The 288,358-nt window shown below is 41.2% G+C and overlaps 6 protein-coding genes and 3 long non-coding RNA genes across 12 annotated transcripts; 3 read left to right on the forward strand and 6 right to left on the reverse strand.

Moving 5' to 3' along the window:
• Positions 1-3,669: 3,669 nt before the first annotated feature.
• LOC143270557 (putative sperm motility kinase W) lies at positions 3,670-10,043 on the reverse strand. 2 transcript variants are annotated; one of them, XM_076560904.1, is made up of 3 exons: positions 9,951-10,043; positions 4,546-6,123; positions 3,670-4,164 (listed from the first exon to the last, which is right to left on the reverse strand). In XM_076560904.1, the coding sequence occupies exons 2-3, from the start codon at positions 6,063-6,065 to the stop codon at positions 4,140-4,142; spliced, it is 1,545 nt and encodes a 514-aa protein (XP_076417019.1). In that variant the 5' UTR covers positions 6,066-6,123; positions 9,951-10,043; the 3' UTR covers positions 3,670-4,139. The 2 variants fall into 2 exon arrangements, with proteins under 2 accessions (XP_076417019.1, XP_076417020.1); XM_076560905.1 differs by lacking the exon at positions 9,951-10,043 and adding an exon at positions 8,089-8,191.
• Positions 10,044-24,695: 14,652 nt separating this feature from the next.
• On the reverse strand, positions 24,696-40,534 carry LOC143270559 (cytochrome P450 3A25-like). Its single transcript, XM_076560908.1, has 9 exons — positions 40,421-40,534; positions 40,081-40,169; positions 39,701-39,852; positions 33,422-33,549; positions 33,238-33,304; positions 31,510-31,670; positions 28,917-29,143; positions 27,151-27,313; positions 24,696-25,202 (listed from the first exon to the last, which is right to left on the reverse strand). The coding sequence occupies exons 1-9, from the start codon at positions 40,511-40,513 to the stop codon at positions 25,128-25,130; spliced, it is 1,155 nt and encodes a 384-aa protein (XP_076417023.1). The 5' UTR covers positions 40,514-40,534; the 3' UTR covers positions 24,696-25,127.
• Positions 40,535-44,728: 4,194 nt separating this feature from the next.
• LOC121826199 (uncharacterized) lies at positions 44,729-85,290 on the reverse strand. Of its 2 annotated transcripts, none has more exons than XR_013047756.1 (4): positions 85,157-85,290; positions 72,609-72,791; positions 52,738-52,847; positions 44,729-45,335 (listed from the first exon to the last, which is right to left on the reverse strand). It is a non-coding gene; the product is annotated as an uncharacterized LOC121826199 (long non-coding RNA). The 2 variants fall into 2 exon arrangements; XR_013047755.1 differs by having other exon boundaries at positions 44,730-45,335; positions 52,738-52,843; positions 85,157-85,288.
• On the forward strand, positions 59,700-68,017 carry LOC121826198 (disks large homolog 5-like). The gene is made up of 5 exons (XM_076560907.1): positions 59,700-60,855; positions 61,925-62,107; positions 65,900-66,015; positions 66,968-67,062; positions 67,230-68,017. Exons 1-3 carry the CDS (start codon positions 60,662-60,664, stop codon positions 65,937-65,939), a joined length of 417 nt encoding a protein of 138 aa, XP_076417022.1. The 5' UTR covers positions 59,700-60,661; the 3' UTR covers positions 65,940-66,015; positions 66,968-67,062; positions 67,230-68,017.
• A 13,688-nt stretch (positions 85,291-98,978) lies between the features above and the next one.
• On the forward strand, positions 98,979-102,779 carry LOC143270562 (uncharacterized). Its single transcript, XR_013047758.1, has 4 exons — positions 98,979-99,187; positions 100,222-100,286; positions 101,580-101,721; positions 102,650-102,779. It is a non-coding gene; the product is annotated as an uncharacterized LOC143270562 (long non-coding RNA).
• Positions 102,780-105,531: 2,752 nt separating this feature from the next.
• On the reverse strand, positions 105,532-108,704 carry LOC143270560 (uncharacterized). The gene is made up of 2 exons (XR_013047754.1): positions 108,109-108,704; positions 105,532-108,019 (listed from the first exon to the last, which is right to left on the reverse strand). It is a non-coding gene; the product is annotated as an uncharacterized LOC143270560 (long non-coding RNA).
• Positions 108,705-111,292: 2,588 nt separating this feature from the next.
• LOC102925359 (vomeronasal type-2 receptor 116-like) lies at positions 111,293-230,792 on the reverse strand. Of its 2 annotated transcripts, XM_076560909.1 has the most exons (11): positions 230,044-230,792; positions 216,526-216,648; positions 212,464-212,645; positions 195,964-196,146; positions 188,151-188,301; positions 187,582-187,760; positions 171,387-171,678; positions 169,298-170,110; positions 166,895-167,122; positions 157,310-157,433; positions 137,518-140,682 (listed from the first exon to the last, which is right to left on the reverse strand). In XM_076560909.1, the coding sequence occupies exons 5-11, from the start codon at positions 188,154-188,156 to the stop codon at positions 139,769-139,771; spliced, it is 2,556 nt and encodes an 851-aa protein (XP_076417024.1). In that variant the 5' UTR covers positions 188,157-188,301; positions 195,964-196,146; positions 212,464-212,645; positions 216,526-216,648; positions 230,044-230,792; the 3' UTR covers positions 137,518-139,768. The 2 variants fall into 2 exon arrangements, 1 of the variants encoding a protein (XP_076417024.1); XR_013047759.1 differs by lacking the exons at positions 137,518-140,682; positions 166,895-167,122; positions 169,298-170,110; ... (5 more) ...; positions 216,526-216,648; positions 230,044-230,792 and adding exons at positions 111,293-112,478; positions 112,609-113,306; positions 113,518-113,616; ... (1 more) ...; positions 114,833-114,900; positions 115,229-115,656.
• Positions 198,241-208,313, forward strand: LOC121825691 (disks large homolog 5-like). Its single transcript, XM_076560383.1, has 5 exons — positions 198,241-198,424; positions 200,388-200,547; positions 203,292-203,475; positions 207,157-207,272; positions 208,211-208,313. Exons 1-5 carry the CDS (start codon positions 198,292-198,294, stop codon positions 208,311-208,313), a joined length of 696 nt encoding a protein of 231 aa, XP_076416498.1. The 5' UTR covers positions 198,241-198,291.
• A 16,977-nt stretch (positions 230,793-247,769) lies between the features above and the next one.
• On the reverse strand, positions 247,770-260,733 carry LOC107399900 (putative sperm motility kinase W). Its single transcript, XM_076560912.1, has 14 exons — positions 260,657-260,733; positions 255,775-257,352; positions 254,950-255,382; positions 254,553-254,620; positions 253,509-253,645; positions 253,223-253,315; positions 252,343-252,457; positions 252,080-252,211; positions 250,631-250,774; positions 250,129-250,201; positions 249,625-249,741; positions 248,885-249,080; positions 248,401-248,470; positions 247,770-248,063 (listed from the first exon to the last, which is right to left on the reverse strand). Exons 2-3 carry the CDS (start codon positions 257,292-257,294, stop codon positions 255,358-255,360), a joined length of 1,545 nt encoding a protein of 514 aa, XP_076417027.1. The 5' UTR covers positions 257,295-257,352; positions 260,657-260,733; the 3' UTR covers positions 247,770-248,063; positions 248,401-248,470; positions 248,885-249,080; positions 249,625-249,741; positions 250,129-250,201; positions 250,631-250,774; positions 252,080-252,211; positions 252,343-252,457; positions 253,223-253,315; positions 253,509-253,645; positions 254,553-254,620; positions 254,950-255,357.
• Between the last annotated feature and the right edge of the window lie 27,625 nt (positions 260,734-288,358).

The following is a 288,358-nucleotide window of genomic DNA, read 5'->3' on the forward strand; positions in this document are numbered from 1 at the left end:
AGCACTTAAACTAGACCTACTGTGCATCCTTCTCCCCGTGGCACCTCCCATCTGTCTCTGCCATTCTCTCTAAATCCCTCCCTTGGTCAGTTCTTTCCTGCTGCCCCTGCAATCCCTGGTTATCGTCCTCTGTTCTCCATCTTCAGCTCAACCATGACACTTTATTTAGAAGTGGGTTTGTACTATGGCACTGGTGATTTTGAAGTCAGAGTTTTAAATTTGCATACCTAGACAGTGATAAAAGGTAATGTGCCAAATGCAAAGGACAGATGACAGTATCAAACACAAAATTAATTAGTGTCGTAGACACTGAGGGCCTGGAACCAGACCAGTGACTCTGCAATGAGCACTAACAAGTGAAGACAAAGGTCACTTTCTTTTCATGTGCAAAATCTACAGGTTATAGGCATCAGAACATGAACAAGAGAACACTCAGGACATGGAATAGGACAGTGGTCTTCCTGAAACTGTCCACAATGTTCTTGGGAGGGGCTGATCACCTCTACCATCATGCACTGTCTAGAGTTGGGTGTACAGAGTCCTAGTTGGTTCAGAATCCAGAAACCTACAGCCCTGGCTCTCCATTAGCTAGGGAGTATGAACAAGATTCAGTGGCCTAAAAGCAACACAAAGTGGTTTTGACAAATAACAAAAGCATTGTGGGACCCATGAGCAAGAGTAGCCATGGAAGTCAGCAGACAAGCAGACAGAATCTGGGTGTCAGATGAGTAGAACTGGAAGCTTCTGTCTAGAATATGTGGCTTCAAGTACTGCCTCTGCCACTGGTGTCCTTAAAGTGAAAGCCCTCCCTCCAACATCCCAAGACAGTCACCAGCTGTCTCAGTGACCCACCTTGAGTCCTCAGCTGTGATCTCAAGGCTCAAATGGGAAGAACTCAATCAATCAGACAAGGTAGCCAATCAGGTCTCTCCTGATTGGTCAGGTTGAGGTCATGGGATTTGTGCCTGGACTGCAGTGGGGATCCTGTAAAAACAGGGTTAGAGAGTAGCCTTCTCATGCTCTGTGCCTTGTTTCCAAGGATGTATCAGCTAGGACATACCTCCTCCAGCCCACTGACTGGGGTCCCCAGAAGATTCATGACAGCAGTTCTCACCTCCAGGTATCTGTTCAGTGGTGGACATAGACTTCTATTCTGAAGGTTAGATTTGGACTTTGCTGCTGTTTGTAGTCCATCCTGGATGAAAGAACTTTCACTTCAATCCCTGAAGCTGTTAGGATGAAAGAAGCACAAGACTTGTCTCTTTTCCCTCACATGTTTGAGGAATTTACCATTGATGCTATACATACAGTACTTGAAGCCAGGCATGGCAGTCCACATCTGTAATCACAGCACTCAGGAGGCAGAGAAAGGAGGTCAATCTCTGTGAGATTGAGACTGCATATTCTACACAGAGAGTGTCGGGATCGTAAGGGCTATATAGTAAGATCCAGTCTCAAAAAAAGTAAAATATAAAATGAGGATTCAGGAAATTTCCCAATCTCATTTCTAGAATTCAACAGAATCCTCAAACATTTCTCAACCCTGCCTTCACTGATATGCAGCAGAAACACAGTCTGACACCAGGTGATACCCACAAACTGAAAATTTCTCTCTCTCTCTTCCTGAACAAACTGACTGATCTTGTTATCTGCACTTGGGGCTCACCAGATGGTCAGGGTTCTAGAAGTCAGTGACAACACAAGCTGGCTATCATCCACTGGAAAGATCCAGCCAAAGACTTTAACATGCATCAGTGTTTGCTACCAGCCCAGGGTCAGATGGTCAGAGTGGAGCTTGAGGCCAACTACAGCAGAAAAGCTGGTTCCTCCCTTGTCACACCTCTGCATTCTCTCAGTCTCCCATTGCTCTTCAGTTGAGCAAGTCAATGATAACTTTCCCTCTGTGTCAGGGATGCTGTCACATGTTACTTCAAGGGATCCTTTTCAGCACATCAAGACCAGACTTCAGAGACTTATCTTCTGCCACACACAGATACTTACTGTACTCAATCTTACCTTCAGGTGCATGATTCATACAGATTAGGACCCTGGATTCCCTGTCAAGTTCATTTCCCCTTGCCAAATCAGTGAGCTGCTCCCTAACTGTAAGTTGTCCTGGAAAAGAGTTGAGACACTACAACTCAACCAGTGCTTCACACTGCACCAGGGGCTGTCATCAAGAGATCCATGATGATCAAGGTTTCCTTCTGAGTCTGACCCCAATGGTGGGCATTGGTCCTAAAGAATTCCCATGGCTGCTGTTCTTATAGAGGCAATACTCAGCATCTGGCCTGGCAATGCCTACTTACCTTCCCACATTGGAGCAGAACAATGTTAATGTAAGGTCAAATATCAGTTATAAATGCCTTTATGAGATGGAAAAAAAATGATGCAGAATTCTTGGATCAGGAGGTGGAAGGCACCATGGGAAGCCTGGATGAAGGAGGCTATGGAGAAAAAGGCAAAGATTTCATCAGATCTGCCAAAGGCCATGACAGACGAGACCAGCAGAGGACCCCACTGCATGATGCAGCCACCCTCTCTTGCAACACCCTTCTTCAGTAGCCCAGAATCAGAATCCCTTCCAAAGCAGCCTCATAGGCCTCTACCTTACATATGCCAATCACAATCAAGGCCTTCCTCCTCATTGCTGGTTCTAAAGCTGAGGTCACATTTTGCTCTGTTTGAGATTTTTGTTCCTGGTCTCACTTCTTCAACACATGCCCCAGCAAAGCCTCCTTTTCTCCACTCATTTCAGGTAAGCTCCTCTGGACACACTCCACCCTCTCTACAGGTCCTCTCATTTCCTCTTCATCCTCTACACCTCCTTTCCCCTGTTCCTCCCTCTTATCTCCATTCTCCCATCTCCGAGTGGATTTACAGTTGCTATAGTTCTTCTGAAAGACAGTAAGAAAGCAGTTTGGAGGAGATGAAGGAATCAAAGAAGAGGGAAGCCTGAGATCTATGTGCAAGTCCGTCCTGTTGACAGAGGCAGCCCTTTTAGATGCCATGGAACCCTGGTCCCATAGGAACCAGGACAGATGCAGACATTCATTGGGTCGATGCAACACGTGACTCTCAGGGATGTTCAGCCACAGTTCAGGGGCAGCAGTGAGGTGAAGGATGGGGAAGATGGCAGTTGAGACCCTAACCTGGAGGATGGATACTGGAACCTGTAGTCCTAACATATCATCACACAGGACACAGATTTCCAGCCTGGATCCTTCCTGTAGCACTACACCAAACCACGACTGTAGTTCAAGTACACCATTTCACTTTTCCCAAATAAAACCCGAAAGAATAAGGAAAGTGCCTCTCTTAGTGACTTTGACAGGACTTACTCAGCACTGAGGAGGATGGGACTCCACTGACCAATAGTGCTGCATCTTTCTCTTGCTTCACCTCAGATCTGTAGGAAAGACAGGATGTTATTTCCAAATCAACATCCTACTTGTGTGCCTTGACACATGGTAGGAACCATCGGAGCAGGCCCTCTCCTCCTCATTGCTGGCTCTTCCTAGCTCCCTCCCACTCTGCACTTCAGGGGAGGTTTGTTCCTGCTCTAGACTGTGTACGGCCCCTGTCACAAGTCAGCACACACATCTCTTTCATGTCATTTTGTTGACAGGAAGTTCCTCAGGACAGACTCTACTCCTTATTCTACACCAACTCTCATGTCCCCTATTCCTGTCTCGAAACTGTTTCCCCACTTAGTCCTCTTTATCTCCTTCACCCACCTCCATTCTCCAGAGGATTTGCACAGGTCTTGCTGTTTTGTCCATAAGGCAGTCACAGAGTAAGTTGGAGGGTTAAAGTGACCAAGATGATGAGCAGCCGTGATTGGTATGAAGTCCTTCCTGGTGGTAGAGGCTGCTGTTTTCCATGCAGTGTGAGTGGTCCTACAAGCACAACCAAAGCTAGGAAGGTAGAGGTTCATGGGGTCCATGTGCCTTATGACCCCCAATTGTCCCACAACAGTTCTGAAGCTGGATTAAGCTGAAAGAGATTCAGATTGGCAGCTCAGACCCAATAGCTGGAGGATGAATGCAGGCAGGAGCCTGTTGCTCTGTGTTGGAGGGAGCTGGCACTCTGGCGATCTGTCTGTGTCCCTTCTGTGGCTCCTCACCAGGTATGGAATTCTATTGGGCCATTTCAGTTTCCACACTTCAAAGCAGAAAGAAACATGAAAGCACCTCTATTAGTGACTTTGGCAGATAAAGTTCTGTGCCATATTTCCTGATTCCTCCATTCTGAACCTTAAACCCCTTTAGCCAAACTCTCCTCCCCATGCTATGATATCTGCTTTTGCCTCAACCTTCGAGGACATTACATGAACAGGAAGCTGTGAATTTACCATCTAATGTACCACATATCTGAAATTCTGGGCCATCTGTGTGGGTACAACATTTCATTTAGAAAGGATATTGAAATAGCATATTGAAAATACAATGTAGGAATTCATCTGTGTGGCCCAACTGCTCTCCATGTAGGTCTCCACTGTCCTCTCTTTTCCTTGAAGCCCTGATGCAAGGGTTCAGGGCTCACCTTGGGGTGGGCAGGCAGCAGCAGCAGCAGCACAGTGCTCTCAGTGCATGGGAAATTTGCTTCCTCACCAGTTTCCAGATCCTGAGTGGCCTGGATCCAGATGTCATGGGTGCCACCTGGGGCTGGTCACTGAGAATGTCTGACCCCTGGGATGAATCTTCTTCACAGAAGCCCAGGTTCAGAAATCCTGTGGGTGTAGCCTCCAAGACTGATTCGGGAGAGGAGAGATTGCCAGGCAGGAAGTCAACTGAATTCCTGTTGACTGCAATGTCCTCTGCAGCAGTGTTGATAACATCAGCCACAAGAGCTTCTCTTTCTGGGACTGTGTTGTCTGAAGAGGACAGCACCTCCAGGAAGGAGGATCTGTGAGGCATGGTGTAGCTTCTACATATTTTGCCTCTTTCCTCCACACCCTCCACCTTAACGTGACTCTTCCCAGCTTGTGTACTGGTTGTAAATGCTGGTTCACTGGCTCTCCTGGTCAAGGGGAGAGGGAGGCGAACAGGACCTGGAGGGCTGCTAGTTAACCAGGGCATCTGATCTTGCTGATGGCTGTCCCCACCACTCAGCTGATATTTGAGAATGTTGCATGTAGCCGTTACATCATTATCTTCTTGCCTGTGAGTTAGGGATGAAACAATCTCCTCACAGGTATAGCCGATGGTGCACATGGTCTCCACGACCCTGGGCAGGATTTCTTTGGTGGCAGGCAGTACATGTTCTTGAATGGGGCCTAGCCATGGTCGTTCCACAAGCTGACAGATTGTGAATCGGTACCAGATAGGGACCATGAGTAGTCGGGCAATGATGATGTGACAGGGTTTTGACAGATGGTAGGGAATGGGACACATTGTGGTGGTGATGACCCTGTGCATACCTTCAAGGGTTTCTTCCATGTATGGGAAGTGCCCTGTGACCAGGACATACAGGACGATACCCAAGCTCCACATATCACCTGCCAGTCCATCATAGGGCTTTCTGGCCAAGATCTCTGGGGCCCAATAGAGCAAGGAGCCACAGATCTCCTCCAACATCTGCCCCTCTGTGATTTCAATTGCCATACCAAAGTCACAAAGTTTTGCATTTCCTGCTGCATCTACTAGGATGTTTTCCAATTTGATATCACGGTGTGCGATGTGTCTCTGGTGGAGGAAGTGAACCGCTGACACCACCTGCCGGAAAATCACTCTAGCCTCCTCCTCATTTAGACAGCCCAGAGCCCTGAGGCAGCTCTCCAGATCTTCTCCTGCCACATACTCCATAATCAGATAAGTGGTTGTCAGTGTGTCGATCATGTAAAAAAATCGAACGATGTTCCTATGTTCTAAAGACTGAAGGATGTTCACTTCAGTACTGATGTCAGCCACACTGTTGGTGTTTTTCTCAAGGACCTTGATAGCCACTCGTGTATGTGTGGGAAGGTGACAGGCCAGCTTCACCTCCCCGAAGGAACCACAACCTAGAGATGTTAACATTCTGAAATCCTTTTCAAGATAGTCCTCTTCCATGTGGTTGGCCATGGTGTTCTGCTCAATTCCAACCACTTTATCTTGTGGGTAATCTCAGACCCACACAATGCTAAAAGAAAAAGATTAATGTAGTTTTAGAAGGGGAGGATATAGATTTGGATTCTCTGTTATGAAATTGAGATATCCCAAACAATCTAATGATGCTCTTCAAGGATACAAAAATACTAGAAGAACCTAAACCCAAGGCAGTGGATGAGGAATCATAAGAAAGATCAGTGTTGGTACAAGTAAAGTTGGCATGCAAAAGAAAATCCTGAGATCCCTGAAAGAATGAGCTGTTTCTTTACAAGGATGTGCCACAATGCAAACCCCTTAACAAAGTTGATCAAGATTATATAAAATAGTTCAATGAATTCAAACTCTAAACTAGTAGAATTATAAATAATATACTCAGCATCTATTATAATATACACAGTTATAAATATTATATTATACATATATGTTACCTATAATACACATAATGTGCTTTATATATTTATTTAGTCCAGTAAATTTAAAAATGTTTTCTATAAAGGAGAAAAGAAACCAAGGGAAAATAAAACGCTGAATTTTCAAAAATGAAAATTGGGTAACATTTATTGAGGAAATTGATAAAATAAGTACAAATTATCACTAAAACAAAAACAAAAAAATTAATATAATCTTATTGCATCTTGTTATTCCATGTTCAGTTGCTATCCCTTGGAGCCTGCTCTTTTCTCAAGGGAAACAAAGGAGCAGTGGATCTGGTGGAGAGGGGAGCTGAGGGGCAACTGGGAGGAGCAGAAGGAGGGGAGGATGCAGTCAGGATGTACTGAATGAAAAAAGATGAAATATAAAGAAAAACTGAAAAACATAAATATAAATATGACACAGGAAATCTAAATCCCAGGAGCCAAAACCAACACACTGGAAATCAACTTTTTAATCTCTACAACTAGCAACAATGACCGGCAAGTATTTCAGTAGTTCATAAAACTGAGGGAAGGCACAGTTTCAAGCACATTTCATAAAAGAGTTATTCCCCTAATTTCCAAACTATATAAGACGTTTCAAAATGATCCTAGTATCAGGGAATATCCTTGACTGACAGATTAGAAAAACCTGAATGAGGGTAATTGATAGGTCACATAAAATTCAGCACCACGTTAATAAGACCAGACTTTATGCTCAAGACATCTTTAACTGGGAACATTCAAGATTCATCAACAGCCAAAGAGCACAGCATACACACAACACTGAGGTAAGTCCTAAATCAGACATCAGTGGAATAGAATGCCTAATTCAGGCGAAAACTTGGAATTAGTAAAAGTGTTACTACAAACATGCCAGTTCCACAAACACAAGTATCACATTTTGTTCACTCCAGGTCATGAGCAGGCAGAGGCATAGCCTTTGTATAATGGGAAGTAATTGTCCAATGTAATGGGCCAGGAAGTGAAGTATAGCAGATAAATATGATCAAAGTAGAGTACAGCCAGATATCAGTCATGATCAAATTCCTCATCCTACGCATTTACTACATAACATTAAATTTGTAAAATACACAAGAACACAGCCAAAATGACAAAAAGAAGTTAATAGAAGGAAAATCAGTTGAAATGAATAAAAAGGAATTACAGGGAAAAATTACTACCAAAACCAATAATGTAAATAAAGAAATGCCGGGCAGTGGTAGCGCAAGCTTTTAATCCCAGCACTCAGGAGGCAGAAGCAGGCAGATCTTTGTGAGTTCGACGTCAGCCTGGTCTACAGAGCAAGATGCAGGAAAGGCACAAAGCTACACCTTTGTCTTGAAAAACCCAAGAGAAAGAAAGAAAGAAAAAAAGAAAGAAAGAAAGAAGGAAGGAAGGAAGGAAGGAAGGAAGGAAGGAAGGAAGGAAAGAAAGAAAGAAAGAAAGAAAGAAAGAAAGAAAGAAAGAAAGAAAGAAAGAAAGAAAGAAAGAAAGAAAGAAAGAAAGAAAGAAAGAAAGAAGGAAAGAAAGAATAGTCAATTGCCAAAAGGCCAAACTGAGAAATTGGGAATCAAGCTCACTATGTCCAGATCCAACAGGTCAGGGAAAAGGTCAAGTATATGGGGGAAATAACTGAGTCCAACTGCTCTCCCACCAACCAACCGATTCTCCGAAGTACAAACAAAACTCAGCCTCAGGCAGTGCCTTTTGATTGGCTAGTATCTAGCTTACCTCACAAGGACTCTGTGTGATGTCACATGCAATGGACCAATCATGGCTTGGCAAAAAACCAAAGTGATTTTTTAAATTATTTTTCAGTTAAATTATTAAATTATTTTTTCCATCCACGTTCTTGCCCCAAGGACTAATGCCCTTAGCAAAGAGGGCTGCTATGTATCCCCACCACACTTCTGTTACTTTCCCAGAAGCCAAGACAGATTCATTGCTGTCACACAGTCACAAATTGACCATATCCCTCCCACCCATCCTGTGAATATAATCAATGAGACCTTCAAGTAGCCTAAGTTTCAGATCCCATTTTCTGTCATGTAACATAGGTCTCATATTAACCAAGCCTGCTTCTTGGTGTTGAAGCAACTCCTTTCCCACAAATACCATGAAGCTCATGAAGACACACTTTGTCTGGTGGGAATAAAACTCCCTCAATGTCCAGTGCATCATTACTAATGACCTTTTGTCTGAAAGGAAGATCTGTCCATGCATTACTGCCCTTCTGTAAGCTCTGGCCATTCCATCCCTCCCCTGATAAAAAATAGAAAATACATCCAAGAAGGAGGGAAATAATAAGTCAAAAGGAAAATTAAAGTCTGGGAAATAAAACTAGATCAAACACTCTGAAAGTATTGAGTATCAAGAAAGACTCATACAATGACCAGGACAATTCACTGATGAATTCTATCATCTCAACATCTAACAGCAATGTTTTCCAGATATTTCAGTATCCTATAAGTCTGAGGGAAAGAGCATTTTCAACTTTTTCTCATAAAAGATGCATTACCCTTATTCTCAAACCAAATAAATAAAAGGTAAAAAGAAGCTAATATCAGGCAATATCCTTGACTAACATAAATTAGAAAATCCTTAATGAGATATAGCTCACACCAAATTCAAAAGCACATTAAGAAGACCATACTTTTCCAGGTGGTGTTGTAACATGCCTTTAATCCCAGCATTCAGGAGGAAGAGACAGGCAGATCTACGTAAGTTCAAGGCCAGCCTGGTCTGCAGAGCAAGATCAGGACATGCACCAAAACGACACAGAGAAACCCAGTCTTGAAATAATGAAAAGAAGAAGAAGAAGAAGAAGAAGAAGAAGAAGAAGAAGAAGAAGAAGAAGAAGAAGAAGACCATACTTCATTTTCAGAATTCCTTAACCTAGGAACATTAGGATTCGCCACACATACAAATTGACACAAAGCAGAACATACACACAACATTGAGGTAAGTCCTATAATCAGACATCAAAGGAATGAAATGCCTTTTTCAGGAAAACTTTTGGAGCTAGAGAAAGTGTTACTTCAAACATACAGTTCCACAAACACAACTGTCACATTTTGTTTCCTAGGGATCCTGAACAAGCAGAGGAAAGAACCTTAGATCATTTCAAAGTACTTGTCACATTCAATGTGTGGGTAAGTGAAATAGAGCATGTAAATATGATCAAAATGCAAAATAGTCAGATATGGGAAGTCATGAACAAATTCCTCATGCTATAGAGATAATATATACCACCATATGTGTGAATTACACAAGAACAAAGGCAAAAATGACAAAGAAAGAAATTGATAAAAGGAAAATGAGGTGAAATGAGGAAAAAGCATCTACAGGCAAAAATCAAAACCCAAACCAAAGATGTAAATAAAGCAATGAATAGATAACAAATGACAAAAGTCTAAACTGAAAACCTGGGGAATATACTCACTAAGTCGAAGTCCGACAGGCTTTGAAAAGTCCAAATACAGGAGAAACAACTGAATCCAACTGCTCTCCCATCAACCAACTGCTTCTTTGAAGTACAAAGACAAAACCCAGCCCTAGGTGGCGCCCTTTTATTGGCTGATATCTAGCTTACATCACTTGGACTCTATGTGATGTCACATGCAGTGGTCCAATCAAGGCTTGGCAAAATCCATAGTGATTTTTAAATTTTTTCCCTCACGTTCTTGTGTCAAGCCACTCTACTACTAATTTTTCTCATGGTTATGATATAATAGTTGGCAAAGATCTACTTACAGGAGGCAGGGTTTATTTAACTTCAGATTTGTAGAAACATAAGTCAACCCAATGGAAGGAAATAATGGCATTGACATCAGCAGAGTTGTCCAGTTGGTTATATGGCATTTGTCATCTCAATATTCTTCTGGCATATCCTTGTCTTCTCCAAGTAGTTAGTGTGATCTTAAGCATGTGTCTCTAGTCAGGCAATGCCAAGTTACATTTTAGGTGCCATGACTGATACAGTCAATCTGTGGTTCTTTCTCTCCCCCAGCCCTCTCTCATTTACACTAAAAAGCATGGGATACATGACCTTGAACTGACCATGTTTAAAAGTGTCGTGTCCTCCTTCAATGATCATATTCCAAAATTGACTCCAATCTCAAAATATGTAGTTGCTTCCAGAATGAAATACCTATAGTTTCTATGTTACAGAAGACACTGTCTTCCAATCAATCTCCCCACTCTGCTGAGCTTTCATTCCCAAAGATTTCTCATGGTATGGATTCCATCTGTTTCTTTCTGGTGGGCAATGAACCAGCAATGAACAGATCCCATAGTCATGAGTGCCATGCCACTTGCCCTTTGGCCTTGGTCTTTAACTTCATTCTTACAGTCCATGGAGGATCAACATCATTTGGGTGTTGTTTTCCATATGAGATCTTGGAAATTAAGGTATGACACTGAATGGCTACATAGTATAATTCAAACCTAAGGCGGGAAGAGAGGTATGCTGTGGCCAAGACACAGCTGAAGGTCAATGGTCATGGCGTTCCACTTTGCTTTACTGGGGTTTGCATCACTGTGGAGCTATCCTCCTTAAGTCTCACCAGGTGAGTTCCATAGCCCACTGCTCTCAGAGTGCTTTAACTTTCCTGGGGTCCCAGCAATGGACAAGCTGGGGAGTAAGCTGCTGGGTGAGATCACGAGATGCATAATAACAAGCCTTACCCATTGGGGACATAACTCATGGGCAGTTTGCTTCCACTAATGGAGCATCAGTCCTTCCTTGACATGGTCCCTGCCATGTGGGTTATCCTAATTACCACCCAGCACTGGATCTGCCAGATCTTCAAAAGTGCTCACATCCCACAGCCCACAACAGTATCTGCCCAATGACACCAATATATTCCCAGAGTAATAGCCATGTTTTCTTGTCCATCTAAGAACCTCATCTCAGTGTTCTCTATCCTTCTGTGAGTCAGGACTTGTCCAATTGGGATTATACTGAGCAGTACATGTTGGGAAACAGAGCACTGCACAGCAGGAACCCACAAATAGGTTCCCAAGAGCCAGCCAAAGTCCAAGGGACAGCCCCTGTTACCATTGTTAGGAGTTTCACAAGTAGACCAAGCTACACAGCTGTCAGATATATGTAGAGGGCCTAGTCAGTCTCATGTAGGCTCTCTGGTTGTTGGTTCAGACTGAGTTCCTATGATCCAGGTTAGTTGTTTTCTGTTATCTTGGGATGTTCTTGACCCCACTGAACCCACAATCTTTCCTCCCTCTCTTCAGCAGAATTCCCTGAACCCAAAGAGGATTAATGTTTTGTTGTGGGTCTTTGCATCTTTTTCCATCAGTTACTGGATGAAGACTCTCTGATGACAATTAAGGTAGTCAACAGTCTGATCACAGGAGATGGCCAGTTCAGGCTGTGTATCCGATATTACTAGACATCTTAGTTGGGTTCATCCTCATAGATTTCGGGGAGTTCCCCTTGCATCATGTTCTACCTGGCCCCATTATGCTCCCCTGTTCCAGTCATCTCTCAGTAGAATGCCCCTTCATGCACCTCCCAACCAAAACCTTCATGCTCCCATCCTTACCTGACCCCAGTTCACCCAGGAGAACTCTTTTTTACCTTTCCCAGGGAGATCCATGCATCTGCCATTGGGCTTTCCTTGTTACCCAACCTTGAATTTGGTTGAAGTCTCTTTTATTGTTGGCCACTACTTTGGGATTGATCATTTTGGGAGGAGTTACATTGAAAGGACCAAGCAGAAGCCATAACAGGCTGTCAGTCTTCTCCCAGAGATCAGGCCTCAATTTCAGTTTCCTGAGACTTGAGTAAGCAGTTTCTGGGAGGGCTATGACATAGTCCTTGCAGTAGCTCCCTTTCTGTAAGTACTCTGACTGCTCAAGTTTCAGCCAGTTGTTTACTGTCTGGGACCCCTCACCAGCTAAGAGATACATACATGGGTCTATGTGAACATGTGAGACCAGACAGCCTCCATAGCATCTTCAGGACAGAACATGGCCCACTGAGTCAGTCCCCACAGTCAGTACATGCTAGCCCAGCCAACCCCCATGGCAGCTCAAGGACAAAGCCTGGGACTATTCCAGTCCTGCCCCCCCCAAGATGATAACTGTAACACCCAACCAGTAAATCCAAAGGTTACACACCCTCACCCAATCATATGATGCCAAGGCTTGTGCCACCCTGCTTGCGGTTTTTCCGTTTTAAAATCCCCTCACCCTAAGAGCTCAGGGCCGTCCTCCTCCACCCACTATGTTGAGTGTTGGACATGGACCAAGCCCGGGCTTGCTTGCTATCAATAAACCCCTGTGTGTTTTGCATCAGATATCAGCTCTGTGGTGGTCTTGCTCAGGGGTCTCGAGGTGCAGCCACAACAATGTTGTCCTGGGTTTTCCATGTTATTTCTGCATTTGTCATGGGCTCATCTGGATTTAGTTTGTTACTTGAGTGCTTCTGTTTCCTTTGTGTTGGGGAATGTTTAGATTGATGCTTGGTGTTCAGAGTTTGGTTTACTAGGCTCATCTGTGTTCTGCTTGAGCTCAAGTGTGGAGACACACAGTGCCGTTTTGTAGGTGGGATAACTTCCTGATGCTGGATGATCTAGAAGTGGTATCCCTTCTGAGCTCACCAACCAGAATACAGGAATTGAGATGAGATGTCTGCTGGGGCAGGATTCAGAATGTCCCACATCCTCTGATCTCATGAACCAGGTTATGTGTATTACAATGGTTGTGTATGCTGGTCACGATGTGCTAACATATATTCTGACCTCATGAGCCGTGTTCCACAGAGTGCAGTGGGTATATTCACCAACATTGGATCCAGAGAGTGTACAAGCCATGATGTTTTCACACATTTGCCAGCCTCCTAAACTGACCTTCCTGCAACCACTGTTGCTGCTTATATGTCCCATGATTCACTATCTCAAGTCATATGATTGCACTCCTCTGTTTATACCCTCTGATTGGTACTTATCATACTGAAAATACACTCAGATTCCTTCCCTGTCACTGTATATATCATCAGGCACTATTTCTTGTGTCACCCTCATTCAGCAGTATTTCTCCAATCTGTCTGCTTGAGACATGTTTGATGATTAACTTCATTAAAATAACCTGACCACATGGAATTGTATTGTACTGGTCCTTGATTTGTTTTCTCCCTGAGATCTAGTCAACTTTAAACTTCCATTTCTTCATACTGGTTTACATTACATTCTTAAATCCCACAGTCAGTAGGTGAAGTTTGGAGGATTACAAATTAAGGCTAGTCCTGCGATATTGTTCTAGTATACATTGTATTATTAATAGACACATCCTGACATAACTCAATGTGATTGAAAGAGTTTATTTGGCCCCCATGTCCTGTTCAATGTCCATCATTAGGGAAGTTTTCTAGGATCTCTAGCAGATTCAGAGGACAGCTCTTTACTGGCTTGCTCTTCACAGCTACTTCAGTTTAATTTCTTACACAATTTGGGACCAACACCCAGGGGTGGAGGCACCCACATTGGGCCTGGAGCTCCCACATTAGGCCCCACATTAATAAAGAAATGAGTCCTGTAAACTGCATGCAATTGCAAAATCACAGCACAATAATCCTCTTTGTTTTTAAGTCATCTTTCTATGTAAATGGATGGATGTGAAAAAGATGATATTGAGTGAGAGAACCCAGATCCAGAAAGGCAAATGTCAGAGGTCATCTCCATCAACTGTTTCTGGCTCCCAAATTTGTGAAATGAATATAAAACATGGAGGTACAGAGAGGGGAGGGGATACCAAAAGTACCTGACATCTAGCATTTATACTCCTCTTCCACAGCTAGATAACATGTCCTCTTAGCGGTTCTTCTGAGATCTTCCTAGGGAGATTGTATCTAGCAGGAGTAGAAACCTAGCCCTGTGTGTGTATGTGGGACTTTTGCTGTGGGGAGGAAATGTCTAGAAGTAACAGACAGATACATAGTTGTGTGTATGTATTTGTGTGTGTATGAGAGACAGAGAGCATGGGAGAGATAGAGAGAGATGGAGAAAGACACACACACACAGAGAGAGAGAGAGAGAGAGAGAGAGAGAGAGAGAGAGAGAGAGAGAGAGAGAAAGAGAGAGAGAGAGAGAGAGAGAGCATGCTTTGATTGTAAGGCAGGGGGTAGTTAGAATGCCCTAACACCATCTCTTTGTGTACCTGTAACATTGGCGGTTGAGTTTAAGGTACCTAGCATGAAGTGATACCTAGCTATGAATGTATAATTGAAACTTTGCTTGAGGGGAGGTGATACTGAGGAGGACATGATGCTCTAGTCATATGTGGGTCTTTTCAATATAGGGTTATATTCCTAGCAGGTTCTGAGATTTTGTCTGTTTGGTTAGGCTATAAGTGCAGACAAAATTCTAAACAGTCTTAGTAAATAAGAAACACAGAGGCAGATACAGAGGAAATAGCCAAAGAAATCAGAGCAATAGCCACAACTAGCCTTAACTTACCTCCAGCAGTAGCTTCCCCCAGAGAAAGCAAGCTTCTTCCTGCCTAACCTGCACTTTTATTGCTTTCCTGTTCTACCTTCTCATTGGCTCTAAGCCCAGCCACATGACTTTCTCATCACTGCCTCTCTATACAGACCTCCAGGTCTCTATGGTTGGTACTGAGATTAAAGCTCCTGTTACCATGTTTGGCTGTGTTCTTGACCACACTGAGACTCTGCCTGCCATGTGATCAGATTAAGGGTGTGTACAACCACCGCCTGACTCTGCTTATGGCTTGCTTTGACCTCTGATCTCCAGGCAACTTTATTTATTAACATACAAATAAAATCACATTTCAGCACAAATAAAATATCACCATATTTCCCCTTTTCTATTCAAATAAAAAGAAAAAAGGAAAAAAAGTTATAACTAATATAAGAAAAACTATATACAATAAATACAATAACTATATACAATATATACAAGCAATAAATACCTAAACAATGTCTAGTCCATTTGCATTTGATAGACTCAGAGAAAATATTACCTTATCTATCCTATTTTGGTAAGTCCAAAATGTACCTGATTCACTTTCTATCCTAACTTATATAACTGACAGAACTATCTTATAATGTCTTTCAAATTTATATACTTACACCTCTTTAGTGAGTTTCTTCTCTGAAATTTTTAACAAGGAAATCTATAACTATCTAATCCTTAACTATAACTATAAGTATCTAATCTTCAACTCCCTCAGAGACCCAAGAAGGAAATAATATTACCTTAAAAAACCAGGAAGTACAAGCAACCGGCTTCCAAAAAAAAAAAAAAAAAAAAAGGAGTTGACAGAAACAGCCAGCTGCCTAGACAGTCACCCGAGGTTTCTCCACAACATTGGGGCATCATCTTCAGCTTATAGGCTTAGCATATCCAACAGACTCATTTGTGAATTAGGATGTACACAAGGCCTACAGTTTGACCTCACATTTCATGAGAATAGTCCATGTACCAGAAACACCTGAATTCCACTAGTGTCATGTCATGATTCAGGATTTTAAATTTGGGAAATTGTTGATTTTTTTAAATTCAGCTGTCCATTCTTCTCGGCTTGTGGGTGGCTTCATCTCTTTTATTCAATGCCAGTCTACCATTAAGAGGTTAGACTCTGTCAGCTTAGTTACTCTTTCAAGAATAACTGTTTCAGCTGTTATTCCACTGCACATCAGAAGCCATTGGTCCACTGTTAGTTTAGAGTTTAGCTGCCTTTGAAGAAAGGGGCACTGATTGCAAAGGCCACTTCAGGGATGGTGCCATATTGTCCTGGCCTCAGAAGATGCCTATTGTTAAAGCCACAACCACACTTGTCTTGGCAAGAATCAGTAGTCCTTTTTTTCATGGTCTGTCCATTTTTTCCTGTTTGTCAGTAGTCAATTAGAGGACACTTTGTTGTCCAGTGGCTAACTTTTGCCGTAATGAAAGTTAACTCTATATGCAGTTTCTTGAATGCCCATGTCTTCTCTGAAGTATTGGTGTTGCCAGGAGCTGACATGTCTCAAAGTCATAAAAAAAGAAAAAAATTTCTAAGTTATTAAAACATTTTAAATGCCATATTCTATAGATCCCTGAAAGGTTTGAAGATAACCTGTCAATCTAAAATATATCTGCTTGACATTGAAATCATACCTAATATGACTACCAGTTTAACTGTAATCTCTAACTTCTAACTTTCATTTCTTTTTATTCTAATAGTTGGTAATAATAACATTCAAGAATTAGCAAATTGCATTACATAGTTAAATGAACTGTGTAAGTACAATATCTTGAACAAGATTAGAAATATACATATAGCATTTTCTAACAATATATATATATAGATATATAATTTGTATACAATATACCAAAATCCAATCCAATGTAAAGTATTTAAAATTAGTAATTGACTTTTAAAAGTGATTCAATAATCTATCTTTTTCTCTATATTGTATCTATATCTTCTCTTTCCTTTCAGAGTAGATTCAATAATCTACCCTCTAGTCTATCATTTCTACATATCTTTTTTTAAAATGAGAACCTTAAATCTAATCTCCTTTGCTGAGCACATTTTCTAACTCTTAACAACAACTTGTAACAAACCCTCCTAAACAATGAAAATTATCCCAGACCCCAAAACCATTGAAAGACCAAAAAACTACCTGCCCCATACCACCACTTTGGGAATGTGGACGTCATGTTCTTAAAATTGCTTTCTGCTGGATATGGGCAAAGGCATCTTTATTCTGAAAAGAAAAAAATTGGGTTAATTGTCAAATTCTAGGAAAGGTAGCTATATCATCTTTTGTCCAGTCTCTGCATAATACCAAAGTTCAGGGCTTATCTCAGGTCCTTATTCAAGTAGTCTGTGAAATTGGATCATCTCAGCTAGTCATCTCAAAATTGCTCTGAGCAGTTTGTAGTCCAAAGCTGATCTCTAGATGATGTTTGTCAGCTTAGTGGTATTATTATTGTCCGCATGGAATCATTGTTGTTGTGGGGCCCCATCTTCTTTGTGGAGACTTCAGTTGATGTCTGGTGGTGATTTCCTACAGAAAACTGATAGAGACTTGAACACAAAGACATGTATAAGCAGCTAATTGAAGCCTTTTTTATAGAGTTAGTACTCTATATGACCATTAATATACTAACAAAGTTTAATATATATATATATATATATATATATATATATATATATATATATATATATGTATCTTGTAAATTTTGATATAAAATTTTTACTTTAAGAAAAGTTTAAAGAATCAGAATGTAATCAAAGAATTGAGATTAGTAGTGATAGAACAGTCCCTTATTTTTTGTTTGTCTGTTTTCTTCTGTCCCATATCAGAAGATGGTTCTTTCTTCTGACATGATACAGGGAGTTTGTATTTTCCTTTTAACAACATGCTTAGGTTTAATGAAGGAGAGAACCATTCTCCAACTCCAAAGCCAGCTTTAATTTTTAATTGAACTGGGACTACAAGAAGACCATTTGTGTTAAATGTTTTTAGAGAAGAACAGAAACAAATATTTGGGAAGACTTATGAAATTTTATAGATGATATACAAATAGGACATTTTATTCTTTGTCTTGGGACATTTTTCTAGATGATTTGTCCTTTTTCTTCAAATGTCTCATTTGTCCAGTGTTCTTCAGATTCCTTAGCTTTCATTCCCCTAAAAGACTAAAACAAAAACCTTTCCCTAAGACTAACTTTGGGGATGTTCCCTTTTGACAAGTTATATCTGATTAAATGAAAATGCATGTGTTAATGGTTTAAGGTAGTTTAAATTGGATGGTCATGCTGGTTGATGAACTATCACCTCTTCTAACTAAGAGGTCTGTCTTGTTCAAATTGAACCTTTATCAATTTTGATGGTATCCACAGCTTATCTTCTCCTGTAGAAACAAAAGCAAAACCTTGTCCCCAATGTAACACATATCCTGGTTTCCATTCTGAGGTCAGCATGTCCTTAAAGTATATAGGCTGATTTAATTCAGTAGCTTTTTCTATTATCCAATGTCTCTCTGCAGCTGTTGTTCCTTTCTCATTAGCACTGAGAAAATTCAAAGTTAATAGAGCATTATGCAGTCTATCTCTGGGGGGGGGTTGCTACCCCTTTCTGTTTATTTAGCATATCCTTTAGAGTTCTGCTTGATCTTTCTATAACTACTTGGCCTGTAGGACTATGTGGTATACCTGTAATATGCTTTATATTGTAATAAGCAAAAAACTGTTTCATTTTAACAGAGACATATGCTGGAGCATTGTCAGTTTTGATTTGTGCAGGTATACCCATGATGGCCATAACTTCTAGCACATACATGATTACAGAATCAGCTTTTTCAGAACTCAAAGCAGTTGCCCATTGAAATCCTGAATAAGTATCAATGGTATGCTGTACATTATTCAATTTTTCAAATTCTGCAAAGTGAAACACGTCCATCTGCTAGATTTCATTCCTCTGAGCACTGTTTTGGTTACATCCTGCTAGTAATGGAGTCTCATTGTAAAAGGAACAAGTAGGACATTTCCTTACAATTTCCTTGGCTTGTTGCCCGGTTATGGAAAAATACTTTTTTAAACCTTTACTATTGACATGATGTTTTTATGAAATTTTGAGGCCTCCAGCACATTTCCTATCAATAACTTATCATCTCATCATTACCTTGTGCTAGAGGGCCTGGCAGACCCATATGGGATTGGATGTGATTTATATATAAAGGATGATTCCTATTCCTGATTATATCTTGTAACTGAATAAATAGTGAAGTTAATTCTGATTCATGAGGGATAAATTTTGCCATCTCAATATTTAATACTACTCTTTCGCATACTGAGAGTCAGTTACTATATTGGAAGTGTTTAAAAAATCCATTAATACCAACAGAATAGCATACAGTTCCAATATTTGAACTGAATTATAAGGACTTTGAACCACTTACTTAAATTTTCTGATTTGCAACCTGCCTTTCCTTGTTTGTTTGCATCTGTATAAAATGTACAAGCTCCAGATATGGGTGTTTCCCATATAATTCTAGGCAAAATCCAATCAGCTCTCTTTATAAGACCAAATCTATCACTTTGGGGATATTAGCTGTTAAACTCTCTCCAAAAACTACTGCAAGCTCTTTGGCAAGTTCACTTACTGCCCATAAATTTTCAATGTCCTCCTTACTTAAAGCTATGATGATTTCTGCTAGGTCTATTCCTGCTAATTGATGTAGTTTCAATTTTCCTTTCAAAATAAAGTCACAGATTTTTTTCCACATAAGTTTTTAATTTTTTACTCTGTTTATTTGTTAAAAAAATCCATTCCAATATAACATCTTCCCTCTGCATTAAAATTTCTGTAGGAGAATGTCTAGAGGGTAAAATAACCAAAATGCAATCCAGCTTTGGATCAATACGATCATGTGCCCTTCATGTACGTTCTTTTCTACCAAGGCCAATTCTTTCTCAGTTCCTTGACGAAATATTGTTTCTAGGAATGCCCTTTTTACAGTCGCTTTTCAAATGACCTTGCTTTCCACATCCAAAACATCTGACATTCCTCAAACCTCTTGAAATTGCGTCTCCTATCTCCATATCATCATGACCATGAGACTCAACATTAGTCATGTCTCTAATCCAGTCCTCCAAGGGTGCAGATCTTACCTTTACCAGCCTGATTACTCTCTTGCATGCTGCATTCGCATTCTCAAAAGCCAAAGATTCGATTATTATCTGGCTAGCTTCTGAATTCAGGACCATTCTATTTACTGCTGAAGACATTCTTTGTAAGAAATTCATGAAGGATTCTTTTGGGCCTTTTACAACTTTTATGAATGACTCAGTTTTCTTTCCTGCTTCCTCAATTCTGCCCCATGCATTCATGGCTGCCATTCAACATAGAATTAGGGTTTGATTATCATATAAATATTTTCTTTGTATTTCAGCATATTGGCGTTCTCCAAGAAGCTGATCCTGGGATTTCCACACCTCTAGCCCTCCACTGACTTTCTATCATCTTAGCCTCATCACAGCAATACATGCCCACCACTGCAGCTGTGCTCTGGTTTCAAGGACAGCATTTACCAGCTCTTTCTAGTATTGAGAGATAATTCTATTACAAGTTGACCAGGAGTTTTACATTTGCTTTACAAATGGGGAATGCATGCCATAAGATACTATTGCTTCCTTAAACCTTCTTAAATCTAACGTTTCAACTGGAGTCCAATTAGTTTCTACATTCACTTGATCAGATAGCTGCTGTACAGTTACTGGATAAATTAAGTTTGATTGTTTGAAAACAGGCTTTCTTTCTGTAACCTTATAATCCAATCCTGAAATAATTTTACCCTTAAATTCTTCTGAGTCTGAATTTCTCTATAATTCATTTTGACAGGTTTTTCTAAAGCTTTTATCCTAGCACTTAAATTGACTATCTTTTTAAATTGTAAAATAAGGATAAGTAAACTAATAATATGCATAAATAATGTTACATATATCCCATCAACATTAATCCTCTCTTGTAATTGTTCCATTTTCAGATTGCCTAATGTTTTTCAAACAAAGATCTATTTCCTTCTATTGTACAGATATTACCCATTTTTTTAATGTGGAGAAATTTTTCCCTTTTAAGTAGTTTTACTGTTTAAAATATCTGATATCTTAATTGACTTACCAAGTCTGTGTAGAACAGTAGAAATCTGAGGGAATTTCAAAACAGCTACCGAGTGTGGTTGTGGAGAGAGAGAGAGAGAGAGAGAGAGAGAGAGAGAGAGAGAGAGAGAGAAAGGAAGGAAGGAAGGAAGGAAGAAAGAAAGAAAGAAAGAAAGAAAGAAAGAAAGAAAGAAAGAAAGAAAGAAAGAAAGAAAGAAAGAAAGAAAGAGTAGCCTCGTATTATTTTGTCTAAAAGCCAAACTCCAGCGACATGCTCCCGCTTGAGCCAATTTGGGCCTGAGCTCTGGCATCCTTAAGCCCCGACCATGTGAACTGGTGGTTCAGCTGCAAGCAGCTCCAGTCGAGTGCAGCTCTGACCTCGTGCAGCCAGACCGGTAGCTCTGACCGGGCCTGGGGCCTGTAAACTCTGGCTACTCTGGGGTTTGAAACCCCTGGCCTGTGAAGCCACCAATAGTTTTTAATGAATTTGTGCCACATTGGGCACCAAATGTAGATGAAATTCTAAACGGTCTTATTAAATATGAAACACAGAGCCAAATGAGGAGTTAATAGCCCAAGTGATCACAGCCTTTAGCTTACCATGCACTGCTATCCTTCCCCTCAGAGCGACCTTCTCCTGTGTGTCTGTCTTTTTATTGCCTTTTTATTCTACCTTCTCATTGGCTCTAAACCCAACCACATGATTTCCTCATCGCTGCCTATCTATATAGATCTCCAGGTCTCTGTGGTTGGTACTGGGATTAAAGATGTATGTCACCGTGCTTGGCTGTGTCCTTGAACACACAGAGACTCTGCCTGCCATGTGATCAGATTAAGGGCGTGTGCTACCACTGCCAGACTTCTGCTTAATGGCTATGAACTCTGATCTCCAGACAACTTTATTTGTTAACATACAAATAAAATCACATTTCAGCACAAATAAAATATCACCATACAGGGTTCACTGGTCATCCAATCTGACCAAACTGATTCAGTGAGAGGTCCTGTCTCAATAATTAAGCAGAAAGCAGTTGAGGACACTTCAGTTGACCTCTGGCCTCCACATAAATGAGAACCAGCACACATGAAAACACAAAAACTAGCCAGATAGTGGTAGTGCATACCTTTCAGTCCTAGCACTTCGGAGGCAGAGGCTGGTGGATCTCTGAGTTCAAGGACTGCCTGGTATACAGTGCTAGTTCCAGGACAACCAGGGCTACACAGAGAAACCTTGTCTCAGAAAACAAACAAACAAAAACCAAACTAAAGTACCATCATTCTGTCACTCACACTCATCAGTTGGTGTGATAACAAGAACTAGAAAGAAGACATTCAGTTTTCCTCCAGGAAGACATTTGGTGTCTAGTGTGAAAGGTAGGGAGACTCACATATTCTTGGAGAGACTAGAACCAGCCACCCCGAGTGGAAGAAAGAGTGCTGACACCACAGATTCAGAGATCCAGTTTAGATACCTTGCACAAAGTCCCAGACAGCTCACACGGACACTCAGTGTGTCCTTTCTAAGGGTAGAGATTAAATCCAGCATCTGTTTCTTATGTGGAATGTTGGAAGTTTTACCTCCTCTAACCTAACCAGTTGGGAAAATCATGAGAATGAAGAAAGAAAAGGTAGTGGTAAAAAGAAATAAAGAAAACTGGTATATTGCCTGACTTAGTTTTTGCTGTCGTTTTTTGAAACAAGGTCTCCCTAGGTAACTTAAGCTGATTTTGTCCTCACAGTCCACCTGTATCAGCTTCCCCCCATGACACCCAAATGCACTTAAGTCTTCTGTAAGATGGGATTGCCTTAACAGCACTAGAAGGGGTTTCAAGAAGGCACTTGAAACACAGAGGGGTGGGTACTGTCTGGGAGATTCCCTGGACGTCAGTGTGGCTGAATGAGGTTGATCAACTGATACTGACTGCAGTGGAGAACACAGAAGGGTTTTCTGAAATACTTCCATTCATTTCCTAAGCAACAAAGCTGGCATAGCCAAAGGCTGTAAAACTATAGATGATTTCCCTCTAGTAATGATTGTTTCTTCTGTGGATCTAATACAGGAAGAAGCTCATGGTTGGATGCATTGTTTTAACATGTGATCTGCAGCATATCTGGAGAGATGGGGCTCTATACTAGACTGCAGCTATCCTCAAGACTTGCATTTTGAGATTTGTAGCTTCCTGGCTGCTCTAATATTGATTCACATCTTTTTTATTATTTTCTTTGAATTTTTCTAGTATCATCAAGTATTGTTTGTGACTACTATTTTTGTCATTCTCCTGTCAGTATTGTTGTAGTTTTGATGAGAGTGGCCCCCATAAAATAATATATTTGAATATTGGTTCTCAGTTGCTGGACTGTTGGAAAGGTTGAGGTATGGTCTTGTTGGAGTAGAGGTGGCCTTGGTGTGGAGAATGTGTGCCAACAGAGGTGGACTTTGAAGTTTCAAAAGCTCACACCGGGCCATCTCTGTCTCTTTGCCTGCTGCCTGTGGATCAGGGTATAGCCCTCAGCTTCTCTAGCACCATGTCTGCCTACATGTTGTGATGCTCCCCATTGAGATGATAATGAACTATGTCTTTGAAACTTAAGCCCTCAGTTAAATTCTTTCCTTTAAATTAGCTGCCTGGGAGGTGGTGGCTCATGCCTTGGATCCCAGCTCTTTGGAGACAGAGGTAGGTGAATCTCTGAGTTAAGGCCAGCTGGTGTACAAAGTGAATTCATGAGAAGTTCTTTTTTATAGAGCCAACTTCCATGCATCCTTCTTAATCATCGATGCTTTCCTTACCTAACTTTGGTTTTCTGCATCCTACTCTTTGATTGTGTAGACACCCCCTTGTCTACCCCACACCCAGGCAGGCAAGACCCTCCTTGTACTACTGGATCTCATTTGAAGTTGCCATAATTTTCTTTTCCAGTATAATATGTAGACACCTTCATGTGCCTCCATGCAGTGATTTTAGACTAAATGACTCAGGAAGGGAATAAAAGAGTGTAAACTAAAGTGGAAGAACACATGAAGTTTCTGATGCCAGATAAGAATGGAACACTTTAGCCTTTGGTGCCCAATCCATTGACCAGTCAGCCATTTTTATTTTATGTTGACTGTCATGATGGATTCTGAAAGGAAAACAATATCTCTGCCCTTTATAAACATCAAGTAGAAATAAGGCAAACGGAGTGAGAAAAACCTCACCCCATTTAGTTATTTTATTAGATATATTTTTTAACTATTCTTATTTGATATGCACTGGTGTTTTGCCTCCATGTACGTCTGTGTGGAGTGTCAGGTCCCCAGGAACTGTAGTTACAGTTGTGAGCTGCCATGTGGGTGCTGTGAGTTTAACCCAGGTCCCCTGGAAAAACAGTCAGTGCTCTTAACCACTGAGCCATCTCTCCAGCCCGCCTCCCATTTTAGTTATATTTTAAAAGTTTGAAAATTAAATAAATTGTAAATGAAATTTCCAAAAAATGTACCAAACCAAAGTGAACATCATCAAACTCTGAGAAGTCAAAAAGAGACCCAAACAGACTCAAACAATGAGTGACTATGATCAGAAATGCTGTGTCTCAGTTTTATTGATGCAAAGGAAGACATCACATATTTTTGGAAAGATGATTTCTATTTGTAATATTATACAATATTAAAACAACATTTGAGACAGATTTCTCACTAGAATCACCATAGTACCTCCCATTTCATTACAATATGATTGATAAGATAGCAGAGAAATGCTTAGTACAATCAGGATGGCCCCTAGAATCAGAAAAATCTCAGTTCTATATTGACTTAATAATTTTCTGTAAATCACACAATACATGATACTCAGCACAGACACTGAGCATGCTCAATGAATTCCTGAACACCTAATCGTCAAGGGCAATTAAACTGATTAATTCAAAGGCAAATTAGATTCTCTGATGATGGGTGGCACAGCTTCTTTGAAGAACAGCAGAAATCTTGCTGGAAACTCAAGCTCCATTTGTAATTTCACCTTGACACAACTTTCAGGATGATGGGTTCTTCTGGTTGAAAAATAGTTTGCTTGCTTAACTTCAAGGGAATCTGTGGCAGTTGAAGAAGCACATTGAAAAGGAATGAATGAGCCAGCAACCACAGCAAAGAAGAACAAATCCATTCAGGACAGTGGTATTTTATATACATAAAACACTTTAGGCTTCATATGTCTTGAATTCTTTATACATACATCTTCATTAGGACTGGGTAGTCCAAACACCCAGGTCTACTGTTCATGCAATAAAGTCATTTTGGAGTAATTGTTGTATATAGAACCTGAGGGGGGAGACTATGCCGACCCATGTTCTTTATTGATTTGAATTTAAGTGAAAAGGCTGAGTTTTGAAATTCTGGATCACATTTTAAGTATGTGGAAGACTGTTTTTGATAGGCAATATAAAGGTAAATCACATTTGTTGACACGTAGAAGGTAATCCTGAACACATGTCAGACAGTGCAGCTCTGTGGGCACAACTCAAATTCTCAGGCCAGTTGTGCCTGTCCAGTTTAATGGCAGGCAAGAACTTGTGATTTTTCCTAAGATCTCCTCTTAGCCCCGGAGGGTAGTGTGAATGGGGAACTTCTGAATCATTCAGTGTTTCCACCAACCATTTTACCTCAGTCTCTTCCATCTTATGGGAGAAGAGAAGCTGCCAACATCTGGTCTCTGTAGATGGTGGGGAAACAGGTTATCAAGGAAACTGAAGAATGTCAGCTTATGGAAAGCTTTCAAGATTAAAGTCTTTGTCTGTCCATCTTTCTGAAGCACTGTGTAGACAGGACAGCTACACAGTTACCCTGGGTGAAAAATGAGGGGATGACGACCTCTCTAAGACCACGAAGAAAGGACAGCTGATGAGAGGAGCTGTGTAGCTACATACAGGACCAGAATTCAGCCTTGTCATTCATTGCTTTATTTGGAAGTAAAGACAATTGACCTTTAAGTTTGGGGAGGGGGCAACATGTCAACTTCTCTAAGTGTATTGTTTGTGTTTTAACAACATGAATCTATTCTCTTCAGAGATACACCCACAGAAAGATAGGCATATATGCCCTTGTATGCTTACAGGAGCAAATTTAAAATATAAAAATAGGTTAAATGTATATTTAAGAACTCCAGAACAGTTGTAAAATACTCCTTAAAATATACCTAAGATATTCACAGACTTCCCAGCAAAGCAGTCTTGGTAGAGTAAGTAAACAAAAATAAGGTGAAATTCAAAGACATAATTTTCAGTGCAGAGAACAAAATTGGGTGCATTGCCTTTGTGATGAAAAGAGGCTTCAGACATCACTAGAGCAGAGGAGTAGGTGGGCCATGGCCAGACAGCTTGTTTGAATGACTTAGTCACCTACTTCAACTTGAAGAATAAGCACAGAATGAAGAGGCAAGACAGTAGAAGACAGACTTCAGAGAACATAAAAGACGTCTTCATGTAGCACAGTGATGAAAATGTGAGATCAAATGGTCAGGATGATCCTGAAGGGTTGAAGTTCTTTATGTGCTATAGTAGTGTCTGAAATCAGTGTTCACTACAGCCAATATGGATCTCTTAAAGCCATGCTCTGGGTAAATCATTTCCAGGTATCTGAGGTGATTAGGCACAGTGAGTTTTTAAAGTTACAAAGTTCAAAGCAGAGCTAGTGCCGGGAAGCCCTCCATTCACAAACCACAGCAAGGTGATCATTACGAGCTATGAGCGTGTGCAACAGTTTCCCAATCTCCGGTCAGTCACACAATTTAAACCTGGACTTGATCTTAAAGACACTATACTTAATCATGTCGTGCTGATCTGCATGAACTCTAAATAATTTCTCTGCTAGTGCTTTATCCAGACACAGACTTGCAGCTCAGAATGGAAGGTCCTTAAGCTTACAGGTCAAATCCTATATTTCATGATGAATGACCAATTTCCCCTTTCTATAGGTGAAACTAAATTAAAAAACAAAAAACTCCCAATTAAATATGATTTATAGAGAGAGTTTCCTGCCTCACCTGTGTTTCCTCACAAGGCTGGAGGGTGAAGTTCTGCAGGACTCTGACGACAGCGAATTTCATACTGATGAGGGCAAACCTCATGCCAAGGCAGTTCCTGGGTCCATTCCCAAAGGGCAGGTATACATAAGGATTGATGCTGCCCTTGTTCTCCTTGCTGAACCTGGAGACAGAGTGGGGATGCAAACGAGGCTATGGAACATAAAGACCCAAGAGCTCCATGTTTGGAGTTCTGACACCCCTCTACCAGCTTACATTTGTGGACTTGCAACTGAACTCTTGCTATGGATGTCTCACTTTAAGAATTTTAAGTCAGGAGCTGGAGAGATGGCTCAGCAGATAAGAGTACTGGCTTCTTCTCCAGAGGGCCTAGATTTGATGACCAGCACAGGTACCTGACACCCTTTGGTGACCTTCTGAGGCACCAGGTTCATGTGATGCAGATACATACAGGAAAACACCCATACACATAAAAAAAGAATAAAAATAAAGGCATTGTAAGCTAATGGTCTTTCTATGTCCCTTAAAATAGAGGAGCCTCTGGTGTTTAGCTGAGCTGAGCTGAATGCTTATAGAGAGGAAATACATCTTTAAATACCAAAATTCTGTCTGGGGAGGGTATATGCTCACATTCTGAAAGACATGTCAGAATTAGAGTGAAAAGTATGCTACCGCCTCAACCTTCAAGAAGGTGGTTTCTAACCAAACAGACAATGGGAAAAGTTCTTAAAGCTAATGGTAAATTTGGAACCAGCACAGAATACATGAAAAAAGAACAAAAATCCTACATATGTGACTTTAGATATCACTTGTATCAACTACTACCTAGTCACCAAATAAGACATACTTGTATATGACAAGGTGTGGTATATAGGTTAGTGTAGCGGCTTTCTTTGGGCTGCCAGTCAGCTCCCAAATCATGTTTCAGAGACTTATTAGTTATGAACACTCAGCCTTATGCCTGTCCCGCTAGCTCTTATAATTAATTTAACCTGTTTCTCTTCATCTACGTTTTGCTTTGGAGCTTTTTACCTTGCTTTCATTCTGTGGGTCCTACTTTTCCATGACTTCTTTCGTGACCTACTGGCTGGTGGCTGCTTGTCTGGCTGCATCCGAGCATCTGCCTCTCCTCTCTTTCTCTCTTCTCTCTTTCTCCCCTCTCCCCCACTGAGCTTCCTCTTCCTTATTATCTTATTATCTCTGCCAACCAGCCACATCTATCACTCTTTTGCCTAGCTATTAGCCGTTCAGCTTTTTATTAGACCAATCAGGTGCTTTAGGCAGGCAAAACAACATATCTTTACATTGTTACACAAATGCAGCATGAACAAATGTAGCACTTCTTTAAACAAATTAAACAAATCATTAAACAAATCCAACATAAACAAATGCAACACGTTTATATAGTTAAAGTAATATTCCACAATAGGTTAGTGTTTAAGTAATTAGTGATTCATAATACAATTACAATATACTAGCTTTTGCAAAACCTTTACATACATACAAATAAATCCTTGAGGATATATTTCACTATTAATGGAGCTAAGGTGAACATTTTGGGACTCTGAATGGCCATGAATACTTTTCTTCTGGTCTGTTTTTGCAGCATCAAGAATTATCACTTTGTAATTTTAAAAGGTTTAATTTCCCAAATTCATACAGATGAAAAGGGATACAAAATCACATACATGCAATTTCCAGTAGGCAGCATAATATGTCTAATTTGCCTGATTCCTAGTGGGGACCATTCTCCGAGGTCTCTGTACCTTTCAGGGCAGAATTCCTCAGGCTCTGGCCAGTACTCAGGATCCCGATGGAGAGGATAGGTTGGTACCATAACTACAGTCCCTTTGGGAATGAACACTCCATTGATTTCCACATCTTTCTTTGAGATCCTTTCTAGCCTGTTAGCAGCTGGGTACAATCTGAGAGTTTCATTCACTACCATGTCCAGGTACTCCATGTTCATCAGGGCATCATAGGTTGCAGGTGCCTAGAAAGAAGAAATAGATGCTTCCAGATGAGGTTTGGACTTCATCTTTGACTCAGTTTCTAGTGTTATTGCATGTCAGAAGCTGCAAGGGCTGACCTCGATTAGTAGACCTTAGCCTTAATAAATCATTCTGCACCTATGATGATGACCTTTGTCCTGATGATGGCCCATTAGGGTATGAAGTATAAGTTTCAGCCCAGGAGCCATTTGGGACACTCCCCTGTCCAGATTCCCTCATCATCATCACTGTGGTGCTCTGATTTGTTTCCCATGTGAGCACATATGATCAGTATGACAGATACACTCAGCAAAATGCAATGGTGTCATGGTCTCATCTGCATAGACCAGTCTACACCAAGGAAATCACACCATTGCATGTTAATGGGATGTGGACAACTGCTGTGCACTGGCCTGTATGTGGAAGCCAGAGTCCAACCTTCCTCTGGGAGTCCACTTTATATATGTTTTTGAAACAGGTTTTCAGTAGCCTGACACTCACCAAGCAGGATGGGTTGGCTGGCCAGTGAGCTCCTGGGGAAGAGAGGCTCATACTGTCTCTCTCTCCTCAGTGCTCCAATTACACCTTTTCCCTCCACATGGGTTCTGGAACTCAAACTCAGGTCCTCACAAACCAAGCATTGTATGACTGAGCTGTGTCCCCAGCTTCTCAGACTAGGCAACTCCTGCTTGCTAACTCCCTGGAGGGTGGCAGGTGTAATAAGTTGGAAAGAAAGTTACAATGGAGACTTCTGGAACTGCCCACACTAGAAACTGCCTCTGTGTGTGAAGAAGAGTCAAAGCAACAGGAAAACAAGAAACAAAACACAGTCTATGTCAAGGAGAGAGGAAGAGCTTCAGAAACACAGAGGAAGTAGTAGGAATTGAAAATGCATGGTGGGAAAATGGATGATTCATAGAAAAGAAACCAAACTGAAGATGCCTCTGGATGCCTGGTTCCCCATTTCCAGGGGAAGGGGAACACAAAGCCCCTCCCAAAAAACCCCAAGAGGCTCTGGTGAAAGGGGGCAGGGAGTCCTCCCTCCAGGACACCCCCACAGCCTCCACAGACTTCAAACCAATGAGAGTGTGGTGAGACGGGGGCTGATTCCTGCAACTGTGAAGAGGAATCCCACTGTTACTCTGAATGATTCAGAATGGAGGAGCCAGTTGACATCTTTATACAGAACCTTGCATTGGAAACTGAATTCCTGCAACCGTGAAGAGGAATCTGGCTCTCATTCTGGATGATTCAGAATGGAGAAGCCAGTTAACCTGTTTATACAGAATCTTGCATTGGAAACTGAACAGCTCAGGGAGGCAGAGAATAGGGACTGATCACAGGACAGGAAGGGTGAACTTAATGCTCCACAACCCTAGGGCAAGAGATTACCTGAGTGACATTTGTGGAAAGAGGCAGGATTATTTGCTTAAACGTACATGTGGCTGGAGGCTGAGGAAGTAAATTGCTCACAGATAGGTGTCCCTACCATTGTCCTGACCAGATCTCTATTAGCCACCTTAGAGGGTTGGACTTGGAGACTTCCTGAGAAAACCTGTCCAGCACATTGCCTGCAATGCCAGCTCTGGTCAACAGAGGGCACTGACACTCAAAGAAATTACAAAAGTGATGCTATCTGCACCATAAGAAAAAAAAGACTCCACTAATTCACACACACACACACACACACACACACACACACACACACACACACACACACACACACAAACACACACACCATGCTATCGGACTGGACAGTAGAGCCATTGACAGTAGTGTCAAGTCAGTCTGCCAAGACCAGTGAAGGCCAGCCTAGCACCATAGATAGCATAGACAGAACCCGAGGACATCAGCAGAGATAACTGTCCAGACACCTGAGGGACTGGTGCTCACCCTTATGTATCACACAGGTTTTCTGGTGTCTCTTACTTGTATAACTGTTATAATAGATACAGATGCACCAGAGCTGGCACTGTATTAAAGATTGTGTATTTCTGGGTTGGAGAGATGGTTCAGAGTTTAAGAGCACTGGTTGCTCTTCTAGAGGTCCTGATTTTAATCCCCAGCAATCACATGGCGGCTCAAAACCATCTACAATGAGATCTGTCGTCCTTTTCTGTCCTGCAGACACGCACACAGGCAGAACACTATATATACATAATAAATAAATAAAAATCTTTTTAAAAAGATCATGTATTTCTACAGATTGCATTCATCTCCTATGTCCCTCCCTTTCTTTCTCTTTTAGAATCTTGCTGGTGGAAGAACCACTGCATGGCTCTCTGTAAAATTTCTCATTGCAAGTGATGAGACATGTTCTTGTGAATCCTTTACCTCTGCCCTCCCTCTCTGGGTACCACCCATTCACCTTATTGGGCAGAGCTCTGTCAATCTCATCCTGAAGTTTCTTCTGCACAGCAGGGTGAGTAGCCAGTTGATACATCACGAAGGAAATGGACGTGCTTGTGGCTTCATAGCCAGCAAAAATGAAAACAAATGATTGGGCTGTGATCTCCATATCAGAAAGAGCTAAAAGGAAACGAAATTCTCAGATAAGGAAGATCAAAGCAGAACATCATAGTTGAAATGAAAAGAAATTCAAATGGTGCTCCCAGCCGTCTGGAAACAAATAGAGAAAGGCAGTCCACAATCCCTGGGACTGAATTCCACTCTGGTGAAATCTGTGGCCTATCTGTCCTGTTAGACCAGACTCACCACCACAAATGTGTAGTTCCACCCACCACACATTGTCCTCATACATACTTATAAACATAAAAGAAATACAGGTGTTAACATTGACCAACAACTTGAGAGGATCTAGGATCACCTAGGAGACAAGACCGGCATTCCTTTGAGAGATGTCTTAAGTTGCTTGATGTGGGAAGACACATCTTAAATGTGGGTGGGACATTCCATGGCCTTGGGTCCCTTACTGAGCAAAAAGAAGATTGTGAGATAGTCTCTGCTTCCTGACTACTAATGCCATGTGACCAGTAGCCTGCTGTACCAGGACTTCCCCGCCATGATGGACTGAATCACTAAACTGTGGGTCAGAATAAACCTCTCCTTAAGGTGTTTCCTCAGTTATTTGGTCAGTGTAACAGCATGAGGGACTAAGACAAATACCTTAATATTAGTAAATGCGAGACAAAACAGGTGGGAAATGGTTGAGTGTCTGTCCTGAAAACGCTTCACTCTGGTGGAGGAGTGTACACAAAAATGTATAGGGAGTCTCTGTACTTCCCCCCTAAGCTCTGCTTCTACCAGAAAACACCCTAAAATTAAAGTCTCTTGTAGCAATTGAAATGAAAGCCCAGACGATGGAAGGCTTCATGAGGCCACATAAAAGGGCTTCCAGTGGACATGCCTGACAACTTGAAATGCCAACTAAATAATCATAAGAAGAAAGTAACAGGGGAAGCAAAAGGTCACACTGCTAGAGACAAATGAATATATTTTTGAATGATATTTTATAAAGCAAATATTAAGGATTGAAAATCCTTTCTATGATGGATAGTGACTAGAAATATGGAATAAATATGAGAAGTTTAAGGTCAATCTGTGGCTACATCAGTAATAATAGTCTATGACACAAAGCTAGCATGGAGGATGTTATAAAACCAGGGGCCTGAAGAATGAAGAAGAGCAGGGTATATAGTTTCCCAGATGCTATTTATACAGAGCAGAATTACAGATGAAGTTATTGAACACTGTTCCACCACTCACTCCCAGAGACCATCCTGAATGCTGGACAGTGTTCTTCCTAATTGGGGCCTAGATGCAAAATCTAGGCAGAGATCCAGAATCATTGGGATTGAAAGGGACTGAGAATCAGTCTCTGCTCTGACAGATGACCCAGCACAACTGAGGCCTTCTGGGCATGAAATGCTTCTCTGTGGCTTCCCTACAAGCTCTGGTCCTTTTACCCCAGTGTGCTTCTAGAAAGCTCCCATGGACATCATAGACATCATCCATTGCATGGCTTTCTGAAATTTGGCAGAAATTTCCATCTTGGACCACTCTCCCATGCACATGTCCCGACACCCTCTTCTCTCTGGGCTTCTTGTTCCAAACATGGTGAAGCATCCTGAGTTACCTTTCAGGGACTCTTTGCTATTGGAGTTCTGAGTGTTCATCATCAGCTGAAGAAAATCCACTCGAGTCTGGAAGCAGAAAGAGAAATGTCCACAATGGACAATTAGAGAAAGGGTACAACTGACATGTTCACAGCCTGATACATGATCAATCAATGAGCATTCTTACAAAACACCATATTATACCTTCTGAGTTGTTTCAAGGCGATTTTGCTTCATCTTCTTTACAAATTCATAGAAAAAGTCCACTAATCCGTTTGGGAAAATAGAGATACTTAGCATCTCATATAGTGGAGTAAGGAATGGAAACATAACTACAGAGAAAAGAAGAGAACATGTAATGAAAATCTGCACTAAATTCTTATTCACTCATTAGAAATCAAACACAATTTCAGCTAAGTTTCAGGATCCACTTGTATTTCAATTCCACTCAAAGGAAGTACCAAACTGATGTTAACAAATAGTTATCTATTTATAATACATCAAGATGTAAAACACTCAAGATATGGGCTAGAGAAATGGCTAAGTGGTTAAGAGCATTTGCTGCTTACAAGAGATTCAAGTTCGATGCCCAGTACTTGGCATTGAATGGTTCAAAACTACAACTACAACTCCAGCTCTAAGGAATCAACTCCCTCAACTGGACTCTAGAGGTATGGCACTCATGTGTGTGTGTGTGTGTGTGTGTGTGTGTGTGTGTGTGTGTGTGTGAGAGAGAGAGAGAGAGAGAGAGAGAGAGAGAGAGAGAGTAATTAAAAATAAACAAAATTTAAAAATATATATAGGAAAAAATACTTGTTATTATTTAGGCAATGAAATAACATATTCATTCCACTCCCTATATTCCTTCTCCAACTTCCCCCACATCCCCCTCAAGACATCCCTTTCACAGCTTTATGTTGTTGTTTAATAAGACTGAAGTGGAGCCATCCACTGAAGCATGGGAAACTGACAAGTGGCCACACCATCAAAGAAGGATGATTCTCTCTTCCTTAGAAGCTATCAACTGCCAAACATTCTTCAGAAAGGGGTTGGACCTTGAGAGCATCTCCCATATCTATGGAGGGAATATTGGTTGGCTTGATCTAGTGTAACTGCTCTGAGTTTGAGAGTGTGATAGCCATGCATGTCCAGAAGATGATGTTCCTCCTCACATTCCAGTGTTTACATTCTTTGTACCTACTCTTCAATAGGAATAAATTTGATAACAGCACACACAATTTAACTAAAAGTGGGTCAAAGATCCAGGTCTAAGATGGGTGTGGTGAGCACAAGCCTTTAATCTCAGGATTCTGAAGAGAGGGGCATGTGGGTCTCTGTGAGCTTAAGGCCAGCTGCTCTATATAGAAAGTTCCAGAACAACCAGGGCTATGGGGGATCAACTCCCACATTCCCCCCTCAGCGTACTCTAGAGGAGAGTGAAGTGAGAAATATTTAGATAGAAGAATAGAGAGGAGAGAAACAGATAGAAACAAAGAATACCCTCAGGAGGGCCTGTTTCCTTATCCACTGGTCCCTTGTGTCTCTACTAAAGGGTTATTTATAGGAACGACAAGGTGTGGAGCAAAGACAGTCCCTAAGCTCAGCCAAGTACAGTAACCATGCACATGGTCAAGCAATCCTCTAATGCAGCCCTGCTGGATAAAGCAAGCTCAAATCTCACTAGGAAATCTTTGTGGGCCTCCACATCCCTCTTCTAGATATAATAAAGGGCTTCCCAGGCCCCTCAGATAGACTGTGCCTGTCTTAGGTCATCCTTCTTGATTAGTTTCCTTACCAATCATGGAGATATACTTTCCATCAAGCATATTCTGCCTTATGCTGGAAGCTATCAAGAAGAAAGTTGCCTGTCTTTGACTACCAGCCTTTGATAGGAATGGGTATAGAGCCTAACTCAGCTCTGACTCAGGTCCCTGCTGAGCTTGCAAACATCCACCTCCCAGTAAAGGAGTAGAGGATAGTAAAGATGGAATATCCTTTTTGGAATGGGTCTAAGGTGACTACAACAGTATTAGCTACACCAAGCCCTTTTCCAAATCAAATGTCTTTCCTAACAGATGTTCAATAATATTTTCAAGAGACTATTTTGATTCCCAGGAAAAAGCAATCATTTCAAATCACTTCAAAGTATCCACTCAAGTAAACAAAAACGCATGCTAATTATAAAGACGCTTTTATCTGTTTAATTAGCAGGAGAATTTCTGTACAAACTAACACAATCATGGAAATCCTAACTTTTTGTGGGTGGCCTACCTCTTTCTAAACAGAAACAGAGGAAGAGTGGAAACTTTTAGGAAGAAGATAGAAAAGCTCTCTTAATTATGACATTTAAGTTTTCCAGGGGCCACTAAGACCATAAAATTATATTTTGAGCTATCATAAAAATGTTCAAATCTATCTGAAGATAAAACATATTCCTTTAAAAATTAATGTTACCTAATTTGTCCAGACAGATATTGATGGAATAATAAAGACAATTCTAGTATGAACATGACTATACATATTTAGTTTTTACAAACTTATATTCAACATTTACACTTTTACAGACTTACATCCAACATTTACACTTTTTACAAACATATTAAAAAGGAAAATTCTATAGGACTATTTTACAAACTTTAGCACATATCTAGAAGAGATTTATTAAAAGAACTATTTACCCATACTTATATTCAAAAGCAAACTTTATTAGCAAACATCTAGAAGAATTCTTAACTGACCTATTAACAAGACAGCAAGTATACAAATCATTTCTAAAGTTCATATTTTGTAGTTACCTTTGATATTATTCTGAAAGTTTGCTTGAGAGTTTGAAGTCAGAACCTAATTTATCAGTGGTTCTAAGCTTTACTGAGGTCAGCTCCCTCTTCTTAATTTTTAGAAGTTGTTTTTAATATTATCATGAGTGTTTTAAAGTGGTTTGTTGACAAACTGTATTAACATTTTAATTGTCTCCTGACAAGCAAGCTGTTCACCTGTTTCTAGTTCTCAGTAGTGAAGGGGAAGCTTTCTAACATCATTTGGAAAAACACTGCATTTTGAGCTGGAAAAAAAAACACACTGAAAAAACAGTTTTTGGGCCATGTAGTACTGGTATCTCTGTTACAGACTTCATTTCCCAAACTGCTTTTCTGTACATCATCACATTGTTACAAACTACCTTATGGACTACATTTCCCAAGCTGTCCTTCTCTACATTGTCAGGCTGTTAAGAATGAACTACATACCCCATGCTGCCTTTCTGGGGCTATGAGAAAACATCAATTTACACAGTCTGTATTCATGCTGAAACCAAAGTCAAATTTTTGCTCTTATCACAGGAGACTTTTTCCTCCCCAAGCTTACATTAGGACCCCTGCATTATCATTTGACAGATGTACCTCTCTAATCAGATTTTTTTCACCTCATACTGATCCCAGAGTGGGTTAAGCCTGTCCCTGTGCTCTCTAGCAGGCATTTGTTGCCAGAAGCAAAAACCTCTGTCTCAGTAGGTCAGTGAAAAGGAATGAGAATACTTGAAAAAATACTTTTTTTAAAAGAATTTGTTCCCTGATTAAAAAAAAGAAAAGAAAGAGCTTTCTTGGCAGCTGTGGGTGCTGTGTAGCCCCACCTACCAACTCGGAGCTCACAGTCAAGCAGGCAGTTCTCCCTGTTCCTGATGGACTTGTTTGTATGGCCAAATTTACTCTCAGCTCTTCTCATGCTGTCATTAGTGCTAGAACTTAGACCTTTCCTCCCTTATTGCAGGGAGGCTTTCAAAGCCTCACCCGCTACGTTCATGCCAGAATCTTGTCCTCAGCAGCTGTTCCACTATGGGGGGATGTTGTTCCCTGATCAGCTCTCCCCCTGTGCTTTCCTTGGTGTCTTTCACTAGGCTCTAGCTACAGGGAATTCTGGCTAGTGTCTAAAGTATCTGCTGTTTTTCTGATACTGGCTTGAAGGGGAGATAGGACTAGCAGGGAGGATTTGCCCTGTTCAAAGAGTTTTTTTCTTTTTTTTTCTAGGGCAATTACAGGTGCTTTTCCCATACTGATAGGTGTTGTTTCCAAATGAGTTAAATTTTTGCCCTTACAGAAAGAGAAAAAAATCTAAGAAGGAAAGACCCAAAATTCTTCCAGTTTTTTAGAGAGAGATTACTAAGTTTTTCCCAAGAAAGCTTTCAGTTTTTGAGAGAAAGATAACTAAGTTTTTTCCAAGACTTCTGTTTCCTAAACTTTGGCTTCATGGCCAAGAGGAAACTAATTCTGATAGTTTGATTTTTTCATGCAGTAACACTGTGAGCAGAGTTGAGTTTTACTTCATCCACATCTGTCTCAGGGAACATTCATTGCTCTGACACTCAGGACTCAGATTTAAGCTACATACAGATCAAAAGCATCCACAGGAATCTTTTTCTGTCCATTTTTCTCATCCTATTTTTTTATAACTCTGATTCCTCCCAGGAGTTTGCATTCATAGTCCCAGTTGGAAAAATCAAGGACATAGTTCCTCTGTCTTGTGCTTATTTTATCCTAAGGTTTTTCTTACAGTACATTACTACAGTCTACCTTATATTTTTTTCCTTCTTGTCCTAAGTTTGTTTTTTGAAACAGGGTTTGTCTGTGGAGTTTTGGTGTCTGTCCTGAATCTTGCTCTGTAGACCAGGCTGGCCTCGAACTCACAGAGATCCACCTGGCTCTGCCTTCCAAGGTGCTGTGATTAAAGGTGTGTACCACTGCTGCCCAGTTTTCCCTAATTTTTCTACACTGTATTCCTACATTCTACTTTACATTTTTCCTTAATTTTTTAGATAGAAATTAAGAGAGAGAGAAAAAAAGAAACCTAGATATAGAGAGATACTCACTGCAGCCTCACTTTGGCATTTCTTTTAGCCACCTTACTTTCACTCCTGAAAATAGAATACCCCCACCTTAATTTTTCAACATAACTGGACATGCCCAAACTTCCTGCAGGATCCTCTCCCTTCCTTTCATCAAGTCCCTGGTCCCTTTTCCATGCACCATCTGAGGGAGACCATCTCCCACATGTTTCCTCCAGGGTGCTTTTGAGGAAGGTGAAGTGAGAAATATTTAGATAGAAGGATAGAGGGGAGAGAAACAGATAGAAACAAAGAATAGCCTTGAACTTTATCAACTGGCCTCTTCTGTCTCTTCTAAAGAGGAATTATAGGAATGCCAAGGGGTGGAGCAAAGATCTTCCCCTAGCTCACCAACTGTCGACCCTTCCAATCACCTAGTAACCATATGTATAGTAAAACAATCCTCTAATGCAGTCCTACTGGATAAAGCAAGCTCAGATCTCACTAGGAAACATTTGTGGGCCTCCACACAGGGCTGCATGACCCTGTATCAAAAAAAAATGTTTAAGGAATGTACTGCCCAATTAAGATGAAACTGGAGGGAGGTTAAATGTTCATAACCTCAACTCTGACCATTTGACTTAGAGATTAAAACATAGCACATTATAAAATTGTACATCATACAATTTTAAAAATGTGTACTTCAAAAGATCCCATCAAAAACATTAAACGACATCTCAAAGTAGAGAAAATATGCCAATTATATGTCTGGAAAGTGACTGTTATTCATGATACACATGCCAATCTTATAACTCAATGGCAATCACATAAACAATTCAGCTATATAGGAGCAACGATTGAACAGATGTTTATCTAAGAAAGACAATAATGTCTTCCAAGTGGGGGAGTATAATTACAACCTGGAAGAAACACAACCCAACACTCATGGTGCTATACTATTGAGTGTCCACTAGGGCATCTGGGATGAACATCATGAAATAAAAACAACCCCAAGTTTTGAATGGCAGTCTTCATGAATTCCTAACCAGAAAACAAAATGCTGCCTCTATCAAAGAAAAAACTCACTTGCTCAGTAAGTCAAACACAGAAGTCCTATGTAATTTACTAATCCCCCCAAGTGCCTACCCAGAAAACATGAAAACAAGTGTTCAATCATAATCTCGGGTGTCAATGTCCATGACAGCTTATTGGCAGCATCCCGAATCTGAAAACAATTTGAAGGACCATCAGATGGCATCGAATTTGATTTGTCTACAGAACATGGGTGTGGTAACAAATGTTTCTGTTGAATATATTGTGTTAACTGAAAGAGTCACTAAATTGTATGTATTCTATGACATTTTTATGTTGTATTTTAATGGCAAATGTGGGAAGAGGCAGATCTACAGAACAGTGAACTGGTGTTTTTTATGACAAGGAGGAATGGAAGATGAGAAAGAAATGGTACAGGTTTTCTTAGATAAAATGTTCCCTGGCTTGACAATGGTGATGGATATACATTACCTTGTATGAGCAAAACCTGAATTACACATTGTAAGCAGGCACATTGTTTTTGTATATGAATTGTATTTCAGTAATGATGAATGATATTATTTTGATTGTAGCATGTGAGAGAGTAAGAAAAAAGAGAGGAAGTAGATACTTGCATACAGAGAGAAGAAATGGGTCAAGAAAATTCACACTTGTTAATATCTTCTTGACTTTCTGCACAAAGGGATCCTCTGGGTTGTTGAGGGAATCTATATTCACTCCAAATGATGTGCCAGTGATCACATCCATGCTATAAGCCCCAAGGATACTGAGGAGAGAGACATGGGAATCAGTGTCTGCATCTGAGGCAGCTCATAGTTCCAAGCGACCCAGGCAGGAAGCCACACAGAATCACATTCTGGATCATCAGTGGGGCTAGGCTCCTATCACAATCACACATGGGGCCTTTACCTGGTGTTGGTTTGTAGATGCCCCTTTCCTAGAGTTGAAGGGACACTAAGGTACTTACAGTCCCATCACCTACACCACCACTTACTCTTTTATGGTGACAGGCTTCCCTCTTTCTTCTTCTCGTCTCAAGTTTTTCACCAATGTATCTCCATACTGCCCAATGATGGGGAACATCTAAGCACAAAGCACAGTATCTGTAGCTAAACGAGGAAACTCGGGTCCCAGAAAGACAAATCATCCCCAGTCATGAAGCAATGAGTGGGATGTTACAGTGGATTTTAAAAAAGAGTCCTCTGGGCATGAAGACAGAAGGTCATTTTATAGGAATTGTAACTCAGAGGACCAACCCTTGGAAAGGGAACGTGGACTTGTTTTCTACCTGTCCCCAGATTCATTCCATAAGTAAATGCCCTCTCCCTCATCACCTCCTTGAGTTTTCCACTGGTGAAAGTTGGAGACAGCAGTGTTCGAAGTCTCTTCCATTCTTCATCCTCAGATAAGTTGATGGACTTTTTCATAAGTCCTGCTGGACCAAAAGCCTAGAGTTCAAATTGAAAGCCAATTTATCTTGCAGAAGTTATGTATATGTCCACAGCTACAGAAAATATATCAAACAAACATCATTCATTTAACAGATAGTTACTGATCCTAAGTGGCACGCCCACTTATGATTCATTGAAATCTCTTTACAGCCTATATAATCATGAGTGTCACCTATCATCAGAGCATGGCTTCAAATCTTTCTTTCAAATTCTCTTCTTAAATGGAAACCCCTCTTGTATGGGAAAAAGTGTTGTTTGGAGCAGGCTGTAGCACAAGGGGTGGCTCAAGTCCTCAGGCAGAGGGTGCTGTGGTAGCTTTTAGAAGCAGTTGTTTACATAATGGGAAGTTTTCTACTTATGCAGCCCCTAGGGAAATATATGCATGTTCCGGGCAGAAAATTTTGAAGGCAGCGGTCTTGCCTTGAGAGTCACAGAAGAAAGAGTCTTCTTTGTGGCCGAAGGACCATGGTACCAATAGGGGAGATTCTGTGAAATTTCTTGTTCAGATCTGAATACAAGATGTCACAAGTTTATCAATTGCCCTACACTAGAGCTTACACAGAAGGAACAGGAATAGTGTCGGTTGATGGAAAAAAACTGAGATACCAGAATCTTCCTTTCTGGAAACATATGAAAGCAACAGGCCCCTACTATAAAACTGAAGACAACAAAAAATGTTGTAATTCAGACAGTTAAATGATTATTATAGGATGTTTTCTAAAGTTTGTATTTTAGAAAACATCTCATACTTCTATACATAACTTGGTTAAGGTAAAAATAACTTCAGACTGTCTAACATATTTCTACTGTGAACAGCCAGCCTAGACACAGACTGTAAAAATAAAAGGTCCTATGTTTTGCAGACCCTGAATTTGTAACTTCCTGTTTTGACAGATGCTGTCCAAAGATGTTTCAGGTAAGACCGTCTGTTTTGTATTTTGCTTTTTCTTTTTTCTTTTTTTTTTTGGTTTTTCGAGACAGGGTTTCTCTGTGTAGCTTTGCGCCTTTCCTGGGACTCACTTGGTAGCCCAGGCTGGCCTCGAACTCACAGAGATCCACCTGGCTCTGCCTCCCGAGTGCTGGGATTAAAGGCGTGCGCCACCACCGCCCGGCTATATATTTTGTTTTTCATGTTGGACATTTAATGAGGAGATGAAAAAGAAATCCAGGGCTCTGATGCAAGTCAAATGCCTAATGTAGTCAATATGCTATGTAAATAAAGAATGTCTCTGGTTGGGAGAGAGAGAGAGAGAGAGAGAGAGAGAGAGAGAGAGAGAGAGAGAGAGAGAGAGAGAGAGAGAGAGAGATGCTGAACAGTCAGATGTGCATTCAGTCCCCTTCCTCTTTGGGACCTGAACCCCACTGAAGCTGGACTTAACAGTTCTTCCAAAGGAGCAGAAAAGAAAAGCCCTACAGCTTTTTATAGTAGAAATGGACTCAACTGGCCTTAGAACCAAGAGATAGAGAGATGGCTCAGAGGCTAAGAGCACTTGTTGCTCTTGCAGAGGACCCATGTCTGGGTCCCAGTACCTTCATGGCAGTTCACAGCCATCTGTAATTCCATGATATCTGACACCCACTTCGGACCTTCACACATGCATGTGGTGTACATATGTATAAACAGACAAAACATCCATACACATAAAGTTTTTTAAAAATTACATAGTCTTGGGTTACTGTTATCTTAGGGTAGTTCTGCAATATGTTTACCAACAGCATAATCAATTGGAGAGGTGTTGTTTTTTAAATTATGGCAAGTAGAAAAGATTAAGAATTGGGAATGATGTCAAGCATGGTAGCACACATCTTTAGTCCCAGTGCTGGGGAGGCAGAGGCTAATGGATTGTTGTGAGTTCAAGGACAGCCTGGCCTATGTAGTGATTTCTGAGCCAACCAGGTCTATGGAGAAAGACCCTGTCTCAAAACAAGTAAGCAAACAAATAAGCAAAACTGAATTGACGATGGAGAGAAAATTTATACAAAAGCCTTAGCCAACTTCACACTTGATAGTGAGAGCCTGAATGTTTGACCCTCCAAACAGGAGCAGTTCTGAAGGTTCCTCTCACCACTGTTATTCAGTACTATCCTAGAAATGCCAGCTAGAGCAATAAGGTAAGAAAATTCAATTGAAACATATAGATTGCAAAGCAATGAGTACAAGTGTTCTGATTTTCAGGCACCTCCATTGTCCATGCAGAGCACACCAAACAGCATACAGAATACAGGGAATAAAGAAGTGAGTTTGGAAAAGTCATAGGACACAGTGATGTCACATAATTCATTTGAATTTGTACATAATTGCAATGATAAGTGGAGAAATATTGAGAAAATGATGTCATAGCAATAACTAGAAATTAAATACTTAAAGCATGAATGTAACAAAATACGCATTGGGAAAGGCTGAGGATCAGCTCCATCTCAGCTTTCCTTCAGCAGTTCTGGCTCTAAGTTTCCCTCCCAGCTGAGAGTCTTGCAGGGCTCCCCTGCTGTGCCCAGCTGAGATCCAATGAGACCAGTCTGCAGTGTTTATGTGCTTACAAAGGAGGAGGTGTCAGGGATGCAGCCAGTAGAAAGTCCTCCCTTGCACTGCCTGAACTTGGAGAAATGAGATGGCCTTTTCAATGATAGTTATCAAAAGTTCATGTACAATCCAACTCTGACCTCCTTTGAATACATATTCTAGGTGAATATTTGTTCTTCCAGAAACTCAATTAAATCCATTGACACTAAATTTCTTCTAATTTGCAGGTCTCTTTGATGCATGTTCTCATTCCAAAACACGTTGAAAACATACAGAGAAACTGTACCTACTATCTTCACCAGTGCAAGGCTTCCTTTTCTAGTGTGTGTGTGTGTGTGTGTGTGTGTGTGTGTGTGTGTGTGTGTGTGTGTGTGTGTGTATACACTGGGTGTCGTCCTCTGTCACTTTCCACCTTATTTTTAAAGACAGGATCTATTACTGAACCTAGAGCTTGTCATTTCAGCTAGACTGCCTGGGCAGCAAGGCCGTATGGACCACCTTTTCTACCACATACTTCCTCCCTTTCTGATGTTATAGACATTTGCCAGCAGCCCAGTGAATAATACATGGGTACTAGAAATTTTAACTTGGGTCCCTTTCACAGCAAATGACTTTTCAGAGTCATTTGCATAGCCCCAAATTCCATTTCCTATAAGGTTCCTCTATACCCATTAGGACTTGAAATTATTCATCAAAACACAGCTCAGAAAAATATGAACCTGGTGGAGTCATTTCTCACCAATCACACCCAACAAGGAGAATCACCCTGTGTGCTGGCTAGTTATTTATGTTGACTTGACATAAGCTAGAATCAATGTAGAGGATGGAACCTCAATTGAGAAAATGCCTCCATAAAACCAGGCTGCAAGCAAGCTTATTAGGCATTTTCTTAATTAGTGCTTGATGGAGGAGGGTCCAGCCCATTGTGGATAGGACCACCCCTGGTCACGTGGTCCTGGCTTCTATAAGAAAGCAGGCTGAGCAAGCCATGGGGAACATTCCAGTAAGTGGTACCCCTCCACAGCTTCTGCATTAGCTCCTGTTTCCAGGTTCCTGTCCTGTTTGAGTTCCTGTTCTGATTTCCTTTGATGATGAACAGTGGTATGGAAGTGTAAGCTGAATAAACCCTTCCATTTCCAAGTTGCTTTGGTCATGGTATTTCATCTCAGCAATAGTAATCCTGACTAGGACACCCTACTATGGATTACTTTTTTCCTCTGTACAAAATGGATCAATTTCCTCTCTAAATTCTACTACTATTCTGGGGTGCTGTGCATCTGTCTTTAGTGACAACTGCCTTACCATTGGTGGCTGATATGCCTGGCCTCCTTCTGGACATGAATGCTGTTGCTTGATTCTTTTGTACCCACTGGCCTTAGATAGATAGTTTTTCGGATGGATGGGTACATGTCTTGGCCAATGATCTGTCTAGTTTGCATTCTATGTCAGGGTCATTTGAAAGGCTGCTAAATACTGCCTAGTGATCCCTCAGCTCCCACGCCATCCATCCATTTGTGGTCTTTCCTGTAGGGACCACATGTCAACAGAATCCTGGTTGATCATCCTGAGCTTATAGTGAGAGTGGCTTTGACAGAGGCAATTCGTCTCGCATTAGCAAGTTAGGAAGTTTAACACGGTCAGACTAATTCCATAGGTCCCGTTCAACTAACCTGTCAGGATGTCTACCAGATACAAAATATTCAGCAAGGGCCTACAGATATAACAGGGAATAATACCTAAACAATTCCTTGACTATCTCACAGATTGGTGGGAAAATGTGCAGGAAACCCCAAATAACAAAGGTGTGGAGGAAAATGGAGCATGAAAGAGAAGGAAGAGGTGAAATCCATCATTTCCCCAAGACCCCAATCCTGCAGCAACTGGCTCATGTCTGTAAAAACAGCCTTAATCTACTCATGAAAACAGACCCTCCACTGCCTTATCCATCCTGAGGGTTCAGTCTCTTTGTTGGGTTACATTTAGACTAAGTTTCTAATACATAAACTTGAGGGTATGCATTTAAATCAGAGAAATTGCACTTACCAAATTACAATAGTGGTGTTTGGTTTTTAAAATTTCTGCATATAAGAAAGATAATAGAATATATAACAGGCTATGGATTACATGCTTCTGGCATTAAGACTTAATCCTGGACCAGCTGGCAAAAGGCATCAGATTGGCATGGCCCCTGGAAGCATCTCTGTCTATTGTAGGCACCAGAGTGATGATATGTCTCCTGGTCCTCAGCAGGTGTTTCACGAGCCCTCATCCAATTTCCTGTAAGGAAGCTGAATGAATCTCAGTGGGTCAGAAAAGACAGACATAGAAATGTGTGTTGGGGGAAACCAGCTGGGAAGCTGCTGTGTGGAGTGGAACAGAGAAGAGAGGTTCATGATTGGTGAGTGTGACCAAACTGCAGTACATGTGTTATGAGCTTCTATTATGAGTAACATGCTATTATTACCCAAAATGTAAAGTATATGATAAAATTAGTGCAACTAAAAGGTAACTTTCAGTTTTTTAAGACAGGGTCTCCCTATATAGCTCTGGCTGTCCTAGAACTCATTATGTATGACTAGGCTGTCCTTGATTCACAGAGATCCATCTGCCTCTACCTCCTGAGTGCTGGGTAGGTGTGTGCCACCAGGTCTGGCAGAAAATAACTAGTTTTAAGTGTGCAATTTATTCAGCACACTCACTTTTGTGCACACACTCCTGCTAATCTGAAAATGTGTGGATTCCTTCTTGTTCTCTATCCCATTACTGACTCCCCATTGTGTGTCTGTCATTGTTGGATGACTCACTCTGGGTCCTTCAAATCATGAAGATCATACACTACATGCGATTTTTACACCTGGCATGTTTCACCTAGCATGGTGTTTGTCAGGTTCTTCTATAGCATAGAATCTATACAGATTTGAATTTGACCCTCAAAAATCTAATCTCCAAAACAGATGCTGATGACAGTGTCTTTCCCTCCACAATGACCTCACAACAGACCAAATCAATACTGGACCTAGATTGGACTTAGGACCTAAAACGGCAAACTGGGTTCATGGCTGCCTTTATCTAGTGAGAATGGGACACTAGTCTAGTCCCAAGACTTGCCATTCGCCCCACAAATGTTCACTGCAGATGAAGAGTTCAAGTAGGGTATCAGAGGGCAAAAGTTATACAGTAACATTACCTAGCATGATGTATTTACTGTGTCTGCAAGAGATAAGAGTTCAAGTTTGCATGGATTAAAAGATTGAGAGTTTGTTGAGAGGGCACAGTTTGCTTTCTATGGCCTGAGGTAAGCTAGCTTTGTTTTTGGAGCATGCAAACTAGAAACATGGTGTCCACAGTTGATCCTGCTGTCACTTGTGGTACCCCTTCCCCCTAATTCATACCAGGGAGTAAGTCAGCAGAGGAAAACATTCCCTGGCCTGCCATCACTGCAGAAGGCCAATTTAAATGGCAATGTGCTTAACCTGCTGACCCTTCCACATGCGCTACAGGTAGGTGTGGTTGTTCAGCAACCTCACTTTCTGGAGAGGAATACTGAGACTGGGAAGACTGAAGGAACTGTCCCTCCACCACTGTGTCACACTGCTGGTCCATGCTGGAGAAAGACACAAACACTGGCCATCAGACGCCACAGCAAGCACTCTGTCTCCATGGCCATCTGCATAGATGCCCTGCGTGGCAGTGCCTCCAGCAGCCAAGATCTGTGTTCTTGTCTCTTACCTCCATCCATTTCAACTGCAACCAAGCCATCTCTTACGATAAAGGAGATTGCCTTTTGACCTGCCGACCTTCTCCTGTCCTGCACCTGATCTAGTCTTGATCACCCCGAGATTATTTCCTCCTCCAGGCCATTCTCCTCCTGCACCATCTTACACAGAAGCCACTGGATTCTGAGAGTGTGAAATGTGGTCATTCATGATTGACATTTGATGTGACATCAGTAGAAATTGCTAGCTTTGGAAGAACCTGTATCAAAACAGAAAACAACACATTTCATTAACTCATTTACCATCACTCCTAACTAAAAATCACAGTACTACAGTTTGGATATAGTTTGAACTCCAGGAGTTCATGAGTCAGAACTGAACTCCAGTATGGTGGTGTTCAGAGGTGGTAGAAACTTCAGGGAAGAAGCATAATGGGAAGTGGATATTGGCTCCCATCCTGTGCTCTAGATTCCTGCCCTGCTATATGATCTATACCTCTTTTTTTCATTTTTCTTTATTAAGAAATTTTCTACTCACACTACATACCACCCACAGATCCCATCTCCTCCCTCCTCCCACCGACCCAGCCCTCTCTCCCAAGCCACCCCACACCCCCACATCTCCCAAATCAAGGTCTCCCATGGGGAGTCAGCAGAGCACGACATGTAGCTAGAGTTTTCCTGCCTTGCCCACAGTCAGGACAAATCTTTGTCACCTGCCAGTCCCACAGCCGCTCAGACCCAACCAAGTAAACACAGAGACTTATATTGCTTACAAACTGTATGGCTGTGGCAGGCTTCTTGCTAACTGTTCTTATAGCTTAAATTAATCCATTTCCATAAATCTATACCTTGCCACGTGGCTCGTGGCTTACCGGTACTTTACATCTTCCTTGTCCTGGCGGGGGCTCCAGGCCATGACTACTGCCTTCCTCTTCTTTTATTTCTCCTCTCTGTTAGTCCCGCCTATACTTCCTGCCTAGCCACTGGCCAATCAGGTTGTATTTATTGACCAATCAGAGCCATTTGACATACAGACCATCCCCCAGCACAGCCAAGTGCCGATCATCTCAGACACCTGCACTCAGGCCCGTGGTCCTAATCATCCTCTATGCGGACCTGCTGGGTAAAGCCACAAGGAACCCAAGAACGGGCTCCCACAGCACATACAGAACATCCCACAGCTCCGGCACACTGAGCCTCGGCAGGTCCAAGCCCCTTCCCACTGCACCAAGGCTGTGCAAGGCATCACACCACAGGCACTGGATTCCCAGAAGCCTGCCTATGTACCAGGGATGGATCCCGATGCCCCTGCCTGGGAGCCCCCCAAAACAGTTTGAGCCAAACAACCGTCTTCCATATCCTATCCAGAGGGCATAGTCCAGTCCCATGGGGGAGTGGACTAGGTGTGGGGGTGTGGCAGAGGGTGAGGAGTGGGGGATGAGAACATAGGGAAAAGAGAGTGTCAGGCTGGAACAGGAACAGAGTGGGAGGGCAGGGAGGAAGATACCATGATAGATGAGGACATCATGGGAATAGGAAGAGGCAGGGTGCTGGGGAGGCTCTCAGGAATCCACAAGGATGACCCCACCTTGGTCTGCTGGCAGTGGTCCAGAGGGTACCTGGACTGCTCTACTCTGGTGACCGTTCTAGGGAATAACCTATCTGTCATCATAAAGCCTTTGTCCAGTGACTGATGGAGGCAGATGCAGAGATCCATGGCAAGGCACCAGGCTGAGCTCCAGGAATCCAATTGATGAGAGAGAGGAGGAATTCTACAGGCAAGGGACGTAGAGATCATGATGGGAGGACATGCAGAGATGACCAGCCAAACTAGTGGAAGCCAATGAACTGTGGATCTCTACCTCTTAATGATGCTCCCACCACAACACACCCTGCCATGATTTCACAGATTCAGGGATCCTGCCCACAGTCAGTGATAAACTACTTGGAATCATATCTTCCAAAACAATGGGATAAATAAAATTATTTTTCATACACCAAAGTCTCAATATCAGCAACAACACCTGCATATCAATGTTTCTTGAAGTACTCACTATTTATGATTGCTAAGTTATAAGACCAACATAGTTTTTAAAGAAAATATAGCATAGAATCTTTTCAGCCATAAAAAGGGGAATAAAGTTATATTATTTGTAAGAAAATGGATGCAACCAGAAATAAGCAAATTAAGCATATTAAGTCATCCTCAGAAAGACAAATATTGGATGTTTCTGTTATTTGTGGGTCCTAGGGTTGATGGACACAAAAAATTATTTATGTATATATGATAAGAAAGCAAAGTGAAGCTGTCTGGGAGAACTGAGGGTAGAAATGGGAAAATGGAGGGAGAAGGGAAGGGTAGCACACTATGTGGGCTATGATCAAAGTACATTATATAGGTGCATATATAGGTGCATGAAGGTGGCCTTATATAATCATGCACAATGATTGGGGCAGAAGTGTGTTATCATGGACATGTCCATACTCCAGTGTGAAGATACCACTCTGGGCTTGGAGAGAAGCAACACCAAGAGAGATTCAAGACAGGAAGTCAGACTAAGGACAAAAGGTAGGGTGACCTAACAGCATTGTCCAAAGGAAGTCACCAGTGGAGTTCTGACACCTGAGAAGCACTCCACACCTGTCGCTCACTCACTTCATCTTGGGAAGACATTACTGCTCTCCTTCCCCTGTCCTGCCCAAGGAACTACCTGTTCTTAGTTCCCAAGTTCTAGCATACTATGAGCTAAGTTCAAAAATAGCAAGCATGTGGACTTTAGGAAGGAGAGCAGTGGGAGGAAGGTGACTGAAGCTGTCTGCCGTGTAGAGTATGTTGCAATTTGAGTGAAGTTACTGACGGTGACAGTTATTGGCTGTTGACTTGCAGCATTATCTCACTGGAATTATCCCTATTAAATATTAAACAGAGACCTCAACTAACCACATGAACTTCATGAATTTCAGTTTGTCCTCACTCTGTGTTGGGAACTCTGACAACAGGGATTTGGCTTAGCCCAGGTGCACACACTTAAAAACAACTGTACTGCTGGCCTCAGGAAGTCAAGTCTTTTACTGCTTCCCCCAGGTAAGGTATGTTTAAATGCACCCAAAGGGCAGATGTGGGAAAACCACTAATAATGACATGTACCTCATGTTTTTCTGTAGTGTCTCACTGATGTAATCATACCAAGAAAATCCCTCAATGAACAATTAATCCTTAGTAAATTTAGATATTAATCAATGAATATTAGGCAGATGCATTAAATAAAATTGGGATTCCTTCGTGACTACTCTAATTGTCCTGAAAAGTGGTCAACAACATACCCAAAAATTATGCTAGCCAAAGGAAAGGCCAGAGGAAGCCTGTTGAATTCAAATGTCTTCCTAGCCATTAAGTTATCTGGGAGAAAAGTCAGTCTTGATGATGACATGACTGTAGTGACACCAGAAGATTGGAGATACTTTCCAGGAAAGGGGAATGGGCCGTCTAACACTCTGCTCCTATTCTAATGGAGTACAATGAGTGCAATGTGTACATTTTCACCGGAGAATAACATCAACTTACGTGAAAACATGAAATTCTTTGGTAAAATTAAATATATAAATAAATCTCAAAACAGATTCCCATAATTTGGGTTGGTAGTTCCCCTCTTCATCATTTCAAAAGATACAAAAGGAAATGAGTAAAATGTCAACCGTAATTGGTATACGATATATAAAGATGTAATTTGTGATGTCAGTGGTATAATGGATGGAGGAGGAACAAAAGAATGCAACTGTTTTCTACAACCTACAGAAAGTTTAAATGAAGTTTACAAGTGATTATTGTATTTGAACATGTTTCATGTATTCCTCTTGTCAGCCACTGAGGATAGACCTGTAACATGTACACTGAAGGAAAAGAGATCAAGTCTGCTTGGCTGTCTGGATGCCTGTTCATTATTCTTGGCTGTTTGAGAGGAAATCTTTAGGTGAGGCTCAGCAGATTTACCTTCTGGATCATCCATCTTCCACACGGATGTGTGTCCTTGGACAGAGTCTTTTGAAAGTTCTTTATCTAAATCTTAATTGCATTCCTTTCTGCTGTTTTGCATTAGGTATTTTCTGGGTTTGGAATGTTCTCCCACTTTCTGTCAGTTGACTCCTACACTACCCCCAGTTTTAGTGAATCGCTAAAAAGGTTCCTAGGTTAATAAACTAGTCAGATTTATAGGTATAATTCATGATAGCAAAATATATTGGTATTGAGAGCTTCTGAAAGTATATCATACATACATGGAGATCTTATGTGGCTTACATTGGTTCTTTATTTTCCAGACCAATCAGAAATGAAACACAGATAGGTGTTTCACAACCTGCACCTAAATAACATTGCCAACAAAAACTCTTTTGCATGGAGATCCCATCCCAACTACAAACCACGGAGGGTGTGATAGTTTGAATGTTAACTGTCCCCCGGGGGCTTGTGTGAATGAACACGTGGTTCTTCTCTGGTGAAGCTATTTTGGGAGGTTGTGGAACCTGTGAGACAAAATGACAAGCTGATAAACAAAGGTCACTAGGTCCAGGCTTTGAGATCCTACATTTCCTCTGCTTCTGATTCTGTGTCTTCTTCCTGGTCAGTACCATGTGATGATGCCACAAGTCCTGAGCATTATCTGTATGATGGACCTTAAGATGTAAGTCACAACCAACTTCTCGTCCACTAAGCTGCTTCTATCACATACTCTAACAGAGTGCTGGGAAAATTATCATAAAATTATGCCAAGAATTAGAATGTTTACTGTGAAATTCTGACCATGTGTCTTTTAGGCCTTTAGTTAGGGTTTGTGGTAGAAAAGTCAAAAAGCTTTGTGATATAGGTTGAGGAAACCCTAGGCTTTCACCAAGTGCCTTCCCCCACTGAGCGTTCTTGCCCGGACAGAAGTTACTATTTTAATAAGTCATTGAGAATTAGGCATATGTTCCATGACCAGCCAGGAGAACATTCCAAATATGCATTGCGAAGACCCAGAGAAAGGAGAGGGTTCGACTCTGTTTGGAGACCTGTTTGACTGGAGAGTGAAGTAAGGCTGAGAGAAGAGTTGAGACTAGGGAATGGGTCAGACCCTGATGGCCAACAGCAAGTGTCTGATCTTACTGTGCTCATGAACCTTTCATTAACTGCATTTTGAAGCCAATCCCTTCCTGAGCCTTTTAGGCATTCATTACTAACCTACCCATAGAACTTTATTCCATAAAGTTTAGGAAATATTTAGATATTTTTTGATCCTAGATGCCAGAGAGAGAAGAGAGTAGGAAATTTTATAACTGTTAAGGGGTTCACACTCCTAAGAGGAGTAGATATGGGGCTAGGTGGTCTTACTGGAAACATAGGTCCACAGAGCCACAGATGATGCCAGTTCTGATTAACACCCAGGAAATTAATTTCTTACCCATTTGTTACACTCATCGGGAGGCATGTGATAAGAAGAGGTGGTTATGTGCAGATGATAAAGGTCGATAGTTCATTCTCAACAAACTCATAAAATTGTAACCATGTGGTTGCGATTTTCTGAGACAAGAGTCCCAGTTTGCTGGCCTGCACCTCACTATGCAGACCATGCTGGCCTCAGACTCTCAGAGATCTGCTTGCCTCTGGTTCCTGAGCAATGGTATTCAATGTGTGCTCCACCACACACAGCTTATTCAGGGCTTTAGCCTAAGTGTGAACTTGCTCCTCTTTTTGACACTTGAATGTACACTGTGCATTCTACACTGTGCATTCTAGTGATGTCACTCTACAATGCTCTTAACTCTTTTGAATTATTTGTGAAATTCAGAGAATGGGCAGGGTTGGCTACCAGTCTGGTGCCCTAGTCTCTTCAGTAATACATTCAAATTAGATGTGGTATTGAATAAAGATGGTGGATAGGCTTGAAAAAAAATACTTTTATTCAGCTAGGTGGTAGTGGCACATACCTTAAATCGGCACTTGAGAGGCAGAGCTAGTCAGATCTCTGTCAGTTTGAGGCCAGCCTGATCTGTAGAGTGAGTTCCAGGACAGCCATGGGTACACAGAGAAATCCTGTCTCAAAAAAAAATGTTAGAAATATTTGTATTCTCCACATAATAATGTTCATTATAAAATATTGAATGGAGAACATTTGACATGAATTTAACTACTAGAGTAATCATAATTCTTCTCATTGTTATTAAAACCATAAATAAAATTACAGGATATCATTTACTCTAATCAGAGCCCAACTGTAATGGATGGAGTCAAGTGTCAGAGATGAACCTCCACACTTCAGTCATGTACTTAATGATTTCCTTTACACTAAACAGTTGATAATACTATGCACAGACATTGACCCTGTTCAGAGAATGTACTAACTTCTTAACCATTAAGGTTACAGACAGTGGATTAAGCCCATCTTCATTTGGACTTCATTCAAAGGTAAATTTGAGTCTATGTGTTCTGGGACACAAAAACCTTGATGAATACAGATGGACTCATTAGGGAAATTCACACACCAGTTATGATGCCACCTCTCAACACAACCTTTAGGACAATTGATTTTTGTGGTTGAAGAAGCCCTTGCCCACTAGACACCAAGGGACCTTGAACAAACAGAGTGAGAAGAAATGAATGAACCATCCCCAACTCTAGAAGGAAATAGATAAGGTCCATTAACTACAAAGATGTTTTACAAACGCATGAAAACTATTTTAATTTTAATACATATTATCTAACCTGTGGCAAGATTGCACAATGAAAGCAATCTCCCATACACTGATTTAGTAAAATATTTATTGACCACCAGCTGTTTATAGGGCTTGAATCACATATGTTCATCAGCTTATCAATTGTTGGTTGTCCTGTAGTTTCATTAACAAGTGAGTTTTGGTTTGATTTTAGAGCTAGTGAGAAAGCTTTTGCCCATCAAATTCTGTAACCTTTATAAGAATGGAAAGTGGCTAAAATTCAGTTTAGATTAATTTTAGAGTATCTCAGCAAATTTGATTTAGTCTAAAATTTAAATCCAAGTTGCTTCCAATACAATATTTTACAAAAAGAGAAAGAAGTGAAAAGTTTAAATTTGGGGTTTTCACGTTTTAAAAGTGTTTACTAAAGCAAATGGAGGAATACTTGGGTTTGTACAATTGTCATGCTTAGACTTACAGCTACAGGTTTTAAGGCTGTTTTAAATTGTCCCCAGCTTCGGTCTTCCCTATGTATTTCAGCTGAGAATCTGACGTGATTTTTCTCATGGTATAGACTCAGGCTGATGGATAGATGGAGGGGGTGGTGGTGAGGTTTTGCCCCAGAGTGCTGGGCTGAAAGGTGTGTGCCTGATGGACTTGGGTGTGTGGAAATGACTTTAGATTACATATTTAATACATAAGAACTGTCGCTTTTGCCTAGTTTCCCCCCTTTTTTCCTTTGAAAGGATGTTCATATAAGACAGAAGAATTGAAATCAATTTCCTTAAATTCAAGATGGCAGGAAATCTGGTTATATGAGACTCTCCTCTGGCAAGCCCCTCTAAAATGGTGACTGCTTAACAGAGGACTTTCAAGCTTCCCTCCAGCTGCACAGGTTTGGGTTTGGTGCCCTCAACTGTCAGTTATGGAAACTGAGGCTGTGAAAGTATCTTGTTATGGGGTGGACTGGAGAGATGAGGACTATCTTACATTTAAATGGTGATTCAATTCTTAAAATATGGTCTTCTTAAGTGCTAAGAAATTTTCTAAATTTTCTTTTTTGCCAGACAAACTTAAGATGCAATTTCAAAAGATTGATTTAGAATTGGCCTCTCTGTAACAGAGATAGTTTTGCATGATTTCTGGGCCTTGGTGCATAGGGTATATACATATTGATGTTGAGGTGGGTGCCCCTTCTGTTCTTTCTTTCTTTCTTTCTTTCTTTCTTTCTTTCTTTCTTTCTTTCTTTCTTTCTTTCTTTCTTTCTTTCTTTCTTTCTTCCTTCCTTCCTTCCTTCCTTCCTTCCTTCCTTCCTTCCTTCCTTCCTTCCTTTCTTTCTCTCTCTCTCTTTCTTTCTTGATTTTTTTTACATTTCTTATTGATTCCTTGGGAATTTCACATCATGTACCCCAATTCCATTCGCCTCTCATTCCCTCTGTATCTGCCCTTTACCCTTGCAGTGTCCCCGCAAAAGGAAAACTAAAAAAATAAACAATGCAATTAAGATGAAAGTAAAATAACAAATAAGAATATTAATTAAAAAGCAAAAACAAACATACAAACGAAAACAAAAAAACAAAACCCACTTTACTCCTCGGCCTTTCCTGCCTCGCCATCGCCTCTGCATTTGTCTTGGTGGCACTGGGAGCTGCCTTGTGTCAAGCAGGATACCCTTTGTCCACACAGCTTTACTTGCAAATGTTCATTTTGTAATGTGATGCTGGTCTGGTACAAGGCCTCTGGCTTCTGGTACACCATCAGTACTAGACCCTCACTGAAAATCCTCTTGGATATCCTGCCATTGCCCTGAGTTACAGAGATCTCTGCGGCTATGGTTCTGAAGGACCAGTCCTTTTAAATGTTCCTGCAGGTCACAGATGGAGTAGAGGATGGGGTGTGCCAACTCGAAGCTCTGGATGCATGTGTGGGTGGTAGCTGAGTTGGTCTGACATTTCCTTATAATTTCCTTGTCTTGTTGCCAGGTAATGGATAAATCCTTTTTTAAATCTTTACTATTGACATAATATTTTTATGAAATTCTCTAGCCTCCAGCACATTTCCTATCAATAGTTTATCGATCTAGTCATTACCTTGTGCTAGAGGGCCTGGCAGACCCATATGGGATTCGATGTAAGTTATATATAAGGGATGTTTCCTATTCCTGATTATATCTATAAAGGCTAAAAGCTTAAAAAAGGCTATAGTGCCTGGTCCTCACACATTATATATCTTTCTGATTCCTGCCATCACTTCCTGGGATGAAAGGCATGAGGACCAGGAACTAGAGCCTTTTTTAAGCTTTTAGCTTTTAGCAGCAGTTCATCTGGATCCATTCAGATAAGAACTCGGAGGCTTCCAGTCTGAGGAAACAGGATTGACTGAGAATTGGTAAGTTGAGGTTAGCTGTGGCTTGTTCTGTTTCTCTGATCATTCAGCAATCAGCATTCACCCCAATACCTGGCTCCAGGTTTGTTTTTATTAATATGAACTGTTGAGACTTGTGCTACACAGGGTCAACAAGACAAAATGATAGCATACAGAATGGCAAAAGATCTTCACAAGCCCACATCTGACAGAGGGGTGATCTCCAAAATATATAACGAACTCAAAAAAGTAGACATCAAATTACCAAATAATCCAATTTTAAAAATGGGGTACAGATCTAAACAGAGAATTCAAAACAGAAGAATATTAAATGGCAAAAAGAAATTTAAGGAATTGCTCAAAATCCTTAGCCATCAGGCAAATGAAAATCAAAATGACACTGATACCATCTTACACCTGTCAGAATGACTAAGATCAAATCCATTAATGACAGCTTATGTTGGAGAGGATGTGAAACAAGGGGAACACTCCTCCATTGTTGGTGGAGTGCAAACTTGTACAGCCACTGTGGAAATCAGTAGGGCAGCACCTCAGAAAGTTAGGAATCTACCTACATTAAGACACAACCATACCACTCTTGGGCATGTACCCAAAAGATGCTCAATCATGCCACAGGTCACTTGCTCAACCATATTTATAGCAGCATTATTTGTAATAGCCAGAACCAGAAAACAACCTACATGGCCCTCAACTGAAGGATATAATGATATAAATGTGGTACCTTTACACAATGGAATATTTAAAAGTGACATCATGAAATTTGTAGGCAAATGGATGGAACTAGATACTGAGGGAGGTAACACAGACCAAGAAAGACAAATATGGTGTGTGCTTACTCTTAAATGGTTATTAAATGCAAAGCAAAGGGTAGCAGGGAAGTAATAGCTAGACCATGTGACGTCAGCACATGGACATTCTACTGTCTCCTGGAGAGCCCTGGCATTCCATGTGATGTCACCAGTGTTGTGGCAACACCAACTGTCATTGGGACATTGGTGCAGTGTCTCGAGTTTCACATACAGACATGCTGACTAGACTGAACAGGATTCTTGGGAGACAGGATGGAGAGCACAGGGAGATCAGAGGGAGGCAGAAGGAAGATGGCCTTCAGTCTCCTTGTCACACATCAAGAAACAAATGGTTCTGGGGAAAGCACAGTGAGTCCTGGGAAAGGGATGGGGAGCTTCCTGAAGGAGGAAGGCTTCAGCTGATCCTTTCAGGAGTGGGGCTCAGGAGGGGAGAGTTTCTGAGAAGCAATGGGCCTATCCTGGTCCTCTGAGTTCTTCAAAAGCAGACACAGATTTGAGGATTTTCCATGGTTAGTTTGCAGAGAGCCAGGGATGGTCAAGGCTGAGGTTGCTCTGTTGAGAGCCCTCTGCTTTAACTCTGAGTGGGAAGGAAGCACAGAGGGACTAAAGAGGTTTCAGTTCCAGTCCTGCACTTCACCCACACTCGGTTTCTTTTGGTGTGTGTCACTAATAAAGGAAAGAGCAAAGTCCCCTGGCCAGAGCTAGAGAGTCTCACATTTTAAATAACAACCACTGGCAGGGCAGGAGCCACCAAGTATTGCCGCATGTCAGTGACCCCTAAGGTTTCTGAGTTGCTGCCCTCTCACTAGCCAGTCCTCTTTCCTCTACATTGAGTGCAGGACTGGGACATCACTCTTCCTGTAAGTATTTGTTCTTGGTGACTGAGAGCTCACCTGGGGATGCCCAGTCCTTAATTATTTTCAGTCATACCTATTAGTAGTTGATAACACTTTTGCTAACTTCATGATGGTTGAAATGTATTCTGCTGAAGGTTTTAGCAAAAGTCCCATCACTTCCAATATGATTTATCATTGTTCTGACAGGAACCACATAATCATCCACCATTCCAATACACTGTAACTGCCCCCATGGATCTTCTCTAATGTGCTTGTTCATCTCATGGAACTGATCTTCCTTCCCCATTATCCTGAGCTAATTTCTTAGCATCCTTAATTTCTCATCTTATTAGATTGCGATTGTAAGAATGAGAAGAGCCATTTTTGGGCAGTGTTTGGAAAATGACTCTTGCTCTCCACACATGATGAACTGTTGAATTAGAATGAACTAGATTCTAATGAATCAGAGAGATCTCAGGATTGGAAGGAGGAGATGCTGAAGGCCTTCCCCTGTTTCTCAGGAAAGGCTCCTGGAAAGGGCATTTTGGCTTTTGGTGAATTGGGGAAGAGCTTGTTATCACATAGGTGATGACCATTGGCAGTGGCCCTCACAGTAGTCCATTCTCTGGAAATTCTATTGTATCCTGTAGAGCCCTTGGCATCTTCTGTGAAATCACCAGAGTCTGGGCAATGCCAACTGCCCTTGAGGCATTCACCAAGTACTTATAGAGTTCACCAAATTGACATGTTGGCAAGACTGATCACACTGATTGGCAGAGAAAGTTTCCTAAGGAGGTGAGGCTAGAACTGGACCTTCTAGTATTGGGGTTCAGTAGCTGTGATCATGAAGCAATGGGCCTATGCTGCTTATCCGGGTTCCTAAAGAACAGATCCAAGGTGGAGGATTTCTGATGGTTCGGTGGTAGAGGGCCAGGGATGGTCAAGGCTGTAGCTGCTGTGCAGGAACCTCCTTCAGTTCATTCTGAGTGGCAAAGACTGCAACAGGAGGCCCAGAACCACTAATGCTCTATCAGAATGGGATGTTGTTGCACTTTATGTCTGATGTAAATACCAACAAGGAAAAGTTTCCATCCATGTACCCAGGTCTGAGACATTCAGTTCCTTTTAGTCATGGACACAGGTTATCAGGGCTGTTAGGTGAAGAGCACTAGGGACTCCAGGACTTCCTTGCATCACATCAGGTATGAGCTGACAATTCCACACCAACATGGCTGGCCTTGCTTATGTCTTTCAGGGCCAGCAGGGCTGCAGTAGGGGCTGAGGCATATATCTAGCCATAGTGATTGGAGACAGACACATGGCTTATGAGGCCCAGCTTAAGGAGAGCTGCTCTGATCTTCGAGGGCTTCATTGGGTTCCATGCATTTCCTCTTCCTCAGGCCTCCTCTTGGGACTCCACATGATCTTCTTGGCTTATGACATTTATCTGTACAAATTCACATGTGTTTGTGTACCTACAGGGACTGCTAGGAAGGCATCATCCACACCCCCCTTCCTCACTGAGCAGGAGCAGCAGCTGAACCAGGTGGAAAAACTGAAACTTCAGCTACAGATGATGACCAATGACAGGAATGAACTGCGTGAATTCCTGGCCCATTACAACAATGAGTTGAACAACAGGTATTCATCATGCCCTGTCCTCTGGTGACTGTCTTGACCTAACTGTGTCAATTCCAGCAGTCCTTAGGTCACTGGAAGCTGCACCTGCAGGGTGACCTGCACAAACAAATTTTCCTGAATGCATCTGAGAGGCACAACTGAAGCCTGTAGGAGTGAGATGGGACACAGGCTGTTCTGATTCCTCCTAATGAAAACCAGAGCCTGTGGCCTGAATCACAATCCACAGAGAGGGGCAGTAGGGTGTAAGATCACAACATGCATTTCAAGAGGCCTTGACAGGTGTTGGCTTGTAGGACATGCTGGGTGCTCTGAGTTTAACCTGAGTCTCTGTATTTGACAAGATATTTACTTTTGCTTGTTGCTCTGGGAGCAGATTGAAAGGCCTGGTGATCCTTCTTGCTCCATCTGTGTGTGAATGGAAGGCCTGGAGTCCATCACAGCTCCTCTCTGGTCTTGTTCCTTATACTGTGGGACAATGCCACCCACCTGCATTTCTCTGACATCCTAACTGTGTATGGGTTTGTGTGCATGTGAATTGCCCTCTAAGGGGCCCAAACCGCAAACATGGCAGTGGCAGGTTTTGCCCTTTTCACTTCTCTCTCCCTTGATAAACCATTAGATTACATTCCTTAATTTAGTCCCCAAAGTTCATTCCCTTTTGTGGACACTGACTCATTCTTGAAACTGAACACCAAAGTCCAACAACACCAAAGTCCGCCTACACTTGCCAACCTGTCTAATCAGATCTCAGCAACTCACCCTAACACAGAGTTAACCTTTCTATTTAAAATCCCACTGCTGTAAAAAGCCTGCTGCATGTTGTCTGCCTTTGCCTGATCCAGAGGCAGGCTCCCAATGCCATGCTTGCCCTGCTGGGGAAATGCATCTCTTTGTGCTGAGGATTTGGTGTCTCAATGTGTTCTGTACTGTCTTTGAGAGGCTCCCTTACAGTGTGTGTGTGTGTGTGTGTGTGTGTGTGTGTGTGTGTGTGTGTGTTGTGTGTGTGTTGTGTGCATGTGTGTGTCCCTTCAGATCTTGTGAGACAGAGATTGATAGTAGGCCTGAGGATTTGCCTGTTTCAAAGTTTTCAGGTGATATAAGTGCTGAGACCAGGGAGCTCCACTTTGAACATCACGGTTCTCAGTCTTTGTGCTCACCCTGGTGCCTCACTGGAATCCCCTTGGGAGTTTATAAAGCCATCCTCATGGAGTGCCTCATGCATGGCAATACTTACAATGAGTTCTCGATATCCTTATAAGGACAAAGCATTTCTGTTCTCACGACAGTGGAAATGTCATCACAAATTTCAGGAAGGCTCACATTGGTGGACCTTCTAGAAGAGTTACTCTACCTCTCCAGGCCTACTGAGGGAGCTCATGGAGCCCTGTCTCCCTCCCTGTTGACACTCAGCCTTTCCTGGCCCTTGCGCAGAATAACAACTCTAATGCACATCAGGAGTTCCCAGTACATAGGATTCAGGGTGTGACATCCAGTAGGCTAGGGTAGTGCAAAATACAACCTTAATTCATGGGGTCTCTGAGACCTGTGTTCACACTGTTCTTTGCTCCTGGGGCTATGCCTTACCACAGGCTGAATTTGGAGAATGAGAGGCAGAACATGGAGCATAAGAAGGATATGTCAGATGTGAAGAAATTACCCAAAGAGATTAGTGAGGCCTTGTACAAGTGCACAGAGCTGAGTGAGAAGACAAAAACCTACCGGTGAGTGCCTGACTTGGGTGGACTCCAGAACTTGGTAAGGACTGCTTCTTGTTGTCTGAAGTTTCTCCAGTCCTGCCTGACCCCGCTGTCAGGAGGAATCCGTCCCTCCTGCCTCCTGCAGGCAAATGGCCCAAATAAGCACACAGAGGCTTACATTACTTACAAACAGTATGGCCAATGGCTAAAGTTTCAGGCTAGCTAGCTCTATCATCTTAAATTAACCCATTTCTATCAATCTGTGTTTTCCCACATGGCTGCTGCATTGCCAGGCTGCTGGCATGTTGCTGGTTGGGTGGCAGCTGGCATCTCCTACACCTCTGCCTTTCTTCTCTGTCTCTCCTGGACTTTCCTGCCTAGCTCCTTTCTGCCTTGCTATAGGACAAAGCAGCTTATTTATTAACCAATGGGAGCAATACATATTCACGGCATACAGAAAGAAATCCCACAGCATCTTCTTCCCTTCTCCACCTTTGAACCAAAGTGAGGGCTGTGGTTCTAGTCTGTTTACCTCTTAGCAAGCAGCCTGCCTTATTGCTCTTGGACTTGTGCCTCCTAGACTGAGTTCTCCTAAGTGTGAAGAGTCTGAGAGGCCCTTCCAACATTTTCCTGTCAGCTTCTGAGAACTTCTAGACAGAAAATATGGTTTGCACAATGGTTTCTGTAGCTCTGGCAGGAGCTTACAGACCTGGTTTCTATGAGACACATGGATGGAATATATTCCTGATGGGTCTTCTGTCTCCCTCAGATCATGGTTTCCCTCTACCTGCTCATGGTTTCCCAGTACTGTGAACAGTTAAGTACCAGGGTGTGTGTGCGGGAGGCAGCAGATCCAGTCTTCAGAGGTACACGAAACCCTTTTGCTGTCAGGGTCTTCAGAAGTAGTGTAAATCTTTCTGGAATTTGACTATTCTCTGGCTTTGGCCTGCACCTGAGTGATGCTGCCATGGCTAATGAGGGCTCCAGCCCGGGGCTGTTGGGGATGGGAACATGGGTCCTTGAATGAATCATGGTATTAGGAGGCAGGAGCGGCAGACGGAGGCAGAGCTCATCATTTTTGGTGATATTTCAGCACCCTCTACAGTCAGCACCTGAGTGAACAGACTCAGCTGAAGGAAAAAGTGAGAATGTTGCTAGAAGACAAGAAAAAGCTGCAGGGGGAGCAGATTTTACTACAAGACTCCTGTGAGGAGGCAAAGAGGCTCTGTGAAGAGGCCCATGAGAAGATGTATGACCTCTGGACAAGGCAGCTGCAGTTAGGTTGAAGCAGCTGGGCCAACCTGGCCACCTGTCTGACGATACACACACATACACATACACATACACACATGTAACCATCTACTCCCTTATCCAACTGACCCATCCCATCCAATAGTTCACTTCTGTGATTATTCACAAGTCTTTCTGGGAGTTAGCCTCTTAGGCAAGCAAACCCAACTGCTCTGCTGGAAGCCACAGTCCATTGAGGGAGACTGGTCAATCACATACCACTCACCTGTAGGTCAGTATGGGAGGAGCCGTGTTATGATGGAGCCACAGAGATCTGAGTGAGTCATGTCAAGGGTCTGGGTCTCATTTGCTTGGCAGGGGTCATGTGAGATCAGAGCAGACACAGCATGGAAGGAGCAACACCCTCTGAAAAAGCCAAATGACCGGGGCTCATAGACATCTTTTTGGGTGTCATATGGCATTTTACCCTCTTGTTCCCAGACTGCCATGGTGTTCTCTTTACCTGGCCAAGCTCTTGGTTCACAGTGACAGAAGCTAAATTAACAGCTTGTCAGTACTGTTTGCTGTGAGTGGCATTGGCCAGTTCTCCCATCCTGGATCTTACATTCAGAAGCTCACTGGATGACCAGGGATGTGGCAAGGGCTTATGACAGGTGGGGGTTATGGTGGCTGATTTGTGCCAACTGCATCAACATAGCCTGCAGCAACACAGCATGATTCCCCAGGTATTTTTAGTCCAAAATGATGCAGATCTGTGGGACCCACTTATAACAGCTAGTGTGAGGAGTCTAAATCCAACTGGTAATGTCAGCCTCATCCAGTGTGATGTCCTCCTCACTGCATTCTGATCACTGATGATTTGAGGGCTGTGTGTCTGTGTGTGAGAATGTCTGTCAGTGTTTTGGAAGGTCTGATGATGACATCAAGTGTCCTCTGTTACTTTCTCCCTTATTCCCTTCAGCCCGAGTCTCTCACTGAACCTGAAATTTTCTCTTCTGGCTACGCTGGATAGCCACAGATCTTTGGATCTCCTGTCTCCTCACAGTAGAGCATCCTGTCTTTTTCTGTCTCATTTCATTGCTAAATGGTACATTTGGTCAAAAAGAGAACTGACTTCTTGGTTTCTCTTAATATTTAAACATTTTTATTACTTTGGAATTAATGCATCTTATAATAAATAACAAAAATCAAAAAATGGAGCTACTTTAAAATAAAAAGTAGATTTCTATTTTTTAAGGCATAGAGGTAACTTCCCAGGAAAGGTCTGGTTTGTCTACTGGCTTCACAACATGGAACCTGACATTTTGATGCTTACTCTATCATGTATGTGTCTGTGTCTAAGGACAGATTCCAACTGATAGTAGGATGGAGTGCTGCATTTTAGAAAAGTGCTGTGGATGACCTAAGTAGCCTTCTACTGACTGGCCTGGGGCTGTTTTCATATAATGTGCACTGTAATCTGGTCAAAAGTTGTTGGGCAATGACAATGGGTGACTTCTAGTCTCTGGTGCTGTCGATGTCTTCTGTGGAGGAGTCTGGGTAAGTTTAGTGAGGAGATAATGATGGTTCAACTTAAACCTATGGAAAGGCTTCATGTCCTGCTTCATGTTCCTTTTCTCCCAGCACCTGGTCTTGTGTGGTAAAACTCAGTTGTGCAGTTTGTTACTTATCTGTATGATCAATGAGTCTGGTGATAAGAACTTCCCCGGGAAGGGAAATAAGTTCAGGCCAGGGCAGAAGAGCTTGGCTGGGTCTAAGAGGCTTGTAGACAGCAGGGAGGACCCATTACCTCCCCCCTGGAGTAGAAAAGGTGCTGCAACATTCTAGTCTTCTCCCTTGCCTTTCTAGATTCAAGAAAGGTGTGTGTGTGTGTGTGTGTGTGTGTGTGTGTGTGTGTGTGTGTGTGGTGGTGGTGGTGGTGGTGGTGGTGTAATTGTCTCTATGTGCATCTTTGTGGGTATGGGAATATGTGTTTGAGCCTCTATGTGTATGTTCACCCTCTCACGAAACAATGAAACATCTTTAAGAATCATGGACATGGATTTCAATGAGAAAGTACTATGCCTAATCTGGTTAGTACCTCTTTGCCTCCATCAAAGAACAGATGGAGCTGCCCATCCTTCTGCATGTCCACAGAACTAACTAAAACAAAAGACAGAAAATTGATGCAAGCTAAAAGTTTTTCAGGTATTTGCAGAGGCAGAATTATTTTTCTGCAAAACAATTCTCTGGAGAAAAGCAAAGTAATGGGGTCCATGAAGGTAAGAACAAGGCTACTGAGAGGCAGGAAAGGCTGCCTGAGGGTTTGTGTCCTTCTCTGCTCTGGGTGAAAGGAGGCTGACCACTGATGACTTCCCTGCATCCTGTTTTGTTTTTCTCCTCATCACCTGCCGCCATTTTTCTTTCACTTTTGCCTAACCTTGGTTCACCTAACCTGGCCCTTGGAGCTGGCCTGGACTTTATTCTCAGAGAAATTCTGAACTGCAGAGGGGCTTGTGGCTGCATCCCAGCCCAGCAGAAGTCCCACAGCTATGCTGAGGTGTGAGATGAAGCTGTCTCAGGGCACCGCTTAGGCTCACCATACTCTCAAGTACCCACTCCATGTTGTGTCTGCAGCACTCAGAAACTGCTTTTATTCCAAACTTCTTCATCCTGAGTTAAATTCACCCTGATGGAGAGTTGGGAGAAGTGAGATCTCTCAGGCATTGCTAGTAGTGTAAAATGTTGCAGCCCTGTGAGAAGCTATGTGCTATTATTCAGAAAGTGGAACTACAGACTTCAGGTGGAGCATTGATTCCAGAATGGAAAGTGGTGTCCACAGAAAATAGGGGACAACAGGGATACAGCAGGACTCTTCAGAACACCCCAATTACAAACTATTCAGATACCCATCACTGATGAGTACAAACATACAATGTGGTCCATGGGATATTGTTAAGTATGGAATAATATATGCAACCACTTGGCCGTGAGTTAGTCAACCTTCTGTTACTCAAAGAAATCCCTGACACAATCATCTTACTTGGAGGAAAGCTTACTATAGACTCCTGTTTGGAGAGATTATCTAGTTTTCTGAGGTCATTCCTTTGGGCCTAAATTCAGGCAACCTGTGTTATAGAGAGCTTCTTTAGGAGGAAGCTGCCCTCCTTGGAGGCACTGGGAAGCACTGAGTGGGAGCAAGGGGCTGGTCCACAGCCACCCAGTTGTTCTGTGCTGGAAAACTAAGCCTTCAATGCACAGACTGGGGAACTTTTTAGGAGAGCTTAGATTTCAGATCAAGCAACCAGGTGTTCACCTGTCTGTGTAGAGGCTTTCAATGCAAGCACTACAATGACTTATATGCCCACTTAGTTCCTGTACCAGGTCACCAGGCATGCAAGTGCCATACACACACACACACACACACACACACACACACACACACACACACACACACACACACACAGGCAGGCTGAACACCTGAACATATAGACTAAAAATAAACTGAAAAATTATAAAAACCGAGTAAGAGTACACAATCTCCACATCCTGTGCTCAGAGCATCCTGTGTTTCTTGCTTCTGGGCTGGAATATGGGTAGAGAGGATGTAGGTTAATGAAAGGTAACTTTCTTCTCCATAGTATCCCAGGCGATCTCTTCTTACATTAGTGTTATCTGGGAAACTAAGCATGGATGGAATGTAGTGTACTTGTATGTGTGCATGGATATACATGTGTGTGCTGGAGAGAGACAGAGACAGAGAGAGTGCACCCACGCATGCATATTTATGTACATGGTGAGGAAACCTCCCCTAAAAACACAATCTTCTAATGAACAGGAACATCAAAGGCTTGAGAAAAATCTTCAGGCCCTGCTGAAGCAAAAGGAGCTGCTTACCAGGCAAAGGGACTTGGCAGCAAAGCTGCAGGAACACTTCACTGTGTCCCAGATGAGGTAGGAGCCCACGGTTCCAAAAGCAGGTGGATCCAAGTGGGTACGCTATACTTGGATCTCCGTGCTATTTGAGTTTTATCAATTGGCAAAGCTCCCAGCCACAGGCAGGGAAAGAACCCCTCAGAGTGTCATTGCTGGCTCAGTCAACAGGAACTTGTGTCTAGGAGCAATAGGCTCTCTCCTTGGTCTTAGGGGACTGTGTCCCCTTCTTCCTTTCTGAGACCTCTAGTATGCTCTGAGTATCTCATCCCTTAGATTAGATCTCCCCACAAATATTCCCACGGCAGCCAGAAACGTGGAAAGGAGGATCATTGACCGTGAAGGAAAGTGTGTCCTCCTGCATCTTTTCCATCAGGAACATCACGTTTAGACATAAGTGTCCACCCTTTGCAGATTTGTATACAGCACACCCCTGCTGACTGCAGGCTTTCTGCAGTGTTTATCAGTTTCTCCTGAGAAGATTTACTCTTGGTCATAAACAGAGTAGGAGCTGACAAGTTAATCCCATGCAGTGTTCTGAGCTGTAGGAATAACCAGAGTCTTCTCTGCATTCCTGTGTAGGCTCCACTAGAGGGCGGGCATAGAGTTTTCCAGGAAGTTCACAGTCACCTGTATCTACTCAAGGCCAGGGATATCTTTCCTGACCTGTGCCTCAGACCTTGACATACTGATATTTCTCCAAAATGATGTCTTTGGACTGTTGGAGAAATACGCTGTTTTTTTCTAATCCAGCAAAGTGTGTACTTACCAGTTCAACTTCTAGTAGTTTTTAAAAGCTGAGGAAAAAAATCCTGCCCAGGTGCTCTCTGACCCTTTTCCCTTGAGGAAGCAGGGAATGAACTCAGCTGAAAAGTAATGCTTGATTGTCTAGCTGAGTAGAGCTGGTGGGGGCTCAAAAGCTGACAGGGCAGGTCCTCACCAGGCTTGTGCCCCAGCTGCCTTCCTCCCCTAGGTTTGAAAACCTCCAGCAGGAACTGGAGCAGACCACAGCCCAGGAACAGAGCCTCCTGCAGATGGAGCTGCTGGGGCAGAAACACAATGTTCCAGGCAAGTAAGCCACCATTGAGTCCCATCCCCAGCAGCCAGGGTATTCATGGGGTGTGTTTTATTTCTTAACTTTTGTTTACTAGGGATGAATAGGCCCTGATTGTTCTTGACAGTGGCAAGCAAAACTGTTTCTAAATCCTATTTTCTTTACCGATTTTCCATGACAGCATCCCTTCAGAAAACTAAGAAGGCTGGAAGAAGCCAGAGACACCTTGAAGGCATGACATTCTACACTCCAGGTTCACGGCCTCCTCAGAAAATGCCACCTCTTTTCAGCTATGAATTCACTAGTGAGGCAAATATCAACCTACCATCAGGCGATCCAGCCACAATCTGATCTATAACAATTGACTCATTATTCCCAGACAAAAGATTGTATCAGAAATAGTCTGAGTTTCAAAGGACACAATACAAATTACTAAGAACCCTGACATCCATCAGCACGTGGCCCCAGTGAGGGGCAAAACAACATGGAAGAGGACATGTGGGTGAGCAAGAATTATTCAGTGGACTTACTATCAAGGGCTTCCACAAGCTGTTTCTGTATGTGATGGAAATCTGACAAGGAAGACTGTGTTAACATCACACTGCCATCCAGACAGACTACACCCAAAGCATAAGATTCTCTAGTGCAGTGCTGAAGCTGATGCCATGTCATGTGCTAGTGTTGCTGAAGATAATTCACTGCAGAGAATAAGCCAGATGCTTACCTCATTTGCTCTTCCATAATGAAATTCCAAAGGATCCTGAAATTTGCTTAATTTTTTGGTTATATGTTGGGATATTTATGCTTTGGATTTTGGTTTTCTTCGTTTTGGTTTAAAGTTTTGTTAATTGTTCTTATTTTGTTTTAATAGTTTGCTAAGGCTATACATTGTAGATAAGGACTGCTGTTTTGAAAGATCCCACTGAGTAAAATGAATGTATTTTTATGAATAAAATCCAATTTCAGCTTCACTCTGAGACTCTTCTTTAGTCAGGTGAGGTTTCACACTGCTGAAAACCCTGATCTCAAAGGCTTGGATGTATCTCAGCAAGTTTCAGGAATCTTGGGCTGCACAAGGATTTCTCAGCCATGGGTCACAGGGCTACACAGGAGGATGACACCTTGGATGTGGATGGAATAGCCTACTCCACGGATACCCACTACATAATAGAAAAACTAGACATATTGTATCCTTGACGTCATATATTTAGCTGCCAGTAAAGTGAGGTACACTGTACACACATGTTCACGAAATCATCATGTACACCAAATTAAAGAGAAAAACAAGTCTATTGCTTCAGGGCTCTCTGGAAATTAGAATATTCATTAAAATTGTATAAAAGAAATCAGGAAATGAAAAGCAATCTGCCTCTAGTTTTCTTGAAATATAACATGAATGATAACAGAGAAGAAGAGATAGTTTCCTGCAGGACATGTTGGAATATTTTGTGGTGCTTTTCTTTATACTTATGGGTGTTTGGCCACCATGCACATGCAATTCCCACAGAGGCCAGGTGAGGGCAGATTCCACCTGGAATTTAGGTTAGAGAGGTTTGTTAGCTGTCACGTGGGTCTTCTGAGACAGCAATAAATGCTCTTCATGGATGAGCCAACTCTCCAGTCCCTGCAATTGACCCTGTCCTCCCAGCCATGTGTACTGTCTTAAGTGGATTGGATCACTCCCAACCAAAAGATTCTTGAAACCTGTTGGGACAGGCATGCTAATTGTCTTAGGCTGCCATACATCCATGCAGGGCTCTCATAGGTTCAAGATCCTGCACCAGTATCACTCACTGTCAGACTGGCACAGATTTGCTAGATATCTTCTAGGTTGACAACACATATTAAGACTGTCTTACGAAATGCAGAAATGAGAAGACTGTCCTGGGGTGCAGGTGGGGTGAGGAATCCCTCTTGACGGTCCAGATAAGCAATGTTGGGAGGAACCTCATGACAAGGTGGAGTGGATGGAGCTTGCACAGGGGCCCCATGTCTCTGGTGCAGAGTGATTCTGTACAGACTGAAAAGGAGAGAGGTGGTTGATGCTGCTCTTTTACCACAGCAGATCTCAGATTATGTTGAGAAAGTTCTTCCAGATGACTGATTGACTCTTGTGAAGCTCCTCTGGAATAGATCTGATTCCTGAGACTGAGAGTGAAGCAGAGAGTTCATGTTTAAAGGAAGTTATACCATCGATCTCCAGACTGGAGCTATCACATCAAGGGTAAAAAGAACCTCCTGTCCTCTGTCTTCATGTGGTGGGGCTGTGCCAGGTCTTGGCCCACAGAAGCTAAGACATCTGGTTTTTCATTCCTCACTTAAGCTAGAATCTCTCCATCTCATATAATTACTTGTTTAGTTAGATTACTGTGTGTTCCATTTGAGAAATTGTGTTATTTTCAGACTTGTGTTTTTTACTTTCTTACCCAGAAGCTACAGAAACCTTGTAGGCCAGCATCAAAGCATCATCTAAAACCAGGATAAGGGAATGTGACCATGTGGAATTTAGAACTGAGATAAGGCTGTTGTCAGGCCCAAACTACTCTAAAAGTTCTATACCTGTCTGGTGCATTGGTCAGGGTTTTATGGGGTAACGTCTTACAGAATGAATTTCTATATATACAAAAGGCTATGTTTTAGAATGACTTAGAGGCTGTGGTCCGGCTAACTGAACATTGGCTGGCTATAATGGCAAAGTCCTCGAATCTATGAGTTGCTCAGTCCACTATGCTTGATGTCTCAGTGCATCATCAGAATAGTCTGGAATCCCAAGGAAGTTGGCTCCAATGGCAGTGAAGGAATGGACTTGTTAGCAAGGTGAGAGCAAGCAGCTAAAGAGCAAAAGCTCCCTTCTTCCATTTCCTTATATGGGCTTCCAGCACAAGGCCTGGCTGAGATTACAGGCGGGATTTGGGGCTCAAAACATCTGAGATATAGGTATTTCTTTCCTCATCAATATCCATATTAAAAGTATGTCTACCTAATGCAAAGATCAGGACTACATGTGGATCTTCTCTCTTCAAATTAAGCAAAAGTACCTTATAGGCATGCCCCTCCATTTTGGGGTTTTAGTTAATTCCAGATGTAATAAATGTGACAAACAAAAATAGGTATCACATCTGCACCCTTGTCAACTTGACACACAATTATATCTTTTATGTCATGATTAATTTCCAAATGTAAAACAATAACCATGTCTTATTATTGCCTAAATATGATATAATTATTGCAAGTACAACACAAAGGTATTATGTATTAGACCAGCTCAAAATTATCTCTAACATGATTTAATTATCCCTTGTAGTTGGAGTTTTCCTGTGTCCACCCAGCTCCTGCAGCCACTCAGACCCAAGTAAACACACAGATACTTAAAAAGTGTATGGCGGTCGCAGGCTCCTTGCAATCCAGTTCTTATATCTTAAATTATCCCATTTCTATTAATCTATAAGTTGTCATGTGGCTTGTTGCTCACTGGCACTTTACATCTTACTTCTCATGGTGGCGGTACGCGGCTCCTGACACATCCTTCCACTCCCAGCATTCTCCTCTCTGCTTATACTGCCAATACTATACTTCTTTCCTGGCTACTGTCCAACTAGCGTTTATTTATCAATCACTCAGAGCAACACATTCACAGCATACAGAAAGACATCCCCAGAAATCCCTTATAAGTGGAAACACATTATAAAGTTAAAATAAGTGGCAAAGTCCCTGGAGGGACATTCTTTTAGTATCTCAAATTTAAATATGGTAACCATCAATATTCTTCCTCTTTTGGAATAAATTTGGTTTTATTTATTTGTTTATTTCTGTTTTTATATCCTAACCAAAATTTCCCCTCCATCCTGTCCTCTCAGTCCCTCCTCCACCCTCCACTCTTCCTGCTCCCCATCCATTCCTCCTTCTCTCTTTTTCTCTTCAGAAATGGACAGGCCTCCTGTGCATTTCTGCCTGCCATGTTATATGAAGTTGTGGTGAGACTAGGCATGACTTCTTACATTAAGGCTGGACACAGCAATTCAGTAAGAGGAATGGGTCCCAAAAGCAGGCATTAGAGACATGCCCTGCTCTCACCGTTAGGAATCTCACAAGAATATCAAGTTATACAACTATAAAATACATGGAGAGGACATAGGTCAGTCCCATGCATGCTCCCTGGTTGGTGGTTCAGTCTCTGAGTCACTATGAACCTAGGTTAGTTAGTTCTGTGGGATGCTTGTAGGACTCCTGACCCCACTAGCTCCTACAAATATTTAATTGTTTATTTGCTATTTTATGTACATTAGTGTTTTGCCTTCATGTATGCCTGTGTGAGAGTGTCAACTCCTCTTCTCCTGGAGTTACAAACAGTTGTGAGCTGTGTGAGATTTTTTTCATTATTTTAAAAATTAATTATATCATAAGATAAGTGTATAGAAATCTTCTGATTGGTATTTAAAATAATAACATCCATCTATCGACTTATTTTGTGATGAGGAAATACATACATCTATACAATGGAGAAAGAATGAACATAGAATACACATCATGCCATTCTGTCATTCCGTTCATATGGAGGTCAATGAACAAATTAGGAGGAGTCAGCTCTTTCCTTCCACCCAGCTACCCATCTCATTGGCCCTTCCCTGGTACTTTTCATGATCGACTCGTGGCTTTCTGCCTTAGAGGGTTTTCTTGTGGTTCTGAAAGTTAGAGAATATTTTAATATTAAAAGGCATTGTGAAAAATTTGTTTGGAATTTTGTTTCAAATGAATGATACTGTTAATAAACATAACAGTCACTCAGAGTTGAAGGCAGGAAAGAGCTGACACATCAAGCCGGCCACTCGGAAAGTTCTACTGCGTCCTTGGCTGGCGTCTGGGAGTTGGGATTTCAGTTTATCTTTATATTTATATACACATGTATATGCAGTTAGATATGGTTGTACATATTAGGAATATCATATAGATACTTATAAAAATATGCACATAACTGTACTCATAGTTTTGCATATCACATGCATACCACACACATGCATACCAATGCCAAAAAGGTTGTTTGTTTCTTTTTAATTTCTTGTTATGCCAATTTATTATACATCTAATTTAATTTCAAAGTATAATTCTGAGTGTGTGTGTGTGTGTGTGTGTGTGTGTGTGTGTGTGTGTGCAAAGGTGTAGGTACATACATGTTTTTAAATGTATGAATGTGGGCACACATTTGTGTGTGTTGTATGGAAACAAGCATGTGGTATTGTGGCACAACACTGATGGTGCCCTCGTTCTTTATGATGGGGTAGTAGCACTATTACAGTAGGGTCGGGCATGCTTGATCATGCTTCACTCTGTGCATGGAACTTCCTTGCTTCTAGAGCACTGATGTTGTCTAAGATGTTACTAACAATGTGTCGATGTTTCAGGATCTTTCTTAGATGGAGATCTACAATCTATGTCACATGTTAAGTCCCTCAGATACCATTTGACACCAAGCACATGGAAGTTTTCAGTCTCTCCTTCCTCTTCCACTGCACTTTCAGATTACAGTAAATCACCCCCATCAAGTAAGTCTAACAATGCTTACTGGCTATCCAGAACTTGGTGAAGAGCAGGAAATTGTGGGTTCCCAGGATCCAGTGATGCTGACAGGAAGACTTCCAGGTGGGCTGTTCCTACTGCAACTGTTACCACAGGCATCCAGACTGAGACAGCAAAGAGGCATCTCTGTGGGGCAACTGTATAACTTCTCTTCTTCCAGATTCTGCTGCTGCAGACAGGAAAAGGATTTAAAGCTCTGTGGTTAGATAGCTGGTTTAATTGAGGCCACCTTCCCTCAATCCTGTTTGTCTTTGAGGGTAGCACAATGCTTATACTTCATCTAGAAATCACAGGAAGAATCTCCCCAGTTTTTCTTTTATAACTGAGATTTGATTGGTTGAGGACCAGTAGAAAAAGATGTTAATTCAGTTTTGTTTTCATTCTTTTTGCATGCCACAATTCTTAAGTGTAGGTTTCCATCCACAATAAGATAGAGGAATGGAACACTGTGATACCTTGACTAACTCCTCAGATCTCTAAGATGCCTCCTTCCCATTGTCCTTCAAATGTCATGTTAGGGCAGGAAAAAAAGCATCCATGGAAAAGAAGAATAAAAAGGAAACCCAACAATAAAGGCCCCTGAGTTAGAAGGATTGCTGGAAATCTGAGACCATCCTTCAGGGATAAACTTTCAGGGAAGGAGAGAGGCATGAGGCAAAGGACAGTGGTAGATTGGGAATGAATATGCTCAGAGTGGGATATGTCCATTATTTTCTACTCCTATTCCCACTTGTGTTTGTTAGAAAAGGTGACAACAGTTGAGGCAGAGTCAGCACCTGTCCCAGGACTCCACTTTCCAAATGGGACAGGATGAACTGCTGTTACACTGCTATCCAGTGAGTGACAGCCTCAGAAGTCATCAACTACCATGATGAGAGGAGGTAGGGAAAGCCTCATGGCTTTCTGCTTTCTGGTCAATCTCACGTCAAGGTGTGTTTAATGATGGTGAAGGGACAGGCTGGAGGGCACATTTCAAACAGCTCTGTTTCCCAAGCTGCAGGTACTGCAGATGGCACAATACAAGCCTTATGATGAGAGACTCTTGATGATAAACTGAGCATCAGAAATGATAGACCAATATTTGAACTGTGTACATATGGACTGAGTCTGTCCTTTCCCCAATGACCTTCCTCTTCTCAGCAGTGAAGTTCTGTAGTAGGAAATGATGATTGGATGGAAAATTGTCCCCAAGCAATGATGTTAACTGAAGCCTTCAGGCACCTCCCCTAATTACCAGTCCAAAGACATCTGCATAGCTTCACCACCTTTGTGCTTCCCTGAGCAGAGTGTGGCCTGGCCTCTGTGACACCACACAAGGAATCATTGTCATGGTTACATGTGTGCCCTTGATGCATTTGCAGCTCTCTCTATTAAAGTGGGCTGTGATTCACAACAATCATAACATGAGCAGGAATCAATTTCTGGTAAGTCAGTGCAGACATTCTTTGTGGGAAGACCTGATCTCACATCAATGAGTGGACATTACAAGGAGCTTTCTTGAAAGGGATCATAAAGGCATGGTTCGTTGTTCCAGGGATTTTCAAGGTAGAAGAAAAATGACATTTTGAGAAGTGTTTCCATAGAAAAGGACAAGAGGAACACCCTCATAGTGCATGCCATGAATGACATACAGGAGAGGACACCATTCCCACACTGCATAAGAGGCCCCATGAAGATCTGTACAACACTCATGTGCCTATCAAGGCAGCATCTAGATCAATGGAGGACCAGCCTCTGTTGTTATATTAACTCCCTGTGATATCCCTTCATGGGAGCAGATCACAGAAGGAAAGGCAGCAGGGACCTTGTTGGGACTCTATTTTGTTATCTTTATTGAGAAACAACAATTTTCCACATGAGCTCATGGTGCCTCTTTACCATGGCCACAGTCACCAATGCAACAGCAAGGACTCTCCCAAGCACCACTGTCTCTTTCCACTTCCCCTTTCTTTTTGTGTAATATGTAATTTATTTCATCTGGAGTCTGTGCTGTGTGTTGGTGTCTGTGCCCATTTCCCTTGGAAAGAGCCAATATTCCTCAGAATATACTTGAGATGTAAGAGAAGCACAATAAATACAGTCCTCTATCAATATCCAGATGTTATTTTTATTCAGAATGGCTGAGCATAATCCAAGGCTAATTACAAATACAAAGTTGCTCCAGTCAAACCTGCGCTCAAAAGTATCCGCTGCTTCAACCCTGAAGAGAAACAGGTACCAACACTCCCAGAATATCAATATAACCAGGCTTAACTCTAACACAAAAACTGCCTGGACACAGCCACACCCTTAAAGTACCCCAGGCCAACATGGCCCCTGAAAATGCACATGCTAAGCACCTAAAGTGAAAGTAGACCAGGATTAACCATTAAACCATGATGTCAAGACAGAAGTATTCCAAGGCCTAAGGATGAACCTGGTGAAGACCAGAAATAATGCCTACATTAGCAATGGCTTCCCTCACCCAGAAAGGCCAGGGACCAACCCTAGGAATAAAAAGGCCAAACATGACCTAAAAGAGGCCTTCACCAAAACCTGAAGCTGCATAAGCTCTAACTCAGAGGAAAAACAGAGGAATCCCTGGGCCAGTTGATTAAATGGAAGAGCCAAGGCAAAGGAGAAGAAGGAAAAGTAACAAAATGAAATTAAACAAAAAGAAAAGAAAAGAACACCCATGCCTAACCTTGACCCTGAAGAAGGCTGGCCCCATCCAAGAGGGAGATGAGTTCTGCCCTATTCCTCAGAAGAAAAAGACCTGGCTCAAAGAAAGAAAAGGAGAGTATATTTGCCCCAACTTTACCTGGACTGAAGCCAGGGCCTTCACCAAGATGAGAAGTTGGCCTCAGCACACCTCTGACCCGGAAGAAGACTGGGCCAAACTAAGGAAGAACGTGGGCCCAGATCAATCCCTCAAATGAAAGAGGTCGGGGGCAAAGCAGGAAAAGGAGAATGCAAGAGTGCTAACACTTACCCTGACAAAAGCATAAACTAAAACAGGGAGAGAGGACGACTTGGGACATTCTCCAAGGACCAAATGAAGAAGCAGGTCTGGGGCAAATATTGACTGGGAAGAATTCAGAGCTCATACAAAACTCATAGAACAAGCCAGTCAAAATCAAAAGTGGAAATGTTACAGGCCAACAATAGACCTTCATGAAGATAAACCACAAACTCTAAAATCAAGGGAGCTCCTGCCAACCCAATGAGAGATACGTGGTCAGACTTAATGTTGACCCTAGGAAGCACAGTTTGAAGAGACAACTTAAATGGAACCTGCTCCAACCACAATAGAGAACTCTTCCTAGGCCAAATACTGATATCAAGTAGCCAAGGACCAAGCCCTGTGTGAAAGGAGTCCAGGCAATCCAAGAGAAGAAACATCCTGACCATAAACTGCTATCAGTGGAGACCTGCAGCCTACTGAGCAAGAATTAAACTCAGAATCCCTTAACTTTGAGGATGTGTGGGCAGAATATTCTCTTCTTCATCCAACACCCTAACCAAAAGGGAACCAGAAACACCTCAATTGTTGTCATTTGAGCTGATGGCTCCCTTACAGATGAAAGCAAATGGACATCATTAACATATTTGCTAGTTAGAGGGAACCTTGAGGCACACTGATCCCAGACCTCAATTTAACTAGATGTTTTACAGCCAATTAAGGCCTCAAAAGAGACACACAGAAGAATGTTTATTGAAGATCTTAGAGTCAAAGGCTTCATGTACAGATATAAGTTGACATCCTGAGTACCAACTGTGTGGATCACATACATTCCATTTACACTTATCATCCTCAGTACATGCAAACCAGGATGTGCCACTCACCATAATGATTCAAGCTCTCATCTGAGTAACCAATGAATATGAACATAGCATAATATGAGTGGTGTTATACTGCATGATGTATTGGTCTGATAAAACTCCAAATCTTGGCTTCAGCTGATATTTTTAGGAACAAACAAGTCTCAAAAGTAACATAGGAATAACCCTTCCTACCAAGAAGCTCAGACTAACCCAAAATCTGTTTCAATAATTCTTTTCTACTTCTTTTAACAGAAACATGGTCCATAATGTTCCTCTTTTCTTACAAGATTTCAGAGAGATGAACTTAATATAAAATATTATGTCAATTGTGGAAATTATTTCTCAAAGAAGGATCCCATTGTATTAGTTTTTAAAGTGCCAGGATGATGTGTAATGCCAATCACCAAAGCATTAACAAATACATACTTTTCTCATATAATGTCAGAGTTCCTCCCATATTTCATTTTTCTTATTCTGACTTTTCTTGGTTAACATTCTGGAGTGACCCACCTCATCCTCACTTCTCAACTGCAGGTACTTCCACATTTCATTTCATCAACTTGCTGCATCTCCTCCTTCCTTAAAGAATTCCAGACTAATCATTGAGTGGGGTGTCCTCATCCTGGTGAGCTCAATGCTATCAACCCACCTACTAAGTCTGTTGTCTTTATAAAAATAACATCCCCCAAAGACAAACACGATCAGTCCAACACATTCTAGGGAAGTCTATGAGATGGCCTCAGACATTGGTAGTCTTAAGTCCCCCAATTCCCTCTAACTTTTCTCTAAAGTATGTCCTTAAAAGTCAGGCAATGGGGATTTAGCTCAGTGGTAGAGTGCTTGTCTAGCAAGCAAAAGGTCTTAGGCTTGGTCCTCAGCTCTGAAAATAATAGTGGTCTAAATTTTATCTTCAAAGTATCTAGCCTGTTGCATATTCCTGACCCAGAGACTTTTGCCTCTCCATTACAATAATCCATATCACCAAGCAAGAACTCAGCCTGTTCTGTATCATCTGCTGTAGGCAGGATTCCTTGTTCCTTTTCTAGAGTTCTACACAAAACCTGGAGCATTCATTTAAAAAGATTCTTGGGGATCTAGAATGCCAGGGCTACCTGGATGACCAGTATTTGTCCCACCTCACCTCATATATCAGCCTAAAGTAAAAGTGCGACCACTGAGAGACAACTGGAATGGAACTAAATTTGAGGGCTATATCTGGGAACCAGAAGTCCTAGAATTGTTCAGATTCAAAAGGCTACAGATGGTAAAAGAAAAAATCCAGAGTTCTTCACCCATAACTAGTTCTCTGACCAATATGAGAAAAAAGGACAAACGTTCTGAGTCCATTCTGCCTTCAGTGGACATAATAACCACTGTACTGTATAGCCTGAAAAACTGTATATACTCTATTTTTATATCACTCTATCTATCTATCTATCTATCTATCTATCTATCTATCTATCTGTCTGTCTGTCTGTCTGTCTATCTATCTATCTATCTATCTATCTATCTATCTATCTATCTATCTATCTATCTATCTATCCATCAGCTATCTCCATTCTTCAATCCATCCATCCATCCATGCATCCATCTTCTCCCACTACTACTCTTCCTCTTCTATTTCTCCTTCTTCTTGCTCTTCCCTTATTCATCCAGAATATTATAATAATTTTTGCCTCTCTAAGTTTTTACAGGGCCTTATAAAATGCTAGTTACATTATAACAACGAAAACTTTTCTCTGTGGGTTTTATTCTCCATATTTTCCCACCTGAAATCTTTGTAATCCATATCCTCCCCTGCACCTGCTGAAATGTGACATTCCTTAGATCTCTGACACTGTGACACTAAAAATCTTGTGTAAAAGTGTTCAAAATTGCAACTGTGCTTAAAACCAGCTAAAAACCTACATCTAAATTTTGATACTTTAATAACTTGCAAACATGTCATCTTAGTTTGTTTTTTATGACAAATGTAATTTAGATATAATGAATTCAATGAGTTGATATATTCAGTGTTTATTAGTTCTCTGCCATGAAGTTCATAAAAAAGTTTTCTCACTAAATACATTTTGGTCAAGAGGTAAAATCCATAGTGTTTTCTAAATGGAAATGGAAAGATGTACACAAAGCCAGGAAACAGAATTAATCATAAGTCAGAGGTTTCATGGAAGATAAAACAAATCAAGATCATATATGAAACTACTGTATTCATTAAAATTCCTTAGGCCAAAATTCAGTACACTTGTATACAATTAAGATGTGATTCTCTGTTTTGAATAAATGCGATAGAAGATGTCACATAGTTCAACCTTTTATACAGAGAAAAGGAAAATCCATGCTAGAACTTGCATTTGAGAGCCTTAAAATGGGCTACAAAAAGAGACTGTCTTAGTCAGGGAGTAATCTGTCTCTCAACTGCGTGAATTACAAAAGACTTTCAAAAGTTCAGTGAAACCTCCTGCCAAAGCTTGGCTCATGGGATTGTAGGCTATGAGAACAGATGAGATTAATCTGAGTGCTATAGAAGTAGGAAAGTAGGTCATGTACTTACTTACACCTCCTTGAAATACAGTCTATGTAATCTAATGAAATCTGAGAGAGATTATTCCTGATGGACTGGCTCACAGGAAGCATTGGGGATGCTTGGTTATCACAGGCAGAGGTCTCACGCAGACTGGAAGATGATGAAGGAAGGATGGGGTTCTGATGATAAAATATATATGAAAGAAGCAGTGCTTTATGGCCAATTCACTGGGCATGATGGAGCACTGGGCTGTGCTTACAGAAGAGGTCAAACATAAAATGGTTGATTCACCAGGGACTTCAGGACTAGTGTTTGCCGTTAGTGCCTTTGCAGAGCTCCATGGGAGAATGTGAACTTGTAGAAACAACTAACATTTTAAGGAAAGGGTGAAGTGTTGTGTAACAGTTTTCCTTTTTATGACATGAAATCGTTTTCTATTATTTTTGAAATTACTTTCTCCTCTCTTTCATCCTTCAAACCCTCACAATACTCTTCCTTGCTCTATTTCTAATTAATGACCTCTATTTTCATTAATTGTTGCTACATGCTTATACATATATATATGTACGAAATATATATATATATATATATATATATATATATATATATATATATATCCATATAGTTATATTTCCTAAAGTTAAACCAATCATTCTGTATAGCTAGCATATATGTTTTCAGAAATGACCCGTTGATATTGAGTATCCAACTGGTGTACTCTTCCCTGGGCAGGACTATTTCATTAAGTCTCAGAAAGTTCTATGAAAAAAGAGAAGAGGTTCATAATATGCAGCAATTAAATCATGGCTTGGAAAGTTGAAACTTACAGGAATTACAAGGCCCTTCCACTTCCAAGGTTAAATGGGTGATAACTAAGGAGTACTGAAGAAAGGAGGCCCTCTGTCCCATTCAGCGGCAAACAAGTCATGCAGCCACATTCAGAGTTCTAGTCCTCATGAGTCACCCATTCTAATGTGAGCCTTTGTGATGCCACACATTAGAGTTATTCATATTCCTATAGGTAATCCCATACCTATACTCCTGTATTAACCTCAATAAACTCATTAATTTGAGGGAATAGGAATCACAGTCTTCCCTGGGAGGCAGACAGATAAAGAAAGAGGAACTGATAAGTAATACAAATGGCCAACTTCTATAAGAGCTTCCATCCTGCCACGAGTTCCCATTTGGACAAGAGAGCTCCCATCTGGACAAGAGAGAGAGACTTCCTGAATCTGTCAGCTCTGTCTGAACCAAGTGCGCTGATAAGACCAAGAACGAATCACAAGGAGATGGGCAGATGTCAAGGCAGATGTATATACAAGAAAATGAAGAGCAATACAGCATCACCAGAACCTAGCCCGCCTCCAACATCTAGACCTGAACATCAAAAATTGAAAGAAGCAGAAGAAAACAGCCTTATGAATAATATCATGAAGAAGGTAGAGGCTTGTGTAGAGGAAAAAAAAAAAGAAGGGAAGAACGCTATAAACAACTAGAGAAAAGGGAAAATTAGAAGAAAACAATAAAGTTCTGGAAGAAAACAATAAAGTACTGAAAGAAAATCATGAAAAAGCAATGAAACAAATAAAGGAAACAGTCCAAGACCTGAAAGGGAAATACAAAAAGTGAAGAAGACACAAACAGAGGGAATGCTGGAAATAGAAAATCTGAGTAAACGATCGGGAACTTCAGATGCAAGTATAACCAACAGAATGCAAGAGATGGAAGAGAGGATCTCTGGCATTGAAGATACAGTAGAAGAAATAGATTCATCAGTCAAAGAAAACACTAAAGCCAACAAAGTCATGAACCAAAATGTCCAAGAAATTTGGGACACCATGAAAAGACCAAACCTATGAATAATAGGGATAGAAGATGGAGAAGAATACCAACTCAAAGGCACAGAAAATATATTCAACAAAATCATAGAAGAAAACTTTCCCAACTTAAAGAAGGAAATCCCTATGAAGACGCAAGAAGCCTATAGAACACCAAACAGACTAGACCCCCAAAAAAGTCCCCTCGCCACACAATAATTAAGCAACTAAACGTACAGAATAAAGAAAGAATATTAAGAGCAGCAAAGGAAAAAGGCCAAGTGACCTATAAAGGCAAACCCATCAGAATAACAACCGATTTCTCAATGGAGACTTTGAAAGCCAGAAGGACCTGGACAGATGTAATACAGACACTAAGAGACCATGGATGTCAGCCCAGACTAATATAACCAGCAAAATTTTCAGTCATCATAGACAGAATGAATAAGACATTCCAAGACAAAACCAGATTTAAACAATACTTATCCACAAACCCAGCCCTACAGAAAGCACTAGAAGGAAAATTCCAACCTTAGGAAGTGAGATACACCCTTGAAAACACAGGGAATAGATAAAGCCACAGCAGTAAACCCCGAAGAAGAGAAGTACACACACACTACCACTAAAAAATAACAGGGATGAACAATCACTGGTCATTAATATCCCTTAATATCAATGGACTTAATTCACCTATAAAAAGACATAGGCTTACAGAATGGATACGAAAGCAGGACCCATCTTTCTGCTGCATACAAGAAACACATCTCAAATTCAAAGACAGACACTACCTAAGAAGAAAAGGCTGGGAAAAGACTTTCCAATCAAATGGTCTTAAGAAACAAGCAGGGGTAGCCATCCTGATATCCAACAAAATAGACTTCAAACTAAAATCAATCAAAAGGGATCAAGAAGGACATTACATCCTCGTCACAGGAAAGATCGACCAAGATGAAGTTTCAATTCTGAACATTTATGCCCCAAACACAAGGGCACCCACATATGCAAAAAAACATTACTAAAGCTTAAACCACATATAAAACCCCACACATTAATAGTGGGAGATCTCAACACCCCACTTTCACCACTGGACAGATCCCCCAAATTGAAACTTAACAGAGAAAAAAGGACTTAACTGATGTCACGACCCAACTGGACCTAATAGAGATCTACAGAACATTCCATCCTAACAAGAAAGAATATACCTTCTTCTCAGCACCCCATGGAATTTTCTCTAAAATCAACCACATACTTGGCCACAAAGCAAATCTCAACAGATATAAAACAATTGGAATAACCTCCTATGTTCTATCAGACCACCATGGTTTAAAGTTAGATTTCAACAACAAAAACTGCAGAAAACCTACAATCTCATGGAAACTGAATAATGCTCAACTGAATCACCAATGGGTTAAGGAAGAAATAAAGAAAGTAATTAAAGACTTCCTAGAGATCAATGAAAATGAAGACACCACATATGCAAACTTATGGGACACTATGAAAGCAGTGCCAAGAGAGAAATTCATAGCACTAAATGCCCACATAAAGAAGTGGAGAAATCTCACACTAGTGACTTAACAGCACACCTGAAAGCTCTAGAACAAGAAGAAGCAAAATCTCCCAGGAAGAATAGACGCCAGGAAATTATCAAAGTGAGAGGTGAAATCAATAAAATATAAACTAAGAGAACAATACAAAAAAATTAATGAAACAAAGAGTTGGTTCTTTGAGAAAATCAACAAGATAGACAAGGCTTATCCAAACTAACCAAAAGACAGAGAGAGAGGATCCAAATCAACAAAATCAGAAATGAAAAAAGGGACATAACAACAGACATTCAGGAAATCCAGAAAATTATTAAGTCATATTTCAAAAACCTCTACTCCACATACCTAAGTTAAATCATGACCACATAAACTATTTAAATAGTCCAATAACTCCTAAGGAAATAGAAACAGTCGTTAAAAGTCTCCCAACCAAAAAAAGCCCAGGACCAGATGGTTTCAGCGTAGAATTCTACCAGCACTTCAGAGAAGAGTTAATACCAATACTCTCTAAATTGTTCCACACAATAGAAACAGAAGGAACATTACCAAACTCCTTATATGATGCTACAATTACCCTGATTCCTAAACCAAACAAGGATACAACACAAAAAGAGAATGACAGAACGATCTCCCTCATGAACATTGATGCAAAAAAACTCAATAAAATACTGGCAAACAGACTCCAAGAACACATCAAAACAATTATCCACCATGATCAAGTAGGCTTCATCCCAGGGATGCAAGGGTGGTTCAACATATGAAAGTCAATCAATGTAATACACCATATAAACAAACTCAAAGAAAAAAAAAACATGATCATCTCACTAGATGCAGAAAAGGCATTTGACAAAATCCAACACCCCTTCATGATAAAAGTCTTGGAGCGATCAGGAATGGAGGGAACATACCTAAACATAATAAAGGCAATTTACAGCAAGCCAACAGCCAACATCAAATTAAATGGAGAGAAACTCAAAGCAATTCCACTAAAATCAGGAATGAGGCAAGGCTGTCCAATCTCCCCATACTTATTCAATATAGTACTTGAAGTTCTAGACAGAGCAATAAGAGAATATAAGGAGATTAAGGGGATACAAATTGGAAAGGAAGAAGTCAAGCTTTCCCTATTTACAGATGACATGATAGTATACTTGAGTGAATCCAAAGATTCCACCAAGGAACTGATAAAGCTTATAAACACCTTCAGCAATATAGCAGGATACAAGATCAACTCAAAAAAAAATCAGTAGCCCTCCTATATACAATGGACAAAGAAGCTGAGAAGGAAACCAGAAATACATCACCCTTTACAATAGCTACAAATGACATAAAATACCTTGGGGTAACACTAACCGAGCAAGTGAAAGACCTATATGACAAGAATTGAGTCCCTGAAAAAAGATATTGAAGAAGATGTCAGAAAATGGAAAGATCTCCCACGCTCATGGATAGGCAGGGCCAACATAGTAAGAATGGCAATTTTACCAAAAGCAGTCTACAGATTCAATGCAATCTGTACCCCATCAAAATACCAACGCAATTCTTCACAGACCTGGAAAGAATAATACTCAACTTCATATGGAAAAACAAAAAACCCAGGATAGCCAAAAGAATCCTGTAAAATAAAACAACCTCTGGAGGTATCACGATCCCTGACTTCAAGCTCTACTATAGAGCTACAATAATAAAAACAGCTTGGTATTGGCATAAAAACCAACAGTGGACCAATGGAATCGAATTGAAGACCCTGATATTAACCCACACACCTATGAACATATAATTTTTGACAAAGAAGCCAAAAGTGTACAATGGAAAAAAGAAAGCATCTTCAACAAATGGTGCTGGCATAACTGGATATCAACGTGTAGAAGGCTGCAAATAGATTCATATCTGTCACCGTGCACAAAACTTAAGTCCAAGTGGATCAAGGACCTCAACATAAATCCAGCTACTCTGAACCTGCTAGAAGAGAAAGTAGGAAGTAGTCTTGAACACATTGGCATAGGAGATCACTTCCTAAATATAACACCAGTAGCACAGACATTGAGAGAAACAATCAATCAATGGGACCTCTTGAAACCAAGAAGCTTTTGTAGAGCAAAGGATACGGTAAACAAGGCAAAGCGACAGCCTACAGAATGGGAAAAGATCTTCACCATCCCCACATCTGACAGAGGACTGATATCCAGAATATATAAGGAACTCAAGAAATTAGACATCAAAACGACCAACAGTCCAATTAAGAAATGGGCTATAGAACTAAATAGAGAATTCTCAACAGAGGAAACTCAAATGGCTGAAAGACATTTAAGGAATTGCTCAACATCCCTAATCATCAGGGAAATGCAAATCACAACAACTCTGAGATACCACCTTATGCCTGTCAGAATAGCTAAGATCAAAAACACTGAAGACTCTTTATGCTGGGGAGGATGTTTAACTAGGGGAACTCTCCTCCACTGCTGGTGGGAATGCAAGCTTGTGCAACCACTTTGGAAATCAATATGGTGCTTTCTTAGAAAATTGGGAATCAATCTCCCGCAAGATCCAGCTATATCACTTTTGGGCATATACCCAAGAAATGCTCAATCATACCACAAGAGCACTTGCTCAGCTATGTTCATATCAGCATTGTTTGTAATAGCCAAAACCTGGAAACAACCTAGATGCCCTTCAACTGAAGAATGGATAAATAAATTGTGGCACATATACACAATGGAATACTACTCAGCAGAGAAAAACAATGACATCATGAGGTTTGCAGGCAAATAGATGGATCTAGAAAAAATCTTCCTGAGTACGGTAACCCAGACTCAGAGAGACAAATATGGTATGTACTCACTCATAGGAAGATACTAGAGGTGGAACAAGGATGATGGACTGCTACTCACATCACCAGGTTGGATACCTGGAAAACAGGACCCCAAGAAAGACATGAGGATCGCCCAATGACGCAGAAATGGCTGAGATCTACATGAACAACCTGGACATTAGTGGGAGTAATGAAGGGTGAGAGTCGAGGGAAAGAGAGCAGGAGATCCCAGCTGGATCAAGAACAGAGAGGGAGAACAAGGAATAGGAGACCATGGTAAATGAAGACCACATGAGAAAAGGAAGAAACAAAGTGCTAGAGAGGCCCACAGAAATCCACAAAGTTACCCCCACAATAGACTGCTGGCAATGGTCAGAGACAGCTGGAACCTCCCTACTCTAGTGATGGGATGGCCAAACACCCTAATAGTCGTGCCAGAAACCCCACTCAAGGACTGAGGGATCTGAATGCAGAGATCCATGGCTAGGCTCCGGGTAGAGCTCTGGGAGTCTAATTAGCGAGAAAGAGGAGGGTTTATATGAGTGAGAATTGTTGAAACCAAGGTTGGATCAAGCACAGGGACAAATAGCCAAACGAATGGAAACACATGAACTATGAACCAAAGGCTGAGGGGCCCCCAACTGGATCAGGCCCTCTGAAGGTGAGACAGTTGATTGGCTTGATCTGTTTGGGAGGCATCTAGGCAGTAGGACCGGGTCCTGTGCTCATTGCATGAGTTGGCTGTTTGAAACCTGGGGCTTATGCAGGGACACTTGGCTCAGTCTGAGAGGAGGGGAATGGACCTGCCTGGACTGAGTCTACCAGGTGGATCTCAGTCCTTAGCGGAGGCTTTGCCCTGGAGGAGGTGGGAATGGGGGGTGGGCTGGGGGGAAAAGGAGGGGGCATGAGGGGGGAGAACAAGGGAATCTGTGGCTGATATGTAGAAGTGAATAGTATTGTAAAATAAAATAAAAGGAAAAAAAGAAAGAAAGAAGGAAGGGAGGGAGGGAGGGAGGGAGGGAGGGAGGGAGAGAGAGAGAGAGAGAGAGAGAGAGAGAGAGAAGGAAGGAAGGAAGGAAGGAAGGAAGGAAGGAAGGAAAGAAAGAAAGAAAGAAAGAAAGAAAGAAAAGAAAAGAAAAGAAAAGAAAAGAAAAGAAAAGAAAAGAAAAAAAACAAATAGCCAGCTTCTAGCTTCCTTCTTATTTTCTGTATTGAGAGAGAGGCTTATTAGGCTTTGTCTTCCACCAGCAGGCTGCCTCTTCCAGCTGTCTGGTTCAGGACAGATAGGTGTGTTCACAGTCAGTCCTGAACATGGTCACCTGAAGCTGCAAGTGATCACAGCTCTTGTGAGTGAGCAATGGCTATGTTATGTCCAAAGGACAGCATGTCACAGCAGTTCCCTCATGCTCATTCAGGACATTCAGGACCCACTTCCAGGATGTTTCCTATGCCTAGGGGAAGTGGTTGATCTACAGGTCCCATTTAGGATGAGCATTCATGGTCATTTCAACATTTTGAAGTTATGCATTTGCTGCTGCATACCACAGAAAAAGAACCTCTGGCCAAGACTGAGAGCTAAAGAGATCTATGTGTAAAACAAAAATATTTACAAAGCAGTTGCTACTACACTAAGTAACAATAGTAGCATCATCTACAGGGCTATGACCTGCCAAGCCAGTGTCTTTTGACCAGGTACACAGTACCAGGTACCAATTCCTTCCTATAGTGCAGGCCTCACCAGATCAGAAGGAAGTTAATTACACAGTAACTCTGATGCCAATATTACACCAGTGATTTTCTCATATTCTGTATGCTACCACGTAAATTATATTTTCTTATGCTGAAATAAAAAGTCTTAATTTCATGAGATCCTATTTGTTGATTTTTGGTCTCATTTACTATTGGACAAGACTCCTATTCAGAAAATCCTTACCTGTGCTTAGCAGTGGGTGTATTTTCTCTACTATGTTCAGGGTATCAGGTCTATGACACATTTGGTGCAGAGCTTGTATATGGTAGAAGATAGAGAGCAGAGTTTCATTTTCTGCATGCTGAAAACAATTTTTCACAATCAGCATATCTGAGACAGTATCTCAAATGCCAACAAATATGAACTACAAATATGGGTGCAAAGTTAAACTAGGTGCTCACAAGTACAATTCTCCTTACCAAATGGACCACTTTGAGGTCACCAGCCGTGCAGTAATATGAGGTCCAGCTCTGACCACTCAGAACAATGCATGGCAACCATTTCAATAGAATAAATTGTCAGCAGGACTTACAGCCTGGCTCAAATACTATAGACTCTGTGGTCATTTTCTTGGGCCCCAGACCCATTTGTCACATTAGTAAAATAATATTCAGATTGCCCCATAATTCCAGCTTTAAGTGTCTTTAAAATGATTACATTTTTCACCAAATCTAATTTTTTAAGTGCTGCAAAGGAGGTGGAACAAGAACATATATGCTATGTTCATTGTAAACTAAAACATTCCAGGTACTGTGGATGCTGTAACGATGGTTATGAATGAAAATTTAACATAGACATGCCTGTTGAACCACTCCTGGGTGTGCATACATATCGAAATGAATGACACTGAATCACTACATATGTAAGGTGAGTTTGTGTGTAATTTTTTATCACTGTACTACCTGCAATAGATGATTCAGGGAATGAGCTCAGAGGACCACCATTATATGAATGACTAAAGACCACACAATATGCATAAATAATGCAAGATAATTCAAAATAAAATTATAGAAAAAAGTTGCATAATTCTCAAGAAAATTGTTCCAACTATGTATCATCAAGTTTAGAAACAGACAACTCTCCAAAAACAATTAATACATATCTTCTCTGATAAATGGAATCTAGAAAAATAAAAAAGAGGGTTAAAAAATTTTGCAGTGTGAGGGGAAATATTCTAAATGGAGGGAGGAGGGAGTATAACTGGGAAACAAGGTGGTGTACAGAAACAAATGACTTATTGTATATAATTAAAATGTACAGAATAATAAGATTAACTTTAGAAGTAACAAAACAGAAAAAGAATTACTTATTTGCACAAGGGCTCATATATTTTTGCCCCAGCCAGCAGGGCTTCAACAGGTTCTCAACCACCCTAAGGACAGAATGATAGGGACAGGAGACACAAAGGAAATACACCAAGTCAAGATTCTGATCAAGGTGCCACTTTATTTTTCTCCAGGAGGGTTTATATAGTTCCTGCAGGGTTGGGGGAGCAAGAAGCTGTTATCTGCACAGGGTGGTGCAAGCTAACAGGATGTTCATGTAGGATGTTTACAGGGTGAAAGGGTCAAGGGCTCTGACTCAATGTCCTGTTGCTAGGCAACCTGACTGTAAGATGATCTAGTTCCCTGTCTTATCTGGGGTCTGTATTTTTCCACTAACTAGAGATTCTGTCCTTGTCCCTGACATATTTTTATACAACTAAACATAATGACTACATTTTTACTATCTTCCAAACTTCTCTTAAGGTTTTTGAATGATGGGGCTAGAGTTGGCCTAACAGAAAAACGCACACTGTACTCTTTCAAAGGACTTGAGTTCAGTTCCCATCACCCATTACCATGACCCAAAATCAAACACCAATATCTCTAGTTCCAGGGAATCTGGAGCCTCTTCTCATCACTGTGGAAACTGCACTCATGTGTACATACCTACATGTCTAATCACATATGTGCAATTTTCAAATCATTGCTTCATAATTTCTCGGTTCATTTTATGGACCCAGGGAGGCAGAGAGGCTTGCAGCCATGCAGTACATGACGTCAGTTCATTCTCCTACTCTCAGTTGTAAGAATAAAGGATTGTGACCAAAGAGAATGTAAGGACTATAAGGTCATTCTGGAACCCAGATCCATAAAAAGACAGTGCCAGGGAAATATAAAATAATTGGATCATGAAAGACACCTGAGTTGTACAGAGTTGATGCAAATAAATCTGCATAAAATTTAAACTTTATAAGGGATTTCTTTGCATTTCATAAGTTTTAGTCACTACAAGGCACAGTGTTCCATCACCATATTGTCATTCATCATGTGTATTTAACTAAGAGAGGTTTACAAAAGTCTTGAATTCCACCATAACAAAAGACAGAAAATTTGGCACAAATAATCTGTAAAATATAAACTATTATTTGGCTCAGCTGATATAACACACAATGGATGAGCTCCAGAGGTCTGGTAGCTTTCTGCCATTTTTAGCAAGGAAGGAGCTCTGAGTTTAGTAGCTCTGAGGCTTTCAGTGCCTGAAAAGCAGCTACTAATTTTTTTAAAAGATGTCTGAATAACAAGCTAGGTAAGGGCATAAATAGAATGATAAACTGAACCCAAAACCAGACACAAAAGACATTTTGGACAGAAACAGTGAACTTAAAACAATCAAGATAGAAAACTCAAACTAATCATGTAACTGCATTAAACAAAAAGTTCTAGATGGGAGAAATCACCAGAGGAGATAAACAACCACACAGGATTTCACTCAATGATGAATAGAAAACAAATGTATGGACAGAGTGTCAGAGTAATGAGGCAGGAAAAGGCAGAATTCTTAAAAATGCCCCGGTACCCATGCTGCTACCAAAGTAAACTGCTGAACAGTAAGTTTTACTAGGAAAAGTATCTATTCTAAATAACACAAATATTGTAATATACATGTGTGTGGTGAAAAGGGATCAATTTTCCAGGCAGACAGAACACTCCACTAGAAAATTATTTAACTACGAATGCTCCAACCTGGATGAGAAAGTGGATGGAAACTGACAAATCCACAATTGAAGTAGGAGATGGGAGTCAACAGAACAAAAGGAGGGAAAGTCCAACAGCTTCACTTGCAAATGTTCGTTGTGTAATGGGATGTTGGTCAGGTTCAAGGCCCCTGGCTTCAGTACACCATCAATACTAGACCTGCATGATACACAGCAGCTGCCAATGCCATTATGATGATGGAGAGATGATGGAGCGGTGATGGAGAGGTGGGAAAGATAGGGGCTGGGGGAGAAAAGTGCTTTACTGTTTTCTTTTTTATTATTATTGTTTATTTTTATCTTATTTTTATTCCTTTTTTGTTTTCCTTTGTGGTGGGACTCTACAAGATGTAGGGGCAGATATAGAGGGTCTGGGAGAGGAGTGGGATTAGAGTGCTAAACCATGATTAGAAAAAACTAAAACATTAAATGATTTCATATGAAAGTGAATACATTTGGATTTTGTTTGTATGTTCTACAATAAGATCTCACTCTGTAGCAGTGTATTCAGAGTTACGTGTGTAACCCACACTGTTCTCAAACTCATGGTTTCCTGATCCCAAGGGCTTGGATTATAGACATGAAATACTTAACACCTGACTTAAGTAGATTTGTAATCTATGACATAAATTTTCTATAAATACTAAAAACAAAGTCATTAAGAAGCCTCTAGTCAATTTTTAAAATTCAATCAATTGAAAATAAACATGACAAGAGGTAAGAAAAAGACGTATATCTATACAACACTGATAAATCTCTAGGCACACTAGCAAAGAAAAATTAGATTATTAAAGTTACTCACATAAGGAATGAGAAAGGGGATATTGCAGATCCCACAGGTACTAAGATGAAGTAAAGAAATATTGAAAACGTTAAGCCCATAATAATCTGGATGAGAGCCTATAATTTTTTTCAGAACTGCATCCTGCCATCCTAGATCTTCACTGAGGGCATCTCAGCCTCATAAGAACTGGGCTGTGAGGAGTCTCCAGGCTCTGAGAAGAGGGCCTCACTAGACCTGGTCTTAGAGGAGATTGCTGTCAAGAAGGCAGGTTTGTCTTCACCTCAGCCTCTCAAAAACCAGAGCTGTGAGGAAGTCCAGACACTGAGGAGACCATGAGCCTGGCCACCCTGGCCTGGGACTGCCCTCACCAGATGAACTCCACAGACGTCCTCCACAACGGCTCAGCACCTCCTCAGCAGTTCCTTAACGACCTCAAGTCTGAGCATGCTCAATGTCCCAGGCAGGAAGACCAAGGTGGAATAGGGGAGGTTTAGAGTCTCTGCCCGGATGCTCATTGGGCCGGAGTGCTTTAGGGGCGGGCTTAAGCCTCACATGCCATTAATGATTGGATGTGTTGCATGTGGCTCTATTTGGAGGCTGGCATTTTCTGGTGGGATGTGGCTTTGGTGGGTGTGCAGTGTCTCAAAGGTCTGCAGTGTCTCAAAGGGACAGATATTGTGGAGCCTCACAACACTGGGGTCTGCACATATCAGACTTACAGCTCAGCACAGGACAAGTGGGACACTCAGGCCTCCGTGGTCTGCTCATAAGTTACAGAGGGAGGCCTTGTGGTCAGAGCTGCACACCTACCATCCCATAGTTCTTGTTCTGTCTCACCTTGCCTCATCTCACTGACCTAGCCTCACATCCTCTTACCTTAGCAGAAATCCCATTTGGCCCTCTGGGAGGCCACCAGATAGTGCTGATTTATTGCAAAGAGGAGAAAATTAAAATGACAACCAGATAGTCTCTTTCTCAAAAGCACACAGCTGCTGGTATGGGACAGGGACCCTAGTCAAGTCAATTCCACAGACAGCTAGATTAGAGTTGACTTCTCTTCCACAGAACTGGCTCTGTTTATCCCAGTGAGGAAGCAGTACCTAACTATGTTGATTTTGTATCAGGTCATCAGTTTGGCATTCCTGTGACTCAGCATGGACAGGGAGCTTGGATCAGCGGGACTTCACCCTTATCATTCACCTGCCCACGTGGTTTCGTAAACATTCGCATGTAAAATGGCTTAGTGGCTCATGGCTGAGAAATAACAAAAGCATATGTTTGAGTGAGTTTATGAATTTTAAAATAAGAACTGTGATGCAGAAGAGAAAGGAGGAAAACAGTTTGTGTCCAGGAAAACAGATTTTATTGTAATCTTACTGTGAGGCTTCTCAAGTTGTGCCTCCTCTGTCTTCCATCCGGGTCACTTTTGGTCCTGAAGGTTGTAATAATGATAATCTGCGCTGGTGACTGTGAGGAAAGGTCATGCCCACGACAAACCCTAGTATCAGTGTCAGAGCTTTATTAGGAGGAAGAGGGTTAGAAGGGGACAAGAGAACCAGGCCTGGGGAAGGAGAGAGAGAGAAAGAGAGAAAGATGGGGGTGGGGGAACAGAACAGACTGGGAGGAGGTGGGGTCTGTGTCCATCTCTGAAGCAATAAATCTGAATGTATATATCCTGGGCTCAGCAAAAACAGGACATAGGGAGTAAAATTTATGTCTCTGTAGATACCCTGCATCCTGTTAGCCATTAGTAACCTCATAGTTACCTTATAGTTCAGCCAGTAACTTCAAAGAACTACCTCACCCCTAGCCCCCTCATCAAATCCGGAGATATGTAACCCTCTGCACATAAATCTTTTCCTATATAAACCCCTTAAAGTGAGTGTTCAGGGCCGCCCTCCTCTACCCGCTGTGTTAAGTGTCGGACACAGACCAAGCCCGGGCTTACTTTGCTATTAATAAGGCCCTGTGTGCTTGCATTGGATATCAGCTCTGTGGTAGTCTTGCTCAGGGGTCTTGCGATGTGGGCACAACATTTGGGGGTTCATCCTGGATCCTGATCTGAAGGTTTCCTAAGGGGCCAGTAAGTTTCTGTGTGTCTTTGTTTGTCCTTGTCTTTGTGTGACTCTGTACATTCATTTTCTGAAGCACACTAGATCTGTGAAAAGGTCCATCAATGGTCAATGCCAGTGGCAGCCAGAGGACGCACTGGAACCAGGATCACAGGGTTCCAGAAGAAATTCTGGACCCTGTTAATGGGCTATGGTAGTCCCTGAGATCTGATTAACTGAGGACAGAGAGCCTCGAGTCTGGAAGGTTTTTGGTGTGACTGAGCCTGGGGGGTCGCTCCCTCCAGAGCACATCAAGCTGTCATTGTTCTTGGAACTTTGTTGGTTGTCTCTTGAGACAAAGTTTTGTGTGTGCCCTTGGTCTTGTGTGTAATGTGTTCATTGCTCTCATTGTTGACTTGACTAAGATGGATGCCATGGGACAGTCTCCCTCTTCCTCCCTGGACTTTCACCTAGCATACTGGAAGGATGTGTGATCCACTGCTCACAATAGAATGATGGATTCACCAAGGGAAGTTTGTCACCTTTTGTGGTTCAGAATGGGCCTCTTACAATGTTTACTTGGCCTCCTGAGGGAACCTTTGATGCTGGCCAAGGAAGAGCTCCCCATGGTTCCCACAAACCCTGCCCTAGGGGGAGCACTAGCTGTGAAGGTACACAGAGGCAGAGAGGAGAAACTCCTGATCCTGGTTAGATTGCCCTTCCCACAAGAGCTACTGTTCCCCTTGATCAAGGTGGGAATCAACCTTTTCACTACAGGCCCTTCTGGCACTTATGTCTATGTAAATGTTTCTTGTTCTGTCTACTAGCTTCCCTTATTGCTATCAGGCCCACAGCACTGGCAGGAGAGTGAAGCTCATCAGCAGGGCCACATGCTGAGTGCTTATCACTTGCTGGCCCCTGGGAAGTTCTGAGACTGGGCCCTCCAGGAGAAAGCAGGGAGGTGAATTCCCAGAGCAGGCTGACCCTGCAGGAGAGGCCCTGGGTGGGCGGGCAGATGCCTCCCTCACAGGAGCTTGGAACAGACTCAGGGACAGGATGGGCAGGGCTGGTATTAGCCTGCAGGAGAGGCTCCTGTGACTCTCACAGAGGGTGGAAATGCACTCTCTCTACAGGCAGGCAGAGTTGGGGAGATAGGTGAGGTTGGGAGTTTACTGCCTGCACACTCTGAATCTAAATCCCCCTCCCTTCCTTCCTAAGCCAAGTTCATCATTAGCTTCCCATGTTAAACCTTCTCTGGCCGGGCGGTGGTGGCGCACGCCTTTAATCCCAGCACTCGGGAGGCAGAGGCAGGCGGATCTCTGTGAGTTCGAGGCCAGCCTGGGCTACCAAGTGAGTTCCAGGAAAAGGCGCAAAGCTACACAGAGAAACCCTGTCTCGAAAAACCAAAAAAAAAAAAAAAAAAAAAAAACCTTCTCTGTCCTGGTAATGATTAGAAACAATGTTAAAGATACATTATTACATTTTTAAAAATTATGATTTTGTTTCCACATACACACACAAAATACATGGATTTTGGTCATTTCAGTTCAATGGGTTACAAATACTTGCCATTATTTAAGAGAATTGGTTACAAATTATTATTGGTTAAGATAAGAAAAAACTGTATCAAATTCCAAGTAAAGGAAAACTCAATGAAGTAAACAGAAAGAAAGATATTTTAAGATGTAATATTTTTATAAAAATTTAAAGGCTTAAGTATGTCATTAGAGACTGAATACATACTATACTGGGTCTGAGGAAGTAGTTTAAGATATAAAAATATGAAACTTTACATTTTAAATAAGTTGTGAGATTTGAATATAAATAAAGTTTATATGGGGTCTAAGATATAAAGATTTTAGGTATGGGAATATAAAAAGAATGTTTTGGGAAGAAGGAACGTATATGAAATGCAAGTTATTAGACTATGTAAAAGCAAATTATAAAATTCTGAGGATAAATAGGCTTAAGTAATGATAAAAAATGATTTGAGATGGATAAAAAATAAAACATGCTCTGGATTTCTTTCTCTTGCTATTCTGCTGTTACACTGAGACTCCAAAGGTTTTGTAGGTATGGATAAAAAAGTGGCCACAGGTATGTTTGGTTTTGAATGTCTGAGTTTGCATGTCCTTTGTATTAAGGAATACATGCTAATGCTAGTCATCCAGCTATCCAGATACTAGTTTAAAGCATAAACTGTTAACTCTTATGTAACAATAAGCTATTAAAAAAGAAATAAAACAGAACCTGAGAGGCCCATTTGACTAATATATCTACAGGATAACAAATTGACCTGGTTATTGTTACCAAACTTGGAGATGTTTTCAAGATTAGGCCTAGATTTGTTTAGCTCAGATATATTTAATAGACAATGGTCCACAAACCTGTCAAAGATCTGATGAATATGGCATTTAAATTATTTGATAAAAGGCATGCTAGCTCACTAGAACAAACAGAGACTCCCAGCTCCTAGCTTTAACTCTCAAGGTTTCCAAGAAGACCTGGAACAACGACTAGATGACACCCAGACTCAACACCTGCTGCCAGGGATCCAGCCTAGAATGGACATATGAGACACTGACAAGATAAGCTCAGTCTTTCCCAAAGTTGCCCCTACACAGAGAACTTTAACTGTATAGGCCCAGCAGCCAAGACTGATGCTGCCCTGACACCTGTCCTGCCAAGACTATGAAGACTACAGGAGCCTGGGATGATGGCAGTCTGGGCAATGGATAGTCTCTGCCATTCTTTAATAGATTTGGAAGTCTGTACTCAGGTAAAATTTATCCTTCTCAGATCTCTGATGGCATTGACAATTAGGTAGCTACCACTTTGTCAGCTTAGCAACATCAGGCAACCAGAGTCTTCCACGGGGTTGCAGCCACCTTATTAGTTCGTTGAACAATGAATAAATAATTAAAGCTACTAGGTCTCCTGAAAAAAAAAGAAAGAGACAAACAGGTTTGCATTACACGCTTCATATTAAGGGACAAACAGGCTTTAAACATAATTTGAAGTGGCTGTTCTTATAAAAATACTACAAAATTTCTCTCCTTTACCATACTGTCATTGCATTAAAACTTAAAAAGGTCATAATTTAACATTAATAGAATTCTGATAAGATAATAGAGCAATAACTGCTTACTGTTTGGATTATGAGCTCAAGATTTTGGATTTCTTATGGTTATCTTCTGATTGTAGACTTCCTTGAAATGCTCAGAGCAGCAAAGTTTTCTTCTACCTTGGAAACTTTGCAAATAGCTAGAAGAAGACTCAGCTGAAGGGTTCCTATCTATACCACTCAACAAATAAAATACTGGAAAACTGAATCCAAAAACACAATAAAAAAAATATCCACCATGACCAATTAGGCTTCATCCCAGGGATGCAAGTGTAGTTCAACAAACAAAAATCTATCAATGTAATACACCACATAAACAAACTGAAAGGAAAAAAAACATATGATCATCTCATTAGATGCTGAAAAAGCCTTTGACAAAATCCAACACGTCTTCATGATAAAGGTTCTAGAGATCTGGAATACATGAAACATACCTACATATAACAAAGGCAATTTACAGCAAACCAACAGCCAACATCAAAGTAAATTGAGGTAAAATCAAAGCGCTTCCACTGAAATCAGGAAAAGGACAAGGCTGTCCACTCTCCCCATATTTATTCAATATAGTACTTAAAATTCTAGTTAGAGCAATAAGACAACAAAAGGAGATCAAGGAGATACAAACTGGAAAGGAAGAAGTCAAACTTTCCCTATTTGCAGACAATATGATAGTATACATAAGTGACCCCAAAAATTTTACCAGGGAATTCCTACAGCTGAAAAACTCCTTTTAGTAATGTGGCAGAATACAAGATTAACTAAAAAAAATCAGTAGCCCTCCTATATACAAATGATAAAAGGGCTGAGAAAGAAATCAGAGAAACATCACCCTTTACAATAGCCACAAATAATATAAAATTCCTTGGGGTAATTCTAACTAAGCAAGTGAAAGACCTGTATGATAAGAACTTTAGGTCTCTGAAGAAAAAAATCAAAGCAGATATTAGAAAATGGAAAGATCTCCCATGCTCATGGATAGGTAGAATTAACAGTAAAATCAGTAATCTTACCAAAAGCAATCTATAGATTCAATACAATCTCCATCAAAATCCCAACACAATTCTTCACAGACTTGGAAATAACAACACTTAACTTCATATGGAAAAACAAAAAAACCTGGGCTGGAGAGATGGCTCAGAAGTTAAGAGCACTGGCTGTTCTTCCAGAGGTCCTGAGTTCAATTCCCAGCAACCACATGATGATTTATAACCATCTGTAATGAAATCTGGTGCCCTCTTCTGGCGTTCAAGGATATATGCAGGCAGAACACTGTAGGCATAATAAATAAATAAATATTTTTAAAAAGAAAAACAAAAAACCCAGGATAGCTAAAAGAATCCTGTCTAATAAAGCAACCTCTAGAGGCATCAGGATCCCTGACTTCAAGCTCTGTGATAGACCAAAGTAATAAAAAAAACAGCTTTTACTGGCATAAAAACCGACATGGGGACCAATGGAATCAAATTGAAGACACTGACATTAACAAACACACCTATGAACATATGATTTTTGACAAAGAAGCCAAAACTGTACCATGGAAAAAAGAAATCATCTTCAACAAATGGTGCTGGCATAACTGGATGTCAACATGTAGAAGATTGAAAATAGATCCATATCTGTCACCCTGAACAAAACTCAAGTCCAAGTGGATCAAAACCTTAACATAAATTCAGTTACACTGAACTTGATAGAAGAGAAAGTAGGAAGTAGTCTTGAATGCACTGGCACGGGAGACCACTTCCTAAATAAAACACCAGGAGCACAGACACTGAGAGCAACAATTAAATAAATAAAAAAACAATCTAAAAAAAGCAAATGCTTCAGATTCCTGCTCAGTGGTCATCATTACTAGAGTCCTTTTGACGGGAAGGAGGATCTCTCCTAGCACCACAGTTCTTCTATAACCTCCATCTATACCTCACTCCTCACTAAAGAAACAAACTGATACAACAAGGAGAGATACAGGAATCAGAGGTAAACTTAAAAGTCCACGTAATACAACTAGGCAACATGATCTGAAAGAACCGATGGGTCAATACTGTCTAGTATTGTAACCAGGAGAATTCACTGATGAATCCAGTAATCTAAAGAAATAGCTGTAATGATCCACAAGTACTCCAGTAGTCCCTAGAACTGAGGGAAGGCATTCTTTCAAATCCATTCATAAAATAAACACTTTTCATAAAGCCCTTACTCTATAACCAAGTAAAGACACATTGAAAGAGACAAGTATCTGGCAGGGTCCTTGACTAAGAGCATGAGACTATCCTCCATGAGAGTCCTAGATGCTTTAATTCATACTCAATGACACACTAAAAAGACCATTCATGATCAAGATGCCTTTGCTATGAACACAAGAATCAATGAACATACAAAAATTAAGAAAGATCATAGCATAGTCACAACATTAAGTGGACATAGTCACCCATGAACAGGAATGAAATGTCCCTGCCAGGGACACACATGGAACTAGAGAAAGTTTCGCCACAAACAATCCACTTTCACAAACACAAAAATATTAATTTTCGTCTAGCTCTGGACACATTCAGACAAGGGGACAAGTTTTTGTATTTTGGGAAGTAATAATCATATGACATGAGCAGGGAGGTGGCATAGAGCTGGTGAATGTTACCAGAGTTTACTACAGGAGGACTATGTAATCCTGATCAAATTCCTCATTGTGTACATCCACACCAGCAAAGTATAAAATAAGCCAGAACACAACTCACAATGACAAAGAAATGACTTTGAAAAAATGGAAAATCTCAGTGAAGAAGTAGAAATACTGGCACATTTTAAAACAAAAAGTAATATTGTAAAAAGATCAATCAATAAAAGCTGAGTACAAAACCTAAACAGAAAACAAGGAAAACACACTTTCCCAAGATCCATCTGGTTGGGAAAGTCCAAGTCTATGAGAAATGACTGAGTCCAACTGCTCATCCACCAACCAACTCCTTACCTATAGCACAAGGACAAAACTCAGCCCCAGATAGTGCCTTATATGGACTGGTATTTAACTTGCCTCACAGCGAGTCCTTGTGATGTCACATGCAATGGGCCAATCACGACTCAAGAAAAACAACAGTATTTTGTATTTGTTGTTGTTTCCTCCTCTCCCTTTCCATCCTGAACAACTACACTAATTCTTCTCATGGCTTTGATCAAGTAGCTTTAAACGATTTATTTATGAGAGGGGAGCTTCTTTAACCTCAGATTTACAAGAGCATAAGGAGACAATGTGGAAATTTGTAGGATGTACATCAGGAGGGTGATGTACTTGCCTACATGACATTTTCATCCCCTGTTCCTCCAATCACCGAAGATTTTCTGGTAAGTCCTATGGGTCCTGCATGTCCAGTCGATACATCATTTTGTCAAGCAGTTCAGGCAAGAAGAGTTTCTTGCCCAAATGGCTATTTTTGTCAAGAAGAACATAAACTCCATATAGAGTGTCTTCAATGCCCATCCTCCTCTCTAAAGTAAATTGGTGCTGTTGGGAGCAGACATGTCTCACTGTAAAGAAAGCCTAAATTTTTAAAACATTTTAAATGCCATATTCTGTAGGTCTTTGAAGTGTTTGAAGATTACCTACCTAATTGAATTATATCTATGTATACATGGAAAATTTAATACGACTATAAGCTTGACTATCATAGAACACTAATTATTAATCTGGCTTCCCTATACCCAGAGTCTGGAAAGTTTGGTAGGAGTCTGGTGGAAGATTGATCTTAACTCTCCTCCCCCATCTCTTTCCCCAAATCCACCCCTTCAAAGCCTGCCAAACACAGCTCCTCCCCCAGAGCTGCGTCCCAGAAAACAGACATGTGGTTCTTCCAGTCTCCTGTCGCTGTCTCCTCTTTGAGGGGCAGGGAATTCATCTGGGAACACTTTAACCATTAAACCTGGGCTTTTATATTTCTGTCTGATTCAGTTTAATTGGGATTGCCTTCAGGGTGCAAAAACTTATCAGAAAGTTCCATGACTTTCCTAGCAGGTGGAGGGCCTGTATCAGGCAAGTCAGGGTTAATTTGTTTTCAGACCTTGGCATAAGGGAGGACGACCAGGGCAGTGAGAATATGTAACCCTAGGCCCCTGGTTTACCTGCCAGTACTGTAAAATCTAAATGCAAAGGTCATGTTCACCCCATCACCTAAAGTCTTCTGAGAATTTAAGAACTGGATAAGTATGAACCAGGGAAAACCAGGGCTGCAGATGATTTTCAAGCCAGTGGTCATTGAGCTCTGAGATTCTAAAGTTCAGTCCCAATCTTGATTTGAAGGGGAGTGGTTAGATGAAAGGAGGGGCCAACAGTCTCAAAGGGACTGAAAATGGGTAGTGTTCTCCCTTTGTCTTCCCCACAGAACCATGTGATCCCTGAGAAGTCATCAATACAAGGTGGAGTCAGAATCTTCAGTTGTGTCTACATGTGAATCAGGGTACCAGAGAGGTGTCCAGGACTGGCTCACTGACAGCTGCAGAAAGGACAGGGTACCTGAGGGTGAAGACAGATCTCCAGTCACTCCTTTGTGATTGGGGAACACTTGCCTGGTATAAGGGATAAGGTGTGTTAGTGTAGGAAATGAAGTCCCAAGGCCTCTTACCCACTCAGCTGCTCCTGGCATGGGCTGCTATGGAACCTTATACCTTCTTCCAATCTCCTACTTTGCTAGCTTTTATTGTCATAGAGCTCTCATGGTAAGGATTCCATCTGGTTCTTTCTGGTGGGCAATGAGCTAGCAATGAGCAGACCCCATAGTCATTAGTGCCATGCCACTTGCCCTTTGGCCTTGGTCTTTAACTTCATTCTTAGAGTCCATGGAGGATCAACATCATTTGGGAATTATTTTCTATATGAGATCTTGGTCATTAACTTGTGACACTGAATATCTACACAGTATGATGTAAAACCAAGGTGGGAAGAGAGGTATGCTATGGACAAGACACAGCTGAAGGTCAATGGTCATGGCATTGCACATTGCTTTACTGGGGTTGGCATCACTGTGGAGTTGTCCTCCTTAAGTCTCACCAGGTGGTCTCCATAGCCCACTGCTCTCAGAGTGCTTTAACTTTCCTTGGGTCCCAGCAATGGACAAGCTGGGGAGTAAGCTGCTGGGTGAGGTCAGGAAAGACATGCATAATAACAAACCTTACCCATTGGGGACGTTACTCATGGGCAGTTTGCTTCCACTAATGGAGCATCAGTCCTTCCTTGACATGGTCCCTGACATGTGGGTTTTCCAAATCACCACCCAGCACTGGATCTGCCAGATCTTCAAAAGTGCTCACATCCCACACCCCACAAAAGTATCTGCCCAATGACACCAATATATTCCCAGAGTAATAGCCATGTTTTCTTGTCCATCTAAGGACCTCATCTCAGTGTTCTCTATCCTTCTGTGAGTCAGGACTTGCCCAATTGGGATTATACTGAGCAGTATGTGTTAGGAAGCAGAGTGGTGCACAGCAGGGACTCACAAATAGGTTCCCAAGAGCCAGCCAAAGCCCAAGGGACAGCCCCTGTTACCATTGTTAGGAGTCACACAAGTAGACCAAGCTACACATCTGTCACATATATGTAGAACGCATAGGTCATTCCTATACAAGCTCCCTGGTTGTTGGTTCAGACTCTGTGAGTTCCAATGACCCAGGTTACTTGTTTCTGCTTTTTGTGGTATTCTTGACCCTTCTGACTCCTATAATCCTTCCTCCCTCTCTTCAGCAGGATTCCCTGAACCCAAAAGAAATCTAATGCTTTGCTGTGAATCTCTGCATCTATTTCCATCAGTTGCTGAATGAAGGCTCCCTGATGACAATTGAGGTAGCCATCAAACTGACCACTAGAGACGGGCAGTTCAAGCTGTGTATCCACTATTACTAGAAGTCTTAGCTGGGTTTATCCTCATAGATTTCGGGGAGTTCCCCTTGCATCATGTTCTACCTGGCCCCATTATGGTCCCCTGTTCCAGTCATCTCTCAGTAGAGTGCCCCTTCATGCACCTCCCAACCCAAACCCTCATGCTCCCATCCTCACCTGACCCCAGAAGATATTCTTTTATTTCCCCCTCCCAGGGAGATCCATGCATCTGCCAATGGGTTTTCCATGTTACCCAGCCTTGAATTCGGTTAATTCTCTTATTGTTGGCCACTACTTTGGAACTGGTCATTTTGGGAGGAGTTATGTTGTCCTGAATTTTCATGTTACTTCTGGTTTTGTCATGGGCCTTGCCCATCTGGATTTAGTTTGTTACTTGAGTGTTTCTGTTTGCTTTCTGTTGGGAGTATTTGGATTGATCCTTGGTGTTCCTAGTGTGGCTGTGCTAGGTTCATCTGTGTTCTGCTTGAGCTCAGGTGTGGAGACACACAGTGCTGGTTTGTAGGTGGGAAAACTTCCTGATGCTGGATGATCTAGAAATGGTATCCCTTCTGACCTCATCAACCAGAATGCAGGAAATGAGATGAGGTGTCCTGGGGCAGGATTCAGAATATCCCACACGCTCTGATCTCATGAGCCAGGTTATGTGTATTACAATGGTTGTGTGTGCTGGTCACAATGTGCTAACATGTATTCTGACCTCATGAGCCATGTTCCACAGAGTGCAGTGGGTATATTCACCAACATTGGATCCAGAGAGTGAACAAGCCATGATGTTTTCACAGTTCTGCCAGCCTCCTAATCTGAGGTTTCAGCAATCAGTTATTAATTATATGCCCCATGATTAACTATCTCAAATGATTTCACTCCTGTGTTTATATCGTGATTGGTGCTTAACATACTAAAAATACACTCAGATTCCTCCCCTCTCTCTGTATATATCATCGGCACTATCTGTTGTGTCCACCCTCATTCAGCAGTATTTTCCAATCTGTCTGCTTGAGATGTGTTCGATGATTAACTTCATTAAAATAACCTCACCCCATGGGTTTGTATTGTACTGGTCCTTGATTTCTTTTCTCACTGAGATCTAGTCAACCTTAAAAATTCTATTTGTTCATGTAGGTTTATATTATAGTCTTAAAGCCAGCAGTCAGTAGGTGAAGTTTGGAGGATTCCAAATTAGGCCAGGCCTGGGATACTGTCTTAGTATACTTTGTATTGTTGATAGACAGGTCCTGACATAACCCAATGTGGTAGAAAGAGTTTATTTGGCCCCCATGTCCTGTTCAATGTCCATCATTAGGGAAGTTTTCGAGGAACTCTAGCAAATTCAGAGGACAGATCTTTCCTGACTTGCTCTTCATGGATAATTCAGTTTTCTTTCTTACACAATTCCTGACCAATGTACAGGGGTGGAGGCACCCACATTGGGCCTGATCTCCCACATTAGACATTAATAAAGAAATGAGTCCTGTAAACTGCATGCAACAGCAAAATCACAGGACTAGTTTCAGACACTCAGCAAATAATCCTCTTTGTTTAAGCCATCCTTCTGTGTGAATGGATGGATGTGGAAAAGATATTGAGTGAGAGAACCCAGATCCAGAAAGACAAATGCCAGAGGTCATCTCCATCAGCTGTTTCTGGCTCCCAAACTTCTGAAGTGAGTATAAAGCATAAAGATACACAGAGGGGAATGGATACCAAAAGAACTGACACCTAGCTTTTTGTGTCTAGCTTTGGCTGTATGTATATTCCTCTTACTCAGCTAGATACCACGTCCTCTTAGAGGTTCTTCTGAGATCATCCTAGGGAGATTGTACCTAGCAGGAATAGAAATCTAGCCCTGTGTGTGTATGTGGGACTTTCCTGCAGGGAGGAAATGTCTAAAAGAGATACATAGTTGTGTGTGTGTGTGTGTGTGAGAGAGAGAGAGAGAGAGACAGAGACAGAGATGAGTCTTTGATTATAAGTCTGGGGGCAGTCAGAATGACCTAACTTCATCTCTTTGTGTACCTGTAACATTGGCTGCAGAGATTAGGGTACCTGGTGTGATGTGAAACCTGGCTAGTATATTTGAAGCTTTGCTTTTGGGGAGGTGATACTGAGGAGGACATGATACCCTAGTCATAGGTGGGTCTGTTCAACAGAGGGTGACATTCTAGCAGGTTCTGAGATTTGTGTCAGTTTGGCTAGGCTGTAAGGAAGGGTTTATCCAGAAGGAACTGATAGTGAGCCATATATGTGTATGAAGGTCTTTGGCTGTAGGGTAGGTGTGTGAAGACCTTCTAGGCATTACTTCACCAAGCTAATGTACAACCCCACACACACACTTACAAAGTCAAGTCCTAATGGACTTCTATTTTAAGCCCTAGCTCTCCACACAGGGCTAGGTGTCAATGATAGCATTGTAGTCCCACCCTTAGAGCCAAAGCCATAAACACATACATGACTACTTGTATTTCTGTGAGGAATACCCCAGTTCGACAACAATGCCACACACTCGGAGGTAGGTACCGAGTCCTAGCCTTCCCCTAAATCCATAGCTCCATTCATGGGGCTAGGGAAAAAACTCCTGGGACTCACACCCTGGGGAGGGTTCCCACAGGCCTGCATGCATGATTGTTTGTATATGTGCATGTGTGCATACTTACATTGGTAGGTTGTATGTTTGTTAACCTGGTGTTTTCCTATGGGAAAGAAGGTACCCAGCAGATCCTAAAACCTAACCATGTTTCTGTATGTGGAACTTTGGTTATAAGGCTAGAGACAAACACCTGACCTGACACTTGCCTTATATGAATATGAGAGCTGTGCCTGGGTGTTTGCCCATGTCCGGGGTTACTAGCAGGATGTGACCCCTAGCCTTGTGCATGGGACTTTACTGTCTGGCAGTGGATCTCTAGGAGGTCAGGATACCTAGCTGTGTAAGAGGAATATTGGCTGTAGGGAAGAGTGGACCTAACAGAAGCTGACACAGCCCTGTTTAGATGCTTTGGCTTTAAGGAAGCTGTAAATCCAACAGATCCTGCCACGTAACTGCACTTGTGTGTGTGTGTGTGTGTGTGTGTGTGTGTGTGTGTATGTGTGTGTGTGTGTGTGTGTATTGTGTGTTGATGAGGGGGTGGCTTTGCCTGTAATGGAGGTAATACCCTGAAGGTCCAGTCAAATCGCATGTATTGGAAGTCTTTGTCTCTAGGCAAGTGTATAACTATAATTATAGTGGCTTAGATGTAAATATATACGTGTGTGTGTGTGTGTGTGTGTGTGTGTGTGTGTGTGTGTGTGTGTATCAGGGAGAGGAAGGGAGAGAGAGAGGAGCAAGAGAGGGGAGAGGAGGGAGAGAGAGAGAGAGAGAGATGGGCTGTAGGTAATAGACACCTAGCAGCAGAAGCACCTTGTTGGCTACTGCCCCCTAGTCCTGCTGCCAAACCCACCCATGTACCACTGCCCTGCTGGACACCCCTACCCCTGCCACTATAGCCTGAAACACACTGCTTGGTTTCAGGCTTTGCTGCACACCTGCCTGAGGCCTGGATGCCCTACTGTGTATCACACCCTCAGGACTCCCCAGTCCTAACCCGGATATTGTGCAGGATAACGGCCTCATCTAATAAGTTTCTCTTCCTTCACCCATCCTGCTGCCACAATAGCCCTGCTAATTTTCAGTGTGCTTAGACCCATGCCCGTCTGGTAGTGTATGTTGTCAATAGAATGGTGCTATGTTGGGTAAGGCTTGAAGCCAATTATTGTATATGCATACAATATACTTCAATACACATGACTGAAATCTGCACAGAGTGGTAGTAGGAGCATAATAGCAAGAAACTTGATATGTCAGTGATGGAGGTATTAGCAGAGCCTTTCAAATTGCAGTGTTCATTGGGCCAGTAGTGTATATCAGAGCTAAGGGTGTGTGTCAACATTGTCGGATACCTAGCATGTCCCATGTGATGGAGCCTGGTGCTCAAGTGAACCTGACACACAGCACTTTATATGCACTGTGGCTTGGACAGGGGTTAATGCCCAGCATGGCCCAGTAACTAGCAGTAGAGCCTGAGACGCAGCACATGGTATAGCATAGGAAGGAGTCCAGTAGAAGCTGATGCCTAGCAGTGTGGATGTGTCTTCAGCAGAAGGAGGGTGTCTGTCAATGCTAATTGCTAGGTATTGTGCAAGACCTGACAGGGGGAATTTTCCCAGCATGGTCTGGATGGCTGTCGATTAATGTGGGGTATGAGGTCAAACTGGACTTTGTACCTAGAGCAGATGTGTGGTCACAGGGGTGGTGGTGTGTCCAGTGTGTTTGATGATAACTGTATGTCAGAGGGGAGCAGTGGAAGAACGGGGTGTCAAGCTCTGCACAATCCCTACTGAGTGTGTGTCAGCTCATGGCTGAGCTGGTGTCTGTCAAGGCCTAATAACATTTTGAAGTCGGTTGGCAGTGGACGATGAGATGTCAAGTGGGGTCCAATACCAGCAGAATATTTGGGTACAGTAGCAAGAGAGTGTCCTGTATGGCCTGATAAGTAGCTGATAATAAAGGATTATGTGGGTGACATACCAGATCCAGACCTAGGAATACATGTGAGGTAAGTCTGAGGGTTTAGCAATGCTGGATACCTAGCAGTCAATGTGTGGTTGGGTGAGAAGTCATTCATGGCCCAAGACTTAGAAGTGTATTAGAGGCTGTGTGTGTGTGTGTGTGTGTGTGTGTGTGTGTGTGTGTATGTTGTAGAGGTTGTTTATCATGGTCTGACAGCTGGTAATACAAGTGAGGTGACATGGCTGTAGTGTCCCACGTTGCATTATACCTAGTGTTGCATGTCAGTGCAGGAAGATTCCAGGAATGTTTGAACCAAGCAGTAAATGTGTGTCCTTGTCAGAAGATAAAGTGTGCAACAGGGCCTGGTACATTTCCCAATGTCTTAGGACATTGTGGTAGGAGGCATGTCTGGCATGGTCTAGAATCTAGCATTGCATGTGGGACATCAGAAGGGAGTTGAATACCTAAGCCTAATACCTAGAGAACTCTGTGGAGAGTGTGGGTGAGGGGAGTCCTTCATGTCCTTAAACTGGCACTGTATGTAAGTTGTTAATAGTGGCAGAGGCATGCATAGCACATGTGAGTATCTAGGTGTCAGACCTGCTGCTTTCCCCAGCTGACTGGATCATCCATATAGTGCTGTTATCAGATCAGCTGGACAGCTCATCTCCATCCCACATTATATGATAGGTTTCAGCCATCCTCACTCCACACAGCACATACTACACCTCCACCTCCTCATAGCCACACAACTTTCACTGTCAGGGATTTGTTGTCTTCCTGGGGTGTGTCAGGAGCCAGGCTCTCTCTAGATGTCCTGGGGGAGTGTATGCTCCAGCCATGCTCCAGCTTCTGTATTTTCATGTCTGGTGGCAGCAGGGCTCCCGAGTCCACAGTTCATCTACTCTGTGTTATTTCTGATCTTCCTTTTTATAAGGCAGGAAATCATGTAGTCCTCTTCTATATCTTTATGTGAGCATTATAGTGTTTGTATTTGAGGTCAATAGAAATGCTGACTGTGTTCAGTTTTTCAATGGGTTTCTTATTTGCTTTTAAATCTTCTTCTGCAATCATTGCTGGACAAGCCATTTTCTCTGTTTGGATTTCCATGGGTGACTATGAGAAAATCAGCTGGCAGGATTTTGATGTGTCTGTTTCTGAGCTTTCTGCTCTGTTCCACATATCCAGTCTCCATTACTTCCATGTAGGTCTTTGTGGATCTCTGAGGATTTGTGGGAAGTCCTGGAAGAAGAAGATGGGGGTCTGGAGGGATCTCTCCTGTCCTCTGCCATGTTTTCTAGGTTTAGGTCCCATTGGTTGTTACATCTTGTGTTTGAGCATTAGACTGGGTTTTGCTGAGTCTATAGATGAAGTGCAAACATCTGTCACCTTTAGAATAACAACTGGTAGAAGCTGGGAGCTCATATAGCTTTGGATTTCTCTCCTCCAGGGGTCAAAGCATTCTGAATGCCAATTAATAGAAATTATGCTGGAATTCTAATTAAATACTTAAATATTGCTTTGTAAATTGTCTCTGCATAATACCATAATGCCAGATGGGCCAAATGTATGACCTCAAGTTCTGCCTCTTCATGTTAGTGGAGGCCTGGGACAGGTGGTCCATGGGTACTGCCCTTCTCAGGAGATCCCCTCTAGAGTTCAGAAAGAGAAGCACATTTAATTCCCAAGGCTCTTCTGAGATATTTCTTTACCTGCTTGGGCAGGTTTTCTTTGTTATCTGTGAAGACAGAGAGGTATAGGTGACTTTCTGAACTGTCAAAATGTAGATGGGTCTAAGTTGGGCAGGATTCAACAGTAAGTACCCACTGGGAGGCTTCCACAAGGGACACTCCTGTAGATTCCCAAGGTCTTGTTGGTAATTTGGGGTGGTTGTCTGTAGTTGGATGATGGAAGAGAAACCATGTCATCATCCTCCACAGCATGTCCTCCTGTTGCTGTGTGGAGCCTCTGAGTTCCTCTGGAGCTCAGACAATGGCATGCTAGTCTTCCAGGAAGGGGAGGGGAGAGGTGCTCTTTTTCCTCCATGTCACCAATGCTCAGTGTGCACACATGCAAATCAGGAATTCTTGGGGTCCACGATTCAGGATATGGCCAGGCACCTAGAAGAAAAAGTTTATGTTAGACCATTGATGAGGCTGACAGAAAGATTCATTCACCACCCTAGACCTGTGGCCTTTCAGATAATAGTTGGTTTATTTCTGGTGGAGTTCAGGACCTAATGAGGCAGGAATAATAACCCTTTTCTTCCCATGTGACTTCCTGTGGAAGAACTCAGTGGGGTCTCCTTGAGAAGCCCTGATTGCAGGGATTGGTTTTTCTTAGCTGTTCTGCTATTGTCCCATAAACAGGCTGTAGGATCAAGAAGGAAACGCAGTTTCACCAACATGTCTGTTTCTAGACGCTGTGCTTTCTGGACCCAGCTAACTGAACACTTGCCTATATGAGACAGGATGCACATACAGTGAAGATGAGCTTTGTCTCAGAACAATCCAGCAGAACCTGCAGATGTGAGGAAAGAAAGGATGTCAATGAGAGGTCTGGGGTTGACCTCTCAGATACAAGAGACTCAGGCTGTTACCACAATAGTCATCCAATCTGTGTCAATGACCTAAGAGTAATTTAAATATTATCAACCAGTCAGACTGTGCAAAAGAGCAAGCTACCCGGCATCAATTGGACTCACTTTTCTCCACAAGGAAGTGAATAATACTGAGCAGCTTTGGGGTAGAGTGTGTAAAGTTCTTGGTACCAAGAGCATGTATTGTCTGCACCTGTTCCTACTGCTTCCAGGAGGCAGGCAGTGGGGGAAGGAGGGTGTTGAGTGTGTGAGTCTGATCATAAGCTGACTTCTCTCATGTAACTATCTAAAGTCGACCACATGCTTTTTTGCAGTGGCCAGCGGTATAAAAAGTTCACATTATACTCACCTGGCCTCTTAGGCATCAACTCTGTTTCCTGGCATCCACATTCTCAAAGGCCATTACCTGGGTTTAGGGCCCTGGTGATCATGTGCTGTCTCCTGAGAGTTTGCATGCCTGGCCATAGTACCCAAGACTCCCTTCTACAAGCCCTGGTTTTGGTTAAGTGCATCAGGGTGAAGCCTCCCGGAGTGGTTACTCATTGACAAACAGACCAGGCATGGGCTGAGGAGCAAGCAGGTCATTGTCTCTTGGCTGGTTTCCCTTGCTAGGTTGTGTGAATCCCCATGCACCAGTCTCTGGAAACAACACAGACTAAGTCACTGTCCAGTGACAGAATGGATGTCACAACACAGAGGTGTTGAGAAGATGTTCACCATCTTTGATTCAAAGTGTTCCTTCTCAATGGTATTAAGATCAGAGGGGAGAGATGTGCCACCTACACCAAGTTATCTCAATATCCCTCTGTGGCCATGCCTCAGCTGTTTCTCTTCTCTCTCTCTCTCTCTCTCTCTCTCTCTCTCTCTCTCTCTCTCTCTCTCTCTCTCTCTCTCTGTGTGTCTCCCTCCCTCCCTCTCCCTCTTTTTCTCTTCCTCTGTAACACAAGCTTAATGATCACCTACCCTTGGGATTGAGGCAGACCTGCCTGAGAAGCCTCATTCTTCCTAACTTCTAAGCCAGAGTCAAGTTTAGACCAGAAACCAAAAAGTAATCATCTACTACAGGCTGTTAGATAGTGATCTCAGTGATGCTTTCAGCCATGTGTTGCCCAGAAATGAGCCTTGACAATCATTCCATTCAGAGTGGCCATCCTTCACTGCATGGAGAGGCTGAATGCCTGTCAGGTGCATGGGACAACAGTTTAAACAATTATCCCAGCTGGAAAAGCAAGCAGACAGCCTAGCAGAAAGCCATAGCTCTATGGTCAACAAGGCTGTCTAGGCCTGACCACTGTACCCAGTGGGACCTGGGTACAAAGTAGATTTAGGAGTGCTGACCCCACCTCTGACCACTGTGCCCTAGGCTAGGTAAGGCCCACTCACTTCCAAAGTGGAGCAATGTCCCAGCTTTCCATCCAAAGTGGTACCCATTTTCCTCCAGCTTGCTGTCACTTTCCTGTTAGGAGACAAATATTGTTCTGATAAAACTCCCTACAGTGAGGCCCCTTCACAAACACATAAACTAGTCCAGAAGCCAGTGGGACTGTGTCTTTTCTGAAGGTCAGGACACAGAGATAAATGAAGGCTGCAAATACAACAGCAGGGAAGGAGGAAGAGGAAGGAGAGGAAGGAGCTCCCTTCCCCTCATGAGGGGATACATTTCACTAGGACCAGAAACCTAAAGGGTGGACAGATTAATGAGTATTGCTAGTTATTCCCCTGCAGACTGGTCCACACGGTCTGCACGTTCAAGGGCAGCTTGCACATGATATTGGCTCAGGCCCCCAATGAGGAGGATGCTTGAAACACCAACCCTTGATCATATTACCTTGATAATGAGGATTTTCTGGAGGGAAACCTATGGTAATTGGCTCACCTCCTCCTGTGCTGGACACAGACCCTTCATGCTGGGAAGTGGGCACACTGCCATCTGGAGTTCCTGCAGAGTTCCTGCTTCTGCTGTTTCAGGCCACACCTCAAAGTTGCCACCCTGTGTCTCCTGATGTAGAGAGCTCATCACTTTAAAGAGGACGGACATGGGAAAGGGACTCTAGGGGAATTTAAAATATGCAGCACTTAAGCTAGTCCTACTGTGCATCCCTCTCCCCCTGGCTCATCCCATCTGTCTCTTCCATTCTCTCTAAATTCCTCTCTTAGTCAATTTTTCCTGCTGCCTCTGCAATCCCTGGTTATCTTCCTCTCTTCTCCATCCCCTGCTCAACCATGACACTTTATTTAGAAGTGGGTTTGTACTGTGGCACTGGTGATTTTGAAGTCAGAGTTTTAAATTTGCATACCCAGACAGTGAAAAAAGTTAATGTGTCAAATGCAAAGGAAAGATGACAGTATCAAACACAAAATTAATTAGTGTCGTAGGCACTGAAGACCTGGAACCAGACCAGTGACTCTGCAATGAGCACTAACAAGTAAAGATATGTGGACAGAGGGGTTTACAGTGTGACTCACTCTGTCACAATCGGTCACTGCAGCTTCCATGAGGAAACCTTTAAGTTTCCCTCTTTCCCCCGTTTTTAATTTTATCTTATGTTTCCTTTTTTCTGTTAAATTTTGTTGTATTGGGGCAGTTGAAGGGGTGGAGGGCAGATGTAAAATGATGGGGACATGAATGTAATCAAAATACCTGATGTAAAAGATACATAGAATGAATATAAATATAAATATAAATATAAATGTAAATGTAAATGTAAATGTAAATATAAATATAATATAAATTTAAATATAAATATACATATACATATATACATATATACATAGAGAGAAATAAATAAATAAATGAATGAATAAATAAATAAATAGATAGATAAATGGATAAATAAGTAAAAGTAATAAATAAATGAAGAGCATACAGGGGAAAGAGCACATACTCACCCCAAAGAGTGAAATTTACACATTTTTTTCAGAAAACAGATACAACTGAGGATGAATGTGTTATGTGTGACAAGCTTGTCCCAAAGACAAAGATCACTTTCTTTTTCATATGTAAAATGTGCAGGTCATAGGGGTCAGAACATGAACAACAGAACACTCAGGACATGGAACAGGACAGTGGTCTTCCTGGGATGGTCCACAGTGTTCTTGGGAGGGCCTGATCACCTCTACCATCACACACTGTCTAGAGTGGGGTGTACAGAGTCCTAGTTGGTTCAGAATCCAGAAACCTGCAGCCCTGGATCTCCATTAGCCAGGGAGTATGAACAAGAGTCAGTGGCCTAAAAGCAACCCAAAGTGGTTTTGACAAATAACAAAAGCACTGTGGGACCCACGAGCAAGAGTAGCCATGGAAGTCAGCAGACAAGCAGACAGAATCTGGGTGTCAGATGAGTAGAACTGGAAGCTGCTATCTAGAATATGTGGCTTCATGTACTGCCTCTGCCACTGGTGTCCTTAAAATGAAAGTCCTGCCGTCAACATCCCAAGACAGGCACCAGCTGTCTCAGTGACCCACCTTGAGTCCTCAGCTGTGATCACATGGCTCAAATGAAAAGAACTCAATCAATCAGACCAGGTAGCCAATCTGGACGATCCTGATTGGTCAGGTTGAGGTCATGGGATTTGTGCCTGGACTGCAGTGGGGATCCTGAGAAAAAGGATTAGAAAGTAGCCTTTGTGTGTTCTGTGCCTTTTTTCCAAGGATGTATCAGCTAGTGCATACCTCCTCCAGCCCACTGACTGGGGTCCCCAGAAGAATTCATGACAGCAGTTCTCACCTCCAGGTATCTGTTCACTGGTGGACATAGACTTCTATTCTGAAGGTTAGATTTGAACTTTGCTGCTGTTTGTAGTCCATCCTGGATGAAAGAAACTTCAATTCAATCCCTGACACTGTTGAGATGAAAGGAGGACAGGACTTGTCTCCTTTCCTTCAAATGTTTGGAGAAATTTACCATTGATGCTATACAAACAGTACGTGAAGCCAGGCATGGCAGTCCACATCTGTAATTGCAGCGCTCAGGAGGCAGAGAAAGGGGGTCAATCTCTATGACTTTCAGAGCTGTATGTTCTACACAGAGAGTCTCAGGATAGCCAGGGCCATACAGTGAGATCCAGTCTCAAAAAGAGTAAAATATATAAAATGAGGATTCAGGAAATTTTCCTATCTTATTTCTAGAATTCAACAGACTCCTCAACCATTTCTCAGTCCTGCCTTCACTGATATGCAGCAGAAACACAGTCTGACACCAGGTGATACCCACAAACTGAAAATTTCTCTCTCTTCCTGAACAAACTGACTGATCTTGTTATCTGCACTTGGGACTCACCAGATGGTCAGGGTTCTAGAAGTCAGTGACAGCACAAGCTGGCCATCATCCACTGGGAAGATCCAACCACAGACTCTCGTTTGCATCAGTGTTTGCTAACAGTCCAGGGTCAAATGGTCAGATGGTCAGATGGAGCTGGAGGTCAACTGTAACAGAGAAGCTGGTTCCTCCCTTGTCACACCTCTGCAGTCTCTCAGTCTCCCATTGCTCTTCAGTTGAGCAAGTCAATGATAACTTTCCCCGTGTGTCAGGGATGCTGGCGCATGCTACTTCAAGGGATCCTTTTCAGCACATCAAGGCCAGACTTCAGAGACTTATCTTCTGCCACACACAGATACTTACTCTACTCAGTCTTACCTTCAGGTTCATGATTCACACATATTAGGACCCTGGATTCCCTGTCGATTTCATTTCCTGTTTCCAAATCAGTGAGCTGCTCCCTAACTGGAAGGTGTCCTGGAAAAGAGTTGAGACACTACAACTCAACCAGTGCTTCACACTGCACCAGGGGCTGTCATCAAGAACTCCATGATAATCAATGTTTCCTTGTAAGCCTGACCCCAATGGTGGGCATTGGTCATAAAGAATTCCCATGGCTGCTGTTCTTGTAGAAGCAATACTCAGCATCAGGCCTGGCAAGGCCTACTTACCTTCCCACATTGGAGCAGAACAATGTTAATATCATTATAAATGCCTCTATGAGATGGAAAAATGATGCAGAATTTTTGGATCAGGAGGTGGGAGGCACCATGGGAAGCCTGGATGAAGGAGGCTATGGAGAAAAAGACATAGATGTCATCAGATCTGCCAAAGGCCATGACAGACAAGACCAGCAGAGGACCCCACTGCATGATGCAGCCACCCTTCTCTTGCAACACCCTTCTTCAATAGCCCAGAATCAGAATCCCTTCCAAAGCAGCCTCATAGTTCTCTACCTTACATATGCCAATCACAATCAAGGCCTTCCTCCTCATTGCTGGCTATAAATCTGAGGTCACATTTTGCTCTGTTTGAGACATTTATTCCTGGTCTCACTTCTTCAATGCCTGCCCCAGCAAAACCTCCTTTTCTCCACTCATTTCAGGTAAGCTCCTCTGGACAGACTCTACCCCTTTCTACAGGTCCTCTCATTTCCTCTTCATCCTCTACACCTCCTTTCCCCTGTTCCTCCCCCTTATCTCCATCCTCCCTTCTCTCACTGGATTTACAGTTCCTGCAGTTCTTCTGAAAGACAGTCAGAAAGCAGTTTGGAGGTGATGAAGGAATCAAAGAAGAGGGAAGCCTGAGACCTGTGTGCCAGTCTGTCCTGTTGACAGAGGCAACCCTTTTAGATGCCATGGAACCCTGATTCCACAGGAACCAGGACAGATGTAGACATTCATTGGGTTGATGCAACATGTGACTCTCAGGGATGTTCAGCCACAGTTCAGGGGCAGCAGTGAGGTGAAGAATGGGGAAGATGGCAGCTGAGACCCTAACCTGGAGGATGGATACTGGAACCTGTAGCCCTAACATATCATCATACAGGACACAGATTTCCAGCCTTGATCCTGCCTGTTGCACTACACCACACCAAGACTGTAGGTCAAGTACAGCATTTCACTTTCCCCAAATAAAACCTGAAAGAATAAAGAAAGTGCCTCTCTTAGTGACTTTAACAGACAGGACGTACTCAGCACTGAAGAGGATGGGACTCCACTGACCAATACTGCTGCATCTTTCTCCTGCTATACCTCAGATCTGTAGGAAAGAACAGGATGTTATTTCCAAGACAACATCCTACTTGTGTGTCTTGACACATGCTAGGAACCATCAGAGCAGGCCCTCTCCTCCTCATTGTTGGCTATTCCTAGCTCCCTCCCAGTCTGCACTTGAGGGGAGGTTTGTTCCTGCTGTAGACTGTGCACGGCCCCTGTCACAGGGAAACACACACATCTCTTTCATGTACTTTTTTGACCGGAAGTACCTCAGGACAGACTGTACTCCTTATTCTACACCAACTCTCTTGTCCCCTATTCCTGTCTCAAAATTGCTTCCCAATTAGTCCTCTTTATCTCCTTTCACCCACCTCCATTCTCCAGAGGATTTACACAGGTCTTGCTGTTTTGTCCATAAGGTAGTCACAGAGTAAGTTGGAGGGTTAAAGTGACCAAGATGATGAGCAGCCGTGATTGGTATGAAGTCCTTCCTGGAGGTAGAGGCTGCTGTTTTCCATGAAGTGTGAGTGGTCCTACAAGCACAACCAAAGCTAGGAAGGTAGAGGGTCATGGGGTCCATGTGCCTTATGACCCCCAATTGTCCCACAACAGTTCTGAAGCTGAATTGAGCTGAAAGAGATGCAGATTGGTAGCTCAGACCCAATAGCTGGAGGATTAATGCAGGCAGGAGCCTGTTGCTCTGTGTTGGAGGGAGCTGGCACTCTGGCGATCTGTCTTGGGTCCCTTCCGTGGCTCCTCACCAGTTCTGGAACTCTATTGGGCCATTTCAGTTTCCACACTTCAAAGCAGAAAGAAACATGAAAGCACCTCTATTAGAGACTTTGGCAGATGAAAGTTCTGTGCCATATTCCTCCCCTGATTTCTCCTTTCTGAACCTTTGCCCCAATTAGCTAAACTCTCCTCCCTTCCTATGCTGTGGTCCCCATGCGATGCTACCTGCTTTTGCCTCAGCCTTCTAGGACTTTACATGAACAGGAAGCTGTGAATTTGCCATCTAATGTACCACATATCTGAAATTCTGGGCCCTCTGAGTGGGTACAACTTTTCATTTAGAATGGATATTGAAATAGTATATTGAAAATACAATGTAGGAATTCATCTGTGTGGCACATCTAACTGTTCTCCATGTAGGTCTCCACTGTCGTGCCTCTTATCCTTGAACCCGTGATGCAAGGGTTCAGGGCTCACCTTGGGGTGGGCAGGCAGCAGCAGCAGCAGCAGCAGCACAGTGCTCTCAGTGCATGGGACATTTGCTTCCTCACCAGTTTCCAGATCCTGAGTGGCCTGGATCCAGATGTCATGGTTGCCACCTGGGGCTGGTCACTGGGAATATCTGACCCCTGGGATGAATCTTCTTCACAGAAGCCCAGGTTCAGAAATCCCATGGGTGTAGCCTCCAAGACTGATTCAGGCGAGGAGAGATTGCCAGGCAGGGGGTCAACAGAATTCCTCTTGACTTCAGTGTCCTCTGTAGCAGTGTTGATGACATCAGCCACAAGAGCATCTCTTTCTGGGACTGTGTTGTCTGAGCAAGGAAGCTCATCTGGGAAGGAGAGTCTGTGAGGCATGGTGTGGCTTCTGTATATTTCGCCTCTTTCTTCCACACACTCCACCTTAAAGTGACCTTTCCCAGCTTGTGTACCGGTTATAAATGCTGGTTCACTGGCTCTCCTGGTCAAGGGAAGAGGGAGGTGAACAGGACCTGCAGGGCTGCTAGTTAACCAGGGCATCTGATCTTGCTGATGGCTGTCCCCACCACTCAGCTGATATTTGAGAATGTTGCATGTAGCCGTTACATGATTATCTTCTCGCCTGTGAGTTAGGGATGAAACAATCTCCTCACATGTATAGCCGATGGTGCACATGGTCTCCACGACCCTGGGCAGGATTTCTTTGGTGGTAGGCAGTACATGTTCTTGAATTGGGCCCAGCCATGCTCTTTCCACAAGCTGACAGATTGTGAATCGGTACCAGGTGGGGACCATGAGTAGTCGGGCAATGATGAAATAACAGGGTTTTGACAGATGGTAGGGAATGGGACACATTGTGGTGGTAATGACCCTGTGCATACCTTCAAGGGTTTCTTCCATGTATGGAAAGTGCCCTGTGACTAAGACATATAGAACGATACCCAAGCTCCACATATCACCTGCCAGTCCATCATAAGGCTTTCTGGCCAAGATCTCTGGGGCCCAGTAGAGCAAGGAGCCACAGATCTCCTCCAACATCTGCCCCTCTGTGATTTCAATTGCCATACCAAAGTCACAAAGCTTTGCATTTCCTGCTGCATCAACTAGGATGTTTTCTAATTTGATATCACGGTGTGCGATGTGTCTCTGGTGGAGGAAGTGGACCGCTGACACCACCTGCCGGAAAATCCCTCTAGCCTCCTCCTCCTTTAGACAGCCCAGTGCCTGGAGGCAGCTCTCCAGATCTTCTCCTGCCATATACTCCATAATCAGATAAGTGGTTGTCAGTGTGTTGATCATGTCAAAAAATCGAACGATGTTCCTGTGTTCTAAAGACTGAAGGATATTCACTTCAGTACTGATGTCAGCCACACTATTGGTGTTTTTCTCAAGGATCTTGACAGCCACTCGTGTATGTGTGGGAAGGTGACAGGCCAGCTTCACCTCCCCGAAGGAACCACAACCTAGAGATGTTAACATCCTGAAATCCTTTTCAAGAATGTCCTCATCCATGTGGCTGCCCATGGTGTTCTGCTCAATTTCAACCACTTTATCTTGTGGGCAATTTCAGACCCACACAATGCTAAAAGAAAAAGATTAATGCAGTTTTAGGAGGGAAGGATATAGCTTGGAATTCCCTGTCATGAGATCTGAGATATCCCAAACAATCTAATGATGCTCTCCAAGGATATAAAAATACTAGAAGAACCTAAACCCAAGGCAGTGGATGAGGAATCATAAGAAAGATCAGTATTGGTATAAGTAAAGTTGGCATGCAAAAGATAATCCTGAGATACCTGAAAGAATGAGCTGCTTCTTTACAAGGATGTGCCACAAGGCAAACTCTTAACAAAGCTGATCAAGATTATGTAATATAGTTCAATGAATTAAAACTGTTAACTAGTAGAATTATACATAATATACTCAGCATCTATTATATTATACACATTTATAAATATTATATTATACATATATGTTACCTACAATACACATTATGTGCTTTATATATTTATTTAGTCCAATAAATTTAAAAATGTTTTCTATAAAGGAGAAAAGAAACCAAAGGGAAATAAAAGGCTGAATTTTCAAAAATGAAAATTGGGTAACATTTATTGAGTAAGTATATATTATCACTAAAACAAAAAAATTAATATAATCTTATTGCATCTTGTTATTCCATGTTCAGTTGCTATCCCTTGGAGCCTGCTCTTTTCTCAAGGGAAACAGAGGAGCAGTGGCTCTGGTGGAGAGAGGAGCTGAGGGGCAACTAGTAGGAGCAGAAGGAGGGGAGGATGCAGTCAGGATGTACTGTATGAAAAAAGATGAAATATAAAGAAAAACTGAAAAACATAAATATAAATATGACACAGGAAATCTAAATCCCAGGAGCCAAAACCAATACACTGGAAATCAACTTTCCAATCTCTACAACTAGCAACAATGACTGGCAAGTATTTCAGTAGTTCATAAAACTGAGGGAAGGCACAGTTTCAAGCACATTTCATAAAAGAGTTATTCCCCTAATTTCCAAACTATATAAGACATTTCAAAATGATCCTAGTATCAGGCAATATCCTTGACTGACAGATTAGAAAAACCTGAATGAGGGAAATTGATAGGTCACATAAAATTCAGCACCACGTAGATAAGACCAGACTTCATGATCAAGACGTCTTTAACCAGGAACACTCAAGATTCATCAACAGCCAAAGAACACAGCATACACATAACACTGAGGTAAGTCCTAAATCTGACATGAGTGGAATAGAATGCCTAATTCAGGAAAAACTTGGAATTAGTGAAAGTGTTACTACAAACATGACAGTTCCACAAACACAAGTGTAACATTTTGTTCACTCCAGGTCATGAGCAGGCAGAGGCATAGCCTTTGTATAATAGGAAGTAATTGTCCAATGTAATGGACCAGGAAGTGAAGTATCGCAGATAAATATGATCAAAGTAGAGTACAGCCAGATATCAGTCATGATCAAATTCCTCATCCTACGCATTTACTACATGACATTAAATTTGTAAAATACAAAAGAACACAGCCAAAAATGACAAAAAGAAGTTAATAGAAGGAAAATCAGTTGAAATGAATGAAAAGGAATTACAGGGGAAAATTACTACCAAAACCAATAATGTAAATAAAGAAATGCCGGGCAGTGGTAGCGCACGCCTTTAATCCCAGCACTCAGGAGGCAGAAGCAGGTGGATCTTTGTGAGTTTGAGGTCAGCCTGGTCTACAGAGCGAGATGCAGGAGAGGCACAAAGCTGCACCTTTGTCTTGAAAAACCCAAGAGAAAGAAAGAAAGAGAGAAAAGAAAGAGAAAGAAAGAAAGAAAGAAAGAAAGAAAGAAAGAAAGAAAGAAAGAAAGAAAGAAAGAAAGAAAGAAAGAAAGAGTCAATTGCCAAAAGGCCAAACTGAGAAATTGGGAATCAAGCTCACTATGTCCAGATCCAACAGGTCAGGGAAAAGGTCAAGTATATGAGGGAAATAACTGAGTCCAACTGCTCTCCCACCAACCAACCGATTCTCTGAAGTACAAACAAAACTCAGCCTCAGGCAGTGCCTTTTGATTGGCTAGTATCTAGCTTACCTCACAAGGACTCTGTGTGATGTCACATGCAATGGACCAATCATGGCTTGGCAAAAAACCAAAGTGATTTTTTAAATTATTTTTCAGTTAAATTATTAAATTATTTTTTCCATCCACGTTCTTGCCCCAAGGACTAATGCCCTTAGCAAAGAGGGCTGCTATGTATCCCCACCACACTCCTGTTACTTTCCCAGAAGCCAAGACAGATTCATTGCTGTCACTCAGTCACACATTGACCATATCCCTCCCACCCATCCTGTGAATATAATCAATGAGCCCTTCAAATAGCCTAAGTTTCAGATCCCATTTTCTGTCATGTAGCATAGGTCTCATATTAACCAACCCTGCTTCTTGGTGTTAAAGCAACTCCTTTCCCACAAATACCATGAAGTTCATGAAGACACACTTTGTCTGGTGGGAATAAAACTCCCTCAATGTCCAGTGCATCATTACTAATGACCTTTTGTCTGAAAGAAAGATCTGTCCATGCATTACTGCCCTTCTGTAAGCTCTGGCCATTCCCTCCCTCCCCTGATAAAAAATAGAAAATACATCCAAGAAGGAGGGAAATAATAAGTCAAAAAGAAAATTAAAGTCTGGGAAATAAAACTAGATCAAACACTCTGAAAGTATTGAGTATCAAGAAAGACTCATACAATGACCAGGACAATTCACTGATGAATTCTATCATCTCAACATCTAACAGCAATGTTTTCCAGATATTTCAGTATCCTATAAGTGTGAGGGAAAGAGCATTTTCAACTTTTTCTCATAAAAGATGCATTACCCTTATTCTCAAACTAAATAAATAAAAGGTAAAAAGAAGCCAATATCAGGCAATATCCTTGACTAACATAAATTAGAAAATCCTTAATGAGATATAGCTCACACCAAATTCAACAGCACATTAAGAAGACCATACTTTGCCAGGCAGTGTTGCAACATGCCTTTAATCCCAGCATTCAGGAGGAAGAGACAGGCAGATCTACGTAAGTTCAAGGCCAGCCTGGTCTGCAGAGCAAGATCAGGACATGCACCAAAACGACACAGAGAAACCCAGTCTTGAAAAAAATGAGAAGAAGAAGAAGAAGAAGAAGAAGAAGAAGAAGAAGAAGAAGAAGAAGAAGAAGAAGAAGACCATACTTCATTTTCAGAATTCCTTAACCTAGGAACATTAGGATTCGTCCACACATACAAATTGACACAAAGCAGAACATACACACAACATTGAGGTAAGTCCTATAATCAGACATCAAAGGAATGAAATGCCTTTTTCAGGAAAATTTTTGGAACTAGAGAAAGTGTTACTTCAAACATACAGTTCCACAAACACAACTGTCACATTTTGTTTCCTAGGGATCCTGAACAAGCAGAGGAAAGAACCTTAGATCATTTCAAAGTACTTGTCACATTCAATGTGTGGATAAGTGAAATAGAGCATGTAAATATGATCAAAATGCAAAATAGTCAGATATGGGAAGTCATGATCAAATTCCTCATGCTATAGAGATAATATATACCACCATATGTGTGAATTACACAAGAACAAAGGCAAAAATGACAAAGAAAGAAATTGATAAAAGAAAAATGAGGTGAAGTGAGGAAAAAGCATTTACAGGCAAAAATCAAAACCCAAACCAAAGATGTAAATAAAGCAATGAATAGATAACAAATGACAAAAGCCTAAACTGAAAACCTGGGGAATATACTCACTAAGTCGAAGTCCGACAGGCTTTGAAAAGACCAAATCCAGGAGAAACAACTGAATCCAACTGCTCTCCCATCAACCAACTGCTTCTTTGAAGTACAAAGACAAAACCCAGCCCTAGGTGGCGCCCTTTTATAGGCTGATATCTAGCTTACATCACTTGGACTCTATGTGATGTCACATGCAGTGGTCCAATCAAGGCTTGGCAAAATCCATAGTGATTTTTAAATTTTTTCTCTCACGTTCTTGTGTCAAGCCACTCTACTACTAATTTTTCTCATGGTTATGATATAATAGTTGGCAAAGATCTACTTACAGGAGGCAGGGTTTATTTAACTTCAGATTTGTAGAAACATAAGTCAACCCAATGGAAGGAAATAATGGCATTGACATCAGCAGAGTTGTCCAGTTGGTTATATGGCATTTGTCATCTCAATATTCTTCTGAAATATCCTTGTCTTCTCCAAGTAGTTAGTGTGATCTTAAGCATGTGTCTCTAGTCAGGCAATGCCAAGTTACATTTTAGGTGCCATGACTGATACAGTCAATCTGTGGTTCTTTCTCTCCCCCAGCCCTCTCTCATTTACACTAAAAAGCATGGGATACATGACCTTGAACTGACCATGTTTAAAAGTGTCGTGTACTCCTTCAATGAGCATATTCCAAAATTGACTCCAATCTCAAAATATGTAGTTGCTTCCACAATGAAATACCTATAGTTTCTATGTTCCAGAAGACACTGTATTCCAATCAATCTCCCCACTCTGCTGAGCTTTCATTCCCAAAGAGTTCTCATGGTATGGATTCCATCTGTTTCTTTCTGGTGGGCAATGAACCAGCAATGAACAGATCCCATAGTCATGAGTGCCATGCCACTTGCCCTTTGGCCTTGGTCTTTAACTTCATTCTTACAATCCATGGAGGATCAACATCATTTGGGTGTTGTTTTACATATGAGATCTTGGACATTAAGGTATGACACTGAATGGCTACATAGTATAATTCAAACCTAAGGTGGGAAGAGAGGTATGCTGTGGCCAAGACACAGCTGAAGGTCAATGGTCATGGCATTCCACTTTGCTTTACTGGGGTTTGCATCACTGTGGAGCTGTCCTCCTTATGTCTCACCAGGTGAGTTCGATAGCCCACTGCTCTCAGAGTGCTTTAACTTTCCTGGGGTCCCAGCAATGGACAAGCTGGGGAGTAAGCTGCTGGGTGAGATCAGGAAATGCATAATAATAAGCCTTACCCATTGGGGACATTACTCATGGGCAGTTTGCTTCCACTAATGGAGCATCAGTCCTTCCTTGACATGGTCCCTGCCATGTGGGTTATCCTAATTACCACCCAGCACTGGATCTGCCAGATCTTCAAAAGTGCTCACATCCCACAGCCCACAATAGTATCTGCCCAATGACACCAATATATTCCCAGAGTAATAGCCATGTTTTCTTGTCCATCTAAGAACCTCATCTCAGTGTTCTCTATCCTTCTGAGTCAGGACTTGTCCAATTGGGATTATACTGAGCAGTACATGTTGGGAAACAGAGCACTGCACAGCAGGAACCCACAAATAGGTTCCCAAGAGCCAGCCAAAGTCCAAGGGACAGCCCCTGTTACCATTGTTAGGAGTTTCACAAGTAGACCAAGCTACATAGCTGTCAGATATATGTAGAGGGCCTAGTCAGTCTCATGTAGGCTCTCTGGTTGTTGGTTCAGACTGAGTTCATATGATCCAGGTTAGTTGTTTTCTGTTATCTTGGGATGTTCTTGACCCCACTGAACCCACAATCTTTCCTCCCTGTCTTCAGCAGAATTCCCTGAACCCAAAGAGGATTAATGTTTTGTTGTGGGTCTCTGCATCTATTTCCATCAGTTACTGGATATAGACTCTCTGATGACAATTGAGGTAGTCAACAGTCTGATCACAGGAGATGGCCAGTTCAGGCTGTGTATCCGATATTTACTAGACATCATAGTTGGGTTCATCCTCATAGATTTTGGGGAGTTCCCCTTGCATCATGTTCTACCTGGCCCCATTATGCTCCCCTGTTCCAGTCATCTCTTTCAGTAGAGTGCCCCTTCATGTACCTCCCAACTCAAACCCTTATGCTCCCATCCTCACCTGACCCCAGTTCACACAGGAGATCTCTTTTTTTCCCTTTCCCAGGGAGATCCATGCATCTGCCATTGGGCTTTCCTTGTTACCCAACCTTGAATTTGGTTGAAGTCTCTCTAATTGTTGGCTACTACTTTGGGATTGATCATTTTGGGAGGAGTAATGTTGAAAGGACCAAGCAGATGCCATAACAGGCTGTCAGTCTTCTCCCAGAGATCAGGCCTCAATTTCAGTTTCCTGAGACTTGAGCAAGCAGTTTCTGGGAGGGCTATGACATAGTCCTTGCAGTAGCTGCCTTTCTGTAAGTACTCTGACCACTCAAGGTCCAGCCAGTTGTTGACTGTCTGGGACCCCTCACCAGCTAAGAGATACGTGCATGGGTCTATGTGAACATGTGAGACCAGACAGCCTCCATAGCATCTCAAGGACAGAACATGGCCCACTGAGGCAGTCCCCACAGTCAGTACATGCTAGGCCAGCCAACCCCCATGGCAGCTCAAGAACAAAGCCTGGGACTATTCCAGGCCTGCCCCCCCAAGATGATAACTGTAACCCCCAACCAGTAAATTCAAAGGTTACACACCCTCACCCAATCATATGATGCCAAGGCTTGTGCCACCCTGCTTGCGGTTTTTCCGTTTAAAATCCCCTCACCCTAAGAGCTCAGGGACATCCTCTTCCACCCGCTGTGTCAAGTGTTGGACATGGACCAAGCCCGGGCTTGCTTGCTATCAAAAAACCCCTGTGTGTTTTGCAGCAGATATCAGCTCTGTGGTGGTCTTGCTCAGGGGTCTCGAGGTGCAGCCACAACAATGTTGTCCTGGGTTTTCCATGTTATTTCTGCATTTGTCATGGGCTCATCTGGATTTAGTTTGTTACTTGAGTGCTTCTGTTTCCTTTGTGTTGGGGAATGTTTAGATTGATGCTTGGTGTTCAGAGTTTGGTTTACTAGGTTCATCTGTGTTCTGCTTGAGCTCAAGTGTGAAGAAATACATTGCTGTTTTGTAGGTGGGATGACTTCCTGATGCTGGATGATCTGGAAATGGTATCCCTTCTGAGCTCACCAACCAGAATACAGGAATTGAGATGAGATGTCTGCTGGGGCAGGATTCAGAATGTCCCACATCCTCTGATCTCATGAGCCAGTTTATGTGTATTACAATGGTTGTGTATGCTGGTCACGATGTGCTAACATGTATTCTGACCTCATGAGCCATGTTCCACAAAGTGCAGTGGGTATATTCACCAACATTGGATCCAGAGAGTGTAAAAGCCATGATGTTTTCACACTTTTGCCAGCCTCCTAAACTGACCTTCCTGCAACCACTGTTGCTGCTTATATGTCCCATGATTCACTATCTCAAGTCATATGATTGCACTCCTCTGTTTATACCCTCTGATTGGTACTTATCATACTGAAAATACACTCAGATTCCTTCCCTGTCTCTGTATATATCATCAAGCACTATTTCTTGTGTCACCCTCATTCAGCAGTATCTCTCCAATCTGTCTGCTTGAGACATGTTTGAAGATTAACTTCATTAAAATAACCTGACCTCATGGAATTGTATTGTACTGGTCCTTGATTTGTTTTCTCCCTGAGATCTAGTCAACTTTAAACTTCCATTTCTTCATACTGGTTTACATTACATTCTTAAAGCCCGCAGTCAGTAGGTGAAGTTTAGAGGATTACAAATTAAGGCCAGTCCTGCGATATTGTTCTAGTATACATTGTATTATTAATAGACACATCCTGACATAACTCAATGTGATTGAAAGAGTTTATTTGGCACCCATGTCTTGTGGGCAATTTCAGACCCACACAATGCTAAAAGAAAAAGATTAATGCAGTTTTAGAAGGGGAGGACATAGCTTTGGATTCTCTGTTATGAAATTGAGATATCCCAACAATCTAATGATGCTCTTCAAGGATATAAAAATACTAGAAGAACCCAAACCTAAGGTATTGGATGAGAAATCATAGGAAAGATCAGAGTTGGTATAAGTAAATTTGGTATGCAAAGGAAAATCCTGAGAATCCTGAAAGAATGATCTGTTCTGTTCACAGATGTGCCATGATGCAAATAAAGAGAGATCAGATAAAAATAACACCATGGAAAAATCAGTGTTGTAACTAATACAACTACTGTCCAGATGGTCTTTAGGATGTTACAATATTTATACTCCATGATATTATAAAATATGAAAGGAATTCCTAGACATGTGTGAATATTGAGTTAAAATAAAATAAAAACACTTAAACACATAAGTCATAAACACCAGTGTGGATTGGCAACAAAAACAGCTCCAAACAAGTCAGAGGCCAGATCTCAAGGATTCCTTGTATCATTCAAAGCTTTGCAGAAGAATGAAGACCAGGGTTATAGAAAATACTTCAAGAAAGAAAAAGCAAAGGAACACATCCAAACTCATCCCTGTGCCAGTGTTGTTAGCATGATCCCACCACCAAGTAAGCTCAACAAATGGAGAAAGTGTGAGCTCCTTTCCTTGATGAACATAGATGTGAAAATCATTCATGAGAGTCCCTCATACTTCACCTCCATCTCAGAAATACAATAAAGAGCCCTTTGTTCATGGTCAGAATGGCAGAAGTAACATTTGTAACAAATGGAACAACAGCATAGCACATAAAGAGACTGTGGTAAGAATCCACACTCAGCACAGTGACTAGAGAACTGCTGTTTTATAAGGAAAGTAGCTAAACTAGATATAGGTTTTAGGAGACAAGGCAGGTCCACAAACAGAAACAGGATCTACTTTGTCTCTCCTGGTCACAGGAAGGAGAGGGCTAGGCTTGTGTAAAGTCACAGTATCAGTCACAAAGATATGGTGGGGGACTGACATAGTGCAGAGGAACATGATCAAAGTACAGTATAGGCATGTATAGAAATGTATCATGCAATTGCTTATGAAAATGTATATAAAAATTATCCCAAGATAACCTTTACTCAGAATGATAAACATGGTATGTATTCACTCACAAGTGGATATTAGATGCAAAGCAAAGGTTAACCAGATTACAACCCACAGCTCCAGAGAAGCTAGCTAACAATGAAGATGCCAAGAGAGACACATAGCTAGCACAATGAAGGAGAAATAGATGATGAGATCTACATGAGCAAACTGGGGGTGAGGTGGGGTAATGGAGGGCAAGGAATGGAGGATGAGAACATAAGGGAATGGGGTGGGGGTTGAGCTGGAAAAAGGACAGAGTGGGAGAGCAAAGAAAGAGATAACATAATAAAAGAAGACATCATTGGAATAGAGAGAAACAGGGTGCTAGAGAAGTTCTCAGGAATCCACAAGGTTGACACTACCTTAGACTATTAGCAATAGTCAAGAGGGTGCCTGAACTGTCCTACTCCAGTAATCAGAACAGTGAATAGCCTAACTGTCATCATAGAGCCTCCATGCAGTAACTGATAGAAGCAGATGCAGATATCCACAACCAAGGCCAGGCCAAGCCCCAGGAGTCCAATCAATGAGAGAGAGCAGGGAATCTATGAGCAAGGGACATTGAGATCATAATGGAAAAAAAGTACAGAGACAACTAGCCAAACTAGAGGACACATGAACTGTGTACCAATAGCTGAGGGGCCCCCATGGGACAGGACTAAGCCCTCTGGATAGGCGAGACTGTTGTTTAGCTTGAATTGGCTAGGGGTCCCCCAGGCATTGGGATTGGGATCCATGCCTGGTGCATAAGCAGGCTTTTTTGAACTCAGTGCCTATGGTGGGACACATTGTGCAGACTTCGTGCAGGGAGAGAGCTTGGAACTGCCTCATCTGAATGTACCAGGCTCTGCTGACTCCCCATGGGAGACCTTGCCTTGAAGGAGGTGGGAATGAGGGGTAGCTTGGGAGGAGGCTCGGGGGTGGGGGGAGGGAGGACGGGGAAATCTGTGGTTGTCATGTAAAATGAAAAGAAAAATTTATAATAATAAAAATAAAATGAAATTCTCAAAGAACATAAAATTAAATGTTTCTTCAAAAGTATTTACACATTAAAAAAAGAAAAAAAAAACAAAATTTAAATATAATCTAACTGAATCTCGTTATCCCATGTTTAGTTGCTATCCCTTGGGGCCTGCTCTTTTCTCAAGGAAAACTGAAGAGCAGTGGATCTGGTGGAGAGAGCAGGTGAGGGGCAACTGGGAGGAGTGGAGAGAGGGGAGGATGCAGTCAGGATGTAGTGTACAAAAGAAGAATAAATATAAAGAAAATTGAAAAACATAAATATAAATATGAAGCAGCAAATCTAAATCCCAGGACCCAAAACTAACAAACTGGATTCAACTTGTCTAATCTCAACAACCAGCAGCAATGATTCGCAGTATTTCAGTAGTCCATAAAACGGAGAGAAGGTACACTTTCAAGCACATTTCATGAAAGAAATATTACCCCAATTTCCAAACCATATAAGACATTTCAAAAAGATCCTAGTATCAGCAATTATCCTTGACTGACAGATTGGAAAAAAACCTGAATGAGAATAATTGATAGCTCACCTCAAATTCAACACCATATTAATAAGACAAGACTTCATGATCAAGATGTCTTTTACCAGGAACACTCAAGATTCATCCATAGACACAAATTGCCAAAGGGCATAGCATAGATACCACACTGAGGTAAGTCCTAAATCAGACATCAGTGGAATGGAGAGCCTAAATCAGGAAAAACTTGGAATTAGTGAAAGTGTTACTATAAACATGCCAGTTCCACAAACACAAGTGTCACATTTGTTCACTGCAGGTCATGTGCAGGCAAGGGGACAGCCTTTGTATAAGGGGTCCAATTCAATGGGACTTGTCCCTTTGACAAAGTACTTGTCCAATTCAATGAATTGGGAAGTAAAATGTAGCAGATAAATATGATCAAAATAGAGTACATCCAGATATCCGTCATGATCAATTTCCTCATCCTATGAATTTATTATATAACAATAACTTTGTAAAATACACAAGAACACTGCCAAAAATGACAAAGAAAAGAAGGTGATAGAAGTAAAATAAGTTGAGATGAAAAAAAAGGAATTATAGAAAAAAATACTACCCAAACCAATAATGTAAATAAAGAAATAGTTAAATACAATTGACAAAATCCCAAACTGAGAACTTGGGAAAAAAACTCACTATGTCCAGATCCAACAGGTCAGGGAAAAAGGTCAAGTATATGGGAATAAACAGAGTCCAACTGCTCTCCCACCAACCAACAGATTTTGCAAAGTACAGACAAAACCTAGCCTCAGGCAGTGGCTTTTCATTGGCTATTATCTAGCATACATCACAAGGATTCTGTGTGATGTCACATATTATGGACCAATCAAGGCTCAGAAAAAAACCACAGTGATTTTTTAAAAATTATTTTCTGTTAAATTATTAATTTTTTTTCCATTCATGTTCTTGTTCCCAAGGAAATGCCCTTAGCAGAGAGGGCTACTATCCTTCCCAACCCCACTCCTGTTACTTTCCCAGAAGCCAAGACAAATTCATTGCTGTCACACAGTCACACATTGAACATATTTCTCCCATCCACCCTGTGAATATAATCAATGAACTCTTCAAGTAGCCTAAATTCCAGATCCCATCCTCTGTCATGTAGCATAGGTCTCATATTAACCAAGCCTGCTTCTTGATGTCGAAGCAACTCCTTTACCCTCAGACACCATGATGTTAATGGAGACACACTTTGTCTGGTGGGAATAAAACTCCTTCAGACACCCACAGAGTGTCCAGACCATCTTTACTAATGACCTTTTGTCTGAAAGGAAGATCTGTCCATGCATCACTGTCCTTCTGTAAGCTCTGGCCATTCCCTCCTTCCCCTGATAAAAAATAAAAATACATCCAAGAAGGAGGGAAATATAAGTCAAAGGGAAAATTAAAGTCTAGGAAATAAAACTAGACAAACACTCTGAGTACTGAGTATCAAGAAAGACTCATACAGTGACCAGGACAATTCACCGATGAATTCTATCATCTCAACATAAAACAGCAATGTTCTCCAGATATTTTAGTATCCTATAAGTCTGAGGGAAAGAACATTTTCAATTTTTTTTTCATCAAAGATGCATTACCCTTATTCTTACACCAAGGAAATAAAATGTAAAAGGGGGCCACTGTCAGGCAATATCCTGGACTCACAGATTATAAAAATCCTTAATAAGAGATAGCTCACACCAAATTCAACAACACATTAAGACCATACTTCAAGATCACCCAGGAACATTAGGATTTGTCCACACATACAAATTGACACAAAGCAGAACACACACACAACACTGAGGTAAGACCTATAATCGGACATCAAAGGAATGAAATGCCTTTTTCAGGAAAACATTTGGAACTAGAGAAAATGTTACTTCAAATGTTCCAGTTCCACAAATATCAGTGTCACATTTTGTTTCCTAGGGATTCTGAACAAGCAGAGAGAAGAACCTTAGATCATTTGGAAGTACTTGTCACATTTAATGTGTGGGTAAGTGAAATAGAGCATGTAAATATGATCAAAATGTAAAATAGTCAGATATGGGAAGTCATGATTAAATTCTTCATGCTATAGAGATAATATATACCACTATATGTGTAAATTCCACAAGAACAAAGGCAAAAATGATAAAGAAAGAATGAGGTGAAATAAGGAAAAAGCATTTACAGGCAAAAATCAAAACCCAAACCAAAGATGTAAATAAAGCAATGAATAGATAACAATTAGATAAAAAAGCCCAAACTGAAAGCCTGGGAAATATACTCACTAAGTCGAGATCCGACAGGCTTTGAAAAGTCCAAATTTAGCAGAAGCAACTGAATCCAACTGCTCTCCCACCAACCAACTGCTTCTTTGAAGTACAAAGACAAAAACCAGCCCTAGGTGGCGCTCTTTTATTGGCTGATATCTAGCTTAAATCACTTGGACTCCATGTGATGTCACATGCAATGGTCCAATCAAGGCTTGGCAAAATCCATAGTGATTTTTATTTTTTTTTCCTCTCACATTCTTGTGTCAAGCCACTCTACTAGTAATTTTTTCCTGGTTATGATCTAATAGTTGGCAAAGATCTACTTACAGGTTTATTTAACTTCAGATATAGAAACACAAGTCAACCCAATGGGAGGAAATAATGGCATGGACATCAGCAGAGTTGTCCTGTTGGTTATATAGCATTTGTCATCCCAATATTCTTCTGACATTTCCTTGACCTATCCAAGCAGCACTAATGCAATCTCAAGCATGTGTCTCTAGTTAGAGTGTCAAGTTACATTTAAGGTGCCCTGACAGATACAGTCATCTGTGGTTCTTTCTTCTTGACTTTAGCCAGAGTATCTGCATGTGAACAGGCCAATATTCATGCCTGTCTATTGGACCACCTGACACACACAAACTCAATGAGTGTGATCCCCAGGCTCCTTGGTATTTCACTCTTCCATAAACTGTCCAGTGGGCCCCTAATAATAGTACTCTACGAATTGTGAATAAATGGAGTCCCTGTGTTCACAAATCTAGTCTGCCTTGAAGACTGTCACAGGAAATTTCTCCACTAGGTTGACACACACCAACAACACATGTCTCTCATTTGAAATGGAACGCCAGTCTTTCAGAAACAGTGCTCTTTGTTCAGATGCTGTATCCTCTGTGGGTCCTCCCATCTACTATCACCTGGTCTCCATGTGGGATGAGTGAACTGTTCCTTTCCTTTCTCCACATTGCCTTTCTGGTTTCCTCTTTATATGGGTCCTTACTCTTTTGTGGATTCCAGTGTTCTTCCTTTCTTGCATGCCAAAGAATGAACTCCCCCTTTGTTACCCTGAAACTTTATACTCATCTAGTACCATGGAAATACTGTCTAAACTTCTGTCCACACTGAGACTTCTCAGCTTTATAATTTTTATTTTTTAGGATTATAAATGTGAGTCCAGCATTATTACCCATTGTCTTTAGGCTGATGAGTTCTAAATTTCTTTTTAGATTGTGATATCACACACAATGAAGAATTTAATTTTTAATCAAACAGGTGTTATATTCCAAACTGTGAAAATAGTGATGTCAAAGTTAAGTAATGCAAAAAATGCTTCTATTCAGAGCAGGTGGTGTCTAACACTGAGACAAGCTATTGGCCAAGGTACATGGAATACGAGTGGATAATGATCAGCCTTAGGGACATTTACATCGTATCACCTCTGCACCAGTTCATGGATCACTGTGGAGGAGTAGAAAGATTCTAGGGGACAGACAGTGTTGATTACTTCCAGGAAACAGTGTCCTCTGTACACAACATGGCAGCTGAGTTATGAACTCACATTAAGTGTGACAGCATACACAAGCCTAGTGCAAGCACACAGGGGACCACATTCCTGCATTGAGATTGGAGGTAGCCATGAAGACCTAGCAGAGGAGTAATTGGCATTTGACACATGCATGGGGAGAAGTAGTATGAAATTTCATCTATAGTTATACCCTGGGTTACTCCACTATGTTACAATGGAATGCAGTCCAAACATATACGTGGACAGGACTCATTTTACTCGACGGTTGAAAACTAGGACAGAAAGTTTTAGGGATACAGACAGGTGTTAGAGCTAAGGTAACTGAGGGGAAGGGACTGAGTGCAAATCTCAAAAGAAATAATAACAAGAAATAAGTTATTCCGTGATCTTGGGTCAAACCTGGTGATTTAAAGCTGTAGGAAGTTTATGACAAAGCTCCTGGATTACAAAGAGTTTTATAATACTAAACAGAAAACTTAAGCTGTGCACAGTGATAATATTTGGGGTCCCTTCAGTTTAAAGAGCACCCATAGAAGACTATAAATGAGAATATGACAATTCCTTTGGAATGTATTTGACTGGAAAGGCTGATGAGATGGATCCCTGCTAGAGAGTGATTAAATACAGACATATTCCCATGGATTATCACAAAGAGACTACTGTAACTATAACCCAAGGCATCAGGGTACAGTTTAAGATGGTGGCAGGGCATACTAGAATTTTAAAAATGGTTCTGTGTTGCAGGAAGTAAAGAGTTGCAAACTTGAGAGGCCTAAGGAATTGTGCGTCAAGGTTTCCGACTTAACTGACCAGTGTTGTAAGGCATGCCCAGAGTCCTGTGAGGAGGGAGGCCTCAGAGGATATTGCATCTGGGACGTCTTTTGCTGAGGAAAGCCATATGCATGGTGTGGAGTTGAACCCACATTGTGTGTTACATAGCAAGCAGACCTGATGTTAAGGGATGGTGCATTGTGGATCATATCATCTCAATACTACACTTAGATGTGATGTTGGGTGTGTGTCTGAAATTGGGGATATTTTTACTTATGGCTGCTGTTCTTTCTCTAATTCAGTTGATTGTGATACTGAGGTTCTGGTTATACGAGGAGATTGTAGGATTTTGAAGAGTTTGGGCCTCTATGGTGAAAGTAGGTCATTATTCACAGACTTTTGAGGGTTCTACCTACCTCAGGTTCCGGCCTCCAGTTCAGGTTCCTTGTACTCTACTCTGTAAAGAGTTGATACACTCAAATCTCACCACCTACAGCTCTCCTGAATCCTACTATGTCTGCTCTTAATATTGATGATATCTCTTAAAAACAAGGAAGCAAAATAAGCCTATCTGCCATTACATTTTTCATTTCAGGTAATTTTTCTCACAGGGAACAGAGAAGTACATTATGAAAATGATGAGCAACTATTTGTCCAGAAGTCAATATCTATAAGTCCTTATATATATGAGCTGATATGTATTTTTGGATTCTGTTAGAATATTGGAATACTAAAACTGGAGAGGTGTGTTTTAAAGAAGTTTTAGGTTAAAGTGTGGGGTCTGAGTGTGTAAATGTCTTTGATGTATCTTATGTCTCTCTCCACAGTACTTGTCCTTGTTACTATAAGAAATAAATTGAACATTGCTTACTTTAATACATTTTGATCTAGGTCAAAGCTATCTTTTGGGATGTAATCTGTCCAGGTTTGTTTTCCACCATCAAGTATTTATTACATTTTAAAGAAAGAGCATGAGTTCTGAAGACTAGATAGTTATAGCAATAGTTTTCCATGCTAACAAATGTAGAAAAGAAACTCACAAAAGAGGTGTAAAGTGTACAAGTCTGAAAGACATCAAAAGACAGTTTTCGGTTGGTAATACAAGTTAGGGTAGGAAATGAATTAGATACAACATTTTGGACTCACTAAAATAGGATAAATAATGTAGCTCTTTGTCTGAATTTGTCAAATGTTAATGGACTGGACATTGTTAATGTAATTCTAGACTGTATGTATTGTATATACTTATTTTATATAGTTTTTCTTATATTGGCTATAACCTTCTCTTATTATTTTAGACAAAAATGTGGAAATGTGGTGATATATTGTGCACCCTAATAAAATTTACCTGAAGATCAGAGAACAGAACAAGCCACTAGATTAAACATAGATGCCAGACAGTGGTGGCACCTACCTTTAATCCTAGCACTCCTAAGGCAGAGATCATCTGGATGTCTGTGAGTTCAAAGCCACCCTGGACTACATAAGATTGACTCAACCTAGGAGATAAACAGAGTCAAATAGTGGTGGCCTTTTTGGTTGAGGAAGCTCATTCAACCTGAATCCTATCAGCTGAAGACTTTTCATGCTGAGGAGTCCTAGAGGTAAGACCTGGCAGTGGCTTGTTCCTTTGTCTCTCTGATCTTCTGACAAAGTTAATGTGGTACACAATATATCATGAACAAGCTCATTTTAAAGAATTTCCACCTGTGCAGTGGTGGCTCATGCCTTTAATGCCAGCACTCAGGAGGCAGAAGCAAGTGGATCTCAGTGAGTTTGAGACCAGCCTGGTCTACAAAGCAAGTACTAGGACAGCTAGGGCTGTTACACATGGAAACCCTGTCTCAAAAAACAAAACCAAAGACAAAGACAATTTCCCTTCCTCTTATGACCAATTTTTTGTTACTTCAGATGCTTTAAAAAGAAAAATCCAACTTTTTCAGTTAATCACTGCAGAAACTTAAACCTGCTTAGGAAATGAAAGGAAAAATTTGTTTCTCCCATGAGGTCTCACAAGATACATAAAGGACACTGAAGGGCAGGCCCTATGTACAGCAGTAGATGGCAACACAAAATGAACTCAGCAGGGAATGATGACTTTTTCTATTTGTTTGTTTCCTATTCAGGATTATTTTTATTCACTTATTTATTTTGCATGTCTGTGTGTTTTTAATGAGGGCAAGAGAAAAAATGTATTTTGGGGTGGGTAGGAAGGTGCAGGAGATCTTGGATTGGGGGAAGGAAAACCCTAATAACAAAATGGTGCATGAAAAAAATCTATTTTCAATAAACAACAAAATTAAAAAATGAAATCAATGATATCTTGGAAGTTTTGGGGCTCATAATATCCTGTTTTTGCAATATTTGGCTTACACATCATTTGCTTAGATATGATGGTTTCCAATTATATTTTTTATATTTTTTATTTTTCCTTCTTATTGATAGAAAATATCTTTTTTCTTGCATGATATATCCTAATTACAGTTTCCCCACTCTGTTCTTCTCCACCTTCCTCCCCATCACTCCTCCTGCTCAGATCTAACTCCATTCAATCTCTCATTAGAAAACAATCAGGCTTCTAAGGAATATTTATAAAATATAATATAATATAATATAATATAATATAATATAATATAATATAATATAATATAATATAATATAATATAATATAATATAATATAATATAATAATATAGTATAATATAGTATAGTATAATATAGCAGTATATCAAACAAAAACTAGCACATCAGAATAGTACAAAACTACCACACAAGAGGAAAATTGCCCAAGAGAGCACACAAAAACAGATATAGACACCGAGACCCACTTGTTCACACTCTCAGGAATCTCATAAAACCACTAAATGAGAAGCCATAATACATACACAAAATACATAATAAAATACAAAAGAAAAAAATGAGAAGCCTGACAGGGCATTATGACACAAGGATGCTCCAAAGAAACCATTGAGTTTCTTTTCTGTTGGCAATCTAGTGTTAGTTTTGTATACTATACATAGAAGGAGCTTTTGTTTCCTTAGTGAGACTCTCTTGGAAAAAATTAGATTTTCCATTTGCAATTGCTTAGCAATTGGAAAGAGCTACTGGGTTAGGAATAGAGGAATGTGAACACATCCACTTGCACCCTATCAGGTATATACCAGTGCAGACCCTGTGCATGTTGCCACAGTCTCTGTGAGATCACTTGTGTGCCTATCTTGTTGATGTAGAGGGCCTTGTTCTTCTAGTGTCCTCTAGTCCTTCTCCCTCCAACACTCTTTCTGCTGCATCTACCACAGTCATCCCTACATCCTGAGGGGAGGGATTAGAAGGAGACATAACATTCAGGGCTGAGAGTTCCCAGGTCTATCATTCTCAGCATAATGTCTGACTGTGGGTCTCTATTTGCTCTCATCTGCTGCAGGAGGAAGCTTCTCTGACAGTGGTTGAGGAAGGCACTGATCTATTCCAGAATGTCATTAGGAGTCGTCTTATTGCTATGGCCTTTTAATAGAACAGTGGCAATTGGTTTTAGCCTCCTCCCTTGTTCCGTTTACTTTCAGGTCTTTGGCACACACACAAAAGTGTCAGGTGTGTTTTCCATAGAGTGGACCTAAAGTCAAATCAGATGTTGACTGGTTACTCCCTCAAAATCTATGCCACACTTGCACTAGCTTATATTGCAGGCAAGACACCTGTGTGTAAATGTGTGTTTGTGTGTGTGTGCCTACCCTCCCATGTGTTCTACAAACTTTAACTAGTTTTGTTGTTGTTTGTTTTATTGTGTTCTGGTTGGGTGTTTTTCCTGTTTGTTTCCTAAAGAGAGAGAAAAAGGGGTCAGGGAGTTGTTTGTTTGTTTATTTATTGTTTTATTTTTCTCTGTTTCTATTTCATTGATTTTAGCCCTCAATTTGATCATTTCCTAGTATCTATGCCTTCAGGAAGAGTTTTGCTTCTTTTTGTTTTAAAGCTTTCAGGTGAGCTATTAAGTCATGAATGTTAGATTTCCCCATCTTCTTTATGTGAGCATTTAGTGCTATGAATTTTCCTCTTAGCCCTGCTTTCATACTGTTCCATAAGTTTGGGTATGAAGTACTTTCATTCTCATTGAATTCTAGGAAATCTTAATTTCTTTCTTTATTTCTTCCTTGACTCATTGGTGATTCATTTGTGCACTGTCCAGTTTCCATGAGACTTTCTGTAAATTTTGTTGTTGTTGAAATCAAACTTTAAGCCATGGTGGTCCAAAAGGATACAGGAGGCTATTTCAATTTTTTTTTATCCATTGAGATTTCCTTTGTGATCGAGCATATGGTCGATTTTAGAGAAGGTTCCATGGGGTGCTGAGAAGAAGTTATATTCTTTTGTGTTTCAGTGAAATGTTCTGTATATATCTATTAAGTCCATTTGAGTCATAACTTCTATTAGGTCCCTTATTTCTCTGTTAAGTTTCAACCTGGCAGATTCACCCAGTGGTAAGTTGGGGTGTTGAAATCTCCCACTATTAATGTGTGGGGCTTGGTGTGCGATTTAACCTTTACTAATGTTTCTTTTGCATATGTGGGTGCTCTTGTGTTTGGGGCAAAAATATTCAGAATTAAGACTGTATCTTGGTGGATTTTTCCTGTGATAAGTATGAAATGTCCTTGCTGATCTCTTTCAGTTGATTTTAGTTTGATGTCTATTTTATTAAATATTAGGATAGCTACACCATCTTGCTTCTTAAGTCCATTTGATTGGAAAGTCTTTTCCCAGCCTTTTATTCTGAACTAGTGTCTGTCTTTAAAGTTGAGGTATGTTTCTTGTATGCTACAGTATGGTGATATTTTATTTGTACTGAAATATGATTTTAATTGTATGTTAATAAATAAAGTTGCCCTGGGGTCAGAGCTATTAGAGCCATAGCAAGAGTGTGGTGGTTAGAAGAGCTAGGTAGATTTTTGTGTGTTCAAGGATACAGCCAGTATTGGAGACATACGCCTTTAAGACCTGGAGGGCGGTACTTACAGGCAGTGACGAGGCAGTCATGTGGTTGGGTTTACAACCAATGAGAAGGCAGAACAGAAAGACTATTTAAAGACAGACACACAGGAAGAAGCTCTCTCTCGGGGAAGCTAGGAGCACTTCAGGAGGTAAGATTTTATCTCTGAGCTCTGACCTCTCGGCTTTCTCTTTTACATTGGCTCTGTGTTTCTTATTTTAATAAGACAATTGGTTACATCTACACAACAGAAGGATTGATCCTGTTTTTGTATCCATTTTGTTAGCCTATGTCTTTTTATAGGTGAATTGAGACCATTGATATTAATGAATATTAATAACAGTGATTGTTAATTCCTGTTATTTTTGTTGGTAATTGTTGTTTCTCTTCTTTGGTGTTTGTTGGTGTGGAATTATCTATTGCCTGTATTTTCATGGTTGTATCTAACTTCTTTAGGTTGGATTTTTCCTTCTAGTGCTTTCTGTAGGGCTGGATATGTGGATAGGTATTGTTTAAATCTGTTTTTATCATGGAATATTTTGTTTGCTCCATTTATAGTGATTGAGAGTTTTGCTGGATATAATAGTTTGGATTAGCATCTATAGTCTTTTAGTTTCTGTATTAGTTCTGTCCAGGAACTTCTGGCTTTCAGAGTCTCCATTGAGAAGTCAGGTGTTTTTCTGATGGGTCTGCCTTTATATGTTATTTAGCCTTTTTCTTTTGCAGCTCTTAATATTATATCTTTATTCTATATATTTAGTGGTTTGATTATTATGTGGCAAAGGATCTTTTTTTTAGATCCAGTCTATTTGGTGTTCTATTAGCTTCTTGTATCTTCATAGGCATTTCCTTCTTTAAGTTGGGAAAGCTTTCTTCTATGACGTTTTTGAATATATTTTCTATGCCTTTGAGTTGGTATTCTTTTCCTTCTTCTCTCCCTATTATTCTTAGGTCTGGTCTTTTCATGGTGTCAAAGATTTCATGGATGTTTTATGTTAAGACTCTTTTGACTTTAGTGTTTTCTTTGACTGATGAATCTGTTTCCTCTATTGTATCTCCAATGCCAGAGATTATCTCTTCCATCTCTTGCATCTGTTACTTATGCTTGCATTTGTAGTTCCTGCTTGTTTACTCAGATATTCCATTTCCAGCCTTCCCTCAGTTTTCATCTTCTTTATTTTTGCCTCTATTTCAGTTTCCAAATCTTGGACTTTTTCATTCACCTATTTAATTGCTTTTTCTTGGCTTTCTTTAAGGGATTTACTGATTTCTCCCAATTATTTGTTTGTCTTTTCTTTGAATTCTTTAAGGGCAGTCTTTATTTCCTCTTTAAAGACTTCTATCATCTTCTTACAGTCATTTTAAAAGTCTATTCCTTCTGTTTCTTCTGCTTTGGGATGTTCAGGTCTTACTGATGTAGCACCACTAGGTTCTGATGGTGCCATATTAGTCTTTATGTTGTTGACTGTATTTTTGTACTGGTGTCTACCCATCTTTTCCTCCATTCCATGAAAGTGCTGTCTGGTTTTAACGGAGACTCTATGGGTTCTATTGACACTTTTGGTCTAATGGGCACTCTTGGTCTAATCCAGGCTCTTGGTCAAATCTGTGCTGATGGATTTTGTGTCTCAGGGAGCAGAACTTAATCTGCTAAGAGCAGAGTGGGCTTTGTCTCAGGGAGGAGCTATTCCCAATGGGTGCAGAGTGGGACCTGTTTTGAATTCCCAATTGGTGCAGGGTGGGCTTATGTTTCTGGTGTTCACTGGTGTCACACTGGGCTGTTTTCTAGGGAAGGAGGTGGGGGAATGGGCAGCTGGCTAGTCCCTGGGGCTCCATTGGCTTAGAGGAGAGGCACAGGGTGTTCCCTCCAGGGCCTAGGAACTAGGGACCTGGTCTGCCCAGTCCAGAGATGGGGCCTTAAATGTTCCCAATTGGTTCAAGGTGGACTTGTGGCTCTGGTTTTCACTGGTGTTGCAGGGGGCTGTTCTCTTGGCTGTAATTGAATTTTGAATATGTCTGTTGCCCATAAATTTATAGATAACAAGAATAGCTAAATAAAGTAAATTTTCAGCAGTAGCTTCTATTTGGAAATAGATTGTCTGTATGTGAGACACAGTGAGGGGCTCTTCTACTTTATTTAAATATATATTTCAGAAAATCTTACTGAAAAGTTAAGTAACTTCAATTTTTACTATACTAAAGGATTTTATGAAAAAGACTCAATTCATTAACCAGTCATTTTTTTCTAGATTGTGTTTTGTTCTTAAAATATTTCAAAGAGTTTTCATCAGGTTTAACAAGAATAATGTAGCACTTTGGGAAAAAGATGCATCCTAACAGCCCTACACTTGAAGTCAAGATGGAGAAGACCTCCACAGCCACCATGGCCTTGTCCTTGGTGCTGTGGTAGACAGGGAGGAAGGTGACCCAGACACTGCAGAACACCAACATGCTGAATGTCAGGAACTTGGCTTCATTGAATGTGTCAGGCAGGTTCCTGGCCAGGAAAGCCAGAGTGAAGCTCCCTAGGGCCAGGATCCCCAAGTATCCCAGCACACAGTAGAAAGCAGTAAGTGATCCCTTGTTGCACAAAATGATGATGTGACTCTGTTCAGAGTGTGCATCTGCCTCAATATAGGGAGGCGAGGTTCCCAGCCAGACTCCAAGAAGAATAAGTTGGATCAGGACACAGATGGGGATGACAGAGTTATGGATGCCTAAGACAAGCAGCCTTCTCATTGTCCTTCCTGGTGTCAGGGCTCTAAAGGCCAGAATTACAGTTATAGTTTTGGCCAAAACAGTGGACAGAGCCAGAGTGAACACAAGTGCAAATGCAATTTGCTGCAATATGCAGGAGGCTGTGCTTGGGTGGCCAATGAAGAGAAAGGAACATAGAAAGCAGAGGAGGAGGGAGATGAGCAGGATGAAGCTGAGCGTCCGGTTATTGGCCTTAACAATGGGTGAGTCTTGGTGTTTGAGAAAGATCCCCAAAACTACAGCTGTGCTGACAGAGAAGCACAGTGCTGTGCAGGACAGAGCCTTGCCCAGAGAATCCTCAAAGGACAGGAATGTCACTGACTTGGGAAGGCAGTTGTTTCTTTCAGGGTTTGGATACCCTTGAAGTGGGCAAGGGATACACTCCTGCTGATCTACGGGAGGAAATGAATCAACATTTAAGCTCCTATAATTATTTACATTTTGTACTTCAGCCATGAAGAGCACTGAGGTTTGTGTAGCCTTGTTCATTCTGCCTTACTATCATGTCAAGAAGGACACTAACTCTTTAGACATCCCCTTCCTAATGTCTGCCATGAATACCTCATGGTACACCATGTGTTGACAAGTTTATTCTTGTTTTTCTAGGGCAATGAAAATAAAATTGTAATCTACTTGTTCAATTGAAATAAAACTGTCAAGTAATCCTTTAAAGAATTCTAAACTTAAGTCACACCAACTTGATCAGACTTCAGCTGCTCATGTGTGTAGTCAGAGAGATTTTTGTGTCCCCACCTGCTGGCATTAGGGACAAATCTCTCTCAATCACATCCCTCAAGTAAACACACAGAGGCTTATTTAATTATAACTATATGGCCATTAACTCAGGCCTACCACTGACTATCTCTTACACTTAAACTCAGCCCATTTTTGTTAATCGATATGTTGCCATGTGTTCTGTGGCTTCACCTGTGTGCTGTTACATGCTGCTCTCTGGACTGCAGGCTGGCCTCTGCTGACTTAGCCTTCCTCTTCCCAGAATTCTTCTTGTCAATTTATCCTGCCTATACATCCTTCCTGGCTACTGGCCAATCAGAATTTTATTTATCAACCAATCAGAGCAACACATTCACAGCATACAGAAAGGGATTCCCCATCACAGATGCATGCCAAACCAGTCAGAAGAACACTGAACCCCTGCTACACCAAAGGCCAAGCTAACAGTCAGAAGGACAATTTTCAACTTGAACAAGGATATCCAACTAGGCTAGAAAACTAAAGATTAAACAGAAACCCGAGAAAGAAAATACCAAACCAATGAAGAGTAACTCAGAATTCAGGGACTAGAACTAATCATTCCAAACCCAGATGCATAAATGCCAGTATACAAATACAATAAACAACAGCTAGAGCAATATGACCCCACAAGAGCCCACCCATCCTTTTACATCAAGACCTTAGTATTACAACATTGCGAAAGCAAAAGAAAATGACATTGAAACAACTTTATTGAATATGATAGAACTCCTTAAGGAGAAATGAAATACTCCGTTAAATAAATTGATGCAAAGCTAATCAAAGAATAAGATGAAATGAACAAATCTCTTAAATAACGTCAGGATAGCCAAGAATAGTGCAAGCAGGTAGAGAAAAGTATTTATGGTATGAAAATTGAAATAGAAGCAATAACAAAAACACAAACTGATGGATTTCAAGAAAAGGACAATCTGGGTGAGCAAACATGAACTACAGATACAAGCAGCACCAACATAATAAAAGAGATGCAAGGTGTTGAATGCAATAGAAATAGTTTCATTGGGCAAAGAAAATACTCAATCTAAAAAACTCCTAACACAAAACATCAAGGAAATCTGGGACACCATGAAATGACCAAATTTAGCAATAACCATAAAAGAAAAAGGAGAAGAATCTCAGCATAAAAACCTAGAAAATACATTTAACAAAGTCATAGATGAAATTTTCCATTACTGAAAGAAGGACATGCATACAAAAGAACAAGAAGTTTACCAAAACAACAACAACAAATAGATTAGATCAGAAAAGTAAGTTCCCATGTCACATAATACTCAAAAAGCTACATGTACAGAACAAAGAAAGACTACTAAAAGGTGAAAGGGAAAAAAGGCTAAGTAAAATATAAAGACTGGCCTATAACAACCACACGACTTCTCAACAGAGATTCCAAACCACAGACTTTAAAAGACAACAGATGACAGCCCAGACTAATACACCCAGTGAAACCTTCAATCACCACAGATAGAAAAAAAGTCAAATTTAAACAATACCTACCCACAAATCCAGTCCTATAGAAGGTACTCAAAGGAAAACTCTAACCCAAGTTAAATAACACCACACATACACTAGCAATAGATAATCTTTCACCAGCAAAATCTAAAGAAGGAAACACACACACACACACACACACACACACACACACACACACACACACACACAAAACTATTACCAGCACCAAAAACATAATAACAACAATTACAATCACTGGTCATTAATATCTCTCAACATCAAGAGGCTACATTCCCCCAATAAAAACACACTGGCTGTGTTTTGTATCCATCCACCAGAACGGATACAAAATAGGATTCATCCTTATGTTGTATACAAGAAACATACCTCAACATTAAAGTTAGATATTACCTCAGAGTAAATGATTGAATAAAGATTTTCCAATCAAATGGACCTAAGAAGCAAGCTGATGTAACTCTCTTAATATGTAACAGCATAGGCTCAAACCAAAGTTAATCAAAAGAGATGAAGAAGGAAGTTCATAATTGGAAAAATCCACCAGGATGACATCTCGATTTTGAACATCTATACCTCAAATGCACATTTGTGGCATTTGTGAAAGACACATTTCTAAAGCGTACATCACACATCGAGCCCCCACATTAATAGTGGGAAACTTCAACACCACACTCTTGCCATTGGACAGGCCATCCGGATAGAAACTAAACAAAGAAATAATGGAATTAACAAACATTATGACTCAAATGGACCTATCAGGTAACTACAAAACATTTCACCCAAACACAAAAGAATATGTCTTCTGCCGGGCAGTGGTGGCGCACGCCTTTAATCCCAGCACTCGGGAAGCAGAGCCAGGCGGATCTCTGTGAGTTCGAGGCCAGCCTGGGCTACCAAGTGAGCTCCAGGAAAGGCGCAAAGCTACGCAGAGAAACCCTATCTCGAAAAAAACAAACAAAAAAAAAGAATATGTCTTCTTCTCAGCACCTCATAGAACCTTCTCCAAAATTGACCATATACTTAGTCATGAAGCAAATCTCTGTAGCTATAAAAAATATTGAAATAGCTCTCTGTATCCTATCAGACCACCATGGGTTAAACAAGATAAAGCCTACAAACTTAGGAAAACTTAACAATTCTCTACAGAATGACCACTGGGTCAAGGAACAAATAAAGAAATTAAAGCCTTCCTAGAATTCAATGAAAATGAACACACAACATAGGAAACTGATGGTACACAAGGAAAGTGGTGCTAAGAGAAAAATTCATAGCACCAAGTGCCTTTATAAAGAAATGAGATAATTTTCATACCAGAAACTTAACAACACACTTGAAAGGTGTAGAACAAAGAGAAGAATGCCTACCCAAGAGGAGTAGGTGGCAAGAAATAAAAGTGAATGCTGAAGTCAATAAATAGAAACAAAGAGAATACAGAGAAATCAATGAAACAAAGAGTTGGTTCTTTGAGAAAATCAGCATGATAGTCAAACCCTTATTAAAACTAACTAAAAAGCAATGAGAAAATATTGAAATTTACAAAATCAGAAACCAAAAGCAGGACATAACACACACTGAGGAAATCCAAAGAATCATTAGGTCATAAATCAGTACTTCACAAATCAGTACTCCACTAATTTGAAAAATCTATAGGAAATGGATAGTTTTCTAGATAGGTACCACATACCAAATTTATATCAAAACAGATAAGCCATATAAATATGCCTATAACTCCCAGGGAAATAGGAATCATCATTAAAAGTATCCCAACCTACAAAAGCCCAGGGCCAGACAGTTTTAGTGCCAAATTCTATCAGACCTTCAAAGAAGAGCTTATACCAATACTCCTCAAATTATTCTACAAAATAGAAACAGAAGGGACATTGTCAATTCATTTGATGAGGGCACAGTCACCCTGATACCTGCAACACACCAAGACTCAAAAAGAAAGAGATTTACAGACCAACTTCTCTCTTTAACTTTGATGCAAAAATACCCAATAAATTACTTGCAAACCAAATCCAAGAATGTATCACAAAGATCAGGATCAGGATCAAGTAGGCTTCTTCTCAGAGATGCAGGGCTGATTCAACATACAAAAATCTGTCAATTCATCCACCACATAAACAAACTGAAAAAAAACATACTATCATCTGAATAGATGCTGAAAAAGCCTTTCACAAAATGCAACACCCCTTTCTGATAAAAGTCTTTATGAGATCAGGAATACAAGGAACACACTTAAAGATAATCAAGGCAACATATAGCAAGCTGACAGCCAACATCAAATTAAACTGAAATTCAAAAGATTCCACAAAAATCAGGGACAAGACAAGGTTGTCCACTCTTTCCATATTTACTCAACATAGTACTTGAAGTTCTAGCTAGAGCACTAAGACAACTAAAGGAGACCAAGAGGACAGAAATTGGAAAAGAAGAAGTCAAACTTTCACTATTTGCTGATGATATGATAGTATACATAAGTGACCCAAAAAAAAAATTCTACCATGGAACTCCTCCACCTGATAAACACATTCAGCAGAGTGGCTGGATTCAAAATTAACTAAAAAACCAGTACCCCTTCTTCATACAAAATGATAAAGGGGCTGAGGAAGAAATAAAGGAAACATTCCCCTTTACCATAGTGTGATGATAATGGAGTAACCTCTGAGAGTGTAAGCCAGTAAATTAAATGTTTCTAATTATTAAACTTGGTTTGGTAAAGGTGTCTCTTCATAGTAATTGAAACACTAAATAAGACAACACAAATTTTATATTCCCTCCCTCTTTCTCTTATTTTCTCCCTCTGTCTTTAGGATAGAAAATGTCCTGAACACACACACACACACACACACACACACACACACACACACACACACACACACCATAAAAGCAGAAATGAAATTAAACAAGCAAAGGGAAAAATTCCCACTAAAGCAAAATGAGAAGAAAAAAAAGTGTACAAATATACAATTGAATTCATTTTTTATTGGCTTTCTAATGATTTGCATGGGGCCTGCCCTCAAATGTGGTTAATAAATCCAATAGGACCCCTTTGTGGGAAATTGATTTTATTCTTTAACAACTGAATTATATCCCAATGTTTAAATGTACCAAATGTGTATTATCTATTATCCATTGCTTGATATTTAAGCTCTTTCCAGGCTCTGACTATTCAAAGTAGAGCAGCAATGAACATGGTTGAGTAAGGGTCTCTGTAGTAGGGTGCAGGTCCTTTTGATAGAACCAAAGTGTAGTTTATCTCTATCTAGAGGTAGAATTATTCCCAGCTTCCTGAAGAACCGTCACTGTTTTCATAGGGTCTGTACAAGTCTGCACAACCACTAGTGATGGATAAGTAAACATTCTCCCTTCTGCAGACCTTTGCCAGGGAATACTGTCATTTGTTTTTTGACTTTGCAATCCTGTAGTTTTGATCTGTATTTTCTAGTGACTAGAGATGTTGAACATTTTTGAGTGTTTCCCAGCCAATTCAGTTTTATCTTTTAAGAAAACTCTGCTTCCTTCTGTACTCCATTTTAACTCTCTTGTATTTTGATGTTCAGTTCTCTTTTGAGTTCTTTACACATTTTATATATATGTCATCTCTCAGAAATATAATTGGTAGAAATATTTTCCAACTTAATAGAATGTAACTTTGCTCAATTCTGGTGTCTTTGTTATACAGAACCACTTCCACACCATGAGGTCCTATATATTAATTGATGTTATTAGTGATTGTGCTAATGATATTCTCTCCAGATGGTCATTCCTGTGAAAATTGGTTTAAGGGCACTCCCCACTTTCTCCTCTATGAGGTTCAATGTATCTGGCCTTATGGTGAAGTTATTGATCCATCTGCAGTTTAATTTTGTGCAGAATAATTAGTATGTGTCTAATTGCAGTCTTCTACATGCAGTCATCCAGTTAGATGAGCATCATTTTTTGAAGATGCTATTCTTTTTTCAGTGTGTATTTTCGGGTTCTTCATAAAATGTCAGGTGTCCATATGTGTGTGGATTTATGTCTGGGTCTTCAATTCAATTCCCTTGGCTTATATGTTTGTTTTTATGCCAATACCATTCTTTTTTATTACTTTAACCCTATAGTAAAACTTAGAACTGGGATAATAATACCTCCATCACATTTTAATTATTCATGAATGTTTCAGCAACATCCAAATTCTTCATCCAAACTCTGCATCCAGCCACATGTATCCTCGCACTTCAGGCATCAGTAAGGACCCACATGCTTTACAAAAGCCCAGGCCATTCCTTGCATTTTATTTCATTACATATAAGCCATTTTCAACCTCTAGACATAACAAACTTATATATAATCTATTTTGCCACAATTTGCATTGTGTATATGAATATCAGGAGTAATAAAACATCTACATGCCCAAATATTATCAAAAATGCCAATAATATCACAGATACAGACAGTATATTCTCTCCAAATATACCAGTCTGGTAGAAATGTTTGCCAATGAGTATTACCTAATAAAATTCAGGACACAGACTGTAAAAGAACATTCCTTATATTCATAGAGTAATTTAAGCAGTTGAAAGAAAACACAAACAGTTTAATAAAACTAAAGAGAAATAACTCAAGGAGAATCAATGCCATAATGATGCCCGAGAAAACACAAACTTAAACCTGAAGTAAATGATGAAGTCAATGCAAGACTTGTACATGGAATTCGACAAAGAAATAGAAAGCATGATGACGACTCAAGCTGAAATAAGGACAGGACTGAAAAAACACATAGTCCAGCCAGAAACTCCAGGATAGCCTTCCATGTCAGAGGAAACAAGCAGAAAGGAGAAGTTCGGATCCAAGATAGAATAGAGGATAAAAAATAATCAAGAAATATGAAAAATTGAAACAGGAAAGGAAGTGTGGGATGCTTTGAGAAAAACGAAGCATTTTTGGCATAGATAGAATTCCAGGTCAATGACATAGACCAGTTTTTCAATAAGGTCAGTTTCATAGAAGAAGAGTTACTGAAACCATGGAAAGATATATCCAAATATATAGAGGAAGCACAGAGTACACCAATAGACAAGACCAGAAAAGAAAATCCCTACAGTATATTATTACTAAAACACTAGCAAAGAAAAATATTTTAGAATAAATTTTAATTATCACTTAAAAAACATAATAAGAAGGTGTGCTGAAAGCTGCAAGAGGAAAACAAAAGACAAGGCAAATATAAATGAAAATCCAAGAGAATAGAAGCTGATTTCTAAATGGAATCCATGAGAGCCAGAAAAGCCTAGAGCAAAGCATGTCAAGTCCTGAAAGACTATATTGGCCAGCCTAGAGAAATGTACCCAGCAAAAATAACTGCCAAACTGAAGGAAAAATACAAACTTTTCAAGATATAAACGGCCTACAACATCATATCCACCAAACCAGAACTAAGGAAAATATATAAAGTTATATTTTAGACTGAAGAGAGCAATGAATACAGCAGAGATGGTGGAAAGAAATAAGAAGACATAATTATTACAACATGAAACACCACTGCGACCACAGAAAACAACAAATTTCAACAGCAGACTGACCGCAATAACATAAGTTTCTACAATATCTTAAATATCAATGGCCTCAATTCTTCATTTAAAAATGTGGACTAGCTGAATGGATCATAAAACAAAATCTATCTGCATCTTCTCTTCAAGAAACATATCTTGATTTTGAAGATAAACACCACCTTAAAATAAAATGACAGACAAAATACTCCAGTTACATACATTCAGGAAGCAAGCATGCATGTGACCATGACATCCGACAAAGTAGATTTTAATTTAAAATTAATTAGAAAAAGTAAAACAGGAAACTACATTCTAATCAAGGGAAGAGCAATCAAAAAAGACATTACAGCTCTACACATACATGCATCCAATTCTGAGGCAGCTAATTTTATAAAAATTGTACTGCTGTGTTTAGTGACACCATAAAAACAATCTACTAATAGTGTGTGAATTCAAAAGCCCACTTTCTCCAACAAACAGGTCATCTGGGAAAAAATAAAGAGAAATATATCACAATTAAGTCACATCTAAAATTTCCTGGACTCAACAGATATCTACACAGTATCCCCCAGAAACTGCAAAGAAAATTTATTCTACTCTTTAACACATGGGAGCGCTTCAAAAATAGACCAAATCATGGAACACAAAACAGGTATTTACAAATTCAAAAATATTGAAATACCTGTCCTATCTTATCCCAATACAACAAAACTTAAGCTTGACAGCAAATATATCTGTAGTAAATACACAGACTGCTTGGAGATGAAACAACTCGGTACTTACTGACAAATAAGTCAAAGAAGAAATCAAGACAGAAATTAAAAATTCCTGGAACTAAATGAAAATGAAAACACAAACCAACAAAACTCCTGGGATACATTGAAAAGTGTTTTACAGGGAAATTTACAGCTCTAAGTACCTACGTTAAAAGTATCAGATGGAACACAAGTAGATGGCTTAATGATGCAACTCAAAAATTGGAAAAACAAAAATGCAAACACAAGCCAAAATAATGGCAAGAAGTAATAAAATCTGTAGCATGAGTGTTAAAGAGTCTTATTAATAAAAACAAACCTGAGCCAAGTATTGGGGTGAATGCTGGAAGATCAGAGAAGCAGAACAAGCCACAGCTTCCTCTACTCGACAGTTCCTCAGCTGATCCTGTTTCCTCAGACAGGAAGCTTCTGTGTCCTCATTCCAATGGCTCTCAGCTGAAATGCTGCTAGAAGCCTAAAAGCTTAACCAGCCAAATGCTTCTAGTTTCTGGCCCTCATGCCTTATATATCTTTCTGTTTTCTACCATCACTCCCTGGAATTAAAGACTTGCTTTCTGGGATTAAAGGCGTGAGTCACCATGCTTGGCTGTATCCTTGAATACATGAATTTCTGCCTCTGGAATGCTAGGATTAAAGGCATGTTCTACCACTGCCTATCCTCTATGTTTAATATTGTAGATATTCTGTTTCTGACCCCAGATAAGTTTATTAGGGTGCACAATATTTCGGGGAACACAATACCACCACAAAAATCAGAGGAGAAATAAATGAAATAGAAACAAAGAAAACAATACAAAGAAGCAACCAACATAAGAACTGACTCTTTGAGGAGATAAATAAAAACAGACACTTGCTTCAAGTAGCCCAAAGAAAGAAATGGAGGAGTCAGATTAAGAAATCAGAAATAACCAAAAAAAAAAAGAAAGAAAGAAGAAAGACAGACAGAAAGAAAGAAAGATCAGAAATGACAGGGAAATATTACAACAAACACCAAGAAGCATAGACTATTGTAAAGGACTATTATAAAAAACAAGAGAGCCGGGCGGTGGTGGCGCACGCCTTTAATCCCAGCACTCGGGAGGCAGAGCCAGGTGGATCTCTGTGAGTTCGAGGCCAGCCTGGGCTACCAAGTGAGTCCCAGGAAAGGCGCAAAGCTACACAGAGAAACCCTGTCTTGAAAAACCAAAAAAAAAAAAAAAAAAAAAAAAAGAGAAAATCTGTATTCCAGTATTCTTGAAAAACTATATGAAATGGATAAGTCTCTAGATTCGGCCAAACCATTAAAAAATCAAAATACCAAGTCAACAAGCTAAACAAACACATAATACACAGCAGATTGAAACAACAATAAATTCCTTCCAGCTATAAAAATGTCCAGGTCCAGATGAACTGACAGCAGAATTCCACTAGACATTCAAAGAATATATACAGTCAGACCTTCTTAAAATATTTAAAAAATAGAAGAGAAGGATCATTTCCAAGCTCCCGTAGAAAGCCATTTTCATTCTAATACCAAAACCAGGGAATGTCCCAACAAAAACAAGAAAACCACACGCCATTATCCCTGAGAAACATAGACTCAATAAAATGGTTGCAAGTAGAATACAGACTCACATCAAAACTATTTTATACCATGACTAAGATAGTCTTATCATTGAAATGTAGGAATAGTTCAACATATTTAACTCAATAAATGGAAAATCCACATAAATGGATTATAGACAGAAGTCACATGAACATCTCAATAGATGAAAAACGGTGACAAAATTCAACTCCCTTTATCATAAATGTTCTAGACAACATACAGAAAGAGGGAACATAACTCAACACAATTAAAGCAATATATAAGAAACCCATAGGCAATATCATTCTCAATGGAGAAAAACTTAAAACAATTCCACTGAAGTAAGAAATCAGACAACTAAGTCCACCACTCCCACTCTTTTTCAATATTTCAAAGTATTAGCTGGAGCAATAAGGCAAGATAAGTAAGTTAAAGGAATACAAAGAGAGAAAGAAGTCAAACTATCCCTATTTGCAGATGATATGGTATTATACACTAGAGATCCCCCAAAATATACCACAAAAATTCTTGAAATGATTAACAAATACAACTATGTGACAGGATACAGAATCATCTTGCACAAATCAATGTCCTTTTTTATACACTAACAACAAACATAGGAAGGAGAGCATGGACAGACTCCCATTCACAATTTTCCTAAAGAAAATAAATTACTTAGGAATAAATCTAAGCAAGGAAGCAAAGGACTTTTACAGGAGAACTTATAACCCCTGAAAAAAAACATTAAAGACGGTAGAAAATTAAAAGACATTCCATCATGTGATCACTGATTGGGAGAATTAAGTTTATGAAGATGAATTTTCTACTGAAAGCTATTTATAAATTCAATGCAAACCCAATCAAAATCTTGTTCTCACTTGTTGCAGATAGAAAACAATTATAACAAAATTCAACACACCAAGGAGACTAAAATAATACTGAATAAGAAATAACTATGACAGAAGGATTACCATTCTAAATTTTATGATATATTACAGAGGCATAGTAAAAGAAAAAAAATCACCAAAACTTGCCAGAGCCATTCCCCGGTGGTGGATGGGTCCTGAGGAGGATGTAAGGAGTCCGCAGGAGAATGAAGTGAGCCAGGCCATGGTGGTCAGGAGAATCTTGCAGCCTGACTGACTAGCAGCCAGCGTGTTTCTTTATTTATTCAGAATTTAGTTAGCAGGGATAAATTCATGATGTTCCAAAACATAAATCATATCATTTTTGTTTTTGACATATGTTTCACTTCCTTTTGCTCATCTTTTAGTCACCATTAATAAACTATGACAGAACAGAGTTATCATTTCCAGTCATTTCCCCTCAAGTTTTGACATCATTAATAGAATTATCATTCTTACTAATAAACCCCATAACCCAAGTTTTGAGTATCTAGAGGAATATGACAGCATGTGCTCAGGCTGGTTGTTTTGGTTGCTTCAAGGACATTAGATCAAAACAAAATCTTCAACCACCCTGGGCATTTTGTCATGTCCCAAGCAGTGTATTAATAACTCTTAGTGGTCAGAGTACCCAGGAAAAATCCTCAGGCTAAAGCTGCTGCAGTTATAATTCAAATTCTGGCATAATACAATCAATGTTCACATTTATATCATTATAGAATTCGTCTATATGTCTAGTCCTGGCATTCTGTTATTCCTTGGTCTAATGACATTATAGTTGCTCTACATGAGCTAACTTCTAAGAGAGGGAGGTCCTAACACCTCATTCTTTTATCATCTTTCCACTCCACACTTTGCTCATCAATATGTCTCTATGTAGGGCAGACTTGTGTGGTGGTATTGTGTTCTCCAAAATACTGTGTACCCTAATAAACTTATCTGGGGTCAGAGAACAGAAAAGCCACTAGGTACCTAGGATAGGCAGTGGTAGCACACACCTTTAATCCTAGCATTCCAGAGGCACAAATATATCTGTTTAAGGCCACATTGGAAACAGCCGGGCATGGTGACACATATCTTTAATCCCAAGAAGCGAGCCTTTAATCCCAGGGAGTGATGGCAAAAACAGAATGATATATAAGGCTTGAAGACCAGAAACTAGAAGCATTTGGCTGGTTAAGCTTTCAAGCTTCTAGCAGCAGTTCAGCAGAGACCCATTCTGGATGAGGACTGAGAAGCTTCCAGTCTGAGGAAACAGGATCAGCTGAGGAACTGTCAAGGTGAGGTAGCTATGGCTTGTTCTGTTTCTCTGATCTTCCAGTATTCACTCCAATAACTGGCCTCAGGTTTGATTTTATCAATAAGAACTTTTAAGACTCCTGCTACAGAGTTGTATGCCACATAAATGTCTGAGTGTACAGTGGGAAGAGACTTATAATCTGAACTGTGGCCAACTCCTCTAGCCCACCAGATCTTGTTGACCTTTTTGAATTTACTTTGTCTTGAATATCTTGCTCCAGTGTAAGTACAGGGACAGATGTTTCAAGAATGTCTCATAACCTCATGAAGAGACCTCTGGCTTCTTCTTTATGTTACAACCTCCAAAGCATAAGGAAGACCTTCAAGTAGATAAGGATATCTCCCTCAAAGTCCCGGGTGGGGGGAGGATAGTATGTTCAGGAATTTCCTGGGTAAGCTTAGAAGCAGCATTCCTTGGAGTAGGCATAATTGATTCATATGGAATTTTCCATCAGTCCAACATCCCCAAATTGTACAAATATTAAAAGTACCCCAAGTATGTAGCAGGTAGAGATGAAAACCAAAGGTGGCATGGCAGCCATCATGTGGCTCAGGTCTGCTGGATCTTTGTCAAGCAGCTGTGCTGGATTTATGACTTCTACCATTACATTGAGATATGGCTGTGCCAAAAACAACCACAAATTAATATGGCACTGGCAGAAAAATATACCTGCAGATCAATACATAAATCCAAAACCCAAATTTGAGCACTTGTTAGATTAGTCATTTAATATTCAATAAAGATACTAAAAACAAGATTGAGAATTGAAAGCATCATGAAGACATGTTCTTTGAAAAACTGGAGTTCCACAAGTAGAAAAATGCAATTACACCCATAACTAGCACCGTTGCAAATTGTAACTCCAAAGGATCAAAGACCTGAACCTGAAAACAGGAACACTGAAATTGTTAGAAGAAAATATAGGAAAAAGTCTCCATGATCCAGGTTCAGGATAAGACTTTCTGAATAGGACTCCATTTGACTAAGAATTAATGCTAACAACTGAAAAGTAGGAGTTCATGAAATAAAATGCCTCTTTACAGCCAAAGAAACAGTCGACTGAGTGGGGATAAAGCCTGCAGAATGGGAGAGAATCTTTGCCAGGTATATATCTGACAGTGGATTGATATCCAGAATATACAAAGAAGTGGAAAAAAAAAACAGTCTTAAAAAACAAATGACCGATTCTATAAGAAATGATCCCGGAATCTGAAATGAGATTCTCAGTTGGAAATAAAATGGCTAATTAATAATTCAAAAAAGGCTGCCATCCTTAGCAATTATGGAAACATAAATCAAAACAACTTTAGATTTCATGTTACCACAGGAAGAATATAAAGATCCACAGAACAACCGACAAATGCTTGAGTGACACAGAGGAAAAGGAAATCCTCATTCATTTATGGTGGGATTGTAACTAGGGCAGCCACTGTGCAAACTTGGGGAAAAGCAATTCTGCCATATGACTCCTTGTCTTACGTCCCTAGGACTCCACATCCTGCTCCACGGGTATCTGCTCTGATGTGCAATGCGGCTTTGTTTAAAGCAATTAGGAAATAGAAAAACTTCTAAATACTCTAGAACTGACTAGTGGATAATAAAACTGTGATACACATAATCCATGGAAACCATTTGAGTATAAAGAAAAATGAAATCATAAACACTGTGGATATATGGGTGGAACTAGAAAAGATTATATTGAGTCAAAAAATCCTGACCCACCAAGACAAATGTCACATGTTCGTTCTCATCTGAGGCTCCTATCTCCAAATCTTCAGATGTGAGTACATGTCCTGGAGAAACTGCAGAAGACAGGAAACTGAGCAGGACCACTGCAGGAGCTGGGGAATAACAGAATGGAATAGCAGAGAAGAGATGACCAGAAGGGGGACATGCAAAAGAGGGAGACTCTAATCGTGGAGGAAAGAGAGAGATAAATACAGGTGAGGGAGGGAAGAGGCTGAAATAACAATAAGGATGTCCAGAATAAGTGATGTGATCCAAAAGGAAGAAAAAGGGATGAGGGAACTTTAGGGAAAAGGAAGGGAAGTAAATACAGAACAAGGAGGGAGGTGGTAAAATATCAGTAAGAATGTCTGAAAACCACAGAGTCTCATAATATTACTATAACTAGAAAAACCCTACAATACCATTAATTCTCTTTATACTGATACATATAGCTTTAATAAACCTTTCTCCTCTGGGCTGATGCTCCTCTCTCCAAGAACAAGGCTATAAACACAAACCCAACACCAGACATGAGAAACTTCCTTTGGAGCTGTTGTCCAGGGTTGTTGAAGGGTTCCCAAAGCATACCGCCTGTCGCTGTTGCCCTTGTTCATCATGCAGAGTTGAAAAGTGAGTCCCTACTGCTGACGACACCATGTACTTCAGAAACAGAGCCCAGAGACCCTTGAGGTGGAGCTTATATGAATGGCCTTTCCCTGAGGACTGGTTTCACAGTACCAGAAGACATCATGCAAGCTTCCAAATGATGGAGACAACCAACAGTCCTAGCCTGCTATGTCCACTAAGAGCCATATCAATGACCAGCATAGAACAAAACACTAAGGGTGAGGTAGTGGCATGCATACCTTGACAGTATTCAACAGCTTTTTAAATAGGACCCACTCAACAATAAAGAAACCATTCCTATGCCTGAAACCTAAGTACGCAGTGATAGTGAAGTCATGATTATTACTAATTTACTAAACCAGCATGATCTGTAACAACAATCTCTAAATGTTTGCCCTGATTCCCACAGATAATTGTAGTCTTTACTCCCCAGCAATAAAACTTCTCTTTACAACAGATGAGACCATTACGAACCGACCAATCAAATGCAGAGTTGTGGACGGCACCTCCAGTGGATAAATCTCCAATACCATTCCCAAACCTAAGGCTCACAGAACATTTCAGATTAGGGTGTGGAAAGATTATAATAAACGAAAGTTCAGGGTTTTGTCTGTGAGATTGTGTCTCCTAGTAACATCATAAGCTAAACCCATACATCAGTCCTACCAACATGACCACCTAGATATGTGGAACTGACCAGAGGCAACAGGGGCAGACATGACAAAGCATTCAGGAGAGTGATCATAATGCCCTAACCCTACCCAAAGAACAGGATGCAACTACAAAATGTTGAGAGGGGGAGAAATGGTCTTCCCCAGGGAACAGCACAGTTTGTCACTCAAAACAAAATGGTCAGCCCTAAAAACATATATTCAAGTAGTGTCATACAGAACAATCCAGTTACATTAGTAATTCATATGTATACATGTATCATTGTAATCCAATCAATGAAAAAAAGGCTGTAATGTGAAAGAGAGTAATAAGGTGTATATGACATATTTCACATAAAGGAAAATGAAAGAGAAATAACACAATTTCATTATACTTTCAAAGTCAAAGGAAAAGGAAACAAAAAACAAATGCTTGATATAGCAATTGCTCTAAGAATCAGGGTAGGTGTTAGTGTAATATATAATTCTGTAGAGAAAAGGGCTTACCATGCAAACCTGATAACCTGAATTTGAACTCTAAACATGTCAAAGTCAAGGAAGATGCCCCAGCTCCACAAAGATGTCCTGTGTTCTCCATATGTCAGCTATGGCACATACATGCACGCACACATGCACACACACATATCAAAATAATCAGAAAAGTTACTTTTAATAATCTTTTCTTTACCTGAAGACATCCACTGAGGATATTTCCAGTTATCCTGCCCTTATGATGATAACAATCACAGAGCACTCTGCCAATAATTTCACCTATGGTAACATTAGCTTTCAGAAAACTAAATTCTATTTAATTAATCTCCCCGACTTTCATTTTGTTGTGATAATGTATTCCATTTGTTATACAGTTGCTTAGTGTTGGTTTTATTGAAGCCAGTACTTAAATAGTAGATTGTCATCATTATTAGAATTTCATATTCTACTTTCACCAATTTTTTAAAGTTATCTTTCCTTATTTAAATTGTAATATAATTACCTCATTACCTCTCTTCTCATTTTCCCTCTAATCCCTCTCCTGGACTCAACACAGTCTTATTTTCTGTTAAATTTATTCCTCTTTTTCATTAATTGTTGATTTGTGTGTGTGCATGAATGCATGTATTCCTAAATACCACCTGTTATGTCTGTATAATATTAGCTGTATATATGATCTCAGGGCTGACCATCATCCTAGACAAAGGTCAACAGCTGTACCTTCCTGTACAAAGACTTGTTTTTCATCCTATATTTAATATTCCAAATGACAATTCTAAATGTTGTAAACTTAATCCTTTATATGGTACATCTAGGAAACAGCCCCAGATGCAATTTTCCAGGACTTATTTTCAGGAAATAATCATTGGATTAATTTATTCAAGGAATGCACATGCATCCTGGACACTTGCATACCTCATATTGCCTGGCAGTACATAGCATGGATCACTGCAAGAGCTGAGATGAAACTACCAAGTAACGAAAGGCAGTTTGGGGAAGTGGGGATGCAGATGACACAATAACATGAAGACTGCTACTCAAATGTTCACACATTGTGTGGCATCAGCAGTGATTACTAATGAATATGGGGATGAGTGGAAAAGATATGGAGAACCGTGCTGCATCACAACACCATGGTCATGTCTTAGTTTTCTCCTTCTACATTCACAAGCAGATTGAGGAAAATATTAATTCTCTACCTGTCTGGTTGGAAATGTAATTCTCTGGACAAAGCATACAAGAAAAACAGCAGATTGGTCTTTCATCTTCTAGAATTTTCCAGAAACCTGGACCACAGCTCTGTGTACATACAGATTGAGGAGTCTGAGGGCAACACAGAAAAAAAATCATCATATTTTGTGCATCAGTCACAGCCTTAAAATATTTTTAAGCTAAACTACCTAAACTGCAAGCAGAATCTGAAAACTGTACATACTTATGAGGCACTGTGATTTCTCCATGCAGTAGTGTAGAATGTAGAGTTGAAGTTATCACACTTCCCAATGCTGAAAGTTCAAAATTTCATTATGGTGTCCCAACTGTGACTAACTTCTCCTGGCTTTTGTGAAATGTGTAGGACATCTATATACTCTCTCCTGTGAGGCAGAAAGCCAGAAATCCTTCCTTGTATGAATTATGGAACAGCTGAGTTGTCAGACATAAACCCGGACACATTTCTCTATCCATTTCTACCTTTACATTCCCAGCTTGTAGTCACAACCATTCAGTCTGATTAACATTTCCCATGAAAGAAGGTATGGCCATTGGTTGGATGGCCACAGCTTCTCCTGACACCATCATATGTTGATAGTCCATAGATGCTGAATTATGATTCATTACTGTGACTTTTATCCTTGACTCCACATATTCAGAATAGTGCTATGTTTTTTCTTCCAAACATTAGTGACATCATCACTTAGAATTTTCATCAATTGCCTTCTTGGTTAATCAATAACTATACTTCTGAGAGTCTACCAGTGCAGATTAGACTAAGAAGTGATTCTACTCTCATCGCTGATCACCCCAGCCTCCAGGCTTTGGGCCCAAGGGCACATCCCTGTGCCCCCTCACCACCCATTGCAGTCCCAGTTTGAGGCCAGCAGGCAGGTCTCTTGCAGGCAGGTCAGACTACCACCACCCCCTACTGGACCCTGTAAGTAAAAGCCCCACCCCACCTCCTAAACCCACTCACCCTTTGAAACCACAGCTGCTCCCTGAGACACAGAATCCATCAGCACCAACAAGACCAAGAGCTCCTATTAGACCAAGAGTTCCCATTGGACCAAGAGTATGAATCGAACTGAGAGGCTCCCTCAGACACAGACACCACTTTCACCAAGTAGAGAAAGAGATGAGTACACACCAGTGCAAAAATACCGTCAACAATATAAAGACCAATGTGTCAACACCAGAACCTAGTAGTTCTACATCAATAAGACCTGAGCATCCCAATGCAAAAGAAGCAGAATAAATTGACCTTAAAAATGATTTTAAGAAGATGATAGAGGTCTTTAAAGAGGAAATAAAAATTCCCTTAAATAAATTGAGGATAGATAAACAAAAAATTGGAAGAAATCAATAAATCCCTTAAAGAAAACACAAAAAAAGCAATTAAAGAGGTGAAGGAAACAGTTCAAGATTTGAAAACAGAAATAGAGGCAATAAAGAAGATACAAACTGAGGGAAGGCTGGAAATAGAAAATCTGAGTAAATGAACAGGAAACAAAGATGCAAGCATATATAACAGAATGAAAAAGAAGGAAGAGAGAATCTCTGGTGCTGAATATATGATAGAGGAAATAGATTCCTCAGTCAAAGAAAACATTAAAGGCAACAAAGTCATAACAAAAAATGTCCAGGAAATCTGGGACACCATGAAAAAAAAAACAAACCTAAGAATAATAGGGATAGAAGAAGGAGAAGAATACCAACTCGAAGGCACAGAAAATATATTCAACATAATCATGAAAGAAAATTTTCCCTTCATAAAGTAGGAAATACCTATGAAGATACAAGAAGCCTATAGAACACCAAATAGACTAGACCCCCCCAAAAGTCCCCTCAACACATAATAATTAAACCATTAAACATACAGAATGAAGAAAGAATATTAAGAGTAGCAAAGGAAAGAGGCCAAGTGACTTATAAAGTCAGACACATCAGAATAACACTCGACTTCTCAATGGAGACTTTGAAAGCCAGAAGGTACTGGGCAGATGTAATGCAGACACAAAGAGACCATAGATGCCAGCCTGGACTAGTATACCCAGCAAACTTTGAATCAGCATAGATGGAGTGATCAAGGCATTTCAATACAAAACCAGATTTAAACATTACGTATCCACAAATCCAGCTCTAGAGAAAGCATGAGTAGGAAAATTCCAACTTAAGGAAGTCAATTTCTATTGTGGGGAACAACTTGAAGAGTATTGAAATTAGTTCTTCTTTGAAAATCTCGTAGAATTCTGCCCTGAAGCCAACCCCACAACTGACAGAGGACTGATCTCCACAGTATATAAAGAACTCAAAAAACTAGATATCAAAATGCTGAACAATCCAATTAAAATTGGGCTAAAGAGTTAAACAGAGAATTCACAAAAGAAGAATCTCAAATGGCTGAAAGACATTTAAAGAAATGCTCAACATCCTTATTCATCAGAGAAATGCAAATCAAAATGACTCTGAGACACCACCTTACACCTGTCAAAATGGCTATGATAAAAACACTAATGACAGTCAATTTTGGAGAGGATGTAGAGCAAATGGAACACTCTTCCACTGTTGGTGGGAATGCAAACTTGTACAACCACTGTGGAAATCAGTATGGCAGTTTCTCAGAAAATTGGGACTGTAACTACCTCAAGACCCAGCCATATCACTGTTGGGTATATGCCCAAGGAATGCTCAATCATATCACAAGCATACATGCTCAACTATGTTCCTAGCAGCACTATTTGTAATAGCCAGAAACTAGAAACAACCTAGATGCCTGTCAACTGAAGAAAGGGTTAAGAAAATGTAGTACATATACACAATGGAATACTACTCAGCAGAGAAAAACAATGACAGCATGAAATTTGCAGGCAAATGGATGGAACTAGAAATAATCATCCTGAGTGAGGTAACCCAAACCCAGAAGGACAAACATGGTATGTACTCAATCATAAGTGGATTCTAGATATAAAGCAAAGAACAATCAGACTGCAACCCACAGAAACATGGAGGCTATATAGCAGGGGGTACCCTAGAATGACTGTGGCTTATAATAAGTTATGGTTTTACTCAATTACTGAGCAAGTCTCAATGAAACATTTCACTATTATGATAAGAATGTATACTGTATCAAGCTGATAATAGAAAAATAAATAAATTTAAAAAAAGAAAAACTAGTTTTAAAAAAAGGAAGTCAGATAAACTCACAAAAACACAGGCAATAGATAACCCCGCAGCAGTAAATACCAAAGAAGAGAAAAACACACACTTCCACCAAAAGATAACAAGAATTAACAATCACTGGTCATTAATATCCATCAATATCAATGGATTTAATTTACCTATAAAAACACACAGGCTAACAGAATGGATACAAAATCAGGAACCATCCTTCTGCTGCATATAAGAAACACACCTCAACTTCAAAAACAGACACTACCTCAGATTAAAAGGCTGGGAAAAGACTTTCCAATCAAATGGATTTAAGAAGTAAGCTGGTGTAGCTATCCTAGTATCTAATAAAATAGACTTCAAACTAAAATTAATCAAAAGAGATCAGGAAGGACATTACATATTCATGACAGGAAAAATCTCCCAAGATGAAATCTCAATTCTGATTTTTTTGGCCCCAAATACAAGAGCATCCACATATGTAAAAGAAACATTACTAAAGTTTAAATCACAAATCAAACCCCACATGCTAGTATTGGGAGATGGCAATACCCCACTCTCACCAATGGACAGGTCTGCCAGACAGAAACATAACAGAAAAATAGGGGAACTAAGAGATATTATAACTCAAATGGACTTAATAGATGTCTATAGAACATTCCACTCTAACAACAAAGAATATACCTACTTCTCAGCACCCCATGGAACCTTCTCTAAAACTGGCAACATGCTTGGTTACAAAGCAAATCTCAACAGATACAAAACAATTGGAATAACCTCCTGTATTTTATGAGACTATCAGAATCTAACTTTAATCAATGAAAATGAATATACAACATATCCAAACCTGTGGGACACTCTGAAAGCAGTGCTAAGAGCAAAATTCATTGCACTAAATGCCCACATAAAGAAAATGGAGAAAGGTTATACTAGTGACTTAACAGCACACCTGAAAGCACTAGAGCAAAAAGAACCAAACTCACCAAGGAGGAATAGATGCCAGGAAATAATCAAATTGAGGGCTGAAATCAATAAAATAGAAACAAAGAAAACAATACAAGAAATCAATGAAAACAAAGAGTTGGTTCTTTGAGAAAATCAACAAGATAGATAAGCTCTTATCCAGACTAACCAAAAGGGAGAGACATAGCATCCAAATTTACAAAATCAAAAAGGAAAAGGGAGACATAGCAACAGATAATAAGGAAATCCAGCGAATCATGATGACATAGTTCAAAAACCTGTACTCCACAAAATTGGAAAATCTAAAAGAAATGAATAATTTTCTGGATACGTACCACATACCAAAGTTAAATCACGATTAGACAAACAATTTAAATACATCTATAACTCCTAAGGATATAGAAACAGTCATTAAAAGTCTCCCAATCTGGCCAGGTGTGGTGGAACATGCCTTTAATTCCAGCACTTTGAAGGCAGAGGCAGGCAGATATCTGTGAGTTATAGGCCAGCCTGCACTAGAGAGCAAGTTCCAGGATAGGCTCCAAAGCTACACAGAGAAATCCTGTCTAAAAAAAAGTCTCCCAACCAAAAACAAAACAAAACAAAACAAAACAACACAAAAAATACACAGGACCCAATGGTTTCAGCAGATAATTCTACCAGATTTTCAAAGAAGAGCTAATACCAATACTCTTCAAATTGTTCCACACAATAGAAACAGAAGGAATATTACTGAACTCCTTTTATGAGGCTACAGTTAGCCTGATACCCAAACCACACAAAGATGCAACAAAGAAAGAGAATTACAGACCAATCTCCCTCATGAACATGGATGAAAAAATATTCAATAAAATGTTGGCAAACTGAATCCAAGAACACATCAAAAAAATTATCCCCCATGACCAAGTAGGCTTTATCCAATGGATGCAAGGATGGTTCAACATATAAAAATCTGTCAATGTGCCGGGTGGTGGTGGCGCACGCCTTTAATCCCAGCACTTGGGAGGTAGAGCCAGGCGGATCTCTGTGAGTTCGAGGCCAGCCTGGGCTACCAAGTGTGCTCCAGGAAAGGCGCAAAGCTACGCAGAGAAACCCTGTCTCGAAAAACCAAAAAAAAAAAAAATCTGTCAATGTAATTCATCATATAAACAAACTGAAAGAAAAAAAAAAACACTATCATCCCATTAGAGGCTAAAAAATCCTTCTAAAAAATCCAACACCTATTCATGAAAAAGGTCCTGGAGAGATCAGAAATACAAGGAACATACCTAAACATAATAAAGGCAATAATAAAGGCAATTTACAGCATGTTAACAGCCTACATCAAATTAATGTAGAGAAACACAAAGCAATTCCACTAAAATCAGGAATAAGACAAAGCTGTCCACTTTCTTCATATTTATTCAAGATAGTACTCAAAATTCTAGCTACAGTAATGGGACAACAAAAGGAGATCAAGGGAATATAAATTTGAAAGAAGAAGTCAAACTTTTGCTACTTGCAGATGATATGATAGTATACATAAGTGACCCCAAAGATTCAACCAGGGAACTCCTACATCTGATAAACTCCTTCAGTAATGTGGCAAGATATAAGATTAACTCAAAAAAATCAGGAGCCCTCCTATATACAAATGATAAGTGGGCTGAGAAAGAAATCAGATAACATCACCCTTTACAATAGCCACAGATAATATAAAATACTTTGAGGTAACTCTAACTGAGCAAGTGAAAGACCTATATGATAAGAACTTTAAATTTCTGAAAAAAAGAAATTGAAGAAGACATCAGAAAATGGAAAGATCTCCCATGCTCATGGATAGATAGGATTAACATAGTAAAAATGACAATCTTACCAAAAGCAATCTACACATTCAATGGAATACCCATCAAAATCTCAACACAATTCTTCAGAGACTTGAAAGAACAATATTCAACTTCATATGGAAAAACAAAAAACCCAGGATAGCAAAAAGAATCCTGTACAATAAAGCAACCCCTGGAGGCATCACCATCCCTGACCTCAAGCTTTACTATAGAGCTATAGTTAAAAAAAAAGAAAAAGAAAAAAAGAAAGAAAGAAAAAAATCAGCTTGGCACTGGCATAAAAACTGACATGTAGACCAATGGAATCAAATTGAAGACCCTGACATTAACACACACTCCTATGAACACCTGATTTTTGACGAAGTCAAAACGGTACAATGGAAAAAAGAAAGCAAATTCAACAAATGGTGCTGGCATAACTGGATGTCAACATGCAGAAAATTGCAAATAGATCCATACCTGTCACCATGCATGAAACTCAATTCCAAATGGATCAATGCCCTCAACACAAATCGAGTTACATTGAACTTGATAGAAGAAAAAGTAGGAAGTAGTTGTAGTTGAAAGTTTTCCTGTGTCCTGGCTAGCTGGCTATAGGAACAAATCTCTCCCACTTGTGTCCCCCAAGTAAATACACAGAGGCTTATATTAATTATAACTGCTTATAAAAGCTCAGGCTTATTACTGACTAGCTCTTACACTTAAATTAACCCATAATTCTTATTTATGTTTAATCATGTGGATTGTACCTTTTCTCAGTTCTGCCTGGTCATCTTGTTTCCTCTGTGTCTGGCTAGCAACTCCTGACTCATCCTTTCCTCTTCCCAGAATTCTCCTCATCTACTCACTCTGCTTATACTTTCTGCCTGGCTACTGGCCAATCAGCATTTTATTAAACCAGTGTACAAGGGCATTATCCCACAACAAGTAGTCTTGAAGGCATTGACATGGGAGACCACTTCCTAAATATAATACCAGTAGCACAGACACTGAGAGCAACAATTAATACATAGGACCACCTGAAACTGAAATGCTTTTGTAGGGCAAAGGACAAGGTCATTAAGACAAAACAACAGCCTGCAGAATGTGAAAAGATCTTCACCAGACCCACATCTGACAGAGGTTTGATATCCAAAATATATAAAGAATTTAAGAAACTAGACATCAAAATACCAAACAATCCAATTAAAAAATGGACTACAGAGCTAAACAAAGAATTCTCAACAGAAGTATCTCAAGTGGCTAAAAGACATTTAAGAAATTGCTCAACATCCTTAGTCATCAAGGAAATGCAAATAAAAACAACTCTGAGATACCATCTTACACCTGTCAGAGTGGCTATGATCAAAAACACTGATAATAGCTTATGTTGGAGAGGATATGGAGCAAAGGGAACACTCCTCCACTGTTGGTGGGAATGCAAACTTGTACAACTGCTGTGGAAATCAGTATGGAGGTTTCTCAGAAAATTGGGAATCAATCTATCTCAAGACCCAGCTATACCACTCTTGGGCATGTACCCAAGGAATTTCAGTCATACCACAAGGACACATGCTCAACTATGTTCATAGCAGCATTATTCATAATAGCCAGAACCTGGAAACAACCTAGATGCCCCTCAGCTGAAGAATGGATAAATAAAAGGTGGCACATATACACAATGGAGTACTACTCAGCAGTAAAAATCAATGACAACATGAAATTTGCAGGCAAATGAATATAACTAGAAAAAATACCCTGAGTGAGGTAACCCAGACTTAGAAGGGCACCTGGTATGTACTTGCTCATAAGTGCACACTAGATGTAAAGCAAAGGATAACCAGACTACAACCCGCAGTTCCAAAGAAGCTAGTTAATGAGGATGACCCAAAGAGGAATGAATGGATCACCCTGTGAAGGAGAAATAGATGAGCTCTCCATGAACAAACTTGTGGGGGGGCTTCATCCAGTAACTGATGGACACAGGTGCAGAGATTCAAAGCCAAGCACCAGGCCAAGCTCTAGGAGTCCAGTTGATGAAAGAAAAGAGGGATTGAATGAGCAAGAGGCATCAAGATCACAATGGAGAAGCCTACAGAGACAACCAAGCAAACTAGTGGGAACTCAGGGACTGTGGACTAATAGCTGTGGAGCCCCCATGGACCACACTAGGCCTTCTGCAAAGGAGAGATACTTGAATAGGTTGAACTGTTTAAGGGGACCCCTGGCAGTGGGGTCAGGATCCATCCCTGGTGCATGATCAGGCTTTTTTGAGCCCAGTGCCTATGGTGGGACACCTTACACAACCTTGGTGCAGTCCGGAGAGGGCTTTGGACCTGTCTCTACTGAATGTGCGAGGCTCTTCTTACTCCCCATTCGAGGGCTTGCCTTGGAGGAGGCAGGAATGGGGGGGTAGGTTAGGAGGGAAGGCTGTGAGGCAAGAGGAGGGAGGAGAGGGGAATCTGTGGTTGATAATAAATTGAATAGAAAATTTCTCAATAATATAAAAAGAAGAAAGAAGGAATTAAAATATATTTATATTAAAAAACAACTATACACAATTTTAATATTAATAGTTTTGGAAATTTTATATGCAAGGATATATTTCTGTCCTTCCCTTAGACATGCTTCTTGCCATGATTTGGAAGTCAGTGTCTGTTTCATAAATATCTACATATTAATCGGTACATGAGGCTGGAGAACCAGCTCAGTGATTCAGAGTGCAGGCTGCTCTCACAGAGAAACCTGAGTTCAGCTCCCAGTATACAAACCAGGCAGCTCACAAACATCAGTTATAATGAGAAATTGCATAAATATTGGTAATTTATTTCCTCTTTGTAAAACCTGTGGGCATGTTTGAGTATGAGTTATCTTAAACTGAGGGAAAATTAATCATCAGCATGCATATATATAAGGAAAATATGTATATATTTATACACATGATTGTGTGCATGTATGTGAATACTCACAGAAACACACACTCATATATACAGTCATGAACGCTGATTTATTCATTCCCTGCAGCATGAATGAACACACCCAAATTGAATTTCAATTTAAACTAATTCTATCTACCAGCATTATCCATCGATATGTGTGTGCTTGTGTGTATATGTATATGTACCTGAACATGTATATGTATATCTATACATATATCAAAGTCAAAATCAAAAGATTGATTTATTTCTAAATTGAAGATATCAAACAGAACTAAGGAGATGGCTCAGTACTTAATGTACTTGCAATATAAGCATGAGGTCCTGAATTTGATCATGCAGAAGGGAAATATAGAAAAGTGAGGTGGAGAACTGTGTTCCTGTATTCCCAATATGGCATTCATAGGGACAGGGTGTCACTGTCCCGTTGAATACAGCTAAATCATAAAGCAAGGGGTTCAGAGAGAGACTATGTTCACAATAAAATGGAGAAAAACTGAGGAAGGTAACCAGTGCTGACTGTCGCCACAACAAGCACAGGCAGTGACATGCAGGAGAATTCATACACAACCTCACAACAGAAGCTAAGAAATTAGAATATAAAAATAATTTAAAATTTCAAAGAGACATCACAATCAGTTCTCATAAATCGTTGCAGATATTTGTCTATATATTAAATATTGAAATTCAGCCAGACCTGATTGAAGTTGCTTGGCCATTTGATCATAACTTCATTGATGAAAAGGCCTTGATCTTGTGGACTCCTGAAGACAAACTCTCCTACTTTAACTAGAAATGAATAATGATTTGTATGTCCCATAAAATTTTGTACATCATACTTTTCCACGTGATTCTTGTTCTCATCAAAGCATATTTGGTCTCCAGCAGCATTTGTAAATTGAATTTTTCTCAGAAAAGGATGAAGCTGGAGAGAGACATCAATTGGATATGAGTAGTGTATGCAAATCTCTCACTTGTGGTCCCTAAGAGCAATCCTCTTTCTCTCTCCCTACACTGGCTTTCTTTTTGAAGAGACTTCATTTGAGCAATTGTCTCCCCCACTTGTTCCAGTGAGATGAACTTTTCTCCCTATGAAATTAATGTGGAAGTAGCTGAACAAAAAGAAAAATGTTGTCTAAGGGGTGGAACATACTGCAGTGTGGACCATGTTTTAGTGGGAACAAGGCCCTGTGTCTCTCCCCAGCAAGGAAAAAATGTCTCTAATTAGAAAATACAGATGATTTCTGAGTGAATCTGGAACAAAATGGAAGCAACACTAGTCTATTTGTTTATAGGTGTTAAGATATTTCCCTTCTTTATGGCACACCATGAACCTATGTGTGTATGGTTAGGTAGGTAGATATGTGTACATGTAGATAGAGAGAGTGTCTGGACTTGATAATATTAGCAGGGGTTTATTCAAAATTCCATATTCTTGACAATATATATTAATATGCAGAAATTTTGTATGCAATTTGTTTTACAGGAAATTGGAAATAGACCCACTGCCTGCCTCCAATCCTTAATTCAGTTTGGGTCACAACTTTTGTCTTTCAACTTTGATAAGAACAATATTGGAGTCAAAATTAAAATTTAAATGTTCTGTGATTAAGCTAAATTTTTAAAATGATTTCTAATATTTTTATATTAATTTATTTTGTGTATGAATTTCCTTCCTGGACATATGTATGTGCACTACACATGTTCCTGGTGCCCGTGAAGACCAGAAGAGTGTGCTGGACTGAGTGGAAGTGGACTTGGAGACATTTGTAAGCTGCAATGTAGATACTAGGAACTGAACCTGCATCTTGTCAAGAGCAGCAGTTACATCTGACTTCACAGCCCTCTCTGGTCCCTAGATTTGTATTATTTTTAATTCTGCATATTGCCTATGTATATGTATGTATATTCACAAACTGTATTCCTGATATCTGCAGAGAGCAGAAGAGAGTGACACATTCCTAAGACCTGGAGTTACAGACAACTGTGAGCTGCCATGCTAACAACCAAACAGAGGTCCTCTGACTGAGCATCAAGTGCCCCTAACTGCTGAGCCATCCCTCCAGCTTGATTTCATTACGTATTTAAATTAATACAATGGGTTAATTTTTCACATTCTGAGATTCACTATTGTGTTAACTATTTAACAACTCATTTCATAAAGAACCGTTTTTTTAGATATTCAGTTTTCTGTACAAGAGACACACTAACTTACCTAATATCACATCTCTGGAAGCCATGTTCACAAACTGTGTCCATGTCTATGTCAAATATTATTATCCATAATACTAAAAGCTACATAGTACACTATACATTCAGAGTTCATTTTCTATTTATCTACTTTAGACTGAATTAAAATGAAATAAAAGTGAAAAGTTTGTTCACCAAACTTCTTGAGGATCACCTATTTGAACGGGAACATCAAGGCTCATAGGTATAATTGAGTCAGAAGTTTATATCAGGATGGTTTAAGCCCAAACATACCCACTTGTAACTATAAAAAGGTGATATGGCCTAGGCTCATGAGCAAAATCTGTATTAAAATATTTAATAATGGAGGCATAGTCTTTGGTTTCTCCTTAATTTTATCTTATTTAAGAGTAAATAGTCTGTAAAAAGCAATTTCTTTCTCAGTTACTTTTGAGGTTATGGCAGCCTATTTTTATTTTCCATAAAAGTTTCTCCCTATGGTATTGGGTAGTTAAATATATATTATATTTTATATGAAATAGCTGCTGTTAGATATGATGACTATGTCTCTATCTGATGGCACCAGATATATTCCATGAAATTATATAAATTATTATTATTGAACTTGCTAACTTTGACAATAATTGATTTTGAATATTTTAACAGAATTTCATTACATAAAAGGAAAACATTTTTTAAAATATGCACAAATTTCATGTCTTGAAATCAAAGCTACAGTAGCCCAAATTGTGCACCATAATTACAGACACATACTTACCCACTGTGAAAGAACACTTTCCATTTTGCCTTTTATTTTTATTATAAGATGAAAATGTGTTGTACGTTTGACTTCAATGACTCAACTACGAATAAGTTCCCAGTGCTTCCCTTGCTTTTGAGATAGGCTTACCTGCCAGGGTAGAAGCCTGTCGTGGTTTGTGTCTTCATGAGATCCTATTCCTGTTGTCCCCAAAAGCATTTTATGGAGGGTGTGGGCCACTGCATACACTGCATTCCATATGGAAAAGCTAGGCTCAGAAGTGATCATCACATTTATTTCTTGTTTTGTCTTTAGGGATGTATTCTGTGGGCAGGGTTTATTATTTCCACATAGCAGAGGAGGAGGTGAGCAATAAAAATAGTCAATCCAGAATTTATGGAAATAAAAATCTCCTGGGTACCGGGAGGGTGTAAGTGCCTCTAGAAAGGGCTTGAAGCCAGGGATATCTCTCTTCTTTGAAAATGAGAAGCTTCCTTCAAAAAAGTCCTTCAAATAATTGTTTTCATAGAATACAGACTCTAAATAAACTAAGTGGGACTTTGCCATGATCCACACCTTCCTTTTGGCTTTCATGATTTCATTTTGCCTGCAGAAAAATACTAAGTCATCTATATCACCATAGAATACATGCACATTTGCTTGTGTATGTTTGATCAAATTCACCAACACAACATCAGATGTTAACTGAAACTTCCAATTAGCCTGGAGTTTTTCTGCAAAAGCCACACAGATATCTTCTGATACCATCTCTGCTTTCAGGTCAGAGAGGAACTCCTTTCCTTTCAGATCATCAGACACGATGAGCCCTACCCACTTCCAGCCAAAGTGCACCAGTAAAGAGGTCACCCCTTGGGTTAGAGCTGTGTCTTTGGGAGACATCTGGTAAAGGGATGGGAATGTATCTCTGTCACTTAGCATAGAATCAAAAGTTCCATATGTGACCTGCAGAAGCAAACAGAAAAAAAAGGGGATTCTGAGTTTCTAGGTATTTGGATTCCTCACCCTTAGAGAGAAAGTGAGTTCATTATTCGCATAAGGGTATCAGGAAACTGAATGTTGGTAAGGAGACTGTCTTCTGTGATATTAGCTTCTCTCTCTCATTGTGTGATGGAATATGGTCTTTGTCAAGTACTATGGGCTACAGAGTTACTAAGAACTCTGAAGCAATTGAGTGAACAATATTCTGTTCATGTTAGATTTTAAAGGCACCATGGATTTCTCTTGTTCTAATAACAATGGAACAGAGTATGGGATGTAGAGTTAGACTGCAGAAGCATTACCAAGTGCTTTACTCTGACCACAGGACATCACCTTCCCTAGATCCTCTGCCTTCAAGAATGTAAATAACACATTTTTCGTCACAGATTCGCTCCTGTGTTACAAAAGAGCAAATCATGAATATCTGGGGGAATTTCACCAAGCATTGTTGCATCATACTTCCCAAATGATAGGTTTGACAAAGTCATTACCAAGAAACTAATTTAAAATGCAAATCTCTGAGATAGATGGAAATTCTTGTGTATATAATTTTTTCTTACTTTAGGATACAATAAATGTATGAATTGTTTCACTGAGTGATAATGATCAGTTTTACACTGTCTGATTTTCTAATCTTGATTATCCATGAGTAATTCACTCACTGAATATTTTCTCTATTTGCAGTGATGCCTACTGATGGTTGCTTTGCTTCAGTAGTGCCTGGCAAGAGCCAATTGTCAGGATGTATCTAAGTAGATGTTCTCAGTGAGTGCTATTCAGAGATCTACTTTCCAGAATGAGAAAATAAACTCCTTGGAACATTTTCATTTGTGATGGTCCAAGGATTGTCCCAGATTTGTTTACATGTCCTGAACTTACTATTCCTCTATCTGTCACTCATTGAACACATAATTAACTCTAAGATGTTTATACCCCAGCTTGGGCAGTTAGTTATCTGGGTTGTATGTTTGACTTAAGAACAGCACTCAGCTATGAGCTGCCAAGTACATCTTGCCAGTGACTGGAGATAGAATCATGAATATTACTAAATGATCTTCATAGAAATCCACAGTATTTACTGCTCATGTTTTTCACCACACTCCACTGTTGATCATAGCAGGATCCACGTAATTCTTTCACTTACATTTGAAATCACCAGCAGGAAATATAGAAAACTTCTCCATTTTCTTTTGGTCAGATGTTTTATGTGATTATGGACACCAAATCTTTGCCAACTTACTTGTGGAACTTTGTAGAGTTCTAAAAGTGTTCCAATTGCAGCAGAAAATTCAGGCCTGGTTCCTGCAATGATTCCAAGGGCTTTGTGTTGAGTTTTGCATTTGTAGTTAGGGATAAACTCACTCATTCCAGACAGCCACATCAGAGGACCCTCCAAGATTCTCCGGTGGGAGCTAAAGGCATTGTAGAGGTGGAAACCCAAGGTCACATTGGGAAGCAGGTGAACATCCTTATTGATCTCCTCAATGGCAAAGTAGAATGCCAGCAAATATTGATAGTTTTTCCATCTCCATCTAAACAGGAGGGGCAGAATGATGGGTACAGTCAGGCCATTGTTCTTAGAAACTCCTTAGCAAATTCAAGAAATTAGACGTCATTAAGTTCTGACTTCTTTCCTGACACATAAAGCTTGTGTGAATAAGCCCCTGACAGCTCAGAAACATCATGGAATGACTCAAAGTCTCAGTACTTGGTTTCTTGAAGAGCATAGTGTGGATTTAGTGTCACTTGTCTGTGTCCTGTAGCTGATCAGTACATGGTGCTTATGATGTATCTATACATTGAAGCATTGGGCAACGGAAGACACTACTGTTCTCTCTAGGATTGTGAATAAGAGTTTCATATCCTTTTATTTTGTAATGATTTAATTTCATACTCATTCTTGAAAAGTGTAATAATTTTGTTTCCATGCATGCCTAGTGTTAAAGTGTTTCTTATGGACATAGACAGAGAGCTACGCAGTAGGCATCTGCCTCCTGTTGTAGGAAACCTTGTAACAATCCCAGAACCTACATGGTGGCTCAGAACCATCTGTAGATTCAGCCAGGAGCTCCAATTCTAGCATATTTGGGCCCCAGGCACACATGTGGCATACACACATATATAATAAGGAAAGCACTCAAACACCTGACATAAAAATAAATAAACCTTTTTGGAAGTGCTTCTGGGGCTTGAGAAGTGACTGAGAGGTTAAGACTACTTGCTGTTCTTGGGGAGTGCTCTAACAGGTCAAAGAAGCTACTCTTCGGGTTACAATAGTGTATACCAGTTTTAAGAAGTCATGTGTTCTCCTCTGGCCTCTTCAGTCAGAAGGAACACATATGGTACACAGATAGACATGTAGGGAAAACACTCATAGACATAAAATAAAAAAATTAAAAATTGAAAAACTAATAAAGAAAGAAAAGAGAGTTTCTCTAAGGTTGCAGATTAAATGAGTGATAGCATCTCCTGTGTAAGCCAGTGAAAGAATCAAAGTTCCTGAAAATAGAAGATGAAAAAGAGGAAAAGCTCCCAAATCCATGAAGGCAGTGAAGAGTGCTCAGAATGAGAGGAAAGGAAACTCTGGAAGCAGGAAGTTGGGCTGAACTGTCTCACACATGTCATTTGGTGGTTGGGGAGCGGTCTCTAGGAGGTGCTTTTAAAACTTTGCTTGACAAGAGCCTGCCTAGTCCCACTGCAGACAAGTCAGAGAATTCATGAGGCCCAAGTCCCCTGGGTTCTGTTGAAGCAGAATCTACCTAGAGGCCTGAGGGCAGCAGGAAGAAATGCAGTTTGTTTACACTGTGTTAATTTGGGATCTACGGCTAGATGCTATGTTAAGAGAGAATCTGTTGTACAAAACCTGGTAATTGGAAGCTATGGAGAGAGGGAGGGAGAAATTATTTTCCCCCAGGGATTATCTAATACCAAATATTCAGCAGTAAAAGTGTATACATGTCTATAAATGTATACATGTGTATCAATGTATGCATGTATATAAATGAATACATGTGCATAAGTGCATCTATGTGTACAAATGTATGCCTGTGTACACATGCATGCATGTGTATAAATGAATACATGTATATAAATGTATGCATGTATATAAATGCATATATTGTAAAAATGAATAGATGCATATAAATGTATTCATGTATAAAATGCATATGTGTATATAAATGTATGCGTGAGTATAAATGCATGCAGGTTTATAAATACATACATATGTATAAATATATGCATGTATAACATGCTATAGTCTATGCATGCTTATAAAAGAATACACGTGTATAAATGCATGTATGTGTATAAATGAATTGTGTATGAATTATGAATTTCTATAAATGCATACATGTGTACAATACAATAAATGTGTACAAATGTATACATGTGTATAAATATACATGTATAGAAGTATAAGCATGTGTATAAATGCATATAGGTATATAAATGCATACATGTAAATATAATTGCATACTTGTGTATAAATACATACATGTGTACAAATTCATAGATGTGTTTAAATGCATACATGTGTATAATTGTATGCATGTTTATAAATACATACATGAGAATCCCTGGAAAGAGCCATGTCTGAAAACTGACTGAATAGAACTTCTGTGATATGGAAGGTTGAAGTGTTGTATGTCTAGAGACTCATTAACTTATTCCAGGCTAACTGTAGCACCCTGAACAGCCATTTCTTGGACATGTCTGCAGGTGAGCTAACCTCCTATAACTAGTTAATTAAAGATGTTTGAAATCTACTAACTTATGAGACAACTGACTTCCAACAACCTAAAAGCTAAAAATGACATTGCATAGCATCTTGGGTCTGTGGGATAAGTTTTCACATCTTGCCTGTGACTTCCTCTCTGTTGTTTTCACTAATCTTTTGATTTACAAATTTCTTATATTTTACTACAAAAACTTCATGAAACTGCCCCCACCTTGGAACATGTAATCTGGGGTCAGCCAAATCTGTGGTCACCAGCCATAGTCACTGAAATATGGTTCTAGAATGAATTGTCTCTTCTGTTTGATCTGAGGGTTGAGGTTTTTCCTATGACACAAAAGTAATACTCAACACGAAACAGTTGGTTCAGTTGGTTAAATTTGTGTACTCATTTGTTTATATATGTATGCACCCTTCTTCATAAAAATCATAAAACAAAATTAATTTGAGAGGGAGTAGGGCTGGGAGGACAGGATAGAGTTGGAGGTAGAAAATGAAAGAGGAAACGATAGAATTGCATCTTAAATATTGAGGTGTTGGGAAGCAGAAAGTTCAAAATATATTGTCTGAGATATTTTTATGAGTACTGTATTTAGTCTGCCTCATGTCCTGAGTGATAGAAAGTATAGAATGTATATTTTAGAGAGAAGGAGTGTAGGAAAATTATGGACCAAAGGGATTAGGCAGCAGGCAAGCTATTCCAGGAAGGACATAAGAAAGAGAGCCCAGTCCAGGGCAATCACAAACCAAGCTTCTCCCCACAGAGTTACCCTGGGATTTGAATGAAACCGCTGAAACTACGAGGTCAGTAAAAAATACAGAATTGCAAACCTGTTGGTCATTGCAGTGAAGGACAAGACTGTGACATCCTGTTGTCAGTCTGAGAGTCACACAGCTGCCCTCTCACCTGGTGATTAATACTGAACAGGTTTTCAAGTGTCAGTGCCTGTAATGTTCTCATGATATGGTGGCTTCCCGGTCTCAAGTCACCAAGGAGACATCCTCCAGCTAAACAATAACCAGAGCAGTATGGTTGGGGTTGGCCCCAAAGAGTGAGAGAATAGAGCCAGTACCCAGAATTCACAGCTCAAAGTGGCTACATAGCTCTGATATACCAGTTGGGAAAATGGTGCCTATGAGCACAGGCTGGTGGACATCATACTCTTATCTAATAAAGACTCAAGAACAACATAAGCCAAAGAAAAGACAAGAGTCCACACTGTCAGCTGACCTCCCTCTATATGTTCAGCCGGCAGTCTGCAATTACTAAGGACAGGGGATTCCTTTCTGCTAGTCCTCATCTTCTTTTCTTTATTTTTATACTTGATTAAAATTTTCTCCACCCCATTTAGCAGAGTATGTATACTTAAATTACTTGAGAATATCTTATATGCATAGCATATGTTTTTATCAAATCTGCACCACCCCCATTACCACATATTCCTCCCTTATTCTTCCTGACACTTTCTCCACCCAAATTCAAGTGCATTCTCTGTAATTCCCCAGAGAGTCCACTCTGCATTACCAACATATACATTGCAGTAAGGCCTTCTGCTGCAGTATGGGAATCCTCTCAGTGTTTACACCCTAAAGAAAACTGTATTTCTCATTCCCAGAAGCTGCTAAATGCCAAAGGCTCCTCAGGCAGAAAAGTATTCACGATCCTCTATCCCATTAATGTGTTTGGGGGTCTTTTCCTGCAGGTCCTCTGCAGTAGGTTCCTGTGTGCCATGACCATGTGATGTAAGGAATAATTTCACCCCAAATCATGCACTACTTTTTACTCTTAGAAAAGTCTACCCATAATCTGACATAGTCTCTGAGATTTTGTAAAGACTGCATGAAACATGCCCCATGTAGAGCTGAGCACAGTCTCTTATTATCTGGTTGGTGACCACTTATAGGTCTATGTAGTAACCAACAGCTATTGGAAAATGAAGCTTCTCTGAAAAGGTATGAAAGAAGTATTCATTGAACTGCCCATATAAAGGTAAGAACTGAGGAGGCAGGTACAATATTTGTCTGTTTAGCATAATAATTATAGTAGTTCTCATTTTGGATTAATGGCATGACTAGCCAGAGTTTCTTAGGTCAGTTAAGGGAGTGAGGCATGAGATCTGTCTAATGGAACTGGACTTAAATATGATAAGAATATTATGAGTTACCCTTGTAATATTCATGCCACTATAAAGATATGCCACCAGTGTGCATAGCTTTCCCTGCCAGTCATAGTTGTAGGTTTCGGGTGTCACTGGTGTGTTAGACAGTTGATTATGTTTTCTTTTTATTAATGTGCATAAAACTTTTCAGCTCTGTGGATGCTAGCAGGTAGGAATAAAGCTTCCATGTAAGCACCAGCTTGATTTCTCCAAGTCCTATAACTCAAGTATGCAAACACCAGCAAATTCTGGAGGGTAACCACGAACAACAGAAATAGCTTGTAATGTTTGGGTGTGTATTGACAGCATTGACAAACAACTTGAAACATACCTAGCGATGGGATTTTTGTTTGATGGCCCACAGTATCTGGGAGAAGCACTATTCTGCAGCTATAGAATAATGACATTTAAATTATTTATGTATGTATTTTAGGATGATTCAATATTAGTACATTCCCATGTAGTTTTCTCCAAGGTCTTACTGTTAATCCTTCACACACTCCCTCTGCTGATCTGCACTCCCAGAACTCACAGCCTACCCTTCCTGTTCCAGTATTTCCATTCCCCTGTTCATACCACATGTGCTCCATTCCTCTGCTAGTGAAATCCCTTTTCTATTGCACCTTACTAGTTCCCTGATTTACATGGGTACACCAGTAAGTAGAGATAACTCAAGATTCAAAATTATCATCTGCATATGAGAGAGAGCATTTAGCTTTGTATTATTGTGTCTGGGTTACCCTATTCAGAGTGGTAATTCCAGCTGCATCCATTACAAGTAAATTTTATAATTCTATTTGTGTTTTCAGCTGGATAAAATCAGTTGGTGTACATGTACTACAGTTTCAATATCCATACATCAGTAGAGGGACATCTATGCTGCTTTCACTTCGTGGCTACAGTGAATATAGCAAGAATGAACCTGGATGTTCAAGAATTTCTTTAGTAGGATGTGTAGGCCTTTATGTATATACTCAGGATTGATAAACATAGATGATATTGTAGATCTCTTTCCACACTTTTAGAAAGCCTCCACACTAATTTACATAGGGCCTACAGCAGTCTGTGGTCCCCTTAACCGACATAAGGGCCAGCATTTGTTGTAATTTGCGTTCTTGGGTAAGACAAAATATCAAAGAAGCTTCAATGTTTATTTCACTGGTTGCTAAGGAGATTGAACACCTTTAAAATCTTTCTCAGGCATTTGTATTCCATGTTTTCTGCACTCTCATTTCAGTGCCATGTGTTTTAAATTGGGTTGTTTGTTTTATCTAGAGTTAAATCAATGCTTGTTGATAAGACATTGGGATCTCTGTTTCCTGTTATCCCAACTTCTCTGGTTTTAGATGAAGTGAGAATGTTTGAGACGCAGTCTTGAGGCCACTCCATGTTGATGTGTGAATGAGTTGTCTAGAGTGTGTGTAGCCTGTGTGTCAGTCACATAGAAAGGGATGCTGCTCCTTTGTTATTTCAGACATTTCCTTTTGACAAATCTCTAGGTCACTTGGAGACATCATGGTTGAAATTCTTGTCACCAGGACACTTACCCTTCTCTCTCCGATCCTTGCTCTCCCTCCCAGTGTGTTCCCTCCTTACACCCGGATCTTGCTCTGCATACTCCTCATGTGCCTTCTCCAATCTCTTTTCCTTCTCAGACTTGGAGATTCCATTAATCCTAGTTGTCTTATTGAACATGACTTGGCTTCAGGACAGCTCAGTGACCATAGATGGCACACTGGACTTCCCATGCCCACAGACTGTAAAAATTTCTGTTATCATAAGCATATGATCCCAAACTAAATTCTCTCTCTATCTCTCTCTCTCTCTCTCTCTCTCTCTCTCTCTCTCTCTCTCTCTCTCTCTCTCTCTCTCTCTCCCTCCCTCCCTCCCTCCTATCTCAAAAATCTCTTGTCTCTGGGTCTTAGCTCCCTGCTCTTGTGTTATCTCAGAGCCTTCCTTCTTCTCTGCTTGCTCCAGTCCCTTCTCTCACCACTAGATACAGTTTTACAAACATTCACATATATTTGGGATATGGATAATATTATAATATTAAAATTGTTTCATGCTTTTGTGTTCTATAAATAAAGTGTCTGTGGGGTTGGGTTTTAGTTCTCTCCCTCCAGACCTGAGCATTCTGTTTAAGGCTTTCGTTCAAATCTGTCCTGTGTTAGGTGAGCCACCTCAACCTGTGACAAGAGAAGTAGAGAAAGCAGAATAGAACAGAAAACAATGCTGTGTGTTTAAAAAACAGCTAAAAAGTAAGTTATTCCTGATACAGGTCAGGGATGCTAATCGGCTTCCCTCTCTTACATCCCTAAAGCTTTTACTAAAGTATCAAGTTTATCTTTATGTTTGTAAGAAAAGTCTGTAAACTTTCTCTATCTCAGGGTTTGTAAATTCATTGAATGTGGTTGAAAAATCTGTAAAATCTGTAACAAAAAGTTATGGTAAAATTTATTTTAAAAAAAGGATTGAGAGATAAAATCTACATCATGCTTCTGTGTAACTTTAATTTAACTCTTGTTCTGGAAGACCCATGTGACACAGCACACTGTATATGTGACTTTCATTCAATTACTGTTTGTGGAAAACAAAACTTAACAGCAAATGTTTGATGAATCTACCAGCTCTCATTGGACCAAGAGGTGAGGCACTCTTCTCCCATCCAGACAGTCCTGCCTCTAGGACCCAGGCCCTGGGACACAGACAGTTTCCAAGAACCCCAAACCAACTCTGTCCTAGTTGCTGGCCAGCAAGAAAAAGTGCTGTGGGTAGACTCCCCTGCTAAAATCTCCCACTGGACCCTGCAATCTACAAGACCAATGCCCTACCCAATACCCATCTGCGTGTGACCCCAGTAACTTCCAGAGATAAGGAATCTACCAGCTCTCATTAGACCAAGAGGTGAGTAACTCTTCTCCCACCCAAAGAGACCTGCCTCAAGGATCCAGGCCCTAGGACACAGCCTGTCTATGAGAACCACCACCCAACACTGCCCAAGTTGCCAGCCAGTAGAAAAAACTCCTGTGGGCAAGCTCCTCCACCAAAAACCCCCATCAGACTCTGCATTCTACAGGACCCATGCCTTACCACAATAACCATCTACCTACAACACCAGTAACTTCCTGACACATGGAAATATGCCAGCTCTCATTGCAGAAAGAGTTGCTGGCCAGGAGGTAAGATTCCGGTGTCAGGCACCACCACCAAAACTCCCCCACAGGACCCAGCAATCTACAAGACCCATGCACTACCCCAATAGCATCACCCTGGGATACCAGTAGCTTCCTGAGACATACAATCTGCTAGCTCATATTGGACCAAAAGATGCTTCCTGAGACACAGAATCTGCCAGCTCTGACTGGACCAGGAGTTCTAATAAGACCAAGAGAGGCTCCCTGAGTCTCAGAATCAGCTAGCTTGGACTGGACCAAGAGCAGTTCCCTGACATACAGAATCTGCCAGCTTCAATTAGAGCAAGAGCTAAGATTGGACCCAGAAGGGCCCCCTGAGACACAGACACAGCAAGCACAGAGTGGACCAAGATCAGATAGATCAGACACAAGCACCTCTTGCAACTATTGGAGGAAGAAATGAGTAGATGTCAGTGCAAAAATACATACAACAGCATAAAGAGCAATATGGCATCACCAAAACCTAGCCCACCTGCAACAGCAAGATCTGAATATCACAATGTAGAAGAAGGTAACCTTAAAAATAACTAAATAAAGATGCTAGAGGCCTTTAAAGAGGAAATGAAATTTTTCCTTAAAGAAACTGAGGGAAAGAGAAATGAAGAAATCAATAAATCCCTTAAAGAAAGCCAAGAAAACAATGAAAAAGCAAATAAACATGTGAAGGAAACAGTTCAAGACCTGAAATTTTAAATAGAAACAATGAAGAAGACATAAACAGAGAAAATGCTGGAAATAAAAAATCTGATTAAACAAACAGGAAACACAGATGCAAGCATAACCAACAGAATACAAGAGATAGAAGAGAGAATCGTTGGTATAGAAGATACAGCAGAGGAAATGGATTCATTGGTAAAAGAAAACAGTAAAGCCAAAAGAGTCATAACACAAAATATCCAGGAAATCTTGGATACCATGAAAAGGCTAAACATATGAATAATAGGGATAGAAGAAGGAGAAGAATACCAACTCAAAGGCACAGACAATATATTCAACAAAATCATGAAAGATATTTCCCAACATAAAGAAGGAAATACCTATGAAGATACAAGAAGTTTATAGAACACCAAATAGACTAGAACCAAAAAAAAGTCTTCTAACCACATAATAATTAAACCACTAAACATAAAGAATAAAGAAAGAATATTAAGAGCACCAAAGTTTCTCCTTTCTCATTCAAGTGATTTAAAAAGGCAGACCAATCAGAATAACATCTGACTCCTCAATGGAGACTTTGAAAGCCAAAAGATCCTGGACAGATGTAATGCAGACAATAAGAGACTATGAATGCTAGCCTAGGTTAATATACCCAGCAAAACTTTCAATCACCATAGACAGACTGAACAAGATATTACAAGACAAAACCAGATTTAAATAATATCTATCCACAAACCCAGCCCTACAGAAAGCACTAGAAGGAAAACTCCAAGCTAAGGAAGTCAAATGTACACTCAAAACCACAAACAACAGATAACCGCAAAAGAAGGGAAATAAACACACACTACAACCAAAAAAATCACTGGTTATTAACATCCCTTAATATCAATGGACTCAATTCTCCTATAAAAGGACATAGGCTAACAGAATGAATATAAAATCAGGAACTATCCTTCTGCTGCACACACCTCAATTTCAAAGATAGCTACTACCTCAGAGTAAAAGACTGAGAAAAGGCTTTCCAATCAAATGGACTTATGAAGCAAGCTGGTGTAGCTATCCTAACATCTAATAAAATAGATTTCAGACTAAAATTAATCAGGAAGGACACTACATATTCATCACAGGAAAGATCCAACAATATGAAGTCTAAATTCTGAACACTTATGCCCCAAATACAAAGGCACTCACATATGTAAAAGAAACATTACTAAAGCTTAAATCACACATCAAACCCCATACCTTAATAGTGGGAGACTTCAACACCCCACTCTCACCACTGGACAGATCTGTCAGATCAAAACTTAACAGAGAAATAAGGGACCTAACAGATGTTATGACTCAAATGGCCTTAAGTGATATCTACAGAACATTCTACCCTAACAACAAACAATATACATTCTTTTCAGCACCCCGTGGAACGTTCTCTAAAATCAACCAGATACTCAGTCACAGAGCAAATCTCAACAAATACAAAAAAATGGAATAACCTCATGCATTCAATTGGACCACCATGGCTTAAAGTTAGATTTTAACAACAAAAATTACAGAAAGCCTACAATCTCATGGAAACTGAATAATGCCCAACTGAATCACCACTGGGTCAAGAAAGAAATAAAGATATTAAAGACTTCCTAGAATTCAATGAAAATGAATGTACTACATACCCAATCTTGTGGGACACTATGAAATCAGTGCTAAGAGGAAAATTCATAGCACTAAATGCCCACATAAAGAAGTTGGGGAATTTCACACTAGTGACATAACAGCACACTTTAACAGCTCTAAAAAAAAAGAAGCAAAGAAACAAGGAGGAATGGATGCCAGGAAATAATCAAATTGAGAGTTGAAATCATTAAAATGGAAACAAAGAAAACAAATCAAAGAATCAATGAAGGAAAGAGTTGGTTCTTTGAGAAAATCAACAAGATAGACAAACCCTTATCCAAGCTAACCAAAGACAGAGAGAGAGCATCTAAATTAATAAAATCAGAAATGAAAAGAGAGACATAACAACAGACAACAAGGAAATACAGAGAATCCTCAGGTCATACTACAAACACCTATACTCCACAAAATTAGAAAATTTAAAAGAAATGGACAATTTCCTAATTAGGTACCACATACCAAAGTCAAACCAAGATGAGAAAAACAATTTAAATAGACCACTAACCCCTCAGGAAATAGAAACAGTCATTAAAAGTCTCCCAACCAAAAATAAAGCACATGACCAGATGGCTTCAATGCAGAATTCTACCAGATTTTCAAAGAACATTTAATACCAATACTCTTCAAATTGTTCCACACAATAGAAACATACGGAATATTATAAAACTCCTTTTATGAGGCTATAGTTACTCTGATTCCCAAGCCACACAAAGATGCAACAAAGAAAGAGAGTTACAGATCAATCTCCCTCATGAACATTGATGCAAAAATACTCAATAAAATATTGCCAAATCGAACACATCAAAAAATTATCCACCATGATCAAGTAGGCTTTATCTCAGAGATGCAAAGATGGTTCAACACATAAAAATCTGTCAATGTAATACACCATATAAAAAAACTGAAAGAAAAAAACCTACATGATCATCTCATTAGATGTTGAAAAGGCCTTTGACAAAATCCAACACCCCATCATGGTAAAGGTCTGGGAGAGATCAGTAATACAAGGAACATACATAAACATAAAAAGACAATTTACAGCAAGCCAACAGCCAACATCAAATTAAATGGAGAGAAACTCAAAGCAATTTCACTAAAATGAGAACAAGACAAGGCTGTCTACTCTCTCAATATCTAATCAATATAGCACTTGAAGTTCTAGCCAGAGTAATAAGACAAAAAAGGAGATCAAAGTAATATAAATTGGAAAGGAAGAAGTCAAACTTTCTCTATTTGTAGACGATATGATAGTATACATAAGTGACGCCCAAAATTCTACCAGGGAACTTCTGCAGCTGATAAACACTTTCATTAATGTGGCAGGATACAAGATTAATTCAATAAAAATTTAGCTCTCCTACATACAAATGATAAATGGGCTGAAAAAGAAATCAGAGAAATATCACCTTTTACCATAGTCACAAATAATATAAAATACCTTGGGGTAACTCTAACTAAGCAAGTGAAAGACCTATATGACAAAAAGTCAAGTCTTTGAAGAAAGAAACTGAAGGCAATATCAGAAAATGGAAAATTCTCCCACTCTCATTGATAGGTAGGATTAACATAGTTAAAAGGACAATCTTACCAAAAGCAGTCTATTGATTGAATGCAGTCTCCATCAAAATCGCAACACAATTTTTCCCATACCTGGAAAGTACGATACTCAACTTCATATGGAAAAACAAAAACCTAAGATAGATAAAACAAACCTCTACAGTAAAGCAACCTCTGGAGGCACCACCATCCCTGATCTCAAGTTTGACTACAGCTATAGTCATAAAAACAGCTTTGTATTGGCATAAAAATGATATGTGGACCAACAGAATCAAACTGAAGACCTGACATTAATCCACTTGAATATGAACATCTGATTTTTGACAAAGAAGCTAAACTGTACAATGTGGACTGTATTTATGGTTTAAGGTTTTACTTTGATGCTAAAGGATCTTCAAATAAATCTTTAACTAAAAATTTTAAGGCTCAGATTGACAGGGATAAAACTATAAAATTCTAATCTTATACAAACTATGAACTTGGTATAAACTGTAGAAGATAATTAAGACACGGAAGTTAATGGTCAGTTGTAGTTAGATAGGCCCATAGGGCCGAGGAAATTGGCTCAGACCAGTAGCCAAGGCATGCACACAATGTACTTCCAACCTGGAGCAAAACTGGAGTCTGCATGAGGGCCTAGCAACAGGAGCTATCAGAGTTCCTGGTCACTGTCAGAGGTTCTGACTACTGTCAGAGTTCCTGATCATGCAGAGTCTGCCTAGGACCTAGCAACAGTCCTTGTCTAAGTTCCTGATCATGCCCAGCCAATGAGGGATGACCACACAGACTAGGCACTGGGAGGAGGGTATATAAGGGCTTCCCTGTTATTGAATAAGAGAGTTTGTTATTTGCCTTCAATGGACTCTTGGTTTCTGTGCCGATGATGCTGTGCCATCTCACCTCCTCCCCCAAGGGAGCCATTAGAATCTAAGCAACAGTCAGTTACTTTATAAATAATCAAACTTTTTACTGTGCTCCAAACTGTGGTTTTGGTAATGCTGAGTTTAAATGTAATTCATTTACAGAGGGGCAAGCCATAGCCTTCTGTACATGCTATCAAGGACAAGCACGAAGCAAGTAACTGAAAATAAGTAAAGTTTGTTTAAAATCAGGTATAGTTAATTAATTAAATGATGTCCCACACACTGCTCAGAGAGATCTGCTGAATATGGAATGTAGACTATTTAACAAAAAAAGCTTCCCCTGATACACAAAAATACTAGCTTCTAGAATCAGCTTCTAAGACTATTCACAAATATGGTGGAAGAACATACTCCACCTTGACCTTTCCTCAGTTGTGCTAATGTAGACAACTGGTCTCATACCTGGCACACAATTTACCCACCACCAGGTCCGTGCCAAAATGTGGACACTATTGAGTTAGATGCCCTACTCTGCCCAGCCAAGGTAGGACAGTTTTCCCTAGTTCCTCCTTCACAGAAACATCTCTCAGACCTCAGGAGTCTGGTGTTTGAAGGTAGATGCTCCCCTGTGTGGCAACCAACGTCTTAATAGTGTCTTGTGTGTCACATCCAAGAAGTGACAGCCCTGCTCCCAACAGAGTCATAGAGACCACCATGGAGAATTCCAGATGGATGCTTAGGTATCAGGTAAGTCTCTGTCATTTTAACTGATACAGGGGTAGTTTTGATATACTTCCTGCTCAAATTTTTCTCTCTGATTTCTAACAAGTTGTTGTTTTATAAGTTTAGCAGAAGCAAGCAGACCTACCCAGCTCCTCCCTGTAGCTGGAGAGTTTCTCTCCAGCTCCCAAGTCCCACCAGTCCCAGAACCCACTTGTAAAATAAAGACACAGACTCTTACATTATTTAAACTGCTTGGCCATTAGCTCAGGCCTATCATTGTTTAGCTCTCACTCTTATATTTAGCCCTTTTCTATTAATTTATACTTTGCCACATGGCTCGGCTTACTGGTACCTTACATCTTGCTTGTCCTGGCGGCAGCTCCAGGCAGTCTCCCTTCTCCTTGCTCCTAGCTCAATTTTCCTGTTAGTCCTGCCTATACTTCCTATCTGGCTATTGGCCAATCAGATTTATTTACATATAGCAATATCCACAGCACCTCCCAACAAGGCTACAGCTGCATGATCAGTCCACATAATATGTGAAAATTATGTGTTGTTTATTTTTAAATAATAGGTCATCTGCTGAAGAAGGCAGACTCAAGACAGGGTCATCTTGCTGACAGGCTTCATACTGAAAAAGATATCCTCACAAACTAGGTTTAAATGAAAACCAAACTGAAGCTATCATGCTATTATTCAGCAAAAAAGAAAAAACTTTTTACTATTCATTTATTAAAGGAACTTGCTTTTCAATCATTCTTCCTATTAACCAGCCATATATGTCTTCTGGTAAATGATTGGATAGAAAAAAAGGATTAAAGTTTATATAAGTTTGAGGGTCTTAGGAAGGGATATATTATGTACACACAAGTTGGAAAGGTCTGAGGAAGTGACTTATGCTATGTGAAAATAAGACTTAAAGATTTCTAAGCTTCAGAGTTTTATGTTAGTAGTTAGTGGAGTTCTAATAAGCTATTAATCTAGCCTTGGCAAAACACTGGCTACTATTATTATCGTCACAGGCCAAAATTTTTAATTTTCTTTCATAGTTTACTAAACATAGACTTAAAAGTGCTGCTGGCTGACTGTGCTGAAAATATCCATGTCATATACATATGACATATATATGTATATGTACACACACACACACACACACATATATATATATATATATATATATATATATATATATATATATATATATATATATATAGAGAGAGAGAGAGAGAGAGAGAGAGAGAGAGAAAGAGAGAGTATAAAACTTGGCCAGAAGAAAAAGTATTCATGTTTGTAACTGAGCACCATCCTTTGGGTCCCCAAGTTTTTACTAAGTCTATAAAGTACAAGTCTACCCCACCTGTACACAAACACTGGTTTTGTTCTTTTATACAATGAGGATTTAAGCACCGATTACAGACAGTGTTCATGACAATATATTTAAAACTTTTATCTCTGAAAGTAAACTTAAAAAAATTAATGTAAGCTTCAGGAAGTCGTGACTTGAATCCACCTATGACAGATCAAACAGGCTCCTGAAAGAAGCTCCTGTCAGTTAACAGTTCCAGCTTTCCTCTCTACTGCCTATCCCTGAGGATGGACTCTCTCTTTCTCCTGGCCTTGGGACTCAATCTGCCTCCTGCTGTAGCATGATACTGAACTACATACAGTCTTTCCATCCTGTAAAAGCATTCCTAAGAGAACTTTAAGTGCTAAATAAATTAGGCATGTATGTTGGCATTTTTCTTTTCACATACTCCATAATACCACAACTACCAGGACTACAGGTCTGGAAGACTGTTTCCTGTTCACAGAGCAGTGCATGGATTGGACCTTCAAGAAGATACTTCTCAGCAGAGGACAATCTTAATCTAGAATTAATGTTTAAATGAACAAAGGTACCAACAATAGCAACAATAGATAAAAGTAGGAAATATGAAAAAGCAAGGCCAAACAAATCCTCCACAATATCATAAGAAACCAACAAATGAACTCAAAGATACTGAGAGAGACCAAGTGCCAGATGAGTAGTTCAAAAGGCAAAAAGATGATGTCCTAAAAGAACATAGAAACAAGCAAGCAAAACCAACTGGGCATTGAGACAAGATGCAACACTGTACAGGAAAACAAAGGCTGAGGGACAAGGACAACAGCAATTATACATATACATATATATCAAAGACTCAGTACCAAGAAAGTCAAATCCTAAATGGAAACTGAGATTCTTCCAGGGGGGAGAATAGATAGAAATGTTGGAAATGAAAAACACAAAACCTCCAATAAAAACACAGGGGAAAGTGACCCCAGGAGAACTGACTAAGCAGAAGACAGACTATCAGGCATGAAGGATGTGATTTCAAAACACTGCATTAAAATATCAATAAGGAATTAATAAGTAATAAACATGACCACAGTGTCCAAACTCTGAGATATTTTAAAGAGACCAATGCAAGAACCTGAGGGAGAGGAGATGCTAAACCATGTACTAAGGACATGGGGTTTTAGCAGAAAATATCCAGGTCTGTAGAAAGAAAGAGACATTCCTACAGGAGTCATTTAGATTCTCAAAAATATGAGAACAGGGTGGAGCCTCCCCTTGTCATGTTAGAGTCAATGTGTGAAAACAATATAAGACTGTCTGTGGACTCACAGAATGGACAGACACAAAAATTGTTTTCCCTCTTTGATCTCTACCTGACTAAAAAATAAACAAAAGGAAAGCAAAGGTCTGTAAGATGCATAATGAAGGAGGAAAGTTTGCAAATGAGTTTCACATTTCTGTGTATACAGTTCATTATACTCAAAGGAATTACATGTGCACAGAGGAGCACACACTGTCATGTAGCCAGAATACCCTTAGCACAGTCACACAAATACTTACAGAAATTTATCAAATATATCTGGTTTGGTATCAAAAAATATATGGCTATTGTAGAATCCTTCCATTGTGATGTAAATGGGGACAAATCCACCTAGGATGATGTCAGTCTTCATGTAGGTGCTGGGCTTCCAGTAATCAAAGCATCTCTGATGATTCATTTCACCTAATGTAAACAAAGACTGCAGGAGTAGGAAGAGACAAAGCAAAGAAAGGGACATGTCAGGGTCTGCTCCACACAGAGACAATGTCCTGCAACTAGACTGAGCTGTGGAGGAGATGATTGGCTTAGGTCATGGAACAGGCTCAGACCTCAACAGTGTCATAGGAGACTCTGTATGCTACAGCTGTTCCTGATGTTGCATCAGGTTCTCAGGCTGCACATAATCTATTGTTCTCATGAAAGACAAGGGCACAGACAGTAGCAAAGTCCAGACAACTGAGGGTAAGTCAGAGTGCTGAGCTTCTCCCCAACTGTAACTAGAGTGGCCCTGAATTTGCTGGCTTTTTCTTGCTTCTATTCCCCTCTCATGCATATATGCTCTGGGGATCTTAGTCCTGGGGCTCTTCACCTGCATCCTCTATGCTGGTGGAAAACATGTTTGTTTCTTTCTTTCTTCCCCCACCTCTATGATTTCATAATGGTCCACAGTGACTTTTCAAGAGCACCACAGCCTGAGACAGAATTGTGGGTCATCAATCCAGATGGTTTGATTTAGATTGCTGTTTTGGAAGACACAGATAAAAATCATAAACACTGAGAAAAAGCCATAGCTAGCCGCAACAAAGCATGCACTTGTAATATTCCATACAATGATTTCACAAGAGAGTGAAGTGGTGATGTCAGTTTCTAGTGTCTGCCATTCAAAAGTACAGTGAACTTGTATCAATCTTGACTCCCTGGTCTGTTCTCTCCTCCTTGTAGAAATAATTATGAAGATGAAGAAAGGAGTAAGGATGTCCAGAAAAGTCCAGAAGATCATTTCCCACCTCAAATATTCAAAATATTAAGGTTCCAAAACAGTAATCTGTGTTCTGCTATTAGTGCACTCTGGTACCTCCTTTCCCCTCTCTATATATATTTTGTAAAAATTCACAATGAAATAGAATCATGCTTAATTTCTACACCTCTTCCCTCTCTCCTGTAATACTATGCATCAGAAATACAGTTGATATAATTTCATGATTTTGTTCTATATTACAGATAATTATTATATCGTATAACACAAATCAAATTTTTATATATGTATATAAGTTACTTAGATAGCAACAATTTATGAAAAAACAGGTCATGGATTTTCAAGGGGCAATGAGGACTACACTGGAAAATTTGGAGTACATAAATGGAAGGAGAAATCAAGTAATTATATTCAATAAATAAATAAATGGATGGATGTCTCTTATGTATAACCTTACAAAATTTTGATTACTGGAGTCCTTAAAATATACACAAATTACTTTTCAATTCAACACTGTATATTATTATTATTATTATTATTATTATTATTAGCTCTTCTGCACACAGCTTGAAGTATTTCTTTAAATTACCCCTCTTTTGACACTGAAATGTGTCCTTTGACAAGCAATTCCTCAACACCCTGATATTCAGCCTCTCACAGTCACCATTCAAACTTAGGTCAGGGGATTGACTTTAGGATCCAGTTTTGAATGAGGTCAGACAGCATTTGGTTTTTTGTGTCTAGCTCATGTTCCTGAACATAATCTCTGCATTCATCTATATGTTCAAAATAATAGGATTGCCTTTCTTGAAAGGTTGATTGCTACTTATATGTATGTAGGAATACACACACACACACACACACACACACACACACACACACACACACACACATATATATATATATATGATGTATGTAATAATAGTTACTAATGATACAACTTCTGATAATCAAGGAGCCCATGGAGAGCTGTATGGGAAAATATGAAGGGAGGAAAGGGAGGTGAGAGCAGGCATGATTATATTACAATCTCAAAACCAAAAGAAAAATGTTTCTCTGCATTAAAAAAATCAAATAATACAATATCTTGTATTCATGTGTTGAAGGACAATCAAGTCATTTCTAATTGTGTGCACTCTAAATTATGCTTCAGTAAACATGAATGGAGATGTGTTCTTGACCAGCACATGTCATGTGTTGTTTTCATATGTATGATGGTGGAATTACCCACTTAGTGTATACAGTGAATTCTCTATTTTTAACTGACTGAGGAATTTTTATGTTATTTTCCCTGCTAACTCTGTAATATTAACTTTTTTCTCTGTTTTACTTAGGGTTTCTATTACTCTTATAAAGGAAAACAATTAAATTTTGTGGCTCTCTTACAGTTCAGAGGTTTACTTCTTTATCATCATGGTGAAAAGCAAGGCAACAGGCAGGCAGACATGGTGCTAGAGCCGGAGCTGAAAGTCCCTACATATTGACTTGGAAACAACATGAAGTGATCTGATTCACTCATCTTGAGCATACATGAGAACTCAAAGCCTGCCTCTACAGTGACACACTTCCTCCACTAAGGCCACATCCACACCAACAAAACCATTAATAATAGTGCCCCTCCTAATAGTGCCCCTCTGTGAAAAACCATCCCTCACTGCCTCATTTCCTCCTGAGTACTCTTGAGTAGGAGCAGCAGGAAATATTAGTTAGGATAGAGAGGAAGAAACAGAGAGAAATGCAAGATAGTCGACTATCTCTGCCCTAGGGTATATCAAGGAATGCCAAGGCGTGGAGCAAAAGGTTTCCCCTCTGCCCCCACACAGACAAGTGCAGACCATCTCAGACACCTGCACTCAGGCCCATGGTCCAATCTCTATGCAGTCCTGTGGTGGTATTGTGTTCCCTAAAATATTTTGTATCTTAATAAACATATCTGGATGATCAGAGAGACAGAACAAGCCACAGCCTGCCTCACTTGGTCAACTTCTCAGCTGGTCTTGTTTCCTCAGACTGGAAGCTTCTGTGTCCTCATCCCAATGGCTCTCAGCTGAACTGCTGCTTAAAAGCCTGAAGCTTAACCAGCCAAATGCTTAAGCAGGCCAAATGCTTAACCAGGCCAAATGCCTCTAGTTCCTGATCCTCATGCCTTATATATCTTTCTGCCTTCTACCATCACTCCCTGGGATTAAAGGCTTGCTCTCTGGGACTAAAGGCATGTGTCACCCTGTTTGGTTGTTTCCAATGTGGCCTTGAACTCAGAGATCCAGAGAAATTCTACCTCTGAAATGCTAGGATTAAAGGCGTGTGCTATCACTGCCTATCCTAAGTATCTAGTGGCTTTTATGTTCTCTGACCCCAGATAAGTTTATTAAGGTACACAATATTTTGGGGAACACAATACCACCACACATACCTGCTAGGTAAAGCCACTAGAAAACCTAAAAATGGGCTCCAATGTGTCCCCCCTTCTTAATCTATAAAAAACAATGAGCCCCCATTAAGAGCTCACAGCAATATCCATACCTGTCAGGTCTCCCAGTATGGGAGTAGAGGATGATAAAGATGGCATTTCTTTTTCAAAATGGGACTAAGGTGACTAAAGCAGTCCTGGCTGCACAAGCCCTTTAAATCCAGAAACTCCTGATGCAACTGCATCAGTCTTAAAAACACCAATAGCTTCATCATTAACATTTAAAGGTTAACATAATTCTAATATGAATATTGCTATACACATTAACAATTCTCTCAATCTTACATCTTAAAGCAAACTCTTATTATAACCATTTGAATTTCTTGCTAACAAAACATAGGATAAACTTCTGATGTATTCACATCAAACTTAAATACTTTCTTAACCAAAGAAGGGTGCATTAATATCAATAAATTTATATTTAATTAATTTAATGTAAACATTTTAATATAAACATTTTATATTAACATAATGATTCTTACATGAACATTACTATACACCATTATTATTCCTACGAACATACATTCAAAGGCAATATTCTCACTATTGCCATTAATACTTTCTTACAAACACTGTACAAAAACAATTTCTTAATAGAACTATACAAAACATAACATTAATTCACTCAAGTAACACTAAAATATTTTTAAATTAAATAGACTGAGGAATATTAACACTCCTTCTTTTCTTTATAATTTTTTAGACAAAAACCAAATTTCTCTATTTAAATAGCTCCATTTTAAGCAGTTCCATTTTTAACACAAAACAATTCATGAATCACCACAGTTAGTAAAGCATATATGCATTCACAAAGCTAAATCTTGAGACTAAGTAAAAAATAAATAAAATTTTCCATTTAAACATTTCCATTGTTAACACAATTCCATAAAACTGTTCCTAAGTCACCACCATGGATACAGTCTATATGCATAAGTAAATTAAAACTGTCCCATTTTTAAGAAATCATTACTGTCCAAGTCACTTCTTAAGTCCAAAAATTCAAATAATAAATTATGGTAAAAGCCTTCCAAATATGAAGAAACCCATAACCAAAACCTTTTTGGAGTTTTACCTTATTTTTTTGTAAGTTCAAAAAGTTCAAACAAATTTGGTACTAGAATTCCACTTCCAAATATGAAGAAACATTTTACAGTCAAAAACTTTTTGCATTTAACAATTAGTTCAAACAAGCATCTCTGCAACTTTTGTTCTCAGGCCAGAGACATTTTTAGTTACAGCGGCATTTTATGTCAGTTTTTCCTTCAGGGTGAAAGCTGTTAGTTCCATAAGAGCTGGTTGGTGCAAAGTCCTCTCAAAAGAGACTTTCTTTTAGCTATCAAATAGAAACTGCAATGCTTTTGCTGCTAGCTCAGGTTTTTCAGTGCTGTGTTGATATTACACAGGTCTCAGCTGTGGATGCCTGACCATGGCCATTGTGGTGGCTCTGGCATCTACCATTCTTAGGAGCTTTTGAAGTTTCTGAAACAGCCCAGACTGCTAGCTTGCAGTTCGCTATGGACACTGTTTTCTGTATCCTAGGTTCCTTCATCATATACATTAAGCATAGACTCACATTTAACATTTACACTTTTACACAAACTCACATTCAACATATACTTATTTATATTCTTACAAGCTTATACTCTTAAGGCAACTCTACAAGACTACCTTACCAAATATACTCCCTTCTTCCATTTTGTTATGTGGGCTTCCAGCATGAGGCCTGGCTGAGATTACAGGTGGGGTTTTGGGGCTCACAACATCTGAGTTATAGGTGTTTCTTTCCCCATCAATATCCAGATTAATGGAATGTCTTTCTAAAGCAAAGATCAGGATTACATGTGGATTTTCTCTCTTCAAATTAAGCAAAAATACCTCACAGGCATGCCCCTCCATTTTGGGGTTTTAATGAATTTCAGATGTAATAAATTTGACAAACAGAAATAGCTATCACATCTGCACCCTTGTGAACTTGAGACACAATTATATCTAATATGTCATGATTAATTTCCAAATGTAAAACAATAACCATGTTTTAATATTTCCTAAACATGATGTAATTATTCTAAGTACAACACAAACACATTATGTATTAGACCAGCTCAAAATTATGCTTAACATGATTTAATTATCCCTTGTAGTTGGAGTTTTCCTGTGTCCACCCAGCTCTTTCAGCAGCTCAGACCTAAGTAAACACACAGATTCTTATATTACTTATAAACTGTATGGCTGTGGCAGGCTTCTTACTATCTAGTTCTTATATCTTAAATTAACCCATTTCTATTAATATGTAAGTTGCCATGTGGCTTGTGGGTTACTTGTACTTTACATCTAACTTCTCATGGTGGTGGCTTCTCCTGACTCAGCCTTCCACTCCCAGCATTCTCCTCTCTGCTTATCCTGCCTATACTATACTTCCTGCCTGGCTACTGTCCAATCAGCATTTTATTTATCAATCACTCAGAGCAACACATTCACAGCATAGAGAAAGACATCCTCAGCAATCCCTTACAACTGCAAACACATTATAAAGTTAGAATAAGTGGCAATGTCCCTGGAGGGACATTCTTTTAGTATCTCAAATTTAAATATGATAACTTTCAATATTCTCCCTCTTTTTTAATAAATTTAGTTTTATTTATTTGTTTATTTTTGTTTTACATCCTAACCAAAATTTCCCCTCCATCCTCTCCTCTCAGTCCCTCCCCCCACCTCCACTCTTCCTGCTCCCCATCCATTCCTCCTTCTCTTTTTTCTCTTCAGAAATGGGCAGGCCGCCTGTGCATATCCACCTGCCATGTTATATCAAGTTGTGGTGAGACTAGGCATGACTTCTTACATTGAGGCTGGGCACAGCAGTAGGAGGAATGGGTTCCAAAAGCAGGCAATAGAGACAAGCCCTGCTCACACCATTAGGAGTCTCACAAGAAGATCAAGTTATACAACTGTAAAAAACATGCAGAGGGCTTAGGTCAGCCCCATGCATGATCCCTGGTTGGTGGTTCAGTCTGTGAATCACTATGAGCCTAGGTTAGTTAGTTCTGTGGGATGCTTGTGGGGTTCCTGACCCCACTAGCTCCTACAAATATTTAATTGTTTATTCATTAATTTATGTGCATTTGTGTTTTGCCTTCATGTTTGCCTGTGGGAGGGTGTTGACTCCTCTAGTCCTGGAGTTACCAACAGTTGTAAGCTGCATGAGATTTTTTTCATTCTTTTAAAAATTATTTCAAGCCGGGCGCTGGTGGCGCACACCTTTAATCCCAGCACTTGGGAGGCAGAGGCAGGCCGATCTCTGTGAGTTCCAGGCCAGCCTGGGCTACCAAGTTAGTTCCAGGAAAGGCGCAAAGCTACACAAGAGAAACCCTGTTTCGAAAAACCAAAAAAAAAAATTATTTCATATGATAAGTGTATAGAAATCTTCTGATTGGTATTTAAAATAATAATATCTATCTCTCTATTTACTTACTTAGTGATGAGGAAATAAAAACATATATACAATAGAGAGAGAATGAACATAAAATACATGCCATGCCATGTATTTTGTCATTCTGTTCCTATGGAGGTCAATAAACAAATTAGGAGGAGTCAGCTCTTTCCTTCCAGCAAACTAGCCATCTCATTGGCCATTCCATGGTACTTTTCATGATTGACTCATGGCTTTCTGCCTTAGAGGGTTTTCTTGTGGTTCTGAAAGTTAGAGAATATTTTAATATTAAGGGCATTGTGAAAAATTTATGCAGAATTTTGTTTCAAATGAATGATAATGTTAAGAAAAATAACAGGCACTCAGAGTTGAAGGCAGGAAAGAGCAAACACATCAAGCCAGCCACTCGGAAAGTTCTGCTGCCTCCTTGGCTGGTGTCTGGGAGTTGGGATTTCAGTTCATCTTTATATTTATATACACATGTATATGCAGTTAGATATGGTTGTACATATTAGGTATATCATATAGATACTTATAAAAATATGTACATAATTATATTCATAGTTCTGCATTCAACATGCATACCATATACATGCATAACAATGCCACAAAAGTTGTTTGTTTCTTTTTAATTTCTTGTTATGCCAATTTACTGTACATCTAATTTAATTTCAAAGTTTAATTCTGTGTGTGTATGTGTGTGTCTGTGTGTGTGTGCATGCAAAGTTGTAGACACGTACATGTTTTTAAATGTATGAATATGGGCACATATTTGTGAGTGTTGTATGGAAACAAGCATGTGTGTATTGTGGCACAATATGATGGTGCCCTCATGCTTTATGATGGGGTCATAGCATTATTACAGTGGGGTGGGGCATGCTTGTTCATGCTTCATTCTGTGCATGGAACTTTCATGCTTCTAGAGCACTGATATTGTCTAAGATGTTACTAACAATGTGTAGATGTTTCAGGGTCTTTCTGCTGTGGGATGTTCTCTATGGCAAATGTATTGTTCTGATTGCTCAATAGATAAAATACTGATTGGCCAGTGGCTAGGAAGGAAATATAGGTGGGACTAACAGAGAGGAGAAAAGAAAGAACAGGAAGGCAGAAGGAGTCACTGCCAGCTGACTCCAGGACAAGCAATATGTGAAGATGCCGGTAAGCCATGAGCCATGTGGCAAGGTATAGATTTATGGAAATGGATTAATTTAAGATATAAGAACAGTCAGCAAGAAGCCTGCCACAGCCATACAGTTTGTAAGCAATATAAGTCTCTGTGTTTACTTGGTTGGGTCTGAGCGGCTGTGGGACTGTCAGGTAATAAAGATTTGTCCTGACTGTGGGCCAGGCAGATAAACTCTAGCTACATCTTTCTAAGATGGATATCTACAATCTATGTCACATGCTAAGTCCCTCGGATACCATTTGACATCAAGCACAGATAAGTTTCAGTTTCTCCTTCCTCCTCGAATGCACGTTCAGATTATGGTAAATCATCCCCATCAAGTAAGTCTAAAAACACTTACTGGCTATCCAGAACTTGGTGAAGAGCAGGAAATTGTGGGTGCCCAGGATCCAATGATAGTGACAGCAAGACTTCCAGGTGGGATGTTACTACTGCAACTGTTACCACAGGCATCCAGGCTGAGACAGCAAATGGGTATCCCTGCTGGGTAACTATATAACTTCTCTTCTTCCAGATTCTGCTGCTGCAGACAGGAAAAGGATTTCAAGCTCTGTGATTAGATTGCTGGTTTAACTGAGGTCACCTTCCCTAAATTCTGTTTGGCATTGAGGGTAGCACAATGCTTACACTTCATCTAGAAATCACAGGAAGAATTTCCCCACAGTTTTGCCTTTATAACTGAGATTTGATTGGTTGAGGACCAGTAGAAAAAGATGTTAATTCAGTTTTGTTCTCTTTATTTTTACATGCCACAGTTATTAAGTGTAGTTTTCCATCTTCAATAGGACAGAGGAATGGAACACTGTGATACCCTGACCTCAGATCTCTAAGATGCCTCCTTCCCACTATCCTTCAAATGTCATGTTAGGGCAAGAAAAAAAGCATCTATGGAAAAGAAGAATAAAAAGAAAACCCAACAATGAGGAACTGAATTAGAAGCATTGCTGGAAATCTGAGACCAGCCTTCAGGGATAAACTTTCAGGGAAGGAGAGAGGCATGAGGCAAAGGACAGTGGGAGATTGGGAATGAATATGCTCAGAGTCAGATATGTCTATTGTATTCTACTCCTCATCTCCATTTGCGTCTGTTAGAAACGATGACAACAGCTGAGGCAGAGTCAGCACTATCCCAGGACTCCACTTTCCAAATGGGACAGGATCAACTGCTGATACACTGCTATCCAGTGAGTGACAGCCTCAGAAGTCATCAACTACCATGATGAGAGGAGGTAGGGAAAGTCTCATGGCTTTCTGCTTTCTGGTCAATCCCACTTCAAGGTGTGTTTAATGATGGTGAAGGGACAGGCTGGAGGACAAATTTCAAACAGCTCTGTTCCCCAAGACCCAGGTACTACAGATGGCACAATAAAAGCCTCATGATAAGAGAATCTTGATGATAAAGTGAGTCTCATGAATAGAAGCAGTATTGGAACTGTGTTCATATGGACTGAGTCTGCCCCTTCCCCATGTCCTTCCTCTTCTCAGCAGTGAACTTCTGGAGCAGGACAGGATGATTGGAAGGGAAGTTGTCCACAACCAATGATGATAACTGTAGACTTCAGGCACCTCCCCTAATTACCCAAGCTGGGAGGTGAGTTCCCAGAGTTAGCAGACCCTGCAGAAGAGGCTCTGAGTGGGCAGATGCCTCCCTCAAGGAATTTGGAACAGACTCAGGACCAAGACAGGCAGGGCTGGTACTAGCATGCAGGAGAGGCTCCTGTGGCTTTCACAGAGGGTGGAAATGCACACTCTCTACAGGCAGGCAGAGGTGGGGAAGTAGGGGGGTGGGAGTTTACTGCCTGCACACTCTGAATCTAAATCTTCCTCCCTTCCTTCCTAAGCCAAGTTCTTCATTGGCTTCCCATTTTAACCCCTCTCTGTCCTGGTAATGCATAGAAAAATGTTAAAGATACATTATGATTTAAAAAATTATGATTTTGTTTACACACACACACATACACAGAGACAAAAAAAACATGAATTTTGGTCATTTCTGTTCAATGGTTACAAATACTTGCCATCATTTAAGAGAATTGGTTACAGATTATTATTGGTTAAGATAAGAAAAAACTGGGTCAAATTTCAAGCAGAAGATAACTCAATGAATTAAATAGAAAAAGATATTTAAAGATGTAATATGTTTATAAAAATTAAAGGCTTAAGTATGTCTTGAGAGATGGTATAATTTTTGTATTGGGTCTGTAGAAGTAGTTTAACATAAAAATATGGAACATTAAAGCTAAATAAGTTATGAGATTTGAATATAAATAAAGTTTATATGGGACTAAAGGTTATATGGGGTCTATAAGGTTTTCGGTATGGGAATATAAAAAGAATATTTTGGGAAGAAGGAATATATATGAAATACAACTTCAGTTAGATAAAATTTCTAATGAAGCAGAGGGCTAGATTTCTGACTTTAGAAGGAGGATCTACCTAAAGGCTCCCATTGTGACCACAGAGGCTCATGGAAATGGCACCTTGGTTTCAAGTCATTTTGGGGTGAGGAATGTAGCAGGAATGAAATAGCTATACCATGTGACATCAGCATATGGACATTCTACTGTCTCCTGGAGAGCCCTGGCATTCCATGTGATGTCACCAGTGTTGTGGCAACACCAACTGTCATTGGGGCCTTTGTGGTGTGTCTCGTGTTTCACCGACAGACATGCTGACTAGACTGAACAGGATTCTTGGGAGACAGGATGGCGAGCAAAGGGAGATCAGAGGGAGGCAGAAGGAAGATGGCCTTCAGTCTCCATGTCACACATCAAGAAACAAATGGTTCTGGGGAAAGCACAGTGAGTCCTGGGAAAGGGAAGGGGAGCTCCTGAAGGAGGAAGGCTTCAGCTGATCCTTCCAGGAGTGGAGCTCAGGAGAGGAGAGTTTCTGAGAAGCAATGGGCCTATCCTGGTCCTCTGAGTTCTTCAAGAGCAGACCCAGAGTTGAGGATTTTCCATGGTTAGTTTGCAGAGAGCCAGGGAAGTTAAAGGCTGAAGCTGCTCTTTTGAGGGCCCTCTGCTTTCACTCTGAGTGGGAAGGAAGCACAGAGGGACTAAAGAGGTTTCAGTTCCAGCTCTGCACTTCACCAGCACTGGATTTCTTTTGGTGTGTGTCACTAATAACAGGGAGAGTAAAGTCCCCTGGCCAGATCTAGAGAGTCTCACATTTTAAATAACAACCACTGGCAGGGCAGGAGCCACCAAGTATTGCCACATGTCAGTGACCCCTAAGGTTTCTAAGTTCCTGCCCTCTCACTAGCCAGTCATCTTTCCTCTACCTTGAGTTCAGGACTGGGACATCACTCTTCCTGTAAGTATTTGTTCTTGGTGACTGACAGCTCACCTGGGGATGCCCAGTCCTTAATTATTTTCAGTCATACCTATTAGTAGTTGATAACACTTTTGCTACCTTCATGATGCTTGAAATGTGTTCTGCTGAAGGTTTTAGCAAAAGTTCCATCATTTCCAATATGACTTATCATTGTTCTGACAGGACCCACATAATCATCCACCCTCCAATACATTGTAACTGCCCCGTGGATCTTCTCTAATGTTCTTGTTCATCTCATGGAACTGATCTTCCTACCCCATTATCCTGAGCTAATTTCTTAGAATCCTTAATTTCTCATCTTATTAGCTTGGGATTATAAGAATGAGAAGAGCCATTTTTGGGCAGTGTTTGGAAAGTGACTCTTGCTCTCCACACATGATGAACTGTTGAATTAGAATGAACTAGATTCTAATGAATCAGAGAGATCTCAGGATTGGAAGGAGGAGGTGCTGAAGGCCTTCCCTTGTTATTCAGAAAAGGCTCCTGGAGAGGGCAGGTTGGCCATTGGTGAATCGGGGAAGAGCTTGTTATCAGATAGGTGATGACCATTGGCAGTGGCCCTAACAGTCCATTCTCTGGAAATTCTATTGTATCCTGGAGAGCCCTTGGCATCGTCTGTGAGATCACCAGAGTCCGGGCAATGCCAACTGCCCTTGAGGCATTCACCAAGTACTTATAGAGTTCACCAAATTGACATGTTGGCAAGACTGATCACACTGATTGGCAGAGAGAGTTTTCTAAGGAGGTGAGGCTAGAACTTGACCTTCTAGTATTGGGGTTCAGTAGTTGTGATCATGAAGCAATGGGCCTATGCTGCTTATCCTGGTTCTTAAAGAGCAGATCCAAGGTGGAAGATTCCTGATGGTTAGTTGGCAGAGGGCGAGGGATGGTCAAGGCTGCAGCTGCTGTGCTGTGACCTCCTTCAGTTCATTCTGAGTGGCAAAGAATGCAACAGGAGGCCCAGAACCACTAATGCGGTATCAGAATGGGATGTTGTTGCACTTTATGTCTGATGTAAATACCAAGGAGGGAAAGTTTCCATCCATGTACCCAGGTCTGAGACATTCAGTTCCTTTTAGTCATGGACACAGGTTATGAGGGCTGTTAGTCGAAGAACACTAGGGACTCCTGGACTTCCTTGCATCACATCAGGTATGAGATGACAATTCCAAACCAACATGGCTGGCCTTGCTTATCTATTTCAGGGCCAGTGGGGCTGCAGTAGGGGCTGAGGCATATATGTAGCCATAGTGATTAGAGACAGACGCATGGCTTATGAGGCCCAGCTTAAGGAGAGCTGCTCTGATCTTTGAGGGCTTCAATGGATTCCATGCATTTCCTCTTCCTCAGGCCTCCTCTTGGGACTGCACATGATGATCTTGGCTTATGCCATTCATCTCTAGAAAATCACTTGTGTTTATGTACCTACAGGGGCTGCTAGGAAGGCATCATCCACAACTTTCTACCTCATTGAGCAGGAGCAGCAGCTGAACCAGGTGGAAAAACTGAAACTTCAGCTACAGATGATGACCAATGACAGGAATGAACTGCGTGAATTCCTGGCCCATTACAACAATGAATTGAACAACAGGTATTCATCGTGCCTGTTCTCTGGTGAATGCCTTGACCCTACTGTGTCAATTCCAGCAGTCCTTAGGTCACTGGAAACTGCACCTGCAGGGTGACCTGCACAAACAAATTTTCCTGAATGCATCTGAGAGGCAGAACTGAAGTCTGTAGGAGTGAGATGGGACACAGGCTGTTCTGCTTCCTCCTTATGAAAACCAGAGCCTGTGGCCTGAATCACAATCCACAGAGAGGGGCAGTAGGGTGTAAGATCACAACATGCATTTCAAGAGACCTTGACAGTGTTGGCTTGTAGGAGATGCTGGGTGCTCTGAGTTTAACCTGAGTCTCTGTATTTGACAAGATATTTAGTTTTGCTTGTTGCTCTGGGAGCAGCTTGAAGGGCCTGGTGGTCATACTTGGTCCATCTGTGTGTGTCTGGAAGGCCTGCTGTCCATCCCAGCTCCTCTCTGGTCTTGTTCCTTGTACTGTGAGACAATGCCACCCACCTGCATTTCTCTGACATCCTAACTGTGGGTTTGTGTGCATGTGAATTGCCCTCTAAGGGGCCCAAATATCGCAAACATGGCAGTGTCAGGTTTTGCCCTTTTCACTTCCCTCTCCCTTGATAAACCATTAGATTAGATTCCTAAATTTAGGCCCCAAAGTTCATTCCCTTTTTTGGACACTGACTCATTCTTAAAAGTGAACACCAAAGTGCAACAATCAAAATTCATTACTCAGCTGCACTTGCCAACCTGTCCAATCAGATCTCAGCAACTCACCCTAGCACAGACTTAACCTTTCTATTTAAAATCCCACTGCTGAAAAAAGCCTGCTGCATGTTGTCTGCCTTTGCCTGATCCAGAGGCAGGCTCCCAATGCCATGCTTGCCCTGCTGGGGAAATGCATCTCTTTGTGCTCAGGATTTGGTGTCAGTGTCTTCTGTACTGTCTCTGAGAGGCTCGCTTAAAGTGTGTGTGTGTGTGTGTGTGTGTGTGTGTGTCCCTTCAGATCTTGTGAGCTGCATATTGATAGTAGGCCTGAGGATTTGCCTGTTTCAAACATTTCAGGTGATATAAGGGCTGAGACCAGGGAGCTCCACTTTGAGCATCACTGTTCTCAGTCTTTGTGCTCACCCTGGTGCCCCATTGGAATCCCCTTGTGAGTTTATAAAGCCATCCTCATGGAGTGCCTCATGCATGGCAATACTGATGATGAGTTCTGGTTATCCTTGTAAGGACAAGCATTTCTGTTCTCATGCCAGTGGAAATGTCATCACAGTTTTCAGGTATGCCCACACTGATGGACCTTTTTAGAGTGCTAGTCTACCTCTCTAGGCCTACTGAGGGAGCTCATGGAGCCCTGTCTCCCTCCCTGTTGACACCCAGCCTTTCCTGGCCCTGGGGCAGGGTAGCAAGTCTAATGCACATGAGGAGTTTCCAGTACATAGGATTCAGGATGTGACATCCAGTAGACTTGGGTAGTGCAAAATGCAACCTTAATTCATGGGGTCCCTGAGGCCTGTGTTCACAGGGTTCTTTGCTCCTGGGGCTATGCCCTACCACAGGCTGAATTCGGATAATGAGATGCAGAACACAGAGCATAAGAAGGATATGTCAGATGTGAAGAAAATACCCAAAGAAATTAGTGAGGCCTTGTACAAATGCACAGAGCTGAGTGAGACCAAAATTTACTGTTGAGTGCATGACTTGGGTGGACTCCAGAACTTGGTAAGGACTGCTTCTTGTTGTCTGAAGTTTCTCCAGTCCTGCCTGACCCTGCTGCCAGGAGGAATCTGTCCCACCTGCCTCCTGCAGCAAAATGATCCCAAATAAACACACAGAAGCACTCATTACTTACAAACTATATGGCCAATGGCTTAAGTTTCAGCCTAGCTATATCTATCATCTTAAATTAACCCAATTCTATTCATCAGTGTTTTCCCACATGGCTGCTGAATGCCAGGCTGCTGGCATGTTGCTCCTTGGGTGGCAGCTGGCATCTCCTCCAGTTCTGCCTTTCTTCTCTGTCTCTCCTGGACTTTCATGCCGAGCTCCTTCCTGCCTTGCCAAAGGCCAAAGCAGCTTATTTATTTACCAATGGAAGCAATACATATTCACGGCATACAGAAAGACATCCCACAGCATCTTCTTCCCTTCTCCACCTTTAAACCAAAGTGAGGGCTGTGGTTCTAGTCTGTTTACCTCTTAGCAAGCAGCCTGCCTTATTGCTCTTGGGTTTGTGCCTCCTAGACTGAGTTCTCCTAAGTGTTAAGAGTCTGATAGCCCCTCCCAACTTTTGCCTGTCAGCTTCTGGAACTTCTAGACAGAAAACATAGTTTGCACCATGAATGGTTTCTGTGGCTCTGGCAGGAACTTAGAGAGCTGGTTTCTTCGGACACATGGATGGAAAGTATTCCTGATGTGTCTTCTGTCTCCCTCAGAGCATGGCTTCCCTCTACATCCTAATATTTTCCAAATACTGTGAACAGTTAAGTACCAGGGTATGTTTGTGGGATGCAGAAGATCCAGTCTTCAGAGGTACATGGATCCCTTTTGCTGTCAGGGTCTTCAGAAGTAGTGTAAATCTTTCTGGAATGGGCTATTCTCTGACATTGGCCTGCACCTGAGTGATGCTGCCATGACTAATGTGGGTTCCATCAAAGGTCTGTTGGGGATGGGGACATGGGACCTTGCAGGAATCATGGTATTAGGAGGCAGGAGTGGGAGATGGAGGCAGAGATCATCATTTTTTGTGATATTTCAGCACCCTCTACAGTCAGCACCTGAGTGAACAGACTCAGCTGAAGGAGAAAGTGAGAATCTTGCTAGATGACAAGAAAAAGCTGCAGGGGGAACAGATTTTACTACAAGAGTCCTGTGAGGAGGCAAAGAGGCTCGGTGAAGAGGCCCATGAGAAGATCTATGACCTCTGGACAAGGCAGCTGCAGGTAGGTTGAAGCAGCAGGGCCAAACTGGCCACCAGTCTGACCATACACACACATATATTCACACCCATGCAACCATTTACTCACTTCTCCACCTGACCCATCCCATCCAATAGTTCACTTCTGTGATCATTCACAAGTCTTTCTGGGAGTTAGTCTCTTAGAGCAAGCAAACCCTACTGCTCTGCTGGAAGCCACAGCCCATTGAGGGAGATGGGTCAATCACATACCACTCACCTGTATGTCAGTATGGGAGGAGCCGTGCTATGATGGGAGCCAGAGAGATCTGAGTGAGTCAGGTCAAGGGTCTGGGTCTCATTTGCTTGGCAGGGGTCATGTGAGATCAGAGGCAGACACAGCATGGAAGGAGGAACACCCCCTGAAAAAGCCAAATGACCGGGGCTCCTAGACAGCTTTTGGGTTGTCATATGACATTTTACCCTCTTGTTCCCAGACTGCCATGGTGTTCTCTTTACCTGGCCAAGCTCTTGGTTCACAGTGACAGAAACTAAATTAACAGCTTGTCAGTACTGTTTGCTGTGAGTGGCATTGGCCAGTTCTCCCATCCTGGATCTTACATTCAGAAGCTCAATGGATGACCAGGGATGTGACAAGGGCTTATGAAAGGCGGGGATCAGGGTGACAGATTTGAGCCAACTGCATCAACATAGCCTGCAGAGACACAGCATGTTTCTCCAGGCATTTTTAGTCCCAAATGATGCAGAACTGTGGGACTCACTTATAACAGCTACTGTGAGGAGTCTAAAACCAACTGGCAATGTCATCCTCATACAGTGTCATGTCCTCCTCATTGAGTTCTGATCAGTGATGATTTGAGGGATTTGTGTCTGTGTGTGAGTATGCCTGTGTGTGGGCGCATAAATCTGTGCGTGTTTTGGAAGGTGTGATGATGACATCAAGTGTCCTCTGTGGCTTTCTCCCTTATTCCCTTCAGCCCGAGTCTCTCACTGAACCTGAAAATTTCTGTTCTGGCTAAGCTGGATAGCCACAGATCTTTGTATCTCCTGTCTCCTCACAGTAGAGCAGCCTGTCTTTTTCTGTCTCATTTCATTGTTAAATGGTTCATTTGTTCAGAAAAAGAACCGACTTATAGGTTTGTCTTCATTTTTAAACATTTTTATTACTTTGGAATTAATGTGTCTTATAATAAATAACAAAAATCAAACAATGGAGCTACTTTAAAAATAAAGAAGTAGACTTGTTTTCTTTCACACCATAGAGGTAACTTCCCTGAAAAGGTCTGTTTTGTCTACTGGCTTCACAACATGGAACCTGATATTTTGAAGCTCACTCTTAGGACAGAGTCCAACTCATAGTTGTATAGAGTGCTGCATTTTAGAAAAGTCCTGTGGATGATCTAAGTAGCCTTCCACTGACTGGCCTGTTTTCATGTAATGTGCACTGTAATCTGGTCAAAACCTGTTTGGTATTGACAATGGGTGACTTCTAGTCTCTGGTGCTGTTAATGTCTTCTGTGGAGGAGTCTCGGTAAGTTTAGTGAGGAGACTATGATGATTCAACTTAAATCTATCGGGAAGCTTCATGTCCGACCCTCTTCCCCCAGCACTTGGTTTTGTGTGGTCCAACTCAGTTGTGCAGAGGTTGTTACTTCTCTGTATGATCAGTGAGTCTGGTGATAAGAACTTCCCTGGGAAGGGAAATAAGTTCAGGCCAGGGCAGAAGAGCGTGGCTGGGTCTAAGAGGCTTGTAGACTGCAGGGAGGACCCACTACCTCCCCCTGGAGTAGAAAAGGTGCTGCAACATTCTAGTCTTCTACCTTGCCTTTCTGGATTCAAGAAAGGTAGGTGTGTGTGTGTGTGTGTGTGTGTGTGTGTGTGTGTGTGTGTGTGTTGTCTCTATGTGTATCTTTGTGGAATGAGAATGTGTGTTTGAGCCTCTAAGTGTATGTTCACTCTGTCACGAAACAATGGAACATCTTTAAGGATGATGGAGATGGATTTCAATGAGAAAGTACTGTGCCTAATCTTGTTAGTACCACTTTGCCACAGTCAAAGAACAAGCAGAGCTGCCCATCCTTCTGCATGTCCACACAACTAATTACAACATAAGACATAAAATTGATTCAAGCTAAAGTTTTTCAGGTATATGTAGGGGAAGAATTATATTTCTGCAAAGAAATCCTCTGGAAAAAAACAAAGTAATGGGGTCCATGATGGTGAGAGAGAGGCTACTGAGAGGCAGGAAAGGCAGGAAAGGTTTGTGTCCCTCTCCTCTGTGTGAAAGGAGGCTGGCGACTGATGACTTCCCTGCACTTGTTTTGTTTTTCTACACTTCGCATGCTGCCATTTTCCTTTCACCTTTGACTAAACTTGGTTCAGCTAACCTTGCCCTTGGAGCTGTCCTGGACTTTATTCTCAGAGAAATTCTGAACTGCAGAGGGGCTTGTGGCTGCATCCCAGCCCAGCAGAAGTCCCACAGCTATGCTGAAGTGTGAGAAGAGGCTGTCTCAGGGCACTGCTTAGGCTTATCATACTCTCAAGTACCCACTCCATGTTTTCTGCAGCACTCAGAAACTGCTTTTATTCCAAACTTCTTCATACTGAGTTAAGTTCAGCCTGATGGAGAGTTGGGAGAAGTGTGATCTCTCAGACATTGCTAGTAGTGTAAAATGGTGCAGCCCTGTGAGAAGCTATGTGCAATTATTCAGAAAGTGGATCTACAGACTTCAGATGGAGCAATGATTCCAGAATGGAAAGTGTTGTCCACAGAGAATATGGGACAACAGGGATACAGCAGGACTCATCAGAACAGTCCAGCTACAAACTCTTCAGATACCCATCACTGATGAGTGCAAACATACAATGTGGTCCATGGGATATTGTTAAGTATGGAATAATATATGCAGTCTTTTGGCAGTGAGTTAGTCAACCTTCTGTTACTCAAAGAAATCCCTAACACAATCAAATTACTTGGAGGAAAGTTTAATATAGACTCCGGATTGGAGAGATTTTCTAGTTTTCTGAGCTCATTCCTTTGGGCCTAAATGGAGGCAACCTGTGGTATACAGAGCTTCTTTAGGAGGAAGCTGCCCTCCTTGAGGTACTGGGAAGCACTGAGTGAGAGCAAGGGGCTGGTCCACTGCCATCCAGTGGTCCTGTGCTGGGGAACTAAGCCTTCAATGCACAGACTGGGGAACTTGCTAGGAGAGCTTAGATTACAGATCAAGGAACCCTGGTGTTCACCTGTCTGTGTACAGGATTTCAAGGCAAGCACTGCATTGACTTATCTGCACACTGAGTTCTTCTACCAGGTCACAAGGCATGCACATGTTATACAGACACAAAAGCAGGCTGTACATCTGCACATATAAAATAAAAATAAACTGAAAAATTATCAAAACTTAGTAAAAGTACATGATCTTCTCCACATCCCTGTGCTCAGAGCATCCTGTGTTTCCTGCCTCCGGGCAGGAATATGGGTAGAGAGGTTCTAGGTTAATGAAAGGTAACTTTGTTCTCCATAGTATCCCAGGTGATCTCTTCTTACATAAGAGTCATCTGGGAAACTAAGTGTGGATGGCATGTAGTCTGCTTGTATGTGTGCATCTATATACATGTATGTCCTAGAGAGAGAGAGAGAGAATGCATGTTTATGTACATGGTGAGGAAACCTCCCCTAAAAACACAATCTTCTAATGAACAGGAACATCAAAGACTTGAGGAAAATCTTCAGTCTCTGCTGAAGCAGAAGGAGCTGTTCACCCGGCAAAGGGACTTGGCATTAAAGCTGCAGCATCACTTCACTGTGTCCCAGATGAGGTAGGAGCCCAGGCTTCCAGAAGCAGGTGGATCCAAGTGGGTCCACTGTACCTGCATCTCCGTCCTCTTTGTGTTTTGTCAATTGGCAAAGCTGCCAGCCACCCCAGGGAAAGAAACCCTCAGAGTGTCGTTGCTGGCACAGTCAACAGGAAGCAATATGCTTTCTCCTTGGTCTGATGGGGACTGTGTCCTCTTCTTCCTTTCTGAGACCTCTAGTATCCTCTAGTATCTCATCTCTTAGATTAGATCTCCCAACAAATATTCCCATGGCAGCCAGAAACCTAGAAAGGAGGATCATTGATCATGAAGGAAAGTGTGTCCTCCTGCATCTTTTCCATCAGGAACATCAGGTTTAGAGAGAAGTGTCCACCTTTTGCTAATTTGCATAAAGCACACTCCCGTGGATTGCAGGCTCTTTGCAGTGTTTATAAGTTTCTCATGAGAAGATTTACTCTTGGTCATAAACAGAGGAGGAGCTGACAAGTTAATCCCATGCAGGGCTCTAAGTTGTAGGAATAACCAGAGCCTTCTTTGCATTGCCGTGTAGACTCCACTAGAGGGCAGGCATAGAGTTTTCCAGTATATTCACATTCACCTGGTATCTATTCAAGGCCAGTGATATCTTTCCTGAACTGTGCGTAAGACTTTAACATACTGATATTTCTCCAAAATGATGTTTTTGGACTGTTGGAGAAATATGCTGTTTTTTTTTCTAATGCAGCACAGTATGTTTACCAGTCCAACTTCTAGCAGTTTTTAAAAGCTGAGAAAAAAATCCTGCCCAGGTGCTCTCTGACCCTTTTCCCTAAGGCAAGCAAGGAATGAACTCAGCTGAAAGGTAATGCTCGACCGTTTAGCTGAGTATAGCTGGTGGGGGCTCAAAAGCTGACATGGCAGGTCCCCACCAGGCTTGTGCCCCAGCTGCCTTCCTCCCCTAGGTTTGAAAATCTCCAGGTGGAACTGGAGCAGACCACAGCCCAGGAAGAGAGCCTCCTGCAGAAGGAGCTGCTGGTGCAGAAACACTATGTTCTAGGCAAGTAAGCCACCATTGAGCCCCATCCCCAGCAGCCAGGGTGTTCATGGGGTGTGTTTTCTTTCTTAACTTTTGTTTACTAGGGATAAATAGTCCCTGATTTTTCTTGACAGTGGCACAGCAAAACTGATTCTGAATATTTTCTTTGTTGATTTTCCCTAACAGCACCTCTTCAGAAAACTGAGAAGGGTGGAAGAAGCCAGAGACACCTTGAAGGCATGACATTCTACACTCCAGGTTCTCGGCCTCCTCAGAAAATGCCACCTCTTTTCAGCTGTGAACTCACTAGTGAGGTAAATATCAACCTACCATCAGGCGATCCATCCACAATCTGATCCACATCTGTGGCTCACTATTCCCAAATAAAAGACTGTATCACATTTAGTCTGAGATTCAGAGGGCACAACACAAATTACTAAGAACCCTGACATCCATCAGCACGTGGCCCCAGTGACGGGCAAAACAAAACGAAGAGGACATGTGGGTGAGCAAGAGTTCTTCTGTCAGCTTCCTATCAAGGACTTTGACAAGCTGACTCCATATGTGATGGGAAATCTGACAAGGAAGACTGTGTTAACATCACACTGCCATCCAGACAGACCACACCCAAAAGCATAAGATTCTCTCCAGTGCAGTGCTGAAGCTGACTTGTGCAAGCTGACTTGAAGCCATGTCATGTGCAAGTTTTGCTGAAGATAATTCACTGCAGAGAATAAGCTAGTTCCTCACCTCATTTGCTCTCCCGTAATGAAATTCCAAGTGATCCTGAAATGTGCTTAATTTTTTTGTTTATATGTTGGGATATTTATGCTTTAGATTTTGTTTTTTTTCATTTTGGTTTAAGGTTTTGTTAATTTTTGTTATGTCTTATATTCTTGTCATTGTTTTAATAGTTTGCTATGGCTATACATTGTATATAAGGACTGCTGTTTTGAAAGACCCATTGAGTAAAATGAATGTAATTTATGAATAAAATGCAATTTCAAACTTCACTCTGAGACTCTTCTTTAGGCAGGTGAGGTTTCACACTCCTATAAACCCTGAACTCACAGGCTGGAATGTATCTCATTAAGTTCCAGGAAACTTGAGATGCACAAGGATTTCCCATCCATGGGACTCAGAGTTAATTTCAGGCCCAAACTACTCTAAAAATTCTATACCTGTCTGGTGCATTGGTTAGGGTTTTATGGGGTAACTGAATTTCTATACATATATACAAAAGGCTATGTTTTAGAATGACTTAGAGGCTGTGGTCCAGCTAATTGAACATTGGCTGGCTATAATGGCAAAGTCCTCGAATCCAGTACTTGCTCAGTCCAGTATGATTGATGTCTCAGCCCATCAGCAGTATAGTCTGGAATCACAAAACAGTTGGCTCCAATGCCAGTGAAGGCATGGACATGCTAGCAAGGTGAGAGCAAGCAGCTAAAGAGAAAACTCCCTTCTTCCATTTCTTTATATGGGCTTCCAGCACAAGGCCTGGCTGAGATTACAAGTGGGGTTTTGGGGCTCAAAACATCTGAGTTATAGGTGTTTCTTTCCCCATCAATATCCAGATTAACAGAATGTCTTTCTAATGCAAAGATCAGGATTACATGTGGATTTTCTCTCTTCAAATTAAGCAAAAATACCTCACAGGCATGCCCCTCCATTTTGGGGTTTAATGAATTTCAGATGTAATAAATTTGACAAACAAAAATAGCTGTCACAACTGCACACTTGTCAACTTGACACACAATTATATCTTTTGATGTCATGACTAATTTCCAAATGTAAAACAATATCCAGGTCTTAATATTGCCTAAACATTATATAATTATTCAGAGTACAACACAAACACATTATGTATTAGACCAGCTCAAAATTATGCCTAACATGATTTAATTATCCCTTGTAGTTGGAGTTTTCCTGTGTCTACCCAGCTCCTTCAGCAGCTCAGATCCAAGTAAACACACAGAGACTTATATTACTTATAAACTGTATGGCCGCGGCAGGCTTCTTGCTATCTAGTTCTTATATCTTAAATTAACTCATTTCTATTAATCTGTAAGTTGCCATTTAGCTTGTGGCTTACTGGTATCTTGTTCTTACTTCTCATGGTGGCGGTGGCTTCTCCTGACTCAGCCTTCCACTCCCAGCATTCTCCTCTCTGCTTATCCTGCCTATACTATACTTCCTGCCTGGCTACTGTCCAATCAGCATTTATTTATTAATCACTCAGAGCAACACATTCACAGCATACAGAAAGACATCCCCAGCAATCGCTGTACAACTGCAAACACATTATAAAGTTAGAATAAGTGGCATTGTCTCTGGAGGGACATTCTTTTAGTATCTCAAATTTAAATATGATAACCATCAATATTCTCCCACTTTTGGAATAAATTTGGTTTTATTTATTTATTTATTTATTTTTTTACATCCTAACCAAAATTTCTCCTCCATCCTCTCCTCTCAGTCCTTCCCCCAACCTCCACTCTTCCTGCTCCCCATCCATTCCTCCTTCTCTTTTTTCTCTTCAAAAATGTGCAGACCTCCAGGGCATATCTGCCTGCCAAGTTATATCAAGTTGTCGTGAGACTAAGCAGGACTTCTTAAATTAAGGCAGGACATAGCAATTCAGTAGGAGGAATGGGTCCCAAAACCAGGCATTAGAGACAAGCCTGCTCCCGCTGTTAGGAGTCTCACAAGATGACCAAGTTATACAACTGTAAAATATATGCCGAGGACATACTTCAGTCCCATGCATACTCCCAAGTTTGTGGTTCAGTCTCTGAGTCACTATGAGCCTAGGTCAGTAAGTTCTGTGGGATGCTTGTAGGGCTCCTGACCCCACTAGTTCCTACAAATATTTAATTGTTTATTCACTATTTTATGTGCATTGGTGTTTTGCCTTCATGTATGCCTGTGTGAGGGTGTCGAAACCTCTGGTCCTGGAGTTACAAAAGTTGTGAGCTGCATAAGATTTTTTTTCATTATTTTAAAAATAAGTATTTCATATGATGAATGTATAGACATTTTCTGATTGGTATTTAATATAATAACATCTATCTATTTTGTGATGAGGAAATAAATACATACATATGGTAGAGAGAGAATGAACATAGAATACACACCATGCCATTCTGTCATTCTGTTCATATGGAGGTCAATGAAGAAATTAGGAGGAGTCAGCTCTTTCCTTCCACCCAACTAGCCATCTCATTGGCCATTCCCTGGTACTTTTCATGATCAACTCGTGGCTTTCTGCCTTAGAGTGTTTTCTTGTGGTTCTGAAAGTTAGAGAATATTTTAATATTAAAGGGCATTGTGAAAAATTTGTGCAGAATTTTGTTTCAAATGAATGATACTGTTAATAAACATAACAGGCACTCAGAGTTGAAGGCAGGAAAGAGCTGACACATCAAGCTGGCCACTGGGAAAGTTCTGCTGCCTCCTTGGCTGGTGTCTGGAAGTTGGGATTTCAGTTTATCTTTATATTTATATACACATGTATATGCAGTTAGATATGGTTTTACATATTAGGTATATCATATAGATACTTATAAAAATATGCACATAACTATACTCATAGTTCTGCATACAACATGCATACCATACACATGCATACCAATGCCACAAAGGTTGTTTGTTTCTTTTTAATTTCTTGTTATGCCAATTTATTATACATCTAAATAGAATTCAAAGTATAATTCTGTGTGTGTGTGTGTATGTGTGTCTGTGTCTGTGTCTGTGTGTGTGCATGCAAAGGTGTAGACACATACATGTTTTTAAATGTATGAATGTGGGCACATATTTGTGTATGTTGTATAGAAACAAGCATGTGTGTATTGTGGCACAACACTGATGGTGCCCTCATCCTTTATGATGGGGTAATAGCACTATTACAGTGAGGTGGGGCATGCTTGATCATGCTTCACTCTGTGCATGGAACTTCCATGCTTCTAGAGCACTGATGTTGTCTAAGATGTTACTAACAATGTGTAGATGTTTCAGCATCTTTCTTAGATGGAGATCTACAATCTATGTCACATGTTAAGTTCCTCAGATACCATTTGACACCAAGCACAGGTAAGTTTTCAGTTTCTCCTTCCTCCTCCACTGCCCTTTCAGATTATAGTAAATCACCCCCCATCAAGTAAGTCTAACAATGCTTACTAGCTATCCAGAACTTGGTGAAGAGCAGGAAATTGTGGGTTCCCAGGTTCCAATGATGCTGACAAGAAGATTTCCAGTGGGCTGTTCCTACTGCAACTTTTGCAACAGGCATCCAGGTTGAGACAGCAAAGGGGCATCTCTGCTGGGCAACTGTATAACTTCTCTTCTTCCAGATTCTGCTGCTGCAGACAGGAAAAGGATTTCAAGCTCTGTGATTAGATAGCTGGTTTAATTGAGGCCACCCTCCCTAAATCCTGTTAGGTTTTGAGGGTAGCACAATGCTTACACTTCATCTAGAAATCACAGGAACAATTTCCCCAAAGTTTTTCTTTTATAACTGAGATTTGATTGGTTGAGGACCAGTAGAAAAAGATTTAACTCAGTTTTGTTTTCTTTCTTTTTGCATGCCACAATTCTTAACTGTAGGTTTTCATCTGCAATAAGACAGACGAATGGAACACTGTGATATCTTGACTAACTCCTCAGAGAGCTAAGATGCCTCCTTCCCACTACCCTTCAAATGTTGCGTTAGGGCAAGAAAAAAGCATCCATGGTAAAGAAGTGTAGCAGGGTCCTTTGCTGTTGTTCCCTTTGTGGGAGGGGCCAAGTAGACAGAGTCAAACCTCACAGACTCAGGGAGAATGTGGAACCAACAAGGTCAGTTTATTCAGTTAGAGGCAAGCCTTATATACCCTCCACCCCTCCATGGGGGGAGGTCTGATGAATATGCATCAGCTGGTGTGACATGCTGTCTCTCATTGATCCAGGTCATTTCCAGATCATGTTTCAACTGCTGTTGCCATGACCATTAGGCAGACCCAGGCTGGCTCTCAGAAAGTATCTTTCACTTCCATGGGGCAGGTGGCCCTCAAGCCTGTTAGGGATGAGTCATCCCACAAAGAAGAATAAAAACAAACCCAATAATGAGGACCCTGAGTTAGAAGGATTGCTGGAAATCTGAGACCAGCCTTGAGGGATAAACTTTCAGGGAGGGACAGAGGCATGAAGTCAAAGGACAGTAGGAGATTGGGAAGGGGAATGCCCAGAGTGGGATATGTCCATTGTTTTCTACTACTAATTTCCACTTGTGTTTGTTAGAAAAGATGACAACAGCTGAGGCAGAGTCAGCACCTGTCCCAGGACTCCACTTTCCAAATGGGACAGGATCAACTGCTGTTACACTGCTATCCAGTGAGTGACAGCCTCAGAAGTCATCAACTACCATGATGAGAGGAGGTAGGGACAGCCTCATGGCTTTCTGCTTTCTGGTCAATTCCACTTCAAGGTGTGTTTAATGATGGTGAAGGGACAGGCTGGAGGGCAAATTTCAAACAGCTCTGTTCCCCAAACCCAGGTACTACGGATGGCACAATAAAAGCTTCATAATGAGAGACTCTTGATAATAAACTGAGTCTCAGAAATGATAGAACAGTATTTGAACCATATACATATGGACTGAGTCTGTCCCTTCTCCAATGACCTTCCTCTTCTCAGCAGTGAGCTTCTGTAGTAGGACATGACAATTGGGTGGGATGTTGCCCCTGAGTAATGATGATAACTGTAGCCTTCGGGCACCTTCCCTAATTACCAGTACAAAGACATCTGCATAGCTTGACCACCTTTGTGCTTCACTGAACAGAGTGTGGCCTGGCCTCTGTGACACTACACAAGGAATCATTGTCATGGTTACATGTGTGCCCGTAACAGGTTGGCAGCTCACTCTATTAAAGTGGGCTGTGATTCACAACAATAATAACATGTACAGGAATCAATCTGGTAAGTCAGTGCAAACATTCTTTGTGGGAAGACATTATCTCACATCAGTGAGTGGACATTTGAAAGGGATCTTGAAAGGGATTCTTGAAAGGGATCACAAAGGATTGGTTCATTGTTCCAGGGGTTTTCAAGGTAGAAGACAAATGACATTTTGAGAAGTGTTTCCATAGCAAGGACAAGAGGAACACCCTCATAGTGCATGCCATGAATGACATATAGGACAGGACACCATACCCACACTGCATAAGAGGCATCATGAAGATCTGTACATCCCTCATGTGCCTATCAAGGCAGCCTCTAGATCAAAGGAGGACCAGCCTCTGCTGTTAAATTAACTGCCTGTGATATGCCTTCATGGGAGCAGACCACAGAAGGAAGGAAAGGCAGCAGAGTCCTTGTTGGGACTCGATTTTGTTATCTTTACTGAGAAGCAACAATTTGCACATGGTGGCCACAGTCACCAATGCAGCAGCAAGGACTCCCCAAGCACCACTGTCTCCTCCCTAGTTCACCTTTCTATTTGTGTTATATGTAGTTTATTTCATCTGGAGTCTGCGCTGTGTGTTGGTGTCTGTGCCCATTTCCCTTGAAAGAGCCAATGTTCCTCAGAATATACTTGAGATGTAAGAGAAACACAATAAATACAGTCTTCTATCAATATCCACATATTATTTTTATTCAGAACGGCTGAGCATAATCCAAGGCAGATTACAAATACAAAATAGCTTCAGTCAAACCTCCACTCAAAAGTATCCCCCGCTTCAACCATAACGAGAAACAGGTACCAACAGTCCCCGAATATCAATGTAACCAAGCTTAACTCTAACACAAAAGCTGACTAGATACAGACACACCCTGAAAGTACCCCAGGCCAACAAGGCCCCTGAAAAAGCCCATGCTAAGCACCTAAAGTGAAAGTAGACCAGGATTAAACCCAGGTGTGTGTGTGTGTGTGTGTGTGTGTGTGTGTGTGTATGAAGATATATGTATATACATACATATAGTTATATTTCCTAAATGTAAACCAATCATTCTGTATGGCTAGCATATATGTTTTCAGGAATGACCATTTGATATTGAGTATCCAACTGGTGTGCTCTTCCCTGGGCAGGACTATTCCCTTAAGTCTCAGAAAGTTCTATGAGAAAAGAGAAGAGGTTCATAATATCTAGCAATTAAATCATGGCTGGGAAAGCTGAAACTTACAGGATTAACAAGGCCCTTCCACTTCCAATGTTAAATGGGTGATAACTAAGGAGAACTGAAGAAAGGAGACCCTCTGTCCCATTCAGCTGCAAACAAGTCATGCAGACACATTCAGAGTTCTAGTCCTCATGAGTCACCCATTCTAATGAGAGCCTTTGTGATGCCACACATTAGAGTTATTCATATTCCTATAAGTTATCCCATACCTATACACCTGTATTAACCTCAATAAACTCATTCATTTGAGGGAATAGGAATCACAGTCTTCCCTGGGAGGCAGACACATAAAGAAAGGGGAAATGATAAGTAATACAAAAGGCCAACTTCTAGCTTCCTTTTTATTTTCTGTACTGAGACAGAGGCTCAGTAGGATTTATCTTCCACCAGCAGGCTGCCTCTTCCAGCTGTCTGGTTTGGGACAGATAGCTATGTTCACAGTCAGTCCTGAACACGGTCACCTGAAGCTGCAGGTGATCACAACTCTTGTGAGTGAGGAATGGCTATGTTATGTCCAAAGGACAGCATGTCACAGCAGTTCCCTCATGCTCAGTCAGGACATTCAGAACCAACTTCCAGGATGTTTCCTATCCTAGGGGAAGTGGTTGATCTACAGGTCCCATTTAGGAATGAGCATTCATGGTCATTTCAACATTTTGAAGTTATGAGGCTGTGCATTTGCTGCTGCAAACCACAGAAAGAGAACCTTTGGCCAAGACTGAGAGCTGAAGAGATCTATGTGCAAAACAAAAATATTTACAAAGCAGTTGCTACTACACTAAGTAACAATAGTAGCATCATCTAAAGGGCTATGACCTGTCAAGCCAGTGTCTTTTGACCAGGTACACAGTAGCAGGTACTAATTCCTTCCTATAGTGCAAGCCTCACCAGATCAGAAGGAAGTTAATTACGCAATAATGCTCATGCCACCATTACACGAGTAACTTTCTCATATTCTGTATGCTACCACTTAAATTATATTTTCTTATGCTGAAATAAAATGTCTTAATTTCATGAGATCCTATTTGTTGATTTTTGGTCTCATTTACTATTGGACAAGAGTCCTATTCAGAAAATCCTTACCTGTGCTTAGCAGTAGGAGTATTTTCTCTACTGTGTCCTTTGGCATTTTCAGGGTATCTGGTCTATGGCACATTTGGTGCAGAGCTAGTGTATGGTAGAAGATAGAGAGCAGAGTTTCATTTTCTGCATGATGAAAACAATTTTTCACAATCAGCATATCTGAGACAGTATCTCACATGCCAACAAATATATGAACTACAAATATGGGTGCAAAGTTAAAGTAGGTATTCACAAGTACATTCTTCTTACCAAATGGACCAATTTGAGGTCACCAGCCATGAAGTAATATGAGGTCCAGCTCTGACCACTCAGAATAATGCATGGCAAATATTTCAATAGAATAAATTGTCAGCAGGACTTACAGCCTGGCTCAAATACTATAGACTCTGTGGTCATTTTCTTGGGCCCCAGACCCATTTGTCACATTAGTAAAATAATATTCAGATTGCCCCATAATTCCAGCTTTAAGTGTCTTTAAAATGATTACATTTTTCACCCAATGTAATTTTTTAAATGCTGCAAAGGAGGTGGAACAAGAACATATACGCCATGTTCATTGTAAACTAAAACATTACAGGTACTGTGGACGCTATAACGATGGTTATGAATGAAAATTTAACATAGACATGCCCGCTGTACCACTCCTGGGTGTGCATAGTGATCGAAATTAATGACAGTGAATCACTACATATGTAAGGTGAGTTTGTGTGTAATTTTTTACCACTGTACTACCTGCAATAGATGATTCAGGGAATGAGCTCAGATGACCACCATTATATGAATGATGAAAAACAACACAATATGTATAAATAATGCAAGATAATTCAAAATAAAAATTGTAGAAAAAATTTGTATAATTCTCAAGAAAATTGTTCCAACTATATATCAAGTTGAGAAACAGACAACTCTCCAAAAACAATTAACACATATCTTCTCTCATAAATGGAATCTAGAAAAATAGGAAAAAGGGGTTAAATTTTTTTGAGGAAGTGTGAGGGGAAATATTTTAAATAAAGGGAGTATAACTGGGAAACAAGGTGGTGTACAGAAACAAATGACTTATTTTTTATAATTAAAATATACAGAATAATAAGATTAATTTTAGAAGTAAAAAAACAGAAAAAGAATTACTTATTTGCACAAGGGCTCATATATTTTTATACAACTAATCATAATAACTACATTTTTACTATCTTCCAAACTTCTCTTAAGGTTTTTGAATGATGGGGTTAGAGTTGGCCTAACAGAAAAGTGCACCCTGTACTCTTTCATAGGAATTGAGTTCAGTTTCCATCACCCATCACCGTGACCCAAAATCAAACACCAATATCTCTAGTTCCAGGTAATCTGGAGCCTCTTCTCATCTCTGTGGGAACTGCACTCATGTGTACATACCTACATGTCTAAATACATATGTGCAATTTTCAAATCATTGTTTCATAATTTCTCAGTTTATTTTATGGACCCAGGGAGGCAGAGAGGCTTGCACCCATGCAGTACATGATGTTAGTTCATCTCATACTCTCAGTTGTAAGAAAAAAGGATTGTGACCAAACAGAATGTAAGTACCATAAAGTCATTCTGGAACCCAGAACCATAAAAAGATAGAGCCAGAGAAATATAAAATAGTTGGATCATGCAAGACACCTGAGTTGTACAGAGTTGATACAAATAAATCTGCATAAAATTTAAACTTTATAAGGATTTCTTAGCATTTCATTAGTTTCAGTCACTAAAAGGCACAGTGTTCCATCACCATATTGTCATTCATCATGTGTATTTAATTAAGAGAGGTTTACAAAAGTCTTGAATTCCACCATAACAAAAGGCAGAAATTTTGACACAAATAATCTGTAAAACATAAACTATTATTTGGCTCAGCTGATATAATACATAATGGATGAGCTCCAGAGGTCTGGCAGCTTTCTGGCATTTTTAGCAAGGAAGGAGCTCTGAGATTAGTAGCTCTCAGGACCTCAGTGCCTGAAAAGCAGCTATTAATTTTTTTTATTTTATTTTTTATTTTTTTATTTTTTTTGGTTTTTCGAGACTGGGTTTCTCTGTGTAGCTTTGCACCTTTCCTGGAACTCACTTGGTAGCCCAGGCTGGCCTCGAACTCACAGAGATCCGCCTGCCTCTGCCTCCCGAGTGCTGGGATTAAAGGCGTCTGCCACTAAAAGATGTCTAAATAACAAACTTGGTGAGGGGATAAATAGAATGATAAACTGAACCCAAAACCAGACACAAAAGACATTTTGGACAGAAACAGAGAACTGAAAACAATCAAGATAGAAGACTCAAACTAACAATGTAACTGCATTAAACATAAAGTTCTAGATGGGAGAAATCACCAGAGAAGATAAACAACACAGGATTTCACTCTATGATGTATAGAAAACAAATGTATGGGCAGAGTGTCAGAGTAATGAGGCAGGAAAAGGCAGAATTCTTAAAAACACTCTAGTACCCATGCTGCTACCAAAGTAAACTGCTGAACAGTAAGTTTTACCAGGGAAAGTATCTACTCTGAATAACACAAATATTATACATGTGTGTGTTGAAAGGGGATTAATTTCTCAGGCAGACAGAACACTCCCCTTGAAAAGTATATAACTACGAATCCTACAACCTAGATGAGAAAGTGGATGGAAACTGACAAATCCACAATTGAAGTTGGAGATGGGAGTCGACAGAACAAAAGGAGGGAAAGTCCAACAGCTTCCCTTGCAAATATTCATTGTGTAATGGGATGTTGGTCAGGTTCAAGGACCGTGGCTTCAGTACACCATCAATACTAGACCTGCATGACACACAGCAGCTCCCAATGCCACTATGATGGTGTAGAGATGATGGAGAGGTGGGAAAGTTGGGGGCTGGGGGACCAAAGTGCTTTACTGTTTTCTTCTTCTTTTTTTATTATTGTTTATTTTTTATCTTATTTTTATTCCTTTTTTGCTTTCCTTTGTGACGGGACTCTACAAGAGGTTGGGGCAAATATGGAGGGTCTGGGAGAGGAGTGAGATTAGAGTGTACGGTATGAAATTCCCAAAGAATCAATAAAAAATACAATGCATGCATAAAAAAATTGACTTTCACTTTCTACCATTTGTTGATATGAACTAAACAATAAGAAGCTGTCAAATGAAGGAGGTTTTAGAGTTTTAAAGAACATGACCATATTGAATAATTCAGTACAATTTTGACATAGGGACAGAAGTTCCTATATAACAAGGCTTTAAGATGTTGTATATGGAATAGAAAATTCCATTTAACTCCTGATATATCCACATGACAAGATTTGGTAATAAGAAAATTTTAAATTATAACCAAATTAAGTTCTTTTACAGTAAAAAGAGAAAAAGAAAGAATGAAAAGCAGAGAAAGTCATTAAGGACAAGGAGAACATGAACACTGCTGTCAATCAATTTCACCTGACAGACATTTACAGAACACGTCCTCAAATGACAGCTTAAGACAGCATTTCCAGAACACACAAGTCACTTTTCAACATACTCCACGTTACAAGCTACTAAACAGGTTTAAATAAACTTAAAAACCTGATATAAAGTGATGTGGGCAATCTGACTACAGGGAAATTAAAATACAAGTTAATAACAGAACAGTATCTTGATAATCCCCAATAAATGAAAATTAAATATTTCATTCTTAAAATAATCAATTAATTAAAATAGAAAGTCATAGCGAAGGTAAAAGTATTGAAGTGGAAATAAAATATAACCAAATTTATGGAATAAGCTAAACCATGATTAGAAAAAACTAAAACATTAAATGACTTTATATGAAAGTGAATACATTTGGATTTTGTTTGTATGTTCTACAATAAGATCTCTCACTCTGTAGCAGTGTATCCAGAGCTATGTGTGTGACCCACACTGTTCTCAAACTCATAGAATACTGATTCCCAAGGGCTTGGGTTATAGATATGAAATACTTAACACCTGACTTAAGTAGATTTGTAATCTATGACATAAATTTTATATAAATACTAAAAAGAAAGTGAATAAGAAGCCCCTAGTCAATTTTTAAAATTCAATCAATTGAAAATAAACATGACAAAGGAAAGAAAAAGACGTATATCTATACAACACTGATAAATCTCTAGGCACACTAGCAAAGAAAAATGAAAGATTATTAAAGTTACATAAGGAATGAGAAAGGGGATATTGCAGATCCCACAGGTACTAACATGAAATAAAGAAATACAGAAAACGTTAAGCCCATAATAATCTGGATGAAAGCCTATAATTTTTTTCAGAACTGCATCCTGCCATCCTGGATCTTCACTGAGGCCATCTCAGCCTCATGAGGACTGGGCTGTGAGGAGTCTCCAGGCTCTGAGAAGACAGCCTCACTAGACCTGTTCTAAGAGGAGACTGCTGTCAAGAAGGCAGGTTTGTCTTCACCTCAGCCTCCCCAGAACCAGGTCTGTGAGGAAGTCCAGACTCCGAGGAGACCCTGAGCCTGGCCACCCTGGCCTGGAACTGCCCTCACCAGATAAACTCCAGAGACCTCCTCCACAAAGGCTCAGCAGCTCCTCAGGATTTCCTTAACGTCCTCAAGTCTGAGCATGCTCAATGTCCCAGGCAGGAAAACCAAGGTGGAATGGGGGAGGATTAGAGTCTCTGCCCGGATGCTCATTGGGCCAGAGTGCTTCAGGGGCGGGCTTAAGCCTCACATGCCATTTATGATTGGATGTGTTGCATGTGGCTCTATTTGGAGGCTGGCATTTTCTGGTGGGATGTGGCTTTGGTGAGAAATGTCTACAGTGTCTCAAAGGAACAGATATTGTGGAGCCTCTCAACACTGGGGTCTGCATATCTCAGAATTCCAGATCAGCACAGGACAAGTGGATACTCAGGCCTAGGTAGTCTGCTCATAAATGACAGAGGGAGGCCTTGTGGCCAGAGCTGCACACCTACCATCCCATAGTTCTTGTACTGTCTCACCTTGCCTCATCTTAACCTGACCTAGCCTCACATCCTCTTACCTTAGCAGAAAACCCATTTGGCCCTCTGGAAGGCCACCAGATTGTGCTGCTTTATTGCAAAAAGGAGAAAATTAAAATGACAACCAAATAGTCTCTTTCTCAAAATCACACAGCTGCTGGTATGGGACAGGGACCCTAGTCAAGTCAATTCCACAGACAGCTAGATTAGAGTTGACTTCTATTCCGCAGAACTGGCTGTGTTGAGTCCCAGTGAGGAAGTGGTACCTAACAATGTTGATTTTGTATCAGGTCATCAGCTTGGCATTCTTGTGACTCAGCATGGACAAGGAGCTTGCATCAGCGGGACTGCACCCTTATCATTCACTTGCCCACGTGGTTTGGTAAACATTTGGCATGTAAAATGGCTTAGTGGCTCATGGCTGAGAAATGTCAAAAGCATATGTTTGAGTCATTTTATCATATCTAAGATAAGAACTGTCATGCAGAAGAGAAAGGAGGAAAACAGTTTGTGTCCAGGAAAACAGATTTTATTTTAGTCTTACTGTGAGGCTTCTCAAGATGTGCCTCCTCTGTCTTCCATCAGGGTAACTTTTGGTTCTGAAGGTTGGAATAATGATAATCTGCACCCGTTACCAGCACTGGTTACTGTGAGGAAAAGTCATGGCCATGACAAACCCCAGTATCAGTATCAGAGCTTTATTAGGAGGAAGAGGGTTGGGGGGGGACAAGAGAACCAGGCCTGGGGAAGGAGAGAGAGAGAAAGATGGTGGGTGGAGGGTGAAGAGAGAGAACAAAACAGATAGAGAGGAGGTGAGGTCTGTGTCTGGTTCTTTAAGGGTGCAGATGAGCTTACAGAGCTACACCATGCATGCTAGATTTCGTGAGGCATACATAATCACCAGCGCATAGTGATGACTTAAGACACAAGACCCCAGACCCCTTGTGTAGCTCCTGAACTGTGCATGTGCGGTCATGCAGCTGAAGCCCAGCAAAATCCCCAACAAAGGTGTTGTTGAATCAGTTGCCAAGATAGAAGAATGATTTGGGGCTGGGATAATATTGAAAGGAGGTAGCAAGTTCTACCTTCATCAAAGTATCTATCTAGAGCTTTGTTCATGCAAACTTCCACTCAATAACAGTAGGACCCTATGAAAGACACAAGTGCAAGGTTTGAGACAGGAAACTGGAAAACAGACCTATGTTTCATTTTAAACTCTGCAGTTGCTTCTAGAGAGGGCAACCTGGCAGTAGCTATATAAACTCCAATTACATATACCTTATAAATGTAAGTACATAGATCTGACCATCCAGTTTGAGAAATACATTTTATTTGGTATGGTGGTGCATATTTCCAAAGCTACCAACTTGGGATGCTGAGGCAGGAGGTTCATGAATTTGAGACTGGTCTTAGTGTGAGTGCCCTTCAGCTTTAAAAAATATAAAATTATTAAATTCAACAGAAATGGTATTTTTTTTCAATTTGTTAATAAAATGAGAATGCATTCATTAAAGAGATAAGTGTTTTCTTATTTCTATTTATAATTTAATGTAATAATTGAATAAAGTTCTATTATCAATTGAATGCTGTAATGGTGCAGAATGGGTCTCTTCCAATGTTTACTTGGCCTCCTGAGGGAACCTTTGATGCTGGCCAAGGAAGAGCTCCCTGTGGTTCCCACAAACCCTGCCCTAGGGGGAGGACCCGCTGTGAAGGTACACAGAGGCAGAGAGGAGAAACTCCTGATCCTGGTTAGATTGCCTTTCCCATAAGAGCTACTGTTCTCCTTGATCAAGGTGGGAATCAACCCTTTCACCACTGGCCCTTCTGGCACTTATGTCTATGTAAATGTTTCTTGTTTCTGTCTACTAGCTTCCCTTATTGCTATCAGGCCCACAGCACTGGAAGGCAAGGGAAGCTCATCAGCAGGGCCACATGCTGAGTGCTTATCACTTGGAAGTTCTGAGACTGGGCCCTCCCCAAGAAAGCAGGGAGGTGAATTCCCAGAGCAGGCAGACCCTGCAAGAGAGGCCCTGGGTGGGCGGGCAGATGCCTTCCTCACAGGAGCTTGGAACAGACTCAGGGCCAGGATGGGCAGGGCTGGTATTAGCCTGCAGGAGAGGCTCCTGTGGCTCTCACAGAGGGGGGAAATGCATTCTCTCTACAGGCAGGCAGTGGTGGGGGGGGGGGGGGGATAGGGGCGGTTGGGAGTTTACTGCCTGCACACTCTGAATCTAAATCCCCATCCCTTCCTTCCTAAGCCAAGTTCATCATTAGCTTCCCATGTTAAACCTTCTCTGTCCTGGTAATGCTTAGAAAAAATGTTAAAGATACATTATGTTTTTAAAAATTTTGATTTTGTGTCAGGGACAAGGACAGAATCTCTAGTTAGTGGAAAAGTACAGACCCCCATAAGACAGGGAACTAGATCAGCTTACAGTCAGGTTGCCTAGCAACAGGACATTGAGTCAGAGCCCTTGACCCTTTCACCCTGTAAACATCCTATACAAACATCCTGTTAGCTTGCCCCACCTTATGCAGATGACAGCTTCTTGCTCCCCCCACCCTGCGGAACTATATAAACCTTTGTGGAAGAGAAATAAAGTAGCACCTTGATCAGAATCTAGACTTGGTGTCTTTTCCTTTGGATCTCCTGTCCCTACATTCCCTCCTTAGGGTGGTTGAGAACCCGTTGAAGTACTGCAGGCGGGGCAATTTTGTTTCCACACATACACACAAAATACATGGATTTTGGTCATTTCAGTTAAATGGGTTACAAATACTTGCCATCATTGAGGAGGATCAGTTACAAATTATTATTGGTTAAGATAAGAAAAAAACATATCAAATTCCAAGTAGAAGATAACTAGTGAATTAAGCAGAAAAAAGATATTTTACGATGTAATATTTTTATAAAAATTTAAAGGCTTAAGTATGTCATTAGAGATTGAATACATACTGTACTGGGTCTGAGGAAGTAGTTTAAGATATAAAAATATGAAACTTTAAATTTTAAATAAGTTATGAGATTTAAATATAAATAAAGTTTATATGGGGTCTAAAATATAAAGGTTTTAGGTATGGGAATATAAAAAGAATGTTTTGGGAAGAAGGAAAATATATGAAATGCAAGTTATTAGAATATGTAAAAGAAATTTATCAAATTCTGAGCATTAAAAGACTTAAGTAATGATAAAAAATGATTTGAGATGTATGAAAAATAAAACATGTTTTGGATCTCTTGCTTTTGCTATTCTGCTGTTACACTGAGACTCCAAAGGTTTATAGTTTTAAAAATGTCTGTGTACTCTATAGGTATGGATAAAAACGGGGCCACTTGTATGTTTGATTTTGAATGTCTGAGTTTGTATGTCCTCCTTGTTAAGGAATACATGCTAATGCTAGTCACCCAGCTATCCAGGTACTAGTTTAAAGCATAAACTGTTAACTCTTATGTAACAATAAGCTATTAAAAAAGAAAACAACCTGAGAGGTCCATTTGACTAATGCATCTACAGGATAACAAATTGACCTGGTTATTGTTACCAAACTTGGAGATGTTTACAAGATTAGGCTTAGACTTGTTTAGCTCAGATATATTTAATAGACAATGGTCCTCAAACCTGTCAAAGATCTAATGAATATATTATTTAAATTATTTGATAAAAAGCTTACTAGCTCACTAGAACAAACAGAGACTCCCAGTTCCTAGCTTTAACTCCCAAGGTTTCCAAGAAGTCATGGAACAATGACAAGATAAGATGACACCCAGACTCAACACCTACTGCCAGGGATCTGGCCTAGAATGGTCATATGAGACACTGACAAGATAAGCTCAGTCTTTCCCAAAGTTGGCCCTTCACAAGAACTTTCACAGTATGGGCCCAGCAGCCAAGATTGATGCTGTCCTGACACCTGTCCTGCCAAGGTTATGAAGACAACAGGAGCTTGGGATGATGGCAGTCTGGGCAATGGATAGTCTCTGCCATTCTTTAATAGATTTGGAAGTCTGTACTCAGGTAAAATTTATCCTTCTCAGATCTCTGATGGCATTGACGATTAGGTAGCTACAACTTTGTCAGCTTAGCAACATCAAGCAACCAGTTTCCATGGGGTTGCAGCCACCTTATTAATTTGTTGAACAATGAATAAATAATTAAAGCTACTAGGTCTCCTAAAAAAAAGAAAGAGACAAACAGGTTTGCATTACATGCTTCATATTAAGGGACAAACAGGTTTTAAACATAATTTGAATGGCTGTTCTTATAAAAGATACTACAAAATTTCTTTCCTTTATCATACTATCATTATGCATTAAAACTTAAAAAGTTCAGAATTTAACATTAATAGGATTCTGATAAGATAATAGAGTAATGACTGCTTACTGTTTGGATTATGCGCTCAAAATTTTTGGTTTCTTTTGGTTATCTTCTGAATGTAGACTTACAGATAGATTCCTGTTACCTGCTTTTTCTACAATATGTATTTCAGTACTGATGGATAATACTAATATATTTACTAAGGCTGTGGGCCTAAAAATTCCAAATAAGTTAACTTTCGTCTCTAGTCTACATCTGTTTCAGCGGGCTTCAATTTGGCTGGCAGATAGATCCAGGCATTGGCTACTAACTTCAACCTTCGGCACATGGACTTGCTGAAAGCTGATATGGACCAATCCAGCCAATTTAAATGCTGTTTCTTCAGCTGGTCAATAAACCAGATGCTTCTAAATCCCCTCCTTGCTTTTGGCTAATATTCTTGCTTTCCAGGGCCCTGAAAACAATGTACCAACATCATCAGCAGGAAATAATTACAGAAATGAAAACATCTCCCTTATTCCCTCTGGAATGTTAGGTCAAAAAAAAATTCTTGTCACAGAGAACCTGAGATAAAATAATAACTGGTCCTATTTTCATTTCCAAGTTCCTTCAGGATAAGGAACTCTGTCAGCCATCACAGGGCTTTAGGCCCTTCTGCTTCTGCTAATTACTGTTGGCTCTTACATCATTGAAGTCTTATCTAAACAATAATTCCTGTTTGGATGCCACTAAACTGATGATGCTAGAATCCCTCACCTTGTTTTCAGAGGTCATGTTACAGAATAGGCTAGGGCTCGACCTCCAAGTCTGACAACAAGGGGGACTATGTGCAGCACTGGGAGAGAAATGATATTTTTATATAGATCACTCTGGGCTGGTTAAGGACTCTCTGGCCAAAGTAAGAAAAGACCTCAACAAGTGAAAGAGGGACAGGGAAGCTGGCCAGGGATGGTTCGAATCTTGGTATAACAGTTCCCCCTGGCTAACAACTCTAATCTCCATTCTTTTGGGACCCCTAATGCTACTAGCCCTCATATTAACTTAAATCAAATCAAATTAATTAATTTGGGCCTTTCCTCATAAACAGGCTGATGCAATTCATCAGAAAAAGTTTCGAGACCACCCAAATAATGGTGCAAAGGACTCAAACTCAATATCAGATCCTCAACCAAGATATAAAAATGGCCCGCTTGACTTAGGGTACATATTTGCAAACTAGGTATTGACAACCCATGACTGGGTGTCCTCAAGTTACTAGGAGAGGAGGGAATTGAAGGGAAAAATCAGCAGCCCTCTTGAGAGATGCTCCCTCCCCCTCCTCTAAAGGTATTTGCTGACCAGCAATTTTAGAACTGACCAGAAGTTGAACTCATGGGAAGATAAGGCTGGAACAATAAATCTATATACCCTAGACTTGGCAAAACAGAATATGAGGAGTAATGGACTCAACCAACCAGAAATTGAACTTATGGAAAAATAGGACTGGAACAATAAATCTGAATGTATATATCCTGGGTTCAGCAAAAGCAGGACATAGGGAGTAAAAGATATATGTCTCTGTAGATACCCTGCATCCTGTTAGCCACTAGTAACCTCATAGTTACCTTATAGTTCAGCCAGTAACTTCAAAGAACTACCTCACCCCTAGCCCCTTCATCCAATCCCGAGATATGTAACTCTCTGCACATAAATCTTTCTTATAGGAAACTCCTTGGAGTGAGTGCTGGGGGGCATCCTCCTCCACTCGCTATGTTAAGTGTGGGCCACAGACAAAGCCTGGGCATGTTTTGTTATTGACAAACCCATGTGCTTTCATCAGATATTGGCTCTGGGGTGGTCTTACTCAGGGCACAACACACTGAATCAAATTTTCACATAGGTAGGTGGATTTAAAAGAAAATCTGACATATTAGCCCATGCCTCTGCTCCCAACTCTTAGATCTGGTTCCTGTTGATTGTGTGCTGAGAAGGAGTTGGTATTTAAGGAAAACAATCAACAAATGACTAGACAGTTGTTAAATTAAAATTTTTATTAAAAATTGATATTTTGGTAAATGAATTCCATCCAGGGTTGGTGGCACATGCCTTTACTTTAATCCTAGCACTCAGGAGACAGAGACAGGAGGATCTCTGTGAGTTTGAGTCCAGTGTGGTTTATATAACATGTTCCTTGCCAGCCAGGTCTACATAATAAAACCATGACTCAAAAATAAATGAGTAAATACCTAAAGTATTAAATATAAAATATTAACAATTTTGGAAAACCATCTCTCACCAGAATTTTGGCAGTTTCCTGGTACTTAACTACAATTCTGAGGAAGGTGGTAACATTAATACAAGGAGTTTCTCTAATATTGCACGATGAGACTTGTTTACAAATACTTTATAAAAGAATAAAATATAGCAATAGAAAAATTACACATGGTTAAAAGATCCACTTAGAGGTATAGGATAGAAAAGAGCTCAAACTGTGCCACATTATGGGGTGCCTTATAAGCCTCACCTCCCAGAGGCAAGAAACATGGAGGTGTGCCCTTTCTCCTTTGATACCTGGGACAAAGAGTGCCAGTTGCTCCAGAAGGAGAAAATAAAAGAAATGCAGAAAGGGGAGGTGCCCAAGTTCAAGGCCCTTCCTGTGACACCATTAACTTGCCAGAGAAAAAGGTAAAGAATGTGACTCAAGCTGAGACTTTTTCCCTGGAGACAGACAAGAGAGGTGCCTATAAGGCTGAGATGAGCAAGCAACAGGTAGAGGAAGAACTGAAGCAGCAGAAGGAAGCCGCTTGCTTCAAGGCTCGTCCAAACACCATCATCTTCCAGGAGCCCTTTGTTCCCAAGAAAGAGAAGAAATCAGTTGCTGAGAACCTCTCTGGTTCCCTAGTTCAGGAACCCTTTCAACTGCCCATGGAGAAGAGAGCCAAGGAGCAGCAGGAGACGGAAAAGAGAATGGCTGAAATGAAAGCCTTGAAAATGCAGCAGTTGGAGGAAGTCAGGCAGCAGGAAGAGGCACAGGAAGAGGAGGAGCTAGCCAGGCTAAGGAAAGAGCTGGCACACAAGGCGAATCCAATCTGCCTGGTCTCAGCAGTGGAGGTGAAGTAAAGTGAGCTGCTGGTGACGACTGTGCCCGTGTCTCCTCAGTTCTCCACCCAATTCCAATAGGAGCTCTCTATATCACCCCAGGCATGGAGAGCCATTTCTCACACTCACCCACCCACATGTGGCAGTGGACCTGACAACTGTGAATGCCAGTGTTCTTGAAGATACAATAAAGTTGGAACTAATGAGACACCACTCATACAGGCTTGAATCAGACTTCTCGAATTTACCTCCTTCCAACATCAGTTGGTCGTTTACTATGGGTCTTACCTCTGGCTAGAACTTCAAGTGTTTGTTTTGGCACAGTCTATTTATTTTCCCTTAATCTCTCCCACCCCTCTTTTATATGTATATTTTAAGCATAAAATAAAGGCAGTTAAATCCTGAAAAATAAAAGACAGGCTTTCTCTGTATAGCCCTGACTGTCCTGCAACTCACGATGTAGAGCAGACTGGCCTTAAATTCACATCCTCCTGCCTTAGATTCCCCAGTAGCTAGGGTGACATTGTGTGCTGTTAGTCAGGTGTGCCTGTCTGTATTGAACCAAGTGTTTTATTTGGGGGGCCTGGGGATAGAATCCAGGACCTCAAACATGCCAGGCAAGTTCCCCACCACTGAGCTGCACCTCCGCCTCAAATGATCCATATTCTACCAAAAGATGGCTCCTTGTAATGTGGGGAAAGACCAAAAAACTGAAGCTTGTGTCTTGTCTGTCTTGAGCATGCCCATGGTGCTTGTGGGAACTGTTGCTGTGTCGTCCCCCCCCCCCCTGTCATGGGGAGCTTCTTTCAGCCTTGTCCCTCCTGCTACTTCACAGCACAGGATCCCAGAGCTGATGTCATCCCTAGGCTGATGGACTTTCAGGCTTGTGGTGCTGAGTCACACTTCTGCAAAGTCAGAGGCCTCAAATGTCTGGAAGTGACCAAGAGGTAAATATCACAGCCTTGTCAGCCCTCAGCCTCTCGTGACTATTCATTTTTTGGTATTGTAGCAAAAGTGGCCACATGCAATATTCTGCCTTGATATAAATATTTATAAAAGCAGGCAGTGAAAACTACCACACCCTCCTTCTACTGGCCAATATCATGAACAAACTCCTCTTCATCCTTCAGAGCCCCTCTTTTAGGTTACCATACCTTTTGTAGAGTGCCTGTCAGATCTGGAAGAGACACTCCTACTGTGTTTCATTTTTTTCTTGGGTTGTAGACCAGCTTCTCCTGCTGGCCTGGAGCAAAGGCCTCATTTGTCTTCAGTTGTTGCAGAATGGTCTCATGCACTTGACCTATATGGCATTTGTGTCTCTTTCTGCAAGATGCCAGACAGTCTATTAGGAGCATCAACCCATTCTTTGTTCTTATAGCCTTCAGAAGTAAATGTATTTTATTAAAAATAGTTCTTTTCAGGGTTAGAGCATGGCTCAGGGTTGGAGCACCTGCCGAGGATCCCCCAGTGAGAAACTTGGGGCGTGGCTAAGGGGTAGAGCCCCTGTCCAGAATCCCCCAGTGAGAGGCTGGTGGTCTTGCTCAGGGGTATAGCCCCTCCCTAGGATCCCCTTATGAGGGGCTGGGGTTGTGGCTCATGGGTGGAGCCTCTGCCTAGAATCACACACTCCCACCCTATGCTCTGTCTTGGCTCAGTGATATTTATACATGCCTTTTCTACAATATGCTCTGGATTCCATCATAATTTGCCATAAAGATAAGAAGGTAAATGGAGGCACTTAGGTCCTCACTAAAGACCAGGTGATTGTTTCTATTCTGAGCTGCCTTTGTGGGTTCTGCTGTGGGTCTGGCACTATCTGTGCCAGGGTGATCACCAGGCTAATCTTGGTCATTATTAGTTTTCTTCTCACATTCTCTCTCTCTCTCTCTCTCTCTCTCTCTCTCTCTCTCTCTCTCTCTCTCACACACACACACACACACACACACACACACACACATACACACACACACATGTAAGACCTACAGGTCAGAATCCAGCCTCTGCTGGAATTGTAAGGTGTTCTAGATGTGGGTCTAGAAATGACAGAGCCATAGTAGAGAAAGTTGGCCCAGGCCTGGGTGTGGTGGTACAAGCCTATAATCTGCAGAGACAGAGGCAGGTGGATCTTGTTAGGTCTCAAAGAACCCTGGGACAAGTGTCTGTCTGAGGTGCCTATTTAACTTATCAAAGTAGACACTGGCCAAGAGGTTCTCCCAGAATCTCTCAGCATACCAAGTACCTGTTACAGAGTCCTTCTGGAGGGCACACCCCACCCCTACCCTCCACCTCTCCAGTCCCTGAGCTTCCCTTCCCTTCCCCCAGCTTCTCTTCTCTATATAACTCAGGCATTTTGCCTGCTTGGTTTGTTGGGTTTCATGTGCTGTCTTTGCTCCTTCTTTCTTCCTCTCCCTCTGTCCCCCTCTCTCCTGCTGCTCAGTCTTCTGGTCAGGTCCAGTCTGGATTCTTCCAGATGTCACTGGCTTTCCCTCACATGTACAATAAACCTTGTTGTCGACCATTCCTTGGAGCAGCCACTCCTCATTTTTCATTCAGATCTCTGTGATCTGTGAGCTAGAGGCTAGCCTGGTCTCCATAGGGAGTTCTGTGACAGCCAGGGCTACAAAGTGAGACCCTGTCTTAAGATAAAAAAGAAAAAAGAAAAGAAAAAATGGTTTCTTTGAGACAGGATCTCAAGTAACTCAGGCTGTCCTTGAACTCTGGACCCTCCCACCTCCACCTCCCGAGCCCTATGCTGCTGACCGGCAGGCTTCACTACACCTGGTTTCTTGACTCTCACTGAGTACTTGCGGATGCCATTAGCAACACCCAGGTGTAGACTTGTATCAATTTCCAGACATTACTCTCAAGCAATTATTTCGTAACTCCCCGACTCTTCCTCTTCCCATCAGTGATACAAAACTCCTTTCAGAAAAGAAGGAAACTCGAATTCTGAGAAGAAAAGATCAATGCTCCAATACTTCCCAAGCTGCCTAGCAAGGATGAATCGCAGCGGTGATATTCTGTAGAAACCTAGACCTTCTGAGCACGCTCAGAAGACCTCAGAGAGAGTCCCAGCCTGGTCCAGTCTGGGAGGGATTCAGGGAATCGCTCTAAGGATCCCCGTTCTCTGGCTCGAATACCCGTCGGCCCAGGATCGGGTGCGCCCCTAAGTTCTGCCTTGCTGCACCCGCAACTCATCCCACGCCCCACTCGGAGGAGTCTGCCAGTTTTCTGCAAGCTTCTCGGCCTTGCCCGCTAGGAGGCAGAGAGGACCGCATATTGTCGCACCTGGAGGATGTCTCCGCAGCCAGCATGCCTGGTGAGTACTATGCTCACACTTGGTTGAGATCTTCCAGCAAAGGGCGGTGAAAGGGAGCGTGCCTTCAAGACTGCTCTCAGAGGGGCAGGTTTCCAGCCCCACTGGGAAAGCACTAAATGCTAGCAGGAGGTGGGGCAGGACTATTGCAGCACCCGCCTCTCTCAGCTCTATGGAGCTGGGAAATGGGAAGGCACCAACCACAGGGAGCATCCTTGGTGTGCCCTCAGATGGGCTGTGGCCTCAATACTCCAGGCAAGCCTCCTGACTTAACCTCTTGAGGACTGGACTTATAGACACGATCCGCCGTGGCTGGTTGAACATCTCCCCTTAAGAGAGGATATCACATTGTGTTTATGGAGATGATGTAACATTTTAAAGTCATTGAAGGCGAGTTTCACGATCAAATCTATGATGCTCTTTCCCAGTTCCTGTCCGCACGTGATTTACATTTGTCTCCTGGACGCCTGTGTTATCCTCTCTGTCATTCAATGTCTTTCCATTCAGGCATTTTCAGTGCCTCCTTAAACAGGCCGAGTTCCTCATATTGTGGTGATCCCCAGGCATAAAATTATTTTCATTGCTACTTCATAACTGTAATTTTGCTACTGTTTTGAATTATAAATATTTTTGGAGCTATTTTGGAGGTTCATAAAGGGGTCAAGGCCCAAAGGTTGAGAACTGCTTCTTGAATTCCAGCACAGTACTGTGGCCCTGAGCTTCTTATTCCAGCATAGACAACGGATAGTGTGAGTTCTTTCTGTTGTCATTCCTCCCAGAATCTGCACGCAGTGGGTAACATTAAAATTTTGAAATTGGTCTTGTTAATGCCACTGAAATATGAATGTAAGTTAACTGACTTTTGCCAAATGATAACAATATCAAATAAGTTACTTTAGAAACTACCTTGTGCTATGCACAGTGTTAGAGGTAAGAATAGCTGTGTCAAAGTAATGAGCAAATCTATCACCTAAAATTGGTATCTAAACCCTTTGCTGAATTCAAAGGATATTTTTAGTCCTTTTCTGACTTGTTCCCATGATGTCATTGAACAATTACTCTTTAGACATGATCTCACCATGTAGCCCAGGCTGGCCTCAAATTTGCACAAAAATCCATATTAAAAATTTAAAGGGTTTTATCTAAATTTTATATTCCTTCCAGGGACTAGAAGTGTAGCATACATGAGGCCCTGGGTTCAATCCTCAGCACCCACGTAAACTTGATATCTTCTGCATGCCTGTAATCTCCTACCTCAGTCTCCCGAACCCTGATAAACAGGTGTGAATCATCAGACCCAGGGAACTGTAACTCCTGCTGTTCAGGTGTATTTAACTTGTTCCATACACGATTTACCTGGCTGTTAAATTGTAGCTAGGTCACACATGGATATTTGTTCCACTGTAATTATTTATCCAGCAAGTCCCTAATGACCACCAACCGGGAAAACCCATTCAGTCTCATTTTCTTCTGCTCATGGTGTCTCCCGGATTGCATGCTTTATTCAATTAATCGATTCATTCATTCAGCTCCATTGTGGGCACTGAAATCACAGGTTCTGTAGATTAAGAAATGGACATCAACACCTAGTGAAACTTGTAGCTTTGTTAACCTTTGGATCTCCAGCTTTTAAAGGACCAGCCTTACAAAACCTCCTCACTGACTCTTTCAGCATCTGCTTCATTCACAGCTAAGCCTCTTACTGCACTGGAATGGAAATGACATGGGGACAGTATCCTTACCAACATGCTTTTATCTTCGTTTCATTTGTAATAAGCTTACAAAGACTGGATGGTCAAAAGGCTTCTTCCGACATCTTTAGTTTTTGTTAACTCACCCTTGCACAGATTACCCTCCCCACCCCGCTCTCCCCTACCAGCCTGCTGCCAGCCAAACTTATGCCTTTAACCTGGAGTGTACTCCCCCATTCTTGCATGCCACCTGTGTTTACTATCCCTTCTGATTGTATTTTTTTATTTGGCCGCAAGATGTAGGTTTTCTTATAGCTTTTTCACATGCCCTTCATTCTAGTTAAGTCTTTTCCGAATGTGTCCCTTCCAAATCCATGTTTGAACCTTTCCACTCTGAGCATTTCGCCTATCTACCTTGATTTTTTACCTGTATTTTACTAAACCCACCTGCTCTCACGAGTCCATTCCCAAAGGCCTGTCTCTAATTACCTGGCTTCCACATGTACTCCAAAAACACACAAAAGAAAATATTCAAAGCCAGGATACCTGTGTGAGAGACAGTACACTGTTTGTTTTAATGAGGCAGGGTCTCATGTACACCTGGCTGGCCCTTTTACTCCTCACTGTGTAGCAAGGATGACCTAGAACTTCTGATCCATCAGACTTCGCCTCCCATGTCCTTCAATTACAGGCAGGCAGCACCATGCCCTATTGTGTGAGTGCTGAGGATGGTGCCCAGGACAATGTGCATGCTAGGTAAACAACCGACCCATTGACCTTCATCCCTAGACTAGGGAAGAAACATACAATAGGAAGTAAAAATGTATTTCAACACTAAGTTTATCATGTGTATTTTTTGAGGCTGGTCTTTACTATGATGCCCAGGATGATCTCAAAGCCCCGAGTTCAAGGGTTACACCTGCCTGGGCCTCCAGAGTAAATGGCACTGTGGGTGTGCACCTCCACGTGAAATGTGTTTCTTGAGAAGATTCTTGGCATGGCTTCTCTGCACATCCATTTCTGTGAGCATTCATGGAAAATGCTGCTGTGTATAAAAAAGAGCAGATGAATGGGGCCCCTGCTGGAAAGGTGGTCACAACTTCCCACTGACATATGAACCCAATCTAGAACCTTCATTTACCTGAAACTGCCTCTAGACCTGACAATGTTTGACAAAATACCAGGATCTGAACGTTCAGGATGATGTTCTCATCCTTAAAGTTCACCCCATACATAAATGGACTTAATATGAGTGACTATGACATATAATGTCACCATCCAGACATAGGAATCCTGCAATAATTCAGTGAAAGGAGGAACACTCATAACCAAATACTTCCTTGAAATGCTCAGAGCAGCAAAGTTTTCTTCTGCCTTGGGAACTTCGTAAATAGCTAGAAGAAGACTCAGCTGAAGGGTTGCTATCTATACCAATGTTGAAGACCACTCAACAAATAAAATACTGGAAAACTGAATCCAAAAACCCAATAAAAAACATATCCACCATGACCAACTAGGCTTCATCCCAGGGATGCGAGGGTGGTTCAACAAACAAAAATCTGTCAATGTAATACACCACATAAACAAACTGAAAGGAAAAAAAAAACATATGATCATCTCATTAGATGCTGAAAAAGCCTTTGACAAAATCCAACACTCCTTCATGATAAAGGTTCTAGAGAGATCTGGAATACATGAAACATACCTAAATATAACAATGGCAATTTACAGCAAACTGACAGTCAACATCAAATTAAATTGAGGTAAACTCAAAGCGCTTCCAATAAAATCAGGAAAAAGACAAGGCTGTTCACTCTCACCATATTTATTCAATATAGTACTTGAAGTTCTACTTAGAGCAATAAGACAATGAAAGGAGATCAAGGGGATAAAAACTGGAAAGGAAGAAGTCAAGCTTTCCCTATTTGCAGACAATATGATAGTTTACATAAGTGACCCAAAAAATTTTACCAGGGAACTCCTACAGCTGATAAACTCCTTTTAGTAATGTGGCAGAATACAAGATTAACTAAAAAAAAATCAGTAGCCCTCCTATATACAAGTGATAAATGGACTGAGAAAGAAATCAGAGAAACATCACCCTTTACAATAGCCACAAATAATATAAAATTCCTTGGGGTAATTCTAACTAAGCAAGTGAAAGACCTGTATGATAAGAAATTTAGGTCTCTGAAGAAAAAAATCAAAGCAGATATTAAAAAATGGAAAGATCTCCCATGCTAATGGATAGATAGAATTAACAGTAAAATCGGTAATCTTACCAAAAGCAATCTATAGATTCAATGCAATCCCCATCAAAATCCCAACACAATTCTTCACAGACTTGGAAATAACAATACTTAACTTCATATGGAAAAACAAAAAAACCTGGGCTGGAGAAATGGCTCAGAAGTTAAGAGCACTGGCTGTTCTTCCAGAGGTCCTGAGACTGGTATCTAACTTGCCTCACAGCGAGTCCTTGTGATGTCACATGCAATGGGCAAATCACGGCTCAAGAAAACCAACAGTATTTTGTATTTGTTGTTGTTTCCTCCTCTCCCGTTCCATCCTGAACATCTACACTAATTCTTCTCATGGCTGTGATCAAGTAGCTTTAAATGATTTACTTATGAGAGGGGAGCTTCTTTAACCTCAGATTTACAAGGCATAAGGAAACATAATGTGGAAATTCGTAGGATGTACATCAGGAGTGTGATGTACTTGCCTACATGACATTTTCATCCCCTGTTCCTCCAATCACCGAAGATTTTCTGGTAGGTTCTGTCTGCATGGATTGCACTATGTCCTCAAGAGCATAGTCTGGTGGGGACAAGTATACAAACCTATGTGACAATGGTGATATTGCACATCACATCCCTTTCATGGACCCTTGCTTCTTCAATATGAATAAATATAACAGAATAACTTACTTATGATGATAGACTGGAGAAACTTTGAGTTTTGCAAGGTAGTGGACACAGCTGTATTAAGTGCTTCCAGCTGAATGAATGAGGGGGTTTTATGGAATTTCATTTCAGCACTTAATTTCCTTAGGAATTTTGTTCCATGGCACCCCTTCTCCAGAAGATATTCTGTTGAAGTGAATTTCACACACACACCCATTTTTTGACCTAAGACTTACCACAGTGGATGCATTCTGCTAGGCTTCGGATCCCCGACATAGACTTGAGAAATGGCACTTGCCTTTCAAAGCCTGATCCCGAAACAAACCTGTGGGGCCTTTTACAAGATCTATTCAAGTTGGAGCTATTTGATATAATTGAATAGAACTGCCCTACATCCACGGTTTTTGGGTTTTGCATTCCTGCCCTCCCTACAGGAGCCAATGTCTCACAGCACGGTCCATTCACTGCAGGAGACACTAACCGCCCCCTTCCCCTAAACTCTACCTAACCAACCCCCTCCTCAGGGGCCACAAATCTAAGACCAAATTCCTCCTCCTTATCTTCCTTCCTGTCCTCCCTCCCCCTACTCCTCTCCCTATCTCCCAATGCCTCAAACTACACACTGGCCTAACACCCCCAAATCTTCCCAGGTTTCTTCTTATCCTTGGTCTCACCAGACTCCTGCCTTCCCACCCATTTCATTTCTCAGTCAGTGCCAGATATTAGAAAGAAATGTTAAAAGGCTGGGGAGGATCGCCAAACTCCCAACAGGAATTGGTGAAAATGGCTTTTAAAGTTTTTAAAGCTTGAGAATGACAGCTGAGTCAACCCCATGGACAGAGCTGTAACAGAATAGGCTCCAAGCCCAAGCCTAAGCAGCTTCTCTGAGGACACCAGGGCCCCCACAAGGGGTACAAGGGAAGTCAGCCATGAGGCTCAATACTGCTGGAGCTCAGCCCAAATCAACCACCAAAAACTTGTTTCAAATGCGGCAAGCAGGGCCACTGGTTATGGTATTGCCCTGACCCCCAGCCACCCAGGAGGCCATGCCCTGTCTGCAGACAGCCTGGGCACTGGAAATGCCCCCATGCAGGTTCATCCTGGCAACTGAGAATTCCTAAGCCTGGTGGAGAACTGACACAGTCTAGACCTGCTGATTCCCATTGTGCTCTCCAAGCCTAGGGTGACGCTGCAGGTAACGGGTAAGTCCATTGGCTTTCTTTTGGACATGGGAACTACATATTCTGTTTTGACATCTCACTCAAGTCCTACAGTTCCCTCACCAATTTCTGTCTCAGGGGTGGACAGGATTCCTTCCTTCCCACTTGAGACCCAGATACTGCCCTGCATTCTTGCATGGTGATTCTTCTCACACTCTTTTTCTGGTCATACCTGCTTGCCCTGCACCTCTGCTTGGTCACAATATTCTCAGCCTTTTGGGGGCCATACTCACCTTGGCCCCCATAGTCTCCTGAATATTTCACAGGCCCATTCACAGGGGTCCTCCACATATGTCAGCCTCTGCACCAGCTTCGAGGACACCAACCAGGCAAGAACTGGCAGGTGGGCTTTACTCACATGCCCACACATAAAGAATTCAGTTATCCGCTAACTATGGCTGACAGCTTTATCCTCCGGAAAAGTTGAGAAGGGCAATGGACTCATCAAACAACAGCTCACGAAACTCTCCATTGTACTCAGGTTATCTTGGCCCTTCCATCTCCCCATTGCCCTTACCCACCTCCAGGCCACCCCATGCTCTCTCACATGTTTGAGCCCTTTTGAGATCCTTTATAGAAGGCCCTTCCTCCTCAATCGCTAACTCCCAGCCAAAACTCCCCCACTGTCTGGGGACCTCCTCTCCCTCTCTCTCCTGAGATCCCTTCTCCATTCATACCTGATCCTCACCACCCCCTCAATGCCAAGCTCCTGGGACATCCATGCTGGTACCAACTCTCCAGGCTCATGGGCACCTATTCAGAATATAAGGTCTGTCCAGCAGCTGGGACCCTCCACCCTTTGTAGCTGAAGTTTTCCTGATCCTGCCGGGCTCCTGTGGCCCTGAGGCTGCTTAGTAAACACAGAGAGGCTTATATTAATTAAAACTGCTTGGCCATTAGCTCAGTCTAACTATTGACTAGCTCGTACACTTAAGTTAACCCATAATTTTTATTTATGTTTAGTCACGTGGCTTGGTACCTTTTCTTAGTTCTGCCTTGTCATCTTGTTTCCTCTGTCTGCCTGGTGACTCCTGTCTCAACCTTCCTGTTCCCAGAATTCTCCTCCCTGCTTATCCCACCTACACTATACTTCCTGCCAGGCTACTGGCCAATCAGTATTTTATTTATCAACCAAATCAGAGCAACACACATTCACAGCACACAGAAAGACATCCGCATCAACCCTCCGGTTTTCCAAGATGTCCCAATAAGGGTCTGTCTGCTCTTCTGCTCTGTACATTCATCTTTACAGTACAACTAGAGCATGTTAATGATCTATTTTTCATAGAAACTTGCCTTCCTTGCTGCCTCAGGAAACAGATGCCTGAGGTCTCCAGGATGACGATTGACTGGAGGCTCCTCCCCTCACACCTCCTGCTGTATGTGAGCCCAGCAACTCCCAACTCCTCTTCCTCATATCACCCCATGACTTAAAGGAAGTAGTCAGACTTGAACCAGTGCCCCTATACCCAAAGAGTGTGGAATATTTGGGTGGGAGCTCCACCTCAGCCCCTGGCACCCTAGCTTCCCTATACCCAAAGAGTCTGGAATGTTTGGAAGGAGTCTGGTGAAAGTTCCATCTTAACTCTCCTTCCCCATCTCTTTCCCCAAACCTACCCTTCAAAGCCTGCCAAACACAGCTCCTCACCCAGAGATGCATCCCAGAAAACAGACATGTGGTTCTTCCAGTCTACTGTCCCTGTTTCCTCTCTGAGGGGTGGGGGATTCATCTGGGAATACTTTAACCATTAAACCTGGGCTTTTCCAATTGTCTGATTCAGTTTAATTTGGATTGCCTTCAAGGTGCAAAAAAATTATCAGAAAGGTCAATGCTTTTCCTAGGAGATGGAGGGTCTGTATCAGGCAAGTCTGGCCCAAGTCAGGGTTACTTTGATTTCAGACCTTGGCTTAAGGGATGACGACCAGGGCAGTGAGAATATGTAACTCTAGTGTAGCTAGAGTTTTCCTGCCTGGCCCACAGTAAACCCTGGCCCACAGTAAACCCTGGCCCACAGTAAACCCTGGCCCACAGTAAACCCTGGCCCAACCAAGTAAACATAGAGACTTATATTGCTTACAAACTGTATGGCCGTGGCAGACTTCTCGCTAACTCTTCTCATAGCTTAAATTAATCCATTTCCATAAATCTATACCTTGCCACATGGCTGGTGGCTTACCGGTGTCTTCACATGCTGCTGGACATGGCTGCAGCTGGCAGTGTCTCTCTGCCTCAGCCTTCCGCTTCCCAGAATTCTCCTCTCTCCTTGTCCCACCTACTTCCTGCCTGGCCACTGGCCAATCAGTGTTTTATTTATTGACCAATCAGAGCAATTTGACATATAGACCATCCCACAGCACCCTAGGCCCCTGGTTTACCTGCCAGTACTGTAAATTCTAAATGCAAAGGTAATGTTCACCCCATCACCTAAAGTCTTCTGAGAATTTAAGAACTGCACAAGTGTGAACCAGGGAAAACCAGGGCTGCAGATGATTTTCAAGCCAGTGTTCATTGAGCTCTGAGATTCTGAAGTTCAGTCCCAATCTTGAATTGAAGGGAAGTGTTTAGATGAAAGGAGGGACCAACAGTCTCACAAGAACTGAAATTGGGTAGTGTTCTCCCTTTGTCTTCCCCACAGAACCATGTGATCCCTGAGAAGTCATCAATATAAGGTAGAGTCAGAATCTTCAGTTGTGTCCACATGTAAGTCAGGGTACTAAAGAGGTGTCCAGGACTGTCTCAGTGATGGCTGCAGAAAGGACAGGGTACCTGAGTGTTAAGACAGATCCCCAGTTGCTCCTTAGTGATTGGGGAACACTAGCCTGGTATAAGGTATAAGGTGTGTTAGTGTAGGAAATGAAGTCCCAAGACCTCTTACCCACTCAGCTGCTCCTGGCATGGGCTGCTATGGAACCTTTTACCTTCATCCAATTTCCCACTTTGCTAGCTTTTATTGTCAGAGCTCGCTCTCATGGTTATACTGAGCAGTATGTGTTAGGAAGCAGAGTGGTGCACAGCAGGGACTCACAAATAGGTTCCCAAGAGCCAGCCAAAGCCAAAGGGACAGCCCCACTACCATTGTTAGAAGTCACACAAGTAGACCAAGCTACACATCTATCACATATATGTAGAAGGCAAAGGTCATTCCTATGCAGGCTCCCTGGTTGTTGGTTCAGACTCTGTGAGTTCCAATTACCCAGGTTACTTGTTTCTGCTTTTTGTGGTATTCTTGACCCTTCTGACTCCTATAATCCTTACTCCCTCTCTTCAGCAGTATTCCCTGAACCCAAATCAAATGTTTGGCTGTGAATCTCTGCATGTATTTCCCACAGTTACTGAATGAGGGCTCCCTGATGACAATTGAGGTAGCCATCAACTAACCACTAGAGATGGCTGTTTCAAGCTGTGTATCCATTATTACTAGAAGTCTTAGTTGGCATCATCCTTGTAGATTTTGGGGAGTTTCCCTTGCATCATGTTCTACCTGACCCTAAAATGCTTCCTGCTTCCAATCATCTCTCAGTAGAGTGCCCCTTCATGCACCTCCCAACCCAAACCCTCATGCTCCCATCCTAACTTGCCCCCAGGAGATATTCCTTTATTTCCACTTCCCAGGGAGATCCATTTATCGGCCACCGGGCTTTCCATGTTACCCAGCATTGAATTTGGTTAAGTCTCTCTTATTGTTGGACACTACTTTGGAACTGGTCATTTTGGGAGGAGTTATGTTGTTCTGAATTTTCATGTTGCTTCTTGATCATCTTGGTTTAGTTTGTTACTTGAATGTTTTTGTTTGCTTTCTGTTGGGGAGTATTTGGATTGAGCCTCGTTGTTCCTAGTACGGCTGTGCTAGGCTCATCTATGTTATGCTTGAGCTCAGGTGTGGAGACACACAGTGCTGGTTTGTAGATGGGAAAACTTCCTGATGCTGGATGATCAAGGAGGGCTATCCCTTCTGACCTCATCAACCAGAATGCAGGAATTGAGATGAGATGTCTGCTGGGGCAGGATTCAGAATATCCCACATGCTCTGATCTCATGAGCCAGGTTATGTGTATTACAATGGTTGTGTGTGCTGGTCACAATGTGCTAACATGTATTCTGACCTCATGAGCCATGTTTCACAGAGTGCAGTGGGTATATTCACCAACATTGGATCCAGAGCATGAACAAGCTTTCACAGCTCTGCCAGCCTCCTAAACTGAGGTTTCAGCAATCACTGTTATTAATTACATGCCCCATGATTAACTATCTCAAGTCATAGGATTCCACTCTTCTATTTATACTGTTTGGTACTTAACATATTAAAAGATAAACTAAGATTCCTCCCCTGTCTCTGTATATACCATCAGGCACTATTTGTGTGTCTATCCTCATTCAGCAGTATTTCTCCAATCTGTCTGCTTGAGATGTATTCGATGATTAACTTCATTAAAATAACCTCACCTGATCAAATTGTATTGTACTTGTCCTTGATTTGTTTTCTCCCTGAGATCTAGTCAACCTTAAAGCTTCTATTTGTTCATACAGGTTTATATTACATTCTTAAAGCCAACGGTCAGTAGGTGAAGTTTGGAGGATTACAAATTGAGGCCAGTCCTGGAATACTGTATTAGTATACTTTGTATTGTTGATAGACAGGTCCTGACATAACCCAATGTGGTAGAAAGAGTTTATTTGGCCCCCATGTCCTGTTCAATATCCATCATTAGCGAAGTTTTCGAGGAACTCTAGCAGATTCAGAGGACAGCTCTTTCCTGACTTGCTCTTCATGGCTAATTCAGTTTCCTTTCTTACACAATTCTTGAACAATGTACAGGGGTGGAGGCACCCACATTGGGCCTGATCTCCCACATTAGGCATTAATAATGAAATGAGTCCTGTAAACTGCATGCAATGGCAAAATTACAGGACTAGTTTCAGACACTCAGCAAATAATCCTCTTTATTTAGGTCATTCTTCTGTGTAAATGGATGAATGTGGAAAAGATGATAGAGTGAGAGAACCCAGATCCAGAAAGACAAATACCAGAGGTCATCTCCATCAGCTGTTTCTGAATCACAAACTTCTGAAGTGAGTATAAAGCATAGAAATACACAGAGGGGAATGGATACCAAAAGAACTGACGCCTAGCTTTTGTGTCTAGCTTTGGCTGTATGTATATTCCTCTTACTCAGCTAGATACCATGTCCTCTTAGAGGTTCTTCTGAGATCTTCCTAGGGAGATTGTACCTAGCAGGAGTAGAAATCTAGCCCTGTGTGTGTATGTTGGACTGTCCTGCGGGGAGGAAATGTCTAGAAGTAACAGATACATAGTTGTGTGTGTGTATGAGAGAGACAGACAGGGAGACAGAGACAGAGATAGAGTCTTTGATTATAAGTCTGGGGACAGTCAGAATAACCTAACTCTATCTCATTGTGTACCTGTAACATTGGCTGTAGAGATCAGGGTACCTAGCATGATGTGACACCTGGCCAGTATATTTGAAGCTTTGCTTTAGGGGAGGTGTTACTGAGGAGGACATGATGCTCTAGTCATAGGTGGGTCTTTTAAATATAGGGTGATATTCCTAGCAGGTTCTGAGATTTGTGTCAGTTTGGCTAGGCTATACGGAAAAGTTTATCCAGCAGGAACTGATAGTGAGCCATATATGTGAATAAAGGTCTTTGGCTGTAGGGTAGGTGTGTAAAGACCTACTAGGCATTACTTCACCAAGCTAATGCATACCCCCCCACCTCCCCCATACACAAAGTCAATTCCTGTTGGACTTCATTCTATTTTAAGCCCTAGCTCTCCACACAGGGCTAGGTATCAAGGGTAGCATTGTACTCCCACCCTTACAGCCAAAGCCATAAACACATACATGACTACTTGTATTCCTGTGAGGAAGAACCCAGTTCTACAACAATGCCACACATTCACAGATAGGTGCCAAGTCCTAGCCTCCTCCTAAATCCAAAGCTCCATTCATGTGGCTAGAGGAAAAATCTCCTGGGATTCACACCCTGGGGAGGGTTCCCACAGGCCTGCATGCATGATTGTTTTCATATGTGCATGTGTGCATGATTGCATTTCTATGTTTGTATGTTTGTTAACCTGGCGTTTTGCTGTGGGGAAGAAGGTACCTAGAAGATCCTAAAACCTAACCATGTTTGTGTATGTGGAACTTTGGTTGTAAGGCTAGAGACAAATACTTGAGCCTGACACTTGCCTTATATGAATATGAGAGCTGTGCCTGGGTGTTTGTCCCTGTCCGGGGTTCCTAGCAGGATATGATGCCTAGCCTTGTGCATGGGACTTTACTGTATGGCAGTGGATGTCTAGGAGTTCATGATACCTAGCTGTGTAAGAAGAAAATTGGCTGTAGGGAAGAGTGGACCTAACAGAAGCTGACACCTGGCCCTGTTTGGAAGGCTTCGGCTCTAAGGCAAGTGTATATCTAACAGAACCTGCCACGTAACTACACTAGTGTGTGTGTGTGTGTGTGTGTGTGTTGTGTGTTGATGAGGGAGTGACTTTGCCTGTAATTCAGGCAATACCCTGAAGGACCAGTCAAATAGCATGTATTGGAAGTCTTTGTCTCTAGGCAAGTATATACCTATAAGTATAGTGGCTCAGATGTACATATATACATGTGTGTGTGTGAGAATCAGGGAAAGGAAGGAAGAGAGAGAGGAGCAAGAGAAGAGAGGAGAGAGGAGTGAGAGAGAGAGGAGAGAGAGAGAGATGGGCTGTAGGTAATGGACACCTAGCAGCAGAAGCACCTTTTTGGCTTCTGCCCCCTAGTCCTGCTGCCAAACCCCCCCATGTACCACTGCATGCTGGACACTCCTACCCCTGCCACTATAGCCTGAAACACACTGCTTGGTTTCAGGCTTTGCTGCACACCTGCCTGAGGCCTGGATGCCCTACTGTGTATCACATCCTCAGGACTCCCCAGTCCTAACCCGGATATTGTACATGATAACAGGCCTCATCTAATAAGTTTCTCTTCCTTTACCCATCCTGCTGTCACAATAACCCTGCTAATTTTCAGCTGTGCTTAGACCCATGCCCCTGTCTGGTAGTGTATGTTGTCAGCAGAATGGTGCTATTTTGGATAAGGCTTGAAGCCAATTATTGTATATGCATACAATGTACTTCAATATACATGACTGAAATCTGCACAGAGTGGTAGTGTCTGATAGCAAGAAACTTGATATGTCAGTGATGGAGGTGTCTAGAAGAGCCTTAAAATTGCAATGTTCACTGGGCCAGTAGTGTATATAGGGGGTAAGGGTGTGTGTCAACATTGTCTGGTACCTAGCAAGTCATGTGTGATGGAGCCTGGTGCTCAAGTGAACCTGACACACAGCACTTTATATGCACTGTGGTTTGGACAGGGGTTAATGTCCAGCATGGCCCAGTAACTAGCAGTAGAGCCTGAGACCCAGCACATGGTATAGCATAGGAAGGAGTCCAGTAGAAGCTGATGCCTAGCAGTGTGGATGTGTCTTCAGCAGAAGGAGGGGGTCTGTCAATGCTAATTGCTAGGTATTGTGCAAGACCTGACAGGGGGAATGTTCCCAGAATTGTCTAATGGCTGTCAATTAATGTGGGGTATGAGGTTAAACTGGACCTGGTACCTAGAGTGGATGTGTGGTCACAGCGGTGGTGGTGTGTCCAGTGTGTTTGATGATAACTGTATGTCAGAGGGGAGCAGTGGAAGAACAGGGTGTCAAGCTCTGCACAATCCCGACTGAGTGTGTGTCAGCTCATGGCTGAGCTGGTGTCTGTCAAGGTCTGATAACATTTTGAAGTAACGCTGGCAGTGGACGATGAGATGTCAAGTGGGGTCCAATACTAGCAGAGTATTTGGGTACATTAGCAAGAGAGTGTCCTGTATGGCAGGATAAGTAACTGTTAATAAAGGATTATGTGGGTGACATACCAGATCCAGACCTAGGAATACATGTGAGGTATGTCTGAGGGTTTAACAATGCCGGATACCTAGCAGTCAATGTGTGGTTGGGTGAGAAGTCATTCATGGCCCAAGACTTAGAAGTGTATTAGAGGCTGTGTGTGTGTGTGTGTGTGTGTGTGTGTGTGTGTGTGTGTGTGTGTGTGTGTGTTGTAGAGGTTGGTTATCATGGTCTGACAGCTGGTAGTACAAGTGAGGTGGCATGGGTGTAGTGTCCCACGTTGCATTATACCTAGTGTTGTATGTCAGTGCAGGAAAAATCCAGGAGTGTTTGAACCAAGCAGTAACTGTGTGTCCTTGTCAGAAGATAAAGTGTGCAACAGGGCCTGGTACATTTCCCCATGTCTTAGGACATTGTGGTTGGAGGCATATCTAGCCTGGTCTAGAATCTAGAATTGTATGTGGGACATCAGAAGGGAGTTGAATACCTAGGCCTAATACCTAGAGAACTCTGTGGAGAGTGTGGGTGAAGGCAGTCCTTCATACATATACAGTCCTGGCACTGTGTATAAGTTGTTGATAGTGGCAGAGGCATGCGTAGCACATGTGAGTATCTAGGTGTCAGACCTGCTGCTTTCCCCAGCTGACTGGACCATCAATACAGTGCTGTTATCAGATCAGCTGGACAGCTCATCTCCATCCCACATGATGTGATAGGTTTCAGCCATCCTCACTCTACACAGCACACACTACACCTCCACCTCCTCTTAGCCACACAATGTTTACTGTCAGGGATTTGATGTCTGCTGGGGTGTGTCAGGAGCCAGGCTCTCTCTGGATGTCCTGGGGGAGTGACTGCTTGAGCCATGCTCCAGCTTCTGTATTTTCATGTCCCGTGGAAGCAGGGCTCCCGAGTCCACAGTTCATCTACTCTGTGTTATTTCTCACCTTCCTTTTTATAAGGCAGGAAATCATGTAGTCCTCTTCTATAACTTTATGTGAGCATTATAGTGTTTGTATTTGAGGTCAATAGAAATGCTGACTGTGTTCATTTTTCAATGGGTTTCTTATTGGATTTTAAATCTTCTTCTGGAGTCATTTGTGGACAGGGCATTCTCTCTGCCTGGATTTCCATGGGTGACCATGAGAAAATCAGCTAGCAGAATCTTGCTGGGTCTGTTTCTGAGCTTTCTGTTCTGTTCCACATATCCAGACTCCATTACTTCCATGTAGCCCTTTATGGATCTCTGAGGCTTGGTGGGAAGTCCTGGAAGAAGAAGATCTGGGTCTGGAGGGATCTCTCCTGTCCTCGGCCATGTCTTCTAGGTTTAGGTCACATTGGTTGATACATCTTGTGTTTGAGCATCAGACTGGATTTTGCTGAGACTATAGATGAAATGCAAACATCTGTCACCTTTAGAATAACAACTGGTAGAAGCTGAGAGCTCATATAGCTTTGTATTTCTCTCCTCCAGGGGTCAAAACATTCTGAATGCCAATTTATAGAAATTATGTTGGAATTCTAATTAAATACTTCAGTATTTCTTTGTAAATTCTCTGCATAATACCAGTGAGAAATGGGCCAAATGTATGACCTCAAGTTCTGCCTCTTCATGTTAGTGGAGGCCTGTGACAGGTGGTCCATGGGTACTGCCCTTCTCAGGAGATCCACTCTAGAGTTCAGAAAGAGAAGCACATTTAATTCCCAAGGCTCTTCTGTGATATTTCTTTACCTGCTCAGGCAGGTTTTCTTTGTTATCTGTGAAGACAGAGAGGCACAGGTGACTTTCTGAACTGTCAAAATGCAAAGGGGTCTAAGTTGGGCAGGATTCAACAGTAAGTACCCACTGGGAGGCTTCTACAAGGGGACGCTCCTGTAGATTCCCCAGGACTTGTTGGTAATTTGGGGTGGTTGTCTGTAGTTGGATGGAGGCAGAGAAACCATGTCATTGTCCTCCACAGCATGTCCTCCTGTTGCTGTGTGGAGCCTATGAGTTTCTCTGGAGCTCAGACAATGGCATGCTAGTCTGCCAGGAAGTGGAGGGGAGAGGTGCTCTTTTCCCTCCATGTCACCAATGCTCAGTGTGCACACATGCAAGTCAGGAATTCTTGGGGTCCACGATTCAGGATATGGCCAGGCACCTAGAAGAAAAAGCTTATGTTAGACCATTGATGAGGCTGGCAGAAAGATTCATTCACCACCCTAGACCTGTGCCCTTTCAGATAATAGCTGGTTTATTTCTGGTGGAATTCAGGACCTAACTAGGCAGGAATAATGACCCTTTTCTTCCCATGTGACTTCCTGTGGGAGAACTCAGTTGGGTCTCCTTGAGAAGCCCTGATTGCAGGGATTGGTTTGTCCTAGCTGCTCTGCTACTGTCAAATATACAGGCTCTAGGATCAAGAAGGAAATGCAGTTTCACCAACATGTCTGTTTCTAGACGCTGTGCTTCCTGCACCCAGCTCACTGAACACTTGCCTAGATGAGACAGGATGCACATAAGGTGAAGATGACGTTTGTCTGAACATATCCAGCAGAACCTGCACATCTGAGGAAAGAAAGGATGTCAATGAGAGTTCTGGAGTTGGCCTCTGAGACTAAAAGAGACCCAGGCTGTTACCATACTAGTCATCCTATCTGTGTCAATGACCTTGGAGGAATTTAAACAGTCCCAACCAGTCAGCCTTTGTCCAAAAGCAAGATACCCAGCATCATTTGGACTCACTTTATTCTACTGGGAAGTATTACTGAGCAACTTTGGGGTAGTGTGTGAAAAGATCTTGGTACAAAAAGCATGTATTGTCTGCACCTGTTCCTGCTGCCTCCAGACATAGGCAGTGGGAAAGGAGTGTGTTGAATGTGTGAGCCTCATCATAATCTGACATTTGACATGTAACAATCTAATGGCCACCACATGCTCCAGGCAGTGGCCAGCAATATAAAAAGTTCACATTAAACTCACCTGGCCTCTTAGGCATCAACTCTGGTTCCTAAGGGTCACATTCTTAGAGACCATCATTACTAGGGTTTGGAGTCCTGGTCCGCATGTGCTGTCTCCTGAGAGATTCCATGGCTGGCCACATTACCCAAGGCTCCCTTCCAAAGGCCATGAGTTCAGTTAAGTGCTTCAGGGTGAGACATTCCTTAATGGTCACTCACTGACATACAGACCAAACATGGGCAGAGGAGCAAGCAGTCATTGTCTCTTGGGTGGTTCCCCTTGCTAGGTTGTGTGAATCCCCATTCCCTAGTCTCTGGAACCCAACACAGACTAAGTCACTGGCCAGTGACAGAATGGATGTCACAGCATACAGGTGTGAGAAGATGTTCACCATCTTTGATTCAAAGTGTTCCTTCTCAATGGTGTTAGGGTCAGAGGGGAGAGATGTGCCACTTGCACCAAATTATATCAATATCCCTCTGTAGCCATGATACAGCTATTTCTATCTATCTATCTATCTATCTATCTATCTATCTATCTATCTATCTATCTATCTATCTATCTATCATCTATATCTATCTATCTATCTATCTATCTATCTATCTATCTATCTATCTATCTATCTATCCATCTATGGATCTCTTGTCCACTCTAATACAAGTTAAGTGACCACCTACTCTTGGGATTGAGGCAGACCTGCCTGATCAGCCTCATTCTTTCTATCCCCTAAGCCAGAGTCAAGTTTAGACAAGAAACAAAACACTAAGCATCTGCTAGTGGTCTCAGTGATGCTTTCAGCAATGTGCTGCCCAGAGAAGAGCCTTGACAATCATCCTATTCAGAGTGGCCATCCTTCACTGCATGGAGAGGCTGTCTGCCTGTCAGGTGCACCTGACAACACTCTAGACAATTATCCCAGCAGGTCAAGCAAGCAGAAGGCCTAGCAGAAAGCCCTAGCTGTATGGTTAACAAGGCTGTCTAGGCCTGACCACTGTACCCAGTGGGACCTGGGTACAAAGTAGTTTTTTTTTTTTTTTTTTTTTTTGGTTTTTCGAGACAGGGTTTCTCTGTGTAGCTTTGCGCCTTTCCTGGAGCTCACTTGGTAGCCCAGGCTGGCTCGAACTCACAGAGATTCGCCTGCCTCTGCCTCCCGAGTGCTGGGATTAAAGGCGTGCGCCACCACCGCCCGGCTCAAAGTAGTTTTAAGAGAGCTGACCACCCACATCTCTGACCACTGTGCCCTTGGCTAGGTAAGGCCCACTCACTTCCAAAGTGGAGCAATGTCCCAGCATTCCATATGAAGTGGTACCCATTTTCCTCCAGCTTGCTGTCACTTTCCTGTTAGGAGACAAATATGGTTCTGATGAAACTCCCTAGAGTGAGGCCCCTTCACAAACACATAAACTAGACCAGCATTCAGTGGGGCTGTGTCTTTTCTGATGGTCAGGACACAGAGATAAATGAAGGCTGCAAATACAGCAGCTGGGAAGGAGAGAAAAGAAGGAGAGGAAGGAGCTCCCTTCCCCTCATGTGGGGAAACAATTCACTAGGATCAGAAACCTGAAGGGTGAACAGGTTAATGAGTACTGCTAGTTATTCCCCTGCAGACTGGTCCACAGGGTCTGCACATTCAAGGGTAGCTTGGTATTGGTAAATGATATTGGCTCAAGTCCCCCTCAGACAAGGATGCTGTGAAACACCAGTCCTGAAACATATTACCTTGATAATGAGAATTTTCTGGAGGGAAACCTGTGGTAGTTGGCTTACCTCCTCCTGTGCTGGACACAGACCCTTCATGCTGGGGAAGTGGGCACACTGCCATCTGGACTTCCTGCAGAGCTCCAACTTCTGCTGTCTCAGGCCAAACTTGTAAGTTGCCACCCTGTGTCTCCTGATGTAGAGAGCTCATCACTTTAAAGAGGAAGGACATGTGAATGGGACTCTAGGGGAACTTGAAATATGCAGCACTTAAGCTAGACATACTCTGCAACCCTCTCCCCATGGCTCCTTCCCTCTCTCTCCTCCATTCTCACCAAATTCATCCTTTAGCCAATTCTTTCCTGCTGCCTCTGCAATCTCTGGTTCTCATCATCTGCTCTCCTCCAGCTCAACTATGTCACTTTATTTAGAAGTGGGTTTGTACTGTGGCACTGGTGATTTTGAAGTCAGAGTTTTAAATTTGCATACCCACACAGTGAAACAAGTTAATGTGCCAATTGCAAAGCACATGTGACAGTATCAAATACAAAATTAGTGTAGTAGAAACCCGAGGCCTGGAACCAGACCAGTGACTCTGTAATGAGCACTAGCAAGTGAAGACATGTGGACAGAGGGGTTTATAGTGTGACTCACTCTGTCACACTTGGTCACTGCAGCTTCCACAAGGAAACCTTGAAGTCTCTCCCCTTTTTAAAATTTATCTTACTTTCCCTTTTAATCTCTTAAATTTTGTTTGGGCAGGTGTAGGAGTGGAAGGCAGGTGTGAAGAGATAGGATCATGAGTGTGATCAAGATACTGATATAAAAGACATACAATGAATACATAAATGAATAAATAACTCAGCACAGAAATAAGGAAATAAATAGATGAAATAAGTAAATGAAGAGCATACAGGATAAAAAGAACATTCTCACCCTCAAGAGTGAATGAAATTTAGACATTTTTCAGAAAACAGATACAACTGAGGATGACTGTGTTATGTGTGACAAGCTTGTCCCAAAAGACAAGGATCACTGTTTTCTTTCATAAGCAAAATGTGCAGGTCATAGGCATCAGAACATGAACAACAGAACACTCAGGACATGAAATAGTACCGTGGTCTTCCTGGAATGTTCCACAATGTTCCTGGGAGGGGCTGATCACCTCTATCCTCAGGCACTGCCTAGAGTGGGCTGCATAGAGTCCCAGTTGGTTCCGATTTCAGAAACCTTCAGCCCTGGGCTCTCCATTAACCAGGGAGTATGAACAAAGTTCAGTGGCCTAAAACCAACCCAAAGTGGTTTTGACAAATAACAAAAGCACTGTGGGACCCATGAGCAAGAGGACCCATGGAAGTCAGCAGACAAGCAGACAGAATCTGGGTGTCAGATTAGTAGAACTGGAAGCTCCTATCTAGAATATGTGGCTTCATGTACTGCCTCTGCCACTGGTGTCCTTAAAGTGAAAGCCCTGCCTCCAACATCCCAAGACAGGCACCAGCTATCTCAGTGACCCACCTTGAGTCCTCAGCTGTGATCTCAAGGCTCAAATGGAAAGAACTCAATCAATTAGACCAGGTAGCCAATCTGGACGCTCCTGGTTGGTCAGGTTGAAGTCATGGGATTTGTGCCTGGACTGCAGTGGGGATCCTGTAAAAACAGGGTTAGAGAGTAGCCTTTTCATGCTCTGTGCCTTGTTTCTAAGGATGTATCAGCTAGGGCATACCTCCTCCAGCCCACTGACTGGGGTCCCTAGAAGAATTCATGACAGCAGTTCTCACCTCCAGGTATCTGTTCACTGGTGGACATAGAATTCTATTCTGAAGGTTAGATTTGGACTTTGCTGCTGTTTGTAGTCCATCCTGGATGAAAGAACTTTCACTTCAATCCCTGAAGCTGTTTGGATGAAAGAAGCACAAGACTTGTCTCTTTTCCCTCAAAAGTTTGAGGAATTTACCATTGATGCTATACATACAGTACTTGAATCCAGGCATGGGAGTCCACATCTGTAATTGAAGTACTCAGGAGGCAGAGAAAGGAGGTCAATCTCTGTGAGATTTAGACTGCATGTTCTACACAGAGAGTGTCGGGATAGTAAGGGTTATATAGTGAGATCCAGTCTTAAAATAAGTAAAATATAAAATGAGGATTCAGGAAATTTCCCCATCTCATTTCTAGAATTCAACAGAATCCTCAAACATTTCTCAACCCTGCCTTCACTGATATGCAGCAGAAACACAGTCTGACACCAGGTGATACCCACAAACTGAAAATTTCTCTCTCTTCTTGAAGAAAATGACTGATCTTCTTCTGTGCACATGGGACTCGCCAGATGGTCAGGGTTCTAGAAGTAACTGATAGCTGCTGGGAAGACCTTGCTGAAGACTTTAATATGCATCAGTTTCTGTTAACAGGACAAGATCAAATGGTCAGAATGGAGCTGGAGGCCAACTACAGCAGAGAAGCTGGTTCCTCCCTTGTGAACCTCTGCAATCTCTCAGTCTCCCATTGCTCTTCAGTTGAGCAAGTCAGTGATAACTTTCCCTCTGTGTCAGGGATGCTGTCACATGCCACCTCATGGGATCCTTTTTACCACATCCAGACCAGGCTTCAGAGACTCATCTTCTACCACACACAGACACTTACTGTACTCAAACTTACCTGCAGGCCCATGATTCACACAAATTAGACCCTGGATTTGCTGTTCATTTCCTCTTGCCAATTCAGTGATCTGCTCCCTACCTGGAAGGTGTCCTGGAAAACAGTTCAGACACTACACCTCAACCAGTGCTTCACACTGCACCAGGGGCTGTCATCAAGAGATCCATGATGATCAAGGTTTCCTTCTGAGTCTGACCCCAATGGTGGGCATTGGTCATAGAGAAGTCCAGTGTTATGGCCTTGTAAAGACAACAACCCAGGATCAGGCTTGGCAAGGCCTACTTACCTTCCCACATTGGAGCAGAACAATGTTAATGTAAGGTCAAATGTCAGTTATAAATCCCTCCATGAGATGGAAAAAAATGATGTAAGATTCTTGGATCAGGAGGTGGGAGACAGCAAGGGAATCCTGGATGAAGGAGGCTATGGAGACAAAGACATAGACATCATCAGATCTGCCAACGGACATGTCAGACAGGAGCGGCAGAGGACTCCACTGCATGATGGAGCCACCCTTCTCTGCTGCCAGACCCTTCTTCAGTAGCCCAGAATGGAAGCCCCTTTCCAAAGCAGCCTCATACTTCACTACATTGACATATGCCAGGAACCATCAGAGCAGGGGCTTTCCTCCTCCTGGCTGGCAATAAACCCACGGTCACACTCTGCTTTGTTTGAGACATTTATTCCTGGTCTCACTTTTCAAGACCCCTGTCCCATGAAAATCTCCTTTTCTCCTGACTCATTTCAGGTAAGCTCCTCTGGACAGACTCCACCCTCTCTCTACGGGTCCTCTCATTTCCTCTCCATCCTCTCCACTTCCTTTCCCCTCTTCCTCCCCCTTATCTCCATTCTCCCGTCTCTCACTGGATTTACAGTTACTGCAGTTCTTCTGAAAGACAGTCAGAAAGCAGTTTGGAGGTGATGAATGAATCAAAGATGAAGGAAGCCTGAGACCTGTGTGCCAGTCTGTCCTGTTGACAGAGGCAGCCCTTTTAGATGCCATGGACCCTGGCACCACAGGAAACATGAGGGATGTAGACATTCATTGGGTCGATGATACAAGTGACTACTTAGGGATGTTCAACAACAGTGCAGGGGCAACAGTGAGGTGAAGGATGGGGAAGATGGCAGCTGAGACCCTAACCTGGAGGATGGATACTGGAACCTGTAGCCCTAACATATCATCACACAGTACACAGATTTCCAGCCTGGATCCTTCCTGTTGCACTAAACCACACCAAGACTCTAATTCAATTCACTTTCCCCAAATAAAACCCAAAAGAATAAAGGAAGTGCCTCTTTTAGTGAGACTTTAACAGACAAGACTTACTCAGCACTGAGGAGGATGGGACTCCACTGACCAATAGTGCTGCACTTTTCTCTTGCTATACCCCAGCTCTGTAGGAATGAACAGGATGTTATTTCCAAGTCAACACCCTACTTGTGTGCCTTGACACATGCTAGGAACCATCAGAGCAGGCCCTCTCCTCCTCACTGCTGGCTATTTCTAGCTCCCTCCCAGTCTGCACTTCAGGGGAGGTTTGTTCCTGCTGTAGACTGTGCACGGCCCCTGTCACAGGTCAGCACACACATCTCTTTCATGTTACTTTGTTGACAGGAAGTTCCTCAGGACAGACTCTACTCCGTATTCTATACCACCTCTCGTGTCCTCTATTCCTGTCTCAAAATTGTTCCCCAATTAGTCCTCTTTATCTCCTTTCACCCACCTCCATTTTCCAGAGGATTTACACAGGTCTTGCTGTTTTGTCCAAAAGGCAGTCACAGAGTAAGTTGGAGGGTTAAAGTGACCAAGATGATGAGCAGCCGTGATTGTATGAAGTCCTTCCTGGTTGTAGAGGCTGCTGTTTTCCATGCAGTGTGAGTGGTCCTACAAGCACAACCAAAGCTAGGAAGGTACAGGGTCATGGGGTCCATGTGCTTTATGAACCCCAATTGTCCCACAACAGTTCTGAAGCTGGATTAAGCTGAAAGAGATGCAAAGTGGCAGCTCAGACCCAATAGCTGGAGGATGAATGCAGGCAGGAGCCTGTTGCCCTGGGTTAGAGGGAGCAGGCACTCTGGAGATGATTTCTGGCTCACTTCTGTGGCAGTCACTCCTCACCAGGTCTGGAATTCTATTGGGCCATTTCAGTTTCCACACTTCAAAGGAGAAAGAAATGTGAAAGCACCTCTATTAGTGACTTTGACAGATAAATTTCTGTGCTATATTTCCCTTCCTGATTCCTCCATTCGGAACTTTTAACCCTATTAGAAAAAACTCTCCTCCCTTCCTTCCCACCCTGTCGTCCCCATTTTAAGCTATCTGCTTTTGCCTCAACCTTCCAGGACTTTACATGAACAGGAAGCTGTGAATTTGCCATCTAATGTACTACATATCAAATTCTGGGCCTTCTGAGTGGGTATAAGGATATTAAAATGGCATATTGAAAAGACAACATAGGAATTAATCTGTGTGGCCCAACTGTTCTCCATATACATCTCCACTGTCCTCTCTTTCCTTGTGGCCCCTGATGCAAGGGTTCAGGGCTCACCTTGGGGTGGGCAGGCAGCAGCAGCAACAGCAGCTGCACAGTGCTCTCAGTGCATGGGAAATTTGCTTCCTCACCAGCTTCCAGACCCTGAATGGCCTGGATCCAGATGTTGTGGGTGCCACCTGGGGCTGGTCACTGGGAATGTCTGGCTCCTGGGATGAATCTTCTTCACAGAAGCCCAGGTTCAGAAATCCTGTGGGTGTTTCATCCAAGACTGATTCAGGGGAGGAGAGATTGCCAGGCAGGGGGTCATCAGAATTCCTGTTGACTGCAATGTCCTCTGCAGCAGTGATGACGTCAGCCATAAGAGCATCTCTTTCTGGGACTGTGTTGTCTGAAGAGGACAGCACCACCAGGAAGGAGGATCTGTGAGGCATGGTGTAGCTTCTACATCTTTTGCCTCTTTCCTCCACACCCTCCTCCTTAAAGTGACCCTTCCCAGCATGTGTACTGGTTGTAAATGCTGGTTCACTGGCTCTCTTCAAGGGGAGAGGGAGGCGAACAGGAACTGCAGGGCTGTTGGTTAACCAGGGCATCTGCTCTTGCTGATGGCTGTCCCCACCACTCAGCTGATATTTGAGAATGTTGCAAGTAGCTGTTACATGATTATCTTCTTGCCTGTGAGTTAGGGATGAAACAATCTCCTCACATGTATAGCCAATGGTGCACATGGTCTCCACGACCTTGGGCAGGATTTCTTTGGTGGCAGGCAGTACATGTTCTTGAATTGGGCCCAGCCATGGTCGTTCCACAAGCTGACAGATTGTGAATCGGTACCAGATAGGGACCATGAGTAGCCGGGCAATGATGAAATAACAGGGTTTTGACAGATGGTAGGGAATGGGACACATTGTGGTGGTGATAACCCTGTGCATACCTTCAAGGGTTTCTTCCATGTATGGAAAGTGCCCTGTGACCAAGACATACAGGACGATACCCAAGCTCCACATATCACCCGCCAGTCCATCATAGGGCTTTCTTGCCAAGATCTCTGGGGCCCAATAGAGCAAGGAGCCACAGATCTCCTCCAACATCTGCCCCTCTGTGATTTCAATTGCCATACCAAAGTCACAAAGCTTTGCATTTCCTGCTGCATCGACTAGGATGTTTTCTAATTTGATATCACGGTGCGCAATGTGTCTCTGGTGGAGGAAGTGGACTGCTGACACCACCTGCCGGAAAATCACTCTAGCCTCCTCCTCCTTTAGACAGCCCAGTGCCTGGAGGCAGCTCTCCAGATCTTCTCCTGCCACATACTCCATAATCAGATAAGTGGTTGACAGTGTGTCGATCATGTCAAAAAATCGAACGATGTTCCTATGTTCTAAAGACTGAAGAATGTTCACTTCAGTACTGATGTCAGCCACACTGTTGGTGTTTTTTTCAAGGACCTTGACAGCCACTCGTGTATGTGTGGGAAGGTGGCAGGCCAGCTTCACCTCCCCGAAGGAACCACAACCTAGAGATGTTAACATCCTGAAATCCTTTTCAAGATAGTCCTCTTCCATGTGGCTGCCCATGGTGTTCTGATCAATTTCAACCACTTTATCTTGAGGGCAATCTCAGCCCCACACAATGCTAAAAGAAAAAGATTAATGCACTTTTAGAAGGGGAGGACATAGCTTTGGATTCTCTGTTATGAAATTGAGATATCCCAAACAATCTAATGATGCTCTTCAAGGATATAAAAATACTAGAAGAACCCAAACCTAAGGCAGTGGATGAGAAATCATAGGAAAGATCAGAGTTGGTATAAGTAAATTTGGTAAGCAAAGGAAAACCCTGAGAATCCTGAAAGAATGATCTGCTCTGTTCACAGATGTGCCACGATGCAAACAAAGAGAGGTCATATAAAAATAACACCATAGAAAAATCGATGTTGTAACTAATACAACTACAGTCCAGATGGTCTTTAGGATGTTACAATATTTATACTCCAGAAAATTATAAAATATGAAAGGAATTCCTAGACATGTGTGAATATTGAGTTAAAATAAAATAAAAACACTTAAACACATAAGTCATAAACACCAGTGTGGATTGGCAACAAAAACAGCTCCAAACTAGGCAGAGCCCAGATCTCATGGATTCCCTGAATCATTCAAAGCTTTGCAGAAGAATGAAGACCAGGATTATAGAAAATACTTCAAGAAAGAAAAAGCAAAGGAACACATCCAAACTCATCCCTGTGCCAGTGTTAGCCTGATCCGACCACCAAGTAAGCTCAACAAATGGAGCAAGTGTGAGCTCCTTTCCTTGATGAACATAGATATGAAAATCATTCATGAGAGTCCCTCATACTTCACCTCCATCTCAGCAACACACTAAAGAGCCTTTGTTCATGGTCAGAATGGCAGAAGTAACATTTGTAAGAAATGGAACAACAGCATAGCACATAAGGAGACTGTGGGAAGAATCCACACTCAGTACAGTGACTAGAGAACTGCTGTGTTATAAGGAAAGTAGCTAAACTAGATATAGTTTTTAGGAGACAAGGCAGGTCCACAAACAGAAACAGTCTTTTTGACTACTTTGTCTCTCCAGGTCACAGGAAGGAGAGGGCTAGGCTTGTGTAAAGTCACAGTATCAGTCACAAAGATATGGTGGGGGACTGACATAGTGCAGAGGAACATGATCAAAGTACAGTATAGGCATGTATGGAAATGTATCATGCAATTGCTTATGAAAATGTATATATAAAAATTATCCCAAAATAACCCATACTCAGTATGATAAACATGGTATGTATTCACTCACAAGTGGATACTAGATGCAAAGCAAAGGTTAACCAGATTTCAACCCACAGCTCCAGAGAAGCTAGCTAACAAGGAAGATGCCAAGAAAGACACATAGATAGCCCACCAAAGGAGAAATAGATGAGATCTACATGAGCAAACTGGGGGTGAGGTGGGATAATGGAGGGCAAGGAATGGAGAATGATAATATAAGGGAATGGGGTGGGGGTTGAGCTGGAAAAAGGACAGAGTGGAACAGCAAGGAACGAGATAACATAATAAAAGAAGAAATCATTGGAATAGAGAGAAACAGGGTGCTAGAGAAGTTCTCAGGAATCCACAAGGATGAACCTACCTTAGGCTATTAGCAATAGTCAAGAGGGTGCCTGAACGGTCCTACTCCAGTAATCAGAACAGTGAATACCCTAACTGTCACCATAGAGCCTCCATGCAGTAACTGATGGAAGCACATGCAGATATCCACATCCAAGGCCAGGCCAAGCTCCAGGAGTCCAATCAATGAGAGAGAGGAGGGATTCTATGAGCAAGGGACATTGAGATCATGATGGAAATAAGTACAGAGACAACTAGCCAAACTAGAGGACACATGAACTGTGCACCAAAAGCTGAGGGGCCCCCATGGGACTTGACTAAGCCCTCTGGATAGGCGAGACTCTTGTTTAGCTTGAACTGGCTAGGGGGCTCCCAGGCAGTGGGATTGGGATCCATGCCTGGTGCATAAGCAGGCTTTTTGGAACTCAGTGCCTATGGTGGGACACCTTGTGCAGACTTAGTGCAGGGAGAGGGGCTTGGACCTGCCTCATCAGAATGTACCAGGCTCAGCTGACTCCCCATGGGAGACCTCGCCTTTAAGGAGGTGGGAATGAGGGATGCGTTGGGAGGAGGCTCAGTGGTCGGGGGAGGGAGGACGGGGAAATCTGTGGTTGGTATTTAAAATGAAAATTTATAAAATAAAAATAAAATGAAATTCTCAAAGAACATAAAAATAAATGTTTCTTCAAAAGCATTTACACATTAAAAAAGAAAAAAAACAAAATTTAAATATACTCTAATTGAATCTCGTTATCCCATGTTTAGTTGCTATCCCTTGGGGCCTGCTCTTTTCTCAAGGAAAACTGGAGAGCAGTAGATCTGGTGGAGAGAGCAGGTGAGGGGCAACTGGGAGGAGTGGAGGGAGGGGAGGATGCAGTCAGGATGTAGTGTACAAAAGAAGAATAAATATAAAGAAAACCAAAAAACATAAATATCTAGATCCCAGGACCCAAAACTAACAAACTGGAAATCAACTTGTCCAATCTCAACAACCAGCAGCAATGATCCGCAGTATTTCAGTAGTCCATAAAACGGAGGGAAGGTACACTTTCAAGCACATTTCATGAAAGAAATATTACCCCAATTTCCAAACCATATAAGACATTTCAAAAAGATCCTAGTATCAGCCAATATCCTTGACTGACAGATTGGAAAAAACCTGAATGAGAATAATTGATAGCTCACCTCAAATTCACCACAACATTAATAAGACCAGACTTCATGATCAAGACATTTTTAACCAGGAACACTCAAGATTCATACACAGACACAAATTGCCAAAGGGCATAGCATACACACCTCACTGAGGTAGGTCCTAAATCAGACATCAGTGGAATGGAATGCCTAATTCAGAAAAAACTTGGAATTAGTGAAAGTGTTACTACAAACATGCCAGTTCCACAAACACAAGTGTTACATTTTGTTCACTGCAGGTCATGTGCAGGCAGGGGGACAGCCTTTGTATAAGAGGTCCAATTTAATGGGACTTGGCCCTTTGACAAAGTACTTGTCCAATTCATTGGGTCGGGAAGTAAAATGTAGCAGATAAATATGATCAAAGTAGAGTACAGCCAGATGTCAGTCATGATCAAATTCCTCTTCCTATGCATTTAATATATAACAATAAATTTGTAAAATACACAAGAACACTGCCAAAAATGACTAAGAAAAGAAGGTGATAGAAAGAAAATATGTTGAGATGAAGAAAAAGGAATTATAGAAAAAAAATACTACCCAAACCAATAATGTAAATAAAGAAATAATTAAATACAATTGACAAAATCCCAAACGGAGAACTTGGGAATCAAACTCACTATGTCCAGATCCAACAGGTCAGGGAAAAGGTCAAGTGTATGGGAAACAACAGAGTCCAACTGCTCTCCCACCAACCAACAGATTTTCCGAAGTACAGACAAAACCCAGCCTCAGGCAGTGCCTTTTCATTGGCTAGTATCTAGCATACATCACAAGGATTCCGTGTGATGTCACATACTATGGACCAATCAAAGCTCAGAAAAAAACAGTGATTTTTTTTAAAAATTATTTTCTGTTAAATTATTAATTTTTTTCTATTCACATTCTTGTTCCCAAGGAAATGCCCTTAGCAGAGAGGGCTACTATCCTTCCCAACCCCACTCCTGTTACTTTCCCAGAAGCCATGACAAATTCATTACTGTCACACATTCACACATTGAACATATCTCTCCCACCCATCCTGTGAATATAATCAATGAGCTCTTCAAGTAGCCTAAATTCCAGATCCCATCCTCTCTCATGTAGCATAGGTCTCATATTAACCAAGCCTGCTTCTTGATGTTGAAGCAACTCCTTTCCCCTCAGACACCATGAAGTTAATGGAGACACACTTTGTCTGGTGGGAAGAAAACTCCTTAAGACACGCACAGAGTGTCCAGACCATCTTTACTAATGACCTTTTGTCTGAAAGGAAGATCTGTCCATGCATCACTGTCCTTTTTTAAGCTCTGGGCATTCCCTCCTTCCCCTGATAAAAAATAAAAATACATCCAAGAAGGAGGGAAATAATAAGTCAAAGGGAAAATTAAAGTCTAGGAAATAAAACTAGGCAAACACTCTGAGTACTGAGTATCAAGAAAGACTCAGACAGTGACCAGGACAATTCAGTGATGAATTCAATCATCTCAACATAAAACAGCAATGTTCTCCAGATATTTCGGTATCCTATATGTCTGAGTGAAAGAACATTTTCAAATATTTTCTCATCAAAAACACATTACCCTTATTCTCACACCAAGTAAATAAAACGTAAAAGGGGGCCACTGTCAGGCAATATCCTGGACTAACAGGTTATAAAAATCCTTAATGAGAGATAGCTCACACCAAATTCAACAACACATTAAGACCATACTTCATGATCACCCAGGAACATTAGGATTCGTCCACACATACAAATTGACACAAAGCAGAACACACACACAACACTGAGGTAAGTTCTATAATCGGACATCAAAGGAATGAAATGCCTTTTTCAGGAAAACATTTGGAACTAGAAAAAAATGTTACTTCAAATGTTCCAGTTCCACAAACACCAGTGTCACATTTTGTTTTCTAGTGATTCTGAACAAGCAGAGAGAAGAACCTTAGATCATTTGGAAGTACTTGTCACATTCTATGTGTGGGTAAGTGAAATAGAGCATGTAAATATGATCAAAATGCAAAATAGTCACATATGGGAAGTCATGATCAAATTCCTCATGCTATAGAGATAATATATACCACTATATGTGTAAATTCCACAAGAACAAAGGCAAAAATGATAAAGAAAGAATGAGGTGAAATAGGGAAAAAGCATTTACAGGCACAAATCAAAACCCAAACCAAAGATGTAAATAAAGCAATGAATAGATACCAAATAGATACAAAAGCCCAAACTGAAAGCCTGGGAAATATACTCACTAAGTCGAGATCCAATAGGCTTTGAAAAGTCCAAATTTAGCAGAAGCAACTGAATCCAACTGCTCTCCCACCAACCAACTGCTTCTTTGAAGTACAAAGACAAAAAAAAAAAAAGGTGGTGCTCTTTTATTGGCTGATATCTAGCTTACATCACTTGGACTGCATGTGATGTCACATGCAATGGTCCAATCAAGGCTTGGCAAAATCCATAGTGATTTTTATTTTTTTCTCTCACATTCTTGTGTCAAGCCACTCTACTACTAATTTTTTTCCTGGTTATGATCTAATAGTTGGCAAAGATCTACTTACAGGAGGCAGGGTTTATGTAACTTCAGATATAGAAACACAAGTCAACCCAATGGGAGGAAATAATGGCATGGACATCAGCAGAGTTGTCCTGTTGGTTATATGGCATTTGTCATTTCAATATTCTTCTGACATTTCCTTCACCTATCCAAGTAGCACTAATGCATTCTCAAGCATGTGTCTCTAGTCAGAGTGTCAAGTTACATTTTAGGTGCCCTGACAGATACAGTAATCTGTGGTTCTTTCTTCTTGACTTTAGCCAGAGTATCTGCATGTGAACAGGCCAATATTCATGCCTGTCTATTGGACCACCTGACACACACAAACTCAATGAGTGTGATCCCCAGGCACCTTGGTATTTGACTCTTCCATAAACTGTCCAGTGGGCCCCTGATAATAGTACTCTATGAATTGTGAATAAATGGAGTCCCTGTGTTCACAAATCTAGTCTGCCTTGAAGACTGTCACAGGAAATTTCTCCACTAGGTTGACACATACCAACACCACATGTCTCTCATTTGAAATGGAAGACCAGTCTATCAGAAACAGTGCTCTTTGCCCAGATGCCGTATCCTCTGTGGATCCTCCCATCCACTATCGCCTGGTCTCCATGTGGAAGAGTGGACTGTTCCTTTCCTTTCTCCACATTGCCTTTCTGGTTTCCTCTTTATATGGGTCCTTACTCCTTTGTGGATTCCAGTGCTCTTCCTTTCTTGCATGCCAAAGAGTGAACTCCCCCTTTGTTACCCTGAACCTTTATATTCATCTTGTACCATGGAAACATTGTCTATACTTCCATCCACACTGAGACTTCTCAGCTTTATAATTTTTATTTTTTAAGATTATAAATGTGAGTCCAGCATTATTACCCATTGTCTTTAGGTTGCTGAGTTCCAAATTTCATTTTACATTGTGATATCACACACAATGAAGTATTTAATTTTTAATCAAACAGGTGTTATATTCCAAACTGTGAAAATAGTGATGTCAAAGTTAAGTAATGCAAAAAGATGCTTCTATTCAGAGCAGGTGGTGTCTAACACTGAGACAAGCTATTGGCCAAGGTACATGGAATATGAGTGGATAATGATCAGCCTTAGGGACATTTACATCTTATCGCCTCCTCACCAGTTCATGGATCACTGTGGAGGAGTAGAAAGATTCTAAGGAACAGACAATGTTGATTACTTCTAGGAAACAGTGTCCTCGGTACACAACACAGCAGCTGAGTCATGAACTCACATTAAGTGTGACAGCATGCACAAGCCTAGTGCAAGCACACAGGGGACCACATTCCTGCATTGAGATTGGAGGTAGCCATGAAGAGGAGTAATTGTCATTTGACACATTCATGGGGAGAAGTAGTATGAAATTTCATCTATAGTTATACCCTGGGTTACTCTACTATGTTCTACATATATGTGGACAGGACTCATTTTACTCGATGGTTGAAAACTAGGACAGAAAGTTTTAGGGATACAGACAGGTGTTAGAGCTAAGGTAACTGAGAGGAAGGGACCAAGTGCAAATCTCAAAAGAAATAATAACAAGAAGTAAGTAATTCCGTGATCTTGTGTCAAACCTGGTAATTTAAAGCTGTAGGAAGTTTATGACAAAGCTCCTGGAATTGACAGATGTATAATACTAAACAGAAAACTTAAGCTGTGCACAGTGATAATATTTGGGGTCCCTTCAGTTTAAAACAGCACCCATAAAAGACTATAAATGAGAATATGACAATTCCTTTGGAATGTATTTGACTGAAAAGGCTGATGAAATGGATCCCTGCTAGAGAGTGATTAAATACAGACATATTCCCATGGATTATCACAAAGAGACTACTGTAACTATAACCCAAGGCATCAGGGTACAGTTTAAGATGGTGGCAGGGCATACTAGAATTTTAAAAATGGTTCTGTGTTGCAGGAAGTAAAGAGTTGCAAACTTGAGAGGCCTAAGGAAGTGTGCATCAAGGTTTCCAACTTAACTGACCAGTGTTGTAAGGCATGCCCAGAGTTCTGTGAGGAGGGAGGGCCTCAGAGGATATTGCATCTGGGACATCTTTTGCTGAGGAAAGTCATATGCATGGTGTGGAGTTGAACCCACATTTTGTGTGTTATATAGCAAGCAGACCTGATGTTAAGGGATGGTGCATTGTGGATCATATCATCTCAATACTACACTTAGATGTGATGATGGGTGTGTGTCTGAAATTGGGGATATTTTTACTTATGGCTGCTGTTCTTTCTCTAATTCAGTTGATTGTGATACTGAGATTCTGGTTATACAAGGAGATTGTAGGATTTTGAAGAGTTTTGGCCTCTATGGTGAAAGTAGGTCATTATTCACAGACTTTTGAGGGTTCTACCTACCTCAGGTTCTGGCCTCCAGTTCAGGTTCCTTGTACTCTACTCTGTAAAGAGTTGATACATTCAAATCTCACCACCTGCAGCTCTCCTGAATCCTACTATGTCTGCTCTTTAATATTGATGATATCTCTTAAAAACAAGGAAGCAAAATAAGCCTATCTGCCATTATATTTTTCATTTCAGGTAATTTTTCTCACAGGGAACAGAGAAGTAAATTATAAAAATGATGAGCAACTATTTGTCCAGAAATGAATATATATAAGTCCTTATCTATATGTACTGATATGTATTTTTGGATTCTGTTAGAATATTGGAATACTAGAACTGGAGAGGTGTGTTTTAAAGAAGTTTTAAGTTAAAGTGTGGCGTCTGAGTATGTAAATGTCTTTTTTGTACCTTATGTGTATCTCCACAGTACTTGTCGTTGTTACTATAAGAATTAAACTGAACATTGCTTATTTTAATAAATTTTGATCTAGAGTCAAAGCTATCTTTTGGGAGGTAATCTGTCGAGGTTTGTTTTCCACCATCAAGTATTTATAACATTTTAAAGAAAGAGCATGAGCTCTGAAGACTAGATAGTTATAGCTATAGTTTTCCATGCTAACAAATGCAGAAAAGAAACTCACTAAAGAGGTGTAAGTGTACAAGTCTGAAAGACATTCAAAGACAGTTTTCGGTTGGTAATACAAGTTAGGGTAGGAAATTAATTGGAGACAACATTTTGGACTCACTAAAATAGGATAAATAATGGAGCTCTTTGTCTGAATTTGTCAAATGTTATTGGACTGGACATTGTTAATGTAATACTTGACTGTATGTATTGTATATACTTTTTATATATAGTTTTTCTTATATTAGCTATAACCTCCTCTTATTATTTTAGAGAAAAATGTGGAAATGTGGTGATATATTGTGCACCCTAATAAAATTTACCTGAAGATCAGAGAACAGAACAAGCCACTAGATTAAACATAGATGCCAGACAGTGGTGGCACATACCTTTAATCCTAGCACTCCTAAGGCAGAGATCGTCTGGATGTCTGTGAGTTCAAAGCCACCCTGGACTACATAAGATTGACTCAATCTAGGAGATAAACAGAGTCAAACAGTGGTGGCCATTTTGGTTGAGGAAGCTCATTCAACCTGAATCCTATCAGCTGAGGACTTTTCATGCTGAGGAGTCCTAGAGGTAAGACCTGGCAGTGGCTTGTTGCTTTGTCCCTCTGATCTTCTGACAAAGTTTAGTGTGGTTCACAATATATCATGAATGAGCCCATTTTAAAGAATTCCACCTGGGCAGTGGTGGCCCATGCCTGTAATGCCAGCACTCAGGAGGCAGAGGCAGGTGGATCTCAGTGAGTTTGAGACCAGCCTGGTCTACAAAGCAAGTTCCAGCACAGCCAGGGCTGTTACACATGGAAACCCTGTCTCAAAAAAACAAACAAAAAAAGAAAATTTCCTCTTATGACCAATTTTTTGTTACTACTTTTTCAGTTAATCACTGCAGAAACTTAAACCTGCTCAGGAAAAGTATCAGCTAAGAGTAATTTTAAAAAGAAACAGGGGCAGGGAGAGAGCTATGTTGTTAAAGTCCTTACCTTGCAAACACAAGGACCTGAGTTTTAGCCCCAGAACCCATGTGAAAAGACTCGAGGATGGTGGTGGTGCAAGAATAATGCAGCACTGGAGAGGCAGAGACAAGTGCATCCTGGGATCTCGCTGGTCAACCAGTTCAGCCTACATGGTGAGTTCTGAGCAGAGAGACTCTGTCTCAGAAGAGGAGGAGCATGGACAGCACCTGAGGAACACTACCAAAGGTTCTCTGACTCCCTCATGCATGAATTCATACATACATATGCATGCATACTCACATGGACATGTGCTCCTGCACAAGTAAAAACACTATCACAAACATATATCCACAAATAAATAGTTTGATGTTTTAAGCCATTAAGTTCTGGAGGGTTTTGTTACATAATAAAAAACTATCATATGAAATTATATCTCATTGAAAGCCACACAAAGAGTTAAAAATGGGGACTCTTTGCTCGTCCTCACACACATGCATGTGTGTGTGTGTGTGTGTGTGTGTGTGTGTGTGTGTGTGTGTGTGTGTGTATGTGTGTGTTGTATACATATGTATGTATGATATGCTGGCACACAAACACATAAATGTGCAGGTGTGTGCACGTATGCACATGCATTCAGAGACCAGAGTAGGATGTCATTTGGCTTGTCTATCAAGATCCACCTTAGTGCCTTGAGACAGGGTCTGACTAAGTAGAAGTTCACCACTTCTGCTAGGCTGGCTGGCCAGCACGCTGCCATAATCTGTCTGTCTCCACCTCCTCCCCAAACTGGGGTTATAGATACACATGGCCATGCTTCCTACTGGGGTCCAGGAGATCTGACACCCTCTTCTGAACTCCACAGGCACTTCACACACATGGTGCACAGACATGCAAGCAGGCAAAGTATTCATACACATAAAAAATTAAATGAAAAAATTTTAACATCCAGTTTTTTGTGCTGAAGATCTAGATTCCTCCTCTCAGAACACACTACTCTGGCTGGGGATGGCTCAGTGAGTAAAGTCATTGCTTTGTGTGTTTGCTTCTTTTTCTTTTGCCACAATAAAGTGCTGGGATCAAAGGTGTGAGCCACCTCACCTGGTAGCATTCTTTTGTTTTGTTTTTTAACTCACTCCTTCCTTCCTTCCTTTTTATTGAAACAGACTATGAAGGCAAGAGTGGCCTCAGGTTTGAAATCTCTGGCCTCACTGCCCCTTCTCCCCCAAGGGGCTAGGCTCATAGGAGTGTGCCACTGTTTTTAGAAATACTATTTTATTCTTGCAGTTTTATTTGACCTTAATATATTTCATTAAGGGTTGTAGTCTTTGAGAAGTAGCTTGAAGGACTTTGTTTCTCTGTGTGGATATACTTCTAATTTAATATAAAGTTCTCAATTCATCTGTTTCAATTAGATTTACATTTTTAGGCAAATGACTTGCAATGATTTAGTTTTGGTTTTGGTGCTTTGAGACAGAGTCTCATGTTGTTCAGGCTAGCCTTTAACTCCCAAATGCTGGGGTTACAAATGTGTGCCTCACCCTTGACTCAATGACTTGGTTTATTTTGAAATTATTTTAGGGCTATACAAAAATATTATAAACAAAATAGGGCTGACTTCCCATGTACCCTTCCCCAGCTTCCTCCACTGTCAGCACATCTCTACCATGGAATAATTACCAAAACAAAAACATTAACCACCAGATAATCCTGTCAACAAACTCCAGTCCTCCTGTTAATCAAAAAGATTCCCCATTAACATCACCTTGTTCTGTATCAGGATGCAAGTCAGTACCGCACATGGCATTTAGAGACCTCAGCTTCTTAGTTTCCTCCAGCCTGTGACAGTCTCTGGGTTTTTCCTTGTGTCTTGTGACCTTGACATGCTCAGAGGTTGCTGAGGAGTGTGTTTCCTGTTGGGTTTGTTGCTTCCTCATGATTTAGGGAAGATTCTACAATCTGAGCAGGAATGCTGCAGAGGGGATGTGCTCTTTTCAGTGCATCACGGAGACAAGGCTGTCCCTGCTACAGATACTGTTTCTTCCGTAATTGACAAGTATCTTGCAGGAAGTTGTTTGAAAAACTATTGGTCATCAATTTTGGCACCTACATGTGGGTCTTGGTATAGTAAGCATTACTGTAATTTTTATTTTTCTGTTTTATTTTTTGAGACAGTGTCTCATGTGGCCCAGTCTGCTTAGAATTCCCAGTAGCCAAGGATGACTTTGAACTTCTGTTCCTTCTGCCTCTGTCTCCTGAGTGCTAGATTACAGGTATGGGCCAACATGGCCAGTTTATAAGGAGCTGAGAATCTTAATTCAGGGCTTCACACTATACAAGATCTCTATTAACTGAACTATTGCTTAGCCCCCTTTTCTGTGACCCTTTCCTGTAGTGCTGGACTTGTGGATTCCTATCCTATGGGAGGTATTAAAATACTGCTACTTTAAGGATTCTTTGTTTTTAGTAAGTAGCAATAAATAAAGATGTATTATAGACATTTTCCAGATTATCCAAATGTAGAAAATTGTATCATGTGTTATGTGATCCTGGGGTAGTCCTCCTCCATTTCCAATAGTTATATTTGGACAGGTTTGATTTTACATATTCTAAACACTCATTTTGTTTTTCCTGTGAATGGGTATTTTGCATGCATATATGAATGTGCATCACATGAATGCCTGGAGACCACAGAGGCCAGAAGATTGTCTTGGATTCCTTGGAACTAGAGTTACAGGTGGTTGTGAGACTCCATGAGAATGCTGGGGACCAAAGCCAGGTTCTTGACAAGAATAGCCAGAGTTCTTAGTGGCTGAGCCATCTCTCCAGCACCTTTTTATCTAGTTTTAATATCAGAGCTTGGATATTTTATTTCACACTAAAATTCTTAATACAGCATGGTGGGATTTTTGTTGCTGTTGTTTTTAATTGAAACTTTAGGAAATGTCCTGTTTCACAGGAGAACTGACACATGCTGGTTTGGGGAAGTGAATCGCTCAATAATAAAGACAGCATCAGTGACCAGCACAGCTCCGGTCACCATAGGCCAATTAATCCTTCAGTGTAGATTTCATTAGACTGTTATCTGTAGGCACTCAAAGCAAAAGGCTTACACTGAGCTTCACCCATCCTCCCGCCTTCCTGGATGCACAAGTTGTCCTTCATTCTTTGCTTGAAATGGTGCCTCCAGGCTCCCTCCCTGAGAGACAGCAGTAGCTGCTGTCCTGGAAGGGCAGGCTGTTGGAGCAGAGGTCTGAGCTCCTGAAGCTTTGTGGCCTCTCAGTAAGCACCATGTACCTGACACACCAACCGGGTCCTGACTCAGTTCCCAACAGCAGTGAGAGCCAATGGGACTGTGGGAAGAGTGCTGGCTGTGGCAGGCCGCCTGTGCTCCCTCCAGTGGTTTTGTGCCTGGCTAATGGCCATGTCACCTTCTTAGGTGTAGAGAGACCCTTGCCTGACCGTCCCTGGGAAAAGGAGGAGCCAGTGGTTTGGGGGACAAGTGATGCCATTGAGTACAACCTCGGTGACATGCTGTAGCCGCTGAACAGGGTCAATGCCTCCAAGCCCTCAGAGGGAAGGAGGTGCGGCAAGGTGAGTCCTCCAGGGGCTTCCCATCTGGAGAAGGCAGGGCATCTCAGTCAGCAAGCAGCACCCATTTCCTGGAGATCAACATCCAGATGAGTTAGCCTGACACCCAGGCCCTCCTGGTGTGCCTTCTGCCTGTTTCTGCCCCATCTCACTCTGTAGGTGACTGGTAGGTCACCTCTGCACAGCTGCATCTTCTGTCTCCTTTCTGCCCAGGGAATTAATCCCTTGGTCCTCAAGAGACACAGGTCAGCTCCAGCCTCAGGGCTTTTGTGCCGACTGTCACCACCCTGACCCCCACTGCCAGCACTTCCTAACCTGATTTAACTCTCAGTAACATTTCTTCCCAACATATTCATGTATCTGCAGTTGGACTTGTGTGCACTGAGCTAGTTCTAGCATTGCAGGAATGGTTGGGTCTGCTCAGTTTCTTCACCACTTTAATCTAGGGCACTAGGCTTTCCACCAGCCCCGATGTTAATGACAGAGCAGCTGAGAGACTTTGATCACTCTTCATCCCTGTGGGTGGTATGTGGGTCCTTCCAGAAGCCTCGGGTTTCTTTTCCTATCTATACCTACCACAGTTCCTGGGACACAGTAAAGGGGCCCACTTAACGAATTGGGACTTGATGTCCTGGGCTGAAATTTTCTATTTGGGTGTCTGGGTTTGTGCCTTCAGAGCCCTCGCCAAGGCTTCATGGGGTACCACCCCCAGCTCTGGGGAGGGTTATCTGAGAAGACAGAAGAAGGGGCTGGCCTAATCAGTGCTATGTTTCTATCCAAGAAGAGGCTGAGGATCCTGCATGCATCCCCATCTATTGGGTCAGCCAGTGGGTAGACCAATCAATGAAATATGGACTTGGTACATGTCTCCAGAATGTGGGATGGGCAGGGGATTGTGTAGCCATGGTAGCTTTTGAGTGAACAAGTGTGTGATGTCTGTAATTGTGTGTCTATGTTACTAACTTATGCATGCAAGTGCTCTACTACTGAGCTCTTCCCAGCCTTTGTCCACCTCCTCCTGCCTTTCTAAGACAGCCCTCCCCCTGCCATTAGGGAATAGGCTCTGTGACAACAGTACAGGGGCACTCTTTTATGACTCAGCATGCCTCATCCTCTACAATTATGGCCTTGAATTCTCTACCTTCCCACTTCAACCTCCTGAGTGCCAGGGTTACAAGCATCATGCCAGGCTTAGACAATTACTTGTTAACCTTCACTATGCTTCACATGATTGTAGCTGGGTAGGTAGTCTGTAATTGTGGCACTCAGGAAGGAGAGGCAGGTAGATCCTGAGTTCAAGCTACACAGAAAAAGATGCTGGTTCTGACCTAATGAGCTAAATAGGACAAAGTGTCAGTGTTCAGCAAAGTTTAAGAATGTGGGAAAGTGAACTAATGTCACGGCAGCACCTTCTGATCCTCCTGCCTCCGGTTCTCATGTTCCGAAGTACAGACATGCACCACCATGTGAGGTTCTGTGAAGTGCTGGGACTAGAACCCAGGACATCGTTTTTTACTAGGCAAGAACACTACCAACAAAATTACTTTCCCATTCAGACTGTGGCACACCGCTTTAATCCCAGCACTCAGGAAGCAGAGGTAGGTATATCTCTGTGGGTTTGAGGCCAGCCTGGTCTATAGAGTGAGTTCCATGACAGCCAAGACAACAGAGAAACCCCGTCTCAAAAAAAAAAAAAAAAGAACAACAACAAAACCCTCCAAGAAAACAATTATGAAATACAAATAAAACTTCTTCAGAACTAAGCTTCTACAATGAAGTCACTCAACGCCAGCAAGTTTATGTATAATTTCATTAGATTTTATGAAACTTGAGAGAAATTTTTTTTTTGAGACAGGGTTTCTCTGTGTAACAGCCTGGCTGTCCTGGAACTTGATCTGTAGATCAGGGTGGCCTTGAACTCAGAGATCTGCCTGCCTCTGCCTCCTGAGTACGTGGAGCTGTAACTCTGTGGTAAGTGTCTGCCCAGTGCTGAGGTCCTGGGTTCCATTCTCAGTGCTGAAAAGAAAACAAAAACAAAAACCCAAACTCTAGTGCTGTATACACAGAAGTGTGCCACCATGCCAGCCTTATGTCTTCTGAGAGGGCCAGACATGGCATTTAGGGCTTGTTCTAACTTCCTATGATACCTGCTCAACTCTCAGGTTCTGTCAAGACCCTTTTACCAAGTAACCAAGGATCTCAGTGGGTGTGGATGCCAGCAAGCAGCCCAGACAACTTCCTGCTTGGCCAATGGTGCCCTCCATGCTGGCTCACATCGAGAGCTCCTGCTGGAAGTGTCAGACCCCTGCTTTGCCCCTAGCCTCGTGGCCCTTCAGCAGTGTCTGGGCCACTAGACAGCCACAGTTCTCCTGGTATTCCATGTTAGACTTTGGCTGGAGTTGTCAACCCATGATGCATTCCTAGGGCTGTTGTTATTTTCTTTATTATTTTCAGTGCTGGGAATTGAAACCAGGGCCTTCTGCAAGGTAGCAAAGTACTGTGGCACTAAGCCAGGTCTGCAGCCCCCCACTGGGGGATTCTAGGCAAGGGCTCCACTGTCGAACCATATGGGCACCCACCAACTCACTGTGAGGTTTTAGGCAGGGACTCCACCCATGAGCCACAACACCTCCAGTTGGGGGAAGGAGTTCTGTGGTTGATATATTTATACCTTACTAAACTTATCTGGGGTCATAGAACAACCACTAGATAGATATAGAGGCCATAAAATGGTGGCACACACACCTTTAATCCTATCACTTGGATGGCAGAGATCCATCTAGATCTCTGTGGGTTCCTGGCCACACTGGCAACAGCCAGGCTTGGTGACACACACCTTTAATCCCAGCACTTGAGATCTCATGTCTTGCTTGGGAAAGACACATGCCTTTAATCCCAGGAAGTGATGGCAGGAAACAGAAAGTTATATAAGGTGTGAGGACCAGGAAGTAGGGCCTTTTAGGCTTTTAGCACCAGTTCAGCTGAGATCCATTTGGGTAAGTACTCAGAAGCTTTCAGTCTGAGGATTCATGGAAACAGGATCTGATCAGGAGTTGTCGAGGTGAGGTTAGCTATGGCTTGTTCTGCTTCTCTGATCTTTCAGAATTCACCCCAATACCTGGCTCCCATGGCTTTTATTGATAAGACCACTTGAAATTCATGTTACAGAGTTCCTCTTTTGATTTCCTATTTCCTATCACTGGACCATCCCTCCTAGAAACGGAGCTGTAAAATGTTCTCTTAACTCCCAGCTGGCCTTTGTATGGGACTCTGTTCTATCTGGGGCTGGGAGGAACCCTGTGTTAGGACTGTTCTGAGGCTCCTTGGCCCTGATCTCAGCAACTGTCAGATCAGCTGATTTCAGCCACTCATCAGCACATTTTGCATGCTTCCAAATAGTTATCAGGTGAATGGGTGTGATGGTGCATGTCTGTGATCATAGCCCTCTAGAAGATGATTGTTCATGTCTGTGATCCTAGCTCTTTGAAGTGTGTTTGTTCATGTCTGTGATCCTAGCCCTCTGAAGCATGTTTTTTTGCATGTCTGTGATTCTAGCCCGCTAGGGATGGAGGCAGAAGAATAGGCTGTTCCAGGCCAGCCTGGTCTACATAGCCAGACCCTGTCTTTGCATAGGGGGGCATGTACACACACATACAAATACAAAAAGAAACTGAGGGCCACAGAGTATAGAGAGGGACTGTAAGTTGTAGTGGATTCAACTACCACTTAGCCCACCCTGCTCTAAGGTCAACCTTCTCCTTTTAGTGAGGGAACGATTTTACCTGCTTAACACAACTTCAAATTATGGCCTTAAATAAATGAGTTGGCTGCCCTGCTCTTTGTGGGGCCCCATTCTGCCTCCTCTGGTGAATTCCAAAGTGGATGCCAGAATGTGGTTCTGAGCCTGGCTCTTCATGCAGGAGGCTTGGCATGAATGGAGCCTGAAGAGTGGCTGCCTGTGTCTAGCCTGAATCTCAACCCTAAGGCCTCATGTTGTCCTTGCAAGGGTCAAGAGTTGGTGTCTTCTTAGAGTCCAGATTGCTGCTGACAGGCTGTCCTTCCCCTCTGTCCCTTGAGAGAGGACATGCTGTTGTTGGGTGAGGCTGTCTGGCCATTGCTATCTCAGATCACTCCTGTGTCCATACCACCCCATATGCTGGGTCACCACATGCAGCCGGCATGTATTTGTAGTCAAAAGGTTTGTCAGGATCCACCTGGCTGCCATCTACCTGCAGACACTTATAAAAAAAAATCACTCAGAGACTTATTATTTATAACTGCTTGTCCATTAGCTCAGGCTTATTACTGACTAGCTCTTACACTTAAATTAACCCATAATTCTTATCTTTATTTAGCCATGTGCCTTTGTACCTTTTCTCAGTTCTGCCTTGTCATCTTGCTTCCTCTGTGTCTGGCTGGTGACTCCTGATTCTGTTCTTCCTCTTCCCAGAATTCTCCTAGTCTGCTCGCCTAGCCTGTACATCCTGCCTGGCTACTGGCCAAACAGTGTTTTATTAAACCATTGTACAAGAGCATTATCCCACAGCATTTCCCCTTTTCTGTCTAAAAAAATGGAAGGTTTTAACTTTAACATGGATTATGTTTGTTTGTTTGTTTGTTTGTTTGTTTGTTTGTTTGTTTTAGACAGGGTCTCACTGTGTAGCTCTGGCCTACCAGAAACTCACTACTTAGACCAGGCTGGCCACATTCACCTGCCTCTTTCACTTGGGTTTGGGGATTCAAACTTGTGTCTTCACTGTGGGTAGTGAATGTCCTAGTTGCCAAGCCCCCTCCCCAACTGTCTCTCAGGTTTAAGGACAATGCTCGTGTTTGAAACAGACATGATTGCCATCCATAAAACATGCAGTACAGAAGCATTTGTAGTTAAGATTAACTTGGGCATAGCTCAATCTTTGAAAAACATTTTTTGCTTGGTTAATACCCACCAAAGGAGTGAAACTAGGGGATTTCATGGGACAGAGGTGTGATTATTCTATGATAACCATATGTAGTTTAGTCTTTCTGTGGAAAGGCAGTGGTTGAGGCATTTTAAAATGTCTAGCTACACTTATTTTTCCTCATGATAATTTGTCATAATTCAGTAGCATGACTTGCCTCTAGAGACAGTTAACAATTTTGGAATACTTCAGCATTACCAAACTTCTGATGTTTCACACCTGTACTACTGACTGTTAAGCAGGAGAGACAGATTTCTGCCAGTAGGTTGGAGGAGGAAGCGGTTTCTGAATACACAGGTAGTGTCATGTCACCTCCCTTCATCTTAATATTTGATAAAAAGAATTTATGTGACTCTTCTAAAACAGAACTGGAGCTCCTTCTGCGGAAGGCAAGCCTGAAGGATGGGCAAGGCCCAGTAGGGATAGTACCAAAACATCAACACACAGTAGAGAACACATGGTTAGAAACCACTTATTAGAATGTATATGTCCTGAGAATGCACAGGGCAGAGCTGATGCTGCCTGAGGTCCAGATTCATGCACTGAGCAACCACTGGGTTGTGGGTCTCTCCAAATGGGAGACAGCCACTGTGGGACAACTATATCTGTCGAGGTACCCAGCCTCAGGTTACCAGAATCTTAGGCTTTCAGATAACTGTTATACTATAACTCAACCTTTGTAGTGCCTGTGGTACCACCCGTTCACCATGTCCAAGCGATGTGCTAAGTATTAAAAACAGAGACAAGACAGCAGGTCATTCATCTCAGCAGAATGCCAATGTCATTTATTGAAGGAGGGAAGAGGCCTTAAATACAGGCTTACAGCACAATGGGAGAACCCCAGACGGCAGATGTTAGCTACAGAAGTTTTACATACTTGCATCCTAGCTGTTTACACCAAATATGCATGATACACAAACAAGGAACCTCCATGAGCTCTTCAGGAGGAAGGAAACTGGCAGGGAATTAGCATAGGGAGGTCATCTGATCAAGGTCAGCAAGCAAGGCAACAGCTACCCACAGAATGGGGATCAGGGCCCAACAAACCTTATTTGATATATTCTTTTAAAATGTGTGTGTGTGTGTGTGTGTGTGTGTGTGTGTGTGTGTGTGTGTGTGTGTATGTGTGTGTGTGTTTTGCAAAACTCTAGTAGGTACAAGGTCTACTTTTGAAAAACAGCATGAAAAGTATTTTCTTCAAGTTGTGGGCTGAAAATTTGTGTGCAGTGTGTGAAATAAGATGTTGTCTTCTATTCTCTCCAAATTCATGCTTAGGGCTAAGGTTAAAGTCAGTCTCTCCTTTCATAAGGAATTAAAATTGATTCAGAGTGGATTAACAGAGTGTTTGAATTCATTGGAGTATCAGTATAGAAAGGAAGGGCTTGATGACTAGGAAGACAAGAGAGTATTTCACATTGGCAGATGACTCACTGAAAGCCCTGTATTTGCAATCATTTTGCAGTACCCAGTGGTTGTCAGAGTATCTGTACCCTAATGAAGACTGACAGTGAATGAGAAAAGACAAATCAGGCTAAATCTCAGATCTTACAGATCCCTGGAGTTTCTATGAGAACAATGGCACCAGTGGAAATCTGGTGACATGGGAGAGGAATTGTTAAAGCACTCTGACTTACTGAACTTGTATATTAGCAGACTGAAGACCATCCACAATGTGTACAAATGTAAAAATCTCTCAAAGGAAATTTTACATCTTACTTAAAAGTTTTTAAATAGGAATTCCTAGGCATTGTGTGTGTGTGTGTGTGTGTGTGTGTGTGTGTGTGTGTGTGTGTGTGTGTGTGTGAATCAAGTAATGTACTCCAAATGTTGACCAGTAGCAACTGCTATTATTAGACACCCCTGACTACCAAATTTTCTAGGTGTTGGATATTACATTTTTAGTGTGAATGATGAAGCAATGGGATACTAAGGCTTAGATGCTAGTGGATATTCAGTTTTGGCCACTTTGCTAGTTCTGGTTTCCCATCTTCTTTTTTTCTTAATTGTATAGATATGTTATGATTATTTTATATGGATGAGTGTTTGCTTGCATGCATCTCTGTGGAGATGAGCAGGGCACATTAGACCATGAGTATCTAAAAATGTAGGTGGTTCTGAGTTGACATGGGGGTCTTGAGAATGAAACCCAGATGCTCTGTGAAAGAAAGAGGTAGGGAGGGAAGGAGGGAAGGATGGAAGGAAGAAAGGAAGGAAGATAGGAAGGAAGGAAGGAAGGAAGGAAGGAAGGAAGGAAGGAAGGAAGGAAGGAAGGAAGGAAGGAAGGAAGGAAGGACGGACACATGACTACTCCTAAGTTTGGAGGTTTATTATAGGTCTGTGAGAATACATAAGAGAAAGAGGTGTGGGGAAGATTTTGGGGCATTTACCCACCAACCCTACAGTTCCCCAGAGTCTTCTTGAGTGTAAGCAGCAGGAAACATTAGATAGAAGGATTTATTTGTGGAGAATATTACTGAGATAAACAGATAGAAAATAAAGGATAGACTCGAGAGGGCCTGGAACCTTTTCCAATGGACCCAACTGTCTCTGTCACAGGGTTTTTATAGAGACGCCAAGGGATGGAGAAAATGACCTCCTCCCCCAGCACAGCCAAGTGCAGACCATCTCAGACACCTGCACTCAGGTCCGTGGTCCTAATCATCCTCTATGCAGAACTGCTGGGTAAAGCCACGAGGAGCCCGAAAACGGGCTCCCACAGGTCCCCCTTTCTTAATATATAAAAAATAACTATTAATGGCTTACAGCAATCTCCATAGCTGTTACACCTCCCAGTATGGGAGTAGAGGATGATAAAGATGCCATTTCTCTTTTGATTTAGTTCCAAGGTGACTACAGCAGTCTTATCTGCCTCAAGCCCTTTCTAAACCAAACACTCTTAAGGCGACTACAAACTTAAAGAATCCCTTAGCTTTATCATTACCATTAACAGGTTAACATAAATATTGCTATACATAGTACGGTGCTATATATAGTTAGTTTTCTCCATCTTACAACTTTAACTCAATCATTTGAATTTTCTTGCTAACAGAACATAGGAAAAACTTCAATGTACTCACATCAAACTTCCTTAATGCCACAAAACCAGGGTGCATTAATATCAATAGATTTCTTCAAACATAATTCAATCTCATAACTCCTCCTTTTCTTTATAATTTTTTAAACAACATCTCAAACCTAGTTAGAGGAACCCAAACTTATACAGTTCCTACAAACCCATATTGAAAAGCAATATCTTCAATCTAACCATTAACACTTTGAAAACTTTTAGCAAAACATCCAATAGCAATTTCCTAATAAAAATCTTTACACTTTAAATGTAGTCTCTTAGTATACCCCATTTGAATTTCTTAGTAATCAAAACATGACATTAATCCATGCAAACAATTTTTTAAATTAAACTAAGGAGTATTAACTCTCACTTTTCTTTATAATTTTTTAAGCAAAATCTCAAGCCTAGTTAGAAAATGCAAACTTTTCCATTTAAACCGTTCCATTTGTAACACAAAACCAGTTCTATAAGTAATTCCATTTTTACATAAACAGTTCCACAAAACAATTGCATTTTTAACACAGAACAATACATGAATCACCAGCATATATGCATACACAAAACTGCATCTTGAGTCAAGGTAGAAACAATAAATTTCTTCATTTAAATAGTTCCATTTTTAACCTAACTCCAGAAAACAGTTTCTAGGTCATTACTATAAGTAAACTCAAAATTCTCCCATTGCAATGAAATCTATTGTTCATTTCATTAAGTCCCAAAATTCAAGTAATTCTGGTACAAGCCTTCCAAGTATGAAGAAATCCATAACAAAAATCTTTCTGTAGTTTTATCTCATTTTAAGTTCAAAAAGTTGAAAAAAAAAGTAAATTCTGGTATCAGACTTTCACTTACAAATATGAAGAGACGTTTTACAACCAAAACTTTTTGCAGTTAACAATTTTAAACAATGTTAAAACAAGCATATCTGCAACTTTCATTCTCAAGCTGGAGATCTTTTTAGTTACAGTAATAGTTTAAACAACACCGTTTTTTGATGTTAGCTCAGGTTTTTCTGTGTTGCGTTGATTTTTCACGGATCTCAGCTGCAGATGCCTTGTTGTGCTGGATCTGGCCTCTGCCATTCTTAGCTTCTTAGTGGCTTCTGGAGCTTCTGAAACCATCCAGACTGCCTACTTTGCAGTCTACTAGGACACTAACCTTCTGTGTCTCGGGTTCTTTCACAATATACATTAAGAATAGATTCACACTTTACATTTACACTTTACAAACTCACATATAACATTATTTTTGCCTTGCAAAGCATTTAGACTCACATTCAACATTTACATTTTACAAACTCACATATAACATATTAACATCTTCTTATTTATACTCCTTAAGTAAACTATTGAACTACTTTAGCAAATACATTTCTTATTACTTCTTATATACTTCTTATCTTATTTCTTATTTAAACTTACATTTACAACTAGTATCTTTACTTCTTACAAGCTTATTACTACATGTCTTAAGACTACCTTAGATATTTCTTGCAAGCTTATATTCTTAAAGGAACTCTATGGACCTATTTTACAAACTTATATAGGGCTACCATTAGCATATATCTAAATTAGCAAACACCCAAAGATTTCTTAACACAGATCTAACAAGACAGAATAATTTCTACAAACTCACATATCTTATTTTCATCTTTTTCTACTTTTTACTCTTGTCATCACTATCTCTATCAGAAAGATTCTCTTAACTAGTCAGGAAGTACGTACATCATTTCTAAAGTTTAGAGTTTATAGTCAGCTTTGATATACAGCACTGGGATTTAATGAGTGTTGTCCTTATAGAGTTGTGATACTTGTTGCTAGGGGATCGTAACATTCTGGGGTTGGGGGAGGTGAAGCCACACCCCAAAGTTGAGTTCTCTCAGCCTTTCCGGAACTGGCAGAGATGTACCGTGGTAGACAGTTTTTAACCAGAGGCTGTCCCTTCACCCAAATTCATAATAGCTCCCCTAAGTGCTTCAATTCAGATAAATGTTTCTATTACAGCAGTACTTTTGGTTTGCTCTACTGAAAAACTTCACGCTGAGTGAAATTACTGTATTTAGTTGCTGTAAAGCTCTTCGCCAAATACTGCACAGTTATTAGGTGATATAAAGTATTTCTCTAAAAGAGCTAGTAAAGCCAAAAGCAGCCCAGCTTGGAACTCTATTTCCTCACTGTTTGCATTAACCAGTGACAAAACCTCAGAAACACTAATCGAGCCACTTTCATTCTGGTTCCTTTAAAGGAACGTCATTGGAGCTGACCTTCCTTAGTTCCACGCTCCTTACCAGAGGCTCCGGTAAACACCGAGCTTCATTCTCCTCTTGTGAAAAAACAAACAAACAAACAAACAAACAAACAAACAAACAAACATGTCCTTGACTCCATATTAAAACAGGATTGGGACCCTTCCAGAATCCCGAGCAGGGATCTTTCCATTTCACTTGAGCAAAAGTCGCTTGGGTGCTACTGTGCCAAAATCTATATGTGGCAGACTGTTCATAGACATCCATATTCAAAAAGTTCAGAACAAAAAGAGCATGATTTAATGCATTATGTGGAGATTGAGGGTTCAATGTCTTCCTTTTATTTTTTGAAGTTGTATTTTAAGACTGCTATGAGCCCTTTCTACAATACCTTGTCCCTGAGGATTATAAGGAATACCTGTTTTATGTACGATTTCCCATTGGGTACAAAACTGTTGAAATGCCTTACTACTATATCCAGAACCATTATCAGTTTTAATAGTATTTTGGTATACCCATATACAAAAAACACTTCAAGCAGTGCATAATTACATGTTTTGTAGCTTCCCCAGGTTGTGCACTAGCCATTAAAAATCCTGAATAAGTGTCAATGGTCACATGTACATATCTTAATTTGCCAAATTCTACAATATGAGTAACATCCATTTGCCATAGATGATTGGGAAGAAGACTTTGCGGGTTTACCCCTAAGTGAGGGACAGGAAAATATTTTGGACATACCCCCACATTGTTTAACTATTTAACGAGCTGCTTCTTTCGTAAGATTGAATTGCTTTCTCTTAAGCTTTCGCTATTTTGATGAAGAGCATGTGACTGTTGAGCCATTTCCACTTGCGATAATGCTCAGCCATTGCATTACCCCTCAGCTAACGGACCAGGAAGATTCAAGTGAGCTCTAATATGGCCCACAAAGCATGGCAGCTTTCTTTTGTGAATAGCATCTTGAATTTGTTGAAACATTTTGACTTGATTGTTGTCAGTTCCAATATTTTCACCAAAACTGTTACTATACAAAGGAGTCAAGAACATAGATGTTCTTTCATGAAACATATCCTTCATTAGCTTACTTTGAGAAAAAGCATTTTCAGGACTTAGTATTTTCACTTCATTAGCTTTAACTCCTGATATTATCTGCTGTGATATTTAGCATTGATTTCTTATAAGGAACTTTCAGGTGAAGCAACCATTTTTCAGACAGCTTTTCTGAAATTTTCCATCTCTAAAGCAGTCATTTTTTGAATGGCTGTTTCCTTGTCTCCTTATTAGATTTGCAAAGAAATTACTCATTGAAGGCTGTTGGTTCAAAAGGCAAAGAACTTTATTTTCCCATAAGTTTCTTTATATCTAAAACAATGTTCAGTGTATAAACTGCTTTCTCTTTCTTGCTTAAGGATTTTAAAGTAGCTTGTGTGCTCTTAAAGGTAGCTTTTTGTCATCCAACTACCTTAAAAACTTTGCACAGCTATTAGGGTAAATAAGGCATTTTACCAACCGAGCCCCAAAACGTGAAGCACCTAGTTCTGTATCTTTTCCATTTTTCATTGGAACTGACATTTAAACTCTTAGACAACTTTCCTTATTCTTTTAAAAGCTGTATTTTAAGTTTACCATGAATGTATTTTCGAGCTGACAAAAGTGTTTCAGGGCAATGTCGCCATCTTTAGCGGAAAAACTCCCTTTCCCAGAATGCATTTCCCTTATATCAGTCCATTAAATCATTTCCCTTATATCAGTCATTTCCCATAGTTCTTTTGGGATCTGAGAGTCAACTGGTTCTCTTTTACCAGACTTGGTTACAAATTCTTGCCCGGGAGGTTTGAACAAAGTTTTTTGCTTTTGCAACGGGAGATTTGAACAAGCATCTTACATTTTCAATTATGGGACACTGGGAGGTTTCTGGTCTCTCCTCAGCTGGCTTTAACAAATGTCTCTCCTTCATTTGACACTGGCCCTGGATCAGAACTGCACCTGCCTCGTTAGCTGGCACTGAGGCTGGCATTTTGATAGCAACTTTCCTCAGGGCTTGTGTTTGCTTTAGCCAGTCAGTGAAAAACAAGGTCATGTACAACAGTTTTTCCATAGCTCTTTCAGAGAGATTTTATCCCACTGATTTTATTCTCATTTTGCTTGTTCCTCCCCCCCCACCTCCCCCCAGATGCAGAGCTTCAGCTTTCTTTCTGTGCCTCTGTCCCTCTGCTATCTGCCTTTGGAAGTAGGGGCTTTATTTGTCGTCACCCCCCACCCATCTGCCTCAAATTCTAGCCTCTTTTCACATGTCATGCATTTTCTGGGGAGGACTCTCGCTTCTGTTTCTTCAGAGACTTTCTCCCAGACATCTCCCAGTTTGGTCTCAGTTAATCCCCTCTACCCCAGAAACAGTTCCTGACACTACTGTGGCAGTTTTCCCCGGTACTGAAGGTAGGGGCTTTAGTCCGTTTGTTTTTGGGGTCTTTGTGGTTTGCATACAGACTGAAAATCTAACAAGGGAGGTTTTTGCCATTTCTAAACACCCATTAGGACAAGTGCTTTGCCTCATCAGACCTTCACCTGGCCCATTCCCCCAGTGGGTTGTGTTTGCTTCTCTGGGTGCTCAAGGACAGAGCTTATGCCAGAGGCAATCACCCCTTAGTGTTACATGCCCTCATCTCATGGGAGTCAGTTGAAACAAAGCTTTTCTCCAAGAGATGCTTTGTCAGATAGAAAAGAAACCTTAACTCCTAGATAGTTCTGTTCTTCCCTGGCTGGGCTCTTTCCCCAGACAGCGTTCTGACTCAGCAGCACAACTGCTTCAGACACAGTTCAGCTTAACTGTTTTGCCAGAAAGGTCCTTTCTCTGATAGGAAAGCTTTTTCTCAGATTTCTTTTTGCAGCTGTGGACCTATCAACCCAGGACTTGTAGGAAAGTGGACAGCTATGCCATTCCCACTGGCTTTAGCTTTGTTTGTTCATTAGCAATCTTCCCCTGGGTCCTGCACCTTCCTGCCTCAGCTCTGTGCTCCAGGAAATTTGCATATGCAGGAACCCTAGTATCCCTGAAATGCTCCCCAACTCAGAGACGCTGGAGAGTCGCCTCTGGGTTTTGGGTCAGAAGAGAGGATACAATGCTAACAGTTTGCATTGCTTCAAGGGATCTTTGATTTAGGATGATTAGGAGCACCTTTTCATTCTGAAATGCTCACTCAGAAACAAAACCCTTGATGCCTCAGCTCACTGTAACTGAAAAGCTTGGCCTTTTTGCCTTTCTCAAGTAAAGTTTCCTGCCCTTTTGGGTTCTCTGTAGCTCTTCACCCACACTCTCCCAAGTGTTTCCCTCAGGGCACTCTGACCCACTGTCTTACTAGGTTGAAGAGATAGAGCTTAGAAGAGGTTTTTAGGGACATGTCCCTGCCTCCCACATTGCAGGGCGGATTGTTAAAGCTTGAAAGAACTTAGAGAGGTTTTGCTGTCTTAAGAAGTTTGTTGTTTTCCCTTAGAGCTAATCATAGGTGGTCCCCATACTAATATCTTCAGGTGATTCTAATTTTTGCCCTTTTGAGAAAGTTAATAAAGGCTTTAGGTTTTAAGGTTAAGAGCTTTTGAGAAAGATTAAAGGTTTTTAGAGAGATTTTCCCCCCCAAATTTTCCAAGAAAAGCTTATTAGTTAAAGAGAAAGATTTTTTTCCCCCAAAGAGAAAGACCAACTTTTCCCAAAACTTCCCAACTTTAAACTTTTTGGCTTTTTACAACCCCCATTTTTGCCTCAGGAAGAAAACACTTTCTCCTGTTGCTTGAACTTTAGCATTTCAGCTGTCCCCAGGACAAAAGCTTCCATAGGAAACTTTTTTTTGCCCCAAAAGCTCAGAGAAGAGCTTTTTTACTACCCATAAAGCCCAAAGAAAGATTTTTTCCCCCAGTGTGTATTCAAAGCCCCCAAAGTTAGAAAATTGAGTTTTTCTGTCTAGTTAGTTGACTGACTTACTTTTTTCTACACGATCTTACACTTCTCACTTTTTCCTACACTATATTACTACCCTATACCTTATACTTATTTTTCACAGATAGAAATTGAGAAAGGGATAGAAGATAGAATATTTTGACAGAAGAGAATTTTGCACTGCAGCATCGGACATCCTTCCAGTCCGGTTTCCTTTACTCTCAAGGATAAAACCCCTGCCCTTCAATAATATATATAATATATATATTTTCTATAACACTGGCATGCCTTTCCACTGGCAGGGCTGACTCAGTACTTTCACCAAAAACTCTGTAATAAAACTATTATTATACTTTATCTTTGGTCCTGTTACTTTGTCTTTAGTCCCTGTTCATTTGTCTTTAATCCCCCCTTTCTTTCTTTAGCCCCTGTTCATGGCACCATTCTGTGGGGCATTTACCCACCAACCTCACAGCTCCCCAGAGTTTTCTTGAGTGTAAGCAGCAGGAAATATTAGATAGAAGGATTTATTGCAGAGAATCTTGCTGAAATAAAAAGATAATAAACAAAGGATAGCCTTGAGAAGCCTGTAACATTTTCCAATGGGCCCCTACTGTCTCTGCCCCAGGGTTTTTATAGAGAAACCAAGGGGTGGAGCAAATGACCTCCTCCCCCAGCACAACCAAGTACAAACATCTCAGACATCTGCACTCAGGCCCGTGGTCCTAATCTTCCTCCATGCGGACCTGTAGGGTAAAGGCACGAGGAACCCGAAAACGTGCTCCCACAGAAGAGTCCACAGTTATCAGGACAAGACTGAGCTAGACCATGTGAGGAGAGAGAGGAGCAAGAAATTTAAGGAATTGCTCAAAATCTTTAGCCATCAGGCAAATGAAAATCAAAATGACACTGATACCATCTTATACATATCAGAATGACTAAGATCAAATCCATTAATGACAGCTTATGTTGGAGAGGATGTGGAGCAAGGGGAACACTCCTCCACTATTGGTGGAGTGCAAACTTGTACAGCAACTCAGGAAATCAGTAGCGCAGTACCTCAGAAAATTAGGAATCTACCTATATTAAGACGCAGCTATACCATTTTGGGCATATACCCAAAGGATGCTCAATCATGCCATAGGTCACTTGCTCCACCATGTTTATAGCAGCATTATTCGTAATAGCCAGAACCAGGAAACAACCTAGATGGCCCTCAAGTGAAGTATATAATAATATAAATGTGGTACATTTACACAATGGAATATTACCCAGTGGTAAAAAAATAGTGACACCATGAAATTTGTAGGCAAATGGATGGAAGAAGATACTGAGGAAGGTAACACAGACCCAGAAAGACAAATATGGTATGTGCTTACTCTTAAATGGATATTAAATGCAAAGCAAAGTGTAGAAGATATACCATGTGACATCAGTGCATGGACATTCTACTGTCTCCTGGAGAGCCCTGGCATTCCATGTGATGTCACCAGTATTGTGGCAACACCAACTGTCATTGGGGCATTGGTCCAGTGTCTCTTGTTTCACCTACAGACATGCTGACTAGACTGAACAAGATTCTTGGGAGACAGGATGGCGAGCACAGGGAGATCAGAGGAAGGCAAAAGTAAGATGACCTTCAGTCTCCATGTCATACATCAAGAAACAAATGGTTCTGGGGAAAGCACAGTGAGTCCTGGGGAAGGGATGGGGAGCTTCCTGAAGGAGGAAGGCTTCAGCTGATCCTTCCAGGAGTGGGGCTCAGGAGGGGAGAGTTTCTGAGAAGCAATGATGGGCCTATCCTGGTCCTCTGAGTTCTTCAAAAGCAGACCCAGAGTTGAGGATTTTCAATGGTGAGTTTGTAGAGAGCCAGGGATGGTCAAGCCTGAAGCTGCTCTGTTGAGGGCCCTCTGCTTTCACTCTGAGTAGGAAGGAAGCACAGAGGGACTAAAGAGGTTTCAGTTCCAGCCCTGCACTTCACCCACACTGGATTTCTTTTGGTGTGTGTCACTAATAACAGGGAGAGTAAAGTCCCCTGGCCAGATCTAGAGAGTCTCACATTTTAAATAACAACCACTGGCAGGGCAGGAGCCACTAAGTATTGCCTCATGTCAGTGACCTCTAAGGTTTCTGAGTTCCTGCCCTCTCCCTAGCCAGTCATCTTTCCTCTACCTTGAGTGCAGGACTGGGACATGACTCTTCCTGTCAGTATTTGTTCTTGGTGTCTGACGGCTCACCTATGAATGCCCAGTTGTTAGGTATTTTCAGTCATACCTATCAGTAGTTGATCACACTTTCGCTAACATCATGATGGCTGGAATGTATTCTGCTGAAGCTTTTGGCAAAAGTTTCCTCATTACCTGTGTGACTTATCATTGTTCTGACAGGACCCACATAATCTTCCACCACCCCCATACATTGTAACAGCCCCGTGGATCTTCTCTGATGTGCTTGTTCAAATCATGGAAATGATTTTCCCTCTCCATTGTCCTGAGCTAATTTCTTAGCATCCATAATTTCTCATCTTCTTAGTTGGGGATCATCAGGATGAGAAGAGCTATTCCTGGGCGGTGTGTGGAAAATGAGTCTTGCTCTCCACACATGATGAACTATTGAATTAGAATGAACTAGATTCTAATGAATCAAAGAGATCTTGAGATTGGAAAGAGGAGGTGCTGAAGGCCTTCCCCTGTGTCTCAGGAAAGAATCCTGGAAAGGGCATCTTGGCTATTGGTGAATTGGGGAAGAGCTTTTTATCAGATAGGAGATGACCATTGACAGTGGCCCTAACAGTCCATTCTCTGGAAATTCTGTTATATCCTGAAGAGCCTGTGGCATCTTCTGTGAAACCACCAGTGTTGTAGCAATGCCAACTGCCCTTGAGGCATTCACTAAGTGCTTATATTGTTCACCAAATTGAAATGTTGGCAAGACTGATCACACTGATTGGCAGAGAGAGCCCTAGTTTCCTAAGGAAGAGGTGATGCTAGAACTTGACCTTCTAGTAATGGGGATCAGTAGCTGTGATCATGAAGCAATGGGCCTATGCTGCTTATCCAGGTTCCTAAAGAGCAGATCCAAGGTGGAGGATTCCTTATGGTTAGTTGGCAGAGGGCCAGGGATGGTCAAGGCTGCAGCTGCTGTGCTGCGACCTCCTTCAGTTCATTCTGAGTGGCAAAGACTGCAACAGGAGGCCCAGAACCACTAATGTGGTATCAGAATGAGATGTTGTTGCACTTTATGTCTGATGTAAATACCAAGGAGGGAAATTTTCCATCCATGTACCCATGTCTGAGACATTCAGTTCCTTTTAGTCGTGGACACAGGTTATCAGGGCTGGGAGGTGAAAAGCAGTAGGGACTCCTGGACTTCCTTGCATCACATCAGTGTAGCACGAATCTTAACAATTCTTATTAATAAAATCAAACCTGATCCAGGTATTGGGGTGAATGCTGGAAGATCAGAGAAGCAGAACAAGCCACAGCTTCCTCACCTCGACAGTTCCTCAGCTGATCCTCTTTCCTCAGACTTGAAGCTTCTGTGTCCTCGTCCCAATGGCTCTCAGCTGAACTGCTGCTCAAAAGCCTGAAGGCTTAACCAGCCAAAAGCTTCTAGTTTCCGGTCCTCATGACTTATATACCTTTCTGCTTTCTGCCATCACTCCCTGGGATTAAAGGCGTGAGTCACCATGCCTGGCTGTTTCCAATGCGTCCTTGAACTCACAGAGATCCAGAGGGATTTCTACCTCTAGAATGCTAGGATTAAAGGCGTGAATACCACCACTTTCTGGCCTCTGCATCTAGTGGCTGTTCCTATCTCTGAAGCCACATAAGTTTATTAGGGTGCACAATATTTGGGGGAACATAATACCACCACCTATCAGGTATGAGCTGACAATTCCAAACCAACATGGCTGGCCTTGCTTATGTCTTTCAGGGCCAGTGGGGAGCAGTAGGGGATGAGGCATATATCTAGCCATAGGGATTGGAGAGAGACACATGGCTTATAAGGCCCAGCTTAAGGAGAGCTGCTCTGAT

The sequence above is a fragment of the Peromyscus maniculatus genome, chromosome 23, assembly GCF_049852395.1.
Source record: "Peromyscus maniculatus bairdii isolate BWxNUB_F1_BW_parent chromosome 23, HU_Pman_BW_mat_3.1, whole genome shotgun sequence".
Taxonomy (NCBI): Eukaryota; Metazoa; Chordata; class Mammalia; order Rodentia; family Cricetidae; genus Peromyscus; species Peromyscus maniculatus.

Bases quoted from the DNA above. Each gene is read 5' to 3' on its own strand.
- LOC143270557 (XM_076560904.1), bottom strand. From the start codon at position 6,065: ATGGCCAACCACATGGAAGAGGACTATCTTGAAAAGGATTTCAGAATG. The intron at 4,165-4,545 runs GTGAGCCCTGAA...TCTGCTTTGAAG, and splicing joins TGCTGCCTGCCCACCCCAAG to TGTGGAAACTGAAATGGCCC.
- LOC143270559 (XM_076560908.1), bottom strand. From the start codon at position 40,513: ATGAAAAAGTCCATCAACTTATCTGAGGATGAAGAATGGAAGAGACTT. The intron at 39,853-40,080 runs GTAAGTGGTGGT...CTCTCTCCTCAG, and splicing joins AAGCCTGTCACCATAAAAGA to TATCCTTGGGGCTTATAGCA. The intron at 29,144-31,509 runs GTGAATGGGTGG...TCTTCTTTCTAG, and splicing joins ACAGAGCTCTGCCCAATAAG to GCACCTGCAACCTATGATGC.
- LOC121826198 (XM_076560907.1), top strand. From the start codon at position 60,662: ATGGGGTCTCTGAGACCTGTGTTCACACTGTTCTTTGCTCCTGGGGCT. The intron at 60,856-61,924 runs GTGAGTGCCTGA...GTGATATTTCAG, and splicing joins GAGAAGACAAAAACCTACCG to CACCCTCTACAGTCAGCACC. The intron at 62,108-65,899 runs GTTAGGTTGAAG...TCTAATGAACAG, and splicing joins CTCTGGACAAGGCAGCTGCA to GAACATCAAAGGCTTGAGAA.
- LOC102925359 (XM_076560909.1), bottom strand. The intron at 157,434-166,894 runs GTCTGGCTGAAT...TGTTGCCCTCAG, and splicing joins GGCCAAGCAACTTCAATCAG to ACTCCTCAATCTGTATGTAC. The intron at 140,683-157,309 runs GTAGAGAATTAA...TTCCTCCCGTAG, and splicing joins TTACATTTCCAACCAGACAG to ATCAGCAGGAGTGTATCCCT.
- LOC121825691 (XM_076560383.1), top strand. From the start codon at position 198,292: ATGCTGACTAGACTGAACAGGATTCTTGGGAGACAGGATGGCGAGCAA. The intron at 200,548-203,291 runs GTATTCATCGTG...GTGATATTTCAG, and splicing joins AACAATGAATTGAACAACAG to CACCCTCTACAGTCAGCACC. The intron at 207,273-208,210 runs GTAGGAGCCCAG...TTCCTCCCCTAG, and splicing joins TTCACTGTGTCCCAGATGAG to GTTTGAAAATCTCCAGGTGG.
- LOC107399900 (XM_076560912.1), bottom strand. From the start codon at position 257,294: ATGGGCAGCCACATGGAAGAGGACTATCTTGAAAAGGATTTCAGGATG. The intron at 255,383-255,774 runs GTGAGCCCTGAA...TCTCCTTTGAAG, and splicing joins TGCTGCCTGCCCACCCCAAG to TGTGGAAACTGAAATGGCCC.